This window comes from Alosa pseudoharengus, unplaced genomic scaffold (genome assembly GCF_046254945.1).
Source record: "Alosa pseudoharengus isolate Yale_2024_CS ecotype anadromous, Long Island Sound unplaced genomic scaffold, YU_APseudo_1.1 YU_APseudo_1.1_scf_1, whole genome shotgun sequence".
NCBI classification, from domain to species: domain Eukaryota; kingdom Metazoa; phylum Chordata; class Actinopteri; order Clupeiformes; family Clupeidae; genus Alosa; species Alosa pseudoharengus.
This window is the reverse complement of record NW_027468564.1, coordinates 49204587-49436560: the sequence shown is the minus strand read 5'-3', so window position 1 is coordinate 49436560 and position 231974 is coordinate 49204587. Positions and strand designations below refer to the sequence as shown.

General features: G+C 42.4%; 19 protein-coding genes and 1 long non-coding RNA gene across 26 annotated transcripts in view; 7 read left to right on the top strand and 13 right to left on the bottom strand.

Moving 5' to 3' along the window:
- cacna1ab (calcium channel, voltage-dependent, P/Q type, alpha 1A subunit, b) overlaps nt 1-1591 on the bottom strand; it is a 148872-nt gene extending 147281 nt beyond the window's left edge. The window contains exon 1 of the mRNA XM_076280840.1: nt 1176-1591. Coding sequence (XP_076136955.1) covers nt 1176-1591 — 416 coding nt within the window. The remainder of the gene's footprint in view (nt 1-1175) is intronic.
- Nucleotides 1592-10788: 9197 nt separating this feature from the next.
- Nucleotides 10789-12357, bottom strand: wdr83os (WD repeat domain 83 opposite strand). Its single transcript, XM_076271467.1, has 4 exons — nt 12217-12357; nt 11781-11886; nt 11430-11527; nt 10789-11164 (listed from the first exon to the last, which is right to left on the bottom strand). Exons 1-4 carry the CDS (start codon nt 12264-12266, stop codon nt 11098-11100), a joined length of 321 nt encoding a protein of 106 aa, XP_076127582.1. The 5' UTR covers nt 12267-12357; the 3' UTR covers nt 10789-11097.
- Nucleotides 12358-12499: 142 nt separating this feature from the next.
- On the top strand, nt 12500-16266 carry wdr83 (WD repeat domain containing 83). Its single transcript, XM_076291306.1, has 9 exons — nt 12500-12826; nt 12997-13117; nt 13425-13530; nt 13634-13682; nt 13776-13902; nt 14050-14117; nt 14293-14401; nt 14977-15091; nt 15977-16266. Exons 1-9 carry the CDS (start codon nt 12724-12726, stop codon nt 16139-16141), a joined length of 963 nt encoding a protein of 320 aa, XP_076147421.1. The 5' UTR covers nt 12500-12723; the 3' UTR covers nt 16142-16266.
- A 703-nt stretch (nt 16267-16969) lies between these two features.
- On the bottom strand, nt 16970-56311 carry LOC143119365 (BOS complex subunit NOMO1-like). Its single transcript, XM_076280826.1, has 47 exons — nt 56154-56311; nt 50835-51096; nt 48908-49056; nt 48051-48206; nt 46918-47003; nt 46154-46299; nt 43437-43584; nt 42997-43164; nt 42166-42326; nt 41505-41622; nt 40633-40730; nt 40003-40186; nt 39458-39588; nt 37899-38054; nt 37197-37275; nt 36080-36290; nt 34366-34505; nt 33030-33119; nt 32752-32797; nt 32061-32161; nt 31475-31581; nt 31189-31261; nt 30656-30808; nt 29712-29849; nt 28856-28945; nt 28571-28676; nt 27959-28109; nt 27455-27632; nt 26920-27061; nt 26239-26370; nt 25554-25690; nt 25203-25293; nt 25016-25079; nt 24510-24605; nt 23954-24154; nt 23634-23716; nt 23319-23478; nt 22731-22857; nt 22210-22323; nt 21122-21249; nt 20556-20697; nt 20151-20234; nt 19847-19957; nt 19429-19530; nt 18890-19009; nt 18614-18706; nt 16970-18271 (listed from the first exon to the last, which is right to left on the bottom strand). The coding sequence occupies exons 1-47, from the start codon at nt 56170-56172 to the stop codon at nt 18140-18142; spliced, it is 5904 nt and encodes a 1967-aa protein (XP_076136941.1). The 5' UTR covers nt 56173-56311; the 3' UTR covers nt 16970-18139.
- Nucleotides 53652-54752, bottom strand: LOC143131697 (uncharacterized). Its single transcript, XR_012988178.1, has 3 exons — nt 54497-54752; nt 53959-54013; nt 53652-53671 (listed from the first exon to the last, which is right to left on the bottom strand). It is a non-coding gene; the product is annotated as an uncharacterized LOC143131697 (long non-coding RNA).
- Nucleotides 56312-58996: 2685 nt separating the features above from the next.
- LOC143131670 (transmembrane channel-like protein 5) lies at nt 58997-78226 on the top strand. Its single transcript, XM_076291292.1, has 19 exons — nt 58997-59206; nt 61608-61724; nt 64367-64469; nt 65190-65271; nt 66696-66950; nt 67689-67837; nt 68085-68226; nt 68538-68687; nt 68797-68948; nt 69210-69288; nt 70405-70502; nt 71063-71158; nt 71385-71460; nt 72593-72726; nt 73251-73409; nt 73974-74052; nt 74350-74451; nt 74640-74685; nt 76950-78226. The coding sequence occupies exons 1-19, from the start codon at nt 59020-59022 to the stop codon at nt 77156-77158; spliced, it is 2415 nt and encodes an 804-aa protein (XP_076147407.1). The 5' UTR covers nt 58997-59019; the 3' UTR covers nt 77159-78226.
- A 6-nt stretch (nt 78227-78232) lies between these two features.
- Nucleotides 78233-87663, bottom strand: LOC143119358 (taste receptor type 1 member 1-like). The gene is made up of 4 exons (XM_076280813.1): nt 87603-87663; nt 86479-86675; nt 84876-84996; nt 78233-79419 (listed from the first exon to the last, which is right to left on the bottom strand). The coding sequence occupies exons 1-4, from the start codon at nt 87661-87663 to the stop codon at nt 78488-78490; spliced, it is 1311 nt and encodes a 436-aa protein (XP_076136928.1). The 3' UTR covers nt 78233-78487.
- Nucleotides 85442-89989, bottom strand: LOC143131680 (uncharacterized). The gene is made up of 5 exons (XM_076291299.1): nt 89919-89989; nt 89547-89756; nt 88953-89006; nt 87303-88361; nt 85442-87134 (listed from the first exon to the last, which is right to left on the bottom strand). The coding sequence occupies exons 1-4, from the start codon at nt 89919-89921 to the stop codon at nt 87834-87836; spliced, it is 795 nt and encodes a 264-aa protein (XP_076147414.1). The 5' UTR covers nt 89922-89989; the 3' UTR covers nt 85442-87134; nt 87303-87833.
- A 7819-nt stretch (nt 89990-97808) lies between these two features.
- On the bottom strand, nt 97809-98942 carry LOC143119355 (taste receptor type 1 member 1-like). The gene is made up of 2 exons (XM_076280799.1): nt 98643-98942; nt 97809-98501 (listed from the first exon to the last, which is right to left on the bottom strand). The coding sequence occupies exons 1-2, from the start codon at nt 98904-98906 to the stop codon at nt 97809-97811; spliced, it is 957 nt and encodes a 318-aa protein (XP_076136914.1). The 5' UTR covers nt 98907-98942.
- An 897-nt stretch (nt 98943-99839) lies between these two features.
- Nucleotides 99840-118797, bottom strand: LOC143119349 (taste receptor type 1 member 1-like). Its single transcript, XM_076280784.1, has 5 exons — nt 118543-118797; nt 104937-105677; nt 104552-104761; nt 101534-101654; nt 99840-101399 (listed from the first exon to the last, which is right to left on the bottom strand). Exons 1-5 carry the CDS (start codon nt 118795-118797, stop codon nt 100471-100473), a joined length of 2256 nt encoding a protein of 751 aa, XP_076136899.1. The 3' UTR covers nt 99840-100470.
- On the bottom strand, nt 113828-118118 carry LOC143119484 (taste receptor type 1 member 1-like). The gene is made up of 3 exons (XM_076281065.1): nt 117827-118118; nt 115088-115174; nt 113828-114758 (listed from the first exon to the last, which is right to left on the bottom strand). Exons 1-3 carry the CDS (start codon nt 118116-118118, stop codon nt 113830-113832), a joined length of 1308 nt encoding a protein of 435 aa, XP_076137180.1. The 3' UTR covers nt 113828-113829.
- A 2398-nt stretch (nt 118798-121195) lies between the features above and the next one.
- LOC143106947 (germ cell-specific gene 1-like protein) lies at nt 121196-127034 on the bottom strand. Its single transcript, XM_076271455.1, has 5 exons — nt 126540-127034; nt 123731-123781; nt 122536-122688; nt 121986-122097; nt 121196-121577 (listed from the first exon to the last, which is right to left on the bottom strand). Exons 1-5 carry the CDS (start codon nt 126883-126885, stop codon nt 121268-121270), a joined length of 972 nt encoding a protein of 323 aa, XP_076127570.1. The 5' UTR covers nt 126886-127034; the 3' UTR covers nt 121196-121267.
- A 1646-nt stretch (nt 127035-128680) lies between these two features.
- wfikkn1 (WAP, follistatin/kazal, immunoglobulin, kunitz and netrin domain containing 1) lies at nt 128681-131460 on the top strand. Its single transcript, XM_076280771.1, has 3 exons — nt 128681-128686; nt 128843-128968; nt 129922-131460. Exons 1-3 carry the CDS (start codon nt 128681-128683, stop codon nt 131458-131460), a joined length of 1671 nt encoding a protein of 556 aa, XP_076136886.1.
- A 917-nt stretch (nt 131461-132377) lies between these two features.
- mettl26 (methyltransferase like 26) lies at nt 132378-136562 on the bottom strand. Its single transcript, XM_076291283.1, has 6 exons — nt 136217-136562; nt 135314-135476; nt 135050-135109; nt 133396-133463; nt 132910-132988; nt 132378-132513 (listed from the first exon to the last, which is right to left on the bottom strand). Exons 1-6 carry the CDS (start codon nt 136513-136515, stop codon nt 132457-132459), a joined length of 726 nt encoding a protein of 241 aa, XP_076147398.1. The 5' UTR covers nt 136516-136562; the 3' UTR covers nt 132378-132456.
- Nucleotides 136563-137709: 1147 nt separating this feature from the next.
- Nucleotides 137710-141295, bottom strand: pla2g12b (phospholipase A2, group XIIB). The gene is made up of 4 exons (XM_076271374.1): nt 141025-141295; nt 139488-139576; nt 138588-138753; nt 137710-137828 (listed from the first exon to the last, which is right to left on the bottom strand). The coding sequence occupies exons 1-4, from the start codon at nt 141293-141295 to the stop codon at nt 137710-137712; spliced, it is 645 nt and encodes a 214-aa protein (XP_076127489.1).
- A 4019-nt stretch (nt 141296-145314) lies between these two features.
- On the top strand, nt 145315-169321 carry abcc10 (ATP-binding cassette, sub-family C (CFTR/MRP), member 10). The gene is made up of 21 exons (XM_076291274.1): nt 145315-146048; nt 146213-147620; nt 148061-148288; nt 149128-149284; nt 150030-150208; nt 150560-150639; nt 151351-151522; nt 151794-151892; nt 153233-153422; nt 161061-161138; nt 161236-161421; nt 161900-162044; nt 162460-162652; nt 163806-164149; nt 164524-164693; nt 165460-165620; nt 166246-166499; nt 167453-167598; nt 167923-168020; nt 168492-168604; nt 168858-169321. The coding sequence occupies exons 1-21, from the start codon at nt 145861-145863 to the stop codon at nt 168991-168993; spliced, it is 4725 nt and encodes a 1574-aa protein (XP_076147389.1). The 5' UTR covers nt 145315-145860; the 3' UTR covers nt 168994-169321.
- Nucleotides 169322-170008: 687 nt separating this feature from the next.
- Nucleotides 170009-180291, top strand: LOC143131636 (uncharacterized). Its single transcript, XM_076291264.1, has 5 exons — nt 170009-170193; nt 171154-171198; nt 171440-171560; nt 171717-171892; nt 171989-180291. The coding sequence occupies exons 2-5, from the start codon at nt 171196-171198 to the stop codon at nt 179699-179701; spliced, it is 8013 nt and encodes a 2670-aa protein (XP_076147379.1). The 5' UTR covers nt 170009-170193; nt 171154-171195; the 3' UTR covers nt 179702-180291.
- Nucleotides 180292-181506: 1215 nt separating this feature from the next.
- On the top strand, nt 181507-196185 carry wipf2a (WAS/WASL interacting protein family, member 2a). 5 transcript variants are annotated; one of them, XM_076291248.1, is made up of 8 exons: nt 181507-181591; nt 183511-183683; nt 184677-184809; nt 185485-185616; nt 186028-186684; nt 189838-190158; nt 192977-193078; nt 193417-196185. In XM_076291248.1, the coding sequence occupies exons 2-8, from the start codon at nt 183621-183623 to the stop codon at nt 193458-193460; spliced, it is 1452 nt and encodes a 483-aa protein (XP_076147363.1). In that variant the 5' UTR covers nt 181507-181591; nt 183511-183620; the 3' UTR covers nt 193461-196185. The 5 variants fall into 5 exon arrangements, with proteins under 5 accessions (XP_076147363.1, XP_076147351.1, XP_076147370.1 ...); XM_076291236.1 differs by having other exon boundaries at nt 181535-181690; XM_076291255.1 differs by lacking the exon at nt 181507-181591 and adding an exon at nt 183004-183199.
- An 881-nt stretch (nt 196186-197066) lies between these two features.
- On the top strand, nt 197067-202641 carry cdc6 (cell division cycle 6 homolog (S. cerevisiae)). Its single transcript, XM_076271274.1, has 11 exons — nt 197067-197132; nt 198011-198257; nt 198730-199035; nt 199372-199571; nt 199890-200044; nt 200330-200436; nt 200586-200725; nt 201079-201179; nt 201403-201655; nt 202068-202208; nt 202400-202641. Exons 2-11 carry the CDS (start codon nt 198035-198037, stop codon nt 202487-202489), a joined length of 1716 nt encoding a protein of 571 aa, XP_076127389.1. The 5' UTR covers nt 197067-197132; nt 198011-198034; the 3' UTR covers nt 202490-202641.
- Nucleotides 202642-207245: 4604 nt separating this feature from the next.
- On the bottom strand, nt 207246-215076 carry LOC143131573 (B-cell receptor CD22-like). 3 transcript variants are annotated; one of them, XM_076291221.1, is made up of 10 exons: nt 215008-215076; nt 211437-211518; nt 210870-211181; nt 210543-210767; nt 209708-210376; nt 209284-209541; nt 208960-209059; nt 208798-208852; nt 208217-208365; nt 207246-207797 (listed from the first exon to the last, which is right to left on the bottom strand). In XM_076291221.1, the coding sequence occupies exons 2-10, from the start codon at nt 211489-211491 to the stop codon at nt 207728-207730; spliced, it is 1893 nt and encodes a 630-aa protein (XP_076147336.1). In that variant the 5' UTR covers nt 211492-211518; nt 215008-215076; the 3' UTR covers nt 207246-207727. The 3 variants fall into 3 exon arrangements, with proteins under 3 accessions (XP_076147336.1, XP_076147329.1, XP_076147342.1); XM_076291227.1 differs by lacking the exon at nt 215008-215076 and having other exon boundaries at nt 207248-207797; nt 209708-209956; nt 210032-210376; nt 211437-212552; XM_076291214.1 differs by lacking the exon at nt 215008-215076 and having other exon boundaries at nt 211437-212552.
- Nucleotides 215077-231974: the final 16898 nt, after the last annotated feature.

The window sequence follows — 231974 nt, the reverse complement described above, 5'->3', positions numbered from 1 at the left end:
GTTTGGTTCCTAAGCAGGAAATGATTGTATATTGGGAGGACTGAGAAATGATAGCAGTACAAAATCAATAAACACTGAAACAGAGTTTGTCTCATCACAGTAATTTTCATCAAATCCATGTAGAGGGATATCCTGTGGTACAAAATGTCACTTTTTTATACATGCATGACAGTGAAAAGCGTTGAGTCATGTTTTGTTTTGCACTGAACGATGGGGTGGACAAGGTAGACAGACAAGGTCAACAGTGTTGGATTTGTTGGTATAAAAAAATGTGTATTTTGTGACTGAAGTAACTTTTGAAAAACAAATGCAGTTTTAATGAGATAGTGACGAGATTTAAAGTATTTTAGTCGGTCACACTGTTGTTAATATGAATCGATTCCTGTTTCCTTTCACGGATGACAAAGAGCGCTGTTATCCCATGTAGGTCATTCTCTGACTATTTGATAAATGCCACCTCACAAGCAACGGCTAACAAATGAATCCATTGTTTTTCTCTCTCCATTGAATGAATGAGAGCAAAAAGACTTTACAGCATAAAATGGATTACTGTCATTATGAAAGGTTAATGTGGGATTCAAATTGACCTTTCACATTTATTATGGGACAATGACAATAGCAATGATTTCCTCCAGAAAGTGTACATGTGTGTGTGTGCGCACGCGTGTGTGTGCAGGTGCTGTACTGTACTATTCCGTACATGTATGCATATGTGCGTTGTGGAGCAATTCTCGGGTGGGAATGGCAGAATCACTCACGAATCAATACTGTCACAATACTTTACCTACGAAACGATAATATCCTGACTCAGCGATTCTGCAACACTCAATACATTGGAAAAGATTACGATACATCATAATATCTATGAAAAAAAAGAAAAAGAAAAAGGCAAAAAGCTTGTTTTATGTATTTATTCACTGGATTTCAAAACGGATTTGAAACTATGGACAAAGTGCATAGAGTTTTAGCTTAGTCTTAATTACAGGAATTATTTCATACTTAACATATCGCAAAAAGAAGAACGATATATTGGCGTAACAATATATTGTCCCACCAAAGTGAGTGTGTGTGTGACAGAGAGTATGTATTTGTGTGTGTGTGTGACAGAGAGAGAAAGATAGTATGTATGTGTGTGTGTGTGTGTGTGTGTGTGTGTGTGTGTCAGCAGTACTCACTCCCACTCCTTGCGTCGTGCCTGCGGCGTGCTCTGCAGTTTGTGGCTCTGGTGGGCCTTGATGACATCACGGTGCTCCACCAGGGCCCCCCGTCGCCGGATGGGTGGAACGGGCTGGGCGTCTTCATCGCCGTCGGCGACCAGCGAGTAGAGTCCGGTGGTGACGGCTCCCCCGGCCACAGACTCGCGTCGGCCGAAGGAGAAGGGGGGCGCGTCGCGGCACTGCTCCACCCGCACATCATAGACGGCGTGGTAGTAGGTGGGGTTGGCGCACACGCTGCTCCCGCTGGTGGGAGGGGGGATGTGCGGCGGGCAGCGGCGGCGCTGGGGGCCGGAGTTTGGAGACGGTGATGGCGGCCACCGGGGCGACGCTCTCTCCATGATCACCGAGCCATCGGAGCACAGCGGGGACAGCATAGAACTGAGAGAGAGAGAGAGAGAGACAAAGAGAGAAAGAGAGAGAGAAAGAGAGAGAAAGAGAGAGAGAGAAGCGGAGACAGAGAGAGAAAGAGAGAGAGAGAAGCGGAGACAGAGAGAGAGAGAGAGACAAAGAGAGAAAGAGAGAGAAAGAGAGAGAGAGAAGCGGAGACAGAGAGAGAGAGACAAAGAGAGAGAGAGAGAGATTATGATATTTTTAAACTTTACTCTAAACTTTAAACTCTATTACATTATGCAAGGAAACCACTACAAAACCTTCAATATGTGCAGAAAACATGGAGATATCAAAAAAGCAGTCATCACATAGCAAGAGAGAGAGAGAGAGAGAGAAAGAGGGATAACGAAGGGATGAAGAGGGGTAGAAATGGAATAGAGTGGGGAGGGTAAAAGAGAGAGGTAGTGCAGAAAGGCTGAGTAATGGAAGAGGAAGACATAGAGGTGAAAAGAGGGAGAAATGGAGAGAGCAGAGGAAGGCTATTGGGAGGGGGAGAGGGGAAAGTGAGCAAGGTGACGAGGCAGGAAGTAGAGAGAGAAAGAGAAAGTTGACGTAAGGGGGGGATGAGCAAAGGTGAGGTCACAGAGGACAAAAAAGGAGGAAATGAGTGTAAGAGAGGGACATAGAAGAGAAGAGAAAAGGAAAGAAAAAGTATTAATTAACAGGGTTTGTGTGAGCGCTCCGGCAGCACTGCGACACTGGTTGTCTAGCGGGGGCCCTCTGAGAGCCGACGTCAGGTGGAATTCAAAGGCAGCGCACCGCACTCCCTCCCTCCCTCCCCGCTTATCTGCTACAGGGAGCTTTAATACATTACTCCTGTGTGACTGAATAAACCAATTCACACACACACAAATTTTCTTTGTGTCAGAAAGACACACACACACACACGCACACGCACAAAGAGAGAAAAGACAAAGTGCTAAAGTCAGGACTCCTTGTACTCATGCAGATAGGAGAGAGTGTGCCATATGACCCGATAATAAAAGCCCAGTGTATTAGAGTGAAAATAGAGGTGGGAAGGAGATAGAGAGAGAGAGATAGAGAGACAGAGATAGAGAGAGAGAGAGATTCACGGAAGCCAGAGGTGCTGCTGACCTCCAGAGGAAAACAACAACACAAAGGAATTCTAAATGAGAAAGAATGAGAGATGAGTCTGAAGACAGGGAGAAAAAGAGAACAAACTAGTGATAAGAAACAGAAAGAGAGAGGACACTAAGGAGAAGGGTAGCTAGGACAACAAACAAAAAGAGAGAGAGAGGGGGGAGAGAGAGAGAGAGAGTCAGGTGCCCTCTGAGACCACCATTTACTTGTTTTCCTCAAGCAGAGTGCGGGGAGCAAATCACCGCTGCTGTCTTAAAAGAGTTCAGCGGCACGGCTGTACTTAAAAGAGTTCAGTGGCACGGCTGTACTTTTAAGTGTTGTTCATTGAGCTCATCTGTTCTGTGTGCATGATTAACAACACACACGCTCCTCCTCACTGGAGCATGCTGGAGACCCACTGGTGAATACACTCATCCATGTGAAACCGTTTCATACACATCACAGAGAAAACAAACAAAATCACCTGTCATTTCCTGTCGGAAAGGGTTGCTTTTTTTCCAGGGAAGGTTGTGTTCCCATAAACAGGATTAAAAACAATCTCTGAGGCAAAACATCAACAACTTATCATTTCTGTGTCTCGCAGAAATAAATCAAATTTTATTGGGAAATTAGAACATTCTGATAGTTTTTCCATAAAACCCTTTAGGAGGAATACAGAGAGAAATAATAAATCAATCAAGGTCCACGCAGTCAGAGAAAGACACTACCGCTGATAATTCAGGCTCTTGTTGTGCCACTGTGTTATACATTCTTATTGTAACTATAATAATATTTTTGTAAGTATAATATTAGTAGCCTTGCACCTGTTAAAAATGGGGTTACATTTTTGTAAGATCTTAGGTTGAACTTAAATTGGACTTGGATAAGAAAGCTATCTCTTGGGAGTGTAAAGCAATGAGAAAATGATTGTCATGTTCTATATTGATGTTAAATTGAGCTCAATTGTGTCTTGGAGAAAAAAGCGAAATAAAATAACTTATTTTGAATTTTCCTTTCCTCTGGGAACACACTGGTAAACTCACTCAACCATGTGAAGATGCTTCAAAAGCGTCACAGGGAAAACAAATCAACTGTCGCACAGACGTTTTGTCTACAAATAAGAAATGATTTCTGTGCCCGTATGGCCTGTGTGTGTGTGTGTGTGTGTGTGTGTGTGTGTGTGTGTGTGTGTGTGGAGTAGGGGTGATGAGAGGCCGCTGTAAGTTAAGTTGGGTGTCGGCACTTACTTCCATTACAGCAACTACTGAGAAGTCATCATTTATTAAAGCTTCACTTTGCTTTATTATTTAGGTGCGCGAGAGCCCCCAAACAGTGCGTCGCCTCTACCCACATCTGCTTGAGATTGAGGCCTTCAACTTTTGATTGAAGTCAACTTCCTCTCGTCTGTGGGTCAGCTTTTTCTCTGCTTTGGTGTGTGTGTGTGTGACTGTGTTCCTACCCGAGTGGGTGGTGTGTGTGTGTGGGGGGGGGGGGGGGGGTGGATCTCAAGCATGGATGTGCTCTAGCTCCTCTCCAAAATGAAACAATTCTTCTCTAAAAGGGGCAGAGCACCCCGGCCCTCTAGGGACGCGCCCACTCTTTCCCATTTGAAATGTGACACCACATGACGCTGCCAAGAGTAACAGGTATGATTTGCCTACTGCACGACACAAATCAACTACATGGGGGAATCAGGCCAGTTGGAAGGCATCAAAACTCTGTACACGTTCCGGGTAACTGACTAAGGAAACCTCAGGGGGATACTTCCCTTTTTTTCCCTGTTCATAGCAGTCTCTCCCTTTGATGACGTGCACGCGGTGGCCAAGAGAGAAGAAACAGATGAATGGCTCACATTGAACGTTGGCATCACTACCTTGGCTGGTCTTAAATAGACGCAGAGTGAGAATTCAAAGGCCTTACTTCAGCTATGGCTCCTCGCCGTGACCTTGCAGGTGAGCAATGAGAGAGTGCGAAAGTTGGTGTGTGTGTGTTTGTTTGTGTGTGTGTGTGTGTGTGTGTGTGTGTGTGTGTGTGTGTGTGTGTGTGTGTGTGTGTGTGTGTGTGTGTGTGTGTGTGTGTGTGTGTGTGTTTGTTCCATTTACCTTACCCACAATCTGTTCTACACCCTGTAATGTGCTGACGCCTGGCAGCAGCAAGTATAAAAACTTAAGCTACGAAACAAAAGGCAATTAATGCAAAAATCTAAAAAACTAATTTAAAAGAGAAATAACCCACTCTCTCTCTGTCTCTCTCACACACACACACACACACACACACACTCACATTGCCAGCGGTGTTGCAGTGGTGAAAGAAACAATATGTTTGGCCCCAGCAGGCTGAGGCTGAGTGCAGAAATCCGTCCCGTCAGTGGGTGGCCACTCAAGGGATTTGATTAATTTCATGGAGGCAGCAGCACATCTAGCAAAGCAGCCGAGGTGGCAGAGCAGCTAAAGTGCAATTTAATATAAGCAAAGCTGTAACTGTGTGTGTGTGTGTGTGTGTGTGTGTGTTCTTTCAAATTGGGGCGGGTAAAGGAGATTATTTGAGAGAGTGTTGAACTCTATCTTGAGGTACAGTATGTGTGCATAATGCATATATGACTGTGTGTGTGTGTGTGTGTGTGTGTGTGTGTGTCTACTGAGATGTCCCTGAGTGTGCAATAAACTTGCAGCAGTAGACTCATGTGTATAAGTATGAATGTGTGAATAAGGAAAAAGGCAGAGGTGGCAGAACTGCTAAAAGCAAAGTCCTATAAGTTGTTGTATACGACACAATCTGATTAAATCTGATAAAGTAGGAATTATTTCTGCATTTGAGAAAGTGCTGCTCAATATTTTGTATATTATGTGTGCATGTGCATGGGTCTGTGCTTATGTGTGCATGTGCATGGGTCTGTGCTAATGTGTGTCTGTTACATGGGTCTGTGCTTATGTCTGTCTGTTACATGAAATGAGTACATGCACAACAAACTGATATGTTTGTCTAGTAATGTCTACAGACTTACAGCGCCTTTACATTCAGTATATTATATGATATTGTCTAAAGTTTTTGCATGAGTTCCCCTCGTCATACATCAAAAGAAGTGTCTGTCAGTGTATGTGAGGGGTCGGGGGGGGAGGGGTCGTTGTGGGATGCTGATCCTTCTTACTCTTCCCATTGCGTCCAATCTCATGGGCGGCCAGTGCTGCTGACCTTGGACCAGCAGACAATCCATTCATCACACACACATTCGCACACACACATGCACGCACGCGCACACACACACACACACACACAAACACACACACGATGTGACCCAAGACAAGCCTACGGGCTGTTCTCGTCTCTAGAAAGTATTGTTTATTTTTATTGCTGATCCAAGTCTTATTGATTAACTGGTCAGATGGATGGGGGGGGGGGGGGCAATAGGGTTCTGCTGCATGTCAGCTTAGGCTGATGGACATGGGCATTGACAGAGCCACTGTTCTGCTTCTTGCCAATAGCGTTAGACAAATTGAATTGAAGTGTGAGATTGAAGGGAAGGAATTTTGAGACCCATCACAACAGGGAAAGTAAGAAGAGGAAGAGAGAGCACAGATGTATAGCTAGCTACATGCTATAGATCTATAGAAGTATTACTTACAGAGGTGATATTCTCAGAAAGTGACAAACAAAATGAAGAAAAGTCTCTCACACACACACACACACACACACCACACACACACACACACACACACAGTGGCCTACTCACTGCCAGTTTGTGCCCTGCATAACTGCTGTGATTTACTGATGTGTTTTAGGGAAATTGAGCCCACACAGATTGCCAAGCACTCGGATCATCATAGATGGATAGCACTGACGCAGACTTTATATAATCTTGTCACAAAATAGCTGATGAAGGGAGGGGAAACTCCGCTCACCACCTGCAATTACATCTCCCACGGCTAGAAAGGTGAGCGACAGTGTCTGTCGTGTCTCTCAGCCAACGGCAGCCTTCAATAGCGAAGGCCAAAATGTATTGTTCATGAAAGCGGCAGATTGAGGCGCCTTAATTTTCAATTGAAGGAACCCCGCCACATGCATTCAAAAGAGGTCTCTCTTGTCCTATCATTATGCTGAGGACAATATTCTTTGAAAGCCGAGTGATTATACTCAATAACTGGTTGCGAGGAAAACAGAATGACAATCCAGAGAGGTGTGCAAAGTCACATAATTGCACCAGTGGGTTTGATGGTGCTGCGTGGTTACCTGAATCTGAAGCAAACTCCAGGCGTGCCAATTGCCCGGTTTCTTTATTTGTAGGATTTAAATGTGTTAGAACTATTGTTTATTGACAGGTGTACATTTCCCTTCCTTCCATGCTCTCCAAAATATTAGGCAGTTTATGTTACATAAGAAGACACACACATAAACGCTGCTAGCATGTCATGCACGTGCCAGCACCGTTGAGAGCCTGTCCTGAGGAGTTAAGACGACCATGGCGCACTTGCATGAGGACGTAGCCAAGACGGTATCCACTGCCTAACCTACTTTGACTAATAGTGTGCTACGACATTAAGCCTACAAATTCGTATTACACCCTGTCCTTCAGACAGTGGTGTTCTCCTGTGAACGATGTGACCTACGGATGATTTTGCCCCATTTGACCGCAAAGAACATCTTCAAAAAAAATATATATAAATAGGCTATATTTTGTTTGGGGGGGGGGGGGGGGTAATACATGAATAAGCTACATTATTTTGTTTGCCATATTAGTTTGTCTTACCTGACAAATAGGGTATGTCAAACTACAGCAGGCTTCCCCAGGGTTTCGACCCGACCCAGACCAGAGGGATCGCGAGGCGCGCACCTGTGGTTCAAATGAGGTGCGGTGACTGACAGCCAAACTCGTAGCGCAGAATGTGATAAGATCCCTCTCCACCGATGAGGAGGTACAAGCCATCTTCATATCCGTAGCATGCCGTAATTTAATACATGATGGACTCGAGGTGAAAAATATCTCCAAAAACTAACAGATAATATTGAAGGAGCAGTTCTTATTTCACACGGGTAAAAAGAAGGCATTGACAGTCAGGTCTCGTGCGCACGTCTCGAGCACATCGCAAGACAGTGTTCACGGGCTGTTTTTCTCTTCGTCTCCCGACCTCGAATCGAAGTGTTGCCCGAGTACTCTGCGTAGTCTGTGCGCGCTGACGCCGTGAAACATTGAGCAGTGGAGGGAGACGAATGCTGTGTTTTGTGAAGCTCACGGCTCCTGCCACTGCGCGCGCATCCACTGATCTCACGGGGGGCAGGTTACTCTCTCTCTCTCTCTCTCTCTCTCTGTGTGTGTGTGTGTGTGTGTGTAAACCAATTCACACCTGTCGGCTTAAATTCACTGGGGAGAGGGCTCCGAAGTAAGCTTTGTTAAGGTGTTATAACTCTTCCTCATGGCACTTCTATTGTGTTCTAATTGTTAATGCTCATTTCCCTTGGGAGTGTGTGTGTGTGTGTGTGTGTGTGTGTGAGAGAGAGAGAGAGAAAGAGAGATACCCTAATGACAGAGTCCTGACTCAGCTTCTCATCACAACAGTCCTGCCCATCACTGCCAACAACAGAACACTTACATCTGCCCCGGTAAATCAGACACACACCCTCTGTCTCTTTCTCTCTCTAACACACACACACACACACACACAGAGACAGACAGACACACACAGACATCAGACACACACACAATTTATAAGGAATGAAATATATTTCAGTCACATTCATAGTCACTTACCAGCATTTTAAAAATTATATAAGTCATCAGAGGCCTGAGATGTACTACTTTCACAAATGAATCCCATAAAGGCTGGCGAGGGTGGGGGGGGGGTTTATCATCATTATCAAGAAAGTCTTCTTAGTATAGTATGAACTCGGTAGTACTGGACGTGGGGTAATGATCACATGGAAAGGTCACTGGACAGAGCAATCAACTGAACAAATCTAACTGAAGCTTGTTAAGTTACCTTCCGCCCCCTAGTGGACAGATATAATAAATGCATGTGTATCTCAAAGGTGCACCATTAACCTCCTTGGGTGGACAACAACGGTCAGAGATTCACTCATGGCCACTGGCCGGTCATTTAATTGCAGGATATGCAAGGTCACTGAGGTGAATTGCGGTCACCATACATTTTCACTATGGGTTATGACTAGATATGGCTTTTTTGACACATCGTGCTGTTGTAGGCCTACTCTCTCTGCCTGTCTACCTGCCTAGATCAGTTTTTATGATGGAGCTGAATATTGGTCCTCATACACCCCTAACCTCCCCTCCCTCGGCTCAACCTCTCGGCAAAAAATCAAACAATAAAAAGCCAGTTGGTGCCATAATCGCATGAGACCGCATGTGATCCGGGAAAATTCAAGCCACGGGGAGAATACATGTGGAAGGATCAGCATTTGGAGGAAGGGGGGGATTTACAGACAGGGCACTGTGCAAAAGCTGAGGCGTCAGTTGCCTTCTTGAGAGAGAGAAAGAGATTTATATCACAATTTCAGTTTCTGCAAGTCTGTGCTTATTCCATATAAATCCTGCACACGGGTAGAATAAGTCCTCTACTACAATACCGTAACAGATGGGTTTGTCGTGCACTCTATTAGCAATGTTAATATTTTAAATAGAAGATAAAAAAATGTATTTAACTTCTACACAAGTATTAATCATACTTCCTGCTGAGATACTAGAATATGACCAATGTGAGTCTAAGGTGATTGGCAAGGGCCACGTGCTACAAATATTGAATAAAATAAACAAGTTTTACTGTTTGTAATAGAGTAACTAGACAAGTTTCAGTCTGATAAGCAAAGTTTAGAGTTGGATCACGTGAATTAGAGTAATCAGGACTCAGTCATTGTACAGATAGATAGATACTTTACTGTGTGGCAATAAAGTATCTATCTATCTACATTTGAATGGCTAAGATATTATATTTTGGTTTGTAGAGGGCATAATCTGTGTTTAGTCCTATCCTCACATCTAGCATGCTAGTTTTCTCTCTTCTAGACCTTAAGAAATCAGTGTACTTTTAACCTAAAGTAACACTGTGAAATACTATCTATTCTGTTTCTCAAGGTGTTTTTTTTGATTGATTTTGTGAAGAAATAATACCTATGTGCCCTTAATCTACATGAGTACCTGTAATAGGAGTGATATTGGACTGGTGGTGTGTATCATGTATAGCATATAGATTATTAGTGTTGTTACCAAAGCCATAATAAGAAAATGAGTTGCCTGTAAAGGCCATGGGTATAGTGAAACATCTCTGCTTTAGGCAGTACAGTGTGTTTGCTAAGCTCTGTGCTTTGCATGTTTCTGTTCACAGGGAATGGAGAGGCTGATTTGGAATGATTTGATTGGCTGAAGCTTCTCAAAACAACAGGATGACCCTCCACTTGGTTCATTTACTGGTACCATTATATAAATGGTTGGTAAAGTTGGTGGAGGGCTCATGGCAACAGCCTGTGATGTGAAGCCTGCGCAAGCCGGACTGGTACACGTCATTTGCATTCAGACTTTCTATTATGTATCATTTTTCATGAGACATTTCTTTTTAGCAGGCATCTACGCTCACAGTTTGCTGGGGTAGCTTTGTCTTACACTGATTCAAGGGCTGGTCACCATAGTAACTGGCACGCACACACATTTACAGGTAAAATCAAAACTCTGCAGGTTTTCTGGCCATGTTAGCAACAAATGTCAACATTATGGCTCACGTGCATGATTTGTAGTTTATGGTCTTTGTGTGTTTACTGCTATGGTGGGATTTATTTACCATTATGAACAACTGAACCCGCAAAACAACACACTATAATATTATTATTGTGAAATCAGTATGCATTAGATATAATGGTTGTTTTTAAACTTCTTGCACTTGCATGAAAATTGCTAGCATCTTAGCACCTACTTACAAAAATACACACACACACACACACACACACACACACACACACACACACACACACACACACACACACACACACACACACACACACACACACACACACACACACACACACACACACACACACACAAAGCCCTGCCCTTCCTATGCACGAGTCCCATTAGAGGAATAAAAAGTTAAAGAGGAGTAACTGGAGTTGACGTTAAAAAACGCTTTTTATTTCATATAACGTGACGTGCGAGTGTAATAAATCAAAATGAATGTTGCAAATGAAGCAGAGCAGCCCATCGTGTGTAGCCAACCATGGCGAGGAACGGTCACTGGGGGACCTCGGTCCTCACTCCGTCCAGTCCACTCTGACCTTCTGTATTAGCGTGACCCAGAGGGTCAGTGGTCCATCTTGCTCTGCTTCCTAGTTCTCAGGCAGGCTGTCCCTGCGTCTCTCTCTAGTCTGGTGGTCGCTGTAGAGGCCCAGGCTGGCGTCGAGACTGGAGCCAGGACTACCAGGGCGGAGACATGGGCTGTGGGTTCTGCAGGTATGACATTACTACGGCTGAGATGGACAACCTGTATGTCAGGAGGAAGAGGAAAGATGATGGGGGGGGGGGGGGGGGTGCAGAGAGCAGGACAAAAAAAGAGGTCAATGAGATTAAGTACAAACTAAATGGTAATGCTGGCTGTAGTAGAGTTAAAAACTACATGGACAAAATGTCTAATCATGTATGCCTCCTGAAAAACAAACCGAGTGGTGCCTGAACCTATTCAACAAGCTTAAGAACAAAACCTCTTACAATGTGAATGGTGATTCACGATCAATCTGTCCTTCACTTACATGAAACTGCTCATCATCTGTTTGGTGTCTTCCGAGCTACGCGAGTTGGCAAAGCTGATGAATGAACAGTACACTGCAATCCACGCACACCACTTCAGCTGCAAAAAGACAAAGGTAAACACAGAATTAGAGAGGATGGAACTGTACGACACAAAACACTTTATATGGGACTAAAAGGACTTTGACTACACACACACAGAACATCTGAACAACAACATTATATACTTAGATGCATATCCTGCTGTTTAATCTTTGCAAATGACTCTGAATGTTTTATCCATTCATTAATATGTAACAAGCACTGGACAGGGATTTTGTTTTGTTGATGTGTAACTTGTCAAGGAGGGTCACCTTGAGCATCAGGCCACACATGCTAAAGATCATGCCGAGCAGGTTCATGTAGTCAGGTGTAGGGTCCTCCATGGTTGGGTTCGACTCTGTGCTGGGGGCTTTGTAGCTTCAAGTAAAGATATTTTTTTAATGTTAGCTCACTAACAAGCGACAATATAAATTCCTCACAGAGGAACAACTTGTTAATTACCACATGTCTGAAATACAATCACTGAATGAAAAACACAATACAAAAGGGAAATAATACATTATAAAGCTTGCGTCATCGAGATTTAAAGAACACTGTTACGTTCATCGCCGACTGTATTAGGAAACATGCTTATCGTATTAGCAAGTTAGCTAGCAACAACAGCCATTGAACCATTAAGTAGCTTGTTAGCTGAACGACTATGTGTTATTAACGCTGTTTATGGGGACTCACGCTTGATCAACTCACCGAAAAATCTTATTCTGTCGCCGTGGGTCTGCCATGTTATTAGTGGACATAGTATGAAACGACGACCACCTTATCAATCTACTTTCAGGATTAAACCCCACTTTGACTTGCCCAGCTGATCAGGAAAAGGAAAGGGCACCGGGTTTCCGATTAGTAAATATATATATTTCAAAGTAAAAGCCACCAGAATTTGGTGTTTTTTGTACATGCAATGTTTTAAATCCAAAGACTTTTATTTTGATAACACTCATCCCAGAATTCCTCGCGCCATATCACGGAAGTCGCGAGGTTCTGGCCTATGGGTTCTGTTTACGATTCAAACTGCATGTGCATTTTTTAGCTCCAGAAAAAGCCAGTGAACACTCAGTTGTTCAAGTTTTAATTCGAAAAGGAAAATACTCTAATTCATAGAATTTCAAAGGGATCGGCAGTTAACCGACTGAGTCAACTGAGCATTACTCTGCAACGAAATGCTCCCTTTTATCGGCTAAAACTCCAGTTTAAATAATGGCATTTCCACTCCCACGGCAATTGCCTCCTCAGCTTCCAAAGCACTTGCACCGAGCTATAGATTGTCAACAGGGAGCCGTCAGAGCTGTGCGTTTCAATGGTAAGACAAATGCCATGCATGCTGACTACACTCTGAAGAGTAGCATCATCTTATGCTAAGATTAGCTATAGCAAAAACATGACTTGAATTTCCCCTTGGGGATCATCTATCTATCTATGATTTGCCTAAGTTCAGTTGTGCATTAGGGATACAACTTTCTCTTCCCTCAGCCGATGGGAACTACCTGTTGACGTGTGGCAGCGACAAGTCGTTGAAGCTTTGGAGTGTCTCTAGGGGAACCTTACTAAAGACCTACAGTGGCCATGGTTACGAGGTGCTGGATGCAGATGGGTGAGTACTGTGATGTTAAAGGTGGGAATACTTATTTGTTGCAATTTGATCAAGCCGTATGCAATTAATGGTTCATTTTGTCACGTCTATGCTTTACATTCATGTCATCCTCCTTGTGTGACAAACCGTGATGAAGCTCACCTCACAGGAGTGCTTTGCTTCTCCTGCACTAGCCATGCTCACCAATCAGAAGTGGCCCAACTTCAAGCGAAATTTGTAATATTAAACTGAAGCGAATAAGAAAACATCCAATAAGATATTTCCTCTCTAGTGTCTGATACTCACTTCTCCCTCTCTGCGCTAACAGGTCTTACGACAACAGTCAGCTCTGTTCCTGCAGCTCAGATAAGACGGTGATCCTGTGGGATGTGGCATCAGGACAAGTGACCCGCAAACTGAGAGGCCACGCCGGAGTGAGTGAGCTACCCCTGTGGCCATACAGTTATGTGAAGTCACTTACATTCATTTTTTTTTTTTTTTTTTTTTTTTAACTTTGTGTCCTGCTGCTGTTCCCAGAAAGTCAACTGTGTGCGGTTCAATGAGGAGGCTTCGGTGATACTGTCAGGTAAGGAAACTTGGGAGTTCATCCCAGACAACGTACAGTATGTGAGCAAGCACCACAGACTGCACTGTACTTACAGACTCACCTGATGTCTAGGTTCCATTGACGGGACAGTACGATGTTGGGACACCCGCTCACGGAGATTCGAGCCCATTCAGATTCTGGACGACGCCCGGGATGGAGTCAGCAGCCTCATGGTGTGCGAACACGAAATCCTAACTGGGTCAGTACCACAGTCACATTGGACTCTTAGAGGCCTACAGCTGCCTACAGTATGGTTATACAGCTGCCTACAGTATGGTTATACGGTGAATGAGTGAAATGACTGATCACACTTCTAACGGTCTTGGACGGTGTCTCTCTCCTGTAGCTCTGTGGATGGGAGAGTGAGGCATTATGACCTGCGCATGGGGCAGCTCCATGTAGACTTCATCAGCAGTAAGTAGTGTCTTTACACTGTGCATCTTAACACAAGTAGCTGTTTACACAACACAATACACCCAGGGCTAACTGTAGTGTCGCACACTAGAGGCTGATGAACTGATATACTGTTTGCTCATCAGCTGATTGTATCTTTGTGTAACGTGTGTGTGTGTCTGTGTGTGTATACCAGGCCCCATCACCTGTGTGTGCTTCAGTCAGGATGGGCAGTGCACGCTCTCCTCCAGCCTGGACTCCACGGTGCGTCTGCTGGACAAGAACACGGGCGAGATGCTGGGAGAGTGAGTGCACATTCTCACCACACACACCTCCTGCTCTTGTGTGCACATTCTCACCACACACACCTCCTGCTCTTGTGTGCACATTCTCACCCCACACACCTCCTGCTCCTGTGTGCACATTCTCACCACACACACCTCCTGCTCCTGTGTGCATCTCTCTCTCTCTTTCTCTCTCTCAGAATCTATTCCACTGTCTGTATTCCATTTTGAATTTCCCCTTGGGGATCAATAAAGTATCTATCTATCTATCTATCTATCTATCTAGTCCTTCTAGAGAGAATAGTTTGCAGTCAATATTGCCTCTTTATAAACCTCCACTCCATGATGTGCATTCCCAAGGCATTTACAGTTGCACAGAAAACAACATTGAGCTAATGGTAACTTGAGGACAAACAAACAAAAAGAAAAGTTTTAAAGTTGATATTTTATAGAGCAAAGTGTCTGCATTGGTTTTGAACATCTCAATTAGAAACCGTGTAGGAGCTGATTGAAAGGGCCTACAGTCATGCTCCAGCTGGTTTTCCCACAGTCACCACGTCTCTGTACATCCCTCTACTCTGTGTCTCTGGGAACAGGTACACAGGTCACCAGAACAAGAGCTACAAGCTGGACTGCTGCCTCTCCAGTAAAGACACACACGTGCTGAGCTGCTCAGAGGATGGCCATGTGTACTACTGGGATCTAGTAGAGGTGAGAAGGATGTGATGTAGGCTGGCCATGTGTACTACTGGGATCTAGTAGAGGTGAGAAGGATGTGATGTAGGCTGGCCATGTGTACTACTGGGATCTAGTAGAGGTGAGAATGATGTGATGTAGGCTGGCCATGTGTACTATTGGGATCTAGTAGAGGTGGGAAGGATGTGACGTAGGCTGGCCATGTGTACTACTGGGATCTAATAGAGGTGACGTAGGCTGTGACGTAGGCTGGCCATGTGTACTACTGGGATCTAGTAGAGGTGAGAAGGATGTGACGTAGGCTGGCCATGTGTACTACTGGGATCTAGTAGAGGTGAGAATGATGTGATGTAGGCTGGCCATGTGTACTACTGGGATCTAATAGAGGTGACGTAGGCTGTGACGTAGGCTGGCCATGTGTACTACTGGGATCTAGTAGAGGTGAGAATGATGTGATGTAGGCTGGCCATGTGTACTATTGGGATCTAGTAGAGGTGGGAAGGATGTGACGTAGGCTGGCCATGTGTACTACTGGGATCTAATAGAGGTGACGTAGGCTGTGACGTAGGCTGGCCATGTGTACTACTGGGATCTAGTAGAGGTGAGAAGGATGTGACGTAGGCTGGCCATGTGTACTACTGGGATCTAGTAGAGGTGAGAAGGATGTGACGTAGGCTGTGACGTAGGCTGGCCATGTGTACTACTGGGATCTAGTAGAGATGAGAAGGATGTGACGTAGGCTGACAAGGAATAGAGTTGTGAATACAATTTTAAAATGTATATTCAATATATAACCAAGGAAACGAATAAGGTTGGGCGATTGATAAGGCAGAGCGTTAAAACGTAAACCTTTAGAGGTTAAAACCATTGTGACAAGCACCTCTGCTTTCGTCACCTCAGGGATCCGTCACGCTGAAGCTGCCCGTGGGCAAAGGGGTTGTCCAATCACTTTCGTTCCATCCGACGGAGCCCTACCTTCTCACTGCAACAGAGGGACGTGTTCAGGTTTGGGGGGCAGAAGAACCAGAGGACGCAAATGAAGAGGCCATGGAGCCTCAAGAATAATGAAGGATATGACATTCAGTTTGGGGGTAAATTGGATATTACTTGATGGTGAACAGTGGCCTTCCTGAATGTTCCGGTAACTGTTGTGAATAGTTTGTTTACCTACTTATTTTTAAAGGAGTGAATAAAGTTCTTTATATAAAAAAAGTGTATTTTTTTTTGTTGTATCTGATGAAGGGTCTTGGCCCTAAAACATGTGAAAGGTGGTACATTTTTTTTCTCCATCCAGCACCTAGAGTTTATCTGCTCTGGATGTCCGTGCCCTTTGTTGACTTTTACATCAACTATATAATGGGGTCATTTGAAACAATCATAAATAAACCTCTATATTTGCCAGAACTAGATTGCATGTCGGTAGTTAAGTCAAAGTAGAAAAATACAGAAATGCAGATATTTCTCTCTCTACTGCACACTTGTATCTACTGGACCAGACCTCATTTAGGGTGATTTAGTAGACCCAAACACCTTTCAGAAATGGACCAAACCTGACCCTTACTAAAGCCAAAGTATGCTGTAACAGTCAGAGATGATCCATACGAGTACTCACCAACTAGGCGCCACGTCATTTCTGTAAACAAGACCTGTAAAAGCGTAGAAAACAATAGTACCAGCATACAATTGACTTTTCTTTTAGTACGTCTTATGGTTCAGTTTCAAGGATTATGAGAGAGTGTCATATAGCCTATTTCAACTGGTTCTGCAAAATCTGTGGGACTAGACTACAAATTCTATTTGTACTTGTACTCTGCACAATGACAAAGTTGAATCTAATCTAATCTAATCTACAGTAAATTACCATATGTAACCACCTCATGCACTACAACAGTGTTTCAGTTCTCCCAAAAGTCTTTTATTCACCTTTATCAAAACTCGTTCACTGCTAATCACACTGCTCAGCCTGGGTGCTTTAAAGCCTTGGAAGAAATAAACAACCAAATCAATAGGAGTTAAACTGCCTGAGGAAGCAGCTTTTAGCTTCATTAGTATTATAAAAAAGAAAGAAAAAAAAAAAGACAACCAATTTACATAAATTCCTGTGTGTTTCCCGTCAATTTGCATTCATGTAGAGCATTTAAGTTAATGATATTGGGTAATAGGAACCATTAATTAGACCAGAAACTTGATTCATTTCATCAGTGCTTATAGTTTACGTCCTAAAAAGAGGGATTAATAAATTAATAAATTACTCAATTGATCGATCTATCACTACACTGTTTGACCACAGCTATGTCTAGAGTGTTCAAGTGGACCTATATTTGTGATCTTAGCTTTCATCACAAATTCTTCCTGAGCAACACTTGCACAGCCATGCATGGAAATTCGGACAAGCACACACGTACTCACACGTTCACATTATACCACCTGCCACAATATCAGGGACCATATATATATATATATATATATATATATATATATAAAAATAAAAGACATAACAGTCACCCCCAGGTCGACTTCCACTAGGCTTAAAAAAATAAACAGTGTGAATGGCGAGCCATTAGCAAAACCACAAGATGGAGGTCACAACAGGCCATCTGTGAATAACCGTTGGATGTATGAAGACCACGTTATGGACAGTGAGGATGTTCACCGGAGACCCGAGAGGGGATTTCAGTCCTTGCTGATGGCAATCTACTGTCCAGAGTGTCTATATTTCAATTCATGTACTTGGTGTTTTGTTTGAAAAAAAAAAAGAAGCTTCTTCTCATCTTCGAAAAACACACTTGACCTCGAGAGCAGCAAATTCACACGCATGGACACGCATGGACACACACACACACACACACACACACACACACACACACCAGTCTTCACCTTCTTTGTCTCTTTCATGTGGGTGGTCAATAGAAGGGTTTTAAAGACTGAAAGAGGGACCTTGTGGTCAGCCTGCGGGCTGGTGAAGCTGGCGGGGGAGGGCTGTGGGTCTCTGGGCAGTTGCGGGCGGCGGTGGTGATGGCGGTAGTGGTGGTGGTGATGGTGGAGGTTGGAGGGCTGGGATGTTTAGGTGCGGCGGGTCTTGGGCCTCTTGGCTTGGCGTTTGGCCTCGTCTATGGCCAGGCCGTCCCCGCTGGTCTGGCTTAGGGAGCGCACGCCCTGGACACGGTTTGCCAGCAGCAGCAGCAGAGGGATCACCTGGAGGAGGGACAGAGAGGACGGCACAACAGCGTCAGCTTACGCTCCCTTGTGGAAGTCAAGGTTTACCCTCAAACCTTTTTTTTTTTTACTTTAAGGATTCATTTTGAAATAGAAATAAAAGAAAAATGCCAACCAACATCTTTCATCAGCTTTGATTTCACTTTAAGGATTCATTTAATAATAATCATTTTAAAAATCATTATATTTGACTTATTTTCCCAGAGATCTTATAACCCAGGACCAAACAGAGGCACCACTTTTATAATGATCTCAAACAGATGTGTAATTTCCCAAAAAATTAAGAAATACAAATGAGATGTAAAAGGACTGGAAGAATACCTTCTCATGGTTGTATGCTGCTAGCAGGATTAATAACGTCAGAGGAAGGGCAATGTAGGATCCCTGAGCCACATCCTGGTCAGGGACTTTCCTCTGAAAGACGAAAAACAACAACAGAGTTTAACAACTCCATTTCCAACATGATCATTAAGACACTCATAGATAAGCGCACGCACACACGTCGCACACACTACTTGATGGTCAAGATATTCCTATAGATAAGGTATTGTAATAAAAGGGGGCAGGGGTGCAAGATGGCCTTGTTGTGGGGCTCACCGTGGGTTTGAAGTTGAGGGTGACGTGCTTGTGGTAGCCGGTGGAGGTGAAGGACACCTGGGGGAGGGTGTAGTCAAACTGGGAGCGGGACAGACTGGTGTCCAGCATCAACACATAGCTCTGCAGAGACCAGGAACAACAGGCAGCGACAGTGTTAGAGCAGAGGCAACAACATGACCTCTGATACTATATATGGGGTTCACAGTGTTAGAGCAGGGGCAACAACATGACCTCTGACACTAGATATGGGGTTCACAGTGTTAGAGCAGGAGCAACAACATGACCTCTGACACTAGATATGGGGTTCACAGCAGCAAACAGTACCAAACACATACAATCGTTTAAGGGCCGCAGGGATAATACAAATTTTAATGTTTTCAAATCTAAAAAATATCTTTTGACGGGGGAAAAAAAACAGACTCTTCAGAGCGATACAATTACAGTCCAACTGTTCAAACTAAATTTCCATTAAAAAAAGCCATTAAGCTCAAAAATGGAATGTCCAACCAAATCAAACACTCATTAAATGAAGGCCATACCTCTCCGTCCCTCTTCAGCGGAGTGAAGTGGAAGAAGAAGGACTGTCCAAGCGACACGCTCTGGACTGGGTTGTCCAGATTGTCATTCTTATACAGCTTCACCTGACAGATGAAAGACAAAGACAGATATGACAACCCAAACACAAATATGCTCTTTTAAAGGCTTTGTGTCAGATATGACAATCCAAACAAATATACTCTTTTAAAGGCTTCATGTTATTGGCTACAAGATGTCTACTCACATACATTCAGTAGTAACAAATCAAGACAAATACGTCAGGTGTTCAAAACAAAGTACAAAGTGGAGTACAACAGAGTATAAAGTATTCATTACTGGTAACAATGTTACGTCATACGTTGCAAGTACCACTTGCAAAGCCAAAAAACCCACGCAGTGCTTGTAGGGGACTGCACTTACCCAGAGAGAGGCCAGGTGTTCAGGTGGGGTGATGATGTTACCGCTGAGGTCAAACTGGTTGATCTGTCGGAACGCAATGATGTGGACGCCCTCGACGTCATTGCTGGCAACCTACAGTCATCCGACAACAACACAACACAAAACAAAAATGACACCACAAAACAAAAGAGAAGAACATGTTTAAAATCACTGGAATGAAATTGCATGGGGTATGGAGGGAATCATGACACATGAGGATGAACACATGTTCCTCCATAGCAGTTTGTCCAGAGCGATCGATCCCATGATGACTCTTGGTGCTCACCTCGATGGATCGGTGCTGGGGAAGAGCTCGCTCGATGTGCTCGTTGCCCTCGGCCCGGAGCCGGATCAGGTACCTGCATCCAGGCTGCAGACAAGCATCAGGCACCATACATCATCAAATAGTCAGACTGGACAGCAAAATGATATACTATTGCTGATATAACAAAATGATACACTGACCATTACCAGCAAAATGATATACCGTTTCTGCCAAAAACAAAATGTGCTGTGGGCAGGAGAAGGCGAAATTGCACAAGCAGTGTGACAGCAAAACACACCAGTCTGCACTAATGTGACTGACTGCTGGCTGCTCAACTGCTCCGTGTTGCTGCTGTTACTGTGAGATATAAGAGTATAACTGACCAGCTGCTTCTCTTTCTCCTTCTTTAGCAGGGGTGCTACTCACCAGCAGGCCGCGCAGTCTGAAGCGTCCGTCGTCGTCGGTGACCGTGTCCTCGCTGTAGAGGCTGCACTCGGCCTGGCCCACCGCCTCCACGGCCACGCCCGGCTCCGCGTCGCCGCTCAGGGACTGCACCGAGCCATAGCAGCTACAAAGGGTCAAAGGTTAAAGGTGAGGGTTGATGAATGATCAAAACAGTCGCTCATGTGGATAGAGCATGCTGTATGAGAAAGTCAAAGAGTACTTAGTTGAAAGTGTACTTATTATTCAGGGGCGCGTTTCCCAAAACCATAGTTGTTAACTAAGTTAGCAACTTTGTTGGTTGCAATGCAATTTCCCATTGCCAACCAACTAAGTTGCTAACACAGGTTAGCAACTATGGTTTTGGGAAACGAACCCCAGTAAAGTTTAACTAACATTGTTTACATGGAAACATCACTTAAAATAATGTCAATAAATTATTTGTCTACCTGCAAAATCATTTACCAACTTAAAAGTCCTCGACAGCCTGTTACTGGCCAGCGTTCTCCTTCATTCTTGTCTGACGATCAGTAGCGTGAGAGTGCTCTTACCTGTAGGCCGTCTTGAAGCCGGTGATGGTGATCTGGAGGTTCTGTCCCTCCTCGATGGTGATCATCTGGGAGGCGGGCTCAAAGCGGAACTCCTTCATCATGGGCTTGAAGTAGTACTGACCTGGGCTCTGGAACAAAGACGAGGGGATATGGGACAAGGATGTAAGAAAAGCTCTCTCTCTCTCTGTGTGTGTGTGTGTGTGTGTGTGTGTGTGTACATAGAGAAAGAGAAACAAGTAGGTATAAATTAAAAAGGTCAATGGACCTCATTCAGGACTACATAAGATTGATTTGGAAGCTATACTATCTATTACCTATGTAGTCCATCAAACACAAACACATTTTCATAAAATAGCTCCTATACCAGTACATACATACTCAATTCAATGGACTATATGCCACAGAGGGCTGTTTCAGCCAGCACATTTATTTCCAGATGGAAAGTCAGCAAAGGCATCTTCAGTTATATTCTGCTCCTTTCATGTTCACTCAGTCACTAAACATCTTGTTTATGCCCAACAGTGCAACTCTTTATTCAACTTCGACACACACGCATAGATCCTTCAGCATTATGACGTGCTCATTCACTGGGTGTAACACCCAGCCGGGCACATGTAATCAGGTGCACTAAAACAATGCAGGTGATCAATCGGTGGTCAATCGGAAATGTTGGCTGAAAAGCCTTCCAGGAAGCGCGTGGCATGTAGGCAATACTCAATTCACAACACACACACACACACACACAACAAAGCACTGAGTGACTACTGTTGCTCATGTCAGACACAGAGGGGGACACAACTGGTATCAGCGCCGCTACCACATGACCACATGGGTCATTTCCCGGTCCCACCCCATCTCTCTCTCCCACTCATTTCCCGTCGCCTCTCTCTACCGTCCTGGGGCGCGTTTCCCAAAACCATAGTACCAAGTTCCCAATGCCAACCAACAAAGTTGCTAACAGGTTAGCAACTATGGTTTTGGGAAACGCGCCCCTGTCCGATTAAAGGCATAAAAAGCCCCCCCCTCCCCCCCAAAAAAAACCCAAAATATTAAAAAAATTAGAAAGAAGAGATGGTGAGTGTTGTTACCAGGTTGTTGAAAGTGAGGAGGCCCGATTCCTGTGTGAGGAGGTTGGAGCGGAAGTTTCCGCCGCTGAGTGAGAGCAGGACTCCAGGGAGGGGCAGACCTTCCTCCGACTTGATCTGCACACGACCACAAGGGACAGTGAAACGAGTGAGTTCACCTCACAAGGACGTGAGGAGCAGCTAATTACTGCCGAGAGTCACAATCTTCTGTTCTGAAATCTGTCTGCGTCTTAAAACCTTTAATCATCTTCAAAGCAAAGAGTGATGCATTCCGAGACGGTAGTCTATGTATATGCATGACAAATAAAATCTCTCCCAGTTAATTTCAACAGAATTTTTAATATCTTCTGCAAAATTAAAAAAAGAACGTACACCTCAGGAAATGAATAAGTAAATCTACCATAGCAGCCTAAACTGTTTTGCTTGGACACACATAGTAGTATATACACAGTTACACATAGTAAATATACACTTGGTCAGGTCAACACCATGAGATATTTGCTGCTGGTGTGAATGTGAGGTACCTCAAAGGTGACCCCTGCCAGGGCGAAGGCCTTGAAGTCTCCCGCGGCGCCCTCCACCGGGGTCAGGACGAAGCCCTCCTTACTGGCACTGATGTCATACTCCTGGTCACTGTGCAGCGGGCCCACACTGGACAGAGCAGTCGTAGGAGAAAAAGAGACAGACAGACAGACAGACAAGTGAGCAGGGTGTGCATGGCACATTAGACCGTCATAGATACAGACGTTATAGGGGCTTTAAGCTCAATGATGAGAGCTACTGTACATTTCATTTAGGCACGCCAAAATCGGAATCTTAAGAGTGTAACTTTTACTTCTACTTAGAACTGGTGGAGTTGCTCAGTTGTGCTGGATTTACTTACATAAAACAGTCTTAGCAGGTCTTACCTACATAAATATTACAATTGTCAGGAGTGGTCTTACTTACATAAATATTACAATTGTCAGGAGTGGTCTTACTTTTTTCTATAAAATGTTGTATATAAAAAAGTGGCATCATCATATCAGCAGGTGACCTCTGCGCTGTGTGCTGTAACTGACCTGTAGGCCCCATATCAGCAGGTGACCTCTGCGCTGTGTGCTGTAACTGACCTGTAGGCCCCGTTGTCGTCGGTGAGCACCGTGACGACAGGCTCGGCTACTCCCTTCTGGCTGATGGAGATCTCCACTCCCTGCAGCTCCGGAGACACGCGGCCGTCCATGAAGAGACCGGCCCGGCCCACAATGTCCACCGTCCTGCCTGGACACGACTCTGTGGAGATGAGAGAAAGAAAAAAAAAACAAAAAAAAAAACACAGACTTTCTAAAGGCCCGACTGAAATAAGTCACACAAATAACAAAGTACATAGTCAGGTCGGGTGCGTAGTCCGGTACATAGTCCACTCTGGCGTTCATGAGGCGACGTACCCCCAGTGATGGTGGCCTCCACTTCTGGTGGGTAGAAGAGGAGCTCTGTGGACGACGGGGTCACTGTGATCTTCTCTCCAGATCTGCAGGACAACATGGGACAGCGCCGTCACAGTGAGCTGGACGATCATTACACTACACCTAAAACACCCATAAATAGTGTCTAACCCTCATAAATAGTATAGCCATGTTACACTCGGCTTTGAACACCCATGCAGACAGCGCCGCGTCTCTTTCTAGAGTCTGGTTGGAGTCCACTTTCTTAACTTGGAATGGTTTATGATGGGTTAATGTTCAGATTCAGTGTCCGGCGGCGTTACCTGGCCCAGTAGGAGAACTCGTAGTGGAAGGGTCCGGTGAGCTCGTCGGCCTTCTCCTGCATGGCGGGGCTCTCGTCCTCACCGCGACGCTCGCGCTCCTGCCGCCTCAGAGCGATCTCCTGCAGCTGCTGCTCCTGACGCTGCTCCTCCTGGGAGCGCAGGGGGCCAAGCACCAGCGCCGGCTCGCTCTCGATGGACGACCTGACACACACACACACACACACACACACACACACACACACACACACACACACACACACACACACACACACACACACACACACACACACACACAGACGCTCAGTCTTTATAATGGACTACTTCCTCCACATATAATTTCTGGAGACAAACATTGGTGGACTTTGGCTGGAAGTGATAAGCACGTCAAAAACTCAAAAACAATCAAACGCCGTGTGAAAACAGTGCTAGAAATTAAAATAGAATGCGGCAAAGTTGACAGGTGCCACGGTCAAGTTGTGAGCATCCACGTAGTCACGCACGAGCACTTTTCAATCTTAATTTGATCGATAATTTAAGGGTTTCCTAGGCGACTCACTTGAGGGTGACCGTCACGTCCAGCATTTTGTCTGTGGTGATGAGGCCGGTCATGTGATGGCGGACGGCTGTGAGGGTCAGAATGCTGGGAGCAGACCTGTAACGCGGAGGCACATGGCCAAGAACAATACATGTCAGTTCTAATTCATTTCCACTGATCTACTGGCCATTCGAAACTCACTGAACCGCAGTTACATACGTAACCATCGTTTTTCCAAGAATAATATAGGTCAGTTTTTCAAGGATCTCAGGCTTAATGGACACAAGGGTAATAATCAGCTCAATCAAAAGTAGGTTTCAGCTGTTCAACATCCACTGTAGGCCTTGCAACATCGAGATGGTTTTTCTTCAAGTGAAGACACATGCGAATCTTAAGCAATATCTGAACTAGACTTGTTTAAACATTTCCTCATGTTGTAGTGGGCAAGATCAGCGATCCCCGTCGCCTGTTACAAAACATGGCTGCGGTGGCAACACAAATGTTATAAGGAAGTGAGTCATACGTACGTGTCATAGGTGTAATAGTCCTGCTCAAACTGGTGACAGGAGCGAGGGGTCACTTTATAGACACCTGCAGAGATGAGACACAATACGATTGGTTACAAAGGAGGGCGCTTCTGGTTAAAATAGAAGACTACAAACCAAATATTTACATAAATATAAAAAGTTTAGTTATATTTTCATATTTCTGCACCTGGTTTGGAAAGGCAAAAGCGGTTGATGCCCTTGGAGAGATTGTAAACACCAACATTCTCAGGCTTGTCAGTGACATCTTGGAAAAACTCCTGTAGAATCAAAAGGGTAGGGTACACAACTTAGCAAACGGACCAACTGCATCATGGGAAAGCTTTACACAGCAGTAAAAAGCCCAAAGCCCTTATAAGCTCACAAGCTCATCTTAACAGGCAAGGGGAAAACTAAAAGAGCAGAAGCCGTCCGACAAACAGTGCTAAATTAAAAAGGCTCTAAATGGACACTTGCTGATGGCGAGTTCAGACTGCTCGGACGGACGTGCTCGCTCTGGGGGGGGGGGTCTGACCCTTACCAGCGTGATGGCGTGGGAGAGGGAGCAACGCAGGATGTAGCCGTTCTGCTTGAACTCCACGCCCATGACGTCGGCGTCCAGCACCTCCACCTCCAGAGACTTGTTCTTCCAGCACCACTCCTCCTGGGACACGCTCGCTACGACAGGACGAGAGCACCGCGGTCACACCTCAGTCACGACGCGCGCACACACACACACACACACACACACACACACACACACACACACACACACACACACACACACACACACACACACACACACACACACACACACACACACACACACACACACACACACACACACACACACACACACTCTTCTGTCTAACTTTGCTTTAGAACACTATGCTAACTTGCTACGAGACAGGACATCACACCAACACTCGGGCAAAAACATTGATCCGTCTAACACTATTGATTTGTGAGCCAGCTTTGCACAGTCTTAGTCATTTTGTGGATTTAGTCATTTTGCATTTCATTTGAGTGTGTTATTTTAATTGACATGTCCTTACAGTTTATGGGGTCCAGCTACTATCAATGCAATATTTTATTTTCATCACAGCGTACAACGGCAGCAAAAACATCTTACTCTGATTCGGTTTCGACACCGTCTCCAGGAACCCCGATAATGAAAAGTACAACATTACAGTCCAAATTCATCAGACCATCCACAGCTCCCTTACCTTTGTATTTTCCGGGGAGGACGTCGTCGAAGGAGAAGGTGAGCGTCTCGCTGCTGCCGGACAGCTGCACGACGCGCTTCTCGCCCTGCCTGCTGATGGGCTGCAGGGTCACCGTCAGGTCATCACACGCCACTGCAGTAGAGCAGGCCCAGACGGACAGACCGTTATAAACACACACACACATACACACACACACACACACACATGCAGACAGATAGACCATCACACACACACACACACACACACACACACACACACACACACACACACACAGACCATCACACACACAGACCATCACACACACAGACACACAAACAGCCAAACAGCTAGAGCATCCCACACACAAACTCAGATAGACAGACTGTCTCTCACACACACGCAGACAGACAGTCACACACACTTATGTCCATCAGACTAAATTTACGACATGGTCCTAATGGAGTGGAGGCACAACTCTATTAGCTTTATGAGTGTCCTGGCCCGCCCACACACACACACACACACAGGGAATGAACACAGATGGGAACACAGCTGGGATATTACAGGGTGCTGTCATTTAACTGTTCCTGTTCCTTCGCTTGTTTATGTTCTTCCTGACCCCTCAACTACCAAGAGCTGGTACTGAGTGACCACATCGTCCTCATTAGGTGCACAAGTGTTGGGTGAGAGGGGGGCTCTTGCCTAAGCAGGACACTTTGCCGGTCACGGTGGCCATGAACTGGGTGAAGAGCAGGTCGTTGAGCGGCCGGTCCACCAGGGAGATGTCCAGCGCCGTGGGCAGCAGGGCCAGTCCAGCCCTCACCTCCGCATCGGGGAGAGTCACCTGAGCAGGGAGGAGCACGAGCACGCGAGCGCACACACACACACACACACACACACACACACACACACACACACACACACACACACACACACACACACACACACACACACACACACACACACACACACACACACACACACACACACACACACACACACACACACACAGCAAAACTTACTTTGGGGCTACCAGTATATGTGTGTGCGGGGCAAATAATCGATGATCATACACAACCATTTTACTGCGTTAAATTTTGTGCATTTGTCAAATTTTTACTAATCTTACTCTTATCAGTAATATTCAAAAATAAAAAAATATATATAAAAAATTATCCACAGAAATCAGAGAAGTCAGTCACGTAGGCACAGCAGCCTGTGTGTTGTGGGGTCCTACCTGTATACTGTAGTCTCCTGGTCTGGCCTGGAAGCAGAACGCCCCCATGTGGTCACTCTCGGTAGTGCGGGCGGCAGCCTTGTCTTGACCGCTGGGGGTGAGGGTGACCTTGTAGCGACCTTGCTGCTTCATGCCCTCGGGGAGGCGAGAGACAGCAATGCGCCCACACACACTAAAACTGGAGGGAGTAACACACACACACATAGATATTTGGATGTGCGAAATACATGCATATAGTGTATAAGTAAAATATATCTCAATGTAATGGCCCCATTAAGATGCAGACAACTATAAAACTGAATAAGTTCAGTAATATGTGATAAATGAATAGATTGTGGCATATTAACAAACTTGGGCAGATGATAATGCACCATCTAATTTGCGCATCAGGTATTAGGCACATATGACGTGTGATATATCTACTAAATGCCGAAATGCCTCAAATGTTAGAATTAACAGATCTCCACAGAAGAGTTCATGATGTTCTAAGGTCTCACCACTCACCCTGCGGTGATGATGTCGGGAAGCTGGGGTGTGTTGGGGGCGATCTTCACCGTGATCGGCTCAAAGAACATGAGGTCCTTCTGCGTGCGGATGGTGTAGGTCCCCGTGGTCATGTTCTCCAGTCTGAACGAACCGTCGTCTTTGGTCAACACTGTAGAGGGAGGACAAATAAAACAGATTTATGGGGCTGCTCACCTCAGCAATACATCAGATGTTATTGACACCTTCTCAGAATCACATCTTCATCTTTACATGACAGGGATGGGGAGCTGTAAGCATTATCTAATAAAGAGTTATAGTCCGTATCAACAACAACAGCTGGGCCACGGCAGGTGCGGTATTGAAGCGCTCTGTTTGCGACGCGTATGCTGCGACAATTAGCTTCTCTATAACCAATGGAACTGGCCACACTGGTAGACCAATCTTCTAAAACTATTTTTATGCTTCGTGAACGGAGCGCTTCAATTGTGCCTCTGGTGAAGCCCGAGTGATCCTTAAACTAGCACATTAGAAAAGGCGTATGTTGCCTTGTTCCTGTAGCCACAGATGATTCAAACGCGTGATGCAAACATCCAAAACCAAAACGACGTTCACCACATCCCCCCGACTCACCTTTGATCTGGTTGTTAAGGGTGACGGTGGCGTCGGGCACGCCCTCGCCCTCCTGGCTGTTCAGCACGCGGCCCGTCACCGAGAAGCCCATGACCCGGAAGATCGGCTGGAGAAAGAAATCGAGACGAAGGTAAGGCATTGCAACTCTAAATGTGCAATTCTATATAAAAAAAATGTCATTTTAAATGTTCATATAAAAAATTACAGCCTACAAAAATGATTTAATGCAATCCCGTTTTGGTGTGGTCCAACTTGAAACCAAATATCAAACAGAGTGCCCCTCACCTCCAGTTTCAGACTGTTGTGCTCGACCCTGAAGTCCATCCTGGACGGGGCCACATCGAACGTGATTCTCTCGCCCCTGTAGTAGGGCACCTGCAACACACCAGGACCACATCAGCCTTCATCTCCCAAGCGCAGTGAGTCACTTTCACTGGTACACAGATTCATCTCTACTATATGTCAGTACCCATCTTTCTAACACATGCATGAAAAGGCTCCCCACTTAGAACATCTGAGCCATTTACACGCTCATGTCTTACTAGAGGTGTTCCATTTTTCATACAGCTGTTTTGCAGAGTTCCAATATGTTTAGCGTCTAAACAAACCAATTTCTCCTGGACACCACCACCTTGTGTTGCTCATGTACAGTAGCTGTTTTGCAGAGTTCCAATATGTTTAGCGTCTAAACAAACCAATTTCTCCTGGACACCACCACCTTGTGTTGCTCATGTAGGTGTTTGTTTTCCCAATAGTGGCCATGTAGTATAAGTAAGTATATATACTTTTTTGATCCTGTGAGGGAAATTTGGTCCCTGCATTTATCCCAATCCATGAATTAGTGAAACACACTCAGCACACAGTGAACACACAGTGAGGTGAAGCACACACTAATCCCGGCACAGTGAGCTGCCTGCAACAACAGAGGTGCTCGGGGAGCAGTGAGGGGTTAGGTGCCTTGCTCAAGGGCACTTCAGCCGTGCCTACTGGTCGGGGTTCGAACAGGCAACCCTCCAGTTACAAGTCCGAAGCGCTAACCAGTAGGCCACGGCTGCCCCCCATCTCACCAGGGTGTAGGCCCTGCTTGCTTGACACTTCTCTATTTCTCCTCTAGGTGTATGAGGCAGGCTGTTGGGCTCACCAGGGTGTAGGCGCCGCTGCCCAGCGAGGGGAAGCTGAAGGCTCCGTCCTCCCCCGACTGAGCGCTGCACAGGAAGGCCAGCGCGTCGTCGTCCAGCATCACGCCGTTCACCGGAGCCATGCTGCAGCCACTCACGTCCTGCCAGGAGCCAGGAGGGGAGCAGGGGGCAGTCGCGTTACAAATACAAACAAACAAAAAACAACAACAACAACAACAACAACCACATCACAAAACAAACAAAAACAATCAAACACCACAAACACAAAAAAAGACCACATCCACCACATCAATGAACAAACAAATCCCAATCATCATGAGATTAAAATCATGTGGGAAACTATTTCCTTGTAGGATACTATAGACTGGGGACATGGAAAGGAGCACTTTGAAAAAGAAACAAGCAGTGTAGTCTGGTGCGGTGGTACTGAGTGGCTAAGGAGCTGGGCTAGCATGCCGTTTTGTGCCCTTGAGCAAGGCACTTAATCCCGAGTTGCTCCGGGGACAATGGCCTTTGTAATAGAATTGACATTGTAAGTCGCTTTGGATAAAGGCGTCTGCTAAACGTATAAGTGTGTCAGTGTGTCTCATCTCTGGTTCCGACTGGTCACCACGGTAGCAGTATAAATATAAATAAGCCGTGCAGGTGTTTTTCTGCTTATCATAACACACCATCGCCAGAGCGCCGATATCAATGGCTTTAATCCTCCGGAGCAAAGTGCACTATCGTCCCCCACCTTCATTAACCTTTGGCTTATGTTCTTTTGTTAGTACAATTCAATCAATGGTTTCTGAAAATCATTCTCCAACATGAGACGCACTCCAACGCACAGATTACCAGCCAGGCCCTAACTAACATTTGTACAGCACAAGTGAAGTGGCAATCTTGCAAAATTGCACAACAGGAAACAAATACAATTGACCTTTGACCCCTGGCCACCCCTCACCTCTTTCTTCACGGTGGCTGAGAAGAGCAGGAAGGAGACCCCCTTCATGGGCTCCCCGTCGCTGCGCACCTCTCCCGACACGTCGTAGCCGGCCACCACCAAGGCCTCGGCAGCAGGAGCGTTGGCGTTGGACACTCGCACTGAGGTGGACTTCTACAGCACACCCAATAGAACACACACATCTCTTTAGAGAACACACTCTTTCGCCCAATAGAACAACACACACATCTCTTTAGAGAACACACACTTTCACCCAATAGAACAACACACACATCTCTTTAGAGAACACACACTTTCAACCAATAGAACAACACACACATCTCTTTAGAGAACACACACTTTCACCATAGCTTTATTAATATTTAGCACTATATATATATATATATATGTGTGTGTGTGTGTGTGTGTATGTGTATATATATAGCACTTGGTTTTGTAACCTAAAGTAGAGGTGTGAGTATAGGATATATTGTTTACTAAATTAGTTAAGGTGCTGTATTTCTGTGCAGGGGTCAAGCGATGGATAATCTTACCTGTTCCAAAGTCCAAGACTCATGGGATGCAGTGATCTCATAGTTTCCAGGTAGCACTTTAAAGAATGTGTACCTGTCAGACAAATATGAACAAATATATTAAATGAAATAAACAAATAAACAAATACAAATACAAACAAATAAAGCTAGACATCCTTTAAGACCTTTACATCTCCTTTTCCACCCACGTTCCTTTTTTCATAAAACATGAAAAAACACAAAATAAGCACACATACAGACACACACACACACAGTCAGTATGAACAGGATGGCGGTGGGCACTCACTTTCCTCCAGGCTGCGTGAGCACTGTCTGCAGACTGCCATCGGCTCCCTCCTTCTGCAGACTCACCTCCACCCCGGCTGGACCCAGCAGCTGGCCTTTACTCAGGACCTACAGCACACACACACACACACACACACACAACAAAGGGTTAACAGTACTCACACTGAAAGGGCATCCAGCTCTACTCAGAACCAATTAACAAGAACTACTCGGTAGAATGAGTGCAAAGACAAGAAACCATCAGCAACCAGAAAACTAACAGGTTACAGCGGTGGGTACATTTGAAAAAACGGAGCGCTTTAATTTTGCATCCGGTGTAGCCCGGCTGTGAGACATCCATACATTCTCATCGGTGTCTCCTCATGTGACCAGGGACACAAGACCACCAGCAGCACCACTACTTCTACATGACTATCTAGGACAAGAGAATGTCTGAGTCATGACGTGTATGCGTGTGGTACTTTTTGCCGCACTAACATGTCCTCCTCGCACTGTATCTTGATTGTTGTTTTTTTTTGTAAGTCGCTTCGGATAAGAGCATCAGCTGAAGGACTAAATGTAAATGTGACACGAGTGGACCCCCTCACCGTTCCAGAGACGGAGAAGCCGGTGAAGATGAAGTTGATGTCCTGCTCTTTGGTGCAGATGTCCGTCACGCCGTCCACATGGAGGTCCACACTGGTCGGCTCTGGAGACACAGATTAAAGCTCGTTCACCTTCTACACGCTCCTTCACCTCCACCGGTGGTCTCAAGATGGAGACACCAGTGGCAATAGTCATAAGATCACAATAACAATTAAGTTAGCAACCGCTGAAAGGAGTTAAGGAGAATGTGTAAGTGAAAGTCAGAAAATATGCAGAAAAATTTCAAAGAAATTAAAATGATAAAATGAGTACTACAACCCAGACTACACTAAATCCTCTTGATCACTGTTGACAGATGACAGTTAATGGACTGGCCTAACTCTTTTCCAAAAGATTTTCCTTCATTCTCATTAAAGCGGTCTTAGTAAATCATTCCTGTCCTCAGACTATGCAAAGCAGGACATCCGTGCCTTGGTGATGATTTCCTTGGGAGTTAAATCGATGTATTGACCTTAATAACATTCAAAATGGATAGGACAGTTACTCAAGCTTTAATAGAGAAGAGTTTCTAATAGAGAAGAAAGTGACTGTTTCTGAGATTCATTGGGTGTCAACACCACTGAGTTGAGGTGACATTAATGATATTGAGTGTCTGTTTGATGGAGTAAGCATGGCAACATTATGAGTACTTACCAAAGCTCCAACCCAACGGTGGCTCAATCTTCAACACATAGTCTCCCTATAATAAAACATCTCAATTATGAACACAAGGCAAGTTTGTGATTCATCTTTACTGAATTGTAGCCTAAACAATAATGGCATTCTATTTATTGCAATCTCCAAATTACACGTCCAATGACATCAACACCTTTGACACTTGTGAGTACAGTGTGTGTGTGTGTGTGTGTGTGTGCGTGTGTGTGTGTGTATCGTGTATCGGCAAATGCAACTCAAAACTCATGTAGGTGTACCTTGTCATAGAGGGGTATCATGAAGTAGCCATTGATTGGAGCACAATCTGTTTGGTACTTTAGAGATCCTTGTTTGGTGTACAACTTAATCTGGAAACAACAGTTCAAATACACATCACATTTGCACTAGATTTCAGGATAGCACCCAAGGCGCCTTACAGTATCATGCTTCACATTCACCCATTCACACACCGATGAAAAACTAATATTCTTTATATTCTTTACATACAGAAAGAAGAACTAATATGTTAATTCATCCTTGGGATCCTAAAATATCTGACACAGCAGGAAGTCTAATGGTATTGGTTATGATCTAGTTAAGAAGAGGTACAGTAAGTGGAGAGAAAAGATGTATTATACCCATACTCATTCACATAAAAGTACTCTCATATGCGGCCTAAAATTATCTTCCCAAAACTACAATTATCATGCAACTGTAAACTGTTGACACACTTTGCTCTTGTATATCGATTTGCATGTCAGAATCTTGGTCGAGGATGTTAAGCTTAATTGGTAAATCCACCAATCTGCAGCTACTGACACATAAACTGGCCTTTCCTAATGCCCGTGTTATAGGCACTGGCTGTCATTCATTTCCAGAGGGTGGGTTTTCTCTGTAATAATCCTATTATGAAAAAGCAACCGGCTACTCTCGACTCAGCATGAGGGGATTTAAATTTTAAACAGGGACTACATCAAATGCCTTGGTGACCACATGGCAATGTATTTCAGCGCTCGTTTTTTAAATAAAATTATGTGTACGTATTTCACAATGTTTTACGAGAAGGATTACACCAGCTGAGCAGGGTAACTGATAACGACAACGTTAGCAGCTACTAGTTTAACCGTCCTGTCTAACGTTACTGTCATGAGCTGAGCTTCCACAAACTAGTTGGAGCTTTACTAGCTTGCAAAACGCAATGTTATTCATAAATATTGTCCGGATGATTTTGGGTCTAGCACCAAAACCATTTGCTATGCTAAATCATAACAACAATGTGCTTGCTGGCACACTACACCAAGTGAAATCCAAGCTATATGACTGATCCGACATTTGGCATTAGTGTTAGCTAATTTAGCTAGTGAGTAGGCAAGCTAGATTAAATATAGCGTCAAGGCTAGCAGTTATATGTCTCCTTTCAGGAAAATAAAGACAGAAACTCCAGCTACCATTAACATCACTACCTTGACAAACTAAAAAAGGAAGGTGGCGAGAAAATCAAACAAATATGCACGTTACAAAACTAAATGATGACTTGATTAAATTGGAAACTGACAAGTTAGCGAGCTACCATTAGCCACAAACGCTTCCTGTTTGATACGTAACGTAACTTACCTCAATGAGAGAATAATTTATTTCTACGTCAGACTTCACAAAGCCCCCACATGCCACAACGATGTCATCTGCTGAAATCGTTAACGCCACATAATGGGAACAGATTATGAACATCAAAATAAAACACTTTGCCATTGCTGCTTATTTTGCACCCCAACCAAAGGAGGCCGACAACCTAAACCTCTACCCGGCAACCACGCTGCCTCGGGATCAGTCGAACGAACGGCAATAAGCAACTACAGCAACATTGAATATCCCAAATATCCGGCTTTACAGGAAATCTAACATTTGTCAACATAAAAGCCTGCTTGAGAGCAGCGCAGGGGCAACATTTTCAAAATAGCATATGGATTTCGTTGAAAAGTGAATGTCACTTATCGATGAACCTTGGTGTTTTCCCTGGAATTAAATTATAGTTCAAGTTCAAGTTTATTGTCATGTACTCGTAAAAATTATTTATCAGTAGCCTAATTAAATAATCAAACACTCTTTAGTTTAGTCTGTTACTCTGTCCACATTGAACTCAATAGGAGTGTAGAACCCTTAATCTTACATATCAGAACAGATTAGTAATCAAGGATCTTTGTACATGGTTCAACGCAGGTCAGCCTTAATGTATTCTCTGGTATCGTTTAACTTGATATTTGTGAAATTGAGCACTTCCTTTAATGACATGTACTGAGTCTTACTTCACGCCAACAGCATGACTATGGGGACTAGCGCCCCTGCAGTAAGTAGAAGGTTCTGTTTTTTCATTCATTCATTTGGAGCTCAGAGTTTACAATTAACTCACCTCTACTTCACATCAAAGCAGTTTGTTTCAAAACAACTGTTGTTTGTCACACCAAAACCCTTTGCAAAAAGATATATAAAAGAAATAAAAATAAAATAAATACACCTTAATATGTTGATAACCCATATGTTGAAGAATTATACCAACACAGTGAAGAATTCCAGGTTAGGTTTTATTACTAAAACGAGTTTTCACATTACATGTTTAAAGTCATAAATATTATCAGCACAATATAAAATATCTCTTGTAGTCCTAATACTGAAAGAGAAACAATAAAATACAATAGTACAGGCAGCATTTGTAATCCAAGTCCAGGCAAGTAGTCCCTCATTATGGAGACATAACAAAAACATCACCATCAGTGTCCTCATGACAGGCACCAAAGTGGGTCACAGTAAATGGTTAGTTGAATGGTTACACAAAGAAAAACCTGTGGAAAAAAATGAACAGTCCCAAACTGTAGTGGTCATTTCACGAAGCATCACATTTTTTTGCACTTCCAACGATTTTTGTTTTCTTTGAGTGGTGTCTCCTTTTAACAGTACCAAATTCCAGAGGTCCTTCTTAGAAGGCAAAAAGAAACATCCCAAACCACCAAGAAACAGAGCATTGAATATCTATCCATATAAAACAAGTTTCCTAAGATCACAATGTTTGTACGATGTTTGTAAATCACTATACAAGCATGATCGACTCAGAGATGACAACATTAAAAGTCTCAGTGGTAACTATAAAGGGTCAATGCTCCCAAAAACCCTCATAACAAACAATACAAAGAATACAAAACAAAACAAGATAATACCCTGGAAAATGTTTCATAGACGTTTTTTTCTATTTAGTCTTTCTGGTTTTGTTTTCCTTTTTTAAAGGAAAGCTTTGTTCATCAGGCTGTTGTTGACCGTCTGACACAGACCGAAGCTTAGACCTGGGTTGCCGAGTCGGGCGCCGGCTGGACCAGGAACACTGCGGAGTCGTCTCGGCTGGGTGTGCTGTGGTAGCGGCTGCGTTCGTGGCTCATGGGCGAGGCTGAGGAGTGCGAGGATGAGGAGCGGGCGGCTGAGGAGCGGGCAGCTGACGTCCTCTTCTGGGCCTGGCACAGCTTCTGGATCAGGAAGCGCTTGTCCCGGCCCTCCTGAACACGCAAAAAAATATATATATGATCATGATCATTGCTGTAATAATACACATAATCAAAAAGCGACACATGCACAGGTGGGTAGTGATAACAACCAAAGGAAAAGAAACCAGCGTAAAACAGATAAAGTATTTATGTCATGAGGGACTTTGGTTTGGTGTGACAGTAGATTAATGTGGCCATTTTATTAGGTGGCCAATTAATGGCTGTCGCACCAAACCCAAGCCCTTAATCACAATTTACGTTGCTAATATTTAGAATTTGCCTGACATCCGGGTTGGTCAAATGTCCATATCTCCTTGTGACAGCTCACAGGGCATATGCGTGTAGGAGGCTGGAGAAGATTTCTATTTGTGTGAGAAGGGGCTGGAAAGCTCAAACTAAATTTATGTATGTTAATAAAGTCTTCACAAATGTATGTGATATTTTAGATAGCCTAAAACCAGAAAGTCTAAAACCATAGTCATGCTCCAACCTGCGACAAATAAAGCAATATCAGGCATTCCAGGTGCGCATTGGCAACTCCCCATTCTCTGCGAGTGCAGCTTCAAAAGGAGTTTGATGCCGTCGTTTTAAGATATACTGTGTTGCTTTGAAATAATTTTTCTATTTCTGTTATGGTAACTGTTACAGCTGTGACAAGTCAGGTCATGCAAAATCTATGCAGTGAACCCCACTGGTTCTGAGTAAAGTGCCCAGCCTCCTTCAAAAGTCTGCAAAGTCAGTGAAGCAACTAAAAGATGGCACTGCTTACAGCCTAAAACCACAACTCTCTTAGATTAGATTAGATTAGATTAGATTCAACTTTACTGTCATTTAGCAGAGTACACGTACATAGCCAATGAAATGCAGTTGACATCCAACCAGAGGTGCAAAGAAGCATTAAATACCAAGTACTCTTACCATGGCAAGCTGTTCCCTGAGCTGGTTGATGACCTTCTTATGAGCTCCAGCTAGTGCGATGACATAGAACATGGCCAGGCTGCAAAGAAGCAGAGAAACGTGTGAGCACAGCTGAAGAAATCAGAGACATAACACTTTCTGACACACAAGAGCAGAGATTCATGCTCTTTCATGAAAAATAAAAAACTTTGAGAGGTATTTTTGTAACTAAATTTGTTAGACTAAAATTATGCATTACACTTTATGCTTTATGTAAATGATGCTAAAATTTGCAACAACAAATAAAGCTAAATCTATGTGGTAGCAAAACTTCCCCAAAACTTCCAACTTAAAGTTTTTCTGATGAAATTTTATATTAAAAGTATCCAACAGTAAGCATGGATGGGAAAGTATCCAATAGTAAGCATGGATGGGAAAGTATCCAATAGTAAGCATGGATGGGAAAGTATCCAATAGTAAGCATGGATGGGAAAGTATCCAATAGTAAGCATGGATGGGAAAGTATCCAATAGTAAGCATGGATGGGAAAGTATCCAATAGTAAGCATGGATGGGAAAGTATCCAATAGTAAGCATGGATGGGAAAGTATCCAATAGTAAGCATGGATGGGAAAGTATCCAATAGTAAGCATGGATGGGAAAGTATCCAATAGTAAGCATGGATGGGATGCGTAAAACAGATAAAAAAACAGCTGACACTTACCATGTGACGACAAAAAGAGAGACGGCGAAGGGCTCGGAGGCCAGCGCGTAGAGGAAGGTCTTCAGGCCCCCAGGAAGTGTCTCTACCGTCGTTGGCACCACTGCCCAGGATGTGGTGAAGCTGATAAACGGTCCGCAGGCCTTGGAACTTTGGATCCTGAAAGGGAGGAGGTGAACAAGATATATAAGGAGTATACAAGATATAAGATATATATAAGGATATATTAAGGAGTTCACTCTCCCTTACATGATGATGTGTTATTTTATTTATTTATATTTGTTATATTTATTCCACTCGCAAGTAAAGGAATCAGTTCTTTGGCCATCATTGAGGCCCAGAACAGAGGTTTCGCACAACATTATTTTAATCAGCGATATTACGATTCATGTTAAAAAGTTGTGGAAAGTTACTGTGGGGAGGCCAAGCCCTACTACAGTATATCACAGTTCTGCCAGAGAGGGCTGAAGCGAAGTGGTCAGTAATCAATCAATAGTAATCTTTGCTCTGCTGTCTGTGTAGCAAGAACATAATACATAGCTCACATTCCACAACTCATAGGGAGTGAGTTTTCATCTTGAACCTTGAGAAGAGTAATTGGGAATGCATACAGCAACTGAACCCTGGTGGTGAGATCCCAGTCACCTTATCGCACATCAGTGGAATGTTTCAAAGCAGGAAAACACACTCTCTGACTTCAAAATACATCACCCATTAGGTTTTATCTAAAAACATTGAAACATTCAACTTTCCATTATATGACAATTACTGTGAACCCCCCTTTTTAGATTCACACAGTATGATTGTGCCTTGACTAGACCCGGTCTCACACGTGTTATCATATCACTGTTACTTTATATTTTAGTCAACTTTGATCTGACAAGTAAGTACCGTTTCCCCGTTTGGCCTCTGGCCTATTTTAGCTCTGCTGCTAGTGACATTTTGCAATTTCCTCTTTCTCTGGACTGCCCTTTGTTTCGGTGCACCTGCACTTCGACTCTGTAGATAATTGTTTTTTTTTTTGCTTTTTCAGACAATAATCTTTAACAGAATTGACTTGAATGATGCTTGATGAATAAATTTGTATTTAATTGCTTTTTCCCTCACAGCAGAATTACTTTAACGGTAAATGAGCCAATTTCAAACAGGCCAGCCTTTACTCATTACATTACTCATTACTGGGAATTATATGCTAGAGGAGGATGCATAAATAATTCTGTTGCATGCTAGACTAGATAGGAATATCTGGATCTAACAAGTACCAGATCTAATATGGAGTGTTCAGTGATTACTGGTAATACACTGTGTGGTTAAAATAGACATTTGTTGGTTTCTACAGCATACTTCTTGAGGCACTGGAGCACCATACCACATCACACCAGACCCATTAGTTCTCTATAATGACCACAGAGTCATTAGTGTATTTTATTGTAACCGTTTACTTGTTTATATAATTACTGTACTGGTTGGTGGGGCATTGGATATATTTTTCTTTCTTTCTTTTCAGGATGTTACCAAATAAGGCTGAGTGGCCTGCTCAAGTTTGTTGACGGTGGACTTACTGCGCCATGCTGACCATCACTGGTATACAGGCCAGGGCCAGGCCGATCAGCAGCACCACCAGGAAGAAGAAGTTGGAGCTGGAGGCTCGGAACGGACGCGTGGAGGGGCGACAGTTATTGACCAGGCTCACCTGCAACACACACACACACACACACACACACACACACACGCGCACACACACGTGCAAAGTCAAAATCTAGTGACACGGCAACATATGAATTAAGTGCAGGACATTATGCAGGCTTCAAATGTGGGTCATGTTTAGGGAGCACGATCATGCACATTGTACCAGAATGAATCCAACTCAAATGTCTCAATTTCTTCTTTTTTTAAATTCAGCACGAAAAGAGACATCCAGTCTGCTTTCATGAAAGGCAATGCCCCCCCCCCCCCATTTACAGAGCCAAAACCATGCACGAGCATCAGAGGTTTCTTGCAAAAACACTGAACTCTACATATGGAATAATACAACAAACAAGACTTCATACGCACATGTGAAATGATCACGTGATATGAGCTTTGTACGGTTGGTGTGGCTCACTACCTTCTTGATGTAGAAGACGATGAAGTACTTGAGGGTGCTGATGGCGGGCAGCAGGGGGCAGTAGAAGGTGCCGATCCAGCAGATGGTCTGGCCGTAGACGATCTCCAGCACGTTCTGGGGGATGGCGAACTCCTGCTGGCCCCACCACTTGGCCAGGCCACAATCACAGTTGGTAAAGATGATCCTGAAAACAGCCAACCGCAGTATTCACACACACACACACACAGACACACGCACGCACACACACACGCACACTGGTTAAAGATATGCACAGCCAATGCGAGGGGGAGGGATTACAAAGAGGAGAGGTCATTTTTCCAACACCCAGTTTAGTCCTTTTCTCACTACATTCCTATAAGACTTTTCTAAGAACCGTATAAGATAAAAATGAGTCCAGCCAATCTCTTTCACACAGTGTGTTCAGCTTAGCCAAGGCCATCTCTTCCTGCTGGTACACGATGTGACAGGGCTCAGTAGCTTAAAAAAGTCATATTATAAACTCTACATAAACATGTGTTCTACCCTGACTCGATTGGAGGCACTTTGGTGTCTAATTTATGCTGTTAGTGAAAATTATCTTCACAGTTAGGATTCACCCGATAGTAATGGCCACATTACCCAAAAACTTACTTTCTAGGGAATTCCACGAACACAGTGACTGCTCCGATGATGAGGAAGTCAAAGATCATGAGCTTGTACATTTCCTGTCCAACATGAGTCTCCCAACACTGCCAACCAGAGGAATCAACAATCAGGTCAAGTGTATCCACATGGACGTTTTCTTTATTAGTGTGTGTGTGTATATATATATATATATATATATATATATATATTGCGGTATTTGCTTTCACTTTGTACCTTCATTTATTCACTGTATGTCATGTTCTTATAGCATCTCACTGAAACTAGTCTTAATGTAAAGCCAAAGCACGCACAAGGGTTGTAACAATTAATCCATTAATCCATAGATTGTCAACTATTAAATTGAACGCCAACTATTTTGGGAAACAGTTAATCGATTTGTGTTTTTTTTTTTTTTTTAAAGGAAAACACATCAAAGTTCTCGGATTGTAGCTTTTTAAACGTGAATATTTTCAGCTTTACTTACTGGCATACAGTATCTATTACGTGTGGAATAGGCACTCACCCAAACACACAACATACCCTCTCCCCACACACACACACATAGGTACCCCCCCCACACACAATATACCTTTTTAATTACTACTTTTAATTTATTCTTTAAAGTTAAGCTGGCTCTTGAGTACAAGTTTCATTACTTATAATTCCCTGTTATGAGTGCATGACAATAAACTACTTGAACTTGAACATGAAAAAAACAAGGCATTTGATGATAGATTCTTGGGCTTTGGGAAACTGATCGACATTTTTTTCACTAACATTCTATTGATAAAACAACTAATCGTTTAATCGCTAAAAAAAAGTAATTGACAGATTAATCGACTACGAAACCAATGGTTAGCAGCAGCCCTGGTACTTACGGGGTAGAGTTTGTGGTTGTAGCCGCAAGAGGAACACTCTTTGCCATCACAGGAAGTGATCTGAGCCCAGAGGGAGAAGAGCAGCACCCCGATGCTGGCCAGGCGCATAAACACACACCTGAGGACACGGGGGACACGAGAGGTGGACGTGAAACTCACAAGAGATTGTGTTTGTGGGGGCACTAGGTTCCTACACTGCAGGTACAGTACATTTACATGTATTAATTTAGCAGACACGTTTCATCCAAAGTGACTTACACATGTCAATTCTACTACATTGTCCAATCCAAAGGGACTTAGACATGTCAATTCTACTACATTGTCCCATCCAAAGTGACTTACACGTGTCAATTCTACTACATTGTCCCATCCAAAGTGACTTACACGTGTCAATCCTACTACATTGTCCCATCCAAAGTGACTTACACATGTCAATTCTACTACATTGTCCCCAGAGCAACTTGGGGTCAAGTGCCTTGCTCAAGGGCACAACGGTGGAAGCTGGGAATTGAACCCACAACTTTTCAGGCTACTGCGCGCTAGGCCAGCTCCTTAGCCACTACACTACCACCATCCGCTACTACGCTACCATCGCCCGCTGGGTACAACCATGACAATGACTCGTGCAATCACAGTTAGCAGTGTGTGTCCTCCTGCACACCTCATGAGGGTGAAGCGGATCTCGAAGGCAGGAGAGTAGTCCTCAAACTGGATGATGAGGCTGAAAACCAGCGGCGTCATGAAGTTGGCCATGGTGATGACGATGGAGGGCAGGTACTCGTAGATCAGGTCCACGATGAAGTTCACCGGTTCTTTCTTTTGCTATTGACACACACACACACACACACACACACACACACACACACACACACACACACACACACACACACACACACACACACACACACACACACACACACACACACACACACACACACACACACACACACACACACACACACACACACACACACACACACACACACACACACACACACACAAACGAATCAGAAAACTGCTGCAATGGATACTGGTACATAATTATTCCTACTGACTTGTCATAATTCATGATGACACTGCACTAGACAGATGATACATGATTGAACAACACCGCAGCTTAAAAACGGTAGCTTATGGCCACATTACCCCAAAAGACCATCTGATGGTTCAGATACAAGGGACCAAGCCTCCACACAGAGCTCAGAAGGAGAAATCCTGTCTCCCTTTACTGACTGGTCTTGGTACCACTTGAGATTATATGGATTGTACTGAATAACTGCACTGCAAACCAATATATCTGTGAAGCTCATTTTGACCTCACTAGGGATTATACAGTGACAAAGATACCATCTGCTGGTTCAAGTACACTAAAGCAAATGTCCACACAAAGAAGGTGAAAGTGTGTGTGTGTGTGTGTGTGTGTGTGTGTGTGTGTGTGTGTGTGTGTGTGTGTGTGTGTGTGTGTGTGTGTACACTTGCATGTGTCTGTTACCTGGGCCAGCTGGGAAAACATGGTGGCTCTGTAGATGCAGTAGAAGCAGCTGGCCAGCACAGCGGTCACAAACACATTCAGCACCAGGCGCAGCGCAAAGATGCGGCACTTGTCCTTGCGTGTGCGGTCAGCGATCTTCTGCTTGATGCGCTCCTCCTCCAGGTCTGTCTGCAAGGTTACGGTTGGGTCATCGTATTAGTCACAGGCCACAGACACAGTCTTTTTCTGCAGTAGAAATGCTCCAATTCCATTGTCCACACTAAAGAATGGAGAATATTCTCCAAATGTAGTGACTTAACGTATATTTAGAGGTGTGTATTATATTTTGTTCTTTCTCTAAATAACACAATCCTCTACCATTCCTCTTGCGTGCGTGTGTGTGTGCGTGCGGGCGGGGTAGAGCATGCAGAGATAAGCAGAAGAGTAGAAGGCCTCCCCACCCTGAGTTCGTACAGCAAACTGCTCCTCTTCAGTCTGGCAGCGTTCTCATTGGTGATGCAGAAATCCCAGCCGGCAAAGATCTTGTTGCAGAAGCTCTGGAAGCGATCCTCATCCTGGATTAGGTTCTGCTTGAAGCCTGCAGCAGATCTGAAAAGAGAGAGAGACAGCAAGAGAGAGAAAGAAACAGACAGACAGACAGACAGAAAGAGAAAGAGAGAGAGAGAAAGAAAGAAAGAAAGAAAGTTACTGTTTATGTTGTGTAAATATAAAATGATTTTTATAGAGACCATATGTGAAAAGAATGATGGTTCTAATGTGCCTTTGTGGTGTACTAGTCAGACATCCTGTGAACATGTGGGTGTTACTTGTGGTTGTGACAATGGCACTACAGACACCGTCAGCTCCTTGAAAGAGGAACCCCACTTTTATTCAAAGTGACTGGGTTTTAAAATAGCAAGCCAGCTCTCAGCTCTCAGCATAGCTCTCATCCTAGTTCACAATGAAAACTTCACCCAAAACATGCTCGCTAAAGTCATGTCATGTAAAACCAAAGTCTATCTGCTCAACAGGTCTGATCTTTGATCTGGACACATTAATCAAAAACACTCTTTTATTAAGACACAAAAACACTCTTTTATTAAGACACTACTTGAGGATACAATGGGAGTTGACAGTTTGGCTGTTGTACCCAATAAATGTGTTATTAGTATTTATGCTTCAGTGTCTTGTCTCAGCGTGGTGAGTAAACAACAACTGACCCATGTCTGTGGTGCAACCACACCTAGCATGATGCACAACGTGGGCAGAAGTTTCCTGGTCACTTACTGACAATTTCACAATGACATTTGTCCCGACACGTCACCTCCCCATCCCCAAACAAACCGAAAGAATTTATTATCTTGCCTCAGCATCACAAGATACAGCATCTTGTTAAAAAAAGGGGAACGCTTCCCTGGGTCAATGATATTTTGTTGCAGTTAAACTACAGGGTGCTCATCAAAATGGGTCTCTACGACATCAGTGAAAAAGCAATAGAATTGAGGCACTCCTGCATGAATAATAAAAAAGCCTTTAATAGATAGATAGATAGATAGATAGGTAGATAGATAGATAGATAGATAAATAGATACTTTATTGATCCCTAAGGGAAATTCAAGACTGATACATGCATACGTATTTAAACCTTTATTAAATACTGGCTACATGTATACGCATTTAAACCTTTATTAAATACTGGCTACATGTATACGCATTTAAACCTTTATTAAATACTGGCTACATGTATACGCGTTTAAACCTTTAGTTATCATCAGGGCATGCCAGAGCAACACAGGTGTGCACATTTACCAGGTAGAGAGAGGTGAGAGTGGTCGCATGACGCGTAGGCATCAAGCTAGTATTTAATAAAGGCTTTTGATTTTCCATACAGGAGTATCTCCATTCTTTTGTTGCTTTTCCCTGTATGTTGTTCTTTATGCTACTTGCAGACCCTTTGAGGTCATCATGTTCATAAAGAGACAAAAGAACTACGGGTCCACGAGAGCGCTGGGAAGAGAGGGAACGTTTTCTTTTCCATGTCCAGGACGGAAACCAGGCCCTCAAAAGCTAAATAACAAACGGTCGGAAAAGAGCGATTTGGAAGGCTTCTGTGCAGGAAGCTTCTGTCCGATAAAAGGGACGGTAACACTAGCTGCCAACTAGGCCACTAGGTTCCAGCAGCAGGCCAATGACGTATTCAAGAGGAAGAGACCGTCGACATCAGCTTTAAAGTTCCTGGAAAAACGCTATCAAATGCCCCAAGGCGAAGGGGACACCAGAGAGATACTGTTCTGATCTACGAGGAGCAGAGTACACAGGCTGGGTAAGCAGGGCTTCTGGGTGAACGTCAGTCTGACTGTAACGGGCACATCCTGTATCCTTCCTCTGATAATTATCAATACTTATCAATGTATGACTCCATTACACAGGTTTCTGCTCTAATGAGACAAGGAATCATAGACAACAAAACTACTGACTTGCCCAGAGCATTGTTGAAATGTTCAGTGATTTTATGATTCAGTGGTCTTGTTTTCATAAAGAAACTGCTTGCCCAGAAATACAGTTGTGCTACAAGTCATCAGTAACTGGTGTCTCTTTCAAGGGACACTTAAATGTCAGGGATGTCTCATTTGTGACGTGTGTGTAGACTAGGGCTGTGCAATTAATCTAATCAATTGATTAATTGTGATTATGACTTCTAACGATTATGAAAATAACATAATTGAAATATAATTATTATTTTGCTAAATTCAGTTTCATAACAATGCTCTCCTTTTGTCTCGAGTTGTCATGTTCAATTTAAAATGAAAAAAAATATCAGTTTTGAACTTTCAATCATTTGGTTTGTTTGGTTACACTGTAAATAATGACGTCTCTGTGACTTACATCTAGCAAGCCAAACTGCGATATTCACCTTTTCTATCATTGCTCATACTAAACCTACAACTAACACTCCACAAGATATAGTTCATAACATCACAAGGCATCCACAGCCATAGAAAACATCACCAAGCTCACAGCCAGGGCCTAATGATTCTAACTGTACCATGTCATCTCCTTCACACCACAGCAGAGCCATGCATTGGCACAAGGCTTTTCAGAGTCCCTCTCATCCCACGTGTGGGGAAACTTCACAGTGAAATAAACCAATGAAATAGCGCTCTCGCTCGCACTGTACCTTTTCACAATCCAGACGAGGCTGAGCAGGAGGTAGGCCACAGTAACCAGCAGGTACGCCAGGGGGAGGTTGTACGAGTGCATGGGGAAATGGATACCGCCCACTCGGTAGTAGCCATAGAAGAGGTAGGTCTGTTCCAGAAAGCCCTGTGGTCACCAAGGAGATGAACAACGAGTGTCCCCTTTGTTTAATTCAGTCAACAACACAGGCATGGGCAGAGGTAATGCATATTTTAAAACTAACGCAGCTGTTTTGAACTGCGCTTTCATCTATGCTGGCCATTCAGTTCTGAGAACCTATTGCAAGCAGTCAATCATGTACACAACACCTAAACTAATAGACAGACTTAATTGTAACTTAACAACATTCTGCAATGGTGAAAAAACGATATACATTATTACGAAATACATTATTTTCATTATATTTCATTGTATTTCATTCATTATTGAGAGTGAAAGGTGTTTATGTCTGTTTGTGTTGTGTTGTTGCAGTGTAGTGTGGTGTGTGTAGAGCGTGTTTGTGTTGAGTTGTGTTGGCGTTGGTTGAAGAACGTGTTTGTGTAGAGTTGTGCTAGTGTTGGTTGAAGAGCATGTTGTGTCCAGTTGTGTTTTGGTGTCGGTTGAAGAACGTGCTTGTGTAGAGTTGTGCTGGCTGAAGAGCGTGGTTGTGTACAGTTGTGTTGGAGTTGTGCGGTGTGTGTAGAATTTGTTTGTGTAGAGTTGTGTTTGTATAGAGCTGTGTTGGTGTGGAGACGTGCTGCTCACCGTCCCTGAGAGCAGGTCCGTGATGTACTCGTGGAAAACCACCAGGCCTTGCCGGGATTTAGCAGGGTAAACGCTGCACTCACTTACTGCAACACAATTTCACATGGCAACACACACACACACACACACACACACAGAGGGACACACACACACACACACACAGAGGGACACACACAGAGGGACACACACACACACACACACACACACACACACACACACACACACACACACACACAGAGGGACACACACACACACACACACACACACACACACACACACACACACACACACACACACACACACACACAGAGGGACACACACACACACACACACACACACACACACACACACACACACACAGAGGGACACACACAGAGGCACACACACACAGACACACACACAGAGGGACACACACACACACACACACACAGAGGGACACAAACACAGACACACACAGAGGCACACACACACAGACACACACACAGAGGGACACACACACACACACAGAGGGACACACACACAGAGGGACACACACACAGAGGGACACACACACAGACACACACACAGAGGGACACACACACACAGAGGGACACACACACACACACACACACAGAGGGACACAAACACAGACACACACACAGAGGGACACACACACACACACAGAGGGACACACACACACACAGAGGGACACACACACACACACACACACACACACACACACACACACACACACACACACACACACACACACACACACACACACACACACACACACACACAGCTTATTAGCGCCAACACACACTAGCATACAACAAGATTGCATGCCACTGGTATGCTCAGCGTCAGACACACACAAAAAAACACATCTTGCCGAACTGAAGTCATATTCTTATTTTTTTTTGTCATTTACTGAGCCCTTTTTGAAGTCAAACAGATCATCAGCTCATTAGCCTACATGTAGTGTCAAAAGTACCGTGTGACTGATCAAGACAATCGAGGGAAAACAGAACAAACAGAAAGGTCTGCTCACGCTTTGTCACATATGTGAAGTGAATTTAAGAGTTTTAAAAGATATTTCAGTTTATATATTTCACAATGCTATTACGCGTAACTCCGTCAAACAGAACACGTACTGTTACTGGCATGGTAGGTGATGTTTCCTGAGGCTCTGGGTGCCACGATGATGGGGAAGATGACGAAACCGAACATGAGCAGGAACATGACGAAGTTGAGCAGCACCAAGAAGCGGAGGAAGGAGAAGTACGACAGGATGCCTGTACCAAACATGCCTGGGGGGGGGACTGATGTTAGCTGATAAAGCTGTCTATTTGCACTTTCTCACTTTTGCTATTTTTGCAATGCATTTTATTATTGCACAAGGCGAGAGAGAGAGAGAGAGAGAGAGAGAGAGAGAGATAATCATGGAAAAACAGAGCCTAGACAGAAAAGACAGTCTATCTAGTCTATTATCTTTAGATACGCTGACTGCTGTGTATTTCCAACCGCTGGCTTTTTGAGAAACACCAAGCCACAAACACTTCCACGCCATGCCACTGTCAACTCCATACAGGGTGGTGCATCATTACTTGTATTGAAGTGTTAAAAATAGTACAACATGCTCAACTCCACAGAATAAATTGAATCCTGGGTGCTAAATTCTCATCAAACTGAATATTGTACCTAAAAAATAGAACAGCAATCCAAATTTCACTTTTTAAATCACCACCAACTCATTATTTGGAGTGTTTTCCTATTTCAGATCATATTTACATATTAACTATTGGATGCCCCTCTCAGTCACTGAAATGACCCCAAATGTCAATGTAAGAATCCAGAATGCTGATCCCCTAGGAGACAAACTCCTAACTCTGGCTTCGCTTGTTAATGACTGGCCAGTCGTGTTGGGACAGGCCTGAGCTGTGAGGCGGGCCGGATGTGAGCTCGTTCGGTGGTGGTGAGAGATTGCGGCCGTGGTCGGGCCATAGCGCACCTTCAATCATGTGGATGTCGCCACGCCACAGCTCCAGGCTGCGGAGCCAGTCCATGCCGTCGTCCCGCAGGCGCCGAAGGGAGCGCCGCATGCTCCGCCGCCATTGGCTCCAACCGTGCCGGCGCCGGTCCTGCTCCAGACGCAGGTCTCTGTCACACACACACACACACACACACACGTTAACGCAGCAGTTACACACACACACACAGACAAAAACACACACAGCAGTTAGAGATACACACACCAGGCAGTTTACCACATGCTCACACAAACTGCTGGTCGCTCGCACACACCCACACAGACATACTGTACCACACCAGGCAGTTTATACCGATGCACACAGAAAGAGAGACAGAGAGAGAGAGAGAGAGAGAGAGAGAGAGAGAGAGAGAGAGAGAGACAGACAGACAGACAAACACACACAAAAGGAGCAATCAAACATACAAACATACCTACACATAATTAATCATGCGTAATCATGCCACAAAGCACACACACATGCACACTCTCTTTCTCTCATATACAAACATAGCACCACACCCAGCAACTATGCTCCAGTTCACTTCACACAGACCGTGGCAGGGGGCAGAGGGCTGGCAGTGTAGGAAAATGTAGCGAAACTGACAAATGCAAACTACTAGGTGAGGTGCAACTCCACGATGAAGTTAAGAACATGCTGCAACGTCGAGCATAAGGGAATTGTTTCTGTCCCAACAACTGTTAGGGCGATGATGGCCATTTAACAGTCACTAGGCTAACTCTCCCACTAAATGTAATGAATCATAATGGTGCAGATTGCTCATGAAGCTGGCACTATTGTGTCGCTCCACACACACTGCTGTGTGCTATGGTATGTGACTGAACACAGCCGTCACCCACAGACAAGTTGCTTGTTTGCAGCATACGGAACCGTCAAGAACACTTGTGGTTAGTCATCAGTCAGTCAAGGGGCCTTCCTGTGAAAGTAGGCTATGTGGTTCTTCCTGGCTATATGTTTCCAAATAACACCACTCTTATTCTGTGATCAAAGGTCAAAAGTGAGATGCTGGATGATAAATGTCAGATACATGGCTAACTTGGAACTCTTCACAGCTCGAGCCCATCGGCCAAAGCCAGAAACTGTGGATGCTTGGGGACATTTTGTGTGTGAACTTCTTAGAGACTCTGGAGTTATATCTGCACCCCTCCTTGAACAATTTTCTTTGGTTACTGCCCCACTGGATGACCACCCCTCCCCTCCCTTTGGCCACTATTCCCTGACTTCATGTTATAAGGTTTTTGTGACGGTTTTGTTTGTTTTTTGTTTTGTCTTTGTGTTTACTAAAAACTTAATAAAAAGTTAATCACAAAAAAAAAAAGTGAGATGCGGTCCGCCATGCAGGTCAAAATGGCTGATGATATCTGAGCTCGATGGTCAATCTATCAAATCCCACCCATCTCTTCCTCGCTCCAATCCTGTTGATTGGCTAAAATTGTTTACGGATTGAGGGGGATCCACTGTGTTTGTGCCCCATCTACAGAACCAAGACTGTCTGTGTACAGAACCAAGACTGTCTGTCTGTGTAGAAACACCATAAGCGCTCCCACAGCTAGAGGACCATGCAGAACAACAACACATTGCATTTGTAGCTCTTTCTCAAGGCACCAAAAGCACTTTACAGCGAAGGGGGAACCCCACTAACCACAACAATGTGTAGCAGCCACCTGGGTGAGTGCTGAGTTTGACAAGAGGTGTATTGGGATTATAATCATAGACTGCACCTACGATACTGACAGCTGCGGGACACTCACTGATCCAAACACCCCCCCTCCATGAGGTGTACAGGGATTAGAATGAGAGACTGCACCTTTAACTCTATGATACTGAGTGGAACACTCACTGGTCCAAACACCTTTAAATCTACAATACAGACAGTGGGACACTCACCGGTCCATTCGCTTGTCCCCCATGCTCTTCGGCTGCTCTCGGACTGGCCTCTGGAGAACGCCGGCCTTCTGCTTGTTGTCCGCTCGACCGGCCGTCCATCGGTTGGTCAGGGACCCAAACCGCTCGCGCAAGCTGCTGTTCCTCCTCTTGGTGCTGCCCGCAGCATTGGAGGGCTTCCGGCGGTAGAGCAGGGACTGGTAGCTGGGTAGCTGGTCCAGCAAAGGGTTGCTCGCTGGACCTCTGCCCCGATCGGGCAGGAACACTGGTGGTGGAAAAGAGGAAGAATCAAGTGTCAATCAAGTGTCATTGAACTAGCTGAGCGCCATGAAGCAGCAGATTGTGCCTGATAATGTGATGTGGACTCAAGACATAATGTTCCACTGCTGACTCGATTATTTGGTTTCATTTGAAATAGGTTGAAGAGAGAACTCGTGTTGTTACAAGTCATTTGCAAGAGAGTAGCCTCGTAAGAGCCCTACTTACTGCTTACTGTGTTGTTGTTCACTGTGCAGGAATGTCTGTTTACACACTGCCATTCTGTCATGTAGTGTGTAGGGCTAATAGTTTTGGGCAGTGAATAGTAGATTCATTACTGTAACGTACACTGAGGTGTTCTATTCTAATTTTGCTGTGTGTTTTCATCGCCATACTGAGTAGGAATAAGTTTAGGCAGTAAAAAGCACTGTTACACTGACTGAGGAGCTCTGGACAAGCACTGTCTACGTCCGACCACAAAAACCAGGTTGGTTGACGAGACAATGTTGGCAAGCTTTGACGTTTCAGTTATTGCTTAACTGAAGCAGGGGTGGACATTAACTAAGTACATTTACTTCATTACTGTACTTAAAGCTACCTTGTGTAAGAACTTCTCCCATCTAGCGGTGAAATTCTATATGACAACCAACTGAATATTACTTTCTAGCCCCTCCCATTCCGAGCGCATTTTAACTCCTACGGTGGCCGTTTCATGCCAAAGTTAACATTGCTTCCAGTACTACGACTTCGTCCGGTGTTCCTTCCAGTTATAAGGTTACTTTAGAAAACAATTACACATTGCATTTAGTTATATAGCCAGTAAACATGTTGGGTATGACCTCTATGTAAAGTGAATAGCCTAGTTTTACGTTTTCATTATTTTGGTAGGCTACTATTTCATTGCTAGCATCAGCTATCAGGTTCCCAAACGAATGCATGCTAATGTTATAGTACAGTAGATTCAGTGCTATCGTTATTCTGTATGTGCGAGATTAATAGTGTAAAGGCAATGTTTACAGCGTAGCCTACTATTTTTCTCAGTGAGCAGAGTCAGAGATCAGTCGATGCAACGGAGGTGCAAGGGAAAGGTAAAGGAAAGCCAAGAGCCGGTGGCAGAGGATCGATGAGACCTCCTATGCAAAGAAAAAGTAAGACTCCAAAAGATGACGAGGAGAGACTGGAAGAACTTCAAAGACAAAGGAGAGAAGCAACGGAGGTTTGTGTTTTTAATATATTTCTCTGAACAGTACCAATGTCAATGACACCGAAATTAGCTCGGAAGCTGCACCAGGCACGTTCGTTTGCGTTGCGTCTGCTGCAGAAAAAAAATCATCATTCATCACCATTCATCTAAAATTGATTTTACGCGTTGTGAACGGAACGCTTCAGTCACGCGCTTGGTGTAGCTTCCCTGCCTGTTTGTATCTCAATTGTTTGTAGCAATTTCTAGCTGTTGCCAGTCAACTGCATGATGCGAGTTGTCTCCCAGTGAAATCACGACACATAATTACGTTATGGTCTATAGAAAATGTTACACAACATTTTCACCTTTTCATTGTCCATACACATACATAGTATTCATCATTTTGTGTGAACACTTGAAAAATGACACAGAGTAGGCTACTATTACTACTACTCTGCTAACAATCTAACTTTGCTACCTAAACAAGCCTATCTGATCTTATTTCTTGTGTCTTATTTCTTCAGACTTGTGGATGGAATGAGCCTGCAAGAGCACAGGAACCTCACCACACAGTTGCTATAGTGAGGCAGCCAGGTCTGGTGTTTGATGCATCAGTGCAGACATGTCGTCCCCCCACCTGTGCCAGGGATGCCTTGGTGTAGTTGTACACACTGCAGAGACATGCCAATCGATCGGGAGAGAAAATGCTGTGGACAAAACCCAGCCACCTGTGTGAGCCTTCTGCCTCACTACACACAGCACTGCCTAGATGAAGGTTTTCTCCCGATTCACAGGCAGTACATCACAGACATCACAGCATTAGGCCATGTAAGAGAGCCAGGTGATGACAATAGAGTTCAGATATGCTACCTACAGACATTTCATTTTCTGGCAGCATGGGTCTCTAGGACAGGGTAATAGAAGAGTGATCCCAAGCTGTGTGTGTAGGATAAGGGATAAATTCCCTGACCCTCAGGGACATCTCTGGAATTTATTTCACCTTCCTATAATGTTGTAATGTTGTGTTATTGTAAATAGTTTTGTATTAGTGTTCTTGTACTGCCTGTTCCTTTTAAAACTGTATTTAATTTATTTTACACCGGTACATCGCTATATTTTGCTTTCATGAAAATAAAAACTTTTAGAATTGATAAGAGACTGTTCATGCTGTACCTCATACATTACATCCACAAACTTATAATTAAAAAAGGAGTTGTGGTAATTTACCATTTTGAAACACCAAATGACAGTAACATGGTCAACAATGTTATTTGCAATATATTTATTTACAGAAATTAACAAATTATGGTATTTACACATGAACCCTTCCTTTTTGTATGGTGCCTTTGAAGCAACATGGGCCATCATTCTAAATTTGCAGTCTCCTGGAAAGCTGATCCTGTGGAAGACATGCAGTGTCGTTAGACATACACGCCATTTTATATAGTTCAACATATTGTTACTAATCTGTATAGTGCTATTTTGCCTAGACTGAGTTACAGGCAAGGTTACAATGAAGGCATGCACGTGCATCACATAACAAGACCATTGAATTTCGTCCACATCCTCCTCCACGATGCTCATGTCATGTAGGCTTTGTAAAAAATATATATAAATGCTTATATCATGAAAATATACAATAGAGAATGTCATCGGGTATAGACATTATGAGCATTGATGGGTTACCTCTGTTCAAGGTTCTCAATTTCAGGGGCTTCTGCAATTGCGCCAAGATGCTCATCTGAAATGAATAAGCAGAGCGTTTCACAACATATAACAGTACATAAAATGGTAAACACCAAGATATTAAAAATATACTTTCAGTTATTATCAAACAACAATCACATAGAATCAACAATTGTTTTCATGCAGTGAAAAACGTTCAGACAATTTAGTAGGCTACGTCTACAATTAATAAGACTACAGGACAGGCCTCAGGATGTGAACGTCACCCTTGGAATTGGCTACACTAGCATTATCAGATTAGGATATATTTAGGCTACAAAGCAAAAGCAATGAAAAATAACTACAATTTAGTGCCCTTTGCCTGTGATCCGTCATAGCAGATTTATGTTACAACAACAATCCTTTTTCATCGACGCGAGGAAAAGTATCCCAGACGTCATTCTAGCGTTATGGACAACCATGCTATACTAAGCCAAGCAACTATAAAACTTCGAATTTACACCATAGACTGTATGTTTACACGAATAGGCCAAATTACCTGTCGAGGAGAAAGCAGGCCATTTCGGCGTCCCTTTTAAAATCCTTGCTCCTCACGAGCTCTTTCCATCTTAGAAAAGCCACTCCAATATTGACTTTGGTCTGTTGTTTTTCCGGTCGCGTTGGCGTTTTAATTCTCTTTTTCGCTTCCTTGGCGACTCCTTTTCATGTCCTCGAGAATAGTTGTAATCCTCCATTTTCAACAGACTTTCAAATCTGCCGGCAGTCGCGAGTAGACTGATCATGCAATGAGTGTTGCCTACAAGCGCGAAAGGCGGAGCTGAATTTCCAGGAATGTCCCTCGTTGGCGAATGTATTTCAAAGATGGAGGCGCAACATGGATTCAGCCATTTGCGCGACTCGCGCGTATGTATTTGGAATATCAGATTCTACACTTACGAGAATACTTTGATTAGTAAGTGGAAATAATTACACATGAATGAGCACATATTTTTGAAAGAACAAATGGGTTTTTGCTAAGAATTAACTCAAAAAAGTACACAATGTAGCTTTAAGTAGGATTTTCGAGTATTTGTACTTTTTTTTTTTTTTTTGGAAACTTTTACTCCATTCCATTTGAATGGCAAATACTCTACTCTTGACTCCACTATATTTGAAAAATGAGCATGAAGTACTCGTTACTTGTAAGCACATTTGAAGTGATTCTTTAAATGAAATAATGCAATAGACCATATTGAAGACCCATTTTTCCAATAGTTCAATTTGAACTTGGCTGTGGTAATGATAGTGACAGCAGATACTTCATCAAAATATCCTCCATGATCATGGATTGGAATGAAATTGGACAATCACCTGACATTCTCCACCTAGCTAAAACTTTACATCATTAAATGGTAAATAAACTACTCATAATTGAGTTATCCTGTTTTGTATTCATTGGTGAAAATGTCATCATTTTTCCAAGTTGCAAACTTATGAAACCTGGCAAAATTTTGATGCTGGATGCAAGGAACTAAAGGTCTGTTTAAGTCCTTGTGACCAACTGAGATGTACATCCTATTGTTGACGACAACATACTTGTACTTTTGAATACTTAAGTATTTTTAACAGCATGTACTTCTGTACTTAAACTCAAGCAAAAAAAATATAGCAACCTTCACAACCTTCATTGGAGTATTATTTGACAAGGTGTTACTGTTACTTTGACTAAAGGAATTGTGTACTTTGCCCACCTCTGAACTGAAGTCTAATAAAAAGTCAAACCAAAGCAGGTAGAAGCTAAAGTTATGACTGTTAGCTAGCGTACCAATCGGCCACCCAAATTATTTCAACACATCATGTTATAGCCTAAAAACTAAGATTAGTCACTGAATTGGGCCTGGAGCTTAACGTTAAATGACAACAACACCAACGCTAACTTTTAACGTAAACTTTAACGTTACCCGCTTTGTTATCAAGTTGTCAACGGATAACAGACATCGATTTCAATTAAATACGAACTTCTAACATTAGATAAGATTCCCTTTAACAGGTTATATTATATGCAGGCTAGTTAGGCTAAGCACGGACGTCTCTTTAACGTTGTTATCTTCCCAGCTCTGTATTTTGCTATCTTGTTAGCATAATTACTAAAGCGTCTCATCTCATCTCATCTCATCTGCCCGCTGACAACAAAAGTATCATCGATCAACTTTTACCTGCGTCAACGGAGTCCATTACAGCATTTCTGCGAAAAGACTACAATTTGAGAACTGTTACAAGTCTTTTTAGCTCCAAGAAGCAATCTGGTTAAAACTTGCAGCTTGTTTGAGTTCCGACAGTCTCCCCCTCCCGTAGTAGCCAGCTACCAAGTTTGCACTTCCTGGATTCGTCGAGACCGGGCAGCTAGCGCAGCAGCTTCTGATTTGACACCATAGATCTAGATCAAATGCACTGCAAGCGGTGCGTGCGTACCATGGTGCGTACCCCTCAGGAAACAGTTGTATTCCACACGTTTTAATCCAGGTAGCCTACTGATCTATCAGATACATCTTGTTGCAAATAATGTAAATGTCTTGACGTGGGCATGGTTAGTGTTCCCAGCAACAGGCACGCACGCATGGTCGCCTAGAAAAAAGGAATATTTGGTTATAGTTTAGGACTGCTATTTTTATTTTTCTCGCACAGAGAAAACTGGACAGCATTTAGTTTAGCTTGTACAATACGTTCAGATTGGGTTTGCTATAACCTCAATCATAAAATCAGCTGTCGACATTTTAATACTGGATTTCTGTGTCAACTCGTAATGCGTGTTAATAATTAGACTGAGTTTACCTTAATTGCCGCAGCCCTAACTGTGAGGACTTTGTGAGTCGCATACATGACTCAACACCACCCACGTCGTTTGTTTAACCAAACCATAGCCAAGTTGATGTTTTTATGGAGGAGGAAATTTGTTATCAAAGACCGTTGTAAAAGACGCGCTGAAGTCTGACGACAATACCGTGACTTTACTTTTCCAGTTTATACCCAGAGGAGGAGACGGCGGGACTAGCGGTCTGCTCCAGGGACACGATAGCCTAGGCTATTTCACCGAAATGAAATAGCGTAGGTTTGATTCATTTGTTGAAACTCAAACTCGGTAAGTAGGCTTGTATGCTAAGCATGCAGATATTCAATGTTTCTTCCTTGGATTTAGCGATGTAGCATAGTTTAATTCTCATGGGGCTTTTTAGACAAACTGGAGAAGGCTATCACACAGCCTTATTTGGTGTATTGATTAGCCTATTAACTTTGATTATTGAGGTTTTATTATAGCGTCAAATTTACTAGGCTAATGGCTGACTTTGTTTTAAAAAATCTCCTCGTCCGGACCTTAACTCCTGCGCACAGTGCTGCGAAGGACACTTGATCTGGCCTAATGAAATGCAAGCAACATCATCTGTCATTGAGCAAGCAGCCTGACTTGGGTCAGCAAAGGAAGTGATGAACTAGCCTATGCAGACAACGGCACAATTTGATTGTTTGTCTTTTCAGTCTGTGCTAGCCTAAATAATTTCTTAACATACAGGGGCTGTTGAAGCATTGAAAGATGAATTTAAATAGGCATAGAGCACTGTTTAGTCATGTTGCACTTCTGTGAGAATCCTGCCTGTCTAGTTAAACATTTTTCACTAGTCTATCTAATTAAGCATATTTGAAATGACATTAAGCCACCCTTAGGAGTGCAAATGTGATATCTATCTTTAAGATGGCACCATTTGTACTTAATCAAAGTGAGAATAATATATGTTATACCCGTAGGCTACTCAAGGGTAGAGCTATGCACAAATTGGCATAGAAACTGTAAACAAAAACATGAGAATGGCATTGAAGGCCCTTTTAGTGTTGAGATCAGCTTACCTCTCTGTTTGCGCTCATTGTACTTTGTATAAATTCTATGAAATATTTATTATCAGTTTGTCAATGAACTGCCCCACATTGTCTACCTTGAGAACTAGTATCAAATTCTATGATCACTTTACACCTGAGCCAAAAGCAAGATCTATGCTTTCTTAATGACATTTCACATCCATTTAAAAGAAAGCTAAAAGAAGCTGAATGTGTGAGTTTTGGGGCTGTATTTCAGCATTTTCCTTCCCTTTTTAGACATCAAAGAGTGAGGAGACATCATTTCTGGAAGCACTCAACGGAACAGAAGTGCCAGCCAATGTCTCACTACTACAGCAACGAGGGGATCGGCAACCCTGCTTATTATGAGAGCGACACTTTGGAAGTAGACAGAGGGTTCGTATTACCTCAGTGGCAGTGCTGACAATGTGTTGGTGGGTTTGGGAATGTAAAACTGTTCCATGGAGTTGTGCTTCCTTGTGTGGTGGCAAGGAAGGACAAAGCTAATGTAGTGGAAAGTCGGGTATTGACACGTCATAACATCATTTGGTGTTCTATATAATGTTACATAATGTTAATTGTAGGCCTATAATGTTATATGATGTTAATGTGATGATAAGCTAATTGTTTTGTGATCACGCCCATATTTCCCTATTTCAGCTTTTTTTAACACCGCAAGAATGACAAAGCTGTCAGAGAAAATTCTTGAGACTTTGTTTACACATGGGGTGTCCATATTCTTCAGTTACACGTGGGGGTCCATAATACTTTTGAATTATTATAATGAATTGTTATAGTTTAAAGAAATTGTACTGATCTACAGCAGTTGTCAGTTTCTACAGGTGTAAACAGATCTTTCCTCTTTTTAAAGGTTCATGCACAAGTAGAATTAAATTTTACTCCATCACCTAATTTCTTTATGAAGAACCTTAAAGTTCGGCTTGAAAGGATCCCTGATTTTCTTCAACACACATCCTCCATTCCCCTCAGGATCCTGCTCCTTGTAGCTCATCGATATAACTATGCTTGTAGCTCACCTTTTATTAATAGGGCAGCGTAAACCCACTCCGCCTGTGCTAATTAGCTGTGTCTCTGGCGTCTGCTGTTAGGTTCTCCAGGGGCTTCCCCCACAGCAACCCCTATGACGCGGGCCAGGGCTCCTGGCACGTGACGGGGACTGGGGCTGGGGTAGGGATGGGCAGCCGGGGCCCCGCGGAGATGCTGCCAGCCTACAGCGCCGCCGCCGTGCCGCCGCCCAGCGCCGGGGTCTCCCGGGGTGGCTGGAGGGAGAGCTGGAGAGACTCGGCGTCCGTACTGATAAGCCCCGTCCATCCTTCCACCCCTCCGACGGAGACCCCGAGATGGCAGCCGCAGCAGAACTGTAAGTCTGACTACTACACACAGCAGGCCCGCAGGGGTTCAGGTGGCACTCAGGTGTGTCTGTTTGTTTGTGGTGTGTGTGTGTGTGTGTAGGTGTGTGTGTGTCTGTTTGCTTGTGGTGTGTGTGTGTGTGTGTGTGTGTGTGTGTGTGTGTGTGTGTCTGTTTGCTTGTGGTGTGTGTGTGTGTAGGTGTGTGTGTGTTACTGTTTGCTTGTAGGGATGTAACGATTACCGGTATAATGGTAAACCGCGATAAAAATGTTGACGATAACAATTACCTTTTTCATTTCAAATATCATGATTATCACGGGCGATTACCACTGTGTGGAAACCGTGTGTTTAATCCTTCCTAGCTTCATCCGAGCTTTTGACATACAGTAGGCCTGGTACAATGGAACAAAACTGGTACCCTACTGATTCTGTTGTCTAATTGATGGATTTAACTGTGGCACAAAGCCAATTAAACATGACCAAGGAAAAAGCCACGGTAACATTATGCTATGAATTAAGAATGCTCAGCTCAGCCTGGTTTGTTTGTGCAGTCAGGATGTAGGCCTGCACCAGAATAAAGGAATCACATCTACTCCGTAACAATTTTTTTACCCTCCCTCAGCACCCCCTCTATTAGCCCAGGTGAAAATTAGTTCCAGCGTCCCTGGTTAAATGTTGCACTTTTGATAAGGTTTTGCCTATATTTTGTATAGTAAATGCTGTCACACTTTTTGAAACTATTTCAGCTTGTGTAGGCCTATTAGTGCTTTCTGAACATATTGAACACACTTTTAAAAATACCGCGATAATACCGAAAACCGTGATAATTTTGGTCACTATAACCGTGAGGTTAAATTTTCATACCGTTACATCCCTATTTGCTTGTGGTGTGTGTGTGTGTGTGTGTTTGCTTGTGGTGTGTGTGTGTGTGTGTGTGTGTGTGTGTGTGTGCAGGTGTTGGAATTTAAGTGTTCTGTAACTCAAGAACCAACAATAGGTTTCGGTGCTGTTGTTGATGTTCATGTTAACACATTTGCTGTAGAGTTAGCAGCTTTCTAGTGAGCTAATGGAATTTAGAGGGAAGATTGCCCTTTTTAATGGATCATTATGCGCAGAAGGCATCATTATGCCAGCTAATTTTTTTCCGGTGGAGCGTCAGCTGTGTTGTAACGGAATCTTCTGTTATATTCTGCTCCTTAGATGTTCACTCCGACAGAATATCTTGTTTGCCCAATAATCATTTTGACACACGCATAAATCCTTCTACATCGTTAAAGTGCTGATTCACTACTGCAGGTGCAACACCCAACCGGGTCCGTGTAGACACTAATTACATTAACAATAGCGGTGGATACAACACACCTGGCTCCACTGGAAATAAATGAACTGGCTTAAGATCCTTCCGTGCATATGGTCAAGTGGCTACCTGTTAGGGACTGTGACATGCGATTGGCCATTTGTAAACATATTAGGCAACAATTAACAGCCTGTGCTCTGTTTAGTGTAATGCAATGAATGTGTAGTATAATATATTTCCAAAACGCTATATCCACCATTTTAATGCATTTTCATAAATCTTTTTTTTTTTTTTTTCCAAGTAATTTCAGAACTGGAACTGTAATTGGGTTATCAAAAGTGTATTTATAGCGTTTTGGAAAAGAACTCTTTGTATGTTCTCTTGACAATTTTCAACAGATAAGAATGGCATTTACTTATTTTTTAATTGATGAAATTTATGACTAATTAATGACATTATGATTACTAATAATTAGAGTTTCCGCTGAAGGTTTACTTACCATTTGGTAAACATCAGAGTATGACTATGACCCAGGATCACCCTTGGCAATGTTTACCAAGAGTTTGCTATCACTCAGGTGGATATGAGTGAAATGGGTTTTTCCCTTCCAGAATGTAAGAGTTGCTTCCTTATGTGCATTGTGGGAAAAAGTCTAAAGTGCCTTTGGCTGTACTACAGAACTCATATCAATGAGAATGTGATACAAATAATAATCTACAATGATAAGGACTTTGTCACTCCACCAAAAACAGCCAGAAGGAAAATGCTTCGTCTCACAATGGGTTCACATCAAGACATTAGTGTTGTTTAGTGTTAGCGTTGCTCAGGGAAAAGAAGAAGTCGTGAATGAGTTGTGTGTTTCTGTGTTCCTCTTGACCCAGTCAGAAGGTCCTAATGTGGGACATGGCTCAACTCAGGCAGTATCTTCATCTCAAGCTAACAATTGCGATAGAATGCCTGACATTTTAACATGCTAAAAAAAACTACATCCACACCCTGGTTTCTGCTGTCCTTATATTTGTTTGCTCAGAGGCTCCAGAATATTCCACAGTAGAATTCTTTGTTTGACATATTCTGCTCTGACTGTTTACTTTTCCATGTGCCATATTTGCAGACACAGTTTCAATGCGTCTCCTAGGATCAAGAAGGATGAGTTTGTTCCCAGGGGGGGCAGCAGCTCTGGACAGGTTGGGCCTGACGGAGGAGGACATTCAAGATGAGATGGAGAACGGTAAAGAACTGACCTGCAGGCTGGACTCTTTGGCTTTTGCCAAATACTAGATTAAATGGTCTAGTCTGTTTGTTTTTTTGTTTTGTTTTTGGCCCACCACCACCCCCCCTCTTCGGAGGACAACTATATTTTTATTTAAGTAACATATTTGCATAAGTGCAAATACAATTGTCCTACCTCAACCATTTATGTGACCCTGGAATCGTATCATAGCACCATGTGAATTGAAACATAAAACACATGAAACGCAATAAGGTAACGCAGACAAGTGAGACGGATAGACAGACAGACAGACAGACAGACACGCAGACAGACAGTGGGACAGGACGATGACAGAGCTGACAGGATGGGACTCAGTTCTTTGTAATTGAATAGAAAGGTCTGTGAGTGGTCATGGTAAAGGGCTTTGGTAACATGCTATGTTTGGGTGTTGCTAGTGTGTGTCTATATGTAAAGTGGTGAATGTAGGGGGGAAAGGAGGAAATAAGGTTAAATAAAATAAATAAATTAAGTTTAATTGATCAATTGATTAATTAATCAAACAATCAACCAATCAATTCAATCAAGCAAATAAACAGATAGATAAAGACAGAGAAGGGGGCAAGGAAAGGTGGGAGAGCTTGGGGTTATGGTTTTGTTGAATTTAAAAATGATAGAAAGGGAGACCAGGTGTTTTCAAAGGCTGACATTTGCTTATCTCTATGTGCATGATGTTTTTCTATTGTAATATATTCTGTGATTAAGTTTTTCCAGTGATTGATATGGCATGATTTCTTTGATTTCCAGTTTTGGAGGACTACTTTCTTAGTGACAGTTAGAGAGGTGAGCAAGGTTTTTTTGAAGTGTTGCGTAATGTGGATTTCAGAAATCTCATTAGGAAGACAGAGTGTTGGAGATGATGGGATTCTGGAGTCCAGGATGGTAGAGAGTGCCTCAGTGATTGTGACCCAAAAAGAGTGGACTGGTTGACAGAGCCAGCTAGTCGTCTGTGCTACCTAAAGTGCATTGTGAACAAATATCTGTGTTGGTTAAGCCCATTTTAAACATTTTACTTTGAGTGATGTGAGATCTATGAATGACTTTATACTGTATAAGCTGTACATTTGTGTTAGTGGTCATGGAAAATGTGTTATTGCAGATTTGTTCCCAATAATCAGGGTTGGGAGAGAACGCCAAGTCATTTTCCCACTTAGTTATTGGGAGTGTTATTGTTGTTTTTAGGTTTGTGATCATTGTATGTAGCTGGGAGGTTAATTTTTTGAAGTTATTAATTTTCATAATTTTTTCTACAAGTTCAGATGGTTGTATTGTGTTGTTGGTGAGGCTTATTTTATCTTTAATTTTAAGTTTAAGCTGTTGATATTGAAGGAATTGTTCTCTCCCAACCCCATATTTCTGTGTCAGTGTATCGAATGACATGAATTGGTGGTTGTCAAACATGTGGTGAAGATGTGAGATTCCTTTTTGTGCCCATGTGGAGAAGTGGAAAGGTTTATTTTTTATTTTGTTTTCCACCAGGCTGTCAGAGTTGAATTGATGGTAATGCGTTGGCAGAAGTTGGATTTTTTGATTGATTCTGAGTAGAAGGGGAGGTCTGCTATTCTGATATCTGTACATTGGTTTTGTTCTAGTTCAAGCCATGGGTAATTGTGATGTTGTATGTTGATCCATTTAACTAGGTATTGTAACTGATTTGCCAGGAAGTAGTGATGGAAGTTTGGTGCCTCAAGGCCGCCATGTGATTTTTTATTTTGCAGTGTTGAGAGTGATATTCTGGGGTTTTTTCCTTTCCAATAGAATTGCGTTGTTAATGAATTGAGAGTTTTAAACCAATTGTCTGTGGGAGTAGTGTGGATCATGGAGAAGAGGTAGTTAATCTGAGGGAGAATTTTCATTTTGACGGCGGCTATTCTTCCGATGAGTGTAAGTGGGTGTTTTGACCAGCGTTTGAAATCGTCTTCAGAGGAGTATAGTTGAGGCTAAAAAGCTCTGACAGCCTGGGGGAAATATGAATCCCTAGGTATTTGATGTTGCCAGTTTGAAAGTGGGGGGAAGTATCCTGAGCTTTTTTGTTTGGAAGAGGCTGGTCTAATTCTGAAGGATGAAAGGTTATGGGTTTGGGTGGTCTGGGTGGAAAGGTTATGTCAAGAGTATGTCATGTTTGGTAATATCAGTGTTAAATAGATTTAATATGAATCACATTTTTAGCAGAAATTGTTTAAGGAAGTTTAATTGATGTGTTTTTACTGGATGAAATCCTTATTTTGAAGTGGATCTCATAATGCTTACGAAAGGGTAGCTTCTCTATGTTGTGTCTTTGTTAAAAGCCTTTTACAGCATTGTATAATTTGTTCGAAGCTGATCTTTCTAGCTGTATGATAACATAATGAGCAAGACCTTGACGTGAAGAGAGTTCCTTGAGAGGCCCCATGGACATAGTCTACTATTTGTGGTGGGATCAGTGAACTGTGTGCAAGCTGCACACCTTATTGTTTTAAGCCATATTAGTTGTTTTCCAGGAACCAACACACCTGACGTGAACCTATTGTTGTGTTTTTCTAAAACATTAATGAATCCAACCAGGCGGGTTAAGCGGTGTTGAATGTTTAATTTCAAACCCCCCCCCCCTCCCTTCCTTGCAGAGGAACAGGACCTGGTGAAAAACCTGGTTGCCATGTCGACCAAGGACAGCGACACGACCATCCGTGGACTCCCAATGAGCTTCAGTGAAAAGAAATACATACGGTAAGCCACTGACCAAAGGTCTGTGTGCTCCGCTGTTATTGCCCTGAGTCAACTGTTAAGCCTGCCTGTAAAAGAGAGACACTCTTGCCCACAGCCTGTGTGTGAGGTAATGAGATTGGCGGAAGGTAATAAAGGTTTGCAGCCGGTATTTGTTTATGCGGCAGAGGTCACGTCATTTACCGTCAGAGAAGCAGGAAATATGATAAATAGCAGGCTAAAGAGTAGGTCATGTGAACTTATGCTTGTCCTGTGTGATTACCCAACATTAATGCTATAATGCGAATGAAAAAGATGTAGATTTCATCTTTCCTTGAATTACACTGGAATCCTAAAAGCTCAGCTGTTGTGATGGTGTGATAGTAATTCCAAATATAGACAGGAGAGATGTTAAATTCACACAGCAGCCAATCTACAGTATGATAGTCTTATGAATGTGATAATGTAGTGTTATGTGTTGTAGTGGGGGTTTCTTAACTGTTATCAATTGTCTTGAGGTCATATGAGTTTTGTTGACTAGAACAGACAGGACCTCTGCTTTTATATTCTACACCTAAGTCCATATGTATCCTAAACCCTGAAAGACTGTTAAGAGTTTTTACTTAAACCTTTCTGCATTTTGTTAACCTACATGTTGAATGGTTTTGACAGTTTAGTTGCATGTTATTCATTTAAGTGGATTTTCAGCGTAAACAAGTGCATCAATGCTATTTACTTCCCCAGGAGTCAGGTTCTGGCACACAGATCAACCAAGCAAAAGCACCAATTCACATGCTGTGCTGATTGCTCTGGTCAGATTTCAATGGTAAGAGCACTTACAGCTGTATCACTCAACTCCCTTTCCTTCCATCAGCATACATATTGTAAAACCACCAATTACCAATCATTTTGTTCGAAAATTCTAAAACAACTATGTTTTTTAATACTTCATATATGATATATGAACCTTACATTTTTCAGTAGCCATAGGTGTGTAGATTTGAACAAAATCTAGTTTGGTTCTTACCGGGGCTTTTACTGCCTGAAATATCCGATTTTGTTTACCACGCTCGGAGTTTAGTGCTGGGCTGGTGGGTGCCTATTTCCAACCTTTCTCACGGCACATCACAACGGTTAGACCGAGAATTCTTGTCGCAAATCAAAATTCCACTGGAGCTCTAAGCGGATTTGTACATGCAGCCTTACAACACTGTTTACAGCTCTTCGAGTCACAGTAAAATGTAATTTTTGGTACATAGCTAATTTACATACACCAATGGTGTGGGTGCTTGCGTTTCTTTAGGAATCCGCTGTCTTCGTTTGTATAGAAATTAATATTAAGTGACAAATACACGTAAGAGGTCAGAAATACGGGACGGTTGGTAATAGGTGACGTTTCTATACTATAGAGTGTCTAGTGACTATTTTACCATTAGTTGGTAAACTAACTAACTAACATGCACTAATTAAGTATTTTTAGTACAGAGTATTTTGTCTTGTTTTTTTTTTGGCTATATTACTCAATTTGAAACACTGTTTTGGTACTTAATTAGACAGCACATATAGCAGCCATTTAAGTGAAAGTCATATTATTTTGGAGAGGCATCCTCTGTGTCTCTCAACATCTGATACAGAGAAACTGAGATGCCTGAAAAGTGAACACCTAAGTGGGTGAACAATATCATCTTCCTCCCACTGATGAATCTATGTCTACTCTAGGTATTGCAAACCTCAACTATAAGTTCCTGCTGTTCAACTAGTTACAGTAACCACTTGCTGTAAGTCATTTAGGATAAAAGTGCCTGCTAAATGAATACCGATATACAGTATGTAAATAGAATAGAACAAGGAACATACAAAAGTCATGTGTTTGAAAGAACATGAAAACAGTAAAAACAAGGCGCTCTAAGGGCAAAGCTACACCAGGCGCGTAACTGTGTTCCATTGCGTCTGCTGCAACAATTACCTTCGACTATAATCAATGGACGTAGCTATACCAGACATGATAGTGGCGCGTACATTCGGATAAAATACACCATTTGTCTAAAATGGATTTTACGTGTTGCGAACGGAACGCTTCAGTTACGCGCCTGGTGTAGCTTTCCTGTAAGTCCTTAAAAGAGTGGAAGTTGAAAAAGTGAATGTTGAACTGGATGCCTTTTGATGTGTTTAGTATGTTTTTTTGCGTCATCTCTGTGTCAGTAACTGTAGTCTGTATTAAGGTTTTTCACTGATGGCTGCCTGTCTCAGTTTGTCAGGAGGTTGCGGACAGGTTCGGGCTCCTTCCGGCAGGCCCTGGCCCTGTGGCAGGGCTTCATGAAGGAGGTCAGCGGAAAGTTCGGCTCCGGCGTCCTCTCCTACTTCCTGTTCCTCAAGTGGCTCCTGATGTTCAACGTCTTCTCCTTCCTGGTGAACTTCGGCTTCATCACCATCCCTCAGCTGGTGTCCGGAGACGCCTTCACCAACACGGCCAAGTTCAACGGACTGGAGCTTCTCACAGGGATGGTGGGTTTCGCACACGGCACAGTGTTGCGTCCTGGTTTTATTCCTTCAGGTCACTGGAGAAATCATTCAGCGTTAAACGTGAAGTCTGTGATTCTGGTCCAACACATATTTTCAGTTTCTCCTCCTGGTTCACTTGCTGTCCATCCTGTGCTTAAAAACACTGCAGAGCCCTGTCTCTGCAAACTGGAAGGAGTGGTTCAGTTATTGGATTTTGGGCTCAAATGTAAACAACCTTTTGCCAGAATTGTGGACACTTCCTTTAAGCTTCATGCATATTTGAGATTAGAGATATTGAGAAGTTGATATAGAGAAGTTGTAGTTGAACGCTGTCTTTCATGGGCAGACATGACTTGGCAGCAAGGCAACAAGGGTATGTGTTTGTCCCAAACAAGGAGATTCTTAATTGGAAGGTTAAGAGAGATTCTTAAAAGGTCTAAAGGTCATGGAATGCTTTATCCGTTGAGCAGTTTCGGGGAGTTCCGGGCGCACATTTTCAAATTACCAACAGAAAATATAGATTGCATAGATAGATAGTGACACTTTATTGATCCTGGGAGGAATTTAGGATAGCATAACATGTACCAAAGATTAAATATCCTGAGGGGATTGCCCATGATATTTGACTGGCGTATTGTACATTCTTCAAGCATTATGCATATTATTGAATATTCTTATGTGTTTGTTTTTCATCATCAGACATGTTTGTAGGTTCTAATGTGTGATTTAAATCTTTCACAGGGTTTTTTTAACAACACAATAATGTTTTACGGTGGCTACAGTGGCGACGTAGTGGGACAACCCCCCAATGCCATATACAACATGCAGCTCGCCTACCTTCTCACCATCGCTGTGTACATGGTGCTGTGTGGTGGTTCTCTAATATACAGGTCAGATATAAGGCCATTTTCTGTACCTCAACTATTCACATTTAGGACATTTCACACACACAGCCTCAGCTGTGAGCAAGTTTCATTCCGTTTTTGTAGAGCATTGAACTTTGGTTAATGTTGTAAGGTAACTTCCATGGTAGTTTGGTTCAAGTTCGATGTCTTGAAGCCTGTTAAGGTGCAGACTAGTGCATTAGGTTTAGAGGTGAGAAATAAAGTTATAATCGTGTCTTGGTTGTCCCTGCAGTATGGCAACTTCGTTCAAAAGCAACTTTGTGCTGGAGGGAGCCTCCGGTGGGGCCTGGACCCTTCTCTGCAGCTGGGACTTCCGAGTGGTCAACGAGAGAGCTGTGCGCCAGCGAAAAGCCAACCTCGCCGTCCAGCTCAAGGTGGGTAGGCGTAACAAATACTCCTAAATTAACTTTAAAAAAATAAAAAAAAAACATGTTTATGTGTCCTCACAACTGAATTATTGTAATGGACTGAGGAAAAAAACCTCAGGGAGACCTCGTGGATGTACTTTAATGACCTAACCTTAGACAAACAGGAAACAAAAACAAACTAGTACTGGTATCTTTTTTGAAGTGTGTGCATGACTTAGCCTTTTTGTGTTGCTTCAGTAAGGAAAGCTTTTCTCAGTTCAAGTTCCCCCTCAGTAACCCCTCTCAACTTCCGCGCCTTCTCTTTTGGACAAGCACAGGAGTCTCTCTCAGAAAAGGCCCAGCAGGACCAGCTGTCCTCCTCTGAGAAGCTCAAGCGTGTTGGGGTCCACTTGGCCATCTGGCTGCTGGCCACAGGGCTGGCCATCGGGGCCTGTGCCGCCATCTACTTCCTGTCTGCATATGAGCAGGTAGCCTACCGTTCATCTCACGGGGCCCAAAGCTGTGGTGTGTGGCAGATACACTAATGTTAAATATTTCCCCTATTGAAGAGAATTGGTGTTGTTTTTTCTGCAACAGAAACAAATCGTCAAAGGCTCGGACGCCGCAACCCTGCTGGTGCCTTTTGTGGTGTCTCTGATCAACCTTGTCGTACCTTTGATTTACTCGCTCTTCAACAAGATCGAGCATTTCTCTAATCCACGCATGCAAGTCTACGCGGTCATCATAAGGTTCGAACTGACCATTCCACTCTCTAAATATCACAGTTTATTTGATTTATAATTATTTGGCCCACAGTATGTTTTTATTTTGCATTGTTTTCTGTGTATGCAAAAGGTACATTGTGAATATGTTTGTAGAATAAATCAATCAATCAAATGGATTCATTCAGAAATAAAAGCTAAATTAAAATGAAGTAACTTAAAGCTGTAAATGTGACCTATGAGATGGCACGTAAGCTGTCATTCATGGCAGGTCTGATCTTCCCACAGAAATGTCTTCCTAAAGATGTCCATCCTGGGTATCCTCTGTTACTACTGGATGAATAATGTGGCACACGAACCAGACACGGTAACCACTCAACCTAATGGTGCGTTCGTGCCATCTGGGAATATTAGGGACCGTCCCCTGTGATTGCATTGTTTTTCTGACGGCGAACGTTCATCTGCTCTGCCTCGAATGTGTGAAAAATGTGGACACCACATCGAGGGTTAAAACATACGATGACTAATCTTGAATAAACTGTATTTGCTTAGGAAATGCAGCTTTTAACTCATTGAATTGAAGCTGTTTTCGGAAGCTTTGTCCTAGAGTGCCAGCAATCTAGACCATTGTTGATGATTTTTGTACAGCCACAGCATATTCTGTGTTATAGCTATGAACACATACAATGGCTCGTTTAAAAGGTGAGACTTTAAGCTCTCAGTGGGTGCAAACCGTGTATTTCTACACGCCTCTGTTCCTGAGAAATCCCAAGCTAAACAGTGGCTAGTTTTCATCAAAATCGTTTTTTTCTAGAAATGGAGATATAACGTCTTTCATGAAATATTAAGTGTTGCCTGTAAACTTTCCGGAAAGTGATCAGCGAGACCTGGCGAGACTGCCACCTAGTGATAGACCCACGAAAATGGCCTGGTTTTGAGATGACGTGCATGCGTCACTGATTCGACCCAAAGCGGCAACCGAGTTATGATAGTGCGTTTTCATGAGTTTTCGATCGTCATATATTTCATTTCCATTCATCACAGAGTTCCCAAAATCACATATAAGGTGTGTTAGAGTGTCTAGTTTCGTAATTTTAAAAAAAAGCTAAAAATGTAATATTACGTTTTTGGCACTCAACGCATGGGAAGGAAAAACGTAATATTACGTTTTTGGCACTCAATGAGTTAAGTGACAAAAATGGCAAATTCCCAAGTTTACATCAAAATTATTGGACATGAAAGTCCACATTGACTACAAATGAACTACAATGTGATGACAAAAGTGACAACAAGCCCACAACTGGGCAACTCGGTTAGCAAACTCTTCCCCCAGTTTCCCACCAGTTATTTCCACATGAGATGACGTTCACAATGACATCTACACGGGGAAAAGGAACGCACCACAATACTGCTATAAAGGATTGACCAATCGCTTCATCAGTGAAGATCGTCTTTCTTCACACCCGTTATTTCTCTCCCGTAGTGTTGGGAGTCCTCTGTAGGCCAGTCTCTCTACCGACTGGTGGTGGTCGACTTCTTCTTCCTGTTGTTGGGATCCTTCTTTGGGGAATTTCTGAGCAAGTGAGTATGGCCTTTTATTTTAGTTTTCATTTCATTTTAATTTGCTTTTAACTGTGACATTATGTTTTCCAATGTGACATTATCTGTGCTGCATTCTGTGTATGAAAGTTGCTATACAAATTATTATTATTATTATTATTATTATTATTATTATTATTAACAGTGACAATCTTCTATTGACATTATCTGTACCTTTTCACAGAAAACAATGATTTAACTGCTTCATTGAAATTGATAAACCAATGAATGTTTTTCATCTATTAAAATAATATCATTACCACTCTAGACCCTTGGTGCTTTCTGAACAGGGCTGTAGAATCATCAAGGCACAATGACTCACTTCAGCTGACTGAACCCAAAGGAAGAAGCAGAGCGCACAAATAACTTGAGAACCCTGTAAGACCCATGAAATTCTGTGTGTGTGCTCCGGTTCTCCCAAGTCTGTGTGCTCCGGTTCTCCAAAGTCTGTGCTCCGGTTCTTCCTTTTGGGTTCTGTCATCATAAGTGGCTCATCGTGCTTTAATGTTTTTTTCATCTGTCAATGTTCTTTTGTACTGCAGTGTTATTGGCACAACGTGTGTGCCAAGCCTTGGGGTTCCTGAGTTTGACATTGCTCGGAATGTTCTAGACCTCATCTACTCTCAGACGCTTGCATGGTATGACAGTTTTACCACTGAGTTACCTCATAAGTACAGTGCAACCAGAGAGTGAAAACTTTCTGGTTGCACTGTACACTAAAAAAAGTTTAATAAGTGGATAAATGAATTGATACACTGTGATCTCCAGGAGGAAATGATCTTTTAGCCTGTGTCATGTGGCTAATGTGCAACACCTAAAGGTTAATTCATTTGTTAAGATTGAACTTGTCTGTTTCCTCCACAGGATTTCTCTCTATTTCTCACCTCTGCTCACAGTCATACAGATCTTTAAATTCTTCATTCTCTTTTACGTCAAAAAGGTAATCCCCATGTACAGACTGATAAAATGATGGCAAGGGAAAGCATGAAAAGCTAGTAAGGATTCACCAAATAATCGTCACCAACACAGGTGGTGGTTAGTAAGACTGACTGAAAAGGCAGCGATGCTGAAAGCGCCCAAGATGGTTTAGAGCTCCCTCTAGTGGTCCTCAAATGAAATAGAAAAAAAAAAATGGTTGCGTCGTAACATTTCTCAATGTGGTAACACCAGCTGACTAGGACCGGCTACGTGTCAATCAACCATGTGTTCTGGGGTCTATTTATACAGGTGGAAATCTGTGTCCACTTCCAGGTGTATAGCCAGAGTGTAAAAAAAGTGCGTCATTCACCACGGTTCAGTAATCCAGCCCAGATTACACTGAGCCACCACTGATCCGTCTTCCTCATCTAGCCACCGTTATGCTGTGGGAGAGATGATATAATAATATCATCAGGCTGACTTATCGTGGCCGCAAATACGGTCTGAATCGATTAGGAATGCAATCACAAAACCGCAGTTGTCCCTGCGCCCACTGAGTCAACAACACTGGTTTCAAGGACATTGTGCGCGTGTGATAATAAATCCTCAGACAATGGAGCAAGGTTTGGACTGATAAGACAGTCGGGGTCTTATTTGCACTCTTGCAAAACGTTAGTCAGACATGCAATACAGAGGACGACCTTAACGTTAGTGTCTGGACTCTGGAGCCACCATATTCCACCTTTCTTATATGTCTCAGTTCACTTCTCTTTTGAGATCAACCTGCCAGGGACCACAGATGACAATTAGCTTGAAAAGCTACATCTGGCGCATTTACATGCCTTATGTAAATGGGCATGTTGGTGAATGTACACTGTCTATTTCAAATAAATACACATAAACATAAACATGTGTATGGAGTCTGGTGCTGCCACATAGCCATTAATGAGCAATTCAACACCCCTACATTTACTGTCTTTGGATGGAAACATGACTTTTGGATGGCATTGGATAGAAACGTCACACATCCGCTAAATGTCTCTATCGCTAAATGGATGTTATTTGTCACTAATCACTTATCTATGTCACTAAATTGATGAACTGATTTGGCGTAGTCTTGTTGTTTATACCTGCTCCGAATCCTCTCTGCCCAGGTGAGCCTGATGCACAACTGCCAGCCCCCGCGGAAGTCGGGCAGGGCTGCCCAGATGCAGACCATCTTCATCGCCCTCCTCTTCCTCCCCTCCTACGTTGGGGCGCTGTCTGTGGTTGCCTACACTGTCTGGAGGTAGTTCTACTCTTTGACTGGTCTCTGTCCTTACACAGGTGTCATGGTGGTGGTGGTGGTGGTTGTTGTGCTCTGTTTTCTCTGCAGGACATTTTTTGTTGTTTTAAAAAGAAATACCGCTGACAAACCAAAGCAGTGCCATGATATTTAGTGATGTAGTGCTGCAGCTCAGTAGTGCTTTCATCTTCTGCGTTCATTGAGGATTTGTACATACATTGTATCATCGTTCCAGTGATTGTACTGAGAACGCTACGCAATAACAAGATGCCATAAAATACCCAGACTTTGCAGATGTTCTGATTTCACAATTTAAAGCCTTGATATCAGCTGTAGAGCATAATGGATTCTTTAAACATTCTGTCTTGTTTTTTTTGTTGTTGTTGTTTTTGCTTGACTTTGACAATCACACTTCAGTTCCTTACGATGCTGGATAAGGTAGGAGTTCTCCAAGGAGAGCATCCCCAACTTCTCTTGCTAACCTACTGACACACTTACTCATGGAGGCGCGTTGTGTTTCTGGTCAGTTTGGAACCCTCCGCCTCGTGTGGCCCGTTCCGAGGCCTGCGGAACCCGTTTGCCGTGGTGGAGAAGTGGATGGCAGTCGAGCAGGACTGGGTGGTGTGGATCTACGAGCAAGTGATCCGCAGCGAACTCTTCTTCTTCCTCATCAGCCTCATCGTCCTGTACGCCACTGCACTCTGTGTGTGTGTGTGTGTGTGTGTGTGTGTGTGTGTGTGTGTGTGTGTGTGTGTGTGTGTGTGTGTGTGTGTGTGTGTGTGTGTGTGTGTGTGTGTGTGTGTGTGTGTGTGTGTGTGTGTGTGTGTGTGTGTGTGTGTGTGTGTGTGTGTGTGTGTGTGTGTGTGTGTGTGTGTGAGAGTGAAAGATAGACATTTGCCCAACCATGTGTGTGTGTGTAATCGTGCTTAGAGAGAGAGAGAGAGAGAGAGAATATAGTGTGTGTGTGGGGGGGCCTTAAAGACATCACACCACATGTTACATGTGCACACACATCCAGTCGATTACTATGAGCACAGCTGCACACTCAGAGGAATATTGAAGCATCAAATTGTATACAATGTTCAGTGCTTAAGGTGGATTAATTTACAGTACAATACTAACCTTATCAAGAATATGACATTAAACTGTAAAGTTAATAATTTAACCTTAGAATTAAACATTGTTTTTTGTTATCCACTGGCTATAAAAACAGAGTTAATGGTGCATATGTGTGTCGTTCCTCTTGACAGAGTGCTGACATACTTCTTTTGGCAACTGAAAGAGGGTCGTAAACTACTCATCATCCAGCTCCGACAGCGGATCGTCAATGTGAGTTACTATCACTTTTACTATTGAACTCAAGGCTGGTTTTATATCAAACCCTTCCATACATGGATGATATAGAGATCAGTGAATTGATTTATTAGGGCCCGAGCACCGGAGGGGCAAAGCCCTGTGGTTTCTGTAAGGATAATTATTATTATTTAGCAGGTTTTTTTATCACTTTTATTTTTATGTATATTCTGTATTTGTTAATTATAGATAGTAGAATAGTAGTCAATAGCAGTTACACAAATACAGTTGTTGGTGAATATGAGCTGAGTAGGGTACCCCTTTGTGTTTTAGGAAGGGAAGGATAAAGCATTCCTGCTTGAAAAATTACAAAAGCTTCAGAAATCAAACAGATCTTCAGCGGGTAAACCAAAAACAAGGATGAATAACCAGAGGGTTGGTGTTCTCAGCTATTCCTGTCTTGAAGAATTTCTTCCATTTATCTGTAAATGATATCTATTGTCTGAGTGTTCTGTGTTTTACATATAAGTCAACATGCAAAACATTTAATTTCTAGCGTTCATATACATGGAATGAAGTGTTGGTATATATTTAACTCTATGAACAATGTCAACCTCTTCCAGAATGTCAGCAACAGGCAGTGGTATGCAGAGCCTGGTCATGAGGAGGGTGAGTAGCCTATCAATCAAGCAAGCAATCAATCAATCAGTCGATCGGTCAATCAATCATGCAAAAGTGCAAAAGTGATAATTAGTAGACAATAACTATTGTTCTCAGAAGAAATTTGCTTCCCTTCAAGGTTGGATTGTTCCTCGTTGTTTTAATTGTGAGAGTGCAATAGATCACCAAAATATTATTTTTTAATACCTGTTTTTAGTCAACTTTACCAAAGGTGCCAATAATTCTGGAGGGTACTGTATACAGTGTATAGTATTGTGCAGTGATGTTATGATGACCATATACAGTATGTATCTCTCATTCTTATTTAAAAAAAAAAAAAACAACCAGAAGAAATATAACAAAAAAAACACAAAAATAGGCTTGAGCATGGGAGTTATAATGACTAGGGGTGTAAAGGTACAGGACCGTTTAGGCACAGGACATTACGTTCAATACAGATGTGCACTGAATGAAGTCAAGTGGTAATCAATAGTAGTTTTTTTTTGCGGACCATGTTTCAAATATTAAAAATATTAAGTGATGGACCATATGTCAGTTTAGTTAATTAACGCCAAAACATTGTCAGTGAATGTTAGACTAGCAGTAGGCTAATTACTGGCCAATGACCAATCTCGCAAGGGGGAAGCTGTTGACTGATCCGGGTGGTTCTGGCTTTGACACATTGGTATCATAAGCAGGAGGGAGAGGATGCCCCTTTGACAGATCGAGCGCGTTAAAAAGCCACAGCTGGAAAAGTCCATTGCTCAGCTGAAGTGGAAGAGGCATGGCCAAAGGTTTCTACTCAGAGGGCCTTGATGACTAGAAAGATTTGCTTAAAATTTTGCATGGTTAGACAGGTAGGGTCTCGCGCCAAATACTCAAGGCCGTGCGCGTGCGTTAGTTTTAGGCAACGTAGTAGTCAATCATGGAAGAAGGCCCTTCTTTTCTCATGATTCTCTGAGTCTACACTTCAACCTACCTAGCTAGGGGTCAGGTTGATTGACAGAGCTGCAACCAAGTAAACGCAGACTATAAATAGGCGCCACGTCATTGTATATGGTTTGCACTGATGAAGGTCTGAGGACCGAAACGTTTGTCACCTCACTTGGTAGCACACTTCGTTTATTTATTTTTCAACGGCAAACAATGGTGTGCGAGTTTTCTTCCATGATTGACTACTTAGAATTTTACATGGAATTCTTCACTCAAACAATGCCAATCATATTTTGGTTATCTTTTATGGGCTAGGAAGGTCTGGCATGCATCTGGCACAGACCCGCTGAATTGTGCTTAGTTTTAGGTATGAATGCAGTGACTGAAGTAATTATGACCTGACTCGCACGCAGATGATCCAAGCTGAAGCTCAGTATTTTTGAAAGCTGTCATTAAAGTCACCAATAATGTCCCATTTACATTGTAAAGGTGGACAGTAGGGTTGCAAAATTCCGGGAATTTTCAAAATGGGAAACTTTCCATGGGAATTAACGGGAATATATGGGAATTAACAGGAATAAACGGGAATTAATGGGAATAAACTGGGAATTTTTAATATGGCTAGTTAGTCTATAACAGGGAACTTAAATGTAGTGGACAAAACCCCATCTTGCAGTCTAATATTAGTTAAAACAACCTGATTTAATGCAATTTCAGTCAAATTTCTGCCCTGCACATACAGTACAGTATGTCAATCACATGCACACAGCAATCGGCATAGGCTGCTAGACATAAAGGAAACCTATGGTGCGTTCATATGCATTTGGAAAAAATGTTCCAACCAATCGGATTTTGTTGTTGAGTGGTGTGGTGTATCTTGGGCAGTTCAGTGTTGCTAGTTTAGCACACTAGTAAACCATAGGCAGAGAATGGGATTCTCGCTAGCATGCTAGCTACCTTGTATGCTAAGCTAAGCGAAAATACGAACATACAAATCATATTACTTATTATGAAACAAAATGTTAAATGTTTGTATATGAAACAGTTTGTATGAATTACCCATAATTCCCGTAAATTCCCATTAATTCCCATAATTTCCTTTAATTCCATGAAAATGTCCAATTTGGAATATTTCCAAAATTCCCCAGCTTAACTTCCCATGGTAAGTTTCCGGAAATTTACCGGAAATTTTCCACCCCTTAGCAACCCTAGTGGACAGTTGTGATGATCACTGACAGAATATGGCATGTGCATGACAACCTTATGTCCCTCTGCTAATGGATCTCTCAGATAAAGCCTTGTTCCCCAGATAACTGACCCCCTCCACCTTATCTTTCCAGCATTGCCTGACAGTCGACCCCCCATGTCCGAGAGTGGTTTTGGTGTGTCCGAGAGTGGTTTCGGTGGTATGAGGGCTGCAGTGCCTCAGAGTGGCCCCCCTGCTCAGCTCAGGGCAGATCCCACCTCCTCGACCCCCAGCGGCCTCATCCAGGCCATGCTGGCCAGACAGCAGGCGGAACAGGACGACGACGACGACTATGACTACTGAATGAAGCGAAGCGTCAACAACACCGCCTGACCTCCAGTTTAAGGCCGGATCTTTTCAAATCCGTGCTTAAGAGACGCCATATGCAGCGTGCACCTCATTATGGCTTATGGGATTATGGGTGGTGGAGCGTTGTGGATTCTCCCACAACGAGGAACAGCGAATGCTACCTTGCAAAGAACAAAATGATAATCGAGCAAGGCAATTCAGATCAAATGTTCAATGAAAAAGTGGCAGTTTTCCTAACAGGGCCTAGTCAGAGTTCAGAGACTATCTGTTGTTGCACTATAAACACTTTACTGTTTCACTTCACATTTTACCATCCTGCATAGTTCCTGCTGAGGCTCTATGACCAGATTCAAAAATAAATACCTTACATAAATTTGAGTCAGGTTCACGTTAGAATTGTTAGAATTTAAGATCGTAGTGGAACTGTGAAAGAGTGAATCAGAAACAGCATTTTTTTTGTTGTATATTATTACATGAAGAATCTATGCAAACACTGGACACACTGTGAGAAGAATTATTGTAATAAGTAAATTATTGATTATTGAGTATTTTGTTGTTGTTTATTGTTGTTGGGTTTTTTTTTGTATGCCGCCCTTTCAGTGTAACTGTGCGTGCAAAATATTATGACCTCTGCAGGTTTGTGCATGTGAACACTTCAAGCAAGTGTTGGAAGCAGGAAGCCTGATATGCTAAAACATGAAAATGCAGGACCCAAACTCAAAACACACTAGTTCCTATCAGACATTTGAATAATAATAATCAAAAATACAGTGGCACCATTACATTAAGGGAGCAGTCCTTTAATCATGATGAAATCATGATTAAAATCATGAAAGGTTTGAGCTCAGGTGCCAATCAAATACACCTCACCATTCAATGCTGCTGATTTGCTGGAATAAGGTATAGTTCACTGCTGCACTCAATAGGGGCAGACAGCCAAAGGCATGTTGGGAAAATTTTGCCCAGTATCCTTGAGAAGGCTAAGTGAATAAGTACAAGGTCGTTGTATATTTATCATTTTTATTTTCATTTGACAAATAAATAATCATTTTAGAAACTAAAGCAGAACAAGAACAGAATTTGTGTCATTACCCTTTTTATTCATAATTCTCATGTTCAAAATAGCAACTGAATATTTAAACAGTCTGAAAGGTTAAAGATCACTATGTACAGTGTATGTGCAATAAACATTACAACATAAAAATAAGCATTTCAGACTAGTGAGAGATTGCCATTTCATTTAACTCTGTGTGTGTGTGCGCCTGCATTTGTCTGTGTGAGTGAGAGAGAGATTTCCTACATTATTTCATGACAATCTGAAGTTCATCTCATTTGCAGATTGTAAATCTGGATTGCTGCCTGAAAGTATGTTGCTGTATTGCGCTCAGGTTGGAAAAGAATGATGTAGCATTTTGGTCCAAAGTAGCCAAATAGAACCCCCCAGATACTGAGCAAAATGCAAAAGGCATTTGCCACTGTGATGTCTACGTGATTATCCTCTAAAGCAAAGTACAGTGTGAGAAACAAGGCCCAGGATATGTAGAAAATGAGCAAGCTGAAAGTAACAGCTTTACCTTCATTGTAGTTTTTAGGAAGGTCTGTCCCCATATAGGCAAAAGCAAAGCTGGCTAAACTGAGAAGGCTACCCAACGTGAACATAGCAAACAGAATATTTATATTGCCCAATGTGCAAATCAAGACTGTTTCCCTAAAGTGCTGTATTTGACTTGGCTGGGGCCCGGCGTTGTCTGACATCCACGAAATGCTCAGGAGCACCTGTGCAATCGTGCAGATCGCTACGACCAGCCACTGTCCGCCATGCTTGACCCAGAACTCGTACGCCTTCGGCAGCTTAGCAGCAAGTTTGAAGACGAAGACGATCTGGAAGGAGCGGACGGCCAGGCAGGAGAGGGTGGCGGTGTAGAAGACGAGGAACTTTGGGATGCGCAGGCTGCAGGTGGTGGGCGACGGGCGTCCGCCAAAGAAGAAGATGCTGACGGTCGACAGAGCCAGGAAGACGAGCACAAGCAGCGACATTTTGCCGCCGGCCGACTTGACCACGGGCGTGTCGTAGTGGTAGACGAACAGGGCCAGCACGCAGCCACACAGCAGGATGGTGGAGGAGGCGGCGAGCATCAGGACGATGGAGACGGCCGCATCGTGCCGAAGGAACACCACGGTCCGGTTCTGGCACGACGTGCTGCCATTTGCAGACCACTCGTGCTCTTGGCACTTTTGGCAGGTGTTTGGATCTGCTGTGGGGACAAACAAGTGTGTCAGTTACTGTACGTAGGCTACACACCGCCGCCGACTTGAGCTTCCAAATAAGCTCTGGTCGCCCTGTAGGCCTACACCAGAGAATGTCTAATAAGGGTTAGATGGGCTCTGACAGTAGCCTACTCTCTGCAAAGTCAGAGTCTGGTTTCCAGGCTATCACATGCCATCCCTCCCCCGCATTTTCCTGGCTTCAGGTAGGCCTATGCTTTATTTATCGAGTATTTTTCACGCTGAAGTGTCAACCTGGTAGGCCAAATACCTGGCAGATGACTTCCAAATAAACTAAATCTATACAGATTATCACACATCATGTGAACAAGCGGAATCTAAGCTTTCCACTGACATTAGCGCCAAGTTGCTGTGATTGGCTAAAATATAGTTCGCGAGAAAATTAACATTGAACTGCATGCAATTTAATCATATTTGCATTTTGCAAACAGTGCACACCCATTACTCTCAGTTAAATATCTCAAACCCTTCACACAACACATGGCAAGCCCAATATCACAATAAACAGCAAACCGTACCGAATACGAGGATATAAAGCAGTGGTCCCCAAACTTTTTCTTCCGAGGGCCAGCTCACTATTAGTCTAGTCGTGATCCCCATAGGCCCAATAGTAAACCCAGAAATGTTGAGTACCCTAAAGTTTTATTGCAGAAATGTCATCTATAGGCCTAGTGGGTGGAATTTAACTTGGTTGCCTAAAGTTGCACTTTGGGCAATTTGCATAATTAGCATAAATAGGCAATTTAGGCGAGGCAGTACAGGCGAATAGGGTAAAAAAATTAAATAATAGATATCACCATGAAACTTTCTGAGTTGATTACTTATGTTAAGATGAGAAAAAAATGTATTGCATGTTTTTTATATTTTAATGTTTACATATGCAAATGAGGCCCTATCTCATGAAAAATGCTCTAATTTGCATACACACAAAAGCAGATAGTGTGATAAAGTCAGGCTCAAAATTGTTTTTCCAAGGTAAACACGTATACTTGAGTTGCTGAAACCTTTAAGAAACTTGGTAAGGAGGCAGTGTTGACCTATGGACAGACAGATTAAGAAATTAAGTGTGCCATGCAAAACTAGAAAAGCACTCCGAGAGTGCTGACCAAGCCAAGCGAAAACATAACCGCCTCTTGGATCCAGACGGTGATCCGGATCACTCCCAAACTTTTTGAGTTATCTTGCGAACAAACACACAGACAAACAAACAAACAAACAAACAAATAGACAAACAAACCCGATGAAAACATAATCTCCTTGGCGGAGGTAATAACTATATAACAGCATGCACACACACAAACCCACAAGAACTATATACAATATGCAAAATAACTATATCCAGCATGCACACGTACACAAATGCACAATAACTATATACAAGAACTATATACAACATGCAAAATAACTATATACAGCATGCACATACACACAAACCCAAAATAACTATATACAATATACAAAATAACTATATACAGCATGCACACGTACAAATGCACAATAACTATATACAAGAACTATATAGAACATGCAGCGTGTACGCACGCACGCACACACACACACACACACACACACTGTAAACTATATAACTATATACAGTATGCACACACGCACACACACACACACTGTAAACTATATAACTATATACAGTATGCACACACACGCACACACACACACATATTTAACAACAACCACACAATCCCACTCAATAGCCTTCACCATCTTCATCATTTCTTTCCTCATTCCCTTCAGTCTCATCATCTTCTTGATCTTTATCTGAATGTATTGTGAATGGGTTGCAGCAGCGGACCTCACCCCCTTCACACTTGCAATAGTCAGTACAACTGAGACTTGCAGCATGGCAGCTGAAGTTTCCTTTGCTGCAGGCTTTCAATGTGCTGCAGCTACAGCTGACATCAAGCTAATTTACTGGAGCCACTGCCTGGATGGCAAGAGCGGGCATGACAGCCCCTTCATTAGCAACCTCCCACCCAAACTTTGTGATGTCTCTGGCATCTGCAGGAGGCTCTCTCTGACCTGCAGCCTTCCACAACATGACCTGAAGATGAGCACGCAGTATGTGCAGCATCAGGTTGGCATCTGTTGGAGGAAGCTTTTTAAGCTTAGGAGGCTTTTTGCTGCGACTGTAAATCTGGTAGCGAGTGTTGTTCAAGGAAACTGCAGCTGCCATGCTGCAAGTCTCAGTTGCACTGACTATTGCAAGTGTCACAATACATTCAGATTAAGATCAAGAAGATGATGAGACTGAAGGGAATGAGGAAAGAAATGATGAAGATGGTGAAGGCTATTGAGTGGGATTGTGTGGTTGTTGTTAAATATGTGTGTGTGTGTGTGTGTGTGTGTGTGTGTGTGTGCGCGTGTGTGCATACTGTATATAGTTATATAGTTTACAGTGTGTGTGTGTGTGTGTGTGTGTGCGCATGTGTGCATACTGTATAGTTATATAGTTTACAGTGTGTGTGTGTGTGTGTGCGTACTTGTGCGTGCGTTGCATGTTCTATATAGTTCTTGTATATAGTTATTGTGCTTTTGTACGTGTGCATGCTGTATATAGTTATTTTGCATATTGTATATAGTTCTTGTGGGTTTGTGTGTATGTGCATGCTGTATATAGTTATTTTGCATGTTGTATATAGTTATTGTATATAGTTATTGTGCATTTGTGTACGTGTGCATGCTGGATATAGTTATTTTGCATATTGTATATAGTTCTTGTGGGTTTGTGTGTGTGCATGCTGTTATATAGTTATTACCTCCGCCAAGGAGGTTATGTTTTCATCGGGGTTTGTTTGTCTATTTGTTTGTTTGTTCATCTGTGTGTTTGTTCGCAAGATAACTCAAAAAGTTTGGGAGTGATCCGGATCACCGTCTGGATCCAGAAGGCGGTTATGTTTTCGCTTGGCGGAGGTCTGCACTCTCGGAGTGCTTTTTTAGTTTTGCATGGCACACTTCATTTCTTAATCTGTCTGTCCATAGGTCAACACTGCCTCCTTACCAAGTTTCTTAAAGGTTTTCAGCAACTCACCCCCCCAAGTATTCGTGTTTACCTTGGAAAAACAATTTTGAGCCTGGCTTTATCACACTATCTGCTTTTGTGTGTATGCAAATTAGAGCATTTTTAATGAGATAGGGCCTCATTTGCATATGTAAACATTAAAATATAAAAAACATGCAATACATTTTTTTCTCATCTTAACATAAGTAATCAACTCAGAAAGTTTCATGGTGATATCTATTATTTAAATGTTTTACCCTATTCACCTGTATTCGCCTAAATTGCCTATTTATGCTAATTATGCAAATTGCCCAAAGTGCAACTTTAGGCAGCAAGTTGAATTCCACCCACTAAGCCTATAGATGACATTTCTGCAATAAAACTTTAGGGTACTCAACATTTCTGGGTTCATGAAATCACGACTAGACTATATGCCTGGCTCCAAGAGAGGGCCAGAGACTCGGAGTAGTTCTATATCAGTAACCATAAATAGCTTAGTCCTGTGAACAACAGCAGTCTACCTTAGTTGAATATTTTATTACATTTAATCATAGGCTATTGCAATTTAATACCATTGTTAGCTGTGTTTATATTGTCATCATGCTATATGAGTGTAAAATTAAATAATACTAAAAAACGTTTGCATTCCCAAAAGTATTAGCAGGGAGTTCCAAAAGTATATTTTATTAAAATGTGTGAACTCTGAATTCTGTGTCTTTGCATACACAGCTCAAGTTGTGAATATCCTACAAATAATTTAAAGTTCTCAAACTATGAGGACTGAAATTAAAACTGAAATGACCACCATTCTAACTTTCAGTCACCTGATGAGAACTTTGTGAACTCTTTGTATGAACATTTGAACGAGTGAATAAAAAAAATAAAAAAATTATCCCAGAAAGTCCCAGAAATAAGACTTGAATAGAAGTTAGTTATTTATTAACAATTAATTGATACACTTTTAAAATACTTTGAGCACTGATGCAGTCAGCATAGGCCTCATACATTGTTTGCAGATAGGCCTACATTTCATTCCGTTTTTGATGGCAAACGCAAAACAGCGCCAAAACAACCACCGGTGGACAAAAATAGTATTACATGTATACTGTTAAGACTCGCCATAGAGAATGAATGGGGGAAATTGCGGAGTTTTTAGTTTGACGATGTTGTACTCCCGTGCGGGCCGGATGCTATATACTACGGACATGTTTTGGGGGGCCACCCCGTAGTTTGGGGACCACTGATATAAAGCATGCCTCTGTGCAACAAGTGGTTCCTGAGTAATCCGGTTTTGAAATTGGAACACATTTCTACATAGTCTCATTGGGGCGAAATTATAATGTATTCTAATGTAAACTATTTGTCAGCAGATACATTTTTGTAAATTGCTCAGCCATAGATTATCCCACTATCATGGTTCTTATATTGCCAGGTACCAGCCAATTCTAACAGATAAATTAATATATTTCTATAGGCATGCAAAAATATGACGAAAATCAAAAAAAAAATTCTTGATACAAATCCTGACATAAGCCATATGCAAACAGTCACATAATATGTTCCCAGATATGGGTACATCCTGAAAAAGGAAGAGCATGTAGGCTATAGGTTAGATGGCCATTACAATGACCAATATTTTACTTAAATGAACTAGCTGAAAAACAAAGATGACCACTTCTGCATAATTTCATGGAGTGCTGAAATGTACACACATTTTTGACCATTTCTGAACTGTGAAATGTAGCATATATGTTTTGTGGTTGTGAACTTATTGCAACATCACCATAACTGTTCCACCTGTGTGTGCATGGTTATAATTCTGAAGTGCAAAATAGTTTAGACCTGGAATTTATTTTGAAAGTGCACCCGATTGATGCATTTAAAAGTTAAAATATACATACATTTCTTAAATTCTTACTAAACACCCTTAGGACGACACAGATGAACGCAGGTTCAGGCCGAGGTCCTAGTAGTAGATCCCTTTGATACCAATGTTAGTTTAACTCTGGGACCCTGGTCCCTACACCTGAGAACCACTGATGTACGTGTTTTTTTTTTTTTTTTTTTTTTTTGCTGTACAGTAATAATGCTGAATAAGCCAAACAAAAATGTCCTATGTAGCCTACGCAGCACAATTTTATGTTGGCCCCACCAAATCTCACTCCAAGGTTTTTTGAAAAGTTGGCAGCCCTGATTTTAAAGGTGTCCAAATGAATAGGTCGTTGTTAGGCGTTGTTGTTGTAAAGATACTGCATGTGGATGTTAGTACTATGTAGGCTACTTTTTAGATGACTAATGCATGAATCTAACCAGGAAACGGACAAATATTATCAACGCGTTTAAAGTTTCGTTGGGGTGTGTGTGTGTGTGGGGGGGGGGGGGATGTGTGGATACAGTAGATGATGGTTGTACCTGTGTGGTTGATGTATGTTCCTGCTATGCAGATCTCACATTCAAAGCAACAGGAATGAAAGCTCTTCTTCACTCTCCTGTGCCCAATTCGGCATTCAGAAGAACACCGCAACTCAGGAGCCTATATGACAGGAAGTCAAAAGGGACAGAAGTCAGGTCCAAAGGATATTGATGATATAATTATTGATCTGTCTTTGAGATTTTTTTCAACACATCATAGTAAAGTGAAGAAGACTGTAGCCCTGCCACTCTTGGTGAAACAAAATCTTCAATACATCTGTTACGACAAATCTGTTACAGCAAATAATTCAGATGAAAGTGACTGCCAATTTTATATGAAATAGTGAAACAGGAAATTACAATTTTTATGTGTAATTTCCACATAAAACTAAACTGTAGGCCTTCGTTTTACAGAATTAAAACAATAAGCACAATTTAGTAAAATGACCTAACAGAAAATCTCTCAAAAACCTCCGCCTCTTACTGAGTTTACGGATATCACCATCTACCATTTGGTTCAAAACAATAACAGTAACAATGACATATTGAACCAGAGGCGGACAGAGTACACCGATTCATTACTTGAGTAAAAGTACAGATACCCTTTGCTAAATTTTACTCAAGTACAAGTAAAAGTACAACAGTCAGATGTCTACTTAAGTAAAAGTACTAAAGTACTTGTTTTTAAAAGTACTTGAGTATCAAGAGTACAAGAGTACATTTTCTAAATATTGCATTGCTACTGCCACAGTGCTTAGATTTATGTACAGAAACGTCCTACATGGAAAAATGTTAATACCTTGGAGAATGTTAAAGGAAAATCAAGTCATTTTCATCTTTTTACCATGTTGTTTTATTTAACATTTCTCACTTGCCCACAAGGCAATAGCACAATGGCAACACTCTGACAAACCTCTGCTAGAGTTTTAATGGATTTTTTGTACCCACATTTGAACCTGACTGTCTTAAACAGAACATCAAGAACATCAAAGCAAATGCTCAGCTTACATTATTGTGTAATATCAGAAAAAAAAATCAGCTAACAATTGTGTGTACATGTGAGTTTCTGTTTTTTCATCACTCAAATCAATAAACCTAAACCAGCAAAGAAGGCAATATAGCAATGTTCTGACACTCCTCTGAACCTGACCGTGTTATACATGCAGCATAGAGCAAAGAAGATAAAATAATAATGATAAAGATAATCAGCTGTGTTTAGGTCAGTGTACAAAGAAAAAAAAAAATCAGCTCATTTGAGTGACAGTTTTAAGCCCCTTCCCCTCACATTGACATACAGGCAAAGGCAGGAGAAAATACTTTCAGCTGAATAACACTATTCTCACACACACAATCTATGTGTGACAACTCTGTGTGTGTGTGTGTGTGTGTATGTGTGTGTGTGTGTGTGTGTGTGTAATGTACTTCAATTCAATCAAATGTCTCAAAAGTCCTTGTTCAACTTGAGGAGAAGTTGGTTCTCAAAATTCTGTGAATGAATTGATCCCCTTCTTGGAGTGAAAAGCAAACCTGCTATGCTAAAAAGCCTTTCACACGCTGCTGAAGCTGGCAGGGCTGTGTTGAGCTTTAGTGAGAGGTTACGCACAGCTGGATAGGGGGCCAGTGTATTCACTCCTTCAGCTGTAGCGGCTAGGTATCCATCAAGTTGCTTACTTATCTCATGGGAATGTGTCTGCTTGACATTGGAGAAGAAGTCATCTTCATCAGAAGAGGTTGATGTGGTATCAGGAGACCGAAGACCTTCATCGTGTTCTGGCAGATGTTCCTTGATGTAACTAAGGCCTTGATTAGAAACACAGAATCACACCAACACATATTTTTGTTATTATTACTCTGTAAGTAAACAACTGCATATAATCATTGTTGGATGTAAAAGGTTTTTGAAAAAACAAGCAAACAAACAAAAAAAACACATTTTCCTTCCCAAGCTGTAGGACTGTGTCATTGCTGGTCCAGGAGGTTTTGAACCTTGGAACGAGAATGGCTGCTGCAATTAGCTCTGGCTCCGACATCATGCTCTCAAACCGCTTCCTCAAACCTTCAAGAAGAGCATCAACAAGTGGCTTGCAAAATCTGAGTGACGGTCTAGACTTTTCAAGCTTGGTTGTGAGGGTGGTGATTGTCGGGAGCAGCCAGCCCATCTGAACGTTGACTTCTCCTTGTAGTATGTTTAAGGACTTTGCAACCGGACTCATGGTGGTGACGTATTCCCCTAAAAAGGCTATGTCAGCCGGGCTGTACCTAATAGAAACAGAAGAAAATAAACAAACACATACTGTATTACAACAAAATGTATACAAAACCACTGTGCAATGCTGGACATTTATTTATGTACCTACAGCAGATAATGTGGTAAGCATTACTCTAACAAAATAAGAACACAATTATACATTAACATAAGCTACTTACATTGGAACATTGAGTGCAGCACAGACCGTTCTCACAGATCCCTCTCCTTGGTCTCTAATGATTCTGACCACACGTTCCACGGCCATGAAAGAAGAGTTCCATCGAGTTGAATTAGGCTGTACCAAGTGAAGCTTACAGTGTTCCTCTATAAGCTCTGCATTTTGAGGAGACCTTGATGCTTTATTCCAGAGTGCCTGACACTTAGAAAAGGCTGATCTGGACAATTTCTTGTAAGCTTCTGTCTTATTAGCCCGATCAACATCGACTGTGGAAACTAAATTTAGTAAGTGGCATGCACACCGATGATGTTTTGGCAGCTGATACTGAAGCCCATCATCTTCCTCCAGAATGGCTTCCACATCCATGAATTCCACCTCCTCTTCACCATCAGATGCATCACAATCTTCTCCTACTTCTTCTTCAATTGTGCCTTCTGCAACTAACTCTTTATTGTTATTTTCGTCCTGCTGACCAAAGACACGGAACGCTTTCACGAAATTCGACCCGTTGTCTGTTGTAGTTCTAACAACCTTATGACTTCTCATACTCTGCATGAATGTCGGTCAAAACAGCTGCCAAGGCATCGAATGTGTGGGAGCCCCTTAGTTGACGGCAAGCAAGGGCAGCTGAACGGCGTTCAAAACTGTAAGGATCGAGCCAGTGGGCTGTTACACCTATAAAGCTCCTTCTCCTGGCCGCCCAACAATCAGTAGTGGTGGCAATGTATGGTACCTTTTTAATTTCGTTCTTGAGACGTTCTTTCATTTTAGATGTAGCTGAATCAATCTTGCGCCGCACAGTTGTGCGGGACATGACAGCACTACTCGGTTGTAATTCTACAACAAGGTCTTGGAAGGATGGTTTCTCAACCAGGGAGAAGGACTGGAGACCTTGAACGATGAAGCGCAGTATAGCCCTATCAACCGTCTTCTGAGACACCTGCTTGGTCTCCAGCAGCTTCAGTTGCTTCGCCTTGACGCCTGTTCCACCTTCTGATGGCCTCTTGCAGGCTGTTGAGGTCAGTTGACAGTATTCCTCCAGATGTGGCTCATGCCTTCTCTGTAAAACACAGTATAATATTTCAGTTTACACTATAATAAACTAATAAATATTAGAAAAGATACCCATCATGTAGTCTACACAGCAGTATTATTAATTATGAAGTGCTGGTTGTTCAGAATTTTCCAATAGCTCCAGACTAACTTTTTAAATCGGTTTTACTGGTGCAACTAACTTTAATTTATGTGGACCAGCAAAGTATTTAGGTGCTTCTGACATTCAACAAGTCGCAATTCAACAAGTGCTGCAATATTAGGTCAGACAAATACAAGACTTTATGTATTTAAATACAATTGTAGGCTACAGCATTTTTTTTATATATGCCGCGAAACTTTTAACCCCCCCAACAGTACCCAAAGTTACATCCCTTGCTTCAGTTGATTATCAGGTACACGATTAGCTTGCCTCGGCATGCTCTTTTATTGGTTGGCCAAAGTTAGCAATCTGAATGGCTAGCTACAGCTGGCAAATTGGCGGGTGCGGCTTCGACCGAGAATGTAAAAAGCTGCATTATCACAGCTAGCAAATCATTTAGTGCACTTTTCTATAGCTAGAATCTAGAAGCTAGAAAGTTTATTTCAATGTACGTACCTTGACATGCTTCCGCAAGTTGGAGGATACATTTTTGTAGGCGGTGATGAAGTTCTGTTTTGGTAAACACAGCAAACACTTAAAGCGAAAACTATCATTTACTTGTTCAGAAAATGCAAATAGTCTGGCGAGGTGGGGCCACGGGTTGGCACATTCCCGGGATGGACCTGCTGTATTCCCTTGTTTCCTCCATGGTTTCATCTCTCATCTAAATCTGACCATGGAGTTGACTTTGGCGGAAAACTGAAGGTGATTGCTGATAGTCTGTCACTGTGTCCCAATCAGTGGCGCCTGCACAATCCAATCAATCACGTTTGAGAGGAAAACAACAAATTGAGGGTTTCCGAGATTTTTCTTTCCTTTTTTTAAAAGTAGTAACGGGTACTCACGGTTATGGATAGAAATGTAGCGGAGTAAAGAGTACAATATTTGCCTCTCAAATGTAGGCTACTTGAGTAAAGTCATAAGTACTCCCCAAACATGATACTCGAGTAAAGTACAGATCCCTCAAAATTGTACTCAAGTACTGTACTCAAGTAAATGTACTCCGTTACTGTCCGGCTCTGTATTGAACTATAGACATATTGAACTTACATTTTTACCAGTGTGCCAGGCGATGAGACCTTGGTCAAGACTGAAGTTAGGTGTTGGCACTGAGTGGAATGACCCAACTGTGACAAAAGTTCTGTTTTTTTTCCAATCCCAGAACACGATATCATAGAAAGCTGGGGGATCACCACTGTCATCAAACTCTACGCTGCGGTTGTATAAATTGAACTTGACCGTTTCCAGTGCTTTGATGAGCTAAGAAAACAGATAAATTATAAAACACAACATAAATACTATATATGGGCATCCTCTACTGTCAAAGCAGTAGAAAACAAACAAAAAGGTTTGTATTGTACCACATACAAATGGGATGTACCACCTATAAATGTAAGGTAATGTAAAAACACTGGGATTTACCATATGAGGTTCGACAGTCAGATTGATGCAAGATGATGGACTGCAAGACAGGGTTGAGTGGAGTGCGTGAGCTATGGAGAGGCGGTTAGAGCCGAAACTGTACTGTACCGTACTTTTGTCCTGTCCTCTGTCTTGCGGATGTTGCGTAGTGTCTCGCGGCACTGTCTTGCGGAAGTCGCGTACTATCTTGTGGCACTGTATTGCGGAAGTTGGCTAGTGGTATCAAAGATTCTAGACAGATCACGAACAAAGCTATTTTTTGTCTTTATTTGTTTCGTTGGAAAATACAATTTCAATGTCGGGATGTTAGGAAGACACGTGGCTTGTAGAAAGTGGGTTATTAACTTACAACGCTGAATGTAGGGCGACGTCTGGCCAATATTATTCTGCTGTAAAACATGTTTTTGTTTATCCAGCATTGTCTTGCTTAAGTTACGTTGTGCCTTGCAGAACTGTCTTGTGTAAAGGTATGTGTGCTAGGTGTGTAGCGCTGTCATGATGGTTGTCTCGTGGAAAGTTAGGTAAAACGCCTAATAAAAACACAAGTATCCGTTGTCGACCTCAGTTGCTTTGGAAATGTTTTGTTTTGTTGAAATGTTTGTTATGCCACCTAGGCCTATTAGGCTACCTTCCACCTCTTTCTGTTCTATTTGTTGTTAACTTGTAGGCTAGCCTAGGCTACTTGTAACCAAGAAATATATAAATCACTTTTTACTTACAACAAATAGCCTACGTATATTAAACACTTAATGTATATTGTTGATATTCCACAAGCAGCATTAGTTCAAGTTCAAGTAGTTTATCGTCATGCACGCATAAAGGGAAATATAATTAATGAAACTCCTTGTGCCAGCAAATATTTTAAGAATAAATAATAATTGTTTAGATAATTATTATAGGCAAATGTGTAAATATTTAGGCATCTTACCAGGGGGGTATTCCAAGTACGAGGTTTAGTGACAAACCTGGGTTAGTTAACACAGAGTAGGTGGTAAACCTCCTAATAGAAGAGCTGTATGGCTTCATTCTCCTAACAAAACAATACCATAGGGCTCTTGTTGTAGGAGGTTTACCACTTACTCTGAGTTAAGTTACCCAGGTTTATCACTAAACCATGTACTTGGAATACCCCCCAGGTCTGTTAAGTCATAGGCTTGCTTAACCAAATGTTGTAGCCATCCATGGGTAGATGATCACAAAAACAGACAACTGGACAGTTTTGGAGAACACATTTTAATTCTAAACATAAGAACAAAAAACCTTTTAAACAAAAAAGCTTTGTAAATCTAAATACGGAAAACCTTGCATGGTTCAGTTTTCTCTCAGAACAAAATACACCATAAACTTAACACCAAAAAAAATCAAATTTCCCCAGTACACACATATAGTAACAAGTTTTAAATACCTTGGTGTCCACATTACTGAAGACTTAACATGGACTGTTAACACTCAATATGTTCTGAAGAAGTCCAGACAACGACTCTACTTCCTTCGTCAGCTAAGGAAATTCAAAGTTTCTACATCCATCATGAAGGCCTTCTACACTTCAGCGGTTGAGAGTGTTCTAACTGGTAGCATCATCACCTGGTATGGGAACTCCACAGTTAGAGATTGTAGTACTCTGCAGAGAGTAGTGCGCTCAGCTGAACGTACAATAAGAACTCAACTCCCTGCTCTACAAGATATCTATTCCAGAAGAGTACTCCTAAGAGCCCAAAAGATTCTGAAGGACTCTTCTCATCCTAACAATGGATTATTCCTACCACTGAAATCAAGAAGACGCCTATGTAGTCACAAAGCCAGAACTGAGAGACTTAGGAGAAGTTTTTATCCCCAGGCCATCCGAACTCTGAACTCACACTATACTGACTTTGCACACATTCACTCCTCAGCACTCTCAAACATTTCCCAACTCTGAACTCACACTATACTGACTTTGCACTCATTCACTACTCAGCACTCATGACCCCCCCACCCCCCACACACACCTACAAGACTTTTAGCACTTTTACATCCCTCTCCCTAAGCTACAGACCTTTTATTTATTTTATTTATTTTACAAACACACACACACACACACACACACACACACACATATCTGACTTTCTCCAACTTTTGCATATCTCCATAGAACTTTTTATTATTATTTTTGATTTCTCCTCCATCTACCCATGTCCTTGATTGCCTAGCCTTTCTGCCCCCCCACCCCCATCCCCAACACACACACTTACATCATCACTGTCATCACTTCACATACATACAGCACACTGCTTGCTACAGTAAGCCTCCTCTACATACTTGCTGCACACTGCCCCCCCCCCCCCCCCACACACACACCTACAAGACTTTTAGCACTTTTACATCCCTCTCCCTATGCTACAGACCTTTTATTTATTTTCTTATTTCATCACACGTCAAAACACACACACACACACACACACACACATATCTGACTTTCTCCAACTTTTGCACATCTCCATTGAACTTTTTATTTATTATTTTTGATTTCTCCTCCATCTACCCATGTCCTTGATTGCCTAGCCTTCTGCCCCTGAACTCCCATCTCCCCTGTCATCCCCCCAGAAGGTTTAGCCTTCTGCCCCCCCCACCCCACCCCCATCCCCAACACACACACTTACATCATCACTGTCATCACTTCACATACATACAGCACACTGCTTGCTACAGTAAGCCTCCTCTACATACTTGCTGCACACTGCCCCCCCCCCCTACATACACAGCACACTGTCTTCAGGATCTTCTCCAACACACATCCTCTACATACTTACAGCACACTTTCCCCACCTACCCACACACACACTACACACACACACACACACACACACAGTCACTGCTCAACTCCCCTCCCGCCCACACACATATCTTCACTGTCATCACTCACATACATCATACATACAGTACTCTGCTTGCAATAGTAAGTCCCTGCCCCCCCCCTACATACACAGCACATTATTTCATCAGGAAGCTTCTCCAATACACATCCCCAACATACTTACAGCACACTGCCCACACACACACTACACACACACACACACACACAGTCACTGCTCCACTCCCCTCCCGCCCACACACACATCTTCACTGTCATCACTCACATACATCATACATACAGTACTCTGCTTGCAATAGTAAGTCCCTGCCCCCCCCCCCCCCCCCCCCCCCCCCCTACATACACAGCACATTATTTCATCAGGAAGCTTCTCCAACACACATCCCCAACATACTTACAGCACACTGCCCCCCCCCCCCCCCCAATACACAGCACATTGTCTCATGAGGAAGCTTCTCCAACACACATATTGCACACTGCCCTCTCCCCACATACACAGCACACTATCCCATCTCCCCTGTCATCCCCCCAACACACACACCAAGACCCCTGGCAGTTGGGTTAGCCCCTTGAGCCGTGGATCTGCCCAAGGTTTCTTCCTTGGTAAGGGAGTTTTTCCTTGCCCCTGTTGCTCTTGGGTGCTCCTTGTTGGTGCCCCCCACCCAATCCCAATCCTCCCCCACCTTTTTTATGCAGCCCTTGCCACTTAATCTACTAAACCCCTCTTCTACTGCACTTTTTACCCCCCCCCCCCCCCATAAATGCACAAATAGGCTGACACCAGACATAATTTCACTGCATTTCTTACTTCCAGTAACTATATGCATGTGACAATAAACTTCCTTGTATCCTTGTATCCTTGTATCCTTGTAAATAATGAAATGAAGATAATAAATTGAAATCCAATAAGACATAAATAAATAAATAAACAACTAATACATTAAAAAAGAATGTATAAATACAGAAAAAAACAGCAATGCTTGTTACTCCAATGCCGGATGCATGGACATGAACCTCTCCAGAAACCTGCAGAAACCCTCGTGGTTCGTGACAATGTTAATGGAAACCTTCAAATGCAAACAGATTTCAAATTGGAAATAGCATGAGAATGTAGTGACAATATGCATGTTTGGTATGGTTTGGTTTATTTATTCTGGAGAAACCACACTGATCATAATATGACATGGCTTTTATATTCACATTTCCTTACCTCAGGCATCATTACGTCGAGCACAAGGTCAACATCTATGATATCTTCATCACAGATTATGGCAGTCTGTATCATTTTTGCCAGTTTCCTGGACTAATTGGGGCCACAAAAGAGAAATAAATCTTAGAACAAAAACTTTTTGCATTACTAATTGTATGTTTACTTAAAATAGTTGTTATTCATAACCAGTGCATTATTACTACATAAACTGTACAGTGTATTCATATCAATCAGTTTTCTATGCAATCTAATGCTTTTCGGATGTCATCTTCAAATTCCTTATTTGACAGTTACTGTTTATAAGTTTGGAGATGTACTGTTTTGCAGCGACATGCAATGCCGACTCCACAACTGTTGCACTTTCCAACCAGTTGGTGTAATAGATTGCCCACTATGAATCAGTGACAATAACTGAAAGACAAACAATCCAAATAGATGACTGATTTAGAAATTTAAACTAGGTAGCATTTTAACCTTTTAAGTTATATAACCACATCATTACCACACTTATGGTGAGTTTCATCACAGTTGAATAATTTTGTATACACCTGATGGTGTGTGCACAACTTCTATCAATGTAAATACAAAAAAAAGTAAAAATAAAAATCAGGTTGTCACATTAATACCATCCAATCAGTTGAGCCAATTAGAAGCCAATTATTATGACATTATCAATCATTTGTTATTTAAAATGTGCAAAATTGGAAATGTCCTTGTTTGAGGTATCTTGTCAAGTTACCATAGCACTGAAATATTTCACAGGTCAGAGAACATAGACAAATTTAAAGTCTAGAAAAAAAACCTGTAAAACAGAAAAAAGAAAGGAAAATATCAAACTCAAGTGTTGCAATATAAACTTGTGAATTCAAGTCCTTCTGCTGTCCTTGTGTGAGCAAAGGAGTGTGTGTAACCTTAGCTAGTCGTGTTTCCTCAGTTGATGCCTTTGAGCACAACTAACTTCTCAGACAGTGTTGCATTCAGACTATTTTTTATATATATAAAATATTTTTTATATAGTTGTTATGGGGCCTGTTAATCATTCCAGCTTGACCATGCAAGGGTGCCACAAACAGACAGAGACAGACATTTCGTGCTTTACAGTATAGATAGTTAGATAGATGTCATCACAGTGTTTCACAGAAAGTATTTTAAAGTATTTTGAAAATACAAAAATACGCAACACTGAAGTATTTTGATACAAAATACGAAGGCATTTTCATTATCTCAATAAAATACAAATGACAAAATAGTATTTTGTATTTGAAATACATATTTTAAACACATGTATTAGAAATACTGCCCATCCCTGCCCATGCCCATGGCCCAATCAGTGGAAACTGACATAAAGATTTGCTCTGCCCCAAGTGTGGCCAAAACGCCGTAAAATGACTTATTGTTTTGTTATGCAAGGAAAACAAACTCACCAAGACCAAGGAGATGGTTGTTGTGGACTTCCATAAACAAGCACTTATGTTATGTTATATTGTATTTATTTATTATTCACTATAGTACTTGGTCTGCACTGAGACCTGAGTTGATATTTTGTTATCTTCATACAAATAAAGCATCTATCTGTCTGTCTGTCTGTCTGTCTGTCGGCCCAGGTGTGGGTGTTATTGTTTATCAAAGTGTTGGCTGAGGGTTGCCTGGGTCCCTGGGCATGCACTGGCCCACACACTAACTGATCTGACTGAGTGTTGGCTGAATGCCAGCTGTGCTTGAACATTACTTGATAACAAAACACAAATCCAGAGCTACTACTTTAAAGCACAAGTCATCTTTATTAAAAATTCTAACAAACAACTTTAAAACTTAAAAAGTCATAAAGCAAAAAAGGATTTTTACATGTACAATTTTATGTAAAACAATTAATAAGCTTTATATTTTATCTAAAACAAAACAAATAAAAAGATACATACATACATACATACATACACACACACACACACACACACACACACACACACACAATGATTCAAAGACATAAATGATTCTACATAATAATAATTATAATAATTATTATAATAATTATAAATATAATTAATTATAGCACCTTTCATTCACAGAATGCAGCTCAAAGTGGTTCACATTTGGAACATTTGTCATTGGTGTCACAGGACAGTGGCTTGGTGTCACAGGACAGTAGCTAACTGTCTCAGGACAGTGTCTGGATGTTACAGGACAGTCATAGGTGTCACGGGACAGTGTCTGGGTGTTACAGGACAGTCATAGGTGTCACGGGACAGTGTCTAGGTGTCACAGGACAGTCATAGGTGTCACGAGACAGTGTCTGGGTGATACAGGACAGTCATGGGTGTCACGGGACAGTGTCTAACTGTCTCGGGACAGTGTCTGGGTGTTACAGGACAGTGGCTAACTGTCCCAGGACAGTGTCTGGGTGTCACAGGACAGTCATAGGTGTCACGGGACAGTGTCTGGGTGTTACAGGACAGTCATGAGTGTCACCGGACAGTGTCTAGGTGTCACAGGACAGTGTCTGGGTGTTACAGGACAGTCATGGGTGTCACGGGACAGTGTCTGGATGTTACAGGACAGTCATAGGTGTCACGGGACAGTGTCTGGGTGTTACAGGACAGTCATAGGTGTCACGGGACAGTGTCTAGGTGTCACAGGACAGTCATAGGTGTCACGAGACAGTGTCTGGGTGTTACAGGACAGTCATGGGTGTCACGGGACAGTGTCTAACTGTCTCGGGACAGTGTCTGGGTGTTACAGGACAGTGGCTAACTGTCACAGGACAGTGTCTGGGTGTTACAGGACAGTCATGGGTGTCACGGGACAGTGTCTGGATGTTACAGGACAGTCATGAGTGTCACCGGACAGTGTCTAGGTGTCACAGGACAGTGTCTGGGTGTTACAGGACAGTCATGGGTGTCACGGGACAGTGTCTAACTGTCTCGAGACAGTGTCTGGGTGTTACAGGACAGTGGCTAACTGTCTCGGGACAGTGTCTGGGTGTCACAAGACAGTCATAGGTGTCACGGGACAGTGTCTGGGTGTTACAGGACAGTGTCTGGGTGTTACAGGACAGTCATGGGTGTCACGGGACAGTGTCTAACTGTCTCGGGACAGTGTCTGGATGTTACAGGACAGTCATAGGTGTCACAGGACAGTCATAGGTGTCACGGGACAGTGTCTGGGTGTTACAGGACAGTGTCTGGGTGTTACAGGACAGTCATGGGTGTCACGGGACAGTGTCTGGGTGTTACAGGACAGTGTCTGGATGTTACAGGACAGTCATAGGTGTCACGGGACAGTGTCTAGGTGTCACAGGACAGTCATAGGTGTCACAGGACAGTGCCTGGGTGTTACAGGACAGTCATGGGTGTCACGGGACAGTGTCTAACTGTCTCGGGACAGTGTCTGGATGTTACAGGACAGTCATAGGTGTCACGGGACAGTATCTAGGTGTCACAGGACAGTCATAGGTGTCACAGGACAGTGCCTGGGTGTTACAGGACAGTCATGGGTGTCACGGGACAGTGTCTAACTGTCTCGGGACAGTGTCTGGGTGTTACAGGACAGTCATGGGTGTCACAGGACAGTGTCTAACTGTCTCGGGACAGTGTCTAGGTGTCACAGGACAGTCATGAGTGTCTCGGGACAGTGTCTGGGTGTCTCGGGACAGTATCTGGGTGTCACAGGACAGTGTCTGGGTGTCCCGGGACAGTGTCTGGGTGTTACAGGACAGTCATGGGTGTCACAGGACAGTCATGGGTGTCACAGGACAGTGGCTAACTGTCCCGGGACAGTGTCTGGGTGTCTCGGGACAGTGTCTAACTGTCTCGGGACACTACTCAGGACAGTACTAACAGGACAGGACATTTTTTGCTGTTACTGCTACTGGAGCTATGGCATAGATTGCTGAGTAGATGCTGAAACTGAACGTGGAGTCCTGTGAGTAGATCTTCTCGGCCGCAACATTTGTGCACTCCTCACATATCTGGCCACACGTGTGACCAGAGCCTGGAGGTGTGGAACTCACAGACCGGTGGATGAACTCTTTTAACCCTTTTAGGGGATCCATTTGTTGCAGAGTGACCCCTAAGACGGTGCCCAGACGTTCTATGTCGTTCTCTTTGATCAGTTCTGAGCTCAGGGTCCAAGTCTCGCTTCCGATCCAAACCTTTTGCACGTTGTTTTTAATCGCCGTCCTCAAGAGGAGAGTCACATGCTCTGTGTGGGCAAAGAGCACAATAACCTCGACATGCTGCTGATGGATCACATCTAACATTAAAGCGTTTGCAGAGTCGTTTGAGACCGAGATAGTGCCTCTGTAGGCCAAGCAAATGTCGGCTGACTTTATTTCACTCTCAAACACAGCTAGAGCGTCCCGGCTATAGTCGGTGTCACCGCCGATGAAGGCCACCCAGTTCCACCGGAACTTTCTCAGTATCTGGACAATAGCCTGCACTTGGAACTTGTCACTGGGAGTCGTGCGGAAAAAGGACGGGAATCTCTGCCTGTTGCTGAGCTGAACGCTAGAAGCTCCATGTGTCACCTGCAAATTACAAAATAGTCAGAGAGCGACGTAAGATTACACTGCTTCTGCATTTTAACAAACACTCTGTCTACTTTGTTGTTTATGTAAATCAATGTGAATGAACAACTCATGGCTTTATGCCAAGGGGATACATCTTACCATAGGCAGAAGGTTGGACAGAAACAGCTGAGATACGGTAATGGTCTCTGTACTCCCAAATGGGCCGGTAACAGAGATGACTTTGGGTCGACAGGCTCGTTGGGTTCCTACATGAATAGAGTCCCCACACACGGAGAAATCCAAAGCAGACAGAAGGCTGCCTATGTCAGAGCAGTAATCGAAGATCTCATATCCCAGGCTCACCCCTGGAAGCAGATCTGTGCTGTTGTTGATTTCCTCAATGGTGAACTTCATCACTTGCATTCGTTTGTAGCTTGCAGAAATGAACGGAAATCTAAGTGATTGAGACTGATGTTACAATTAGGCATGCGAAAGTGAAAGTGCAAACAAGTGAATACATTTAGTCAAGAAACAATAAAACAAATAGTAATTTACTTTAGTAATTTACTTCCATAAATATAGATCTAAGATGTGAACTTAAATTAAAATGCTTGAGGTTGATGTTGGAAAGAAATGTAGCTAATGCCCCTTTCACATTACCTAGATTGGGTTAGTTAAGTTGTAACCCATGTTGTTTAGTCAATTCAGCTCAAGAAGTGGGCCAAGCAACTGAGTGAAATAGCTCAGATTGGCCCTGTCATATCAAATGTCCACAAAGATTTAACTGTAGTTCAATTCTAGTATGACCAGTATGTCAGAGAAAGTGTGAACAGATAATTGGTGTCAATCACAAAATTTTGCAAATAGTTTTGGCAAATAAAAATTCTTAGATACAATCGTATAATTGAAACTCAGAACAGATTTCAGAAATACAGCCTTTTAACAGTCAGATGACTGTTGACAAATGACAGATGGATTGACTTACTTTTGACATTCCAGTGCTACTGGCTTTTCTGAACGTTTTCCTTGACCCTCGTGAAGTTTAAACAAGCCACCCAATAAATAATCCCCAGGTTTGTGAAATAGGGATTGGGCATATGTGCCCACAATACCACCATAACTCACTATGAAAACAGAGACAGTCACTAGCAACATGGTTTACACAATGAGATGAAAGTAAATGGATGTAACAAGGCCTTTGTCTCTGATGGCCATAATTTGATTTGCATACCCTGCGCATTTCCATGTTTTTGGTATGCCGCAGGCTACTGACTACTGGAAAGTAACCAAGTTTTAGGACCAAGACAAATATGCAAATGAAAAGTGATATAAAAAATGTTCTCTTTTAAACCAAACTTAAAATCAATTTGATATATTTATTTCAGCCAGACAGAGTGAAACAAAACTTCAGTTTTCAGCTCAAGAAGTCGTTTTGATATTAACACATCTGGGTGTTGCCCGGAAGACATTTTGTTGCACGGTTTAACTTACACTTATTAACAATGTGAGTAACGGTGTAACGGAAAACAGTCTAATTTATACACACTGGCTGTGTGGTCATACATCATGTCACTATTCACGAGGAATAGTCGTGACTTGTATTTCATTTTAAGGTTGTCTGTATTTTCATAGATCAAACTTGCAAATCCACAAATGCCACTTCCTCTTGCAAATAGGACCAGTATTGTGTTTATGTCTACTGAATACCGTTGATGCAATAAACAGTGCTTAATGTATCTTCACACGTTTAAACTGTTTTGCACTGTATTGCACTCTGATGGAGAAAATGTACAGTCTGCTTTAACAATTGATTCCATCCTGTTGAGCATCTACTTTACTACAAGCTAAATTAATCTTATACTTGATGGAAGAATGTCATAAACAGTGTAGACTGTGTGTGTGTGAGTGAGTGAGAGAGAGTGAGAAAGAGAGAGATAAAGAAAGAGAGAGAAAGATATTCCTAAATTATTTCATGACAATCTGAAGTTCACCTCATTTGCAGACTGTAGGTCTGGATTGCTGCCTTAAAGTATGTTGCTGTATTGCGCTCAGGTTGGAAAAGAATGATGTAGCATTTTGGTCCAAAGTAACCGAATAGAACTCCCCAGATGCTAAGCAAAATGCAAAAGGCCTGCGCCACAGTGATCCCTACGTAATTCTCATTGAAAACAAAGTACAGTGTGAGAAATAAGGTCCAGGATATGTAGAAAATGAGCAAGCTGAACGTAACCGCTTTACCTTCATTGTAGTTTTTAGGAAGGTCTGTCCCCATATAGGCAAAAGCAAAGCTGGCTAAACTGAGCAGGCCACCCAACGTGAACATAGCAAACAGAATATTTATATTGCCCCACGTGCAAATCACGACTGTTTCCCTAATGAGCTGTATCTGATTTGGCTGGGGTCCGTTGGCATATACCCACAAGATACTCAGGAGCACCTGAGTGATTGTGCAGATCGCTACGATCAGCCATTGTCCGCCATGCTTGACCCAGAACTCGTACGCCTTTGGCAGCTTGACAGCCAGTTTGAAGACAGAGACGATCAGGAAGGAGCGGATGGCCAGGCAGGAGAGGGTGGCGGTGTAGAAGACGAGAAACGTTGGGCTGCGCAGGCTGCAGGTGGTGGGCGACGGCCGCCCGCCAAAGAAGAAGACGCTGACGGTCGACAGAGCCAGGAAGACGAGCACAAGCAGCGACATTTTGCCGCCGGCCGACTTGACCACAGGCGTGTCGTAGTGGTAGACGAACAGGGCCAGCACGCAGCCACACAGCAGGATGGTGGAGGAGGCAGCGAGCATCAGGACGATGGAGACGGCCGCATCGTGCCGAAGGAACACCACGGTCCGGTTCTGGCACGACGTGCTGCCATTTCCAGACCACTCGTGCTCTTGGCACTTTTGGCAGGTGTTTGGATCTGCTGTGGGGACAAACAAGTGTGTCAGTTACATGGTGTGGATTACAGGTGGGCTTGCCCCCAAACTTTTCCCCTCTCTAAGGTCAAATGAATCGTATAGGGGGATAGATGATGGAGAAGGATGCCTGAAGTTGTACCTGTGTGGTTGATGTATGTTCCTGCTATGCAGATCTCACATTCAAAGCAACAGGAATGAAAGCTCTTCTTCACTCTCCTGTGCCCAGTTGGGCATTCAGGAGAACACCGCAACTCAGGAGCCTATATGACAAAGTCCAGTCCAAAGGATACTAATGAATTATTGATCTGTCTTTGTGATTTTTTTCAACACATCATAAAGTGAAGAAGAGTAGCCCTGCCACTCTTGGTGAAACAAATTCTTCAACACATCTGTTTAGCAAATAATTCAGATGAAAGTGACAGTGCTAATTTTATAGGAAACTAGATGTACCGCAGAGCGGTACAAAATATGACCGCCGCCCAGTCCAGCACATTTTTTCCACAAAAATAAATCACGCTGAAAGGCCTATATGATTCTAACTGTCTCACTAAATTGCATTATCCACACTCAATTCTCACTGATATCTGCTAGACAACAAGTACCAAAACATGATTAGTTCATAGATTTCACATGTAAAATTAATTTTATACAACCCCACCTCCATCTTGCATGTTCATAATTCTGAGAAATTCTTGAATTGTGTGCATGTACATGTTTATGTTATGCGTGTGTGTGTGTGTGTGTGTGTGTGTGTGTGTGCGTGCTTGTGTGTGTGCCTGCGTATGTGCCTGTGCATGCAAGCGTACATATGTCTACTGTGTGAGTATGTGTCATACGTATGATTACTGTGAATGTATGTGTGTGTGTGTGTGTGTGTATCTGTTTGTGCACATGTGTGCACATGAAATGGGTTAACATGACCCCTGGAGGCAAACATACGGGAAAAAATTGTCATCCTAGGCCCTACAGTTCTCAAGATATTCACAGAGAACTGTGTCTGCCCTACCCTTCTTTCGGGGGGTCCAGTCCAGCGGGGGGGCTACAGATCAAAACGAAAAATTACGGTTCCATGCAATCCATGTGGGGGTACATGCCCGCCAAGTTTTGTGTACCCCGGTCTTTCAGTTACCAGGGAATCCTTGTTGGTGTACGTCACTAAATGTACACATAAATTATTTTATTGTAAGGCCCCCCCATGAACGAAAGTACACAAAACTTGGCATGCATTCGGAGGGTGTCATAATGATCCTACACTTTTAATTTCGTGCAGTTTTGACCTTGTCAGCCAGAGATATTGTGATGAAAACACATAATTTTTTGCTTTTTAATTTTTAACTAGGTGGCGCTATACATAAAATAAGTGGTAATGGGATGGGTTGACATGCCCCCTTAAGACCATCATACATAAAAAAGGTGGACCTCCTAGGCCCTACGGTTATCGAGATATTCACAGAAAACTGTCTCCGGCCACCTACAGGCCAGTTGGTGTATAGTAACATAAATTAATTTATTGTGTGGCCCCCCATGAACGGAATTCCACGAAACTTGGCGTGCATACAGAGGGTGTCATAATGATCCTACACTTCCAATTTTGTACAGTTTTGACTTTGTTAGGTCACAGATACCTTCAATTACAACACCTCATTTTTACTTTTTTGTGTTTAACTAGGTGGCGCTATACATGAAATGAGTGGTTATGGAATGGGTTGACATGGCCCCTTGAGATCAACATACAAAAAAAAAATGGTCCTCCTAAACCCTACGGTTTTCGAGATATTCACAGAAAACTGTGTCTGCCCTACCCTCCTTTCGGGGGGTCCAGTCCAGCGGGGGGGCTACAGATCAAAACGAAAAACGATGGTTCCATGCTATCCATGTGGGGTTACATGCCCACCAAGTTTCGTGTACCCCGGTCTTTCAGTGTCCCGGGAATCATTGACAGAAATTTGGGCATGCGAAAAAGAAAAAAAAGAAAAAGAAAAAAAAAAAAAATCTGACTAAACCTATATAACCGCCGCTTCGCTGCGCGGCGGTCATAATAATAAAACAGGAAATTACAAGTTTTATGTGTGAAATAGGCACCCATATGCAAAATAACCCTCCTGCACCTGGAAAACAAAATACATGTTCAGGACGTTTGCGGGCATATACAGGTGCATCTAAAAAATAGAATATTGTAGAAAAAATCGTTTTTTTCCGTAATTTATTTCAAAAAGTGAAACTTTGATATATTTCAGATTCATTACACATGAAAATAAATATTTCAAACTTTTTTTTTGTTTTAAACTTCATTATATTAATCTTGATTCTAATTGAATCTGATTACAGCTTACAGCTCAAGAAAATAAAAAATCCATCAAAATATTTTATGAGAAGAATAAGGAGAACACCGCAACTCAGGAGCCTACGTATATGACAAAGTCAGGTCCCAAGGATATTAATGTCAATGATATAATTATTTATCTGTCGTTTTTTGATTTTTGACCGTATCATAGTAAAGTGAAGACTGTATGCCTGTACCACTCTTCCTGAAATAAATTGTTCAACAGATCTTTTACAACAGAGCAAATATTTCAGATGAAAGTGACCGTGCTAATTTTACAGGAAATAATGAAACAGGAAATTACCAGTTTAGATTATGTGTGAAATAGACACCCATACGCATAACAACCCTCCAGCACCTAAAAAATACATGTTAAACTCGAGCCAGGCAGCTAAAGCGCTACACTCTGGGGGCATGAACGTGGGGGCTCACAAACATGCCCCCAGAAAGTAGAGCAGTAGCTGCTTGGCTACCGCTGGCTGCAACAACTCGTCTATGAGGTTGACTGCAGAGGACGAGGAAGCCCTGGATCCACTCTCTGGGTGGAGCAGGGCGCTGAACCTCTCTTTACGAGCCTCCAAGTGTGCTGCCCTGGCGCCGGGCAATGATGTTATGCCCAAAACACACCCATAACTGATTAAGAAACATAAGACCAACCTTTTTGAGCTAGGCACCGACGTTTGATAACAAAACCACCTCCAATGTGGACTGGACAAACCCCGAAATTTGCTTAAGCTATTCGCCAGTGACCATGCGTTTTAGATTGCCAAATAGGGTTACAACAATTAAAGCAACAGTTAATGACATATTGAACTATAGACATATTGAACTTACATTTTTACCAGTGTGCCAGGTGAAGAGACCTTGGTCAAGACTGAATTTAGGTGTTGGCACTGAGTGGAATGACCCAACTGTGACAAAAGGGCTGTTGTTTTTCCAATCCCAAAACACGATATCAAAGAAAGCTGGGGAATCACCATTGTCATCAAACTCTACGCTGCGGTTGTATAAATTGAACGTGACCGTTTTCAGTGCTTTGATGAGCTAAGAAAACAGATAAATTATAAAACACAACATAAATATATATGGCATCATCTACTGTCAAGGCAGTAAAATACAAACAAAACAAAAGCTTGTATTATAACACATAGAAATGTTGTGCATTTTATGCACCTACAAATGTAAGGTAATGAGGTAATGTAAAAACACTGGCATTTACCATATGAGGTTCGACAGTCAGATTCATGCAAGATGATGGACTGCAAGACAGGGTTGAATGGAGTGCGTGAGCTATGGCATAGATTGCTGAGTAGATGCTGAAACTGAACGTGGAGTCCTGTGAGTAGATCGTCTCGGCCGTAACATTTGTGCACTCCTCACATATCTGACCACACGTGCGACCAGAGCCTGGAGACGATGGTGGTGTGGAACTCACAGACCGGTGGATGAACTGTTTTAACCCTTTTAGGGGATCCATTTGTTGCAGAGTGACCCCTAAGACGGTGCCCAGACGTTCTATGTTGTTCTCTTTGATCAGTTCTGAGCTCAGGGTCCAGGTCTCACTTCCGATCCAAACCTTTTGCACGTTGTTTTTAATCGCCGTCCTCAAGAGGAGAGTCACATGCTCTATGTGGGCAAAGAGCACAATAACCTCGACATGCTGCTGATGGATCACATCTAACATTAAAGCGTTTGCAGAGTCGTTTGAGACCGAGATAGTGCCTCTGTAGGCCAAGCAAATGTCGGCTGACTTTATTTCACTCTCAAACACAGCTAGAGCGTCCCGGCTATAGTCGGTGTCACCGCCGATGAAGGCCACCCAGTTCCACCGGAACTTTCTCAGTATCTGGACAATAGCCTGCACTTGGAACTTGTCACTGGGAGTCGTGCGGAAAAAGGACGGGAATCTCTGGACGGGAAGGTTGTTACTGAGTTGAACGCTAGAGGCTCCATGCGTCACCTGCAAATTGAAAATAGGCAGAGAGCAACGTGAGATTGTATTGTCTCTTATGTAAATCAAGGTAAATAAACAACTCATGGCTTTCCACATAGACTTGAGTAGTATGCCAAAGGGGATACATCTTACCATAGGCAGAAGGTTGGACAGAAACAGCTGAGATACGGTAATGGTCTCTGTACTCCCAAATGGGCCGGTAACAGAGATGACTTTGGGTCGACAGGCTCGTTGGGTTCCTACATGAATAGAGTCCCCACACACGGAGAAATCCAAAGCAGACAGAAGGCTGCCTATGTCAGAGCAGTAATCGAAGATCTCATATCCCAGGCTCACCCCTGGAAGCAGATCTGTGCTGTTGTTGATTTCCTCAATGGTGAACCTCATCACTTGCATTCGTTTGTAGCTTGCAGAAATGAACTGAAATCTAAATGATTGAGGTTGATGTTACAGTTAGGCATAGAAATGTGAAAGTTAAACTGCAAACAAGTGAACAAACTTAAGAAATAAAACAAAAGATAGTCCATTTACTTACACTGATATTCCCATCAATTTTGTTCTGTGTGGATGCATTTTTTTCAATTTTCAATAGGGGCAGCCGTAGCCTACTGGTTAACACTTTGGACTTGTTACCGGAGGGTTGCTGGTTCGAACCCCGACCAGTAGGCACGGCTTTGAGCAAGGCACCTAACCCCTCACTGGTCCCCGAGCGCTGCTGTTGTTGCAGGCAGCTCACTGTGACGGGATTAGTGTGTGCTTCACCTTACTGTGTGTTCACTGTGTGCTGAGTGTGTTTCACTAATTCATGGATTTGGATAAATGCAGAGACCAAATTTCCCACACGGGATCAAAAGAGTATATATACTTATAGGCTACTTATATATAACTTCCGTAAATATAAATTTAAGATGTAAACTTAAATTTAAATGCTTAAGGTTGATGTTGGAATTTTTTTTAGCTAATACCCCTTTCACATGACTGACCTAGGTTGGGTTATTTGGCCAAGTTGTTACCCATTTTGTTCAGTCAATTCAGCTCAAGAAGTGGGCCAAGCAACTGAGTCAAATAGCTCAGATTGGCCCTGTCATATCAAAAATCCACAAAGATTTAACTGTAGTTCAATGCTAGTATGACCGTATGTCAGAGAAAGTGTTAACAGATAAACTAAAAATTGGAGAGTTTTTAAAAAAGTTTAAGCTCTTAAAGAGTTTAAGAGTTTTTAAAAACTAAAAGATACAATTTATTGGAAGTTAATAAAAGTTAACAGATACAATTGTAATGGAAACTCTCAGAACAGATTTCAAAATACAGCCTTTTAACAGATTTCAAAATACAGCCTTTTAACAGATTTCAAAATACAGTCAGATGACTGTTGACAAATGACAGATGGATTGACTTACTTTTGACATTCCAGTGCTTCTGGCTTTTCTGAACGGTTTCCTTGACCCTCGTGAAGTTTAAACAAGCCACCCAATAAATAATCCCCAGGTTTGTGAAATAGGGATTGGGCATATGTGCCCACAATACCACCATAACTCACTATTAAAACTGAGACAGTCACTAGCAACATGGTTCGTACAAGAAGAGGAAAGTAAATGGATGTAACAAGGCCTGTGTACCTCTAGAAGACTGATGTATGACTGCTAATCTAGAAGTCTGGATGAGGGATGGCCATAAATTGATTTGCTTATCCTACATATTTCCATGTTTTAGTCTACTGAACAAGTCTGGGGACTAAGACAAAAATAGGCAAATGAAAAGTAGTGTTAAAAAATGCCCCTGTAAGGCTGGACGTTGCATACCTAAATTCATGGGAAGATCCTTATTGATAAAAGGTTTTGTCTCACTGTGCCCCTGCCTATGCATACATTTGAAGTGAAAAATCACTGTTTTCAGTTGCCATTTGGTCTGTTGCCCCCTGTCGTTCTACTATACCTCCTCACCCCTCTCCTCTTTAGGTCCAAGTTTGTCTTTTATAAATAATGGTAAGGCTTTATCTACATGCTCTCATGCTTGCCTAGGATGCTTGTGTGTCTCCGGCGTCGTGAATAAAACTTTGTACTCTGCCGTACGGTCGGCTTGCCTGTGCGCTACTTTTTGGCTCTTCGTGGATTAATACTTCATTTTTACCACAAGGAAGCCATGGAATTTTCTTCCTACAGATACAGGTATTAATACTTAATCCTCATTCTACTGCACCTCCTCACCTCTCACTCACTCTTCTGGAGCAGGCCACCTGGTATCTCTCTCTCTCTCACTCACTCTCACTCTTCCCACTCACTCTCTCTCTCACTCACTCTCACTCTCTCACTCTTCCCACACTCTCTCTCTCTCACTCTCACTCTTCCCACTCTCCCTTACTCTTCTCACTCTCTCTCACTCTTCTCACTCTCTCTCACTCTCTCTCACTCTTCCCACTCTCTCTCACTCTTCCCACTCTCTCTCTCTCACTCTCTCTCTCACTCTTCCCACTCACTCACTCTCACTCTTCCCACTCTCTCTCACTCTTCCCACTCTCTCTCACTCTTCCCACTCACTCACTCTCACTCTTCCCACTCTCTCTCACTCTTCCCACTCTCTCTCACTCTTCTCACTCTCTCTCACTCTCTCTCACTCTTCCAACTCTCTCTCACTCTTCTCACTCTCTCTCACTCTTCTCACTCTCTCTCACTCTCTCTCACTCTTCCCACTCACTCTCACTCACTCTCACTCTTCCCACTCTCTCTCACTCTCTCTCACTCACTCTCACTCTTCCCACTCACTCTCACTCACTCTCACTCTTCCCACTCTCTCTCACTCTCTCTCACTCTTCCCACTCTCTCTCTCTCACTCTCTCTCACTCTTCCCACTCACTCACTCTCACTCTTCCCACTCTCTCTCACTCTTTCCACTCACTCTTCCCACTCACTCTCTCTCACTCTCACTCTCTCTCTCTCTCACTCACTCTCACTCTTCCCACTATCCCTCACTGTTCCCACTCACTCTTCTCACTCACTCTTCCCACTCTCTCTCTCTCTCTCTCACTCTTCCCACTCTCTCTCTCTCACTCTCTCTCACTCTTCCCACTCACTCACTCTCACTCTTCCCACTCTCTCTCACTCTTCCCACTCTCTCTCACTCTTTCCACTCACTCTTCCCACTCACTCTCTCTCACTCTCACTCTCTCTCTCTCTCACTCACTCTCACTCTTCCCACTATCCCTCACTGTTCCCACTCACTCTTCTCACTCACTCTTCCCACTCTCTCTCACTCTCTCTCACTCTTCACACTCTCTCTCTCTCACTCTCTCTCACTCTTCCCACTCACTCACTCTCACTCTTCCCACTCTCTCTCACTCTTCCCACTCTCTCTCACTGTTCCCACTCACTCTTCTCACTCACTCTTCCCACTCACTCTCACTCTTCCCACTCTCTCTCACTCTCTCTCACTCTTCACACTCACTCTCTCTCACTCTCACTCTCTCTCACTCTCACTCACTCTCACTCTTCCCACTCTCTCTCACTCACTCTCACTCTTCCCACTCTCTCTCTCTCACTCTCACTCTCCCTTACTCTTCCCACTCTCTCTCACTCTTCCCACTCACTCTCACTCTTCCCACTCAAATTCAAATTAAAATATGCTTTATTGGCATGACAAACCATATGATGCATTGCCAAAGCGTTCACAGGAATGATATTAATTAAAGAATGATATAAACATGTACAAACATTACAAACATTGTTACACTTCGTCACACACACACACACACACACATACACACACACACACACACACAGCATGTCACAACCATACAAGACCATTGTCTGTACAGGTGCATAGGAAAACCAAGACAGGACAAAACAAAACAAAACAAACAGGAGACATGGTGTAACAGACTGGGGCTGGGGAGCAGTGTTTTGTTGAAGGGTGGAGGTAGTGGGGTGATTATCTTAAGTAATGCCTTCTCTCAGGTTATGGAGTGAGGACACATAACTGGCTGCCAGTATGCATGTGCTGGTGTCCTCGCCCAAAACTACAGCAATTTTTTTCTGTTCATCCAGTTTTGTGAAGTTGAGAATGATGATGTTCAAAATGGTGAAATATTTGTCTCTTTGGGACCGATATTTGTCACAGTGTAGCAGAAAGTGCACCTCTGACTCCCCCTCCCCTGTCATACAGTGACCACATGTCATTTGCTCTTTGGGCAGCCATGACTTCTTGTGCCTGCCTTTCTCTATGGCTAGACTGTGGTCACTCAGCCTGTACTTGGTGAGGATTTGTCTCTGCTTCGTATCTCTGACAGTGTGGAGATACTCTGCCAATTGATAGTCTTTTCGTATGCCAATGTAACATTCTAGTTTGTGTTGTAATTTTGTTTCTTTCTTCCAGTGTTCCAAATAAGAATTCTTGTTGTTCTTGTTAATTTGGTTGATTCTGATTGGTGGTTGGGAAGCAGTGCTGGTCTGGACAATTTGTGGGTTAGGGGTTAGTGGGTTAGTTAAATCCGAGACCAACTGACATAGGGGACTGGGCTTAGAGCTGAGCTCTTGGGATTTAAGTGCTTTAAAATGTAGTGAATTCTGAGGGCTTAATTTTAGATCAATCCAGAATTTTAGGGATCGTTTTTGGATATTAATCAATAGTGGAAATCGGCCTAATTCTGCCCTGCTAGCATTTGTGGGTACTTTTCTTTGGATATGTAACAAATTTCTGAAGAATTCAGCATGCAGGGCTTCTATTGTGTGTTTGTCCCATCTAGATTAGTTGTGCTTACTGAGTGGACCCCAAATTTCACTTCCATAAAGTGCAATTGGCAAAATGACTGTGTCAAATATTTTGGACCAGATTTTAATTGGTATATCTATTTGATGAAAATGTCTTTTTATTGCATAAAATGCTCGTCGTGCTTTTTCTTTTAGAGCATTCACTGCAAGACCAAAGTTTCCAGAGGCGTTAATTTTTAAGCCAAGGTAGTTATAAGAAGTAACATTCTCTAGGGCGATGTTATCTAGAGTAAAGAGGTGTCTGGTTCCCTGAGGTCTGGGATGCTTCTGGAAGATCATAACTTTAGATTTATCCAAATTCACTGTCAGGGCCCAGTTCTGACAGCACTGCTCTAGCAGGTCCAGGTGCTGCTGTAGGCCCTGTTCAGTGGCCGACAGCAGCACCAGGTCATCCGCAAAGAGCAGGGATTTGACTTCCGTGTCCAACAGGGTGAGCCCAGGTGTTGCAGATTGTTCCAATAACACCGCTAACTCATTTATATAGATATTGAACAAGGTTGGACTCAAGCTGCAACCCTGTCTCACCCCACACCCTTAAGTGAAGTATTCAGTTCTTTTGTTGCCAATTTTTACGCCACACTTATTGCCCAAATACATTGATTTGATGATGTTATACATTTTACCCCCTATACCACTTTGTAGGATTTTGAAATACAATCCTTCATCCCAGATTTAATCGAAAGCTTTTTTAAAATCAATAAAACACGCAAATATTTTCCCCTTAGTTTTTTGGTGAACATTTTGGTTTATCAGGGTATGGAGGGTGTAAATATGATCTGTAGTGCGGCAATTTGGTAAGAAGCCAATTTGATTTTTACTCAAGACATTGTGTTCAATAAGGAAGGCCTGTAAACGGGCGTTGAGGATACAGCAGAATACCTTCCCCAGGTTACTGCTCACACAGATGCCTCAGTAGTTATTAGGGTCAGATTTGTCTCCACTCTTATGTATTGGGGAAAAAAGCCCCCTGTTCCAGACATCAGGGAAGCAACCAGCTTGAAAATCAAGATTGAATAACTTGAGGAGAGCCATTTGTAGAATGGGTGGGCTGAATTTCAACATTTCTGTCCGGATACTATCAGGACCACAAGCTTTTTCAGGCTTGAGCTTTTTAAGATTTTTTATGAGTTCATCACTTGAGATGCTGTGATCAAGTAGATTTTGGTGAACACAAATGGCCTCTTCAAGCTTTTGAAGGTTTAATTTGATATGTTTTTGTTCTTTAGTCATGTCATCTGGCATAGGTTTGTACAGGTTTTGGTAAAATGTTTTCCAGGTGTCTGGATTTTGAATTGCCAATTCTTTTGGTGGGGAATTGTTTAAATGATTCCAACTCTCCCAGAAAGTGTTGGTTTGGAGAGTGTCCTCGATTTCTTGTAGCGTTTTGTTGTAGTATTGTTGTTTTTTTCTTTTTAATTGTTAATTTGTAATCTTTTAGGGCTTCAAAATAATTTTGTCTCAGACAGGTATTTTTTTGGTCATGGTGTTTTTTGTTTGATAATTGCCTGAGATTTTTCCGTTTCTTTATACATTCATGGTTAAACCATTTTTCTTTTGATGGTTTTCTTTTCTTACAGTTTTTCAGCAGGTTTGCCATTTTGGCGGCTCTGTTATATATATTGGAGATTTCCTCCGCTGCCAGGTTGACATCATCACTATTGGGTCTGAATTGTTTTAAAAGGAACATGTTAATATTGTTAGTAATTTCAACCGAATTGATTGCTTTATGAAATTCAGTCACACTGTCAGATTTCCATTTATATTTCTGATTTAATTGGATTAATTTGGAGGGGATTTGTATAGATGTTTTGTTGTTCATGCTTTTCAAGAATGTGGTTATCTGGCAGTGATCTGAAAAGGGAGACTGTGGTCCTACAGTGAATGCACTAATGGAAGATGGGTCCATGTCAGTAATGGCATAGTCGACTACACTAGTCCCAAGAGCTGAGCAATATGTGAACCTTCCTAAAGAGTCCCCTCTGATCCTACCATTAAGCATGTACAGGCCTAAGGAGCGACAGAGGTGCACTAACTCTTTACCATTTTTGTTTATGGTCTTGTCAGGATTATTCCTGGTCATTGTGATGGGGGTGAGGGTGGCTGATAGATTATTGAATATGTGATTGTTTCCTGCTGGGTCTATACAGTCTGGCTGTGTGCCTGTACGGGCATTGAAGTCCCCACACAGAAGGACATTTCCCTGGGCCTGGAAGCTGTTAATTTCTGTATGGAGCCTGTTAAAGAATTCCTCATCATAATATGGTGAATCATGAGGTGGTGCATAGGCTGCACAGATGATTACATCATTGTCACAGTTAAATGTGCCTTTTTTGAGTTTCAGCCATGCATGTGTTATACCCTTTTTTACTAGTTTCAATTTAGTTGCAAGTTTTTCTTTGTACCAGATTATAATTCCACCAGATTTTCTTCCATGTTTGATGTGGTCGTGTTTAATAGAAGGCAGCAGGATTTCTGTATAGCCTTTTGGGCAGTATGTGTCAGTGTCTGTGTTACACCAAGTCTCAATTAAAACAACAATATCTAGATTATTTAACTTATTTACAAAGTCAACATTTCTGCTTTTCGTTCCAAATGCTGAAGTGTGTAGTCCTTGAATGTTCCATGAGCTAATCACTCCCACTCACTCCCACTCTCTCTCTAGCCTGGCTAGTGTGTGTTTTCTTTTGTATGTGTGTGTTGGGGCGGGGGGGGGGGGGGGGGGGGGTGTTAGGTAAACCCACCTGTAATCCACCATGTAGCTGACACACTTGTTTGTCCCCACAGTACTTTTTCGCCTTTGAGGTAAATACATTTCTGCATTTTTCCCAACTACATTTTTTGACGTTTGCTGCTTCTTTTTATCACAATAAGTTTAGGTTTCGTTATCCCATATTGTCGCCCTCTTAAACCAAATTTAAAATCAATTAGACTTTTTTGAACATTTATTTTATCTAATGACACAGACAACATAACAAATTGCATCCACATATCCTTGTTATGCACTATGCACAACTATTTTTCTCTAGCCTAAAACCATGAGACTGAAAGCTAATTACTCTTGCATATTTCTTAAAGTGACAGGCACTCAATTACACACACCAGCAATGTGCCTACACACCACATTAAACCTACACACCACATTAAAGATATGCCTAAGTGTAATAGTTTAAAAATCAATACGAACTATTAAAATGACTTAATATGTTTAGCTACTAGTAATTATGTAGATTATAAAATACTAAACATTATTAACAAAATATATACACTTTATACAAATTCCAAAATATATTGAATAGAAACATATGCTATAAGCCATAATTTTTGCCAATTCCCAATTCTTGACTTGGTATTGGTATCTAAACAATAATTTTGGTATCACAACACTAATCTGAAGTTCATCTCATTTGCAGATTGTAAGTCTGGATTGCTGCCTGAAAGTATGTTGCTGTATTGCGCTCAGGTTGGAAAAGAATGATGTAGCATTTTGGTCCAAAGTAGCCGAATAGAGCCCCAACGATACTGAACAAAATGCAAAAGGCATTCGCCACTGTGATGTCTACGTAATTCTCCTCGAAAATAAAGGTCAGCGTGAGAAATAAGGTCCAGGATATGTAGAAAATGAGCAAGCAGAACGTAACAGCTTTACCTTCATTGTAGTTTTTAGGAAGGTCTGTCCCCATATAGGCAAAAGCAAAGCTGGCTAAACTGAGCAGCCCTACCAGCGTGAACATAGCAAACAGAATATATTGGTCACCCCACGTACAAATCAAGGCTGTTTCCATAATGACCTGTCTCTGACTTGGCTGGGGCCCGTTGGCATATACCCACAAGATACTCAGGAGCACCTGAGCAATCGTGCAGATCGCTACGATCAGCCATTGTCCGCCATGCTTGACCCAGAACTCGTACGCCTTCGGCAGCTTGGCAGCCAGTTTGAAGACGGAGACGATCTGGAAGGAGCGGACGGCCAGGCAGGACAGGGTGGCGGTGTAGAAGACGAGAAACGTTGGGATGCGCAGGCTGCAGATGATGGCCGACGGCCGCCCGGCAAAGAAGAAGACGCTGACGGACGACAGAGCCAGGAAGACGAGCACAAGCAGCGACATTTTGCCGCCGGCCGACTTGACCACGGGCGTGTCGTAGTGGTAGACGAACAGGGCCAGCACGCAGCCACACAGCAGGATGGTGGAGGAGGCAGCGAGCATCAGGACGATGGAGACGGCCGCATCGTGCCGAAGGAACACCACGGTCCGGTTCTGGCACGACGTGCTGCCATTTCCAGACCACTCGTGCTCTTGGCACTTTTGGCAGGTGTTTGGATCTGCTGTGGGGACAAACAAGTGTGTCAGCTACATGGTGTGGATTACAGGTGGATTTACCTAGCCCAACCCCCCCCCCCCCTCCAACACACACACACACACACAAAATACACACAGCATAGTTGAGATTGAGATGACCCAAAAGGTATCATCCTTGCATGTTACATGCCTGTTGCTGCATTTTGATATTGTACGATATTGTTGTAACGTTCGGCAGTTTGTAAGACACTCATATTATTGGCTACATTTTTTGTGCCCACTTCCCCCTTGGTGCCCTACCCACAGTGTGTGTTGCGCGTGGTGGTAACGGTGGCACTGATGCCTGAAGTTGTACCTGTGTGGTTGATGTATGTTCCTGCTCTGCAGATCTCACAGCCAAAGCAACAGGAATGAAAGCTGGACTCCACTCTCCTGTACCCAGCTGGACATTCAGGAGAACACCGCAACTCAGAAACCTAAAGTCAAGTTAGGCCATGATTAATAAGCTGGTGGCAAGGATATTAGTGGCTTGATTATTGATCAGTCTTTGTGATTTTGTTAAACACATCATCAAAGAGTAAGAGGAGACTGTAGGCCTCCATCACTATTGGTCAAATAAATTCTTCAACAAATATCTTACAACACAGCAAATATTGTAGATGAAGGAGACTGTCCATATATTACAGGAAATAATGAAACAAGAACTAACAGATGTAGATGATTACTTTCACAATTTCTCCTGCACCTGAAAAAATACATGTTATGGTGTCCAGGATGTTTGTGTGCATATCTGTGTTGACTTTATATATGTGTCCACTGAAGCTATTTTTTACGAAGCCTGGGAGATGTTATTGCAAGATCTTTTTGTTTGCTGGTTTTACTAAATTGAGTGCTCTTTGACTAAATTGCATGCTCATTTGATTAAATCATGCCCTCATTTGGTTAAATTCTGCAAGCTCAGTGCATTCGTTTTAGTAAATGGGTGCAGTCATTTTGGTAAATGGTGCACTCAATTTACTAAATAATGCTCTTGTTTTACTCAATTAAAACAGGAGAACAATTTAATGGGTGCATGATTCAATACAACAAGCACATGATTTACTGAAATGCGCACACATCTTAGCACAAGATTTTGTAAAACGATCTCTCAATGAGACTTTCTGGGCTCTGTGCATTCTTTCAGTCTGTTTCCTTTAATGCAATAAATGAGCTTCTTCCTGAGTTGAAATTAGGGATCACATTCTATAGAATATATATATAGTGTATGTAGTATACAGTATATAGTGTACTGTACTGTTTGGCTCAAAACAATAAATACAACAGACAATGACATATTGAACTTACATTTTTACCAGTGTGCCAGGTGATGAGACCTTGGTCAAGACTGAATTTAAGTGTTGGCAGTGAGTGGAATGACCCAACTGTGACAAAAGGGCTGTTGTTTTTCCAATCCCAGAACACGATATCATAGAAAGCTGGGGGATCACCATTCTCGTCAAACTCTATCCTGTGGTTGTATAATTTCAACTTGACCTTCTTCAGTGCTTTGATGAGCTAAGAAAATAGATTAATAATAAGACAACATATTGTATATACTGAAACCTCAACCTGACACATCTTGCATAGCTATCAGATTGAGTGTCCTCTACTATCAAGGCATTATACTACAGTACAAATTTAGTGTATGCAGCAGGCTTGGAATTTCACCATTCTGGGGGCAAGGCCACTTGGCCTTCAGTTGGGCATATTTGGTGGGGGGCACAAAGGCCACATGTCAGGGCACCAAGGCCAAAGTTAACTATACAGTAGTAGGCTATCAAAATGATCAAAGTTGTATTTAGCCTATTCACTGCAGTAGACCTACATCACTGTATGAAACATTACAAAAACATGAAACATAACATATTACATAGAACTGTAAATCATCTGATCATCTAATATTTACAGATATCTAGGCTATATATAACATTTATTTAAGCACAGCTCAAAGAAACTCAAATAGCCTAGATTTGAGAAACTCAAATAGCCTAGATGCATGCTTAGCATTTTGTGATCATTAAGGCTACTTTCACAAACTCTTAGTCAGCTGTCCTCTGATTTACCAATATCTAGGCAATATTTGTAACATTTATTTTGTATTTGGCCAGTTATGAAATCATGTGGAACAATTTAAACACATTGTAAAACTTAAAGCCCAAATTTGGAGACATCCATGTGTCGAACTTTACTGCAAATTCAAAACTGGATTACTCTGGAACGGCTAACTGTACAGGGGACTGCTTTACACCTTTGTGTTCGGTAAGGTATCTTGTTTATTCTGATATATGGTTTGTCATGTGTTAAAAGAAGGGTTCGTAAAGTATTCCACCGAGATGAATGGTAGGGAGATCTTGGGACGCAAAACCTTCAGTAGAATGATTAAATTGAATTATATTATGTACTTTTCTCGCGAACCGTTCAACACAGCAATTATCGGCTAACATCGTTTAAAATCTGAGAAAAAGCTCTTTCATGTGATACTTGTGATGTCTGTGTGATGAATAGGCTACTTCGCGAGTAGTTCAACTGAGAATGAGTGAATTTGGACGCACTTTCTTTCTTGCGCTGTCACTTTCTCCACTGCGTAAAAGACTAAATTAATTTGCGCTGTGAATGCTAAGATTATTTTGACAGGCCACAGGCTATAAATAAAAATCGATATTAGTAGGACGCAAAGCAGAATATTGAAAGAAGGGGGCACCAAGGTCACCGTGGCCTCTAAACCTCTGATTTTCAAAGGGGCCTGGCCAATGCAAGGGGCTACGACGGCCATGGCCGTCGTGGCCGCTGTGAAATTCCTACCCTGGTATGCAGTATACATACATATACATGTTATGCATGTATCACTTACAAATGTAAGGTAAAAATGTAACACTGGCATTTACCATATGAGGTTCGACAGTCAGATTGATGCAAGATGATGGACTGCAAGACAGGGTTGAGTGGAGTGCGTGAGCTATGGCATAGATTGCTGAGTAGATGCTGAAACTGAACGTGGAGTCCTGTGAGTAGATCGTCTCGGCCGTAACATTTGTGCACTCCTCACATATCTGACCACACGTGTGACCAGAGCCTGGAGACGATGGTGGTGTGGAACTCACAGACCGGTGGATGAACTCTTTTAACCCTTTTAGGGGACCCATTTGTTGCAGAGTGACCCCTAAGACGGTGCCCAGACGTATGTCGTTCTCTTTGATCAGTTCTGAGCTCAGGGACCAGGCCTCGCTTCCGATCCAAACCTTTTGCACGTTGTTTTTAATCGCCGTCCTCAAGAGGAGAGTCACATGCTCTATGTGGGCAAAGAGCACAATAACCTCGACATGCTGCTGATGGATCACATCTAACATTAAAGCGTTTGCAGAGTCGTTTGAGACCGAGATAGTGCCTCTGTAGGCCAAGCAAATGTCGGCTGACTTTATTTCACTCTCAAACACAGCTAGAGCGTCCCGGCTATAGTCGGTGTCACCGCCGATGAAGGCCACCCAGTTCCACCGGAACTTTCTCAGGATCTGGACAATAGCCTGCACTTGGAACTTGTCACTGGGAGTCGTGCGGAAAAAGGACGGGAATCTCTGCCTGTTGCTGAGCTGAACGCTAGAAGCTCCATGTGTCACCTGCAAATTACAAAATAGTCAGAGAGCGCCATGACATTACTCTGATTACACTGCTTCTGCATTTCAACACTTTGTTTGTTTGTTGTTGTTTATGTAAATAAACAACTCATGGCTTTCCACAATGACTTGAGTAGTATGCCAAGGGGATACATCTTACCATAGGCAGAAGGTTGGACAGAAACAGCTGAGATACGGTAATGGTCTCTGTACTCCCAAATGGGCCGGTAACAGAGATGACTTTGGGTCGACAGGCTCGTTGGGTTCCTACATGAATAGAGTCCCCACACACGGAGAAATCCAAAGCAGACAGAAGGCTGCCTATGTCAGAGCAGTAATCGAAGATCTCATATCCCAGGCTCACCCCTGGAAGCAGATCTGTGCTGTTGTTGATTTCCTCAATGGTGAACCTCATCACTTGCATTCGTTTGTAGCTTGCAGAAATGAACTGAAATCTAAATGATTGAGGTTGATGTTACAGTTAGATACAAATGTAAAAGTGAAAGTGCCAATAAGACATTTAGTTAAGAAATAAACAAAAGATAGAGTCAGTGACTTATATGGATTTTGCATATCAATTCTGTTCTGTGTGGAACATTTACTTCCATAAATATAGAGCTAAGCTGCTAACTTAAATTTAAATGCTTAAGGTTGATGTGAGAAAGAAATGTAGCTAATGCCCCTTTCACATGACTGACCTAGGTTGGGTTATTTGCCCAAGTTGTAACCCATTGTTCAGTCAATTCAGCTCAAGAAGTGGGCCAAGCAACTGAGTCAAATAGCTCAGATTGGCCCTGTCATATCAAAAATCAAGAGAGATTTAACTGTAGTTCAATGCTGGAAAGGTTTGAACAGATGAACAAAAGATATCCTTTTGCAAATCATTTTGGCAAATTTCTATATTCATCAATACGCATATAGAATGTCATTTTTATCATTCAGATGACAAAATGTACTTACTTTTGACATTCCAGAGCTTCTGGCTTTTCTGAACGATTTCCTTGGCCATTGTGAAGTTTAAACAAGCCACCCAATAAATAATCCCCAGGTTTGTAAAATTGGGATTGGGCATATGTGCCTACGGTGACACTACAATAACTCAGTATTAAAACTGAGACAATCACTCGCAACATTGTTTGCACAAGAAGAGGGAAACAAGAAGGTACTGTATGACAATGCTTATCTAGAAGATGACTGATGGCCATAAGTTGATTTGCACAACCCACATATTTACATGTTTTTGATATGCTGTAGGCTACTGTCACTTTGCAAGTAACCAAGACCAATACAAAAATATGCATATGAAAAGTGACACACTGCCCTTCTTAAGCCAAACTTGAAATCAATTAGATGTTTTGATTGCAACCAGTCATAGTGAAATAAATCTCGCCTACACTAATTGCAGCTGAAGTCAGGAGAAGCCTTTTGGATACTAACCAAGCTTGGTACTTACTATAAGAAAACATATGGAAAAAAAATGAATAATTACACCCTGACTCCGTGGTCATACATCAGGTCACTATTCACGAGGAATGGTCGTGACTTGTATTTCATTTTAGGCGTCTATATTTCCATAGATGTAATTTGCAAAGCCACAAATGCCACTTCCTCTTGCAAATAGGACCAGCTTTGTATGTATGTCTACTGCAGATGATGGTGAAGAGGATGTAAATTGGGGGCCCATTGGGTTGCATTGCATCTACCACCAAGTTAAGTGCTTCTGATGCTCTACTGAAAGTTATTTGCTGGTTTACATGTCAAATAGCTTATTTTGAATTCTTCTTTACATAGGATAAACAGTTGGTTATTAATGAAGCATAATTTAGTATTGAATCTAGGGCCCTTTATTGCTTTACTTTGTACACTACTTACTGTAGTTACTTACTGTGCCCCACCTGGCATTCAGACCAAAACACAATATTTACACTGAAAAATAAAGATGGAAGTGCAGTTATTCAGAACAAAGGTTTGATACGGCCACAGCATATTTTAATAGTTTACAGGTATGTTTTACAATTTTTTACATAATTTACACAGTAAAATATAATAAAATTATATTTATTATCAACAATTTTATATATACTATAAAATTGTTATAAAAACAGCCAAGTGCATTTTGATTAGAAGTACAGAGGAACTGCAATGGACGGTTTCACTTATTTGTGTTCATTCGATAGAATAAAGATAGAATTTTGTTTGTAATCATAGATCTGTTAAGCTATGCTGTAATCTGAATTCAATTGCCATCCATATCCAACACAATGGTATATGAAGTACTCCACAGTCTAGCATTACATAACAGAGTGCTTCCTCATTACTACACTGAACCGGCAAAATAATCTGAACTGTATATTCTCGGAAAAAGGACACCACAGTGTGCGATGGACTGTTTATGGCGGGATTGAAAAGCAGTAAAGAATTACAGTACATACATTCAATATACAATACCATGACATTAAATTATAATCCAACAAATTTCACCATATGGCATTTGTAGATGTTTGGTTCCATCACAGCATTCACAGTAACTGAGAATAACACGTGGCAAGAGTCTCAAAGGGTAGAGCACTGTGAATATTACGTTTATTTTTCCTCTACCATGGCAGTTATAGTGCTGTCCTTTTAGCCCAAGAGCATCCTTTGCCTCTTGTTTAGAATTCCTCAAAAAGAAAAATAAATCATGAAGTTAACTGCCCTGTTTCTTGAAGGACTTTTTTTTCATGAGACAATTGGTAACCACACACCACACCACTGCCCTGGTTCAGAAGGGCTTCTTTCTCTTTTTAACCAGATTTCCCAAAATTCTCTCTCTCTCTCTCTCTCTCACTCTCCAGGTCTGTTAATCCATTTCTCTTTAACCCTCCCTTTCTTTCCGCTCCCTGTAATCAGCACTGGTCCTCCTCTGTTTGGGTCTGGCTGTCTGATTTGTGGCTGGGCTGAGGGGAGGGCTGAGGTGGGCAGGTTTCTAAGCCGTTGCACTCTTTCTCCGCCTTCGCATCCACGGACTCGGACACCGAAGGCAGAGGCCGGTTGCGGAGGTCGCTGATGCCCTGGTCATCGAGGAAAGCCTGCTTCTTGCGGTGGCTCTGCCCAAACGTCTTGCGCCGGTTGCGGAATTCGATGACGGTCTTTGTGTAAGAGTTGAGGGTAGTCACTGAAGCACCCATGCAACAAGTAAATGAACCCCAGGCCATTCTGAAACAACATCAACAAAACTGTGTTGACTATATTATATTATATTATGTTGATGATGTAAGGGTGATTTCACTTTTTAGAATTTGTAATTTAGATGTGTATGGTGTAATTCCCAAAGACCTTTACAGGCCTTTACATACTAAACAGTTGTTTAGAAAAGTGTACCTGGGTACATTTGTCTGCAAGATATACAACATAATTCAGCTTTGATGAAGCTTTCCAAATTCATTTAATTTGCAGTTTTTCTGAAAGAAAATGTATGACACTGGTAGTTCTCCACTGAAGCCCTCCTCCCCGCCGCACTGACTCTGTGAGGGAGCCACCTGTTGGTGTAAAGTGGTACTGTATGTGAGCTACGTGTTGTGGCGGTGTAAATAGCCCAGGTGGGGAGAAGTCACTGATGCCTACCCAAAGGACCAGCCATAGTCCCAAGTGTACGGCCTCCACTCTCGAGGTCCATGGTTGGCAGTCACCTGGAAGACTTGGGTGTACATCATGTGAGCCACCATGCCCAGGAGTCCTGCCACACAGCATGTTGGGATATTTCATCACAATTTGCCACACGGTCATTTTAGTCTAGAATACTGTCTGTCCGACTGAAGTCTTCATGTCAGCCTAAAGTGACTGCAAGTCTCTTTTATGGCGAGATTTAGATTTATTTAGTCAGTTTATTCAGGTAACAAATAAATGTGTCAGAATACAATTCATTAAAAAAAATAAAAAAGGAACACAGAGAGAGAGAGAGAAAGAGAGAGAGAAAGAGAGACATGCACACAGGGCTCACTGCAGTCACTGGCCTGACCCAACCCTTTTATTTGTCTTTTGTTTCGGACACAGTGACTGCCCTAAAGGTTTCCACAGCACTGCATTCCACACAGCACCAGTGACTGAGTGACTAAGTGCCTTGCCCCCCCATCCCCATCCCCCCGATCCCATCCACTGGTGGTGGATGGAGTACCTGAGAGGACGGTGAACACAGCAGCAAAGGCATTCAGCTTGAGCCCGTCGATCACGTCGCTGGAGTGGAAGAGCTCGGCGCACATGAGGCCAAAGCCCACCATGAGGAAGGTGATGTACAGCAGCTCCGAGATCACAGACAGCCACAGGACATCTGCAGGGGAGAGGGAGCGGTCAGTGCACAGAGACAAGAATAGATCCATCTCATGGAGACACAGAGATGACTAGAACACAATTACAGTCATTCTATAAGAATATTAGTAGTAAGGATCTGTGCTGGGTGCTCATGGGAGCGCAAATGATGGCCATTTTTCGTCCAACGCTACTTTGCTAAATGCCAGCTCACAGATTTCCGTGTCAGATCAGAGACTGGTCAGAAGTGAAAAGCACTGTGTCTGTGGACATGGAACAACCACATATAGAAACAACCAAAGCAAACCTTTCTGCAAATTAAAACAAATGATTACACGATAATTGGATCAAAAGGGGGTGAACTGGGACTAAATAAAGTTATGAAAAGATGAACAAAAATCCTCCAGAAATACTTAAGTCTCATTCCCCAATGGCTGGAAGCTCACACTGAAACATGGGATGAAGCCGATTACTCCCAAGTATTACATAAAGAACATAGCTCTTGCTATGATCTTGCTTCCTAAGAGCATCCATATGCCAAGAAAAATCACACTCAACATCATACCACGGTAGAATCCTTCACCACTCTCAAGACGAGTAATTCTTCCTCAAAACTGTTCTATATTCTACATAAATATATATATATATATATATATATATATATGTATATTCTGCTATTTTGGGAGGGAGCCAGGTCCTTAGAGGGTGTGCAGACTGCTTAGGATCACTGCCCTGGGGTCAAGGTCTGAGAACTCCATTTTAAGCTGCTTATGGTTTCCAAGAGGTCGAAAGGGGTCTGCATAGCATTAAAATGCTGTTGAATGCAATGGGATTCATCGTTTGAGAGAGTTTGAGAGACCAATTGTCAGATGTAAGCACACTTGAGTCGCCGCAATGAGATTTCCAGTTGAGTGGCTAATGCCAGATGCCAGATTCGAACACTCTCTATTTGCTGCATATTAATCAGAAATATTGATTTTGCACTACAGTCCGTCTGTGTTGTGGGCTTAGTGGGCTGGCTCGCCAAATTTCCCGCTCCTTCCATTCCCAGTGGGATGACTCACCTCTCGATGATGCTGGGGCCAGATCTATGAAGCTCCGGCACCTCTCTTCCCCTGCAAAGCCAGACAAAGCCAGTTTGTCAGAGCTAAACCACTCAGTAGGCGTGGAACTATGTACAAATCATGCCAAGAGAGAGTTGTGTGGGCACCATGCTGGTATCATGGTCCTTATACACAGGCAAAGCCCTTCTCAAAAAAGCACACAGTAATGCCTGAACATGAAGTACAATTACGAGAGCTAGCCCTATAGTGTGGAAGTGTGGTGAAATATATTTTTGTTTCTGTAAAAAGCTTGATTTGTCTTGATGTAGAATATCACTAATTTCACTTCAATTGTCCCTGTGTTTACAGAGCATTTTTTCATCCATTTAGAAGGCTCTGAAATAAATACATAAACAGGCACTACTAGAATAGGGAAACAGAGAGCGTGAAATTAATTATGGTAATATCTGGAATTATTTATTTTTGAATGCCTCTGCAGTTACATCATCATTTGATCCAGTCCAGAAGCATTTCGGTTTTGTTTTTCTAACCACAACAAAATACTATTCCTTTCATCTAATGCCCTGTGATTACTTGAAGAGATTGCAGAATGTTGACCCTGCGGAGTTTTGAAAGACGCCGAAATTAAAACAATAACGACAACAATGCCAAACTGACAACAAAGCCTCTCCATGTCATTATGTTGTGTCCCCTTAGACAGATTCATTTAACACACTTCATTCTAAAGATTCCTGAACACATTATTTATTTAGATGCCTGTGGTGATCATAATAAATATAGAAGACTCCAGTAACATCACCAGAAGTGGTGCAGCATCACTCTCCTAGTCAACTAAATGAACATATTAGTGCACAAAAAGGCTGGTGTGTATATGCCTAACTGTTGATGGATCTATACAAACAGGTAACTTGTTTGACTGAGCCATCGAGTACCAGTAATGGCAGTCTACTCCAAATTGTCATGGAAACGATCACACAAAAATGACCTCAAATGCTTTCTCTGTGCTTGAAAAACAAGACAGAGAGCTTCACATCTCTGCAATGGCAGGCTGTCTTCACCTATTAGACCTCTCGTTTTCGGGACAGTCCCTAACATCTTGCAGACTAGATTTCCAGACAACACTTAATAATTAATTCTGAGATTCAAAAAGCTGATGACATCTGCTCAGCTCCGAGGAGAAACTCATCAGCTCCTGTTGCCTAATCCTCATTAAAGCGCTAAGGCGGCTCCTCCTAGCGTGTGACAACGTGGATTATGGGAAACATCAGACCACATAGTCGGAAAGGCTTTCTCAATAGTTCAATAGTTCAAAGTAGGCCTAAACACAACATCCACCAAGTTCCACAGACCATTTTTGTGCATGGTCCTTATACTAATATTTGAAGTAAATATCCTGCCCTTTAACTAAGAGGAAATGTAGACAACCTGTCTTTATTTAAAACTTCTTTAAAGTGTCATGGATGTCCCATGTCATGTCTATGGCTTTTCAGATAATATCAGGAATATGAAATGACATAGTAGTGAGACTGTAACATACTTATACTTAGATATACCTTTTTTATGTCTCTCATTTCACACACACACATACACACAGTGTATAAATTCCAGAGTGATAAGAGTTCATGATTGTTTGCTTGCAAATAATCTCCCATCTTTGATCCAAATTATATTAGTGTTCGTGTATATGTGTATGTGAATGAGCAAGAGACAGAGAGAGAGACAAAGAGAAGAAAAGGCCATTGATGTCACACAAGACTACTTAGTTCAGCATGGTTTGCTTGCAAATATTCTACCGTCTTTGACCCAAGTGATGTGTATAGGCTATGTGTGTATATCTGTATGTGTATGAGAGAGAGGAAAACAGAGGAAAAATCCAGTGATGTTACACTCAACTAAGCACACTTGGAAGGCATCAAACAGCTGTTGTCGCTGAGCTTTTTTTCCCCTCTCATGACATTGAGTTTGGCAGCTCTACTGATGAATTGACTCCTGCATTAGAGACTAGGAAGGCAAGGGGAGGGGAGGGGAGGGGAGGGTGGGATGGGATGGGATGACTGCAGGCTTAGGCTTGCTGTGTTACAACTTGATACGGCATACAAGCGTTTCATTTCCTCTCGAAGTGTGGAGATTAATCGCTCACCAGTCTGGGGCACAGAGATCACATGCAGTTATCACATGGGGCGAGCCATAACCAGCGACATCCAGTGCACACACGCCCCCTCTCTCTATTGTCCAGTTAAAGGTGGAGTACCCGACTCTCATCCAACACAACTCAACAAGCTACTCTACCTGTGCAAAACAAGGTGTTGCTGTTTTTGTTTATTATACATAATTAAAAGAAGAAAGAGCAATTCAAATATTTAAAGACTCATAATGACATGATACAATTCCAAATTAATCATATGGCACTAGTTTATTCTAATTCAACATTCTGTTGTTTCTCTGCTTCCAAGTTTTGTTTGTATTTTATGACAGTGTGAGATAAAAAAAAAAAAAAAAATCATAAAAAAGGACCTGAAACAAAGTGGCATAACAGAATGACAGAAATGGAAAATAATCTTTCACCTCACACCAGAATTATACTATAGATGTGGAAGTTTTAGGCTACCATTAGGCTACTACTCACATATATTGTTTTCTGTCGTAAAAGACTGAAGCCGAATTCACTCACAGATTTTAAATTGTGATTTTGGTAGGTTATTTGTACTGAATGCAATCTGATTATACTGCCTTCGCGTTCCTGCACAACAACAAAATTAAAGCAAAAAGTTCCCTCCTCCAGTCAGACAACATCTGGCCAGGCGCTTACCTTCCACGTGGATGTCCTCCTCGCAGGAGTACCATATCCCTGTGTGGAAATATCTGAACAGGAACCTGTCATCTCCGGTCTCCCAGCTGTAAACAACTTTATTGGTGTCGGTCTCGTTCACGCCGTGGTCAATGCAGTTGTGTAGACGCTGCTTTGAGCAACTCGGTTTCGGCACCCTCTGTGTGCCTTTACACCAGTGCGAGGTCAGTAACGCAGTAACCGACAAGAGGATTGCAATGATGCAGAGACAGACAGACGCGAGTGCCCTGACGCGACGGGTGGTCTTTTTTGACAGCATCTTTCCACCGAAGAGACGTGTGGCATCAATCAACTCACATCCATCCATTGTTTGGGGGAAAAAAACAGAAACTACACGATGACAAGTAAAGCCATTAGTTCACTGGGCTATCGTTATTAACAACAGAAGCTCTACACTAAAGCTATCTACGCCCAAGCATCTTCTTTACCCAGGACTACGTCCACTCTACATCTCAACTGCGAAGCGTCAAACTGCAAGTTGTGTCCTTCTGACGTTTCCAAATATTGGATGCTTGCGCAGGCGCGCTTTCAGATAAACAATGTCATGAAGTTCGCGCTCTTGATGACAGCTGTCAGACGAAGCGAATGTCAATGGGATTTCAATATCACTGCAGGGATTAATTTAATTAATTTATTTAGTTTACAGCATTATTAACATTGACCGGGAAGAGGTAGGCTACCCATTTGGATAAAAAGGTCTGATATGATCATTGTTAAAAAATTACTTGACATATTGAGTTAATTTGATCAACAAAAGAATTACACAGATTGACAAGAATAAGTTAGTCAGAAAAGTTAAAAGGCTTACAGCAGTTGAAGGAAACAGCGAGTCAACCGTTTTAATAGGAAATTACTGTTTTTCCCCTTCCTTTGTTCAGTTTCGTATCTGAAAATAAACTAGTCCAAACACTTTACATAAAATGCTGTCTATCTAGGTTTGCATCAAAACTACAAGGTAGGCTACATTTTTCAGCCTAGTTGAGAACTCCTCTTTGAGTAATGGGATTGCTTGGACCGGGGGCTAAGCATTGTGCGGTTGAATAAGTTCAACAAAGATGCCTGTGGGAATTTTTGTTCGCCATTGTCCAGCTCGGAGGTCCCGGCCTTTAAACCATAGTACGTCAGAGGACACCATGCTCGTACGCAGTAAAAACCCACAGGGGGTGTTGAATTGATTAGTCTCTCTGGCTTGTTGGACATTCCATACACCCCCATAAGCTGAACATGGATGTCTCCTCGGTTCTTACAACTAACGGTCAGAAGTCACTTCAAGGTTGAAGGGTCACGGCGAATGAAAAGAAGGGGCTTGGCTTCTCATGGGGTCTGCAGACCGGTGGGACAAAGCTTGGTCGCAGTTTTGAAAATTATTTGCTTAACATGTTGCCCGACTGCGTCTTACAAAGTTTTGCGTCAGCGATTGATGCTGTGTGTAGATTGCGTACGATAGGATAAAATGTGGACAAAATCAATTATATTTCACAAATCACATGCAGAATTATTGGTGCTTAATTGATAGGCGTTATGTGACGAACAATTTTAGATTTTAAGAAAAGAATCGCTGGACCCTGCCCCCTTAATTTCAAATCAGGTCCTAGAGATTGGCATTTCATTAGAACTGTTTAGTAGCCTAGAAGAAAAACTGGACAGCCGACTCACGGTACAGAAATCCCTGGGTTCTAAAATGAGACAGGAGACAAGTTGATACATGCCATTTCTCACCGGAGTGTTGAGGTGTGCAATACGGTTTTTAGGACAGCTCGTCTGTGGGGCACTGCTCCTTTTGATGTCTTTACAATGTTTGTCCAGTTGCTTGGCGCATGGTGCCCCATCATAATAGCTTTCAGTCTCTCCACACACACAGAGGGGGTGGTGGTCAAGGGGTTTGTCTTTTCACTAGACACTTGGACTTTGTCTCTGTTGTTTCACAGGGACATTTTCGTCATCAATTCATTTTTGACTGATTGTCTGACGCCTCAACAGAAATTGGAGGCTTTTCTGTTGGAGCAATATTCTTCTATTGTGTGAACAGTGTTACTGCTGATATTTTTTTTTGCCCAACAGCATGCACAGTGGACTTTCACTGGGGAGCGACATTTGGAGTTATGGAAGTAACTGGTGACTGGTCACAGAAACTTTTCAAACACATTGCGTCCGTTTCTGTTAATTCAAACAGTTACGCGCGTTGCGCAAATCCGAGAGGAAGAAGACCGTGTATTTTCACTCTTTCTCTTTGTCTCCTCTTCCTCCTCTACACGTTTCCTCAGAATTCATTTTGTGCAAGATTGCCTGCACCCAAGTCTGAACATCCAGGTGTTTGTCCCAACAAGTTGAATGCCAACTTGTGGGTTGATGCACAAAGCACCTGCGAACGCGAATGTGAAGTCGACCAGGTAGGCTATTGTTGTGACTTTATACATTAGATTGCAGTTGCGACGAATATAACTTGTCATTGTCCAAAGTAGGCTACGTGTCCATTCAATTTACTAATGAAAAGTTACATCATAATTGTAATATTAATATTTCTAGAATAATTTGTAATTGTATATAATTTGTTCAGATAGCTTATATCACTGTTATCGTACACCAACAGAACATAAATGTATGCCTTTGGATAGCGGTTTCCAGTGGTGTAGATACAATTAAGACATGAGACGCCTTCATTGAACAACAGCATTTATTCAATTTCGGTGAGCTGTTATGCATAACTGTGGACTTGCAATATCATGTACAGTTCATAACTAAGATCTTAAAAGAAATCTTCCTCAAGAGTCTGAGAAAACGTTGGCTTTGGCTAAGTATTCTGCAACATCCATTATTCTTCATTAAAAACAAATGCTGAAAATTATGTCAAATTAAATAATTGAATATGTGCATGTAAAACATCTGATAAACTCTACATGAGGTTACCAGTCTACAGTTATCAGAGATTATCACTCATGTATCATTTTTTATTTTAATGCAAAAGGCATGTACATTTATTATCACCAAATACTAGGGGGCATCTGACTGCATCAGTCTAATTTGTACTATTCTAAAGAAACTCAAGAGGTTTTTGACAGAAAACTGAGGGTTGAATTATTGTTTAGACTTAGACAGTATCCCTGGATATCCCAGTGTGAAGGCCTACAGAAGCATGAAACTCAAAACTGAAAGCCAAAGCTTTATCTGAAAATGCTAAACTGATTGAGTGACAATCGATTTCTAGAAATAGTTAAATTCCTACTTTCAAATCTCCAGAGGGATTTGCCGTCCTACACCAGCCAAGAACCTCTCGGACATTGTCTCTAACCCATTTCCGTGTCTCACTCATGAACCTTTTCCTGGCCATTTCGTGTTCCTACAGGACTGTGCCGACTTTGAGAAGTGCTGCACAAACGTGTGTGGCCTGTACAGCTGCGTCGCCGCCCGCTTCGCAGACGGCTCCCCCGCCACGCCCGATGGCCAGCCCGGCGAGGCGTCGCAGAGCGGCGGGCAGGGCCCGGTCGCCACGTGCCAAGGCTTCATCTGCAGCCAGCAGGGCTCCACCTGCGACATCTGGGAGGGCCAGCCCATCTGCAAGTGCCAGGACCGCTGTGAGAAGGAGCCCAGCTTCACGTGCGCGTCCGACGGCCTCACCTACTTCAACCGCTGCTACATGGACGCCGAGGCGTGCATCCGCGGCGTCAGCCTGACCGTGGTCACCTGCCGCTACCACCTGGCGGGGCCGCAGACCAGCCCGCTGCCCCAGGACACGACAGCGTTCCCGACCCCGACGGCGTACCTGGAGGACCAGCTACCGCCGGCGCTCTACAGCAACCCTAGCCACCAGTCGGTGTACGTGGGGGGGACGGTCAGCTTCCACTGCGACGTGATCGGCATGCCCCGGCCGGACGTCACCTGGGAGAAGCAGTCCGAGCGACGCGAGCGGATTGTCATGAGACCTGACCAGATGTACGGCAACGTGGTCATCACCAACATCGGCCAGCTGGTGGTCTACAACGCCCAGGTGTGGGACACGGGCATCTACACCTGCATCGCCCGCAACGCCGTGGGCGTCCTGCGCGCCGACTACCCGCTGTCGGTCATCCGGCGGTCCGAGGACGACTTCCTGGACGACCCGGAGCTGAACATGCCCATGGGGAACCCGTTCTCGCCGGCCGACTGCCTGGCCGAGCTGGACCGGCGGGAGTGCGGCGAGCGCAACGTGGAGTGGTATTACGACGCCAAGCAGGCCACGTGCCTGACCTTCGCCCACGGGGGCTGCGAGGGCGCCCGCAACCGCTTCGAGACCTACGAGGAGTGCCGCGCGTCGTGCCAGCGCGAGGGCATGGGCATCTGTCTGCTGCCCGCCGTCCAGGGCCCCTGCAAGTCGTGGGAGGCGCGCTGGGCGTACAACGCCATGATGAAGCAGTGCCAGGCGTTTGCGTACGGAGGCTGCCAGGGCAACGGCAACAGCTTCCGCACCAAGGGCGAGTGCGAGGCCAACTGCCCGCAGATGAAGAGCCGGCCCTGCAAAACGTGCCGGGTCAAGAGCAAGATGGTCCCGAGTCTGTGCCGCAGCGATTTCGCCATCGTGGGGAAACTGACCGAGCTGATCGAGGACCTGGACTCGGGAATCGCCCGCTTCAGCCTGGAGAAGGTGCTCCGGGACGAAAAGATGGGGCTGGCGTTCTTCAACACCCGACACCTGGAGGTGACGCTGGCCAAGATGGACTGGTCGTGCCCGTGTCCGAACATCACGATGGATGACGGCGCTCTGCTGGTCATGGGGGAAGTCCAGGACGGCATGGCGGTGATCCAGCCGGACAGTTACATCCGTCCCATCTCCGAGAGGCGGCTCAAAAAGATCCACGAGGTTCTCGAGAAGAAGACTTGTGAAATGCTCAGAAGATTCCAGGATTAGGACTTTCCAGGACTAGGACTTTCTCTGCATATTCACTTTAATTTAGCAGACATCTAATGAAGATACAAACAACTGCTTCTTGCGATGCCATGAAAGCCCTAACTTTGATGATAATTTCTCATATGCACAATATTATATAACAGTGCAATATTTCACTTCTATCCAGGGATCAAAAAAGGAGGCATGTGCAAGACTCAATAACACAAATGAATGTACTACGAAAACAAAACTGAAAGACTAAAATCAATTGACCTTCAATATACACTTTTGGACATATTTAACTTGATTTAACTCTCTTGATTTAATCTTTATGAGTAGTTCCAGCTAGTATACCCAAGACAGATGGACTGTGTTTATTTTTCATTGACAGAGAGTCAGGAAGGCTCACAAAGCAAGGAAGTTTATATAACATCATGCAAAATGTCTGACATCCAAATAGTGGAACATTACAAAGTGAAAAATGAATTTGTAGTAAACTAGGCAACTGAAATGTGTATACAGTAAATATATCCATGCTAGTTAAGTGGTATTAATACGTACATGCATATCATCCTTGGAAAACTTAATGAATATTTCAGCCTTGCCCTCAAACTCCTCAACTATGTAATAAGCCTCACAATATTTACCGGTACTCTCATGGAGTCAAACTGTTTTGCACTTAGCTTATTTGATCTCTTTTTCAAGAGACAACAGTCCTGAGTGTATGTCAAACTAAAGGTAAACATTAACCAAGTTATTAAAAATTCATTCCCATTTCTAGTAGTTTTAATAATGATTAGTAGTAAAATATTACACAAACGTATGCATCTTAATAAAAATATTATACAAAACGATGTGCTTTAGACAAAACTCATACATAATGGTAAGTTTTCTGTGTTGTTCAAGAGTGAAAAGAATGAGTGAGTGAATGAAAAAAATATTGAGCGGAATTTTATTCAGTTTGGCAGACTTATTTACAAAGGGTCTTGTGAATTTAAAACTGTCAAAAATACTGAACTATACTCGGCTTTCCTTACGAAACAGGAGGCACTTGTTATTTGCAGGCATATCCACCTAAAGAGAACAACAGAAACAGTCATACAGGTTGATACTATTTATATCAAATCATATACTGTATTTATCATTTAAAACAGTGAAAGTTGACTTTTCTTTTTTTTTTTGGGGGGGGGGGGGGGGGGGGGTTTCCCTTAAAATAAATTCCAACTTTTGACAGTACACCAGCTTATAATAGTGATAATACTATATGTAATTGCAGATGTGCATCAGGGGAATGCTGATTAATGTAATTTTGTTGTACCATGCAGGACCCTTTTTTGTCAATTTTCAAGACACTGCGTACCCCCTTAGTGTAATTTTCCAAGGTGCAAGATTCTATGAAAGTCTATCGGTTGTTGAATATTTACGACAAGGGATAAATACTAGTTCTCATTTTGTGATACTTTAACTCACCATCTTCTGAAGAAACAGCCCGTTTTCTTCTGCCAAGGAGTTGAGAAAAGACACGTCTCTCAGTCCCCACTCTGGATTCCTGTAACCCCAATAACAGCATCTCAGTTCAGTCAAGAATTAAAATCCTCACTCAGAGCTCAGAGTTCCCAGCCCTGCTCCTGCTCCTGTGGCTACTCCTGTACTGGACGCTTTCCACATTTTCCCTGCTTGGCACACCTCACTGATGTGGGCAGTGGAACTCCTGATTAGCTGTACACACATCTCATTTAGCTAGCAAAGAAGGTTTTTAAATCACACAATGCACACGAGCAGGCAGAAGATACAGGGGGCAGGGGGACCGGACTGCCTCTTTTTATTAGTGTGAATTAAACCATTATTTGAGGCATATTATCAGTTAGCTTGTGTTAACCCAACTGAAACAGTTTTTTATATATATATATATATATATATTTAACGTATGCCATGTTATGTTTAACTAGATCTTACCTCTGTCTCAAGCTGAAATCAAAGTCAACATTGCTTTGCGGTGTGATGACTCCATTCACCGAGTAGGGCTAAAGGATCAATGGTCACAATTATACAAACATTAACACTTAAAAGTGCTTTTAAGGAGTTACGGGAAAAAAATCTTATGAAGAAATTTCTTTTAGCCCTTGTAAGGTGTTTTCAATGTTTGCTTAAAGAAAAAATATGCTATTTATTATTTCTCCTAACTCAAACTCATTGGCCTTGGCTAATTTTCTGTGAAGAACACATACAAAAAACTTATTTTCAGTGGCTGCACATGGTACACCCCCCCTACACATAACTATTACATATAAGGTGTTTGGTTCTACTCGACCCGAGTGTAATAATTGTAGGTGCTAGGTACCTTAACTGTGTCCTCCTCCTAACTGGGCCTGCCATGTATGTGGGTGTCTGTGTGTGTGTCTGTGCGTCACTGTGTGTGTCTGTGCGTCTGTATGTGTATGTGTTTGAGTGTAGGTGTCTGTGTGCGGAAATGTTTTCTTTCTGCACCTGCTATTCCCACACAAAGTTACACATTTTTACATTTCAATCACTTTAACCTGTTCTGATGAAGTTCTAAAAAATAAGCACCAATAATGATCAAAATCTTGTTTCTATTTTTTCACCTTTTTTATAATGGAATTTTCATAATTTTCTCACAAAAAAAACGAATATGATCATATGATCATAAATGTGATCTCCCAGGGGTAAATGGCAAATATGAACCATAAATGATGTTTATATCATTGGGCATTCAGCTAAAGTAAACATCTGTTAAGTATTTTTACAGAAATTGTTATGGCTGTATTGATTTAAAAGCCTAATAATGTGGTGGGTCTACCAGACCAGGGAACATTGGCTTTGTAACAAAAATATGAACACCTTACAAGGGTTAAATTTGTGCCTAAAACATAACATTTAATAAGTCTAACAGTCATACAGAACATTACAGACAGCCATACAGAACATATGCAACACTGCTTATGCAAAAGTCCAATCACCATCATATCTGAACATATGCAACACTGCTTATGTAAAAGTCCAAACACCATCATATCTGAACATATGCAACACTGCTTATGTAAAAGTCCAAACACCATCATATCTGAACATATATGCAACACTGCTTGTAAAAGTCCAAACACCATCATATCTGAACATATGCAACACTGCTTATGTAAAAGTCCAAACACCATCATATCTGAACATATGCAACACTGCTTATGTAAAAGTCCAAACACCATCATATCTGAACATATGCAACACTGCTTATGTAAAAGTCCAAACACCATCATATCTGAACATATGCAACACTGCTTATGTAAAAGTCCAAACACCATCATATCTGAACATATATGCAACACTGCTTGTAAAAGTCCAAACACCATCATATCTGAACATATGCAACACTGATTATGTAAAAGTCCAAACACCATCATATCTGAACATATGCAACACTGCTTATGTAAAAGTCCAAACACCATCATATCTGAACATATGCAACACTGCTTATGTAAAAGTCCAAACACCATCATATCTGAAAATGTAAAGAAATGCAGCATATCGGGTAGGTTATGACTAGCAAACAATATTCCAGCTATGGCTGAAATGACAAAATGATTCAATTACATACCCCATACGTGAATAGGAGTCCTTGCGGTTTCAAGATTATTCCTGCCCCTTTAAACAAGCCCTGGATACAACCACACAAACACAAAGAAGAGTCATTGCACAGAAAAAATTTATATGTGGTTAACCATGTAAGGAAAATGGAAAGATAGTCCGCACACTAGAATTAGCTCCAAATTAATTACAAAAGTTTGATCACCGCATGTGACAACATGTTAACAGTATAAGGAACACAGTTGTAACACATTAGGACTGGTGAGCTCCTTACTTTTGTACAGGCCAGAGGCGATATGTGCATCATGTTGATGTTGACCACTATGTCCAAGGACTCGGGGTCGAAGCCTCCCCAGTTCTCCCATGACTGAGAGGCATCCAGCTGAATAGGAGACTTCACATTGTCAAGCTTCAGGTGGTTTCTGTAAGCCTGTATACTAAGGCGCACAAAATACAGAAAGGCAACTTAATAATGTTCTGGTCAACGAAAGTGCAGAACTGAAAGCAGTTGAAATGTTCATGTCTTTGGTTGGAAAAGCATGCACCTACCCTGTTGGACAAAAAACATCAACATAACCCAAAAATAATGACGTGACATACTTTTCCCTACAGTTTTCTTAAAATGTATTTATAACTTGATCAGGGATTAAAAATGTAAATTACAGCAACATGGCTGAAAATGGAACAAGTTGCATAAAATGCACAGGAGAATTGGGAAACTGTATTTTAATGCCAGCGACATTACATAATCCTACATTCCAAAGGATTTTACATTATTTTGTCTGCACACTGGCTAGCCTCTGTGCTTGAGTGCTGATGACACCCAACCAACAAAACATTACCTGAAAAAAGGTTACAGTCTGCACAAACCCTAGCATTTCACATGACCTGCAACAAGCCGAAGTCCATGTGCAGGAATCCTTAGCCAAACAACGTCAGAATGAACCTGCACTGTAGCACTAACTTAATTAGGCTACATGAGGCATTTTCAGCATATCAAAAATTGGCTACTTTATGTGCAAATGTTTACAGATGCATTTGTGAGATATTCAGTAAAACAGAGGTGATACATTGGTTTAGCATAGTGACTATGAACAAGTGCATGTCAAGGAACTAGAATAGACTGTGATCTGTAGCTGAGGCTATGATGATGTAGTAGGCCAAGAGCTTTGCTCACCTGGAAACAGACTGCGCATCAATGTCGGAGGGCTGCCATGTAACATTCCTAAAAGCTTGGGCGAAATGCACAACATGTTGACCTGAACCTGACGAGATCTCCAACGCTTTGAGCGGACGACTGGGCTCGACGCAGTCCCTGAGGACCGATACAATGGGCTCTTTATTTCTCTCTGCTGCTGACGCACAAAGCATTTTGGGGCTACAAATGCGAGCCTCTAACCAAGGTATAAATCGGGAGAATATCAAGGAACCCAGGACCGTATGATGTTGATTTGCCCCGCAGCAGCATGCATGCATAGGCTACACAAGAACACGAACAACCCTTCTGCTTCTGTGAGAATCACTCTAGCTTCCGCATCTGGGTTGCGTAACACAGACGCAGACCAATCAGATGATGATGACGAAATGGCTGCAGTCAAACAAAATTATCCAAATGACTTATCAGACAGAATAGACAGGGGTAAAATAAAGCCACTCAAATGATCTAGAAACCCAGGCAAATAAAAATACGGCAAAGTAAAGAACCTCATGGAACCTCAGTTACAGGACTTGGCACAGTGCATCACTACATTTTGAATGAAAATAAAAAACAAAAAAAAAATATTGTCTAGGCCAAATTGTAAGTTATTAAAATGATTACTTATCCGGTTATTAAAATTGTTCAACTTAAAATACTTTGTAATACTTTGCGTATGTGCTAGGCTTTACACTTTAGGCTTTGCAATCAGCTCTAACCTTTGAGCTATTGACCTTTTGCATTCAGTCTTCTGAATACTCTGGAAGCCTAGTGAGGTGCTTCACTCCACTAACACGATATTCAGATCTGGAATTCAGTAAATCAGGACTATATCAATGGGCATTTCAGCTGTCTCTAACATTCACCTTGTGAATTCAAACAGTGATACACATACATTTCCCAATATGCCATTAGGCTGCAGTGGGCCCATAACCAACCAACAAGTACTAAAACTAAAAACATACCCTGATACAGGCCCCTAACTAACTGTTAAGAGACCTTTTGGTAACAGGATAGATGTGCTTTCCATGCAGAGGTAAAAAAAAAAGCTGTTTTGAAAATCACTTCAAGTCTCTTTTGACTGTCTAAAATTACTTTTTAATTTAATTTATTTCAGACAAGAATGAAACCATAGATAACAACTATACACATTTCACATTTATGAGATGTTCCAAGAATAATACATAATATCAATATGAGCATAGTGCAATTCGACATATTTTTCCATCCTGATGTAGTTCAGATGATGTATCTTCTTCAACCGATTTAAAACAAATCTCGGAATGAAAGTTGGTCAGAGAGCAGAAGACTCTTGAAGACACCATTGTGTCCACTATTAACTATTAGTACTGTAATCAAGTCACTTAAAAAGTCACTTTAAACATGTTTGCCAAAATCAATAAACATGGACACAGAAGAGACAGGATGGAAATGGGACGTCATGTCTGTCCTTGTGTTGGTGGTGAGTTGGACTCTCAGAGCTCGTCCCTCTCCTCTCCCTCGCACAGGCATGCCTCCCGCTGGCCATTCATGTAGGGCCTGCAGCCCAGCGTCCACACCGTGTTGAACAGCGTGTCTGCTACTGTCTCACATGCTGGAGAGAGAGAGAGAGAGAGAGAGAGAAGAGAGAGAGAGAAGAGAGAGAGAGAGAGAGAGGGAGAGAGAGAGAGAGAAGAGAGAGAGAGAGAGGGAGAGAGAGAGGGAGAGAGGAGTGGCAGAGTGATGGCGGGGAATTAGAAACTCTATGAAGTACTTGATGTTTATGTGCTTTTTGAATAACCAACGTTATGAACCAAGTTGTGAAAGTGCTTCTTTTGACCATTTGAATTCAACATTTGTTATTCGAATGTGTGATAAAAATAAGTGTTTGACTTAATTCCCATTTTCAGATAGTTAGGTGGGAAGATACGATGACTCATCGCACTGCTACTGAATGCCTGTGATGTGCTCTGACATTTAAAGTAGCTCTGATCAGAAGCTCTGAAACAGATGAATCATCTGACAGGCAGGCTCAGGGGGTCACGTTGACCTGGTTACACTCCCCACAAACTCCAATCCAAAAATGAGTTTGTTCAACGTGCTATAAATGTATTAAAAGTACATAATAATACATGCATCCATAGATGTACATTTTATATGCTTACAATCCACAGGAAAAAAATTAGTTTGTTCACTCTACGGTGCTATTAAAAGTAGATAATAATACATGCATCCATGGATGTACATTTTATATGCTTACAATCCACAGGAAAACATACTCAAAGTTCAATGATAAATGTCACTTAATAGTCGCCTACTGTACATGCACTTTCAGCTTTGTCACATTTTTTTGACAAAACAGCGACTTGCTCACCTTCAACCTTTGACATGAGTCCCAGACTTTTCTTGAGGTCGGTGCAGATGCTGTGAAGGCACCAGCGGAATTTGGAGTCGCAGCGGTACTTGTTAGAGCCACAGGTGGTGTAGCACAGGTCCAGCTGGTTACAGCACTTGGTTATAGCAGGAATCCCCAGGTCCACCTGCAGAAATGGATGAGAAAAGGATCTGCACATGAAAAATGCTGCTCTCTCAGTTGATAATAGTCTCTCTAGAACCTTTAGAACACCTTCAGTAAACACAACCCTCTGAGGATTCATTGAAAGTTAACTTTTTTCAGTTGCAAACAGGGATGTAGGCTAGTGGTAAAATAAGAGGTGGGTAAACTATGAATTCTGTGATCATGGTGAGGTGGACTGCGTCATGCAGTATCAGATTTTTAAAAAAGGCATGAAGAACATGCTTGATGATGGTGGAGGTTATCCAATGTTAATAACAATATCAGTGGTATTAAATTATTCATAGAGTGTTGATGAGTGTACATATTGTGAATGTGGATACAGTGTACTTTTTGAATGTTAAAAGTTGCAATTGGTGAATAAACTCTTTTGACAGGTGGATAAACTCTAATAAGAGGTGGATAAACTCTATTTCTGAAATTTCAGAGGTGGATAAACTGCGTTTACTTGCGTTTAGCCTCCACTACATCTCTGGTTGCAAAGAACCACATAGTCTGTGGTAAAGACTCAAAGATTTCAGTTTGACCCCCCCCCCCCCTCCAAAGAATTGTGTTAGATCCTGACCAAAAGATGTCACAAACCACTCTCTAAAGAAACCTTGATAACATGAAAGAATTGACACCTTACTGTACTGTAACTTACTGTAAGACACTTTGAATAAAAGCATCTATGTGAGATATGTGAATACGAGTACTCACCGCTTCGGGAAGAGGCAGTCCCAGGAAGTAAGCGCTGCAGCCATCTGGTGGGGGGTGTTCGTAGTTAGGACGGGGCACTGGGGCCTTACCTGGGGGTCATCAATCACACAGGCTTCACACACAGGCATCACAGAGGCATCACACAGGCATCACACACAAGCATCACACAAGCATCACACAGGCATCACACACAAGCATCACACAGGCATCACACACAAGCATCATACACAAGCATCACACAAGCATCACACACAGGCATCACACAGGCATCACACACAAGCATCATACACAAGTATCACACAGGCATCACACACAAGCATCACACAGGCATCACACACAAGCATCATACACAAGCATCACACAAGCATCACACACAGGCATCACACAGGCATCACACACAAGCATCATACACAAGCATCACACAAGCATCACACACAGGCATCACACAGGAGGACTACAGTCCTTTGCAGTGCACACAGTCCAAGACAGTCCAGTCATACAGTTGTTACAATAAGCAGTCATGCTTTCATTTGACCCTCAAACATCTGAGGCACAGGCTAGAACAACATGTTTTTACCAACACAGAGATTACAGTGAGGCTGACTAGATTGGATTTGGGTTTTGTCGAAAATGATGTTAGATTGCTGTGCTGGCTATGTTGGCTATGTGTGAAAAGAGTTTACCATCAAAGGTACCCAGGTTGGGTGAAATAAATAATCCTATCAAGATAAGAACTTCGAAAGGATTTGCACAAGTGGCACTTAGATTAGGCACAAGTGGCACTTTGATTATTACTTTTGATTCCACATGATCACAGTGACTGGTGTAAATCAAATAACAATATATAACTTAGTATATCTTCTGTCCACCTCTTTCAACATATTTCCAGTGTAACCTGCGTATCTTTCTCTTTCACACAAGAGCACTTCATTTACTTAGTTTAAAAAGTCAACTGCTGTTCATTGGAAGAACTGCTGATGAAAGATCACATTCTGTCATTGATAATGTGTCCCAACTTTGCTTTCACAGACCTCACATCACCTATAGTATCTCTTCCAGGTCAAAGTTCAATTCCCCACCCTGACTTAGTCATTGGTAATGATAACAGCTATTATCAGTAGTATTACATTACTTATGGAATTTTAACAAAAAATAGCAAATTGTTTGAGTTAAACATTGCTGAAGTAGGCCTACAGTTCACAGTAAATGTGTATGGTTGTGATTTGGTCATGGCAAAATGTAACATGGCAATCTTCAATCAAATATTGCTGAAATGTCCAAATGTGTGAGCATATCACTTGCTGCCTAAAATGTAATTACCTACATCCTCACAAATAACAGTAAAGCACCTGTTCCAGTAAACCACCAATGGCCTCATTATATGCCTATTTTCAGGGAAATTTGTCAACTACAGTAGTTGTAATTTTGAGAAACAATACCTCACCATATAGAAACCAAACAACATAATTTATAATCATGGAGATATAACCAAGGGAATGGACACATTGTCCTAAAGATTTCCTCAGCACTAACTCACCATAGCGGCACTTGTGCTGGCACACTCCGTCGCGTCCGCCCAGAAACTCCAGCATGGAGTCGAAATAGCTGTTGACCGCCTGGAAGCTCCCCCTGAGCGAGTCCAGGCCCCAGTCCTCGTCCTCCTCCTCTCCCCCTTCTGTAGCCACAGCTGCTGGCTGCGCCGGGGCGTCTGTGGCCCCCAGAACCTCCTCCTCCTGGGCCAGGGAGAGCCGCAGCGTCAGGCCCAGCAGGAGCAGCAGGAACAGGGTGAAGGAGCTCCGACGTGCCATTACACACAAACTATAAAACAAGAACCGGGCAGAAAAGAACAGAGAGGGGAACCTCGACTGACGGACTGACCGGTAATGCTGAGGAGGGTGACAAATGTGAGAGAAACACAGACACGTGGAGTTACTCTCTCTCTCTCTCTCTCTCTCTCTCTCTCTCTCTCTCTCTCTCTGTCTGTCTCTCTCTCTCTCTCTCTCTCTCTCTCTCTCTCTCTCTTTCTCCTTCTGTCAGCACTGGAGTCTGAACTTTGAAACAGACAGCAGAACAGGCTCCACTCTGTGTGTCCGAAGTTCAGCTCCTATCTTGATTCTTTTTATCAGTCAGTCTCACTAGTTTTTTGATGGAAGTTTTAACATCGTTTTTAAATCCATTGTTTGTTGGGAGTGGTTTATAGGCTCGTTAGTGATAATGTTGTCATCACCTTTTCAATGATTTGTTTTGAAATATCTCACTTATTGTATGGCTCTTGTTAAAATACCTTTTGATCAGCTGTCACTGACTCTCTAGACAAAACAAACAAATAAATAAAACAACAAACTCAACAAAACATGCTTTTTATTGTTTTTAATCATTGACATGATTAAAATAATGTTTATGTTAATATAACACATTGTGTTTTTATTTCCTCTGGCTCTTTGTCATTGTATTATTTTCAAAATGTCAGAAACCCTAGATTTCAGCGATGTCTTTCAGGCACCGCTTGCTCAGAGATCTCTCTTCTCTCTTCTTTTCTCTTCATCCTTCCTTTCCTCTCTGTCCATGTTGTTCCAGTGATGCAGGTCTGACTAGAGAGGGAAGGGAGGGAGCTCAGGCGACCCCAATCTCCTCATCACCTGTCTGTCAGCCTTGTCATGTTCTTCTTCTGTCATCTAAATACTCTTTAGGTACTTCTCCTTCTCCTTCTCAGCTCTCAATCTCTCCTTCTCTCTCCACCTCTCCTTCTCTCTCCACCTCTCCTTCTCTCTCAACCTCAACTTCTCTCTCAGATACGGTACTTCCCCCTCTGTTCCATATCGATCTTCTTATTTTCTTCCTCCTCTTTTGTTTTCACGTCCTTGTCCCCTTCCCCTTGGGGCCTAGCAGTCTGCATGTGGTTTATATCCAAACCTCCTTCACTCCTTCCTCCATGCCGTGTCAGCTTGTCCCCATGTCTTTGTCTGCGCTCCTCCATATTGGTTCATCTTGGTGAACCTTTGATGCGTTTTCTTCGGTCTTTCTGCTGAGTCTCCTCATCTGTATTTCAAAAGCATATCCAGGCCATCATCAGCCCTCAGCTGCTTTTTCATCTGTTGCTCCACTTGCTTTCAGAGGCTTTCTCTTTCTCCGCAGATTCTCTCTCTCTCTCCCTCTCTCTCCATCTCTCTCTCTCTCTCTCTTCATCTCTATTTCCGACATATCTCAGATCTGTCAGTGCGTGTTATATCTCTTCGCCTGGATGTGCTTTGCTCCCACACACTCTTTTTTCGTCGTCATAAGCATATGTTTTCAGATCTCCCTGATTCCTTGCGGCTTTCTTCCCCTCCGCCGAATTGTTGCTCTCTCTTTCTTCCGTCTGTATGATCCTCTGACTCTCTCCAGTCTTCTCTTCAGTCAGCCTCAAATCTTCCATGCATGCATCTCATCTTGTCCTCCTTCCTTCATTTTGTCCGTTCTCCATCTGTCTCCTTTTCTTCCTTTTCTTTACCCCTCTGCTCCCCCTGTTCACAAGTCTCTCTTCATTCAGGCTCCATTTCATCATGAGTTACCTCCAACTTCTTCCCCTTTTTCATATACTCCTCTCTCATATTTCCTCTAGTCCTTCCCTTTGTTGCGTATATAGGGACTACTTTGCAAGTCGTATCACCTCCTCTTGGTTCAGGATCCTTATGAGTTCCCTCTCGCTCTACTCCTCTTTAGCCCCCCCCCCCCCCCCCCACCTCATCCTTTTCAAGCTACAGTGCAGAGATCCTTTTGAAGCTCCAGCACTCTCTTTCTTATATTACAGACCTGGAGAGAGGGAGAAGTTCTGACCCCATTCATTTCACTGCCCGATGCTAAGCTAGGGACCGGTTGAGGCTACCTACAGCAAAAAGTATACTCAGTGCAGTTCAGGTCAACATGTGGTGATGCTGTGATCAAAATTAGAAAAGTTGGAAAAGTTCATTTTTGCCCTCTAATTTATTTCAAAAAGTGAAATTTTTATGCAATCTAGATTCATTACACATACAGTGAAACATTTCAAGCCTTTTTTCTTTTAATCTTATTATCTAATCTAATTTAAGACTATTCTAATCTTGATGATTACAGTTTACAGCTCATGGAAATCCAGAATCTTAAAATATTACAATAAAGAATTTATAATACAGAAATGACAATCTGAGATGAGCTCTAATCAAGTCAAAACACAGGCAATGGTTTCCAGAGCCTTAATCTCTCAGTCTGTGAAGGGCAATGGATTTTCCATGATTTCATTTTTTTAGATGCACCTGCTGACATAGTGGATTAAAGTGAACAAATGGTTGAAAAATGTGTTGTAGGCTACCTAATTATTCTATTAAACAATATACTTTTTAAATTTGTGAATAAGTATTTATTCACCTTTTAATAAAGTATTAAAATGTGAATTCATGAAGTGCACAATAAAGCATTAATTTAAGTTACTTTTAATACCAAGGTCAACTACAAAATAATAATGTTAAGCACTGTAGTAAGCACTGAAGTATGTTTTGTTTTTTGGACCTGACATTTTTTGGGTGGTGAAATTGCAAATGCAGTCTAAAAATGTATTAAAACACCTGTAAATGTTGCTTAACCTTCTAACACTGTTCAGGTCAAAAATGACCGATTTACACATTCCCTGTAGGGCCTACCATATGGCATTTTTCATCAGATTGCCTCAAGACCTTATGATATCCTTCACTAAAGGCACTTGAACACATGAAATTCATTGTGACTAATTTATTTGAATTTTGAGTGATTTATTCAACTTGGTCCCACTTTTTTTACAGTCAAAAATGACCGCCACAGGAAATGAATGTGAAATAGTATAATTTTCATCAAGGAGATGAAAGACATCTCCATATACACACTCCTACAACTTTCCTGTGCTTGTGTGCCCATTCTACACTGAATCATACTTTCCACAAGAAAGCTTAGAGTAAATTATGGGAGCCCAGTGTTTTCTTGGACTAATGTACTTCTCCCCCAATGTGAACCACACCTGCCAAACAAATCAATCTTGTGTAAATTATAGGAACCCATGTGAGCAGATATATTGCCTATACTTGTAAGTAAACTGGCAAATGTATTGTCTGCATTTGTTAGAAACAGAGTTATACATGTAATACTTATTTTTTAATTATGCTGGCATATGTCTGTTTCTTTCCACACTTGCAACTGCTTGTACACTTTATGTGTGCCTCCTAATTTATTATTTCATTTTACTTTCTTTTTACTTTTAACCCTGCCTGCCTCCCTTTTTTACCCTACAATGTTCAGTGCTTTGAGTACATGATAAAGCGCTCTACAAATAAAATGCAATCAGAGTGCAGGTTTTGGAGGACAGTACACATTGGTCGTAGTGTTTTTTGTGCAGTGAGATTTTTAAATGCATGCTTGTTGCCGCCCCTCGAGTTGGGCCATTACATTGTTCTTTGCCAGACCCTTAATCTTTCTAGATTATCAGGTCTGAATTTTCCAGGCTAGAGGCACCCTGTGTCTGTGATGAACAGTGTATGGAAGGATGTACGAGGGGCCCCTGTTTGTGTGAAGTGCATGAGTGTGCTTCATGAAGTTTTACAAAATACCAGCACTATGGTTGAGTATGTGCCCTGACTACCATACCAACATCCATTGAGGCAACAAATCTTTAAATATATCATAATATATAAAAAATATTATTATTACTATTGTTATAGTGAACCTAGTTCTGATATTCTGCCTTGAGTATTTTGCTCGACACCACTCCCAACCAGCAGGTCGCAGTAGTGAGCCTTTATGTGATAGCTCTGGCGGCTTTGCAGTGCAAAGTTTGCATAGAACGAAAGCATACTGCAGTTGAGTGACAACATCTATGATAAGTATCGTGTATTCTCTTTAGTTACATATAAATTGACTAAATGACACGCACTATGTTCAGCGGGAACACAAAGAACACTCTGCTTCTTTCAAATTACGGATAGTGTTATTTCGTGACTTCAATTTGATTCAGTAATGACAGCTAAGCAAGGGAGCCAGGCAATAATCTGCCAGGTGTAAGCTGTAGCCTAAGCATCAAGTCAAGTTTAATGTCCGCAGTGTCACGATACCAAAAATGTTTATTACATCGATGAGCAGCTGGGAATGAGTATATTAAAGTTGTCATTAATTTGCCAGTTAAGAAGACACGACACTATTGAATGCAATAGAACTGGATATGTTTGCAACAAATTGTTCTACCTGACTATGATAGCCTATTCCCACATATCCTAACATGCAAACTCCTCCGATGACGCGAAATCTTTACAGACAATCTGGCAAAACGCACCTGCTGTCTTAAAGGTTTACAGTGGAAGACAAAATCCTAAATGTTCACACTGATAATTTAACAATGGAGGGCCACTCTGTTGTTCTTGGCACCGCCGATATTATCTCGGAACTCTGTCACACCAACATCCACGACCCTTTACCTGTGTGGAGGAATGGAACCTTCAGTCCATGTTTCAATCAACTGGTTTTCGGCTCTGTGCCCTACGCTGCTGTGGCTGTCATTAGTGCTTGTTATCTAAGCACGCCAAGGTTAGTATACGAAGTAGCCTATAGTGGTGATAATGGCAGACGCTTTCATTTGACCAATTAAAACCTTGCATATTGCATTCATCTAGATACTTCTTATAACATCTAGACAGACACGCATAATGTATGAGTGATTTAAAAGTTTATTTTCTTCTGGATTCTACCAGATGCACCTATCTCGAGGCCCACCGCTCCTATGGCTGGGGCTTCAGGGCAGCCTCGGCCCTGTTGCTCGGGCTTCTCTGCATCGGAGACGTGGTGGCAGTGGCCCTACTACAAGACCCCGATGTATACTTGGACGTCTTGGCTGATGGCTGCGCTGTCATTGCCTGGCTGGTTCACTTTGGAGCAGTAGTCGTCCTGCAGAGGTCTGCGTACAGATGCACCAGAGGTCCCCCAGTGCTAGTGGTGTTGGTGGTTCTGCTTATCCCGAATCTGGTCATAACCTTGATGGCTTATGTCCAGAACAGCGATTACCTTGACCTTTCACAGGCCTGGCGGGTGGTGCGCCTGGCCCTGGCGGTGGCTCGAGCTGTGTTCCTCCTCCTGTACCTCTCGGCGTTTGCCGTCCCCTGCATTCGAGCTCTAAGGGACCCGTTGTCCATCAACGCCTCGGACCTGTCCCCGTTGCTCCCCCGGGAAATGGGCGCGGGCGAGTTGGTGGCTGAGGACGGCAGCGGCTGGCTGTCGCGCCTGCTCTACCTCTGGCTGAGTCCTCTGCTGCGGCAGGGCGAGCGGGGCGAGCTCGAACGCCCCGGCGACGTGTTCCAGCTGCCCCAGAGGCTGCGCACAGCCGCCGTCCACCGCCGATTCCGCCGCTGCTGGGAGGACTGCCAGAAGGAGGCGAGGTCGGCGTCGGCGACACGCCACAGGCGTCGCACAGAGGCTTCGCAGCCGTCCGGAGCGAGCAGCCTGCTGAACGGCTCCTGGACCGAACCTCAGGAGGACGCAGCCGCTCTCGTTGTGCGCGAGGAGGTCGAGGAGGACACGGAGGACGTCAGCCTCCTGAGAGTCCTGCACCGCGCCTTCGGGCTGCGCTACTACTCGCTGGGCGTGCTGAAGCTGGCGGCCAGCATGCTGGCCTTCGCCGGACCCCTGCTGCTCAGCGGCCTCGTGGGCTTCATGGAGTCGGCGTCGGCGCCCGTGCGGCAGGGCGCGTGGTGCGCGGCCGGCCTCGTCGCCAGCGCGCTGCTCTCCGCGCTGCTCCGCAACGTCTTCGTCTTCCAGGTCTCCAAGGTGTCGCTGGAGGCTCGCGCCGCCGTCATCTCGGCCATCTACGGCAAGACGCTGCGCGTGAGCGGCGCGGCTCTGGCCCGCTTCACGCTCGGCGAAGTGGTCAACTTCATGAGCACCGACACGGACCGGCTGGTCAACTTCTTCAACAGCTTCCACGAGGCGTGGAGCCTGCCCTTCCAGTTCGCCCTGGCCCTCTACCTGCTCTACCTGCAGGTGGGGGTGGCCTTCCTAGGAGGGCTGGCGGTGGCCATCCTGCTGGTGCCCCTCAATAAGGTTCTGGCCTCGCGCATCCTGGACAACAACAGGCACATGCTGGCTCATAAGGACAGCAGAGTGAAGGTGAAAGGGGATTGTGTGTCCAGTTACAGTAGTTTTATACGGGCATGTTTATAAAGCAGGCTTATCTTTTCTTGCTTTGCTTTTTAATTCTCTGTAATCAAGTTTCTTCACTTAACTGAGATCATCTTGACTCAGCACTCCCTTTCTGCTGTCAGATATTCACCCATTTAGCACAGCAGTGAGTGATACTACTGTAGCCTAACAATTTATGTCTTGATATTGGGGTGGACATTTTGAGCATTTTTGAATATTGAGGGGGGGCATGTCCCCCTCAAAGAATATTATGAATATTATCTCTTAAAGCTCATGACAGAAGTGCTCTAAGCTAATTTACCAAAATGTTGGCATGTTCTTTCAAGGACAATTCGGCTTGGTAACTCAGCTTGGTGACTGAACTGTAGCTCTTGGCTCATGTGTGTATTTGGGTTCCTCTCTTAAAGCTCATGACAGAAGTGCTCTTTGGGATCCGGGTCCTCAAGTTCTACAACTGGGAACAGCACTTTGCGCAGAAGATCGGCGAGTGCCGCAAACGGGAACTCTCCCGCCTGAAGGCCCTCAAGTACCTGGATGCGGTGTGTGTGTACACCTGGGCCGCCTTGCCAGTGGTCATCTCCATCCTCACGTTTGTCACCTATGTGCTGCTGGGAAACCAACTAACTGCAGCTAAGGTCAGTACAGTAAAGGCCCTGCCCTGCTACTGAACTGATGCACCTATCTCGAGGCCTACCGTTCCTATGGCTGGGGCTTCAGGGCAGCTTCAGCCCTGTCGCTGGGCTTCTCTGCATCGGAGACGTGGTGGCAGTGGCCCTACTACATCTTAAATTAAATGTGTTATGTGGAGTTGTTTTAGTTTGAAACATCCAGATATTCTTATTATATTGAACACTGCACTCTCTACTTTGCTGGGGATTGTCCTATATGTTGCAGTATCCAAAAGTCACAAAAAGAAGGTTTGCACAAAGTGCTGTGTGGCTGTGTTCAAGAAAACTCAAAGCTAGCAGAATTCCACTGGAGCTCCTTTAACCTGATGATACACAAGGCAACTTCTTTAGCAATGTTGCTGGGCAACCACATAATTGGTGTTATGTGTTCTGATTGGATGACCATGACCATATCAATGGGGATGCACCTGGATACCGAACAGTGCCCAGCAACATTGCTTAAAAAATGATCTTTTGTATCATCAGCTGCAGTCTGCTAGTCTGCATTCTTTAGGCAGCATTCCCCTGTTTTTACACAGGAAGTAGATTTACAAAGCAACTTAAAAGTGAGGCCCAACCATCAAGTTTTAAATGACAAAATAAGAGCCCTAGGACCTAAAATTAAAAGTTAAAGTTCACTGATATTTTGCAGACACTTTTATGCAAAGCAGCACCGATTTTTCCAATGGCTGGTTTGAGTTTTGAACCGGGCTGACCAACTGTCAGTCGGTGACATTCCTGCTGCTCCCCATGTCCACCAGTGGTACAGTACTGTAAGCGTCTGCATCTGTGTGTGTGTCCTTCAGGTGTTCACCACATTGGCCCTGGTGGGGATGCTCATCCTCCCCCTCAACAGCTTCCCCTGGGTCCTCAACGGCACGCTGGAGGCCAAGGTCTCCCTGGACCGAATCCAGCGCTTCCTCAGGCTCCGCAACCAGGACCTCAGTGCCTACTACAACAAAGGTGCGTCCTACGCGAGATGCTAGAGGACTTCTGCAAACATCACCTCATCTGAACTCTGCTCTCCTGGCTCCAGTTGGCTCCTCTGTCTGGCTGTTTAATGGCTGTTGCATCATTACTTTTAAGCTGATGATAAATGGGGCAACTGTTTGATCAATGTTGTTGGCCAATGTTCCTCATTATTGTGGTTCTAGCATGTTCCCTTTGATATTGGGCAACAATTTATTTTCTGGAGAACATTAATCATGAGTAGACAAATCTTTATGATCATTCAATCACAATAAATGGAACTGGTTATGAACTGGTTATGTGGTTGTCCAGCAACATTGCTCAAAAAGCTGCCCCATGCATCATCAGCTTCAGAGTTAGTTGAAAATTAAGCCGTAAAATAAAACAAAACATTATATTTTATGGTTTCCTGATGTATACTTTATGTAGTGCTTGCTAATCAGTTTTGGTTGCAAATCAATTATCACTTGAAGAATCTGTCACTGCAACTGAGTGTTTGTATATTTATTACAGTATTTTTTTTATATTTCTTACTGACCTTTCTGTTTTTATTCTTTATATGTTAAGTGTGTGTTGTACTTTGAGAGCAAAGATTAACCGGAGTCAAATTCCTTGTTTGTTTACGCAAACCTGGCCAATATAGGCTGATAATGAAACTGAATGTTATATATTTGTATGGTTATATCACTGTGATGTGTTACATTAATGATGCGTCACATTTCTCTCTCTCACTGGGCAGACGCTCCGGAGGACCCCTTGTCTGCACTGGAGCTGTGGCAGGCCTCCTTCTCATGGCAGTCCTCAGATCCGGACGGCACGGGCACGAGCACGGGCCACCCACTGGAGGGGCCGACCCACACACCAGGGTCTCCCACCGGAGGCCTGTTACTCAGCCGTCTCAACCTCAGTGTGCAGCAGGTCTGGAACTCCTCAATGGATAACTAAACATAGTTGATTTATGACTAACAAGTAGTACAAATAAGCCTCAATAAGACTCAGTATCTGAAAAAGGGAAATCCAAGGCACTCTTCTTCAAAAATATTTAAAAAACCTTTATTTAACTGGCTATATCATATTTGAACATTTAAAAATAAAGGCTTTTAAAATATTTTTGAAGAAGAGTGCCTTGGATTTCCCTTTATCTACACTTATTTGTATTCCCGACCCCAAAGAGCACCTTCAAACATTTTTTGAACTTCCTGAGCACCCTGGATTTCTTTGTCTTCCAAGACTCACTATCTGTTCCGTTCGCTCTGTCTTGTATGTCAGGGCCGGTTGGTGGCCGTTGTGGGGAAGGTGGGCTGTGGGAAGAGCTCTCTGCTGGCCGCCATCAGTGGAGAGCTCCAGAGGTGAGCTTCACCTCATGGTCATTCAACAACGTTCAACAGTGGACTCGTCTAATCTATTATAAGTAGAATACATCAGTATGTAGTACTCTGCTTAGTTTTACTCTGCACCATGACATTAGCCAAACGGTCCTCCTCCCCAGCCAATTGGTCCTTGTGTGTAGTGTTGGCCTATGTTACCCAACTTAACAGAACTACATTGTCACCAGTCATGAGTACTCAGGCAAAACTAATCACCTCTACTGGGATTCAGTACATGAACAGGCATTGCATTGAGTACATTTCACCCTGTTCATTGCATTGAGTACATTTCACCCTGTTCATTGCATTGAGTACATTTCACCCTGTTCATTGCATTGAGTACATTTCACCCTGTTCATTGCATTGAGTACATTTCACCCTGTTCATTGCATTGAGTACATTTCACCCTGTTCATTGCATTGAGTACATTTCACCCTGTTCATTGCATTGAGTACATTTCACCCTGTTCGGTGCATTGAGTACATTTCACCCTGTTCATTGCATTGAGTACATTTCACCCTGTTCATTGCATTGAGTACATTTCACCCTGTTCATTGCATTGAGTACATTTCACTGTGTTCGGTGCATTGTGTGCATTTCACTGTGTTCGGTGCATTGTGTGCATTTCACTGTGTTCGGTGCATTGTGTGCATTTCACTGTGTTCGGTGCATTGCATTGTGTGTGACCTGCAGGCTTGGAGGCTCTGTGTACGTGGCTGGCCGGACTGAAGGGTTGGGCCTGGCCACCCAGGAGCCCTGGATCCAGCACGCCACCGTGCGGGACAACATCCTGTTTGGCCGTGACTTTGACAGTGCTTTTTATCAGGCTGCGATTGAGGCCTGTGCTCTTAGTGATGATCTCAATGTAAGACATATGTATATATATATGTATGTAAATGTTTAATTTTTTTAAGTTTTTCTCGCTTGTGGAATCTATATCTGCAGAGGTCAATTATGTTACTGGGCTATGTGATGTGTTACATTCAGCAGCCGTTTGCTTGGAATAAGCGGGCGTCCTACAAGTGATATGTATCTACTGTATGAAGCTTAATTGTAAAAGTGAGGTCAGGTTCAACCAGTCCTCAGTAGGAAGTGACCATACATCTGTAAACACAGTTTTGGTTTCTTGTTGCCAGATGTTGCCCAATGGAGACCGGACGGAGGTAGGAGAGAACGGAGTGACGCTAAGCGGAGGACAGAAGAGCCGTCTGGCCTTGGCCCGTGCTGTTTACATGGTAGGTGTCAGACCCTCAGAACTTCAATATGCAGTAATTTTATTTAACCAACGTTTCGGCTTGCGCCTTCATCAGGGTCACATGTGCAAGCCGAAACGTTGGTTAAATAAAATTACTGCATATTGAAGTTCTGAGTGTGCCACGACACTTTTTCTAAATTCAAGTCTTATTTACCATCGTGAGCACCTCAAAAGGTGTGCGTTTACCATCATCAAACAAATAGGTGTCAGACCCTTCCAATCTGGTCCTAGAGGGTTTCCGGTTGAAACGTTCAAAACCAACGCAGATACTTTGAAATGAAAATGAATCAGACTTCAACATAATACTCTACAAAATATCGACATTAAAGCCGCAGTTGGGAAGATTTGTTTGATCATATTCACTGAAACCGACACTATGCTCCGACAGAACAACATAAATCAGCCAGTTTTAGAAAAAACCCCGCTCTTCTACCTCCACCTAGAGCCTGTTATTTGTTTTTGCAAAAATCCACAGCTCCCGGTTCTTCTGGTCCAATCAGAGCAGGGCTGTTTGAGATCTGACTGTCAATCACAGTCTGGTGCGCAGTGACGAGCACAAACTCGTGGGACTCTATGGGACTCTAGATGACTCTATGGGACTCTATGGGAGCCTATGGGACTCTAGGTGACTATGGGACTCTATGGGACTCTAGGTGACTCTATGGGATCCTATGGGACCTTTATGGGACTCTAGGTGACTCTATGGGAGTCTATCGGAGCCTATGGGACTCTAGGTGACTATGGGACTAGGTGACTCTATGGGAGCCTATGGGACTAGGTGACTCTATGGGACTCTATGGGACTTTATGGGATCCTATGGGACTCTAGGTGACTCTATGGGACTCTATGGGATCCTATGGGACTCTAGGTGACTCTATGGGACTACCAGCACTGTCACTGCACTGTCACTTGAGACATGTGAGGAGAGGGTCATTTCCACACTTATACTGTACAACAAGCAGTAGGTGGTCAGATTCCCTTTGGAAAGAATGGGGAGAACTGGTTGTGTATAGGGTTCAATAAGGCAGGACTGAAAATCTGCTTGCCTGATATATGACTAGAGATGGTAGAGACTGAAATATTTGTAGGTGTGACAGAAATATGAGTGCATGATCAGGAGACTGTATGTACTGGAATGAACAGCCCCAGGATACAGAAAAAGAAATCAGTTCCATTATCCACTGTCATAGTGATGTACATACATGGCAAAGTTTTGTTTATGCAAAACAACATTTTGTTTATGCAAAAAGAATATGCCTTTCTGTAAATTCTGTCACTTTATGTTCATGTCTGTGTCTTTCCTGATCTGCTCACACACAGGACAAGGAGATCTACCTTCTTGATGACCCTTTGGCAGCAGTGGACACAGATGTTGCCAATCACCTCATGGAGAAGTGCATTCTGGGTATTCTCAGCACCAAGACCAGAATCCTTTGCACGCATCGCATAGAGTTCCTGGACAGAGCAGATGTGGCGGTTCTCATGGACAATGGGACAATCATTAAAATAGGTATAAGACTAATCAGTCACATCCAATCAGTTTTGTACGTGTTGAACAGAGCCATATAAAGGTAGAGTTGCGACAATGGGTGTTCAAAATTCGTTAACGTCACGTGGTTCATGTAAACTTCAAAAAGTTCCCGGAAGTGATTAACAATGGATTAGAATTAGGGGTGTAAAGATTAACCGATACGTATCGGTATCCGTTTTTAACGTGTAAGATACGGCTACATCGATACGTGAAGCCCCGTATCGGAAAAAAACTGAAATGAACCGGTCGTTATATCGATTTACTTGTTATGAATCGGTTAACAACCTTTTCTGCTCTCTCATTCACGTTCCAAGCAGCGCGTTCATCCCACTTCCGGTTTTGAAACTATACGTGGTACGGAATTGTGGGTAATGCAGTTCGTTTTTGGTTACATTCATTGCCTTAAGTTGTCAAATGACCTCATTACCCATACATCTACTGCAATTTAAGCATGTGACAACTCGCACTCGGTCGGCTTTTGTTTTTCGAAATCCAGCGCGAAATTAAACACTTATAGCATTCCTGAACAGCAACGATAGTCTGTAGAGTAGCCTTACCTTTGATGAAGGGATTTCCTTAATGTTAAATAATAATTTGGCTCTTGCTGCACAAATTATTAGCCAATGATTTTGTTCATATTCACTCAGACTTGTGGCATTATAGGTTTCTGCATTAGGTCTACTGTTGGAACAAAATAAGCCCAGAGAGTTCATTGATTTGTAGGCCTATTTTATGCTTGTAGAGTAGGCTAGGCTATATGAGAAAAGGCCAAGAGTTTCTTAAGCACTTTTATTTCGGTATTGTCTTACCTCAACAAGGCTACAGCTCCATGAAAACAATCAGATATAACTCTATAAAATCTGTGAAAGATCTATAAAGTCTATAAAAAATTATTTTTATGTTGTATTTGGCTGCTGTGTTTGACTGAAATGTAGACTAATCTTTTTTCATTTCAATACAGTATATGAAACAAACCTCAGTTTAGATAATCATATTCACACATTTTTTTGCCTAATTGACAACCATGACCATGATAATTGATAATATAAAATTAATGTGCGCCATGAGCAAATGATAAAAAATCTTTCAGAATGCTTTCCATTCTTGAACTGCATCGAATTGCATCGAATCGCATCGCATCGAATCGTACTGAATCGTTTTTTATAAACATGTATCTTTTCTTGTATCGAATCGTGCCCATGTATTTAGATGCGAATCGTATCGTCTTTTACATGAGAGATTCACACCCCTAATTAGAATGCATTAAATAAGCTACTGTTCAATGAGAGACAGAGCCACAATTTTGGGTAATTGACAGACATTAAATGCATTGATATACAATATTTATAACACAGTGTAATTATTGTGTAAACTGTGTAGCTATCCTACCATTACAACAATATTAAATTAAATTCCAGACCGTAGCCTGCTAAATATCGGAAGGTGACCTTTTTTTCTCCCTTTTACGTATGTGTCACTTAATATTAATTTCTGTACAAAACCAAGACGGGAGATTAGAAAACGCAATAGCACCCACCCCATAAGTGTAGCCTAGGCCTATCTAAATTATTGTTATAAAAAAAATGACCTAGTACGTGACTCAAGAGCTGTAAACAGTGTTTTTGAGACTGCAACGAGAAGCTAGTCTAAGTCTAACTTGTTTGAGTTTTCTCCCCAACGTTTTCTCTGGTAGTTCTTCACTGATCTGAGATAATGAGCGAACTAGCTTCCTTAAGTAGCTAGCGTCTCGGGAGAATAAAAAAAAAGTTTAAAAGTTTTCTAACATCTCTCCAGTGTAATGGTGGGCATGTTACGTTAACCGTAGCATTACCTACACAGTAACCCCATGGTAATGCGATGCGAGTGATCATAATAACATATAAAACGTGATATAGTCCTTCAGGGCTCTCAAGTTTTGAAGTTTGCAAGGAGTGAGACTTTGTTTCTCAGGGGGGAGGGGGCGTGACATGAGACAGGCCTTTAATTATAATAATAATAATAATAATTCATTTTATTTGTATAGCGCTTTTCAAAGACCCAAAGTCACTTACAGAATTGGGAAACAGAGAAGGACAACAGTACAACATACATACACACACACACACACACACACACACACGCAGAGAAACACACAGACACACACACACACACACGAGAGCAGCAATGAATTAACGATTAAAAAGCAAATCATAATGGTACAAACATCAACGACAAGAGCAGTAATGGAATGAGGAATGAATAATAATAATACAGACATCGAGGACAAGACATGAACAATAACAGGCACAGGTTATGGTTGTGGGTGGGGGAGGTCGTAGGCTTGCGAGAAGAGGTATGTTTTTAAACGGGATTTGAATGTTGAAAGTGAGGGGGAGTCACGGACAGATTGGGGGAGTGAGTTCCAGAGTCGGGGTGCTGCTGAGGAGAAGGCTCTGTCGCCGAAGGTTATGAGTCTTGACGGTTTGGTGATCAGAGTGAGTGTGGAGGAGGATCGAAGGGCACGGGAGGGTCGATTGGGGGTGAGGAGATGGGACAGGTAGGACGGGGCTAGGTGATGGAGGGCTTTAAAAGTCAGGAGGAGTGTTTTGAAGGTGATGCGTTGTTTGATGGGGAGCCAGTGGAGAGCGAAGAGGACAGGAGTGATGTGTTCACGGGACCGGGTGTGGGTGAGGAGGCGAGCAGCAGAGTTTTGAACCATTTGGAGTCTATGGAGGGAGTGAGAAGTGATGCCAGAGAGAATGGAGTTGCAATAGTCCAGACGTGAGGAGGTGAAGGCATGGATGAGGGATTCGGCAGCAGAGGGAGAGAGGCAGTGTCGGATCTTGGCGATGCGGCGGAGGTGGAAGTATGAGGTCTTGATGATGGATCTGACATGGGGATCAAAGGAGAGGGTGGGGTCCAGGGTGACGCCAAGGTTACGTGCCAGGGGGGAGGGGGTGATGGTCGAGGTGCCGATGGTGAGTGAGATGGGACCAGTTTTATTGAGGGTGGATTTGGTGCCTATGAGGAGGAGTTCTGTTTTGTCACTGTTGAGTTGAAGGAAGTTGTGGGTCAGCCATGATTTTATTGTAGAGATGCAGGTTTCAATGTGGCAGAGGGGAGGGTTTTGGGTGGATTTGGTGCTGATGTAAATCTGGGTGTCGTCTGCATAACAGTGGAAGTCAAGGTTGAGTTTGCGAATGATGTGACCAAGGGGGAAAAGGTAGCAGATGAAGAGCAGGGGACTAAGGACTGAACCCTGGGGGACCCCCTGTGTAACAGGAGAGAGGGTGGAAGAGTGGCCAGAGAGGGAGACAAACTGTTGCCTGTTTGTGAGGTAGGAAGTGAGCCAATCGAGTGCGGTGCCCTCAACACCCAGCTGGCGCAGCCTTGCCAGGAGGATGGTGTGGTTGACCGTGTCAAAGGCTGCGCTGAGGTCGAGTAGTAGCAGGATGTTGAGGGCACCGGAATCTGCAGAGATGAGGAGGTCGTTGATGACCTTGACGAGGGCAGTTTCAGTGCTGTGGAGTGGACGGAAACCAGACTGGAGGGGTTCGTAGAGGTTGTTTGACTGGAGGTGGGTATGGAGTTGGGTGGCAACAATGCGTTCAAGTGTTTTAGAGAAAAATGGCAGATTAGAAATAGGGCGGTAGTTGGAGAGGTTGGCTGGATCCAGGGTAATTCCCTTTACACAAAACTTTTCCTCTGCAAAGATGGAAAATATTATCGAATTAATTATTTCATCTTATGTCTACCTATATGGCTATCTGATGACAATTACGGATCATCATTCATTTAGTGTTGAGATTTTGTTCATTGTCAGATATAGTAAGATCCAAATAGCGGGATAGCCAGAACAGATGAAACACGTTTTAATTAAACGTAATCTACAAAGAGATCGTATCACACTGAAAGCTCATATTTTGTCACTAGCAAATAGCCTATATATCGGTCCTTTGTCAAACACAGTTGCATTATCAGCCCTGACCAAAACTGTTCAGGAATTATTTATGCAAAAGTGGAACGTGCTTAATGTTTAATTCTCCCTCCTTTTCGGCACGAATGAAACAGCATGAGAGAGCATGAACCATATTGTTTCTCCCGTTTTGTATTTGCCAAATTTGACAACAGTCTACATTCAAATCATAGCCTACTTCCAGGCTCGCAGGAACATATTTTTGACCAGGGGTGCTAAATAACAAAATAATCATGGATGTCCGACGATTTCTCCCCCAGCATATGATTCGAATTTAGACAGCTAAATACGCCATTTCACCGCCGTGTATGAGTAGGTCTAAGAGTGAGAAGTTTTATAATGCCCTGGGCAGCCACATTCCACTGCAACTATGCGCAGCACTTGCCACTCCGACTCGTCAATAAAAACTGCGCGCACACAGCAGTCCCATAGAAGCGCACTTGACTTTAGCCTACATCAGGGCCCGAATTATCTTTTTGTCTTTAAGGGGTCTCTCTATCTCATAAAAAGTTGGCACACCCCGCGCATAGCCTAACAAGGCGACACAATTAAATAGCCTAGGCGCGAGTGGCGCTTTTGCGCAGTAGCCTATATGCGCACGATAGGCCTAGACACACGCACACAGTAGAGATTTTTCATAGAAATTGATTCCTTTTAATTCATTTCAACATATTATTGATTGTAATATTCCATATTTAATTTCAATTTCACAATACAAAGATAGACTAAAGGATTTAGGCTACTGAGTGCCATTCTTTCACAACGTAGTCTAACTCATTTGAACCAGACCACCGTCTGAGATAGGCTATCCTCAGTGTCAAACACAATAATGCATGTAGTATAACTAATACACAGGGAAAATGCACTAACTGGCAGAAAATAATAAAGTCATTGCAGCCTAATTATGTTCTAGTATTATAGGCTAATGTGCACATAACAACACCTGGGTGTTCAGTCGTCTCGTGTGTTGAACCGTGGGAATAAATAGACGAACAATTTTGGAATTTGCACTGAGATGTTGTCGGGTAGCCATTGAATAGGCTATTCCGCCATCAGAGATTGCTAACAGGTGTTTCAAAATATCTGGGAACTTTCCGGAGCTCTGAATGACAGAGGATAGACAGATCAGTTCACATAATCATTGAAGTAAGCTGCATATGGGCCATAATTTATGGCTTTGTTAATCAACATAGAAGAGGCACAAGTTCAACATCAAACAGGACTTTTCCGCACGTATCAACCCATGTAGGCTAGCCCAATGAACGCCTATGTAAATAAACATTCTCATCAAAGCAGGGTAACTTCTTCAGACTTGCGAGTGCTGTCAAATCGATCGTATGCGGTTTGCTCATATAGTCTAGTGGTGTGGTGGTGAAGTGTCATCATGCTGCGTTCAAGAGGTAGGTCTACGTCCCGTAGTAGCCTATATTTTAATTTCACGTCTGTAATGGTAAGAGATCGCACAGGGATAGATAATGAGCGGTTGTTTATGATTAAATTACAATGCCAGACACCTTCAGATATCAGAGACCCCCTCAGATGTTTGACTTCGTTGCTTTCATGGGAGCCAATCCTCACTCTATGGGAGCTCGGCTCCCTCTGGCTCCCACGTAATTCGAACACTGGCCTACATCATTAACATTAACCTATTTCAGTAGGTTATATAGCCAGAGAATGTCCATAGACGGGCTCTGATATAGCCTAGTCTAAGGTAGGCCTAAATTCCTTTTCTGACTTCTTTATCGCATGGCATTTAGAATAAAGAATAACGTTCGCGAACCGTTCTGGTTTTGTTGCCAGCATAAAAACAAGCTTACCATCGGCCTATCCGCACATTTTAAACACAAGGGATGAATTGAACGATGACGAAGTCGGACATATAGGCATAGTTCATATTGGAAAAAAAAGTTATACAATTTGGTACTCTAGCTTTTCCACACCGCAGTCTTTTAATGCCATCTAATCATAACGTGCGCAGTCTGCGCCATACTTAAGCCCAAATCACACCCAAGATTCGCAACGAGATGAGCAGCAACTTCATGCAACATTGTAAAACCTTGCAACTGTGACCAGACATGTGAATGCTTTGCGACGGCTTGTAACGACGTGCAACATCTAATTCACACTGTAACCTCCTTTCTGTAACAGTTTCGTGTCATTGCGAATCTTTAAACAGACGATCTGACGGTAAGAATATTTAGAAGATTAAATACAACCCGAAACTAAAAAACAGACCAGGCCTCTACTGGAGACCGGCCTTTAACCCAAACCTGTAGCCACGCCAGGCGTTTAAAAGAGACAGGCGTCTCTTAGGGACTCGGCGATTATTTTAAGTTTTACGGTACTCGTGGCGCCACGCCCAAGTTCAAGTTAAATGTTGTTGTGCTGAGTTCTAAGAACAGAGAGTACAAGTTAAGTGTGCACCCAGACAGACAGGAACTGCACCCTGTCTGTGTGTGTGTGTGGGTGAGATTAGATAGATAGATAGATAGACAGATAGATAGACAGATAGACAGATAGATAGATAGATAGATAGATAGATAAAGTCGCTATGTCTTGCTTCCTATTTTCTGTGTGCATCTGTACAATAAAAGATACAGCTTTTGGGCTGCAGAGTCAGAGACTGATGGTGTGAGGAATTCTTCCTTACATTAGCAGGCTCTCCTCTTGGTACCAGAGTTTGTGGGCAAAGCCATACTACATGTTGTGGTTCTTGTATCTATATGTTGGGGTTAAATTCCCTGACAGTTACCAACAATGTTAACAAACTCAGCTTCACTGCTGCAAACAAAGTTGGCTATATGCTTCGCCATATAACGAACCAGCTAGCCTTGTGATAACAAAATCTTTACCTTTTGTTTAGTCCACTGAAAGTTATCCACATATCAAACGATTAAATACACAGTTATGGAGAAATTGTCTTGGGGAAGCAGTTGCACTATATCCCACTTTTGCTGCCTTTAAGCCACTTAAATCCATAGCCTAGATGAGCATTGCGCATACGTTACAACTTGACATGATGGTGAAGCTAAATGCCCAAGAAACGTCACGTCATAAAAGTTGTAGGCCTACTAAACGCAAAAACTTAATGACAGCTTGTGTAGTGCTGCCTAATTGAAATGGGATAGGCAAGGGTTATCTTATATTCGGCTATTACGTGTGGCACATTTATTGGGCTTTTAGCCTCTTTTAATTTATTTGATGAGGAACTGATAAAGACTGAGCAGCAGAAAAGCCATAGTCGATACATCAATCGTTTATTATAGTAATTAGGCTATTGATAGCCTACTATCACTTTACTACTATTACTGTTATTATTATTATTATTCGGATGAGGCAAAGGAATGTAAATCTGAGTCTGAAATGTTGGCTACAAACAGTCTATACTGCTGTAACTGCACTGCTGCTATTATTGTTAACTTTCGGGAACTATTTGAGGCTTCCATTAGCTGCCATTGTTGGGAAAAAATGGAACATTAGCGTCAATGGAGTTGTCGCAACTCTACCTTTATGGCTCTGGTGTTGAAGTTTTTTTATACACATGACACTACATGGAAATAGTGTGATGCAAATGTCTTCATAAAGTACAGGCAGATAATAGAGAGACAATGTGGAAATCACTCAATTGTACTTTTTTAAAATACAAATCTTTCCTAATGAAGGCTCACCCAATGAGGTTCTTCCCTTGGTGGAAGCAGAGCCAAAGGATCGAAAGAATGATAGCAACAAAAAAGAGAAGGGTACGTTCCAACAGATTTATTAATTTCGTTCTGTACTAAATTGTGTACTGATCAAACTGAACTGTTAATCACACTCTCACCACTCTCTGCCAATCAGATGACATAGGTCAGGAAAATGAGCAGGAGTCATTTAATGAGCTACTCCCGGAGGAGGGGCCTGAAGACTCGGGGGAGGAGCAGAAGCAAGTGGGCGGGCTGGCCTGGTCTGTGTACCGAGCCTACTGGAGAGCTGTGGGTGGGGCTCTGGCTGTGTCCATCCTCCTCTCTCTGTTCCTCATGCAAGGTTGGCCATCTCTCTCTCTCTCTCTCTATCTCTCTCTATCTATGTCCCTCTCTCCTTTTCTCCCTCTCTCCCTCCCCATCTCTTTCTTTCTCTCTCTCTCTCTCTCTCTCTGTCTTTCTCTCCAGAGTCTAATGTGGTTGTGTTAGTGCTGGGTGAGCAGGGGGAAAGAAGAGAGGATTAAAAGGAAGGGAGTTATTTTAGAATAAAACAGAATTCTGTCCTTTGTGTTTGGTATCCATGTGACTTTTTGGTGTCCCAAGCAAAATGATATGTGTATTTCCCATGGCGATGTAAATTAATTGTAACTAAAAACTGTGCTGTGGAAGTATCCAGTTTACTCCTGCCTTTGACTTGAACATCAGGTGATACACGCAAATGAAAATTGTGCATACAATCAGGTCTACAGCATACGCACACAAATACACAAAGATCCTCTGGTCTCTGACTAGACCTCATATTGTGTCTTCTCCCTTGAAAGCATCTAAGAACGTGTCGGAGTGGTGGCTGTCCCACTGGATCTCCCACCTGAAGAGCAACTCCACAGGTGTTGGAGCTGACGCGGGCCTCCTCCCACCTCCTCACTCCTCCCCACTGCTCCTCCTCTTCTCCCCCGGGGGCCTCACGTGAGTTACGCTACATCTGTTGTGTCCCCCCCCGTCCCCCCGAGAGGATCTTTAGCCTGTATGCACGCCATCCTCCACAAGAGCAGTTGTTTTTTTACAACTCGATTTTACATTTACTTATTCATCGGCCATTTTTATCCAAAGTTAGTCACAGCACATAAATACATTTTCATCGGCACCCTTTGTGTAGTCAGCAGTGTTAGAACACACTGAAATCTTCCATTTGAGTCGAAAGACACTCTCTCGACATACGCTTCCAAATGCATGTTGGAGGGAAATATTTTCTAAACTTTGTAATTAGAGAATTTTCCAGACAATTATGCGGCATAGTGATGGACAAAAACATGACATTATTGTGATGGATGACAGACGTGGTAATAATAACCAACTGGCATTTTCGTCACCTTGCGTACAGGTCCCCCATGTTACTCAGAGAGACTTCCTCTCTGGCCAACATGAGTTCTGATGTAAAGTTCTACATGACGGTGTACGGCTCCCTGGCTGGCGCCAACACGCTCTTCACCGCTGTCCGGGCCTTCCTCTTCGCCTACGGCGGCATCCGTGCGGCTACGGTCATCCACAACAGGCTACTAGACAGGATCCTGAAGGTGAGACACCAGCATGGAAAACATTTAGATAGATAGATAGATACTTTATTGATCCCTTTATTGATCACTTTATTGATCCCTTTATTGATCACTTTATTGATAGATAGATAGATAGATAGATAGATACTTTATTGACCCCCTTTATTGATCCCCAAAATAAATTTGACCTTTATTTATTTGTTTGCCGATAGATGCCAATTTGAAATAACTGCTTGGTTAAACAACTGCTTGGTTAATTCACTGATGTATTTCATCATGAGCTGTGCAACTTCTTACATTGATATAAAATTTTTATTAGTGAGAATATACATATACAGTAAGTATAGGCAGAGTACAGAGCTTCTGAGATTCTCAACCTACTTCATACTTACCTACAGCTCCTTAGTTACAGTTGTGCTCATAAGTTTACATACCCTGTACATACACATGCTAAAGTTGACTAAAAAGAGGAATAAAAAAATCTTCTTTTGGAAATTGATCTAATGCCTTAATTAAAACAAATAGGAAATAGTCAACCTTTAATGACACCAATTTTGTTTGTGAATGAATAATGTATTGTAAATAAATAAATGTTCTTCCATAAAATACAGGGGCTCATAAGTATACATATCCCTATGTTAAATTCCCATAGAGACAGGCAAGTTTTTATTTTTAAAAGCCAGTTATTTCATGGATCCAGGATACTATGCATCCTGATAAATTTCCCTTGGCCTTTGGATTTAAAATAGCCCCACATCATCACATACCCTTCACCATACCTAGAGATTGGCATGGTTTTATTTCAGTTAGCCTAATAGCTGGTTTGATTTGCATTGAGAGATGGTCTTATGGATAGTACCCCATGCCAATCTCTAGGTATGGTGAAGGGTATGTGATGATGTGGGGCTATTTTAAATTAAGGCATTAGATCAATTTCCAAAAGAAGATTTTTTTATTCCTCTTTTTAGTCAACTTTAGCATGTGTACAGGGTATGTAAACTTATGAGCACAACTGTAGTTAGCTAGTTAGTTTCTCTTCATACTTAACGTACCTACACCTTCTTAGTTAGTTAGCTAGTTAGTTTATCTTGGATCACAGACTGAATATCGTGTTGAAAGAGTCCCCAAGTTTATTGAACGGTTTGACTTCGGTGCCCCAACCTGACACCCTCAGGCCACAGTGACCTTTTTCGACACCACACCTCTGGGTCGCGTGCTCAACCGCTTCTCGTCGGACATGTACATCGTGGACGACGCGATGCCGTTCGTGCTCAACATCCTGCTGGCCAACGTGTTCGGGCTGCTGGGCATGCTGGTGGTCATGGCCTACGGGCTGCCCTGGCTGCTGCTCCCGCTGCTGCCACTGGGGGTGCTCTACCACCGCACGCAGCGCTTCTACCGCCACAGCTCGCGCGAGCTCAAGCGCCTCTGCAGCCTCACGCTCTCGCCCGTCTACTCGCACTTCTCCGAGACGCTCGCCGGCCTGGGCACGGTGAGGGCCAGTGGGAACGGCGCCAGGTGAGACGACCTTTGACCTCTAAAGGCCGCCAGTGTGGTTCAGTGGATGTGACATGCTTGGCTGGGGAAGATATATTAATTGTGTGTATTTAGTTGGATAGTGGGTTAATGTTTGGCTCATAGGATTTTTTCACAATCTAGAGGGGAATGACCTTCAGTGTATGTAAACTACAACCTTACATTTTGGAGTCACACATTATGCTGAGTTCGGTGTTCCAAAATCATCGCTGCGCGGTGATCGTAGAGTCTCAATGGCTGGTACATCTGCAACTTATTTAGGAGACTAACTACTGTATTTCCGGCAAAGCTAGTAAGTCATCAGATATCAAATTGGTATCCTAACTGTGTGGAGGTCACGTGATGTGGTGGTGCAGGTTTGAGGCTGAGAACGAGCATCGTCTGGAGCAGAATCAGCGATGTCTGTTCGCCAGCAATGCCGCCATGCAGTGGCTCGACATCCGCCTCCAGATGATCGGCGTCGCTGTGGTGACCGGCATCAGCGTCATTGCAGTCGTCCAGCACCAGTTCAAATCTATAGACCCAGGTATCTGTCAACGTCGCCAGCATACATCAAGACTGTCTGGGCAGTCCTCTAAAGAGTGCTCAAAGATTTTGAGTTTCACATTAAATTCCTATTCATTTTAAGAAATTTCTTTGTGAAATGTTTGTTAATGTTGTAACGCACATCATCTGTAGAAAGCATTTTTAGGTGACATTTTTCCTTGTCTTCCCACTTATTTAACTGTATACTCCATTAAACAAAGTCTTCCCACTTATTTAACCATATACTCCATTAAACACAAAGTCTTCCCACTTATTTAACAGTATACTCCATTAAACACAAAGTCTTCCCACTTATTTAACAGTATACTCCATTAAACACAGAGTCTACCCACTTAGATAGATAGATAGATAGATAGATAGATAGATAGATAGATAAAAATTGTCCACTGGATTTACATACACTGGAAATTCATCTTTGGCACTCTGGCGACATAAAAACACAGCAAACAGACAATATAAGTTAAGTTGTATAGTTACATAAAGTATTAAATAAGTGGTTAAAAAAAAGCATGAATGAATAGATACCAGTGCAGTTCTCAGTACTGATCATTCTCATCATCACCCTGGCTGGGTGGTGCATGAGTAAGTGGGGAGTGGGGAGTTATTTTTGTTTGCCGTGGTTCAGGTTCACAGTATACTCCATTAAACACGGAGATCTTGCACACATGACCCGCTGCCTGGCCCAGTGAGTGACTGTCCCTGTCCCTGTCCCTGTCCCTGTCCCTGTGCTTGACTGGCTCCCTCAGGTCTGGTGGGTCTGTCTCTGTCCTACGCCCTCTCCATCACCAACCTGCTCTCCGGGCTGATCTTCACCTACGCCCAGACGGAGATGCAGCTGGTCAGCATAGAGCGGACGGAGGAGTACAGCACCACTGTGCCCGTGGAGCCCCAAGAGGGCAGCCAGCAGGTGAGACCAGGAGCTTTGCTTTCACCTGCAGTACAAAAAAACCCAAACTATTTCTCAATCTCTTGTCTATTTGATCATCTTAACTTGTTCCTATTAACTGAAATGCTAGTGTGCAGACTCGGGGATATGTCCTGGCTGGCCTTATTTGCCTGTATAGGTGTTCCAAATTGATGTGGATGTTTACTACAATACTAGTATGTAGTCTTACATTAACTGCACAGTCAAGGGGTTATAAACAAGACAGCTGTCAAAAAACAGAGATTGGAGTAAACTCTTGTGCACTTGTTACTCTCTGCAACACCTTTCAGCAGTTATTTTCTCTCAGTTGATCTTTACTCTTATTTTCTTTTTCAACCTCGTAAAATTCCTGAGTAATTGCAGGACTGTACAGTGCTACATATTTGTGGCACATGCTACAAAAATATCAGTGTGTGCTGTGGATGATTTACTAGCTTAGTACTGGTGACACCTTATTTATTTTTCTAGAGTGTGACATAGCCATACAAGGTGTTTGTAACTACGTACCTATGGAAGACATTCAGTAATATGTAGATATCAGCCTCTGTGGCACCAGTGCTATGACCAAAAAAGTTAACACACAGCCCTGAATGGGCCCCTTCCCCAGGTCCCCCCAACATGGCCGCATCACGGTCGGGTGGAGTTCTCCGGCGCTGTGCTGACGTACCGGCCGGGCCTGCCCAACGCCCTGGACGGGGTGAATGTGGAGGTGCTGCCCGGGGAGCGGGTGGGCATCGTGGGCCGCACGGGCTCCGGGAAGTCCACCCTCTTCCTGGCGCTCTTCCGCATGCAGGAGCTGAACCAGGGCTGCATCCGGCTGGACGGAGTGGACATCAGCCAGGTGGCGCTCTCTCAGCTCAGGTGAGGGGGGCTCTGGGACGCTGAAATTCTATACTCAGCAGGAATAATGTTAGAAGGAGAAATGCCAGGAAATCTAGACGCACCCTAGCAGCAGCGAATTACATTTGCTGCCAGGGCTAGTCTAGCAACTCTCCGTTGGCTTGTGAGCTGAAAAAATTAAACTTCTATCAGGCCAATCAAATCGTGGTTTAACATAATGATTGATGGCAGAGTTGCAACGGTTTGGCTTGAATTCCCTGCTACTTGAAAACAAAGAAGATGGATGTTGCTGTTGACGAACAGCATGACACGTTAAGCTTTTTTTTAAGTTGGCAAAAGTTTGAACTAGCCAACTAGCTCCGCTGGTGGGAAAACGCATGGGACTCCTAGCGCTGTCAGTGCTGTCCTATTGTGTGCAGAGGGAATTTGAAAGACAACCGATTATCCCGCCCCTCGAACTGAGCACTGCCAACGGTGAGTGCCCAGACCCTACATTTTAATGTGGGTCTGGCTCGTCAGGCTGGAGAAATGTAACACTCAGCAGGAGAAATGTAACATGTCTGTGACTACCCACCCAGACTATGCGCTGCATACAGTTCTGCCAGGATGTAGATTTTACTTCTCAGATCTTTTAACTTTTGCATGTTGAATTAGCTAATTCTTCGATAGCACTTAGCTGGAACAGTGTTATGCTTATCATTGGCCATTCATTACAATTAGGCACACACACGCTTTACAATATGACCTACTTGAGCCCACTGTAAACCATTTAACTCCAAGTAAGCCTGATGTTGTTTGTTCTACACATTTTAGCCACACCTATGGACAGACTTTGTCCACTCATGATAACTTTGTCCACTCATGATAAATGTCCTACTAGTATATACAGTTAGGCTCTTAAAGGCTCTTACAGGCTCTTACTGCTGGCATCCTTTGCCCAAGTGCTCACAGTGCTTTTTGTTTTTGCCGTGTAGGTCAAAGATGGCGGTCATCCCTCAGGACCCCTTCCTGTTCTCGGGCTCAGTGCGGGACAATCTGGACCCCTGTGGCCGGCACGCCGACCTGCGCCTTCTGGACGCCCTGGAGCAGTGCCACCTGGACCAGGTGGTCAGGAGGATGGGTGAGGGGGAGGGGGAGGGGAGGGGAGCGGGAGGGGGAGCAGATAGATGGGACAAGCTCTGATCCGTCATTTTGAAAGAAACTGGATCACAAATAAAAAATGTTTTAAAAGTTTTAGAAATAGCAAAGTTGTGGTCCTACCTACAGTGAATACTATCCATGTCCTGGAGGAAGCCTCACAATGGTGCGTGTGTGTATGCGTGTGCGTGTGTGTGTGTGTGTGTGTGTGTGTGCGTGCGTGCGTGCGTGCGTGTGTGTGTGTGCGTGTGTGTGTGTGTGTGTGTGTGTGTGCGTGCGTGTGTGTGTGTTTCTTTCTGTGCCGTAGGGGGTCTGGAGGCGGAGGTGGGGGAGAAGGGGAAGTGCCTGTCGGTGGGCCAGAGGCAGCTGTTGTGTCTGGCGCGAGCCCTGTTGACTGAAGCTAACGTATGATCTCTGTCTCTGCTTTTCACAGTTTATATGCCACTGTCTCACTAGAAGACATACAATAACACATAATAAGACATACACTATTCTCACTGTAAAACACACTATGGGCCCTAATTTGAATGGTTTTAATTTATAATTTAAATGGTAGGCAAAGAGCAAAGTCTGTTAACAAGCAAAGTTCTTGTGCATGAATTATAGCCATCACATGACATGTAGGAACATTGAGCTGAGTCATCATTGTTTGTGGTTAAGGTCTTGCTCATGGTGTTATATTTGTAAATATGTTGAAAAATGTATATATGCAAATGCTATATTTGATTTTGTTGATATATTTATAGCTAGCTTTGTGACTTCCAGTATCTTCTGAGAACAGAGCAGTGCTGTTATTGGTATTGATAGATGAGAGATGGGCATATTGACTCAATGGATGCATCATTTGTGTAATATATGCCATGGCTGTTTCAACAGGTCCTTTGCATTGACGAAGCCACTGCGAGTGTGGACCAGAAGACTGACCTGCTCTTACAGAAGACCATCAGAGAAACGTTTAAGGACAAAACTGTTCTGACTATTGCACACAGGTCAGTGACTTGTCTGCTTCCATACTGAAAAACTTAAATATTTATTTTGAGTGTGAATACATGTGCAAGTCCTAGATGGCTTTAGAAATGTGCACTTTTCAGATGATCATTATCAGCTGTTAAACAGTAGGTTCAACTTTGAAAGGTGCCTTTGCCAACACATTTGAATATATTAGCATATAGATGCCGTCTGTGTGCTGCCTCAGGCCGCGTGTGATTAACCTTGCGCATCATCACACTCGTGCTCACACAGGCTCAACACCATCATGGACTCGGACAGAGTGCTGGTGATGCATGCTGGGAAGGTGGTGGAGTTTGACAGCCCCGCTGCCCTCTCTCAGAGGGAGGACTCATTCTTCCACCGCCTGTTGGGAGGACGGGGAGCATGAAGACCAAAGTGTGCGTGTGCCCACCCCCCCCCCCCCCCCCAAGGAGTGGACCACGTACAGATATACAGACGTTATTCAGCAGCTAAACTGTGCTGACGCACCTTAAAGTTACAGATGATTTGTTACGTGTTCCTGTTAAGGTGTCGGTGCGATTTATTTGTATGACAGAATGTTGCCCATGTTGTGGTACCTAGTGAGCTGTTAACAGCTATTCAGGGATGAAGGTTTGTTTTTAGATGTGTGTTTGCTGGTGATAATGTAACAGGAAGTTCTGTTTGTTTGATACAATCATGCCGTCAAAAGTAAAGTTTGGTCACTGTTTTTAAAATTCCTCCTCCCTGCTTCGTTACTGCAGCATTGTGTTGTTGTGATGTATTGTGTTGCCAGAGAATAGCGATACATCTTTAATATCCCCACCCAAAGGGCGAACCCATTCCAAAGTGACTGAATAGTTATTACATTAGTATTTCTAATCGGTTGGGTTAGGTCCAATTCCTCGTATTTCTCCCATGTGACATTGGTGCCCTAAAGGGTGTGTGTGTGTGTGAGTGCATGCAAATACTGTGCATATGCTTGTGTGGGTATGTGTGTTTGCGCAATGCACATAATCCTATAATCCAAACCAGGTAAGCATAATTGGTTGACCACTCCAATTTTATTCAGTAATTGTGTGTCTTCTTGAGTGTGTGTTAAGTCTGTGCCATTAGATATGGGCGTGATAGAGAATCATTTGTGTAGAGAAGGGTGTGTGCCTTCACTGTGAGTCATAATGTGCTGAACAGGTGAATTCTGGGTTTTTCACTTTGACCACACCCAGTCATACTTCAGGGAGTGTTCTGTTTATGTTTTGTTGTGTTAATGGATGGACCCTTATGTCACCGTACGTCATGCCTCCCAACAACCCTTGAGAGAGAAAGAGAGAGAGAGTGGATTTGTCAGGCCATGTCACCATGCCTTGCCTGGAAACCAGTTTGTCAGCTTTGGCGGTGCATATTCCTACTGACAGGTGGGCTGAGGCAAACAGTCCTTGGAGCTCCCAGGGAGGGAGAGAGAGCGAGAAACAGAGAGAGAGAGAGCAAACACACTCTTATCAGTCACAGTGTGTTAAAAATTCCTCTCTCAATGGGGCAGGGTGATACCTGCACAGCTTTCGCAGTGGACTTCAAGAGCAACACCAACGGTAATTCCATGGAATCTCAGGTGAGTCCAAATTATCATTCTCTGCTTGCATTTGAAGTGATACAGTCCACTTGTGTAATTAATAAATGGCTATTCTGTTGGGAGAGGGCCTAGATAAGCAATAGATTACTTTTTCAAGTGCTATTTTCCATCATCCGTGATTCAAATGTATGATTGTAGCCAGTCTTTCAGCTTCGTCTTGTTTTGAAAGCAGGTTCCCTGTTGAGGTTATCAGGGAACTGATTGTTTTTATGGCTTAATTAGACATTATGTTATTTCACAATCATGTCATTTCACATGATGCTGTGATGTTGGAGACATTTTCTTACTGACATTAATTTATGATGGTAGTCTGTCATAAAATTCAAAATATTTTGTGGGTTATGGAAATCATTACATTACATCTACATCATGTTAGTACACAGAGCGCTAAACTATCCAAGATGCTATACTTCCAGTGTGATATCCGAATTATGTAAAATGCTGGACCTGTAAGCATGTCTGTTTACTTACAGAAATTGAACATCTCATAATAACCATACTATGCTCATAGTAAGGTGTAAGTAGCACACAGAGTGTATACAGTTTTCAGTACACATCATTTGAATATTTTTAGATGTATTAATTGCAAACTAATGCCAGGTCTAACCATGTGCAAGTGCACACGGAGCCCTCCTCATGAAACACAACGAAACACAGTTCACTTCCATCCTTATGGCTCACCAAACCCGTTCCTCTTTCCCTCCCGGCCTTGGGGCAATTCCTTGAATGCCTTAAGAGTTTCTGCTTACAACATGCCAAATTAACTTTTTTTTTTTTTAAAACAACAAAACAAAAAAATGCCAGACAGCATGCAGACCTGACTTGATTGTCTTTGTGTGAGCATAGTTTCCAAGGACGTTTAATGCTGAGACTGTATCAATGGTGTAAAAATTGTAATCAATAACTAAAAAAATGACGGAGCCTTTTGCTGTGTTACAGGTGTAAATGTTGACGTTGTTGTGAAGTAGAGAAATAGCCATCATGGTAGGTGAACTAGTTCTTATTCTTGAAATTCAGGGGACTTTGGGGTATAACCATATATCTTAGCCTTCAAAAATGTCAGTGTTTCATCATTTATTCTCACATATAAAACATGGGATATTTCATTGCAACAATCTTTGGTACATTTTCCCTTGTACATTCTCTTGTAACTGTATGCGTGTCATATTCACCTCTCACTATATCCTGCATTCAAACGATGGATGTACCTTCTGTTTGTTTTCAGACTAGGCACCATAGATCAAAGAGCTTCTCCGACAGCCTTTTGCTGGCGGATGATGGCAAAGGAGGTGTGGTTGTAGCAGGCATCAAAGATGACTCCATTACCAGTCGAGGACTAAAAGAAGGTAGAGTTTGTTTTATACACAGCATGGGGTGCAGGCAGTTAATGAAAGTCAATAATATATGTTTACTTGGGAAGTGTATTTTTTCTTTCACTTCCTCAGAACATAATTTATGGACCTATTAATATCCATCAATTTGATAATTTGTTTTATTTCTAGGAGATGAAATTGTTGGTGCCACCATCAACTTTGATGATCTAAAAAAAGATGAAATCCTGGACATATTAAAGCTGATTGAGCCATATAATGACAAAATTCAGGTTCTGACAAGACATAATTTGAAACCCAGCAAAAGTATGGGGAACTTGGATGGCAGTATCAAGGCCCCAGATGAGGTTTGTGCTTTAGATTTTTAATAATAATAATAAAATAACTACTTATGATATTGCTAACAGTCGTTCGGGTACCTGACTACCTCCCTCCTTTTCAAGATGCTGAAGGATTCATACAGCAAACTTTTTAATGGAAAAGTGAAGAAATTCCTGGACAGTCCATCTTCAGAAGCCACACCCGGGGACGGATCTCTAGCCGGAAATCCAGAAGAGTCGAAACCTGAGGAAACAGATGCCACCTCTGTTGACCTAACCACGGACTTGCCCTCTCTCAATGGTAAATCAAAAGTTGGTGTTTCAGACTTTCTGAAAGCCGCTAAGCAGAGAGCAAAGGGCAAAGTGGCAATTAGAGATGGTCTGGACGCCACAAAAACACCAGACAACAGCTTCGGTGCAGAGATGTCTTTACCTCAAGTGGATGTAAAAGCACCTGAGTCTGACCTCAACCTTGGAGCTGATATAGACATAACAGAGCCAAATGTAAACATCAAACCTGAAAAAGATATCAGTGTCTCTCCTCCAGGCATTTTAGGGAAAAACAATCCTGTAAAAGCCATAATTGATGCCGGTGTTCCAGCTCTTTATGCTGAAAGTCCAGAAGCAAAAGTTGAACTGAATGGTGACATGCGAGTTCCAAGTTCAAATATAGAAATAGATATTCTGCCATCAGACAGTAATCCCCCAGACATTCAATTCACACCACCCAATGCTAACATTAATATCCCTTCGAAGAACAAGGACAAGCCATCTAAAAGGAAATCAAAAGGCAAGGTGAAAGCACCAGAACTTGATTTAGATTCGCCCTCAGGTTATGAATATACCTCAACTGGAGTATCTGACCTGAATCTTGATGTTCCCTCAGCATACAAATATGTTCCATCTGCCTTACCAGATCTTAACCTTGATATTCCCTCAGCATATAATTACATCCCAAATGCTTTACCGGACCTTAATGTCGATGTGCCCTCTGCATATGAATACACATCAAGAAAGTTTGCTCAGGAAAAGCCAACCTTGAACATAGCAAGTCCCAAAACAAAGAAAAGAATCAAAGCCCCAGATTTTAAAGTTGAAGGTTCTAAAGGTGACCTCTCAGTTCCCCAAGCTGAAATTGACCTGAAGGTTCCTGACCTGGATGCAGATATAGAAGTGCCTGATATTGGCACTCTGCCCAAAGTGTCTGCTCCGGACATTGGTGGAGGAATAAAGATAGGAAGTCTAAACATCAAATCTCCCAAAGTGTCAGGTGCTACAGATATGCCAAACCCAAGTGGGCACTTGCCAAAACAAGACTTCAAAGGCCCTGAAATTGACCTCAATATTCCAGATGTAGATGCTGATGCTCCATCAGGAAAATTGAAAATGCCTAAATTTAAAATGCCCAAATTCAGTTTTTCTGGCTTAAAATCACCAAATGTGTCTGCAGAGGGAAATGGCCCAGAAGTAGATGTAGATTCAACTAATTTAAATGTTGATATGCCAGATTTTAAGATGCCTGACTTTGGCATCTCAAGACCAAAAGTTAAAGGGCCTGATTATGATTTTAACACTCCAGACATGAATCTTTCCGCTCCTAAGATCAAAGGCGAAATCAAAACACCAAAATTGAATTCCCCAAACATGAAACTGAAAAATCCCAAACTAGATGTCAGTGTCCCCAGTGCTGATTTAGACATGCCCACGGGCAAACTCCCAAAACTAAAAAAACCCAAGATGGACGTCTCAGCTCCAGATTTTGACATTGATGCTCCGTCTGGAAAATTGAAGATGCCTAAATTTGGTCTCTCAGGAACCTTACCAAAAGGGCCTGAGGCTGACATGAAGATGCCAAGTATGAATCTCAGTGGACCAAAGATTAAAGGAGATTTCAATGTCCCTGATACAGACATGCATTTGGAAAAAAACAAGCTGAAAGGACCTAAATTAGATCTAAATGCCCCTGATGTGGACATTGATGCCCCTTCAGGTACATTAAAAATGCCAAAACTCAAAATGCCAAAGTTTAGCCTTCCAGGACTCAAGGGTCCAGATATTGGAATAGATGGTGATCTTGATGGACCAGATCTCAATGTATCACCACCTAAGGTGGGAGCTGGATTTGATGGTCCTGATGTGGATATTAATGTTCCAAGAGCTAATCTGAAAGGTCCGAAAGCTGATATATCTGTCCCTGATGTTGAAATTGGCAGTCCGTCCAGCAAATTTAAGATGCCAGATTTTAAGATGCCTGACTTTGGCCTCTCGGGACCAAAGGTTAAAGGACCTGATTATGAACTTAACACTCCAGACATGAACCTCTCAGCTCCTAAGATCAAAGGTGAAATCAAAACACCAAAATTGAATTCCCCAAACATGAAATTGAAGAATCCTAAACTAGATGTCAGTATTCCCAGTGCTGATGTAAACATGCCTACTGGCAAACTTCCAAAAGTTAAAAAACCCAATATGGACATTTCAGCTCCAGATTTTGATATTGCTGCTCCATCTGGAAAACTGAAAATGCCTAAATTTGGTCTCTCAGGAACCTTACCAAAAGGACCTGAGGCTGACCTGAAGATGCCAAGTGTGAATCTCAGTGGACCAAAGATTAAAGGAGACTTCAATTTCCCTGATACAGACATGCATTTGGAAAAAAACAAGCTGAAAGGACCTAAATTAGATCTAAATGCCCCTGATGTGGACATTGATGCCCCTTCAGGTACATTAAAAATGCCAAAACTCAAAATGCCAAAGTTTAGCCTTCCAGGACTCAAGGGTCCAGATATTGGAATAGATGGTGATCTTGATGGACCAGATCTCAGTGTATCACCACCTAAGGTGGGAGCTGGATTTGATGGTCCTGATGTGGATATTAATGTTCCAAGAGCTAATCTGAAAGGTCCGAAAGCTGATATATCTGTCCCTGATGTTGAAATTGGCAGTCCGTCCAGCAAATTTAAGATGCCAGATTTTAAGATGCCTGACTTTGGCCTCTCGGGACCAAAGGTTAAAGGACCTGATTATGAACTTAACACTCCAGACATGAACCTCTCAGCTCCTAAGATCAAAGGTGAAATCAAAACACCAAAATTGAATTCCCCAAACATGAAATTGAAGAATCCTAAACTAGATGTCAGTATTCCCAGTGCTGATGTAAACATGCCTACTGGCAAACTTCCAAAAGTTAAAAAACCCAATATGGACATTTCAGCTCCAGATTTTGATATTGCTGCTCCATCTAGAAAACTGAAAATGCCTAAATTTGGTCTCTCAGGAACCTTACCAAAAGGACCTGAGGCTGACCTGAAGATGCCAAGTGTGAATCTCAGTGGACCAAAGATTAAAGGAGACTTCAATTTCCCTGATACAGACATGCATTTGGGAAAACCCAATCTGAAAGGTCCTAAATTAGATTTAAATGCCCCTGATGTGGACATTGATGCCCCTTCAGGTACATTAAAAATGGCAAAATTCAAAATGCCAAAGTTTAGCCTTCCAGGACTCAAGGGTCCAGATATTGGAATAGATGGTGATCTTGATGGACCAGATCTCAATGTATCACCACCTAAGGTGGGAGCTGGATTCGATGGTCCTGATGTGGATATTAATGTTCCAAGAGCTAATCTGAAAGGTCCAAAAGCAGATATATCTGTCCCTGATGTTGACATGGGCAGTCCATCCAGCAAATTTAAGTGGCCCACCTTTAAAATGCCTGACTTTGGCTTCTCAGAACCAAAGGTTAAAAAGCCTGATTATGAACTTAAGACTCCAGACATAGATGTCTCAGCTCCTAAAATGAAAGGCAAAATTAAAACCCCAAAATTAAGTTCCCCAGACTTGAAATGGAGAAGTCCTAAACTAGATGGCAGTGTTCCCCATGCTGATTTAGACATGCCCACGGGCAAACTCCCAAAAGTTAAAAAACCCAATATGGACATTTCAGCTCCAGATTTTAATATTGCTGCTCCATCTGGAAAACTGAAAATGCCTAAATTTGGTCTCTCAGGAACCTTACCAAAAGGACCTGAGGCTGACCTGAAGATGCCAAGTATGAATCTCAGTGGACCAAAGATTAAAGGAGATTTCAATGTCCCTGATACAGACATGCATTTGGGAAAACCCAATCTGAAAGGTCCTAAATTAGATTTAAATGCCCCTGATGTGGACATTGATGCCCCTTCAGGTACATTCAAAATGCCAAAACTCAAAATGCCAAAGTTTAGCATTCCAAGTCTGAATGGCCCAGATATTGGAATAGATGGTGATCTTGATGGACCAAATATCAGTGTATCACCACCTAAGGTTGGAGCTGGATTTGATGGTCCTGATGTGGATATTAATGTTCCAAGAGCTAATATGAAAGCTCCAAAAGCAGATATATCTGTCCCTGATGTTAACATGGGCAGTCCATCCAGCAAATTTAAGTGGCCCACTTTTAAAATGCCTGACTTTGGCCTCTCGGGACCAAAGGTTAAAGGGCCTGATTATGAACTTAACACTCCAGACATGAATCTTTCCGCTCCTAAGATCAAAGGCGAAATCAAAACACCAAAATTGAGTTCCCCAAACATGAAACTGAAAAATCCCAAACTAGATGTCAGTGTCCCCAGTGCTGATTTAGACATGCCCACGGGCAAACTCCCAAAACTAAAAAAACCCAAGATGGACGTCTCAGCTCCAGATTTTGACATTGATGCTCCGTCTGGAAAATTTAAGATGCCTAAATTTGGTCTCTCGGGAACCTTACCAAAAGGACCTGAGGCTGACCTGAAGATGCCAAGTATGAATCTCAGTGGACCAAAGATTAAAGGAGATTTCAATGTCCCTGATACAGACATGCATTTGGAAAAAAACAAGCTGAAAGGTCCTAAATTAGATTTAAATGCCCCTGATGTGGACATTGATGCCCCTTCAGGTACATTAAAAATGCCAAAACACAAAATGCCAAAGTTTAGCCTTCCAGGACTCAAGGGTCCAGATATTGGAATATATGGTGATCTTGATGGACCAGATCTCAATGTATCACCACCTAAGGTGGGAGCTGGATTTGATGGTCCTGATGTGGATATTAATGTTCCAAGAGCTAATCTGAAAGGTCCGAAAGCTGATATATCTGTCCCTGATGTTGAAATTGGCAGTCCGTCCAGCAAATTTAAGATGCCAGATTTTAAGATGCCTGACTTTGGCCTCTCGGGACCAAAGGTTAAAGGACCTGATTATGAACTTAACACTCCAGACATGAACCTCTCAGCTCCTAAGATCAAAGGTGAAATCGAAACACCAAAATTTAATTCCCCAAACATGAAATTGAAGAATCCTAAACTAGATGTCAGTATTCCCAGTGCTGATGTAAACATGCCTACTGGCAAACTTCCAAAAGTTAAAAAACCCAATATGGACATTTCAGCTCCAGATTTTGATATTGCTGCTCCATCTGGAAAACTGAAAATGCCTAAATTTGGTCTCTCAGGAACCTTACCAAAAGGACCTGAGGCTGACCTGAAGATGCCAAGTATGAATCTCAGTGGACCAAAGATTAAAGGAGACTTCAATTTCCCTGATACAGACATGCATTTGGGAAAACCCAATCTGAAAGGTCCTAAATTAGATTTAAATGCCCCCGATGTGGACATTGATGCCCCTTCAGGTACATTAAAAATGCCAAAACTCAAAATGCCAAAGTTTAGCCTTCCAGGACTCAAGGGTCCAGATATTGGAATAGATGGTGATCTTGATGGACCAGATCTCAATGTATCACCACCTAAGGTGGGAGCTGGATTCGATGGTCCTGATGTGGATATTAATGTTCCAAGAGCTAATCTGAAAGGTCCAAAAGCAGATATATCTGTCCCTGATGTTGACATGGGCAGTCCATCCAGCAAATTTAAGTGGCCCACCTTTAAAATGCCTGACTTTGGCTTCTCAGGACCAAAGGTTAAAAAGCCTGATTATGAACTTAAGACTCCAGACATAGATGTCTCAGCTCCTAAAATGAAAGGCAAAATTAAAACACCAAAATTAAGTTCCCCAGACTTGAAATGGAGAAGTCCTAAACTAGATGGCAGTGTTCCCCGTGCTGATTTAGACATGCCCACGGGCAAACTCCCAAAAGTTAAAAAACCCAATATGGACATTTCAGCTCCAGATTTTAATATTGCTGCTCCATCTGGAAAACTGAAAATGCCTAAATTTGGTCTCTCAGGAACCTTACCAAAAGGACCTGAGGCTGACCTGAAGATGCCAAGTATGAATCTCAGTGGACCAAAGATTAAAGGAGATTTCAATGTCTCTGATACAGACATGCATTTGGGAAAACCCAATCTGAAAGGTCCTAAATTAGATTTAAATGCCCCTGATGTGGACATTGATGCCCCTTCAGGTACATTAAAAATGCCAAAACTCAAAATGCCAAAGTTTAGCATTCCAAGTCTGAACGGCCCAGATATTGGAATAGATGGTGATCTTGATGGACCAGATCTCAGTGTATCACCACCTAAGGTGGGAGCTGGATTTGATGGTCCTGATGTGGATATTAATGTTCCAAGAGCTAATTTGAAAGGTCCGAAAGCTGATATATCTGTCCCTGATGTTGAAATTGGCAGTCCGTCCAGCAAATTTAAGATGCCAGATTTTAAGATACCTGACTTTGGCCTCTCAGGACCTAAGGTTAAAGGACCTGATTATGAACTTAACACTCCAGACATGAACCTCTCAGCTCCTAAGATCAAAGGTGAAATCAAAACACCGAAATTGAATTCCCCAAACATGAAATTGAAGAATCCTAAACTAGATGTCAGTATTCCCAGTGCTGATGTAAACATGCCTACTGGCAAACTTCCAAAAGTTAAAAAACCCAATATGGACATTTCAGCTCCAGATTTTGATATTGCTGTTCCATCTGGAAAACTGAAAATGCCTAAATTTGGTCTCTCAGGAACCTTACCAAAAGGACCTGAAGCTGACCTGAAGATGCCAAGTATGAATCTCAGTGGACCAAAGATTAAAGGAGATTTCAATGTCCCTGATACAGATATGGATTTGGGAAAACCCAAGCTGAAAGGACCTAAATTAGATTTAAATGCCCCTGATGTGGACGTTGATGCCCCTTCAGGTACATTAAAAATGCCAAAACTCAAAATGCCAAAGTTTAGCATTCCAAGTCTGAACGGCCCAGATATTGGAATAGATGGTGATCTAGATGGACCAGATCTCAGTGTATCACCACCTAAGGTTGGAGCTGGATTTGATGGTCCTGATGTGGATATTAATGTTCCAAGAGCTAATTTGAAAGGTCCGAAAGCTGACATTGACATTGACGCCTCCTTAGGTAAAAATAACAGTCACAAGAAATCGAAAAATCATGCGCCACATTTGGATGTGAGGGGTTCTGCACTTGATTTAGATGCTGATATGAATTTCTCAAACAAAGACCGTCCCTCAAAGAAGACAAAAGTCAGGGCAAGCTATCCAATCAGTAAGGGGAATGAGATCACCAATGCTAAGGTTTCCCTCCCAGAATTACCACTTCCTCGAGACCGAGTAATGACCCTGCCAGAATCTAGTATAAATGTTAGTAAGCCTGACACGAAAGTGAGGAAGCCTGGAGATGGTGATTATGACATCTCCAGGCCCAAATCAATGGACCTTCTGGACTCTGTTGGTTTGGACACAGCAGAGAGATCAATAACACTTCGGCGGAAGTCTAAAAGAGAACTCTATGATGGGAAGTTAAACTCTTTGAGGAGTCTAGATGCAAGGACCACAAATTTTGACCTTGAGGTCCCAGAAGCCACCCCGAAAGGGTCTGTGTTTGATCTTCTTAAACTTATATGAAGTCTGTCAATCTGCATATTATAGTGCAGAGAGTCACTGTGACACAAATAGATTGTCAGGACAACCAAAACCACACATGGAAAAATCTTAAAGGCCATACACTGTGAAATACATCATCCATGAGGGAAAATATTCTCAATGAATTTATAAAGGTGTGTACTTACAGATGGCTGTCTGAAATTGCTTTTGTACAGTAATATAACTAAGCTGCTGAATTATTCCACAGAGGACTTGTGCATCAGAATAGTGATTAATAATGTCTGTGTATGTAAAATACATTATGTACAAAGTGATGTATAAAGCCTCAAATGTTATTATTGTATAAATATTTTTGTAATCTGTGTATTTTAATTTCAATATGTTTGCCAATATGGTGTGATGTTACTCCAGGTGTAACAATGAGGAAATATAAAAATATATTTTACCAGAAGACTTTCATGTGCTCACGTGTTGTCAATTATTTGAATGTTTTATGCATTGTAAAAACTGCTTGTCTAATCATGTGCCATTAATCTTATATTAAGATAAAAAAAATCTAGTTGGTATTCTTTTAGAATAAAGACACTTCCTCGTAAAATCATTTGACTTAATTCAATAGGAGTTTGACTTTTGACTTGACTTAAGACATATTATCAAAAAAGGCAAATTTGGCTGCCAGTGCATTAAGCAAATTTGTCTTAAAAGCAAATTTGGCTTGCATTACAGCAGCACTAAAAAATATTTGCTCTCAGGGTCCCTCTACAGTTGAGAAGCGCAATAATAAACAAACTAAATATGCGTCTTTTGTATGAATGAACATTACTCTGATACAATATAGAGGCAATGTACCGACAGCAGTCTGTAGAAAGAGATTTCCGAATTCCTGTATAGCAGATATTTTCTATTTCAATTTCGAAGTGGGCCACTGTTCATACCTGAACACCAAACTTCCTATGGCTGTTTTACAAGCAATACAACCTGCTCAGAGTGGCAGAAGTGCCGTTCGCCCCAGTAAGACTTCATGTGCCATCGGAAAGATTTTGGAAACATCATTTTAAGGTAAAAAAACCTCTTCAAGGGGGCCTTTTCACTTGATAAGACGTCTTAAAATAAGTCAAACTCTCATTAAACTAAGTCAAAATTATGTGACGTGAAAGCGCTAGGTCTTTATACTAAAAACAATACTAACTAGATTTGTTTTATCTTAATATAATAGCACTTGGTTAAATAAGAGGTAAGCCTAATAGATTCTTTAGAATTCCTTCTTTGCTAGGTTCATTGAGAAGAAACTTTCTACCTTGTGTGGACCGTTTGTGTGTGTGTGTCTCTCTCTCTCTGTGTGTGTGTGTGTGGTTGTCCTATATTATGTGAATTTGCACTCCCATTTTTGTACAATAAAATTGAACAAAATGCAATACCATCACCATATTATGTTAGGCAGTTACAGGCATGCATAGTGTAGCCTACAGATATGTACCCTTTTAATAAAAGGCCAAACCAGGTAAACTCAGGCAGGAGAAAAATAGGCTAATAGGCCTACATCCCCCTAAGCAATGGCAGTAGGCCTATATTATTTAAAAGACCCATGCGGACACTTGTCTGAGACAGAATTGTAGCCTATTTTCGTCAGTAGGCCTACTTTAAAGTTCTGTTGTTGACCTATCTGTTGGTTTAGGCTACAACGTTGTGTGATACATTTGAGCATGTCCCCATCAAACAGCCTACCTAACCTGCGGTATATAGGTGAGCGTGGGCAAAGGATGTCGCTGTTTTTCTCATTATTTCCCCCGTCAACTCTTTGGGGTTATTCGGCAGTCTGCCTCCATTTTGAACAGATCACCAGTTTCCGGGTTTCTGAGAACTGGAGTCGGAGCATAGACTGAGCAGCCACGAAGTTCGCGAGACGTAGTGGCAAGTATCCCTAAACTTTACGCTGTCCCAGATTTGTCACTCACTTCGGCCTGTTACTTCACCGATTCCATACATCCTCTACTATTTATTACCATGACGGTCAGTTATACAATCTTTGCATACATGTGTCAATGTGCTGTGTTGTGTGGAATGGTCGGTTACAATCACGGTAGTTGCCAGCTAGCTCGTTATTTTGTTTCGACTTTGGAAGTTGCTCGTTTGACAGGCATATGTTTCTGGAATAGTTACATTCTATCTTTTTGCCTCTTGTTGTTTTGTCTTGTATCATTAAGACTCCAAAAGATCCATGCTAACCAATGTAGCCGATGGTGCGTCGTTGACAGCGTGATGGTATCGATGTAGCAGATATGTTGAAAACAAACCCTTAGGTCCAGGTAATCTGTAGACTATTGTGTAGCCTAGTTCGCAGGTTCGTGCCACCACAGATAGTGCATACTTTTGCACACCTTCAATGCATTTGACAAGCTAAAACTGCCCTTCAAATGACGAGTAGGCTATCTAGCTACACTCCATGTAGGCTACACTGCATAGGCTATGCAGCGGTCGTGATGGTTTAAATGTTTCAACTGAGATTTTGTTGGCATGAAATGCATAGCGTACGTAGCTATCTTATGCTGTCCTTCTCATATCAGTAGGATACACTTTTACAGGGGCAATTGAATTGACGTTTATTTTTTTGTGGTTGTAGACTATTTGTCAAACTTGTCTAGTTGTCTCTATAGGCGATAGGCCATATTTATGGAGTTAACCTCTTTTTATTTAATCATCAGCTGACGACATTGGTGAGACTATGAAAGTGTAGTGCCAGACGGATTTTCCATAACTTGCCTTATCGTCATACCAGGACCTGAATGTTTCCCCCCAAAAAAACCCAGTAGGCTATAGCATGTCAAGTCCTAAACTTGTCCATGTAGCCTAGGCTATTTCATCTGCAAAACTGTTTGTTTTAGAATTGTGAAAAGAAAAGTATGCAAGTTACAGGCTACACAGTTGGGATTTATATGGTTAGGCTCTGTTGTTAGGATCGCCTGTGTAGCCTACCTTGCACCGTACGTGTACATACTTGTAGTGAGACTGAATGAAGAATCTCAATTTTTACCCTCTCACATGACAAAACCGGTTTTCGGAACCTCTCACATTTGTATCCGATACCATTGCATTTGGTTGCATTGAAAAAATATATATATATTTATGTATGCAACTCTGAAATGTAACTCTTGACATTATTCTTATGATGTCTCACCAAGTAAATTATATTAGCATGCTGAACTGGTATGCAAATAGACTTTTCGTGTTTGTTGGCCAATCACGTTGGTGTTGTTCAAGTCATGCCACACACCTACTGGGAAAGCGAGCTGGCCTGGTGACATTCCATCAGGTATTGATGGTCGTGGGCAGGTATCATTTCTTCAGAGAAACCGGTTCTGACAGTCAGCCCAACAACGATGTAGGCGAGGGAGGATCATGGGTGTGAAAATAGGAAGTTTGACTCACTGAAACAACTGACGGCAGCCAGGGCAGACAGCAGACAGAGCAGGTTTTGAGAACCATTGAGAGGGATTTAGCTGACCATCCAACATGAGCATGGTGGGAGGCATACCACCCTTGTGAGCTGACTGTGGCTTCAGCCCAGGTCTTTTTGTTTAACCTTGTACATAAACCTCTTCATAATAATGACTGGGTTGTAACTAACACCTGTTGATAGCTGTGGTCAAGCAGATGGATTCCATAGGTCAAATATCTTCTGTTGGTGTATCACTGTTCTATGAAATAGATTTGACATGTTTCATGCTTTTGATAGTGCTTGCTTATAGTACTCTGTCCTTGCTTGTGTTGGCCACTGCCCACACGCAGTCCTTGTCCAGATGCTGTAACCTGATCTTCCTCCATGTCCGCAGTTGTGGCCCAGGTGTCTGTGAGCGGCTGGCGAGATTGCGAGCGCAGACGTTGGGAGCCTCTGACCTGACCTGACCTGAACGCTGCCTTGTGAGGGCACAGGGACGGCAGGATGCCCATCCCTCCGCCACCCCCTCCCCCTCCGGGACCCCCTCCACCCCCCACCTTCAACCAGGTCAGTGCACGCCAGTCAACCCCCTCAGCACCCCTCAAGCTACTCCCATGTGCTGTTCGCAAATGCACATATTGAAAAGCATTTACATGGCAGTGTTGAGTTTCTCGCGGGTTGGTTTTGTGTCTATTTTCTTGGTCTTAGGGTCTCATCGTAGACTTTGAACATGATTTGAATATGATTTTGTGAAGCTATGTTGAAGAATTAGTTTATACATGTTTCGAAAGAGATATTCGTAAGAAGGAAATAGAGGTAATAACTTCCATGACGCTGAATGTTTGTGAACGCCAAAACTACTTTGCATGTCGATGACATCCCAGTATAAACCTTTTAAGTTCACCAATAGAGTACTGAAGTGTGTGTTGCTGTTTCCATGACGGCGATATCACTGGATAACATTGCACTGCATTGAATGTGTTTAAATGTGTTTTGCCTGCTAGGAAGAAGCTTAGCCACATAATACAGATTCCCTGTCAGGTGTAATACTAAGAAACAAAATCTCAGTGGATATTTCATGTCTTATCAAAGGTTACTGGCTGTTCAATGTGATGTGTTTTGCCTCAAAAGTAAAGTCAAGACACGTCAGTGAATTTAAGGATTTTAAAATTTTAAACGCAGGCTGTGAAGTTAAATGCATTCAAATTCCTCCACTCTTTACGGAGGAATACCCACGCTAAAATAAAACGATGTAGTCACGATTTTGATTGTGTTGATATGAACATGTGTTGAAGTATGTGATTTCTACAGTGTAAAAAAGATTATACTGACATCATAGAAACTATGTGAAATGATTTACTAAATAGACTATTATTATTATTATTATTTATAATCCACTGCTATGGTTGGTTAGATTGATTGAGAAGTTATTGCATATTTCTTATTACATTATTTAGAAAACCCCATTGTCATCTTTTTTGTACAAACCCTCTGAGCTTTATAGCAGTGGCCTTGATGCTGCAGAGATGTCTAAATGTCTTAAATGGGTGACTCTCTTAGGCAAACACGACGGCCCCCAAGCTCAGCAGAGACGAAGCCAAAGGCAGAGGGGCGCTTTTAAGTGACATCCACAAAGGGGCCAGACTCAAGAAGGTGGCTGCTGTCAATGACAGAAGTGCCCCCATCATCGAGAGTAAGTCACACTGTAGCTTTAAATATATTTTATTTTTTTATTTTATTTTTATCTTTGAAATAAACACAATTAGCTATCAAACTAAATCAGGTGAAGCAGACTATTATCCAGATATTAAATAAAATATGAGGTCATCATTCATTTACTAGACCTGCTTATCCATGAGAGCACTCCGAGGCTAAGATGATGACTGGTTCTGATGGCCTAGTGGTAGAATGGCCAGATTCCAGTTCACAAAGCTGTAGGTTCTGGGCCATTAGAGTGAACCACACATGTAGTCCCGGCACACGCCATGACGCAGTCCTTCAGTTGATACAGTACAGCTCGAGCTCACAATAGTCTCTCTCTCTCTCTTTGGTTGGCTAACGCTACTGTGTAATGACACAAAACGGTGGTGACACCCAGTGTTTCTCTGGCTAATGATTGATCAGCACTCTGGGGTTGGTTCGCTGGCTGCCTGCAATACCTGTAAATGGGATCAGTCTTTCCTCACTTTTAGATGACTTATAAAAACATTATCTACATGACCTATAAACTGTTAGATGCTTTCGATTTGTTTGTTGTTGTTGTTCACAGTTACAATTCCTATTATCAACTGTAATGCTGCAAAGAGTATATTGGACATTGTGGACATTGAAGGGGTGGTAAAAATCTTTGTGTGTAATGTTTCGGCAGAATCAGGAGGAGGTGGATCCTCAGGAGGTGGAGGTGGTGGAGGTGGAGGTGGTGGAGGTGGCGGCGGTGGAGGACTGATGCCCATGGGAGGCCTGTTTGCTGGAGGTGTGCCCAAGCTTCGGCCAGTTGGAGGCAAGTGTTTACCAGTTGTAATCTCTCATGTTGTCAGTTTGACAAATGTTTAGTCTCTGCTCATGGCTTATGAGCTGATTACCCTCTTAAGGGTGGAGTCCATGAGCTGCCCATTCATCGTCTGTGCTAAGAAAAACAACTTTGGTTGTTTGTTTGTACTAATATCCATGTGTCAACGTGTTCCATCAGGAGCACGGATGAGCAGTGTAATTCGATTGGCTGTTTCAGCTCAAATATGTTTTTTTTTTTTTTTTTATTGCCTGAATTGCTGCCCTTTGAGAGTGCCAAATCAGTGGCATGAAAGCTCACCTTCTGATGCCATATGTTGTCATTAGAGTGATTATATGTATATGTTGTTGATGTGGTTACTGATGTCAGTGTGTTGTGTTGTGTGCCTGTGCTTCTACACAGATGGTACTGTGGGCAGATCCGCCCTCCGGCCCCCTGGCTCACGACCCTCTGCCCCTCGCCCACCCGGCCGGGCGGCGTCCCCCGCAGGTCGCCACGTCGACAGCGACCGCTCCTCGCCCCCGCCCCAGCCTCGCTCCCAACGCCCCTCCCTTCCCGACATCTCCCGGCCCTCGAGCGGCATCAGCTCCCTCTCTTCGTCCTCTTCCTCATCCTCCGTGGGAGGGATGAAGCACAGTGCCTCCGCCCCTCCTCCCCCGCCGCCCATCGGTCGGCGCGGAAACCACGCACCCAATCCCTCGCCTGGCCCGAAGCCTCCTAGCAGCTCCTCCCACAGCCGGGACAAGCCCCTCCCACCGCCACCGCACCACTCCTCCGGTCACTCCCGGAACCCTCCCATCTCGCGCTCCTCCTCCTCCTCCTCGTCTTCCTCCACCGTGGCCTCCACCCCTCCGCCGCCGCCGCCGCCGTACCGGAACCCCCCGTCGGTCTCCAACGGCGACCCGGCCCCGGAGCTCCCACAGCGGAGGAACTCGCTGCACAACCGCAGCCACGGCGGCCACAACCGAACCCAGGCGCCGGCACCCCCGCCCCCACCGCCATCCAGCCAGGGGGGCCGCCCGCCGCCACCTGCTCGGGACCCACCCGGACGGAGATCAGGTACGGCCGCCGGCAGCACACACGCCGCCTCTTGCAACGTCCTCGTGTGACACACACACTCTTACAGCCAGGCTATGCCAGAGTTAGTTAACTGAAGGGTTCCATTTGCAGAGCGTAGGAATAGTTTTGGAAGACCCCTTGTTTTGAATATATGCACCACTGATCTGGTTTGGTCTCGTCTGGTGCAGCCAGTTCTGTTGATTAGAGTGGAAGCTAATTGTTACAGCACACCCACAGTTGCATGCCTGGGTTATGCCCTGCTGTTACACACAGGGTGCGATTTGTGTAAAAACCAGAGGGGGGGATGATTTTGAATAAGTTTGTAACCCCCCCCCCCCCCCCCCAAAAAAAAAAAAATGAACGAACGATTCATAGCCTGGTAATGTCATGGCTAATAATAGCCTATATTAATTTTGCCACCTTTGTAACATTTTAGTTTTAGTTTACCGTGGTGTATGACTTTAAACGGCGAGTGTGTTTGGTATGATGATCAGCTCCTCTAATGCAGGGTAGGACTACGTTTTGACAAGCATACAAATTCACCTTGTTCTTGCCCCATCTGAAATTACTCCTCTACTTTTGCTGCCTCCATCCTTTCTGTATTTGTTGTGCAAAAAAAGTTGTATATGATGGCACTGAAGTCTTAAGTTAGTGAATTGGCTAACAGTGTGAGTTGGTAACCAAATAGCACATTGCGCTACACGCTGCGTAGGCTACGTGCATTCTCTCTCCTGCTGATTTGCGTTCAGTAGCCAAGTGCGTAATATTGCAAAAGTTGAAAAAATAAATGTGTTTATTGTAGTCTACAGAAAATAAATACCCTACTATCATACTGTCAGTTAATTGGCTACAGTGCAGTGAAGAGTTTGGAGAGTAAAGTTATAGGGCAACTTGAAGTTTTATGAAAATAATTTACGAACCAGAACATAAAGACTTCTATTTCTTGCAGCTGTTAAAACACCCGCTAGATAGTTTAAATACCCACCAACATTCGTTTTTGCAGTACAGATTATTTCTGAAAGTTATTTTTCTACTAGGCCTAGCCTACTGGCTGATTTATCAAACGAGTGCTTTCTCGTTCGTCCTCCGCAAACTACAGGTGTTTCGGTAGAGCCATTGAATAAGCGATGCCAAGCAATTTCTGTAACACTTTTTGTGACATTCAGCAAATATCTCCTCATTTAATGTAAGTTCCTTTGGACAATAGGCCTACGTTCTACTCTACGTGCGGTTGTCCTCCATCTCCGTTGCATCAGTTTTCTAATTTTGAAGGTTCTAAAATATGACTATGCTTCACTGAATCCTTCTCGTATTCTTTCATTTGTCCAGCTAACTTTTCCATTGAAACTAACCATTTATGATGGATTACACACTCAACATTCTGAAATGTCCTGCACGATCAAGGCCAAATTAAGTTATCACGCAGCCACTGTGTCAGCACAGCAGCATGAGTGCTGACGGTGCGTTTCTGATGTCAGATTATTAGGCTTATGTAGGCTAGCCTACTAGACTGTTCTCACGTTGCAGCGCTTTACTTATATGAAGTAGCATTAATCAATATGAGGGGCAGAGGGGGATAAATGTTGTCCCCACCGGGGATAAAAATAATTTAGCAGAGGTAGGGATAGGAAAACCAGAGGTGGGGAAATCCCCACCATCCCCCCCTTACAAATCGCACCCTGGTTACACAGGCCGACCACTCACCATGTGCAAATTTAATGTTTGCATTTTGGATGTTGACTAGGCATATTTGCTTATTGTACTCTTCAGGCAACATATAGATCCAAGTGCCTTCGTTTTAAAATTCAACCCCTTTTCCAACAAGTCAGAGATTACTTTTGTTACTCAACATTTTGAATAGGAATTGCTTCGAAGCTTGTCGGATGACTGCTCACTGTTTTTTGGGGCTAGAAGAAGTCCCTGTTGATGTGATTTCTTCTCATGTTCTCTGCATGGGTGACTGACTTATCACTGACGGTACTACCATTGTAAAGTATGGCTGGAGAAACGGAATGTTTGACCTCAAACAGGAGAAGGTTTGCTTACTGGATGGAGGTGTTTCACGGCAAGACCTCCTGGTTCTGCTGCATTCCGCAGGCCTTCGGAATATTCCGACATGCAGCCTACCTTTGCTCTGTCATAATGGTGTACAGTCCGCTCCTCACTTGCCTGCAGTCCTTAGTCTCCCTCTGCTTTTGCTTTCTTGCTTTCTTACATCCTGTCTGTGTGCTGTGTACTGTCTCCTTCTCTTTTGAATATGAATGCCGAGGTCTTTCTGCGTATCAAGAGCTAGCATGTATATGCACTGTGCATGTAAGTGGTTCACATATGGACCAGTTCTTCTGAAATAGCATCGGAAAGAAACTCGAAAACGATTTGAGTGTTCTATATCACATAGAGTACATGTTCACACATTAGCTAAGCCATTACAGGTTGAATGTAGCAGCTGGAAAACTCTTGCAACAGCAGTTTGATCCAGATCGTAAACACTCCTCAGAAGAGCTTGTAGTTTATATTGAGAAGGTTATGCTTCAGTTCAGTTTAGTCTGACTACAGGGTGTGTTGTTGAGCGCTCTGCTCTCTCTCTCAGTCCTGTCAGGAAGTGTCACAATAGTCCTGAGGAATATTATTGCCATTTACCATTCCAACCAAAATACACAGCTGGCACAATATTGTACTCAAAACAGATGAAACAATTGAGTGAGTTTTGATCGCTGGAATGCCCAGTTTGTTCAACTCTGGGAGGGAAATAAAAGGGTACTGAGCTGCTGGTGTAAAGTGAAAATGTTTATGGTAGGAAGGAGGATTAGGCTTTAGCGTCGAGGCATCCAGGCCTCTAGGAAATTCCAGTATGCCAGCTGGAGTGGGCTACTGGAAAAGTGGGTTTCCAGTGAGGACTTGCCCTATATACATGTTACTAAGCAGTGATTTGAATGAAGTAATCCCTGACAGAGCAGTTGGATTATGATGTTGATGGCGATGACGATGACAATGATGCAGTAGTGGCATAGAATATACAACATAGTCTTTACTTTATGGATAAAATTTTGGATGATTTTATGATTAGCATAGATGCAGCCTGTTTGTAGCTGCAATGGTGATAATTAATTCCATTTGTTTGTTTTTTTTATTTTTTTCTTCTCCTAAATACAGCTCCTCAGCTTCCACCATCCAGCTCCCGAAACGGCAACCGAGACGCGCCCCCTCCACCGCCCCCTTACCGGATGCACAGCGGCGCCTCCGAGACCCCCGCCCGGGCGAAGGCTGCCCCACCCCTCTCCTCTCGGACCCCGGGCCAAGCCCCGCCCCCCTCCTCTCGGACCCCGGGCCAAGCCCCGCCCCACTCCTCTCGGACCCCGGCCCAAGCCCCGCCCCTCTCCTCTCGGACCCCGGCCCAAGCCCCACCTCCGCCTCCACCCCTCCGAAACGGCAACTCCCACTCCATGGGCCACTCCAGGAGCAGCAGCGCTGCAGGTCAGTGTCCTCACCGAGGCAGGGGGTACCAGGGGGTGTGCTTTAAATGTACATTGTTACCACATGAGGCATTGTTGTCATATTTCCCCACAAAAGCTCTTAAAAAAGGCTATTTGCATAGAGTTGATTCTATCTGTGAGAACCATGTGTCATTTTAAGGTTAAACTAGACTTGAGGCCCAATTAACCATTTTCTGCCCCGTCATGTTTCAAACTAAAAACTTGTGGTTTTTAAATCTGCTGGGTTTCACTTCATGGGTTGTTTATAGAGATGTCCGATTATATCGGCCCGATATTAGCATAAAAATGTAATATCTGTTAATATCGTTATGGGATTTTTTTGCCTTAAAACCGATAAAATAATGCTTGCGTTAGTGCCTATGCGCTCCTGAAGTGTTTACCGGCGCACAGATGATGACCTCATCAAGCTGCGTCTTGAAGCATACAAACAAGCGTGGATGGCTGCAGTAACAAACTTGCTCGCTCTGTTTCAACATTATGTCTGTGGTTTGGAATTATTTTCAAGTGTCTCCTTCTGACGTTAAACTTGAGATTTGCAATAGGCTTGTTTGAGATGGACTGAGTCTGGCTTACTACGTAAACGCTATGCGTAAACGTGATCTTCAGAGGCTAGCCGGGAGGAGCTACAACAGAGTGCAGCTCATCCCGGACAGACAGGCTACAGTCTGCCTGACGTGACTCGCGGGAGATATCGCGGAATTTTGTTGGCAATAAATACAGCAGAACTTTCATTCTTACTCATTAAAATGAGCATGATGACTGACGAAATAAATCCTTATGATGTAGTTTAAATAAACCACTGTTGTCATACAGTTAACAGGCCTGCATTGTAGCACATAAATTCAATATCAAGTGTTTTCCCTATATGTGTGTCTATCTATTTAACCAACAGCAGAAAACAACAGAATATCCAAACGTTTTCAGTAGGCTAGCCTACCATTGTTGCAGAAATCACGTACTGTATAAGAAGGTATCCCTTGTTGCATTCAAGAATGCATCCAGTGGGGCATCACAATAACATTAAGCATGTTGTGTTAATTCCACAACAGGAGATATATGATGTTACATAAATTAGTTTTGAGGAAAAATAACCCACATATCGACATCGGTATCGGCTGATATCGGAATCGAAAATTGAGAGTTGGACAATATCGGCATATCGGATATCGGCAAAAAAGCCAATATCAGACATCCCTAGTTGTTTATGTTTACACTTAGAATAGCTTTCATGTGTGCTCAGCCATCATTCTAATGTTTGAATGTTTGGATTAGAAATTAGGAATAGCAGTGACAAAGTTTATGAGTTTGGAATAGAAGTAGGTACACATCTGTGAATTTGTAAACATGTGTTGCAGTGCAAGAGCAAAAACAAACTTCTGAATTACTGCACACCTGTGGAAACAAAATCACTGAAAGACAAAGATCATTAGACATAAACACACACACATGTGTGTATCATTAGATTAGTCTTTTGAAATAATCATAGTTGAAATGTACTGTTTATTACTGTATATATAAATCGAGTCATCTGGATTGCCCAAGCTATATGAACGACTTCAGAAGTCAGTCAACCCCTGAAATCTACACCTTTGCCACACCTTAAACCAGGAACCTGAACTGTTCCGTCTTTCTTGAGCGTAGAACAATAGAGGCCCGCGCCAGTGTTCTAACCAGACAGCCATTCACAGTGGCAAAGCGCTCCCAGGTCGAAAATAACCCCTTAGGCAAAATAACCTCCTCAGGAATTCAAATCTCACGCATGTTCACTTCCTCATTGTCCAGAGAGCCCAGAGATGGCACGTTCAGATAAGAGTTTCCAGGCCGTGCAGGACTCCACACAAAACTGTCCTATACAGTGGTCTACCAGGAGCTTGACCTTTGGCTTTACTGTGGGGGCTCTCCTGAGCTGTTACTAGTAGACCTAAAGTGCCATCCAGGTCTGGCATACTGCTCCCTTCCTTTGGTGAGGTTGACCCCTACCAGACGACTAGCTCTATGGGGAGAAATGAGATCCCTATGTTTTCTTGATGGTTAATGCAGATGTACTGTTCCTTTACTGCCATAGTTGAGGTGCAGTCTCTGATGAGAATTGGAATTGTAGGCCCAGTAGGAAAGCAACACTGTGCAACAATTTGTTGCTTTTTAAAGGTCTGTTTCTGTTGGCGACTACAATTATACCGATTCAGTGCTTATGTTTATCTTCATATAAAGGACAAACAAACACACCTGTCATTCCTGCTAGCCATTTCAAGGCTAGACATTAAATGGTTTTGTGGTTGGGGGTGGAATATTATGTGAACAATCCACAGCATATCATTGTTAAGTACATCAGCTAAAGGCACCAGTTAACACGCTGGCCAGCTTTTATCTGAGCCAATTGAGTTGTTAATGGTGTTCCAAGATATCTGCTTGCCTTTTGTTTTTGACCCTTAACGCTGCTTTTACCTGACCTTGAGGATGTGAATGTTTTTACTGTGTGAGTGATTGCCTCACTCCCTTATTTGACTGGTGGCTATAATAACAAGCTAATGTCATCACAGTCGGCCTCTTAAATTCTATTGAAATCCAGACCCATTTATCCCATCAGGGGTAAAAATGGCCACAGCATATCCTGCAGAGACCTCCAGTCTCTGTCTCTGTCCCACATGCAAAACACCCCACCCACAGTCAAACAGTCAAACACTTCCTTCTGATAAGCCTTGTACATTAACACGACACTGCCCAGGAATACTCCACCTGTTCTAGGTCTACAGGTTTTTTCCTCACTCTCACTGTGTCCTCCCCTCCTCCCCCAACAGATGACTTTGAATCCAAGTTCAATTTCCATTCCATTGAAGACCTCCCGCCTCCCGAGGAGTATGTGCACTTTCCCAAGGTGTATCCAAGCAAAGCCAACAAAGGTAAAGACGTGTACACAAGTTCATGTTCATGTAGGAGAGCGAGAGAGAGAGAGAAATATCAGGGCCTGACACATCCTAAGCCATGTAAAAGTAAACTTATATGTTTATTCTGTCGGTCATATATTATATAGAATATCCATATTGAGTGCATAATTGTCAACATTTTGAATGAAATATAAGTTGAAGGATATTCTAGTTAGCCTGCTAAGACTGCACTATGTTATTATGTAAACAGAATGGACAGAAGATGGGAATGAATAAAGTGGACACTGTAAATAAGACGGTGTTTGATCACTGGAAGAGAAGGTTGACTGATGTATTTTTGTTACTTCCTGTAGGTATGACCAGGGGAGCCCCCCCAGCACCTCCAATTATGAGGTGAACAACGTCAGACTCTGGATGAGGATTCTAGGAGATCAACCAATGCACCGCTCCCTCAGTCTTTAAAGGAGGCGTAATCGCTCTCTTGAGTCAATCCGACTCTCTCTCTCTCTCTCTCTCTCTCTCTTTCTCTCTCTCCTCCACTTCCTACCTCTCGTCACTGTTCTTTTCTTTCTCTATGCAGAAAACCCTCTTGACCACCAGCTAGAGCCAAGACAATCATTTTCTGACCCTGTTTTTGACTCGGCTTTGAAAAAAAAAAAAACACTGGTTGGTGCACTTGTACTGCACCAACTGCACACTACAGATCACTTGAAGATAAAAAACCACACAGGTTTCACCTTGCTTAGGCCAACAGTGCTGGCCTCCTCCACCATGGAAATCATACTTGGCCACAGTGTAGCTGCAATAGACAGGCCTCCATCAGCTTGTCGTCTTGGCCATGAAAACAGCTATTTATGATTTGAAGCACTTATCAGCTAGATCTTGATGTGCTTCCCAAGAAAGAAAAGGGCTGATGCTCCTAGGGATCTTGGAGATGGAAAATGTGGAACCTAATCCTAATCTGATGATTCCTTTTTTTTTCTTTTTTCTGTTTTTGGTTGTTTTGTTTTATTGGACCGTCATCTTCATGGCGGTTCTCACTGTGGGACAATCATTCCTTTTTGCAAACAAAGATCACAAGTTGCCTTTCGAGTTCTTTGTCAATATTTGATGATGATGACGACAACGACGATGTCATTTCCTCTTCCCTGTCATTGTTGACACACATGACACTATGACACCACGGTTAGACCTTTGACACAGCAGTGCTGCGGGGTCCTGTCGTTTACCTCACTCCCTCCCCCAACTGCACAGCTAGGGTTATATAGTGGAGTGGTGGCACGCATGCCAAAAACTTGTTTCGATGATGGACATTTGTCGCTTGTTGTATAGAGGGATTCAGTTTGTGTCTGTTGAGTGGTTGGGTTGTAGCTCAGGCTTGGTTCCTTGAGTTGTTTGTCAAGAAATATTTGCACAATGTTAAAATGTGTACAAATTAGAAATGACACCCTTTTTTTTGACTGCATTTAGTTGACTTTATAGTCATGATCCACTTGAGTAGGTAAACACTATATAATATTCATTATCACTTTGGTGGAATAAACTGACAATGAATAACTGACGTTGAAATCTAAGATTAAACATACCATAGGCTACTCTTAGTGTCAGAGTTCACACTTTAAGGGTTGATGTGCTCAAATCTATAATATAGTGTCAATATTTGGATTTCTACTATGACACAATTGCTAAACCTTGAATGGCTATGCTATTTCAGTGATGCAAACATGGGGTAATGCACTTGTGATGGAGATGCGAAACACTTAAGCAGTGACCAATTTAAATTCCATTTTCTGTAATTATTCTAAGCATTTCTGTCACAGAGTTGGTCCTTCCAGGGGTGAACTGATATTGTTTACGAATATGAGGCTGAACACTATAGGGACAAAGCTGTATGTTCTCCTTGATAAGCCTTAACACTACATTGCTGCTTTTTATGGCATTGACATTCCCAAGATACAGTGAATGAATTTATTCACATTCCCAGGCCCAACTTGCCAAGCAGATGCCCTAATTTAATGTGAATTAGCCAGGGATGTGGGTGGCAGTCCATGATTTCTGTACAGCCTTCACCCACTAGGGGGCATTGTTGTCCTTAGCTCCCAGTCACTCCTTGTGAGCATAAAAGATGTGACTGCAAAATCACTATGTGACTACTCTCTGATTGTTATAGACACAACAAGCACAGCTTTAGATTCCAAAAATCATTCCTCTTTCATGTAAATCAGTGGGTAGCCATGTAAAGAAATGTACCATTGTTCAGGTTTTTCAGATACCCCGTTTTGATTTTTGAAATTTGTGTTAAATCATCATTATAAGGGGCATTGTGTTCTCCCTTTGATATGGGGGAAAATAAGGGATGATCTATTAGCTTGCAAACAGTGTTTTTTATTATTATTATTATTATTATTTCTTTTCCTTTGCCAATGAAACCATTTACCAATTTGCTAGGTGATTGTTGACCAATTGTAACCTTTAAACATGCCAGTGGGCCAGATCTTCACTGTTCTGTCCCAGTCTCCATGAAATGTTTGCCATCGTAAACCTCCCTTTGTGCTGTACATGTCATCCCAATGATATACTCAGACCCATAAGACCTGTTCAGTCTGTAGGTTTATGTGGTCACAGCAGCCCTCGTAGGCTTATTGTTGCCTTAAATTTGTCTGAAGTTATCTCGGTACACATGTACGTTTTGCTACATATATTCAGCAACATTAATAGTAGTAGTAATAATAATGAACATTTTGACAGCAGAAAAATAAAAGTTCAAGAAATAAACAGTAATATGTACAATGTATGCAAAAATGCTTATCTTAGCCAATATTTTGTTTTTAATAATGGTAAAGTCTTGTAATATAGCCTAGCTCTTGAGAGTATTGAACGAGATCACAGGAGTTTGGGGTAATGTGAGAAACCGTTGTCACTCATAAAGTGATGTTGATGCAAACATATCAGCGCTGAATGTCTTGTGAGATCAGAGGGCAAGAGTTCTTCCTTTCCTCTGAAATGTTCACCAGTTTTTGTTTGGTGTTTGTCAGCCATGCTTATCCTAGCTTTACACTCATCATATCTATCAATGTTTTATCATTTGAAATAAAATACATGATTTTGGGGGAATTGTCTAATGTCTACTGGAGAATCATCATTTCTGGCAAGTGGAATAATGTTTGAATTGCCTGTTTTTCTAAATGAAATCTTTGTTTTAGAAACAAGTGCAACCTTCTTCTCAATGGGGAACATTGTATAAGCCTTCATTGTCATGTAATGTGGGTCACATGTCTGCTTCCATAGCTCTATCCATTGTCTGACATTGTGAAGGGCTCGAGGATCGTATACAATCATAATGTGAAAAACTAAATGTGCCAGCGTTACCGTGATTAAAATGGTTAATGTGGTAGACAAGCAATTTGTGTAGGACTAGGTAAGCCCAATACACAATAACGGGAGATGCATTACAACGCCACACGCCTACATTAAAAGAAAGGGGAGCATTAAAAAATAAGCCTAGGTTTAAATTTAAACAAATGCATTAAAGTGTGTTCAATCCGCTGTTGGCTATGATTTGATTCATTCGTCATAAAAAATCGATAAAGTCTAACAGAGCAAGGACAAACTTGCGCGGAACAAGATTATAGGTTTGCAATCTTGGTGAGCTCATATGTGACCTTAATGTTCTAGACCCCTACACCATATGCACGTATAAACTATGAATGTTACAAATTATTAAAATGTAACGAATGTATGTTATATTAGAACCAAGATTCTCACATAGTCTGAGCTAGAACAGAGTTCCCGGGAAAAAAATCCGCGAAAACATTTGTTGACAAAAGACTAAATATCCCGCCACGACAGCTGTGAGGTGTAAGTACTTCCTATTCGCTGCTAAAACGCTTGTAGCCAATTAAATGATAGACATAAATGACGACACATTCGAGTGACAAATAGACTTCAGGGGGCGGTAACACCAGCTGAGGCATACTTTGTAAATTGGCGGTAGTTCGGCAGTTTGACTTGTTACACAGAAGACCCTGTACAACATTGTAAGGAGAGGACTACAGTTTTTGACTTACAGGTAAGAAATGTGATCTTCGTGTTGAACTTATAGATATTCCAAACAGTTAAGTCCTTTTTTTATTAAGGTGCTATGTAGTTGCGCATTTGAGACTAATGTTAATGTGTCCTCGTTCTGGAAGAATCTTAACGTTATCGATAAGTTAGGCAGCCTACTTTGGCGCCGATTTGGAGCTTACTAGCCTACAGGCTAAGTTATTGAGTCGTAGTAAAACAACAGTTTGCTGTTGTGTTTATTTCCAATCCGAACAAACAAACATCTTTAAATTTCATATGACTCTATTGTAGTGAATTTGTTAAATTAACGTTTCCTTTAATTGACGTTCCAGACTTAGCGTAACTTTAAATGGCCTTTGATGTTAACCAAAGTCTGATGCTAACGTTAATGTTACTAACAAACTTAAGCGTTGCATCACTGTGACACTATTGATCCAGATTAGCATCTTCACAAATGTGTCAGTATCGAAACATTACTGTCAAACTTGTATTGATAGTGTATCTTATTTAAAACATAAGGTAGTAGCCTACATGCACACAGTGAATAGTTGGCGCCACCTTTCCGGCGTCGCATTGTCCTTCCGCCATCGAACGTTCCCGCTACTGTATGTAGCCGATGTAGCACTTTCACACATTAATGTGAATTTACTCCGGATACTGCGAAAGAAAGACCTTAGAGTCGCAGTTAACTACTAATTTTGAATCGTTATTAAGACATGTCTCATCTAGTCCTCGAGATCACATTCAGTTTGTGTAGATGCTAACTTGTTATATATACTTCGCCATCAACGACTATTTGCATTAATGTTGCGTGTATCTAGATAGTCAATGCAATACTCAATGTCATTACTGTAATTCACTGTTTCTCTTGTCTCTTTGAAGTTCGTACTGCAGCCCAGAGCAAAGATGCCCAGCACACGCTCTCAGAGTCAGCCAACCCTGCAGTTCCCCCGCCGCAAATCCTCCAGGGCCGTCTCCCGCTCCAAGACCACCACAGAACCCGAGTCGGAGGCCCCCCCTACATCAGCAGCCGTCCCGGCCCAGAATACCCCCCTCTCCCCCAGGCATGCTGCCGTGAAGAGTGCCCCTCTGTCCCCCAGACTGCCCCTGAGCCCACGGAAACGCATGGGTGGGTACAAAGCACCGCGCAGACCCATGACATGTCATGCTCGATGGTGTTTTATGCCCCCAATGTTGACTTCCAGACAGCTCTGCCACCGCTGACTCAAAGGCTCCTAATCCTAAACCTAACCCCAATCCTAACCTTAACCCATGCCTAACCTTAACCCATGCCTAACCCTAGTGCCTTCCAGGCAGCGCTGCCTTGAAGACGACGTTGGGGGCATAAAACACCAAGAAACACATGGCTTAATGAAATGTTTTGTATGTATGTTTTTAAGTGCTGTTGAATCAACACAGACTGGCTTTGCTAGTTTTGCTAGACCCACAGTTTATATACTTATGTATGTTTTATATCTGCAGATAAAGGTTAATATGACTATTTTAGTCCCATCCCAGCTTGTATTGATCTTGTTATCTGGATAGTTGTGATTCTGTGTCCAGTTGGCTGTAAGTTCACTGTGGATGCCTTCTCATTTCAGGTGATGAGAATGGGTGCAACACCCCTCTGTCTCTGCTTGGGTCTCCCCCAAAGCAGAGCCGAGTGGCCCTGACGTCCCCCCACAAACTGGCGCTCTCCCCCTACAAGACGAAGAGGGGCTCCCCCCGTAAGCTCTCCTTCGACGAGAACACCCCGGTCTTCTCTTCCCCGCCTCGCTCCAAACAGGTGGACTTCCCCCTCTCCCCCCGCTCCTGCCCATCTCCCAGGCGACAGGAGACCCCCTGCAAGAGCCCTCGCGCCCAGCCCGCGGGGAAGGCTGTGAGCACCCGCCTCTTCTCCGAACAGAGTGAGTTCCACCTTGGCGTTGTTTAGAATCCATACTCATACCTGTGTTCGCTGTCAATTTACGTTTGTGGTCTATGGGATATCTAGAAAGTGGTATTTAAATAAATTATTCTGCTGATGGCCAGCGCTTGACTGTCCGGGCATGATGGCTTACATTATGTAAGAATGGGTGTTGACCTCCAGCGGTCAGCTTTTCAGCCTTTTTTTTTTTTCCCCCAAGTGACTTACTCTAAAATGGCCGCTGTTCATGCATCTCTCCATTGCATACAAAGATGTCTGAATTACCTTGGCTGACCGTGTGAAAACTAACTCTGGTCTCTGATGGTTTTCCCTGTAGAGTCCCAGTTCCAGAGTGTGAAGCAGGCACTCCACACGGCCGTGCCCGAGCGTCTGCTCTCTCGCGAGGCCGAGCGCGCCTCCATCGTCTCCTTCCTGGAGTCCCACGTGGTGCCCGGTCGCCCATCCAGCCTCTACATCTCCGGCGCCCCCGGCACGGGCAAGACGGCATGCCTCAACTGTGTGCTCCAGGAGAGAGAGGTCAGTGGGCCAGGCGGCCGGCCAGGATCAGACAGTCTCTAGAACAATTTGTTTTCGCTTTCATTCATAAGCCAATATCGTAGATATTCTAAAACTAGCACCCTCAATGGTTAAATGGAAAAAAATATTGGCTTGTTCTTGTAGGAAAACCTTAAAAAATGTCTTGAGGCTGGTAATTTTCCCAAATCATATTTCTGCGAGATTCGTCATGGTCATTATTATACCGTTTAATATAGTTCATCATACAGCTCTATACAGTTTGGTTACGTTTCCAGTTGATTTGACTCTGGTGTCTGTCTCGTCTCTGGTGTGGGTCAGGACCTGCTGAAGGGCGTACAGAAGGTGGTGATCAACTGCATGACGCTGCGCAGCTCCCACTCCATCTTCCCGCTGCTGGCCGACAGGCTGGGCTCCGCGCGCGGCCACAGCGAGGGACGCCTGGAGAAGCTCCTGACCAGCGCCGGACCCACCGTGTAAGGGCAGCCCAGCACCATTGCGTTTAGATAGCGGCGTCATCAGAACTAGGGTCATAGGGACCCACAGTCCTGGCACACAGTTATGTCAGTGCCAATTTAGAGTACTTTTATGGCACCCACATATAATGTATTCAGTGACGCATATAAATGTATTCATTGGCAATTTATAGTACTTTTATAAACGACGACATTTGACTAAAGTGCTGATTTATGGCCAAAGTGTGCCATAAATGTATGCAACATTTCTCTAATGTTCCTTTGTTTCTGATGTGCACCCATTAGCCTGTTGGTTCTGGATGAGATGGACCAGCTGGACAGCAAGAGCCAGGAGGTTCTCTACACCATCTTTGAGTGGCCGTACCTCCCCAAATCTCGCCTGTGTCTCATCGGTGAGTGTCCAGCGTTCTGTGTGGGCGTGGAAGAAGCAGCTCTTAAGACCTTTTTGCGGAGGCTTTGCAGTTTGGTTCCGCTTTAGATAGTTCTGGGGATGTGTTTGTACGGTAGAGATGCGGCTCTAATACCTTTTTCTCATGGGCAGGCATTGCCAACGCTCTGGACCTGACTGACCGCATCCTGCCCCGGCTCCAGGCCAAGCCGCACTGCCGGCCGCAGTTGCTGCACTTCCCCCCCTACAGCAGGCAGGAGCTCACCGCCATCGTCCAGGACCGCCTCGCACAGGTACGGACTGCAAGCCTGAGGGCTCAAACAAAGCTCAGCAGTGTGGACTACTGTGTTGATGTGTTCTTCTTTATACGGACGGCAAGCCTGAGGGCTCAAACAAAGCTCAGCAGTGTGGACTACTGTGTTGATGTGTATACCTCTTTATGGAAGTTCTATGGGACGGCACACAGATATTTGTTCAGTGTGCTTTTATTTACTCTTTGTCATCTATCTATCCGTCCGTCTGTCTGTCTGTCCGTCCGTCTCTATCTATCTATCTCTATCTATCTCTATCTATCTAATAGAGATAGTACTGTACATGATTGCGCTTCATATCCCAGATTGCCATTAACACTTGATTCCTCTTGCAGGCGGGTGGAGATGGCGTCCTAGATGCCTCAGCTGTTCAGTTCTGTGCCAGAAAGGTGTCTGCTGTGTCAGGAGATGCGCGGAAAGCCCTGGACATCTGCAGGTGAGTCCACCAGCCAGATGTGGCCAAACATTACACGGCGAAAGGTCATCATCTTTAAAATACCGGAGCTTAATCTTGGGTGAAGTTGTTTCCATGTAAATAACTGGAGACTGTCAAGTCATCGTGGCTTGAGTTGTCCGTGTCAGACTGATCTACTTGCTCGAAGACTTGGGCTTGCAGTGACCTTACTCTAGCTGTTTCCCCATCTCTCTCTTTCTTACAGGAGAGCGGTTGAAATGGTCGAGTCCGTTGAGCGGTCGAAAAAGTCTTCAGACTCCGCTGCCGACACCAGAGGTGTGCGCGTGAGCGTGCCGCAGGTGGCCCGGGTGCTGTCGGAGGTGTACGGCGACCGCATGGCCAGCGGCGGGGGCAGCGGAGCGGACGGAGAGAGCTTCCCCCTCCAGCAGAAACTCCTGGTCTGCTGTCTGCTGCTGCTCACGCGCAGCGGCAAGAGCCGAGAGATCCCCCTGGGCAAGGTGAGCGGGCCGGTTCCACAGACCTGTAGACCTGTAGACCTGTAGACCTGTAGACCTGTAGACCTGTAGACCTGTAGGGGCTCAAGCTGTGCTGAATGCTGGTAGTGCGGCAACTGACTTTATATGGTTCTTGATTTGTATGGCAGGTCAGTCAAGGAGGTAAATTATTCATCTAGTGGCTCAGGATACAATAGGAATAGAAGTGTAAATATTTGCTGGAAAATAAACATATAAGTTGGTGTGGATCAAGAGACGATAATTAATTACGAATAAATAGGCAGTTATTATTTATAGGCTGATGTGAACACATTGCATGAATCTTGATGACGTAGAACATTAAAACTCTTGAATGAAACATTGTTTGAGTGTTCCTGTAGCTAATGGAAACTCTTGGTTTTTTCTTTGTGTTCAGCTGTCGGAGGCGTACGCCAAGCTGTGTGTCCAGAGGCAGGTGGGGGGTGTGGGGCAGGGCGAGTGCCTCTCCCTCTGCAGCCTGCTGGAGAGCCGCGGCATCTTTGCCCTCAAGAAGGCCAAGGAGGCCCGCCTCACCAAGGTACACACACGCTTACATCTTCATACCAGAAGCCTTCTCGAACACACTCACACACACTCTCAAACACATCGGTTCTCTGGCTTTTCCACACTGTCTCAAACACATCGGTTTTCTGGTTTTTCCATCAGACACAGACAGACACCTGCTGGGAATCGTCAGAATTATAATATTTGTCCTTTCTTGTCCTTCAGGTGTCTCTGAAGATCGAGGAGAAGGATGTTGAAAACGCTCTGAAAGACCGTGCTCTCCTGGGCAGCATCTTAACAGCGGGTCTACCCTGAACACACCCCTTACCCAACTGCATCAAACTCTCAATCACATATTTATATTTGTACAGTGTACATTTTTGTAAATCCCCACATTTTTATTTGTATATATGCTTGTTTGGACAGATGACTCGTAAGCAGTTGCTGCTATAGGCCCATCACAAATACATAGTATGAGTACCTACTGTATGGGTGAGTTATTTTAAGACTACGCCCTTTGACGACGATCATCTGAGATTTTTTTTATTTTCAATTGTCTACCTACTTTTATTATAGAGCATTTCTAAGAAATTTGAATTTCAGAAAGTTTTGCCTTAGTTTTTTGACAAACTTTATAGGTTTGAATCAAATGCTTCTCAGGTCAGAACATTAATGTTTATTTTTTTTAACCAATATTTTATTTTTTAAAGTGGTTGAATGGTGTTTTCCCATTCTGGAGTGTAGTAAATGTACATTTTGCCTGATTTAAATAAATGTACACAACCTTGATTCAGACTGGTGAAATTGTTTATTTCTTGTGGAGTCCACAGGTCTAAAAGAGTCAACAAGTTAGTCCTTACCAGTGTATTTCAACCATGGTGGAGTCTTTGTATAGTCTGGGAAATAATGGAATGATGAAATGGGTTTCCAGTTGTGGAAAACTACGGTAATTTGTAAAAGACTTTTAAAAGTCTGAGTCCCGGACCTCAAACTGTTACTATTTACTGTTACCACCGATACTAACCAGTATTTTTTTTATATTTTTTTGGCTTCATGTGATGTTTTTCCCATATTGTGAAGTGCAGTAAATGTACATTTTGCCATAATGCCAATTAAATAAATGTACGTTTCCAATGGTGATTCAGACTGGTGAAACGGTTTTGTTTGCACTGTCAACCCTGTGCTCATGTGAAACTGAAAACTGCAAAACTAGATAGCCCAGTGAGTTAACAGGGTGTCCGCGCGGTAGTAAAAGGTAGTAAATAGAATCTACCAAAATTAAGGCCCTTGAAAGGTAGTAAAAGGTAATAAATGCAATTTGACTTGGTAGTAAATTTTTCATCACCACCTCAATATATGAGTTTACATTTTTTGCTTAATATTTGTGTCTACATGTTTTAACTTCATCTTGCCTAATTAAAAAATATATACGTGCTAACAGGACCTGAGTGAGTCGGAGTCGATAGCAATGACGTAGAAGTAAACTGTGTAGAGTTCCGTGGTTGACAGCCAACAAACAACATTTTCGCCTTTTTGCTTCAGTTGATATTACAGGGATACAAACAACACGCTTTTCGGTGTCTCCTTCACGTTGCTTTGGGCGACTTATATGAATCGTGCAGATCCGAAGAGTTTTTTAGGGGCCAGGGATGCAGGGATGCTTTTCGGCGACTCTCGCGTTTTTCACGTCATCTAGGCCCTACCGCAGGCTACCAGAGCTGCGTTTATCATATGGGCCTGCTGGTCTGGTGTCCGGTGCTTCGGTCACTCATCTAATAATATTTGTTCATGTAGCAAAGGAGCGGTAGATGTAGGCCTAGGCTAGCCTATCACTCGGATAGCAGCTAAAAAATATATAGGCTACACTCACTCCGTTAGGAGGCAACTCTCCCAGTTTACACTAGGCTACTTCAGCTGGAAGTTTTAACAATTGTGGACTTGACTAGTGTAAGCTTTCGTTCAGCTGACTGTAGCGCTGCCATCTGACTGTGATCATCCAGAACCGTGCAATAAAATTCCACCTATCCCATCAGTAACAAAGTTCGAACTAGTCACTGACATAGTAACTGACAACATTTTTTAACGTAACCTAGACCTAGTATCTGGGTCATTCTACAGAAACGCACACTTTTGACATGGCAAGATGTCTGAAAATTTCTTTCATTTTCTAAACTTCAAACTTAGACCACACTATTACTTAACTTATTGGCTGTAAGAATACACTTAAGGGACACCTTAAATATTTTTTACCTTTATTGAGCATTTATTTAAAGATTTCATGCACCGTCTATTTGTCACTGGTGTTACCTTACTCATTTTGGCAATAATTATAGCTTTTTTAAAAATATTATCTCTCAATCTCTTTAGCACATGTAATAAGAGCTACAGTACAATTATGATAAGGCAAAAAACAGGAGATTATTGATTTATTTATTTTAATAATGATTGTTAAAAGTTTATTTGAATGATGTTTATTCAAATGCGCAACCATGTATTCTCTATAAAAATGAAAATATCATAAAAAACAGTTATAAACAAATAATATTGCAATTGTTTAAATGTCATCTCTTAAGTCTAGCAAAATTAAATGAATATTAAATCATTATCATGTCGAATTTGACACATTTGTCTTAATGTTCCTGAAACACACAGTAACACCAGTGACATTTATGTAACACCAGTGACCAAAGATCTTGACTACTCAACTCGAATTAAGTATATGACACCAAATTGTCACATGTAGGCTAATAAAATCACATTGACAATAAGTGAAAGTATTTAACAAAGTATTGTAAACAAGAATTTCATACATTGTAACTGACAGTCACTGGTGTTACCCACATGAGGGTAACACCAGTGATGGTAACACCAGTGACAACTCTCAAGGAAAATGAAATTTACAAAATGGCTGCTACAGGGAATCAAACCACATGTTGTCATTCATGGTATACTCACTAAATTATGTATATTAATCCATTTGTAATCTTTTTTTTTTAACTTTCCAAAGAATAAAATAGGTCATAGCCTACCAGTGACGTCAACTAAAAGCTTCAAAGGAAAACTTAAGATAAATGAGAATATTTCTCAAAAATGAAAAGAGTCAGTGGTCTTACCATGTGTCTGTCTTCTTTGATCTTCAGGAAGGAAGTAAATAGATGTCCTGTGATGTCATCAGTCTGATTTTTTATGTCAAAATGATAGTCTTTTCTAATGAGGTAACACCAGTGACATGACTCCATGGGACATACATTTTTATCATTTTATTTGTAATATTTAATTGCCATTTTGTATTTTTATCTAATGCATATAATATATTTGATAGTTATGTATATATTATTGCAATTTAACTGAATAAAAATCATGTTTTTGACTTAAAAATATTGCCCTCTGCCTTTGTACTTGACAGTTGGGACGGGCATTTTTGTGGTGCCTGGGAATTCATAAAACTGTTTAAAAACAAATACTGTCATAATGATGGCTCAAAAAGGTGTAATTGTTCAGGAAACATATTATTTTACTTTAAAATATAAATAAATTGCAACAGTAATATGTTTTTAAAATGTTATAGTCCTCTAAAGTCAGGGGACAGAAAAGTGTGCGTTTCTGTAGAATGGCCCATCTAATGTTACGGAATTGCAAGAAAACGAGTGAAAACAATTCCTTACTTTTAACCACGCAAGTGCGCGTGTCATTTATTAAAACGGTAGAAAACTGAATCAAAGACGGAACTCTCCATCAACAAAAACAGCATGCAGTTTAAAAGTCCCGTTATTTAAAGTCCCAGACATTTAAAGGGACAGCGGTCACTCAAGACAGACCTACACCACAACTGAGTGATGAACGTGAAATTCTTTGAATAGCCTACAAAACACTGCATTTAGATGACAACTGCGTGAAGAACCACGCGAATCTAGTTAATGGCGAATTAAGTTTATGGCATTCACATTTAAATCATTCAATAGCCTATGAAAACTTGATCAGTTAAATTGTTCTCATAAAAGGAACAGCAAATTATACAAAATATTCCAAATAGGCTAGTTTTATTGCAGTGACAGAAAACTGCAACATATGAGTTTAAAACCATGTTAAATTTGAAAGCATCTAGCTAGTGACAGGAGGTTTTAGGGGGGGAAAGAAACTCTGTAACCTACTTGATTCCACAGTCAATGTTCAGTATTTGGCCTATAATTTAGCCTATAATATTGGCATTTGAATCCATGAAAACTAACCAAAATCTATCATTTCCTATCGACAACAGACCAGTAACGCATCGAATCGCATTGCTACACATTTTGAAGTATTGAAAATAATCAAATCATTGGCTTAAAGAATCTATATTTTATCAAATTGTGATTAAACTTGATTTACACTCCTAAATGGCATCCTTACCTACCTACCTAACTGTTGTTTTGGGAAGTATTTATCATGCAAGCATCGTGCATCCATGCTGAGTAATGCAATGAAATCATAGTTTTCAATTTTGCATTAAAGCAGTTCACTGATGTGCATGTTTTCACGGACTGCTTTGTGTCAAATGTGCAACAACAATACCATACCAATAATAATGGCTTTATATATCCATATAAATAGATTTCTGGGCCTATCCTTAGACTAGAGTTGTTTCGGTGGTGTTTGTTCTTCATTTTTCACCACACATGTTTGGTGTTTTAGCGTCATTTGTGCCAAGGTTATCATTCACCTTATTAGGGCTAAGGGCTGGTTAGGATAACTCAAGGGCTAGGGTTAAGGTAAGGACAACTGAAACTGAACTCCTCGACACTACAAAAAAACATTGTCATTGACAATGACCATACTTAATGATCACAATTAGAAATTATTAGTGTACCTAATATGTATGATTTATACCTTATAGCAAGTAGTAAGTGGTACCCCCCCCCCCCCCCCCCCCCCCCCCAAAAAAAAGGGCTGCTGCTTGATGTCGTGTTGGTAGTAAAAAATATTGTGGATGTAGTAAAAAAGGTAGTAAAAAGTAGTAAATTCAACTCGATGATTCCTGCATATACCCTGGTTAAAAGCACAGAATGGGTGAACTGAACAGTCGTAAAATATTATTGATTTGACAAAAAAAAATGTCAACATTTAATGTTACAGATAAGACTTGTTAGTTTATTTTGGTGCTATTGGATGCTACACTGTAAATGAAATAAGTATTATGATTTATTTAAGACATCTAAATGATCCAACATATTTAAATACCTAAGAACAAAAAGTGATAACCAAGATTAAGCTTATTTTGGCATCTTGTCCATCTAATTTAATTTTATGTACGGATGCCAGTCCAGTAATAGTCATTACAGTAATCGTTACTCTGATCCAGTAATCATTACTCTACCTACACTTTGTACAGAAAGTTCTAAAGAACAATTTTGCATAGTGTAACATGCACATCGATCCCGCTATCAACTAATTCCAATGAATACAGTGTCATGACACAGAGGTCCTCAGCAGCGAGCGCAGTGCTGGAGTCAGGGTCTGCACACGTGCCCCATGTGTTCTCCCTGATGGTCCAGATGAATGTGGAGGAGGGCACTCCTAGTCTTCTGCCTCCCAGGACTGCGAGAGATCCCTCACATTGCTGTACACAACACAGTCTTCTTCAGGTCTACAGAGAGGTGACAATGACATACAGTAGTTAGTCTTTACCTTGCAAATATAAGGTCCAGGGTGTATTTGTAACTGGAAGCAACACATGCAGAAGAAAAAAAACTTAGCAGATGCAGTGAAAGAAAACAATTTGGCTATTGAATCTTTTCAGTGTATTATTATTTTTTTTATCTCCACATGCAGTATTCAGAAAAGTAGTTTACTTATAATTTAAATTGTAGATGCAGCACCATCTCTAGCAGATGCCTTTGAAATAAATGCACTCTTGTTTTGTTCACACAGGCTGCAACAGTATTCTAATCTGTTGCATAGCCTCGTATATTTTCCACAGAATGTGGGTAAATGAAACTGGCCTCCACCCTTATGCTGAGATCTGCATTAAAACCCCAGAGAACGCGGGGGTGACTGGCTGCGTACCCTCTGGACGATGCTTCCTGTCGGCGGGTGCGACTGAAACGAACGCTGGCGTACTGGACGTCACCCAGACCATGAAAGTCCACTCTCTGTGTGAGGTCAGAGGTCAAAGGGTGTGCTGAGACGTTGCTGTACACCATGGTTGGGTCACTCTGAACATGACAGGCAATACATCATATGAGCGTTTCCAGAGGAAATAATGATTTATGTAACAGCAGTGTATTTTGTTGGGCTTCCAGCATTACATATATAATAATAATAATAATAATAATAATAATAATAATAATAATAATAATAATAATAATAAGTAGAAGAAGTCATAGAAAGTCATAAAGTGCCTTTCAAGACACCCAAGGTCGCTTTAATTATCGCTTGATTTGCATTTATCCCAGAATACTAAAAGGTTAAATTTAAGTGAAATCTCTATTCATATCACTGTGGTTGAAAGTGTGTTCTGTCTTGTATCCGGTGTTAAAGGCTGTCAGGGTCACTTTTGACGCATTATGCATGTCATCAAAGGAAGTGTATCTTTAGTCCTTGAAGAGCAAACAACAGCAAAAAGCTTTAAATAGCGGTTTGTCTACCTGTGCGTTTTCCAGTGCACGCTGTGTATTTGCCGTCGATTTAGCACCCCACTTCCTGTGTCAACGGTAAGCAAATAGTCAGTGGAAATAAAAACGACAAACAAATAGATGCGTTTTTGAAACTCAATTTGAAATGCATTTGTAATCTATACACACAGTCACCTCAAGCTCACAATCCCAAGAGCCAGTAGGATGACAATAACCATAAAGATGATTATTCCAGCTTTCACAGGCCAAGCAGCATCTTCTTCCCTTTTGACATCTTCAAGAATATAAATAAAGCGATGGCAAAATGAAACATCAAACACAACAGAATTACCAAGAAAGTAAACTGCACAATCAATAAAACATTTGGTCATAATGTAATTACAAAGAAAACACACACACACACACACACACACACACACACACACACACACACACACACACACACACACACAACCACGTTCAATGTCTGCATTGCCAGGATGATTAGACTGCACTGACCTAAAAGGACCCCAGTAGAGTTATGGGAGCCGACTTCATTTTGTGCTCCACAATGGTAAAGTCCACTGTGAACGGGGGTCATGTTGAAGGTCAGACTCTCCCCCGTGCCCATGACAGACCACCGTGCAGGTGTAGTAAAATGCCAGGTGTAGGTGCGAACTGGTGGGTTGGCATCACTGCTGCAGGTCAGAGTCACTAAACTGCCCTCCTCTATTTCACCAGATGGGCTCAGTGACACTGAGACATTCTTTGGTTCGTCTATTGAAATATGGACAGTGTTTTATCTTCAGAAAAAGCAATTACATGGAAGAATAGAGAATGTTCTGTTTTCTCACCGGAAAGCATGTCTCACCTAGGGTCATATATCTGTGTGAAGGTGTAGTGGATATAAATACATAAGTGGTCATTAAATAAATGCTCTTACATCTTACGTAGAGGAAAACATCAGCGGAGGCGAGACTCTCATGTCCTCTAACAGCACAGGAGTAATTGCCTGAGTCGTGTCCTTGGACTAGGTCAAAGTGAAGGTTCTTGTCAGTGGTGTGCTTGTGGATGAGAGAGTTCTTGAACCAGGTGAAGGTGGGGTGGTCACTCAGAGTGCAGGTGGTGCTGCAGGTCAGTGTCACTCTCTCTCCCTCTGTCACTGCAGCAGAAGTCACCATGACCTGCAGAGCTGGGGGAGATATAAAAATGTGGTGACATTTACACAGCAAATGTGTGATATTGAAAATATATTTAGAGTGTTTACCTGTAACAATGATGGTGACTCCAGGTAATCCTGTGTAACCCTCTCCCTGTTCTGTTGTAAACCTGAAGCCGTATTCTCCAGAGTGACCGACTCCGATGTCTTTCAGTCTCAGGGTACAATTATGATCTTCTTTGCCAAGATACTGTACATGATTCCTATATTCTTTATTTAAAAGTAAGTCTTCAGGGTGATTATTGGATTTCTGTTTGTTAAACCAGTATTTTGTTTTGATTCTGTGATCGCTGGGATATTTGTAAGTGCAGAGAATGTCCACAGATGACCCCGTTAATTCACAGATGCGGTTTGATGAGTATGTCACACCCCAGCACTGTTTTCTTGGAACACCTAAAACAATGTTTGAAATAATAATTCATATGTATAAAAATTACCCTGTGCAGTTGGCCAGCAATGTACCTGAAAATAAATTATGCTGGTTTATGCCAATATTATGTTTCAGAACTACACAATTGTGAGGACTGTGCTGCTGCTGTTGAATTGAATCATGACTCACATTGTGCAGGGGAGCGGTGAGCCTCATAGCCTCTGACAGCACAGTAGTAGTTTCCCTTTTCAGGGAGTTCAGTTGAGTCCAGAAGAATGGAGGGTGTGGTTTTGCCTTGTAGAATATGTCCATTTTTGTACCAGACATATTCAGAGCCCAAAATGCAGGAGGTGCTGCAGGTCACCTTAATCTGATTTTGTTTATTTGAAACAGCCTCCTCCTTCACCTGCAGATCTGAGAGGAGAGGCGGGTGGGAGGTCATTAAGATTTGATGCTTGTTTAAAACATTTGTTAAACAATTTTCATTGGGATTTTTTTTTCTTAGTTGTGCATTACCAGTGATTGAGAGAACAACACCAGTCTTGTCTGTTATCCACGTCAAGTGAAGAGCTGTATAAAACCTAAATTTATAAACACCAGCGTGATTTTCTGACAGTTTGTTTATGTTCAGGCTGCAGTCAGGATAATTAGAGTTACTGTGTTTTATGACTCTCTGGCTCTTCTCTTTATACAACTCTCCTCTCTGATACGTGTCTCCACCACCCACCTCCCATGGATACTGGTATGTGCAGGGCAGGACCACTGATGCCCCTTTAAGACCACAGACCCGTCTGGAAGAATGGGTCACACTCCATTCACACTGCACAGCTGAAACACAAAAACACAAAATCTAAATAAAACAAACAAACAAAAAAAACCTGTTCATGTTAAGTAAAGAATTGTTAAAAATACAATGTTAAGACTATTTCATGACATTGACTCAATTTTGTTAATCCTACAAGTGACAGCAACTAATAGCCAATAGTGCTATATAACATATGCATGTTTACTGTTTGTACAGCATCATATACACATTGCATGCATGCATTAGTTTTGGATTGACTGTGTAACTCTGCACCGTACCCGTTAGACCTAGGAGGAAATGCACCCAAAATACATCCACGTCTTTTAAAAGCATGACTGCTGCCTGAAGCGAGTGTTGTGCCTGCAATCATAAAAAGTTCAATCCACACTGGTGTTTTGTGCATTGTGTAAGATCAGACTGGACACCACCATTCAGAAATGAGTTGATAATAATTCTGATAATTAAATGAAATAAAAGTGTAAAACTGCTGATGAAGGTGTGGTACATGACTGGTAATTATCGAAAAATTTAATTACATAATATCACATATCAAATTGCCCTTATTTTTATGTAATATAATGCTTTTTTGGATTATGATATATCCAACAGACAAATCCTCGACCTGAAGAGATGTGGTGGCACAAAATGAACAAGTTACAGTACACAGGATCCCGTTCTCCTGAGTTTAGCACTGGTTCCACTGGGGGTAAATTAACTGAGTTTATTTAGCACTGGTTCCACTGTGGGTAAATTAACTGAGTTTAGCACTGGTTCCACTGGGGGTAAATTAACTGGGAGAGTGTCAAGTCATAGCACAAGCAGGTAAAGGAACTAATTTGACAGTTTGGTAACACTTTATATTAAGACACGCATATTCACTATTAATTAGCTGCTTACTAACATGTATATTAGTAGCATACTAGCCATTTGTTAGTCATTATAAGTCACTAATACCTTATTCTGCAAGACCTTATTCTACCCTTACTAGACCCTTAATTAAGAATTTCCCATGTAAGCTCCTAATTACCCCTTATTCATAGTTATTAAGTAAGTTGTTGCATATTATATGACCTAAATAAGCATGGCTCAGCATGGGGCTTGTGAAGTGGTAGTACCACAAGAACAGTTATTCACCCCTAATAATACTTATCAAAGATGGTCTATATGGAACTAGACACAAAACCACAAGTGCTATTAGTGTACAAATAACCCATAATTTAGTCTTTGTAATGCAGAATGATGTTCCCTATTCTAAAGTTGGGTCTTAGGTCACATTGGTCACAAAAGTTTGTTAACATTTGATTTATGATATTTTTTTTCCTTGACCATTTAAATATGATTTTCATAAATGGATGTAATTAGGTATTGATTCATAATAACAATTAATTATAGAGATTTTTAAACATTTTTTGTTGCCTTGATATCTATATATTTCAAGACTTTACAACCTGTTAACAAGTTACACCATACAATAGTTTTGAATAAAAGCTCCCTGAGGCGATTGTAGACCTAATGCCAAGATGAATGATGAGTTTCTTCCAGAACTAGTGCGTTTTTTATGTTCCATAGTAATATCAGCAACATTAGCAACTCAAGTGAAGTTATACTTTATTCTCCTGTGGGGAAATTTGTTCTCTGCATCTTACCCATCCGGGGGTAGTGTGCACATGATAGCGTCGGAAAAAAGTGGGTGTAAGCAGCATCGCCTGCATGGAAAGTTAACTCTGCAATGCCTCAATCTTCAATAACCATGAAATGTGGAGTCAAACGGCGCAATCATTATGAATAACACTGAATTATGCATGGGATTGGACCATGGCGTGCGAATAAAGATATTTGCATTAATATTACAATGGGGATTTTTGACTCCACTCTGTTTTCCACTGTCATCAATTTAGTCATCAGAACGTCTTTACCTTTCAACCACCTTTTGTAATATTATCATGGAGTGTTGATACTAGAAAATCCAACCAATCCAATCCAAATATACTGAGAAAATTAGAGTCTGCGCTGACCGGTTTAGATTTGACAATAATGCATGCTGATAAAATGAGTTCATGTCTCTAATTTTGCCCATCCTTTGCCATACAGGTGAAAGGATGCTTGTATGCCGATATAACATGTTGAGAAACTGTCTGATGGCTATAGATTTTTTGGATTAGCTGGTCTATTGCTAAATTTAAGGCAACAGCCAAACTGGAGGGGCACAAGGTTAGGTTGATGGCTGTGTTCCAGAAATCGGAAGTTGTGATGCTCTCTTCTGAGTTACTCTATTTTATTTATTATATGTATTTACTCTATTTTTTATCAACTTTTCTTTTCATAAAGCCTGTCTGTTGATCCTAGAAAATCCAACCAATCCAATCCAAATATTCTGAGAAAATTAGAGTCTGCGCTGACCGGTTTAGATTTGACCATAATATGCTGATAAAATTAGTTAACGTCTCTATAATTTTGCCCATCCTTTGCCATACAGGTGAAAGGATGCTTGTATGCCAAAGTAGTCAAAGGCGGACAGAGGTTTTGTCACAGTACTAATAACCTGTTGAGAAACTGTCTGATGGCCAGAAGATGGTCAGTCACAGTAATAATCAATAATTTTTCAGCCTTTGTTTGAGTTAGCTGGTCTGTAGCTAAATTTAATACAACAGCCAAACTGGAAGTGTGTGACAAAGGTTAAGTTGTTGGCTGTGTTCCAATACGCTGTCTTTTACCTATTCTATGATGTCTTTTATGTCTTTTAACTATTCTATGATGTTTTTTATGTCTTTTAACTATTCTATGATGTCTTTTATGTCTTTTAACTATTCTATGATGTCTTTTATGTCTTTTAACTATTCTATTTTATGTCATTTTTAAACATTTTTAAACTACTGCCCTTTTATGCTTTTACTCTTTGCTGTTGTTTATGTAAAGCACATTACCCCTGTGTGTGAAATGAAATGTTCTGTATAAATAAAATGGCCTTGCCTTGTATCCACCAATGGACCAATGAGTCACGGTTCACTGATGAGCCCCAAGTTAAGTTAAAACTCTCACACCTACCACCCACATACAGTATAAGACGAGGCACAGCAGGGACTTCTTCACTAAGACATCCTGTTTAAGAAAGTAGCAATGGTTGAGCAGAGATCAAACATTTGCATGACCTATGTAAAAATGAGAACTGAAAGAAACCTTTTTTCACCCATTCTAAGGCAGAAAAAAGAAAATGATTCCTGTAATTAGTCAATTCCAGCTGAAAAAATGTCTTGAGAATGACATGCATTAGGCATATGAAATATGTAATTGAATCCCTGACAAACTATCTATCTATCTCTATCTGGGGCGGTGGTAGTGTAGTGGTTAAGGAGCTGGGCTAGTGTGCAGTAGCCTGAAAGTTGTCGGTTCAATTCCCGGCTTCCACTGTTGTGCCCTTGAGCAAAGCACTTAACCCCAAGTTGCTCCGGGGACAATGTGATCTCTTGTAATAAAGCTGACATATGTAAGTCACTTTGGTCAAGAAGTGTCTGCTAAATGTAATGTAATCTATCTATCTATCTACATTTTAAGTTGGGACACTGTGTACAATGTAAATAAAAACAGAATGTGATAATCTGCAAATATATGTAGTTGCAAAAAGGACATGGACAACATATCAAGTGTTGAAACTGACATTTGTGAATTTCATGAAAGATACACACTTATTTTTGAATTTGATGCTAGCTACACGTCTCAAAAAAGTTGGAATGGGGGCAACGGAAGGCTGGAAAAGTTTTGTAATGCTGATGTTGTGTTTTTCTTTTGATGTTTGGCTAAGTAAACTATATGCATTTGATATCAATAATACAGCAAATAATGAATACTCACAGGTCATTTCCAGGTCTTAATGGAGACGGTTGATGAGCACATGCATGCCTACAGTATCTGCACTCCTGCCAGTGTTCTGGGTGAATGAAGCACATAGATGATTTCACTTGAGCACTTGGAGGAAATAGTTGTGACTTCTGATGATGCGGTTTCACTTCCTAAGCCTGGCACCCTCCGTTTCATCTCACCATAGAGTGCTGCTCAGGAGCGCGTTTGGACCGCACAGCGCACGCACATGGGGAGTTCCAGTGAACAGCATAACACCACATGGAAAATGCCAACGCTTGGAATGAACTCCAGACCTTTCACCTGCTGAATTTGTCACGGAATAACGAGAAAACAGGCACATGAAACTGGACATGAAACTGCTTATCAGTCAACTGTCCAATTACTTTCAAGCCCCATATAGGGTGACGAATACACTTTATCCATGCTTATTGTGGTTGCAACTAGTCGTTCATTTCTAGACCTCAACCAACAAATAGGGCTGCTGAGTTCTTCATCTCTGCCTTTTTAAAACCTAAATTGGATATGCTTTCTTTGAAAAGTAGCCTAACATGAGAGCTTCCTGTATGTCATCCTAAAATGCTATTAGCCATACTCTTCTCTCCTAACACTCTACCATATGAGCAATGGCCACTCTTGCTAGTCTTAGTTTATTTCATAGCAGGATATTGCTTGATTGACAAAGATTCAACATATGAACCTATTTGAAATACAAATATTTTGTAACATTGAAAAAATATAGGCACAATGACAGTTCAGGTTCATGTTCAAGTTTCTGCTGCTGTTTGAGGTGAGCGGTGATGACCTCTACCTCTAAAAGGTGAGGTCTAGACATGTGAAACTAGTTCATTTCTTTGAGACATACACTGTTTTATATTTATAAGTGGTCACCACCTCGTGCTCATACACATTTTTTTCACCTCTGAAGTAGAGTGTTAAAAACATGCAAGGAGGATATTGATTGTGTACATCAAAGATCTTAGAGTGTAGTGTGCATAGCACTCTAAAATCTTTGGTGTACATATTGTTGCTATGATATGTTATATTTAGCTAAGCAGCTAACCCCCTGACCATGCTAAGCAACGACCAATTGTTGACAAAAAACCTGTGACCTCATAAGTTGAACTATTTTTAACTTTGAAGCTTTTCTGCTTGCGCATTGCTTAGGCAAGTGGCATCATAGGGAAACAATAAATGTGAGTGCCTGGAAGTGGAAAAAAAATGTCAGTGTGAATGACCCCTAAGGGCCTAAACGGGAATTGGTGAATTCGCTCTCTGGTGTTGGTGTTTGGTGCAGTGCTGTGTCATCCAGAATCGTTTATGGTTTGGTATTTCGTAGCCTACTTACACACTGCAGGGGAGCGCTGAGCCTCATAGCCTCTTACAGCACAGGAGTAACTGCCAACTTCAGAAGGACTGGTTGAGTACAGTAGTATGGAGGCTGCGGTTCTGCCTTGTAGGAGCTGTCCATTCTTGTACCAGAGATACTAGGAGCCCAAGCTGCAGGAGGTGCTATAGGTCACTTTAATCCAGTGGTTGTCAAAGTGTGGGGCGGGCCCTGTTGCCCCAGTAGTGGGGAATGGAGACATGACAGGTGGGGCGCCACAAACAGGAGGAAATGTATCTTTTTTGTGCCTGTCTTTATTTATTAATCTTTATCAATCATCTGGAAATGTAACGTGGGACCAAAATGAGAAAATATTATTTTAACATTACCATTTTGCTGGGGTGATGGTGTCAGGTGGGGCTTGACAATTCTCCTCTAGCTTCTCTACACAGGTTGTGATTTATTTGGATTTTGTTACATTTTGTTACACTTTAGAAGAGAAGACAGAGGAGGGCCTCGCTCCACCTGCACCGATGTCACTGTAGAGCAGTGCGATGTGCTCAATGATTTGGTAGGCTACCTCCAGACTAATGACTAACGATTACGGACATGGCCAATAGATTAATTAACATGAGTGACACGATCAGACGTGAGACTGGGTTGGATATGAGCAGCCGTGCAGTTCGTTCTGCACTTGAGCTTCTGGGTACCCAGATTACCGTGTAGTGGATAATCAAACCCAGGGAGGGGATGCACATGGTAAAGAGAAGGGGCCCAGTCAGAGTGCCCAGCACCGCATTAGCGCCCTCCTGTGGCGAGGCTGTGAGATGCAGACATGTCCATGCCATGACTCACTGGCTACTAAATGTGCATGACCCTTTATCAATAGTAGGACATTTATTCCATTAAAGAGTATATAACTAAGAATTCTAAAGTCTCTAGAATGGGGTCATCCCTATGTTCCCCGGGTCCATGTTCCCCGCTACCGGGTCCTATGTTCCCCGGTAGACTAGACCCCATTCTAGCTGCTTCCAAGTAGACTGCAGCCGCACGGCAAGGCGCGGGTTGGTAAAGTGTTGTCGCGCATGTTTGAGCTCCGAGTCGCCTCTTCTTGGAGGAAGAGCGCATGTTTGAATCTGCAAGCACGTTCACTAATGAACATTTCTTGACGAAGCTGGCCTATCTTAGCGATATATTTATCTTAGCGATACATTTGAGTTAAATGTCCAGTTACAAGGCAAAGACAAGCACCTACCTCACCTAGCAAATAAGATTACTGCATTCACCAAAAAAACTTGAGTAGGCCTATAGGACAGGCGCCTCGATCGCGACAGTATTATGCCTTTGAGATTTCTGAGCGAAATCGCTGAAACGTCTGATTGGGAGGCACTTGTGATCCCATGTATTAAACAGTAGGCCTACATCACATCCCTGCAAAGTTTATTTCAAAAATATTTCCCAACCAGCAGTGCTCAGTATGACTGGATTATGGATCCATTTAATGCAGCATGTTGGCATTTCATTGAATATATTGTACAATGCTGTATAATGGCCTGCTTCCTAATATGTTGCTGGAAAACAGAAATATGTGTGTTATGTATTTATTTATTATTATATCTGCAGCACCAGCTGATTTTAACTCTGTTGAAGAGGATATATTTAGAACTTGTCATTATATCAATAAATTTGACAATTTTAAGCTTGACCTACCACTTTCTTAGAGCGATGAGAGACAGATGGGGCTCGAGAATGCCCCCTCAAAGTGGGGAATGAAAGAAAAAGTTTGAGAACCACTGATCTAGTTTGTTAACTACCACAGTTACGAGTTAGGTCGGGATAGTCTGTCATTTTTAAAAAGTGGGTCCCCAGAAAAAAAGTTTGAGAAACACTGTTAAATCGAGCCGAGTCTGCATGGCTTCAGTCCCAAGCTTGTCATTGTCTTTGCACTTGGCATGTCATTGTTGATTCTTACTGTACACGAGGTAAGGGAGGTGATCTAAAATAGCCTTTGGTTGAGCTGTCGGAAGAATGGGATTAATTTTAATGGAACAAAGAGATATCAAACTATACTGGGCTGTAGACCCAAAGGGACATTTTTGGATTATTGACGCGTCAGACCAGAACAACCCTTTTCCCACTGCCGTCACTCTCCTGAACTGCAGATAAGTGGGGTCATCCCCACTTTGACCGTTTACCTGCCCATTACATACTTTATCATTCCAATATAAGTCTTGCACTCTACATTTGCACTATTACTTTGCACTCAACAGCCCACTCCATGTGTACTTGTATTGGTATTATGTCTTTGTATATTGTGTTGGTATCTGCCACAATGTATATTGTTGTCTATTGTACAGTGTGTCTATTTGTTGAATGTAGCACCTACCAAAGTCAAATGCCTTATGTTAATATACTTAGCTAACACTAAGTCTAATTTATATATATATATATATATATATATATATATATATATATACACAGTGAGGCCTTTTATATTGTTTTTTTTTTGTCTTTTATATTAAAGTTATAAGTTCCATCGATTTTGCCTGTTCATTCTTTCCTGCTAATATATAATAATGCATTCCTGCTCGTGCTGTTTAAAGTAACTGGTATGCAAAGGTTGCAATGTTAGGGGAGGGTTCCCTAAAGGTTGCAATATTTAGGGAAGGGAACGTTCCCTAAATGTTAGGGAACGTTATGGGAACAGTTAGGGAACGTTAGGGGAAGGTTTCTAAAGTTTGCAACGGTTAGGGAACGTTAGGGGAAGGTTTTTTAAAGTTTGCAACGGTTGGGGAACGTTAGGGGAAGGTTCTCTAAAGTTTGCAACCTTTAGATAACGTTAGGGGAACGTTCAGGGAACGGTTTATATAACCAAGAACTAACGTTTCCGGAACGTTCAGCAAACTTTCCATGGGAACCAAAACTTGCTCAAAAACTAACCTTAGGGTAACGTTTGGGAACCAAAAACTAACGTTTCCGAAACCAAAAACTATGGTTCCCAGAACGTTTTGGAAACCATAAATTGTTAGCTGGGTAAGCAGGGGCGTCACTAGACCTTATTCACTGGGGCACGTGCCTTAGTAAAAGTCTCCAGTGCCCCAGTAAAATTCTAGCGCGGCTCTAGCTGGAAACGGCATTCATGAGCGCATCTCCGTGCCTGCTTTACTCATGGCTCGAGCCTGTCACTTACCAGCCAATAAAAAAAACAAAACAAGGAATAAAGAAATTTGCTGTGCAAACAGTCAGATGCACCCACGGCAGTTAAATAGCTTAGCCTATTGTCTTTTGAAAGAGAGTTGGCAGAAAGTCTGGAAAGACTGGCCCGCCGTCTTGCACAGTAGCCTCACATTGCACCCGTCAAAACGCAGCTTGCGCGCATTATGGACTCGCCTTTGGAGTCTGATCTGACTGTTTGCACAGCAAATTAAGAGTGAAAGTAAGTGCTGGTCACTCCTGTCCCTCACTGATCGAGGTTCTTGATGTCTGTCCAAAGGATATTTTCCCAAACATTAATAACTTACTTCCGCCAATCGGTTACACAATCTTTGCTAATCAATAAACAAAGCAGTTCACGTGTTGAATTGACTTATAGGTCTATAAAACCCATCTCTAAAATAGGAACTGAATTTGTATTCTGCCTTAAAATAGTTTATGGCTTATTTTTTCCTACTTAGATCTTCATTTAAGTTCGGAAATTAATCATGGTGCAGCCTGAAAGTGAATTATTCTTGCGAGTAGCCTAGGCATATCCTATTTTCACGTGCAGTTTTTCATTGTCATTACGCGATCACGTTAATTTTTAAAGCAAAATAGGCACAATTTATATTTTCATTTTGCATCCCAACTGTCATGTCTCTCCTCACTTTCAGTCTGTTCTCACAGGCACACCTTAATTATAATCTCTGGCTATAATGATAACGTTCAAATTAAATGGAGTATCATAACAATCATGTTCAAAGATCTGCTGCATAGTGGAGATTGAAAGGACCCAAAAGTATCATCCTTGCATGTAATATGCTGTTGCTGCATTTTGACATCGTAAATGTTCGGAAGAGTGAAAACAAAAGCAGTTACAGTTAACACTTAATGACCTATCAAATGTCGGCGACTTAAGTGTGTGATTAGATAAATAGGCACTGGCAGATGCAATAGGTAAATAGATATATTTTCGTGTTAGCACAAGCAGTAGCCTGTAGGCCAATAAAGGCAAGTGTGTTTGCCACTTACATTTCTATTGTCTGACACTTCAAACTGCTGCATGTGCATCAAGAAAGGTCCCGCCTTAGACCATGTTAATGGCCAATCGTAGACTAGGATTTGGGGGTGGCCAATAGAGCATTACAGTCCCGCCCCTCCTCCGAGAGAGCTTAGTTTCCGGAAGTAAATTTCTCATTAATTTCTCCCATTGACGTTTTGGAAAAATCCGTATCTAAAGAGTTTTAGAGCATGTCTTAGGCTAATCAGCTACGGCGTAACTCATAAGCATACAACATATAATTTCGAGTGAAAAAACAAAGAGAAAGTCCAAAAAAAGTCAAAGGTACAAGAATGTGTACATATTTTCATTTCCGAGCGAAGGAACTACTCATCCCATAAACCACCGCGCCTCACTGAAAAATATATAAGCAGCACGAACCAGCGCGAAACCCTTTCCTTCCAAACAGTGATTTTTATATAGTGAATGTGCAGTTAATAGCAGTTATTTCAGGAGTAATCGTGTAAATAATAGTGTTTTGGTATTGAATGTTATATTTACCATCGCGTATTTTATATCGTGTGTGTGTGTGAAAGCGGTTAACGTTAACGTTAGCAACATTGTACAGTGCTTCGTATCTGACTGCCATCCTGATGCATGGACCGGTGCATGGTCTGCTCTTGGACCACCATATTCAGTTTATTAACTTGCTGTGAATTACTACACAAAGTGTTCATTAAATGTACGAAGAAGTATTTCTAGGTTAATGATTGATGATATGGCTCGTACAGTATGAAGGCTACAGTAGCCTAGCTAATGTTAACTAGCATTACCAACCTCCCTGCAAAACTCACCACACAACTTCGTAGGTTTGATAGGTCTTGTCCCTCATGCTGGCCCCTACAAAACCCACAAGCTGACCCTCGACACACAACAGTCAATAATGTGACCCGATTTAAAGTGGTTTTCACCCATTTGGACACTCTTGATTTCGTCATTGAAACTGAAATATTCACGGGGGCATGGACGGTTTGCTAACCATTTTACTGCAGTGTCTAGCCGGTGGTAGCATCCAGCTTGTGCTACCAGCTAGCTAGCTAGTTCAAAGGTTTAAGTACTTAATGGGGATATACAGGGCTTTTTATGCCTCAACCAAGTTGATGTTTCATATAAACAACAATTCATGTTCATAGAAACAACAAGGTCACTAAAACATAATATATTTCATACCTGTGTTGCAGCATGTAGGCTAATGTTAGCAGCATTATAATGACATTCTAATGTCTGAAAGGCTAATGATTAGCTAGCCTATCGGCTACCTGAAAAGTTAAGTGTTCAAACTAACATTTACAGTGTTCTATTTGATGGTGTATTGGCCCTGACTAAGTTCGTGTGATATATAAACCACAATCCTTGTTGATACAAGTACCAATGTTCGTCTAGAAAGTTTTTATTCACATTAAGATTTTCGCCATAGGCAGTAAAAGACTCCACCATCTTTGTCAATAATTTTCGCTGATAAAGGTCAAACTATGACCTTAACGGCCTCTCCACCAATCAGAGGCATCACTGTGGGATTGTGGGATTGTTCATGATTGTGGGTAATGAAGTACTTATCCAAGACATCGCGAATAAAAGAGATTTATCTCAAAACGAGGTTAGTGCCCCGTGAACTTTTGGCGTCTATATGAGCATACACAATCGCTTAGTACAGCCGTAGCTGGTTTTGAGTCTACCATGCGCAGTTAAGTTTTTATGGCTTATACCCGAATTGTCAATGGAGAAATTGCATTGAATTCTTACTTCCGGAAACTCCTGTGGGCGGGACTGTGATGCTCTATCGAATCTCAAGGGTGGCCTGTGCCACCCGGAGCCACCCCTCTGGCTCCGCCCCTGACCCCCATCTCACTCCAAGCTGAGCTCAAAACTTGAGAACCCTGCGTTCAGTAATATTACGTTGTTAGTGGCAGTGATAATTCTACCGTTAGCTAGCTCATGTTTACACATTCAGTTAGTTAAATTCAAGTTGTCTGTAACGTTAATGTTACCACCCAAAACCACCCAGTAGGTTACATGGCTATAATATGAAGCTACCCTGAATGAATTAATATGTTGTTTGGCATGATGATTACCGTACGTGTGAAGAGACTACTTTGACTGTATAGAATCTACATTAGCTGACACACATGCTCCACTACCACAAAGCATTTAATTAACGTTAGCATACCAACCGTCTGCTAACGTTAACCTAGCCAGCTGTTGGTATGCTAATTTTAGTTCGTTGTAAAAGTTTGTTTTGTTTCTGTTCAGCAGTTCATACCCAGTGAAGAACTATGTTTTTAAGAGTCTGTCTTTGTGTAGATTTAACATTAACATGAGCAGTAATTATAAGTTAATGTTCGCTAACGTTAGCTGGCTTGAATGACACAATTCTTAACCTGCTTATCTAGGCTGAACGAAATTGGCAGGCAGAATATCCATTCATATCACGAAGGGTATCTCTGGGTGGACTTTTAAAATCCATCTGAATAATAATAATAAAAAAGTTAAAAGCAGATACATACCTTCCAAAATCGCCTGATTTCCACTGCATGTTGACAGCTGCTGGACTGCATGGACGGTTGAAAGAATAACGATTTTCCCCCGAACTCTCAAATAACTATGCAGCTGTGTCAAAGTTACCCTGGTGCTGGGTAGTGTGCTCACGTCAGGTAGGGGAGAGGAGGGGCGCTGTCCTAAACTATCAACCCAACAAGCTGGGTTACAGAAAATAACCCAACATGAGTAAAAACAACCCCACACAATGACCCAACAGTTTCAACTCAGCGTTTGGGTTGACAAAATAACCCAGCATTTTTTAGAGTGTAGGACCCTTTAAATGGCGGGGAACATAGGACCCGGGGAACATAGGTACGCTCCCCTCTAGAATAACAGATATTAAAGGGACACCAGGCAATGTTTTCGTGTTAATTAATCATCTTCGTAAGTCGGTATATGGTTAAATGACTCATTACAGAGCGAATGAAGACTCACCCCACTGCATGTAGGAAGAATATCCCGCTTGCAAGTTCGGTGTATCCTGCCCGCGACCTTCAGTTTCACAAAGTCTAAGACATCGCGAGAAGCAGGATCAGTTTTCATCCTGCATCCCCAGCACAGAGGCAGGCTAACAAAACCCGGCTAGCGATTGTTGCACGTGTGTATAATGGCAGAGCCGGCGAAGCCATGCTACTCGTCGCACCACCATGCAATGCAGATATGAGTAGCAAGATTAGAACCACACACATGCATGGGCGTAGGTTTAGATGGGGACACTGACTAGTCACCATCAATATTTTGAGGTTACAAAATTGTCCCCAAAATTGCGAACTCCTTTGTGGTGTTTGGACTGATTCCGACGGCCAGGTCAACAGTAAAAGAAACGCTGTCATTTGACTGGCTCTCAATTTAGTATATCGTGCTCACGATTTAGTAAAACGTGCGCACGATTTAGTAAATTCTGCGCAGGTTTTACTAAATAGTGCGCTGATTTGACCAAATTGTGCTCTCATTTTAATTGTTGTACAATCAATCTCACTTTCACTCTACTAATAACAGTTGGATATCTGAAATGTTTGATCAGTTTGTCTGCTAACAACCATCATAAACTAAACTAACGTAAACGACGTTAGCCGTTTAAAGGCACTCTAAGCGATGCTGGGTAACGTCACTTCTGTTGACTTTCAAACAAAACAGAGAGCTAGCTCACTACTTCCTCCCCCTCCCTCCCGTGCTGCTCCCGCTGACCACGAAAATTTGCCTACTGTTGATTTAAGGTTAAACAATGTTGGTCAATGGGGATGGGCCAGAAACCCAATGCAGGAACATTGCCCTGCAGCACTGCGCATAAAGTTGCCTTGTGTTATCAATGGGATATTTGATCAACAGGTGGAGATTTCCAGAGAAATGTTTATCCATTAAATATTCTTCTCATAGAATCTATTTGTTGAATCTTATCTGTGTGTGGCTATCTAAACTATTTTACCAGAGAGCTCTCACCAAATCATTTAGACCTTAAGAATGTTAAAATGCACCAGTTGTTTTGAAAGGGATGCATCTCTTTTCTATGAAGGGACACTCTGGCAAAAACAAAAATTAGTCCGTGAAAAGGATTTACTGTGAACAAAGACTTGTTGTGTTGTGCCTGCAGACATTCCTTGCGTGCAGACTAGTGAGGGGATCCTCCCATTTAGGCCTACTATCTCAGGTTAAAAAAATCACTTGTTGGCTATTCACTCAAGATATTTATATATTGGCAAATAAGCATGCTAGTGATGTAGACCTCCGTGAAGCTGGCCCCCCATGTTACTCAAAAATGATTAAAAACACTGCTATTCGTTTGTGCTACGTTTGTGCCGGTTTGTGCCGTAAAAATTATCGTTTGTGCTGTTAAGGGTTTTAAGTAATTAAACTTTACATTTTTCTGACCAGTGACGTCACTCAGCCCCCCATACTTGTCCAAATTTCCCCAAAATAGTCTCAATCGTTTGTGCTACGTTTGTGCTCGTTTGTGCCGTTAAAAGTAACATTTGTTCTACTATGTTTTTTAAGATATTCCACGTTATTTGTTACACGTCACTCAGCCCCCCATCAATGTCGAAATCTTTCCAAAATGGTCTCAATCGTTTGTGCTAGGTTTGTGCTGATTTGTGCCGTTAAAATAAACATTTGTGCTACTATGTTATTATGGTTTATTTATTACTCGCGTGACGTCACCAGCCCCTCGTCAATGTCCAAAACTCACCAAAATTGTCTCAATCGTTTGTGCTATGTTTGTGCTGATTTGTGCCGTTAAAAATAACATTTGTGTAGCTATGTTTTTAAAGTTATCACGCTTTGTTACAGGTGTGACGTCATCCAGCCCCTTATCAGTGTCCAAATCTCCTCAAAATAGTTGTGATGGCTTTGGCTACGTGCGTGTTGATTTGTGCCATTTAAAGAAACGTGTGTGTACTATGCAGAAGTTGCTCAGCAGTTGTAGCGTAGGCCTATGCTAGACATCACCCAGCAGCGCCCCCCCCCCCCCCTTATCAATGCCCAATCGTAGTCCTAATCGTTTGTGCTGATTGCGCTGTTAAAAAAAGAAACAAAAGGAAAAAAGAAACATTTGTGCTATATCGTGCTGACCTTAACCGAGAAAAGAAAAGACGTGCTACTATTTACGTGGCTGTTTGTGCTGCCAAAGGTTCTATAGTAGCCTACACCAGCTGCTTGTGCATAACGTCAGAATTACTGCAACCACTACCAGAATAAACCTGCAGGCCATTACTCAGCGGTGGAGAAACACCACTTCATTCTCCGGCCAGTAGCGTCTGCAGGTGTGCACAGCAGTGTGCGTAGGCCTACTATCACGCAGCTACGGAGTAGGCTACGAGAGACTTACGAGAGATAATTTCCCCTGTGTGTGTATATTCACTCCAAGTTAGCCTACCATAACTCATCACTGCACTGTAGCCTATATTCTCTAAGATAAACAAATGTATTCTTCAATAACTGTATGCATCAGAATTACAGTGGATTGTGCACACAAGCAGCACTTAGGCTTTGTTGCTGACCCAAGTCTCCAAGGCCACCGTGGATATATGAAACTTTGCAAACAGCAAAGGAAGGAGGCAGCAAAGCTAGGAGTTATTTTAGATGGACAAGAAGGTAGGCTAAATTGGTATGTTTGTCAAAATAATGTTTAAACATTAAAGTCATACGACAGTAGGCTATACTAAAACTAAAGGTACATTTGTAGCCTTTTTAGCACTTTATAAAGTTGACTAAATTATTAGGCTACTCTTTAGCTATAAACCTAAGAAACAGCTTCCTTGCACTTGTGTTTTCTGCTCAGATCAGGAGAAACATTTGGTAGGCTACAGTTTGGGACGATTTGGCCAGTGTGTGTGAGACTGATGTCATGCGCATAGCAGATAGAACTTGGTAGGCTAATGTAAAAATATAGTTACAGAAAACACATTGATGGGCTGGGCATCACGTGTAATAAACATAGGAGAAATTTCGGCGCAATCAGCACAAACGATTGGGTAGGCTATAGGCCTAGGTTTGGACATTGATGGAGGGGCTGGGTGATGAGCTAGGCTACAATTGCTGGACAAGGCCGCTGGACAATTTACATAGTAGCCTACCCTACAAACGTTTATTTAAATTGCACAAATCAGCGGCGATTTTGAGGAGATTTGGACACTGATGATGGGCTGAATGACGTCACACATGTAACAAAGCGTGTTAACTTAAAAAACATAGCTGCACAAATGTTATTTTTAACGACACAAATCAGCACAAACATAGCACAAACGATTGAGACCATTTTGGTGAGTTTTGGACATTGATGGGGGGCTGGTGACCTCACGCGAGTAAAAAATAAACCATAATAACAGAAAACATAGTAGCACAAATGTTTATTTTAACGGCACAAATCAGCACAAACCTAGCACAAACGATTGAGACCATTTTGGAAAGATTTCGACATTGATGGGGGGCTGAGTGACGTCACACGTGTAACAAATAACGTGGAATATCTTAAAAAACATAGTAGCACAAATGTTACTTTTAACGGCACAAATGAGCACAAACGTAGCACAAACGATTGAGACTATTTTGGGGAAATTTGGACAAGTATGGGGGGCTGAGTGACGTCACTGGCCAGAAAAATTTAAAGTTTAATTACTTAAAACCCTTAACAGCACAAACGATAATTTTTACGGCACAAACCGGCACAAACGTAGCACAAACGAATAGCAGTGTTTTTAATCATTTTTGAGTAACATGGGGGGCCAGCTTCACAGAGGTGTGATGTAGGAGGTCTCATACCGGTCAGTTTGATACCAAACATAACCCTGTTGGAGTATAATTAAGTGTATACAGAATAACAAAATTAAAATGTCCGTTCAGATAAAAACACTAAATATGTCAAAACTATATGACCGCACCATTTCCCAGAGTGCCACCAGTTCAAGTTCAAGTTTAGTTTATTCGTCACATGCATGATTGTACGTACAACAGCAGTGAAATCTGAAATCTCCAACTCTGCTGGGAGACAGAATAAAAGACAATAGATAGATAGATAGATAGATACTTTATTGATCCCCAGGGGAATTTCAAGGTCTCAGCAGCATACATACAACACAAACACATTATAACAAACACATTATAATATATAGAAACATAAAACATACTGTCAAAATTAAAACATCAACTAAAAAGTGCACACCATGCTTCTAGTGGCTTGCTTTCATACCAAAATTCTCACAGGACTTTATTTTGTGAAAGATGCTGCTGGACTATTTGGTAGCAACCCAACTAAGACAAACGTGTGGCAGCCTTTTGTCGGAGAAAAAAAAACTGATTATAAAATGTAACAGAACAGAACGATGGTGTTGTAGAAATGTAGTGGAGTAGAATAGATAATTGCTGCAAAATTTAACAAATTAAAAGTCAAAAGTATGCACTACTTAAGTAAAGTACAGATACGTGGAAAATGTACTTAAGTACAATAATGAAGTATTTGTACTTCGTTACATTCCCCCACTGATTCATGCACCCATTGCAACGCATCACGTACCGGTATTAAAGGACCACATTCACATGCAGACTGTATTAGGCTATCAAGGTAACACAGTGTGTTCCACAATGCACATATAATGCTAGTGGTTGCTGCCTCTTCATTTCTGCTTGTACTCCTGAATGCTTCAGACATATTTGCTGCGCCGTCATAAGTTTGACCTCTTTAATAAGCAATGGGAATATTAAGCCTCAAGAGAACATCCCTAGCCACTTTAGCAATTGACTCTCCAGTAGTACCTGAAACCTCATATAAGCCAACAAAAACCTTATGAGGTACTAGGCCCTGGTTCACATATCTAATACATATGGACTCCTGCTCTACACAAGTCCTTCTTCACAAGATTTTATTCACGCTGCTAGGCAGCCTGGATTCCATGGACTTCGTTTTCACCTCAACGAAGGAACCAATCACAGAACGGAAGTGGGACAGCAAGACGATGACGACGCGGTTAAGCGGTTAAGAGCTACTTACAGACACATTTGATAGACATTCGTAGCGCCCAATAAACAGCTCTAGGCATTCGTAAACCACGTTTCAAATACGAGAAAATTAACGTGTAGTTCCCAGACCCCATCTCAATGAGATGAGGTCTGACGTTAGCTAAGCTACATGCACTTGAAAGTTGTTACTTTATTGGGTCTGCTTCTTGGCTTGGTGATGAGCCTTGCTATGCTGATGGTTTTCAAATCTACTAAGAGCATTTTTCCAATTGGAATATCCCTTTGAGGAGAATGCTGGGTCCGCTTTATTGTGTATGTTTTCACACAGTGGAAGCAAAAAAATTCCCTTCACTGTCAGGCTATAGTGAAGCCACGGATATTGCCTGTACCAATCTCCCTGAAAGTGGAGGACCTTATTGGGCAATGTTTGAACACCAATAAATTTGGGATGAGGTTGATTTGGCTTGCTCTCAATAGACCTCTGAAGTTCGCCTACAAAATAGATCCAAAACGGCCATCTTTGCCCATATAAGGAGATCCGGTTGTTAATTGAAGCTAACTACCTATGGCAAATTGCATTGCAAGTTAGCTCTGGAGTAGCAAACATCTAAGTGTGCCGCCTTCACTTACCGGAGATCACAGTATCCACTCGAAGGCAGAGGACAAAAGTGTGTTCAGGAAAACGTCTGCATTTCAGACTTTTTCATCCCCACGAGACTTTAACAGGTGCGATTATTCAAAATCCCCATGTTATTTTCCCATAGGAAAAATCGCCAGATACCGGATGTCAAAGATGGCAGCTTTTTTGTAGGCGAACTTCAGAGGTCTATATCAAGAATGTCTCCAGTTCTATACTGTTCTTCATTGTCATCAGACTCCTCACCGCTTCTCTCCCTGTTGCTGCCTAAGGGTACGTGGTGTGAACGTTGCATGTCTGTTGCTTGGCGGCTGCATGGCGTTTTCTATGTCTTTGGTTATCAGAAGCGTGTCTGATACAGTACTGCAGCGGCCTCTCTGCCAATTAAAACGTCTCTTTTTTCCTCACGTCATTTTTTTTCTTCACTGTTTTGAATGGAAACACTTCCAACACGCTTGCGTGTGGCATGAAAAATAGGTGTGAGTCCTATTCCTAGCATGCACGCGCCTGAGACGTGCCTGTCACGTAGGCGGTGTGCAATGTGTAACCTGTTAACATGGGAGCCGAAGTAAAAATGGACACACCACGCAGCTGACATGCTCACGCCATGCACCCGGTGTGAAACGGGCCTTATATAGGGATGGGCAAAGCGAGGCTTTGTGAAACACTGAAAAGTTTGAACAGCACATTATAGCCTGCTGCCGACACCGTTGAAATGCAGTGGTCACATGACATGGCTGTTTTGAACCACGTTTCGAAGCAGTGTTTCGAAACACTTGTGCTTCCAAGCCTCGACACTGATTCGAGACGTCAGTTTTGAACGTCACACTCCTACTTAGAAATAGACCACATTATATAATTAACCAATCTCAAACTATGTCTATGACTGCATGTGATAATATGCAGGAAGGCAGCAAGTTAATAATTACACATTTTATATTTGGTGTAGAAAAACAAAAAAAACATTTGAATTACATTATAGTTGTATAGCCTATGTTGACATCTCACCTGTAATTCCACCTGACCTATCCCTGAACTAGGCCCCGGCCTACAACTAGGCAAGATTGTTGCAGCACCCTAATGGAATAACAGTAGTCGAACAGTAAAACATTTAGTCAAAACACCATGTCAAATTCACCTGTAGCCCTGAATCTTCTCTATCTGAGCAACAACCTGGCTGGGGTTCCTCTGTCACCTGATAAATAAAGTATTCACTAGGTCTACTTTTAATATTATATCTAGCTAACACTTAAAATTCAATTAACCACCATGTCCTTATTCAAGTTCACCTGCTGCTGTGACCCTGCCACACCACCACTGGGGATACAGGGGAAACTGAGTGCCTATCTTTATTACTGTCTTTCTTTTTCAATCATACATTAAAAACGAAAACAGCCACATATAAACATAGGAGTCATAAACAGGCCTACATATTAAATAAAGGACCATCAGATCCAGTGGACATGAATACAGGAGGACAGGAAATGTAATGTGAAAATAACATTTTAGTGTTACCATTTTGCTGGGGTGATGGGGTCAGGTGGGGCTTAAAAATTCCCAACCTCCAAAGTGGGGAACGTTCAGAAAAGTTTGAGAACCACTGATCACCATCTCTTCATTTTCCTTAATTTATTTTTGCTATAGTCAGGAGTTGTACACGTAGTTCTCATCCAGCTGACATTCACCTCTTCATTGGTAGACTTCCGAGGGCCCTGACATTTAAAACGAGACATTGAGAACTTTGAAAAAGCACTGGTAGTTTATTTACAAGACGATTTATACAGACAGTAAGAATAATTCCTTGGAAATGCATGGATTCTACTGGAAGCAACTGGAATCCATGCATTTCCACGGAATTATTTTTGGAATCTGATCCCTTATCATACCTTCATTCATTCGTACTCGTCGCTCGACTTATCGTGACTTCAAGATTCAAGATGGCGGCGAACGGTAAACTTCCTGAAGGTACTGTCTGTATAAATCGTCTTGTAAATAAACTACCAGTGCTTTTCAAAGTTCTCAATGTCTCGTTTTAAATGTCAGGGCCCTCGGAAGTCTACCAATGAACTGTGGAGCTACTTTGAGCCTCGTAAATGGTGTAAAACAGTGATTTATTTGCATAGCTAGGCCGATGCCCGAGGCACCCCCTTTGAAAACCTGTTGGTAGCATCGGCCAACTAGCGCTAGATTTCGGAGTGCAGGGGACAAGCCGAGATGAGCTATGAGACATACGTTCACACTCGGTATCATGTTTCAACACACTTCAGGTCAATATCACACCGGAATTCTCCTTTAAGCTGAGTGAATTAGGCATCACACCTAGGAGTTTACTGGTGATACACATGGGTGATTACACATTAGTGTGTAACAACAAGAGTTGTTGTACACCTAAGTACACTCCAAAGAAATGTCTTGGTAATTGTACTCACAAAGACTTTTATGTTAGGGAACTGTAATTAAGGAGAAAAGGGAAAAAACATATTAAGGCACAAAGGTCTTCAAGTCTTTATGAAACATTATTGATTAGTTCTACCTGAAAGACATACAGTACACTGTAAAATATTTCCCTGTTAAATAACAGGAAATTACTGGCAGCAGGGTTACCATTATTTTCCTGTTATTTTAACAGTTTATTCCTGTTGATGTTTTTTTTACAGTGCACTCCCTGTGATGTTTTTCAACAGGAATTTACTGTTAATCACAGAAAAAACAGGAAACAACTGGCAGCAGGGTTACCATTAATTTCATGTTCA

Coding starts and splice junctions, on each gene's coding strand:
- wdr83os (XM_076271467.1), bottom strand. CDS start 12,266: ATGTCCACTAATAACATGGCAGACCCACGGCGACAGAATAAGATTTTT. Junction 11,887..12,216: donor CGACAGAATAAGATTTTTCG/GTGAGTTGATCA, acceptor CTTTACTTGAAG/CTACAAAGCCCCCAGCACAG. Junction 11,528..11,780: donor TGTGTGGCCTGATGCTCAAG/GTGACCCTCCTT, acceptor GTCTTTTTGCAG/CTGAAGTGGTGTGCGTGGAT.
- wdr83 (XM_076291306.1), top strand. CDS start 12,724: ATGGCATTTCCACTCCCACGGCAATTGCCTCCTCAGCTTCCAAAGCAC. Junction 12,827..12,996: donor CAGAGCTGTGCGTTTCAATG/GTAAGACAAATG, acceptor CTCTTCCCTCAG/CCGATGGGAACTACCTGTTG. Junction 14,118..14,292: donor CCATGTAGACTTCATCAGCA/GTAAGTAGTGTC, acceptor TGTGTATACCAG/GCCCCATCACCTGTGTGTGC.
- LOC143119365 (XM_076280826.1), bottom strand. Junction 49,057..50,834: donor GGGGACAAGCGAATGGACCG/GTGAGTGTCCCA, acceptor TGTGTGTGACAG/AGACCTGCGTCTGGAGCAGG. Junction 19,958..20,150: donor CCCAGCACCGATCCATCGAG/GTGAGCACCAAG, acceptor GGATGACTGTAG/GTTGCCAGCAATGACGTCGA.
- LOC143131670 (XM_076291292.1), top strand. CDS start 59,020: ATGGGCAGCCGGGGCCCCGCGGAGATGCTGCCAGCCTACAGCGCCGCC. Junction 70,503..71,062: donor TTTGGGGAATTTCTGAGCAA/GTGAGTATGGCC, acceptor TTTGTACTGCAG/TGTTATTGGCACAACGTGTG. Junction 72,727..73,250: donor GTTGCCTACACTGTCTGGAG/GTAGTTCTACTC, acceptor GTTTCTGGTCAG/TTTGGAACCCTCCGCCTCGT.
- LOC143119358 (XM_076280813.1), bottom strand. CDS start 87,663: ATGTGGAAGCCATTCTGGAGGAAGATGATGGGCTTCAGTATCAGCTGC. Junction 86,676..87,602: donor CAGCTGCCAAAACATCATCG/GTGTGCATGCCA, acceptor TTTCTAATCAAG/GCCTTAGTTACATCAAGGAA. Junction 79,420..84,875: donor AACATACATCAACCACACAG/GTACAACCATCA, acceptor TTGTCCCCACAG/CAGATCCAAACACCTGCCAA.
- LOC143131680 (XM_076291299.1), bottom strand. Junction 89,007..89,546: donor CCTGGCACACTGGTAAAAAT/GTAAGTTCAATA, acceptor TTACCAAAACAG/AACTTCATCACCGCCTACAA. Junction 88,362..88,952: donor ACTTGCGGAAGCATGTCAAG/GTACGTACATTG, acceptor TGTGTTTTACAG/AGAAGGCATGAGCCACATCT.
- LOC143119355 (XM_076280799.1), bottom strand. CDS start 98,906: ATGCAAGTGATGAAGTTCACCATTGAGGAAATCAACAACAGCACAGAT. Junction 98,502..98,642: donor TGTCCAACCTTCTGCCTATG/GTAAGATGTATC, acceptor TGTAATTTGCAG/GTGACACATGGAGCTTCTAG.
- LOC143119484 (XM_076281065.1), bottom strand. CDS start 118,118: ATGTTAGATGTGATCCATCAGCAGCATGTCGAGGTTATTGTGCTCTTT. Junction 115,175..117,826: donor AGGCTCTGGTCACACGTGTG/GTCAGATATGTG, acceptor CTGAATGTCCAG/CTGGGTACAGGAGAGTGGAG. Junction 114,759..115,087: donor AACATACATCAACCACACAG/GTACAACTTCAG, acceptor TTGTCCCCACAG/CAGATCCAAACACCTGCCAA.
- LOC143119349 (XM_076280784.1), bottom strand. CDS start 118,797: ATGAGGTTCACCATTGAGGAAATCAACAACAGCACAGATCTGCTTCCA. Junction 105,678..118,542: donor TGTCCAACCTTCTGCCTATG/GTAAGATGTATC, acceptor TTCAATTTGCAG/GTGACGCATGGAGCCTCTAG. Junction 101,400..101,533: donor AACATACATCAACCACACAG/GTACAACTTCAG, acceptor TTGTCCCCACAG/CAGATCCAAACACCTGCCAA.
- LOC143106947 (XM_076271455.1), bottom strand. CDS start 126,885: ATGGATGGATGTGAGTTGATTGATGCCACACGTCTCTTCGGTGGAAAG. Junction 122,098..122,535: donor TGTGTTCACCGTCCTCTCAG/GTACTCCATCCA, acceptor GCTGTGTGGCAG/GACTCCTGGGCATGGTGGCT. Junction 121,578..121,985: donor GACTATGGCTGGTCCTTTGG/GTAGGCATCAGT, acceptor ATGTTGTTTCAG/AATGGCCTGGGGTTCATTTA.
- wfikkn1 (XM_076280771.1), top strand. Junction 128,969..129,921: donor GCGAATGTGAAGTCGACCAG/GTAGGCTATTGT, acceptor GTGTTCCTACAG/GACTGTGCCGACTTTGAGAA.
- mettl26 (XM_076291283.1), bottom strand. CDS start 136,515: ATGCATGCATGCTGCTGCGGGGCAAATCAACATCATACGGTCCTGGGT. Junction 135,110..135,313: donor CGCCTCTGGCCTGTACAAAA/GTAAGGAGCTCA, acceptor GGTTGTATCCAG/GGCTTGTTTAAAGGGGCAGG. Junction 132,514..132,909: donor GGCTGTTTCTTCAGAAGATG/GTGAGTTAAAGT, acceptor TGTTCTCTTTAG/GTGGATATGCCTGCAAATAA.
- pla2g12b (XM_076271374.1), bottom strand. CDS start 141,295: ATGGCACGTCGGAGCTCCTTCACCCTGTTCCTGCTGCTCCTGCTGGGC. Junction 139,577..141,024: donor CCAGCACAAGTGCCGCTATG/GTGAGTTAGTGC, acceptor GATGACCCCCAG/GTAAGGCCCCAGTGCCCCGT. Junction 137,829..138,587: donor ACTCATGTCAAAGGTTGAAG/GTGAGCAAGTCG, acceptor CTCTCTCTCCAG/CATGTGAGACAGTAGCAGAC.
- abcc10 (XM_076291274.1), top strand. CDS start 145,861: ATGGAGGGCCACTCTGTTGTTCTTGGCACCGCCGATATTATCTCGGAA. Junction 150,209..150,559: donor TCAACCTCAGTGTGCAGCAG/GTCTGGAACTCC, acceptor CTTGTATGTCAG/GGCCGGTTGGTGGCCGTTGT. Junction 164,694..165,459: donor GTTCAAATCTATAGACCCAG/GTATCTGTCAAC, acceptor TGGCTCCCTCAG/GTCTGGTGGGTCTGTCTCTG.
- LOC143131636 (XM_076291264.1), top strand. Junction 171,561..171,716: donor CAGTCGAGGACTAAAAGAAG/GTAGAGTTTGTT, acceptor TTTTATTTCTAG/GAGATGAAATTGTTGGTGCC. Junction 171,893..171,988: donor GTATCAAGGCCCCAGATGAG/GTTTGTGCTTTA, acceptor CTCCTTTTCAAG/ATGCTGAAGGATTCATACAG.
- wipf2a (XM_076291248.1), top strand. CDS start 183,621: ATGCCCATCCCTCCGCCACCCCCTCCCCCTCCGGGACCCCCTCCACCC. Junction 183,684..184,676: donor CACCCCCCACCTTCAACCAG/GTCAGTGCACGC, acceptor TGACTCTCTTAG/GCAAACACGACGGCCCCCAA. Junction 186,685..189,837: donor CCCACCCGGACGGAGATCAG/GTACGGCCGCCG, acceptor TCCTAAATACAG/CTCCTCAGCTTCCACCATCC.
- cdc6 (XM_076271274.1), top strand. CDS start 198,035: ATGCCCAGCACACGCTCTCAGAGTCAGCCAACCCTGCAGTTCCCCCGC. Junction 201,180..201,402: donor AAAGCCCTGGACATCTGCAG/GTGAGTCCACCA, acceptor TCTTTCTTACAG/GAGAGCGGTTGAAATGGTCG. Junction 202,209..202,399: donor AGGAGGCCCGCCTCACCAAG/GTACACACACGC, acceptor CTTGTCCTTCAG/GTGTCTCTGAAGATCGAGGA.
- LOC143131573 (XM_076291221.1), bottom strand. CDS start 211,491: ATGCTTTTAAAAGACGTGGATGTATTTTGGGTGCATTTCCTCCTAGGT. Junction 208,366..208,797: donor GTGCACTGGAAAACGCACAG/GTAGACAAACCG, acceptor TGTCATGTTCAG/AGTGACCCAACCATGGTGTA. Junction 207,798..208,216: donor CAGGAAGCATCGTCCAGAGG/GTACGCAGCCAG, acceptor ACCTCTCTGTAG/ACCTGAAGAAGACTGTGTTG.